The sequence below is a fragment of the Odontesthes bonariensis genome, chromosome 17, assembly GCF_027942865.1.
Source record: "Odontesthes bonariensis isolate fOdoBon6 chromosome 17, fOdoBon6.hap1, whole genome shotgun sequence".
Lineage (NCBI taxonomy): Eukaryota > Metazoa > Chordata > Actinopteri > Atheriniformes > Atherinopsidae > Odontesthes > Odontesthes bonariensis.
The window spans coordinates 15,408,632-15,693,814 of NC_134522.1; the positions used below are offsets into that span (position 1 = coordinate 15,408,632).

General features: G+C 41.3%; 14 protein-coding genes across 33 annotated transcripts; 11 read left to right on the forward strand and 3 right to left on the reverse strand.

Moving 5' to 3' along the window:
* The first annotated feature begins 357 nt into the window (after positions 1-357).
* On the forward strand, positions 358-3,384 carry LOC142366059 (C-type lectin domain family 4 member G-like). The gene is made up of 6 exons (XM_075447851.1): positions 358-478; positions 756-851; positions 1,162-1,428; positions 1,518-1,684; positions 1,812-1,948; positions 2,049-3,384. Exons 1-6 carry the CDS (start codon positions 403-405, stop codon positions 2,200-2,202), a joined length of 897 nt encoding a protein of 298 aa, XP_075303966.1. The 5' UTR covers positions 358-402; the 3' UTR covers positions 2,203-3,384.
* Positions 3,385-5,368: 1,984 nt separating this feature from the next.
* On the reverse strand, positions 5,369-9,392 carry LOC142365885 (asialoglycoprotein receptor 1-like). Its single transcript, XM_075447638.1, has 6 exons — positions 9,192-9,392; positions 8,819-8,914; positions 8,245-8,511; positions 7,989-8,155; positions 7,722-7,861; positions 5,369-7,621 (listed from the first exon to the last, which is right to left on the reverse strand). Exons 1-6 carry the CDS (start codon positions 9,265-9,267, stop codon positions 7,462-7,464), a joined length of 906 nt encoding a protein of 301 aa, XP_075303753.1. The 5' UTR covers positions 9,268-9,392; the 3' UTR covers positions 5,369-7,461.
* A 2,392-nt stretch (positions 9,393-11,784) lies between these two features.
* nek9 (NIMA related kinase 9) lies at positions 11,785-20,831 on the forward strand. Its single transcript, XM_075448454.1, has 23 exons — positions 11,785-12,216; positions 13,536-13,713; positions 13,805-13,860; positions 13,943-14,013; positions 14,132-14,237; positions 14,413-14,544; positions 14,647-14,757; positions 14,850-14,914; positions 14,989-15,039; positions 15,142-15,334; positions 15,416-15,560; positions 15,651-15,851; positions 16,132-16,178; positions 16,291-16,452; positions 16,542-16,650; positions 16,734-16,895; positions 17,037-17,204; positions 17,319-17,378; positions 17,479-17,666; positions 17,774-17,932; positions 18,093-18,191; positions 18,278-18,331; positions 18,422-20,831. Exons 1-23 carry the CDS (start codon positions 12,031-12,033, stop codon positions 18,611-18,613), a joined length of 2,895 nt encoding a protein of 964 aa, XP_075304569.1. The 5' UTR covers positions 11,785-12,030; the 3' UTR covers positions 18,614-20,831.
* A 2,594-nt stretch (positions 20,832-23,425) lies between these two features.
* acyp1 (acylphosphatase 1, erythrocyte (common) type) lies at positions 23,426-25,222 on the forward strand. The gene is made up of 3 exons (XM_075448456.1): positions 23,426-23,507; positions 23,711-23,798; positions 24,795-25,222. Exons 2-3 carry the CDS (start codon positions 23,718-23,720, stop codon positions 25,008-25,010), a joined length of 297 nt encoding a protein of 98 aa, XP_075304571.1. The 5' UTR covers positions 23,426-23,507; positions 23,711-23,717; the 3' UTR covers positions 25,011-25,222.
* Positions 25,223-25,955: 733 nt separating this feature from the next.
* On the forward strand, positions 25,956-35,530 carry mlh3 (mutL homolog 3 (E. coli)). Of its 4 annotated transcripts, none has more exons than XM_075448452.1 (13): positions 25,956-28,768; positions 28,933-29,034; positions 29,144-29,223; positions 29,376-29,480; positions 29,569-29,638; positions 29,732-29,800; positions 29,915-30,023; positions 30,698-30,857; positions 30,950-30,973; positions 31,077-31,155; positions 31,259-31,410; positions 31,515-31,586; positions 35,449-35,530. In XM_075448452.1, the coding sequence occupies exons 1-12, from the start codon at positions 26,266-26,268 to the stop codon at positions 31,584-31,586; spliced, it is 3,525 nt and encodes a 1,174-aa protein (XP_075304567.1). In that variant the 5' UTR covers positions 25,956-26,265; the 3' UTR covers positions 35,449-35,530. The 4 variants fall into 4 exon arrangements, with proteins under 4 accessions (XP_075304567.1, XP_075304566.1, XP_075304565.1 ...); XM_075448451.1 differs by lacking the exon at positions 35,449-35,530 and adding an exon at positions 34,644-35,067; XM_075448450.1 differs by lacking the exon at positions 35,449-35,530 and having other exon boundaries at positions 25,957-28,768; positions 31,515-31,602.
* Positions 34,598-37,408, forward strand: LOC142366541 (protein c-Fos-like). The gene is made up of 4 exons (XM_075448455.1): positions 34,598-34,744; positions 35,376-35,606; positions 35,894-36,001; positions 36,099-37,408. Exons 1-4 carry the CDS (start codon positions 34,607-34,609, stop codon positions 36,765-36,767), a joined length of 1,146 nt encoding a protein of 381 aa, XP_075304570.1. The 5' UTR covers positions 34,598-34,606; the 3' UTR covers positions 36,768-37,408.
* Positions 37,409-37,773: 365 nt separating this feature from the next.
* Positions 37,774-41,488, forward strand: LOC142366517 (jun dimerization protein 2-like). The gene is made up of 4 exons (XM_075448421.1): positions 37,774-37,963; positions 39,871-40,088; positions 40,828-40,932; positions 41,032-41,488. Exons 1-4 carry the CDS (start codon positions 37,876-37,878, stop codon positions 41,215-41,217), a joined length of 597 nt encoding a protein of 198 aa, XP_075304536.1. The 5' UTR covers positions 37,774-37,875; the 3' UTR covers positions 41,218-41,488.
* A 1,344-nt stretch (positions 41,489-42,832) lies between these two features.
* flvcr2a (FLVCR choline and putative heme transporter 2a) lies at positions 42,833-66,170 on the forward strand. 6 transcript variants are annotated; one of them, XM_075447522.1, is made up of 11 exons: positions 42,833-43,076; positions 43,164-43,858; positions 55,538-55,679; positions 57,746-57,886; positions 59,289-59,356; positions 59,596-59,699; positions 61,469-61,579; positions 62,495-62,600; positions 62,688-62,799; positions 63,298-63,362; positions 64,347-64,466. In XM_075447522.1, the coding sequence occupies exons 2-11, from the start codon at positions 43,295-43,297 to the stop codon at positions 64,419-64,421; spliced, it is 1,488 nt and encodes a 495-aa protein (XP_075303637.1). In that variant the 5' UTR covers positions 42,833-43,076; positions 43,164-43,294; the 3' UTR covers positions 64,422-64,466. The 6 variants fall into 6 exon arrangements, with proteins under 6 accessions (XP_075303637.1, XP_075303636.1, XP_075303633.1 ...); XM_075447518.1 differs by lacking the exons at positions 42,833-43,076; positions 43,164-43,858 and adding exons at positions 48,754-48,793; positions 52,185-52,869; XM_075447519.1 differs by lacking the exons at positions 42,833-43,076; positions 43,164-43,858 and adding exons at positions 49,588-50,561; positions 52,185-52,869.
* On the reverse strand, positions 66,147-69,564 carry erg28 (ergosterol biosynthesis 28 homolog). Of its 3 annotated transcripts, none has more exons than XM_075447525.1 (5): positions 69,527-69,564; positions 69,014-69,178; positions 68,569-68,659; positions 68,373-68,491; positions 66,147-68,225 (listed from the first exon to the last, which is right to left on the reverse strand). In XM_075447525.1, the coding sequence occupies exons 2-5, from the start codon at positions 69,144-69,146 to the stop codon at positions 68,137-68,139; spliced, it is 432 nt and encodes a 143-aa protein (XP_075303640.1). In that variant the 5' UTR covers positions 69,147-69,178; positions 69,527-69,564; the 3' UTR covers positions 66,147-68,136. The 3 variants fall into 3 exon arrangements, with proteins under 3 accessions (XP_075303640.1, XP_075303639.1, XP_075303638.1); XM_075447524.1 differs by lacking the exon at positions 69,527-69,564 and adding an exon at positions 69,422-69,516; XM_075447523.1 differs by lacking the exon at positions 69,527-69,564 and adding an exon at positions 69,422-69,505 and having other exon boundaries at positions 69,014-69,232.
* A 209-nt stretch (positions 69,565-69,773) lies between these two features.
* On the forward strand, positions 69,774-124,280 carry ttll5 (tubulin tyrosine ligase-like family, member 5). 7 transcript variants are annotated; one of them, XR_012766755.1, is made up of 33 exons: positions 69,774-70,223; positions 70,623-70,736; positions 73,401-73,507; positions 73,608-73,690; positions 74,308-74,414; positions 74,652-74,782; positions 74,884-74,966; positions 77,586-77,655; positions 77,743-77,827; positions 80,164-80,265; positions 80,378-80,469; positions 80,614-80,721; positions 88,248-88,329; positions 88,618-88,679; positions 93,055-93,140; positions 93,661-93,702; positions 95,418-95,525; positions 95,619-95,710; positions 96,283-96,345; positions 96,983-97,131; positions 97,388-97,643; positions 99,366-99,483; positions 99,923-100,069; positions 100,192-100,283; positions 100,416-100,564; positions 100,819-101,382; positions 101,460-101,647; positions 103,484-103,611; positions 110,264-110,462; positions 114,507-114,721; positions 118,286-118,368; positions 122,515-122,645; positions 122,723-124,280. XR_012766755.1 is itself a non-coding variant. In XM_075448059.1 (32 exons), the coding sequence occupies exons 2-32, from the start codon at positions 70,678-70,680 to the stop codon at positions 122,565-122,567; spliced, it is 3,903 nt and encodes a 1,300-aa protein (XP_075304174.1). In that variant the 5' UTR covers positions 69,774-70,223; positions 70,623-70,677; the 3' UTR covers positions 122,568-124,280. The 7 variants fall into 7 exon arrangements, 5 of the variants coding, with proteins under 5 accessions (XP_075304174.1, XP_075304175.1, XP_075304178.1 ...); XR_012766756.1 differs by lacking the exon at positions 118,286-118,368; XM_075448059.1 differs by having other exon boundaries at positions 122,515-124,280.
* Positions 124,051-136,429, reverse strand: tgfb3 (transforming growth factor, beta 3). The gene is made up of 7 exons (XM_075448064.1): positions 135,622-136,429; positions 131,399-131,562; positions 129,946-130,075; positions 129,692-129,799; positions 125,925-126,075; positions 125,234-125,387; positions 124,051-125,141 (listed from the first exon to the last, which is right to left on the reverse strand). The coding sequence occupies exons 1-7, from the start codon at positions 135,965-135,967 to the stop codon at positions 124,983-124,985; spliced, it is 1,212 nt and encodes a 403-aa protein (XP_075304179.1). The 5' UTR covers positions 135,968-136,429; the 3' UTR covers positions 124,051-124,982.
* A 667-nt stretch (positions 136,430-137,096) lies between these two features.
* ift43 (intraflagellar transport 43 homolog (Chlamydomonas)) lies at positions 137,097-150,064 on the forward strand. Its single transcript, XM_075447758.1, has 9 exons — positions 137,097-137,197; positions 138,557-138,658; positions 141,096-141,166; positions 143,198-143,233; positions 143,915-143,961; positions 148,283-148,355; positions 149,104-149,179; positions 149,303-149,365; positions 149,614-150,064. The coding sequence occupies exons 1-9, from the start codon at positions 137,141-137,143 to the stop codon at positions 149,725-149,727; spliced, it is 639 nt and encodes a 212-aa protein (XP_075303873.1). The 5' UTR covers positions 137,097-137,140; the 3' UTR covers positions 149,728-150,064.
* A 22,939-nt stretch (positions 150,065-173,003) lies between these two features.
* LOC142366760 (G patch domain-containing protein 2-like) lies at positions 173,004-199,112 on the forward strand. Its single transcript, XM_075448725.1, has 10 exons — positions 173,004-173,085; positions 176,812-177,477; positions 181,783-181,844; positions 183,606-183,764; positions 184,517-184,596; positions 184,699-184,763; positions 184,844-184,883; positions 184,986-185,077; positions 189,156-189,238; positions 195,632-199,112. Exons 2-10 carry the CDS (start codon positions 176,816-176,818, stop codon positions 195,745-195,747), a joined length of 1,359 nt encoding a protein of 452 aa, XP_075304840.1. The 5' UTR covers positions 173,004-173,085; positions 176,812-176,815; the 3' UTR covers positions 195,748-199,112.
* A 38,815-nt stretch (positions 199,113-237,927) lies between these two features.
* esrrb (estrogen-related receptor beta) lies at positions 237,928-278,262 on the forward strand. 4 transcript variants are annotated; one of them, XM_075448122.1, is made up of 8 exons: positions 237,928-238,392; positions 242,037-242,105; positions 250,740-251,149; positions 256,903-257,028; positions 262,706-262,816; positions 263,283-263,444; positions 271,838-272,107; positions 275,039-278,262. In XM_075448122.1, exons 1-8 carry the CDS (start codon positions 238,343-238,345, stop codon positions 275,281-275,283), a joined length of 1,443 nt encoding a protein of 480 aa, XP_075304237.1. In that variant the 5' UTR covers positions 237,928-238,342; the 3' UTR covers positions 275,284-278,262. The 4 variants fall into 4 exon arrangements, with proteins under 4 accessions (XP_075304237.1, XP_075304238.1, XP_075304239.1 ...); XM_075448123.1 differs by having other exon boundaries at positions 256,903-257,019; XM_075448124.1 differs by lacking the exon at positions 242,037-242,105.
* Positions 278,263-285,183: the final 6,921 nt, after the last annotated feature.

Below are 285,183 nucleotides of genomic sequence, written 5' to 3' on the forward strand. Positions count from 1 at the left end.
CTCCACTCTTGTGCATGCATTTGGGGACTGGGAGATCATTGACGTGTAGCTACAGCCAAGCAAAGAAAAAAATGATCTTGTAAGACGATGCTGTGGTTATAAAATCAGGATTTTATTTAAGCAGAGCGGCAATCGGGAAATGCTTTAAACGACTGCAAGTTGACACGTGGTCTTAATGGGCTGATTTTCAGTCAGTTTTTGACACGTGTACCCACCTGACAAAAGAAACTGAGTACCATTACACTATATTTTTTATTCATATTCGAAACTGTATTTTAAGTATTGTTCCCTGAGTCGAACAGATTCACTGTACAGTTGACACACCCATACAGTCTTTCACTTCTGGGTACAAAACGAGGAACCAAACACAGGTCAGTGAGCAGTACCAGCAACACCTCAGTCATGGAGAGTTCACAGAAACGGACAACGGACAAAGAAGACGAACACTTCCGACTTCCATATAAAATATTTGGACAAGGTATGAATTTATTCTGCAGTGGTTGATCCATTCTTTACATTTTCATGCAGTTTTATCCTTTCTCATCACTTTCTGATCGCGTGGCTTTGCTTGATTAATTGCTATCATTATCACATTGCAAGTGAATAGAAAACATTCCTTTTAAGAATAAGGTAAATGTACATCTGAACTTTATTGAAAGGCTTTTTCATGCCTTTACACTATAGCATTGCAAGAGTAGCGAACCTGGGAAGCATTTTATGTGCAATAATCTCAACTTTATGTGCAATAATCACAGGTGGATACAGTTTCCCAAACTACAGAGTGGTTATTCTGTGTCTGGGACTCCTGAACGCTGTGTTATTCATAGCTGCTGTTGTTCTTGGTGTTAACTGTAAGTATAACAGGTTGTAAAAAGTTTCATTTCCCAGTTTTGTGGAATAAAACTTACACTGCTGATCAGACACTTTTTACTCAAGACCGTATGGAGTTGTTATTATTATTTCAACATTCTTCACAATCATTGCCCAAAGAAATATGTATGTGTAACACTGTGGAAAGACTTTGCTGAAACTCTTACACAACAAACACATTTATTGTCCAGTACTTTGAGGTGTCTGTGTGCTACATCTCTGCAGTACAGTTTGACACACTCTTTGACACATTCTTTTACTCTTTGTGATGACGTGCTTTCACCTGTTCAGGTGCTAAAGTCAAAGAGGGCTCCCTCCAGGTTTCCCACTCAGCTGCGTCACAGCTCATCAGTGAGCTCAGCTTTTTACGGAGCAACCACAGCGATGTGATCGAGGCCGAAGAGGAGGCCAAGAGAGCGTTAGAGAAGGCGAAAAGTGAACACGCTCAAATAAAGGAGCAAATTGAGCAGCTGAAGACCATCAATGATGGTTATCAGAAACAGATTGAAGCACTGAGCGCAGAGAAGACAAACGTGCTGTCCAACATATCAGCTTTAGGTTAGTTTCATTGTTACAGTATTTTTCTAACTGAATCCGTTAACTTACAGTAAAGCGCCTGAAACGACAAGAAATCTTTTGTTTCTCAGAGGGAACTTGTGGAAGATGCCTCCCTGGATGGGTTCTCTTAAACTCATCCTGCTATTTCTTTTCCTACACCGAGTCCACTACTAACAAGAAGGACTGGCAGGACAGCAGGGCCGACTGCATCAGACGTGGTTCAGACTTGATTGTGATTGATAACCCTGAGGAGCAGGTGGGTTAAAAACAAGTTAATGAGGATGGAGAAACAAAGCCCAGAGAGTACACAAATAAAATGCTGAAATAGATGTCTATAGACATGACCGATAAAACTGAAAATGTCCATTCGTGTGCTTGCACAGAAATTTGTGAGTGACACCATCGACAGTATGAGAAGTGGTCATGATGTCTGGTCGAGTGGATTCTGGATTGGCCTCGTTGACACAGAGACAGAGGGGACCTGGGTTTGGATTAATAATGTCACAGAGGTGGAGCAAAGGTGAAAGAATTCATCTCAATCATTAATATTCTCTATTACTGTCCTTTTATTAACTCTGAATTATTTGTTATGTACGTTTTGAATGCTTTCATATTTAAAGGTACTGGATGGATGGAGAACCAAATGACATAGGACACTTGGGAGAGGACTGTGCAGTGGCTGTTTATAGTGCCAATAATCCTTGGAAGACTCGCTATGATGCCAGTTGCAGCCGAAGAGAAAGACAGTGGATATGTGAAAAGACATCCAACTGAATAGCTTCAGCTTCTATGCTCCACATGTCTGGAACAAACTCCCAGAAAGCCTCAGATCAGCTGAAACACTCAGTGTATTTAAGTCCAGGTTGAAGACACACCTATTTTCAGCTGCATTTGAATAAAGCTCCAAATCTGAAGCTGGAGTTTCAAAATTTAATCATATTTTAACTACTGATTTTTATCTGATTTTATCTATTGTTCTTATATCTTTCTTTTTTGTTTAAGATTTAAATCATGTTTTTTTATTTCTACTGTTTTAATGTCTCTGTAAAGCACTTTGAATCACCTTGTTGTTGAATTGTGCTATACAAAAAAACTTGCTTTGCCTTGAATAAAGATGAACGTCAGCTGCAGAAAACACAAGAAGATGCTGATACCCCCAAAGAACAAAAAAGTATTGCTCAACTTATCTTTACCTCTTCTGTCTCTACCCCCTACCCAAACCAGGGTTTGCATCCCCACCCCGCTGTGACTAGTGTGCAGTAGGTGAGAGGCTGGGGTAGCTTGTGGTTGTGGAAAAAAAAAAGAAAAAGAAAAATGATTGTTGTGGTGAGAGGAGCAGTGATGGCTGGCATTAGGGGGGTGACTCTGGGACGCCAGTGATCACTGTCTAGCCTCCTGGAGGTGTCGTGGGCCCAACTAGACGAAACACTGATGAAAGGAGGTTCCCACCTGATGACCCCAATGATATGTTGGTCAGCACTGCACACTGGTCTATATAGGGAGAATAGGGAATTGTTCACTGAGTCTGGTCCATTTTTTCTATAGCACAAGGTTCTTGTGTTTACCTTAAATCTTTCTTGGCATTTTACACCTTTTTTCTACTTTATTATTGCAGAATTTGAAGAATTCATTGTGTTCAAACAGCTTCCTATCGTCATGTGAAAAAAGTCAATACATCCCATGTAAATCGTAGACTTTTCCCAATGTATCTGAACAAGCACATAAGGTACATGAGCAGTGTTGGTCAAGTTACTTTAAAAAAGTAATTAGTTACAGTTACTAGTTACTGCTCCCAAAAAGTAATTGAGTTAGTAACTCAGTTACCACATTGTAAAAGTAATTAGTTACTCAGCAAAGTAACTGTGGCGTTATTTTTTATGTTCTATAACGCTGTTACGTTCTATAACATCTTTAACATCAAATATGTTTATATTAACTGATTGAAGAATAAAAACACTATATACAGTGATTTAGAACATAGTATTTATTTGAACTCAATAGATTGCAGCCTGCCATATGATGCATAGAAATAAAAACATAAATATTGAATATAAAATGGTGATGGTGGTCACCTTTTTCTCACCCGAAAAATCGAGTGTTGCTTGTTTTCGAGTGGCTCCGTCTCCTTCGCTGGGGCTCACGCTAGCTGCATTTGGGCCTGGGGTTGGGTTAGCAGCTGCAGAAGCAACAAGTGCTTCATATTCGCATGGGTTGATGGAAGGTGCTTCATTAGATTTGAGTTACTTGAGGCAGACGTGGATAAAGTTTTTTTTCCCTGGGCATAGAGTGCATGTTACATACACATTCTTGCCTTTTATCTCCACGAGTGAGAAGTAGTGCCGGTACTTCCAGTTAAAGAACGCTACCTTTGAACTTCCCTGGCTCGTCGCCATTGTCGCTGTCTTGTGTGTGTTTAGTAGTAGTCGTCAGCGCGTACAGTGAGACAGCGTGAGCAGGGTGCACCCACACAGCCAATCATCATCGCATTTGCAACGGTGTCATCATCCCCACCCCTGCTCTGTCCAGGCAGCTGATGTGTAGCCGAAAGCCTACAACCAAATTGTAGTAATGCGCCACTTTATATTCTCAGTAACGATAACAGCGTTGTAACGATGGGAAAAGTAATTAATTAGATTACTCCGTTACTGGAAAAATAACGCCGTTAGTAACGCCGTTACACTTAAACGCCGTTACACTTAAACGCCGTTACTCCCAACTCTGTACATGACTGCGGTGTTACTTGTGCAGCAAACAATCTCTGTTTGCTTCCTCTTTTAAAACAATACAATGTAACTTCTCAAAAAGCCCATTATGGAGCTCCCCCTACAGGCTTGGAGGTAATGTACGGTTACACTGTCGTAAATACAACACCCTTTCGCTTTCACGTTTCACGTTTGTTGACGAACCGGCGAGGAGTCAGAAGGTGCAAGCTATGTCGACCGAGAAAGTAAGAGTGATCAAATGTACCTGGGAGCGTGAGAGGGGTCTATTTGTTTTTGCGGTAGGTGTGCCAGAAAGCAAGTCGAAGTACTTCCGCTCAGTGGCTAGTGGTTACCTGTATATGTCATGATCTTTGCTTTTTGTGTTTTGATCTTCTTGCCCTTTGAGTTTCTAGTCTTTTTTATGGTTTGATTGTTTCTTAGTGCCTTGGTTTGTCCTCTGTTCAGTGTTCTTGGTTGGCACGTTTTGTTATCCCTGCTTTCAGTCCTGTGTTTAGAGCTTATAATTACCCTTTGCATCCTCAGTTTCCCTGTTTGGTCCTAAGCTCCAATTTCACACCTGTCTCCTCTTAATCAGTCATCGATGTACTCATTTTGTCTCATCAGTTCCTCTATTTAAGCTCCTTGGTTTTGCTCCCTCTTTGTCAGCTCCTTGCTGGTTTCTGGCTCCACATTTACTCTGTTTTTTTCGCCATGTCGGGTTGTTCAATTATTTAGTCTTTTGTGTCTTAAGTTTAGTTCTTTGTTCTCCGGCTTAGTTGCATTTATTTATTTATTTATTTTTTAAATAAAGAGCTTCTTTTTCATCCGTTGACTACAAACAGCTGCTTTCCATATTTGGGTCCACTACACCATTCACCTCTAACACTGTGACAGTATGTATTGCAAGAGATTTAAAAAGATGTCCAAATAATCTGAAATTTATCATTCACTGGGTAAACAAATAAGGATTTTAAAAGCAAGCTAAGCCCAATAACAGACTGGTTCAAAAACTAGTCCCAAACAGCTCAAAATACTTAATCACATGATCTGATGGTGAATGTAGCTGTTGGAGTAAAAGGGCATGCGTCAACAATGAGAGAGGTTGTTTAAAAAAGATCAATTAAAAAATGTATCTGCATGGTAGCTCTACCAGGAATATTTGCAGTCCAAAAAAGAAAATAAGAGTAAAGCTACAGCTTTCAAGTGAACATTCAGGCAAAGAATTGTTTAATCTTCATTTATTTTTCTAATGTGTGATGGACAGACAAACCCAGAAAATGACAGCAGACATCTTTAGTGCTGATTAAAGACATGTACCAACAACCACGACATCCTTCTCTCTACCCTGGAGGGAATGGGGGTTTCTGGCTCTGCACTCTCCATGTTCTCATCCTACCTGACAGACCGCTCCTACCAGGTAACACTGAGAGGGTCTGTGTCGAAGCCACGTAGGCTCACCACTGGGGTTCCCCAAGGTTCGATCTTGGGTCCTCTTCTTTTCTCCCTCTACACATCATCTCTTGGTTCTGTCATCCACTCCCATAACTTTTCCTACCACTGCTATGCAGACGACACCCAGCTGATTCTGTCTTTTCCCCCTTCTGACACCCAAGTGGAAGCACGCATTGCTGCGTGCCTGGCAGACATCTTGGGGTGGATGTCGATGCACCACCTTAAGCTCAACCTGGACAAGACTGAGCTGGTGTTTCTCCCGGGGAAGGGCTGCCCATTCAGAGACCTGGCCATGGATGACTCCGTGTGGTGACATCAACCCGGACCGCGAGGAATCTGTGTGTGACCCTGGACGACCAACAGTCGTTCTCGCCAAACATCGCATCAGTGGCCCGTTCCTGCCGATTCCTCCTCTACAACATCCGGAGGATTCGCCCCTTCCTAACAGACAAGGCAGCTCAGGTGCTCATCCAGGTTCTTGTCATCTCCCGCCTGGACTACTGCAACTCCCTCCTTGCTGGCGCCCCGGCTTCTGCCATCAGACCCCTGGAGCTGGTTCAGAAAGCTGCTGCTCGTCTGGTGTTCAACCTCCCCAAGTTCTCCCACACCACTCCCCTTCTCCGCTCTCTACACTGGCTCCCTGTAGCTGCTCGCATCCAGTTTAAGACTCTGGTGCTAGCCTACAGGGCAGTGGAAGGAACAGCTCCTTCATACCTCCAGGCTATGATCAAGCCCTACACCCCCGCCCGACCACTTCGCTCAGCGTCCACCAGGCGCCTGGCTGCCCCGTCATTCAGGGGTCCCTGCGCACGATCGACACGGTCACGGCTTTTCTCTGTTCTGGCCCCCCGATGGTGGAACGATCTCCCGACTGATATCAGGACAGCTGAGTCGCTGCCCATCTTTCGCCGCAGGCTGAAAACCCATCTCTTCAGGAATCACTACCCTGATCCGTCCTCTTAGGACATCACCTGCTTCGTCCTAGTTCTTTATGCACTTATTTGTTTCCTAAATTGTCTTTGTTTTCTAAATTGTCTTCCCATCTGTCTAGGTACCTGACTTATCGCACTTACTCTAGCACTAGTTTTGCTCTTAGCTGTTTGGTTTTGGAAGGAAATGCACTTATGGCTTCTTGTGACCTGAAGTTCTTTTGCCTACCGATGTTGACTTATTGTCACTTATTGTAAGTTGCTTTGGATAAAAGCGTCTGCAAAATGACAGCAATGTAATGTAATGTAACCAGCTGTGATGGGTGGTGTTGTAAAATGTTTCGTTGTGGTAGTTTCACTTCTCCAGACTGGACCACTTTCATAAATTAAACGAGGACTTTTGCCCACAGAACTTTCAGCTTTTCCTTCACTTAATGAACCAAATAACCTCAAGCTGCTTGAAGAGCTCCAAGTTAAATTTCACAGCTTATTTATGTCTTATCAAGATTGTATATTAGACCTTCATAGAGTGCTTGAAGATAATCTAAGGCAAACTGAAGTTAAACTGGAAGGCAACAACAGGATTTCATCAGGGTCCTTGGCACACTAGCAAATTCAAAATGAAGAAATGGAGGGTTTCGCAATGGCAAAATCAAAATTCAAAGAAGAGATTTTAGCCCCACTGATCAATTCCAGATGATCTGAAATAAAAAGCATGATTTAAATCTTAAACAAAAAAGAAAGATATAAGAACAATAGATAAAATCAGATAAAAATCAGCAGTTAAAATATGATTAAATTTTGAAACTCAAGCTTCAGATTTGGAGCTTTATTCAAATGCAGCTAAAAATAGGTCTTCAACCTGGACTTAAATACGCTGAGTGTTTCAGCTGATCTGAGGCTTTCTGGGAGTTTGTTCCAGACTTGTGGAGCATAGAAGATGAAGCTATTCAGTTGGATGTCTTTTCACATATCCACGGTCTTTCTCTTCCTTTTTTGCTGCAAATTTCATCATAGCGAGTCTTCCAAGGATTATTGGCACTATAAACAGCAACTGCACAGTCCTCTCCCAAGTGTCCATGGTCATTTGGTTCTCCATCCATCCAGTACCTTTAAATATGAAAGCATTCAAAACGTACATAACAAATAATTCAGTATTAATAAAAGGACAGTAATAGTGGATATTAATGATTGAGATGAATTCTTTCACCTTTGCTCCACCTCTGTGACATTATTAATCCAAACCCAGGTCCCCTCTGTCTCTGTGTCAACGAGGCCAATCCAGAATCCACTCAACCACCAGACATCATGATGAATTCTCATATTGCCAATGGTGTCACTCACAAATTTCTGTGCAAGCACACGAATGGACATTTTCAGTTTTATCGGTCATGTCTATAGACATCTATTTCAGCATTTTATTTGTGTACTCTCTGGGCTTTGTTTCTCCATCCTCATTAACTTGTTTTTAACCCACCTGCTCCTCAGGGTTATCAATCACAATCAAGTCTGAACCACGTCTGATGCAGTCGGCCCTGCTGTCCTGCCAGTCCTTCTTGACAGTAGGAAAAGAAGTGTAGGAAAAGAAATAGCAGGATGATTTTAAGAGAACCCATCCAGGGAGGCATCTTCCACAAGTTCCCTCTGAGAAACAAAAGATTTCTTGTCGTTTCAGGCGCTTTACTGTAAGTTAAAGGATTCAGTTAGAAAAATACTGTAACAATGAAACTAACCTAAAGCTGATATGTTGGACAGCACGTTTGTCTTCTCTGCGCTCAGTGCTTCAATCTGTTTCTGATAACCATCATTGATGGTCTTCAGCTGCTCAGTTTGCTCCTTTATTTGAGCGTGTTCACTTTTCGCCTTCTCTAACGCCCTCTTGGCCTCCTCTTCGGCCTCGATCACATCGCTGTGGTTGCTCCGTAAAAAGCTGAGCTCACTGATGAGCTGTGACGCAGCTGAGTGGGAAACCTGGAGGGAGCCCTCTTTGACTTTAGCACCTGAACAGGTGAAAGCACGTCATCACAAAGAGTAAAAGAATGTGTCAAAGAGTGTGTCAAACTGTACTGCAGAGATGTAGCACACAGACACCTCAAAGTACTGGACAATAAATGTGTTTGTTGTGTAAGAGTTTCAGCAAAGTCTTTCCACAGTGTTACACATACATATTTCTTTGGGCAATGATTGTGAAGAATGTTGAAATAATAACAACTCCATACGGTCTTGAGTAAAAAGTGTCTGATCAGCAGTGTAAGCTTTATTCCACAAAACAGGGAAATGAGACTTTTTACAACCTGTTATACTTACAGTTAACACCAAGAACAACAGCAGCTATGAATAACACAGCGTTCAGGAGTCCCACACACAGAATAACCACTCTGTAGTTTGGGAAACTGTATCCACCTGTGATTATTGCACATAAAGTTGAGATTATTGCACATAAAATGCTTCCCAGGTTCGCTACTCTTGCAATGCTATAGTGTAAAGGCATGAAAAAGCCTTTCAATAAAGTTCAGATGTACATTTACCTTATTCTTAAAAGGAATTTTTTCTATTCACTTGCAATGTGATAATGATAGCAATTAATCAAGCAAAGCCACACGATCAGAAAGTGATGAGAAAGGATAAAACTGCATGAAAATGTAAAGAATGGATCAACCACTGCAGAATAAATTCATACCTTGTCCAAATATTTTATATGGAAGTCGGAAGTGTTCGTCTTCTTTGTCCGTTGTCCGTTTCTGTGAACTCTCCATGACTGAAGTGTTGCTGGTACTGCTCACTGACCTGTGTTTGGTTCCTCGTTTTGTACCCAGAAGTGAAAGACTGTATGGGTGTGTCAACTGTACAGTGAATCTGTTCGACTCAGGGAACAATACTTAAAATACAGTTTCGAATATGAATAAAAAATATAGTGTAATGGTACTCAGTTTCTTTTGTCAGGTGGGTACACGTGTCAAAAACTGACTGAAAATCAGCCCATTAAGACCACGTGTCAACTTGCAGTTGTTTAAAGCATTTCCCGATTGCCGCTCTGCTTAAATAAAATCTTTTCTTGGCTGTACCTACACGTCACTGATCTCCCAGTCCCCAAATGCATGCACAAGAGTGGAGTAAACTCAATGCTGTGGACTTATTCCTCCTCTTCTGACTTTCTCTGTGGGTATAGCCACATTCACTGCACAGATGTTGTCTTTAAGTTATACCAGAATATCAGCATGGAAATGCTTTAAGATACCGAAGAACCGAAAACTCAGAGTTTTCTATCTCAGAGTAGATCAACTCAGAGTTCAGGAATAGACTCAGAGTTTGTTGAACCTACTTTGTGAAACGGACCCCAGGGGTGTAAATGAGAAAAACTAAACTTAACTAAAGAAGGAGTTTAGGAGAATCATCCTGAAATCAACATTGAACTACAAAGAATCTATACTATATATATATATATTTACCTCTTTTTTTTTCCAGGGTTCCTTGAATTTCGCCTTTGAAACTTCAAAGAGGTCAAAGGATCTCAAAGATCTGACACCTTTAGCCCTCTGACAAAGAAACAGAAAAACATGAGAACGAGGGCAGCTGCATTGGGAATTATGCAGCATTAATGTACACTTTCATCTTTTTCAAAAAAGCCCCTTTGAGTTTAGTTGTGCGTATTCAGAGGGATTTGATCCCCAACTGTATTATCTGGGAGTGTTGGTCTGGTTTTGAGGAGCTCAGTTTCATCGTAAATCGGTCGGACTAACATGTTTTATGTGTTTTAAAAGTCCGGTTTTGGTAGGACAAACAGAGTAAAAGAAAATTCTGGGGTCATTTAAACAGTTATTCTTGGTAGGAAGAAGTCCTGTCCAGGGTGTCCAGGGTGCAGTAAGCAGGAAACTTATTTTCTTTGGGTATTTTTGATTTAATAGAGCAGGGGGAGTGTTGTCAGTTGTACCTTCATTTTGCAGGGATGCAAAAAACACACTTATCAGCGAATAAAGCTTCAACGCGTTACTGAATTGACTTCAGCTGGAGGCTCAGAGCGCTTATGTGAGAGGAGTTGAGAAGGGCTGAGAGGTGCAGAAACATCCTCAATCTCTTCAGTGATGTTTGGTGACCCCTTGTGTCATTAAAAGGGATACTTCCTGTTTTTTTTTTCATGCAGATTTGAGTGTAGTAACACACATTGAGGATTGGCTGTTTGGAGCCTGCCTCCCTCCTGTGGAAAATCTATTGGACCAAATTCAGGAAACTGGACCAATCACAGCAGCTAATCTGACACCTGCATCTTCAAAAGGCTCTGAGGAGGACTCATTCATCAGGTGCAGACAATCTATCTATCTATCTATCTATCTATCTATCTATCTATCTATCTATCTATCTATACCCACTTAATCCAGCTGTACAGTGGATAATTTAACTGCATAAAGTAATCAAATCAACACATTTTAAACAATAAAGGATCTGAATCAATTTATAATGTGTACTCTGTCTACATCTCCTCTCTTTTAAAGATGAACTGACTTCTCATGTTTTTTTCAACTTAAGGGAAATGCTGTTTTATAGAGGTGACACAATTTGGAACGTTATACATTGAATTTATACCAGACAGAGGCGTATTCACCTCCTTTATAAATTGTGCTTTGTCATTTTTAACCATCGTTTTTTTTCCATAAAAAAAGTACTTTAGAGGTTTATAATTACATGAAGGTATAGGCTGGATAGATAGAGGTAACTACAATAACTTTATGTCATAATAAAATTCACACATAGGGGACGTTGTTGCATTAGCTGTAACATAAGTCCTGAAAGTTTGGTGTGAACTGAAAACTAAACTGACGCCAGAGGGGAAAGTATTTTACGTTAATGTAGAGTGGTAGGAGCAAGACAATTAGAAAAAAGAGATGTCTGTAAAAGACTCTGACTGAGTAGTTATGCTAATTAGCCCGTGTGTTTGACAGTTTCCGGGTTTGAGCGTATTGTTGTCCCTGTGTCCGAAGGTAGCTCGTTTTAAACACTCCAGAACTGTTCCATATAATAAGAAAACCAACCACAACTCTTAAAGTAAAGCAACATTGACCAAACTGTTCGGGATTTCATCGTTTTGAAAGGAGCAGGTCTTTTGTGTCGCAAATGAGCTACATCAAGCTACCGGTCGGAACAAACTAGTAACGTCACCGGAAGTGCGCTCTGCCTCCTTTCATCGTAAAATGCACCTTAACAGTTTACGGGTAAAGGTTTATATTTTGAAACTCAGAAGAAAAGTTGTCTGAGTGTCGTCACTTTATTGTGTCAAACTTGACATTCGTGTAACTACTGTAGTTGCACGCATTTGCTACTTTACCTATTTGTGACATTGTTTGTTACAGGTAGCTTTGAGGATCCTGGTTGTGCGCTCACCTTGACAGGGCTTTATTATCATCCGGCGGGGTAACATGTTACACGTGTGCGCGGTTTTCTAGGAGTCTTTCAGAGAGTGTTGTCGTTAGGCCTTTTCGTGTTGTTTCCATCCCTGCCTCTGGCGAACAAATCCCTAAACCGAAATGTCACTGGGGGACTATGAGAGACATTTCGACTCGCTAAATTCGGATTTGGGCGGCGGGTCTGTGGTCAGTGAGAGATCAGCCTCAAGCACGTTTAATGGCGAAGAGGAGAAGTTACATTACATTCCTATCCGGATCCTCGGGAGGGGGGCGTTTGGTGAAGCAACACTGTACAGAAGAGCAGAGGTAAGCTGGGTATTATCACAGATTAGTTTTATATGCATGTTGGTTAAACACGGAGGACTCAATATGTCATACAATAATACATTTCCCCCACAATTAGTGCTCCCTAAAGTGAAAACATTTACAATGCATGCAGCAGAAGGTCAGAGAAAATGTGAATTGTTTCAACAACTTTTTCTGAACCAAACACGCTCTTTCCCTCATTATTGCCTTATTGTTTTGTTCTGCTGGTGAATTATTTACTCAATGACATGTATCTGGTGTCCTGAATTGCTCACAGTTCGTCTGTTTCCACATCCCTCATATTTTCTCACCCAAGTGAGTGTGAAATTCTTCAGTGAGAACAAGATAGATGAGTTTCTCAGGCTTTGCCCCTTGATCCTTTATTATACTGCACACACTGCAGCAAAAGGGCCAAAAAAAAAAAAAGTCTGCCAACACCTGGAGCATGAGAGGATGGTCCCGGGCACTGATGAGTGCAGGGCCCACCGTGTGCCTTAAAGACTGAAGCACACACAACTTTAAAACATGCAGAATACAATTTCTGATCGTTGTGTTGTGCATAAGTTTTGTAGCATTTCCCATCTTTGCGGCCATACTTTGTTATTGGGTTAATTCTGGGCGGCCGTGGCTTAGTGGTTAGAGTCGGTCGTCCAATAACCGGAAGGTTGGCGGTTTGATTCCCACTATCGCCACTCAAAGATTGGTGGAACTTATAGCTGGAGGGGTGTCAGTCCACCTCCTTGTCACGGCTGAGGTGCCCTTGAGCAAGGCCCCGTACCCCCCATGCTCCCCGGGCGCTTCATGGCTGCCCATCATGGCATCTGTCTCTGAGTGTGTGTGCATGTGCATGTGTGTGTCAACAGGTGCCAACCTGGATGGGTTAAAAGCGGAGGACAAATTTCGTGTGTATGCATGACCAATAAATATGATCTTAATTAATTAATCCCACTTGTCTTTTTGAGGTCATTAAAAAAAATTTTAACATCTCTTTTAATTCTCTTAATAACATCATGCACGTTTTTATACTGTATGTCTCACTCAACACGAATTTACAAAAGGCATTAATTTAACAGCGATTCAGTCAGAGTTTTATCCTGTGGTTTTGCATCTTTTGGTTGCCATTCTGCATCTCTTTGTCATCATGTTATCACTCTTTCTTTAAATCTCCTCTTTCTTATTGCTTTGTGTCTTTCACTGAAATAATAACTAGTGGCCTCCTGACCTGCCTTCTAGGCCCACTGAGATATCTGTACATGATCTGGAAGGACCAATCCAGACCCTTCTATGAGGCTCTTACTGTTTTTCTCTAACTCTCTTAGGACAACTCTCTGGTGGTGTGGAAGGAGGTGGAGCTGAACTCCCTCTCAGAGAAGGAGCGCCGAGATGTCACTAATGAAATAAGCATCCTTTCCATGCTGGAGCACAACAACGTAATTGCTTACTTCAATCACTTCATGGATAAAAACACTCTGCTGATTGAGTTGGAGTATTGCAATGGTAAGGGCCAAGGGCTTACAGTGTCCCCTCTGAAGATTAGTTTGGATGTTGCTCATCTGTGACTGAATGCTAAACAGTCTTGTCATCACAGGAGGAAATCTGTATGACAAAATCGTCCAGCAAAAGGGGAAGCTTTTCAGTGAGGAGGTATGAGTGCACCATCGGAGGCCATTTTATTTTAAACCCTATTATTCTTGGTTATCTATCAATCTTTGCTATGTTGCCATAGGTGGTTATATGGTACCTGTACCAGATTGCCTCAGCAGTGGCCCATATTCACAAAGCAGGGATCTTACACAGGTTAGATGTTCATCCCTTTATCAAAAGCATCTGGCACTTCATATGCTTCCGTGTTGTCTTTATGACAAACTTCAGTACGCGACAGGTAATCAAATTACGCTGCCTGGTTTTCTTGTAGAGATATCAAAACTCTGAACATTTTCCTGACCAAGACCGACCTCATTAAGCTGGGTGACTATGGCCTCGCAAAGAAGCTCGACTCCGAGTTTTCAATGGCAGAGACAGTAAGTTGATAAATCTGCTTTTTCTAATTGTTGTATATTGTTTAAAGGCATACATCAACATTAATTTAGAGTAAAACATGTTTCTTTTCTTGTCTATTCCTCTGTATCATAGTAAATATAGTGAGATATTGACATTTTCTTTGCTGCCCCTCCTCTTTCCTCTGGGTTTATCCAGTGTGTGGGAACTCCATATTACATGTCACCTGAATTGTGCCAGGGAGCAAAATACAACTTCAAATCAGACATCTGGGCCATGGGCTGTGTACTTTTTGAGATCTTAACTCTGACGAGAACATTTGATGCAACGGTAGGTTTGCTTGGTTTCTAGCGATCGATTACACAGTCGGACAAATTAGATTTTTTTTCTCCCTGCTACAATGAATTTCCTGAGCTGTTTCTGTCTGCACAGAACCCCCTGAACCTCTGTGTGAAAATAGTCCAAGGTAACTGGACTATGGAGGTGAACTCGGATCTTTATTCATCTGCTTTGATAAAACTGGGGTACGAGTGTCTCGATCAAGTGAGTGAGAGGAAAAATCCGTCTTGTTTTGAGTTGCTGCATTAGTTCTGACTCCCATCTTTTAACACTCGTGTAATCTTTTTGTGTTGCAGGCCCCTGCAAAGAGACCCACTGCTGAGCAGATTCTGGACCAGCCTTTCATTTCCTGCCGCCGACAGTAAGAAAATCCTTGAATAAGAAATTCTGCGGGTAAAAATAAAACATTCGTTTGACTGCTTCTTTCTCTGTTAGGGAGCTTGAGGAGCGAGTTGTCCTCCTGAATTCAGCAATGAAGAGACCAAAGTAAGCTAGCATACTGTATTATTTCCATTGTAAAAGCTTCATGATCGTCCCTTGTGTGACTGCGTCATGCATAACTGATATGTTGTTGTATTTGGACCATAGACTGAGCACAGTGACAGAGACCCCTGTTGCCGTGGTTACTACACGCTCGAGGGAGGTGTATTTTTGGGGGGGAGGGAAGTTCACACCCCAGAAAATTGACTCATTCAAAGGAGGCAGCGGTGCCCAACATGTGTGTTCAGGAGAGAGTCACTTTGCTGTGGTGACGGTGGAAAAGGAGCTGTATACTTGGGCTGTAAGTATTAATCTATCACCTGCGCGGCAGATTTAATGGATCTAGTTGTGCTGCACTACAAAAAACTTTCTCAACCCTCAGAGTGTCCAAGGTGGGGCCAAGATGGTTGGCCAGCTGGGACACGGGGACCAGGCCTCGTACCGGCAGCCAAAGAGGGTGGAGAAGCTCCAAGGGAAGGCCATCCAGCAGGTGGCATGTGGCGCTGACTTTACTGCCTGTGTAACTGGTGGGTGAGGAAATCCTCCTGCTCAAACAGGGGCCGGTGTCTGCCAAGGTGCACTTTCTCCAATGACATGCTCTGCCTCTTCTTTTGCAGACGAGGGCCAGATGTACATGTTTGGGTCAGACTATTACGGCTGCATTGGAGTAGAGGGCGAGCTGGGCATGGAGATCTTGGAGCCAGTGCTTCTGGAGTTTTTTGAGGAGCGGCCTGTCTGCCAGGTTTCATGCGGAGACAACCACGTGGTGGTGCTGACACAGAACGGCGACATCTACTCGTGGGGCTGTGGAGAGTATGGTACATACTAGAGTTGCTGCTTTGTACGAGTGTCTTAAGGTCATGTCAGATTGTTTTTGCTTTTAGAATTGTTGCCACCAGGTGGAGACAGTAGCTTTTCAGCAAACATGATGCATTTTTATTCTTTAATTAGCTTGTATGGTTTAATTTTTTTTATGAATTTGAAAGGTATTTTGAAACGTTGTTAAGAAAAGTGCTCTAAAAGTTCTGTCTATCATCATCAGTAGTAGTAGTAGCGTTGGTAATAGAGATGTTTATGGTTCTTATCTTCCTGCCTCAGGTCGTCTCGGTCTAGAATGTGAGGATGACTTTTCCTCTCCGATGCAAGTAAGACTCACCACTTAATCAGTCAGAAGCCACATTCAGTGGTTTTTAACCCATCCCAAAGAGAAAAAAAAATCCATGTTTGTGTCTCTTTTTTTTTTTTTTTTGGTCCCAGGTAGAGGTCCCTAAAGGTGCTACCATCTCCTCTGTGTCATGTGGCAGTGATGGAACCTTCTTTATGACCGAGACCGGCAAAGTGTTAGCATGTGGAAACAATGAATTCAACAAACTGGGGTTGAACCAGGGAATCTCTGGTCTCAAAAACCACCCTGGGGAGGTACTGAGCTGTATTTACGGTACTGTAATAATAGTCTTAAGCTGACGCAGCTGTGTTCATTAGCTTTTTCTTTCATGCACATCCACCAGGCCTACCAGGGGATACCATACATCACTACTCTGACCTTAGTGAAACAGCTGTCACGCTTCAAGATCCAGTTCATAGCTACGGGGAAAACTCACACAGCTGCCATTGATGGTACAGCAGAAATGAGCTTCTATTATTTCTAATGTCAGCAAAATGAATTGCACTTTCAAACTGAAACTGAGTATGATTTGCAGAACGAGGTCATCTGATCACCTTTGGTTGCAACAAGTATGGGCAGCTGGGCGTGAAGGATTTTAAAAGGCACCAAGGTGTCCAGGTCCTTGTTGGACCATTTGGAGGGAAGATGGTGACCAAAGTGTCTTGTGGAGATGGGTTCACTATTGCAGCCACTGAGGGTGAGAACATTACTGAGGTGCATCAACAACAGCATGTATGTCATATAGGTTTTATGTGAGGGTGTTTGGCGGCTTTATTTTCCTCCCTCCTGTAGACTTTTGGTCCAGCAGGCGTGTCACACTTTGTGCTTTTCCTTGCAGACAATCAGATATTTGCATGGGGAAATGCAGGAAATGGGAGACTTGGCATGCCTGCTGATAAGGGATTTGGTTCAGAGGTGTGCCCTGCCATGCCGAGGCCCATCTTTGGTTCCCTCCACCACGTACCTGACCTGTCCTGCCGTGGCTGGCACACCATCATCATTATGGGTCAGACATCTTAAACATTTTACAGACACCGGTACAATAAAATGACAAAATCAGCTGTATCATTAATATTCTCCATTTTTTTTTTTTTTTTTTTAAATTTCTTTTTTTTTTTAGAAAAAGTTCTCAACTCAAAGACCATCCGTTCAAACAGCAGTGGGCTGTCAATTGCTAGTGGTAAATGCTTTTTCTTTAACCGCAGATTTGTGAATTGACTAACTTGCATTGCTTGATGATCTATATATAAGTCTATATATTATCGTGTGTTTATATTTAGGGCTAGGCCAGGAGGCTTCTACATCCACAGTAAATCTGGACATAGACCCTGAATCGGAGACAGAGTGTCGCGACAGGGGTCTCGGGGGTACGCGAGAGGATAACACAGAAGGATGCTTCATGGACCCCTCGATGATGTCAATGGGAAATCAGACTGGGGATAGCTCCTGTCCCTTCTGGCTTAGAAAGGTTTGTTGCCATGAAAGCACAAAAGGAAATCATTAGTTTGAATCCGAAAAATAATAATAAACGCTGCCTTAAATCGCACTAATTCAGGGATGTTTTTTATCCAACAGGAGCTAGAGGACGCAGAGTTCATTCCGATTCCAGAAGGGTCGAAGCAATCCATTCATGACAAGCTCTCCTCTTTCTCTGAGAGCGTTACTCTGCCGTATGAAGAGCTGAAAGAGCTCAAGGCGGCAGCGGCAGCAGCCAGCAGTAGGACGGGCCAATCGGTAATGCAAATATAGCCGCTATTTGTGCTAATGTAGACACAGAATTTACGTTCTTTGAAATGAATCTTTTCACGATGCTACTGTACAGCATGCACAGAGTATCTGCAACAGTGTTCAACCCTATGTTCGAGCCTCCACATTTCCTCTGTTGGCTCTGCAGACTAGACGAATGAGCTGTGAAAAAGTCAACGGACTGGAAGAGGGGGATGCTTGCAGAAAAGGAGGCGCATGCTGCAAAGCAAGCAGTGAGGTGGCGCAGGTATCGCATCTACTCACTCATCAGTGTAAATCAACATCTATTGAGTACAGTACAGAGCTACAGTGACAACCAAGCTTATTTTGCAGCTGCGAGAATCACTTGCAAGTCAAGAGATGAGGATCCAAATGCTCGAAAAGCAGGTGCCCTTTTTGCACAATCCTCCCATTTTCAGTCTCGATATCGGTCAGTGAGCGCGAGCGTCAACAAGCGTGTGTTTTTGCCGTCTCCAGATCAGTGAGCAGCAGAAGGAGAACGAGAAGCTCTGGGCGGCAATCAGTCGCTCAGCGCTGCAGGAAGCGGGACCTGACCGTAACGGAAACCATCGCTCTGATAGTATGCCTGGTGAAGGAGGAGGAGGGGGAGGGGGAACAAGAGGCGGATTCACAAATCATGGAGGCCGATCCGCAGGCGCCAGTGTGTGAGATTTAACCTGCGGATGTCCTGGTTTTGAGAAAAATGTCAAGAATCTTTGCACATGTTGAATTAAACAAGCTGGTTATATGGGAGGGAGAGTCTCCGTTAGAGGTGCAGCAGCGACCACATCCTCATTCCCATTCAAAGGCTACGTTACAGTATAGATGTTTTTACAGAGTGCTAAGTTGTGTGATTGCATGTTATTGCAAATTTGATTTGTAATACATGGCACACTTGTTTTTCGCTTGTACGCGGCGATCTAGCTCATTTCAGCAGACTGAAACGTTGGCTGGATTCAACATGAAGCACCGGACCTTTAACATCTGCGAGAGACAATGTGACCACAGTGGTGCACTGCAGTGTGAAATGTTAAGTCTGTGCATGGGTTTATCTTTGACTTCAGTGCCTCAGATATTAGTATTTATCATATAGTGGGTAAGAACAGCTTATGCAAATAGGAACCTGTTTCCTAATGTCTCCAAGTGTTAAGATATGAGAAGCTGGGCAGCCAGTATGTTTGCATCATCGTCCTGTGTGAAAATGCAGCTTTCTTATATTTCACCTATTTTCATTACATGTTATATGAAGTGGCATCTATATATATCATTAGAGCCCCTAAAACCTTTTTTCATATTGATCAGACATTAGCTCTGACAATTAATCTAATTATCTCATGCAAAAAAAGTTATATATTTATATATACACATACTCACACTTTGAAATGTGCATGTTTTAAATGAATTTGTGTGAAACACAAAACTACTGATTTGATTTTTAACTTTTTTTTTCACTTAGTGCCTTCTTTGCCTCTTGAAATGCAAAGTCTGTTTCCTTTGCGACGTATAAACACTTGAAGGTTCTTTTAAAGCATCTGTTATAGCTGAACCGGGAGCTATATTTTCTTGTTTATCCTTTTTTTTTTTTTTTTTAAGTGTTTCATCTGTATTTGAGTGCTTTCTGAAATGTTCTTTGCCTTTTCGTGCATCATTCGTGAAAGCAAGAATAGCGGAGCTTTCTTTTGTTTGTTTGTTTCAAATGTGTGTGCGTTCCTTTGGGTTTAGGGTTGTTTATTGCATGTGTACCTACTCTATATATATACACACACACACACACACACACACACCGCCCTGCAAATGTTTAAGAGTGCCTCTATGTCACCTCTGGAGATGAGATGGGAGTTTTTAGTCTGTTTGTAAGATTTTTAAAAAACTATCGAGCTGAATATCTTGAATTCTGATGAAGAGGACGTTCACTGGTAAAAGAAGACCCCGTTAAATGTGCTCTGAGTGCCTTTCTGGTTTTAGTTTTAATAGAAATTCAAGCAGTTCTGGTCCAGTGAATGACCTCAGATGATTCAAAGGTATTGTCATATTAATTTATAAGAAAACAGGCCTTTTTTTTTTTTCCTGGGATCAAGAAATGGGATAACTTCTAGAATTCGTGGAGCAATGGAAGTAAATCAAGCTGTGAAAGTGACTGCAGGTGTTCTGACTTTTGCTGCTTTTCTTCTGTCCAACTCATCTAAAACCATCTGAATGTGGGTTTTACCTCTAGCAACTGCGTTTAGCGTTTGATTAGTGTAGTTCCTCCAACTTTATGGGTCATTATCTTTCTGGAGGACGAACCATTGGACAACGATCTTGTCTGTCTTTATTTTCCTTTTCCTCACCATTTTGAAAACCTACTGTATTACCCCGTTAATTACAGTATTGCCCCGATAATGCATCGGTGGCTGTAGTTTGAACCGACTCTGCTTGGACAAAGTCTGTTAAGAATCAGCAAAATTTGGGACACGAGTAACAATTACAGTGATGGGAAAGATGCAGGTTTTCTTTGTGCATGAAAAGTTGTTTTATTGAACAGTTTAGCTAGTACTTTTAAACAATTTATAGTTATTTACTAGATTTTTAAATGCTCAGATTTCAAAATCTTACAAAGTGGGGCAAGTTTTCCAAGTTTAACTCGACTTGTGCTCAGCTGAGCTGTCTGCACTGTAACACCGGCAGTATTTTTATGCAATAAACTGCTGCAAATCTATTATTTGTGGAACTATTACAGTGCTATGCCCTGAGGTGACATGTTTTTGTTGTTTATCGTTTAGATATATGGATTTTATCATTTCAGCTGTTTTGACAATGTAAGAGTTCTACACGTTTTCCTCTGACGGTCACTTTGTTGCTTTATGTTTTGTGTACAAGCCATAAATAAAACAAACCTGCTACCTTTTATCATGAGTGTCAAATCAAGAGTATCCCTCAGTGTCATAATGCAGATATGTATATTTTTTAATGGTACAAACATGTTGATATGTGGTTAATGAGACCATATAAAGACAAACCCTGGCAGTGTGGATATAATGGGTCCCCTTTTACGTGCTGACTCCTGAGGATCCGCCGTTGCCTGCTGTGTGGGTCGGCTCACTTGGACCAATTTGGTTGTATGTTGCCAGATGGGAGCTGACCCTGATACAGATTACCAGCATTTCACTTGTAGTTTTGTCTTTTGTTCTTCCTCTTTGATGCCTGGACAAAAAGATGGAGCATGTTTTATAAAAAGGGTCAATTACAATATTTTCACCGTAAACTTGTCAGTTTCATGTATTTAAGAGGTTAGATAGATGTCCCGTTAATGACAAATGAACTCAAATATAGCCTGCAGAGATTCAAAGCAAAGTCATGTGGGACTCACTGTTAAACTAAAGCTCCACTGTTATACCAGTGATCAGTAACTATAGCAGTATATATAACTGGCCTACCTCTGGAGTCTTGCTTCTGGTGTGCGTTTTGAAGAATTCCTCTATTTGTGATCCTTTAGTCCTGTGAACGTAGGAATTGAAGACTTGCCGCTGGGATTGCTTTACCTTCTTACAGATCTGGATATGTGTCTCCAGTCTGTCACTTCTAAACTTTCTGTTGCAGACTTTGCATGGAAGAAGCTGGGAGCGGTCCTCTGTGAGAGCGGGCTCCACCTGCTGCTGTGGGCCCCAGTGAGAAGAAGCAGGGACAAGTGGGAGAGTCGACTCCCCGGGCAGTTTTCCTCTGGCACCTCTTTGCTTTTCTGCAGCCAGACTGCGTGCAGGTTTCCGCAGACTCTTCTCAGGCATGTCTTGTTGATCATCTGAACTGCTGGTCTTCTTGTGTGTTTTTACTCTGTATTTCTTTTCCGTTGTCCAGCTTGCATCGCCTGGAAAGGCCTCATTTTGTTCGCTGTGTTTTCTCTCATTGTCTTCCCAAATTCCATGCTCTTTCTCATCGCCTCCTTTTCTTCTGAAACACTGGTTCACACTGTGCAATTTGTTTTTTTTCGGCAGTTCCTTCATATTGTGCTCACTGATCGCATGAACACTCTTCTCTCCTCTACCTTTTGAATGAGGACTCTCTTCAAGTTCCCATCTGGCACGCGGTACCTGATGTCTACTCCTCATTACATCTCCAGTACTCTGATTTTGTTTATTCATTGGTTGCTTAAAGTCATCATGCCAGCTTTCCTCCACTAACATGTCTCTTTTTCTCCCTTGCTCTTTCATCTGATGCTCAGACATCCTTGCTTTTGCCTGTGTTTTCTTCCTTTCAGCTTGTCCCCTGTGTTGCCACTCGTCTTCACCCTTGTGTTCATCATCTGCAGCAATGTCGGCAGTAGCGCTCTGAATTGTTTGTTTTATCTTTTCTCCAACCTTCCAGAGCTTCTCCTGTAGCATGAGCTCTTTTTCATTGATTGCTCTTGCCATCTGGAGCTCTCCTTTGGGCAGGCTGCGGAAGTCTTCTCTTGAATGCGAGGATCCAGTGGTCTTTCTAATGCCATTTGAGTGATGTTCTTGGGGCAACAAATGCCCTCTTTCTCTTGTTGAAAGAGTGATTTTCTCAAAACCATGCAAATCAAGTGGGGCTTGAGTCTTTGGAAGTCTTCTGTGGCTGACAGGTTTGTTTGGAAATGGCTGATCCACTGCATCTGCTTTCCTATAAGGCACAACTCCACACTGTGTATCAGTATAGACTTTAGCACGTACTTGTCCTGCCGTACTTTGCTGCCTTTGAGGATTGTGTCCTTTTGTGTGTGTGCTCATGTTTTGATCGCTGTTGGACATCCTGCTGTTCCACTCGAGTCCTCACAAGTGTTTTTTTCTAAATCATTTAAACAAGGAGAGAAAGATAAGGTCCAAGAGGAAATTGCTTGACTTTTGAGTTGGTGCGTTGTTATCCGAGCAATTCAAAATCAAAGTCCATACATTCACTCTCTAATCTCCCTCGGCCTTCTAAGCAGCATCTCAGCACCACTTTAGGCCCAGTTACTCACATGCTTTGGCGCTATCTATCAAAATGCCCCGTCTTTATTATCACATAAAGCTCAGTTGTCATGCAATCTAAGATATTCACACTTTGCAGCATTCAAGGCTGTTCTGAGGACGTCTTATACAAGTAAGTAGTAGCTGAAGCTTGTCAATAAGGTGTGTATGATGCAATAAAAAGCTCCAGAACAAGCAACTAAATAAATGTGGAGTTGATAATGCCCTTTTCAAAGAGGAAAAAAAACAGTGGGGACTCAATTGCAATTATTAGAATTAATAAAAGATTTTTTTTTTTAAACTGAGGGGTTTCTCTTGTGTCATTTTTTTCCGGACAAATAACAGAACTTTTTTTTACTCACCAGTAAAGTTGCTTCACTTGTAAATTTGGCTGAAATTCCCTCCAGACTTTGAGATATTACGGCTTTTCTAGGGTTTCTCATTCCCACGGTGAAAGCTGATGCGACTCATTTTCAACGTTTACTTTTGTTGCCTAGAAACCGAGCGTTCTCTGATTGGTCCGTTAAACGTCACTTCCTGAAGAGGAGTTCCCGTATGTTTTAAAACCGAGAACTTTCCTTATTGTGGTGGTCGTTTCACGGCATCCTGTCAACATCAAGGTGAATTACATGAAAGAAGCAAGCTTTTGTGTGTTCATGTCAGCTTGACTGCGAAGCTGAAATGTTAAATATCTTGGCTAAAAACTGCTTAAACATACTGTCATTATGTTAGCTTAGCTTGTAACCGCAATGCAACCCCTGCAGTGCATGGTGGCTTTTTAACCCAACGCACTACCAAGGGACTCTTATTTCTCCTTTTCTAGGGCCACTATGTCCAGTGAAGACCTGATTTCTATGGATTATGAAATTTTTGGCAGAGTGCAAGGTGTATTCTTTCGGAAATACACTCAAGTGAGTTTGACATTGATGGTGAAACCTTGCTAAACTTCACCCACATAATGACATCTTCTTCTAGTTGTTCACTACCTGTTTTGTAATCGTTAGATGGCTTTTAACGGTGAACAAAACTACTTAATACCAAATTTTCTAAGTTGATTATTTAGTGTTTTTTTTTTTTAAGTTTGCCTTCTAAGCTACATTTAGTTATATTTACTGTATGTTTTAGCCCTCTCCAATTACTTATCTTTCATTTGACTGTGCTGAAATCTAAGATTATTTGTTTTAGATATTTCTTTTACAGTAATACTTTTTTTATTTTCTTCCTTAATTAAATAATCTTCTAATAAATAGTTATTTACTCCTGTATAAATGCATGTACATAACAACTTATCTTGCTACATATAACTTTTAAGATGAAAAACCACAAATGTTTTTGAGGAATATTTGTTTATCATTGAGGTAATTGTGGGTGGTATTTACACACCATGAAAAAAACTAATGAACACAATAATGAACTGAAATGGAAGTTTAGCAAATGTACACATATTGGCAGAGTTGTTCTCAGGTGTGGATCATAATGTGGCCGCTGAGCGTAGGTATCTCAGAGATGGAACATCTTGATGTCGACACAGCTCAGATATGGCTCTTTGGCATAAAACCACTGGATTTGTTTTCTTTTCAGCCAATAAAAATCGGATAAACTAGGTCATAAAGATGGAAATACTTATTTTTCTGGGGAAATTGCAGTCAAATGCATAAATAAAAATGTATTTTTTTATCCCCCAATCTATATTTATGTAGATCTTGGGCAGACAATATGTCAAGTGCCGCCATATGCATTTTTGTTTTGGCAGAAAATTTGATCATTGTTTGGACTTCAGTGTCACAGTTAGCGGTGTCACAAATCCTGAAACTGCACTGTCAGCGACTGGTAGTTGTCATCCCATTTCCTTACATCTTTAACATTCCTGCCATATTTCCATATTATCTATTCCTGTCATTGTCCAGGCTGAAGGGAAGAAACTTGGCCTAGTTGGGTGGGTCCAAAACACAGGAGCTGGAACTGTTATGGGGCAGCTACAAGGTTCACGCGGCAAGGTGAAAGAGATGCAAGAGTGGCTGAGATCTACAGGGAGTCCCAAGTCACACATAACCAAGGCAGAGTTCAAGAACGAGAAAACAATCGACAGCCTTGAACACTCATCTTTCAACGTAGTAAAATGAAATAACTTATTGGTCGTGCCTGTAACATTAACATGAAAGCAGATGTTTTCTTTTTTATTTATTTAGTCTTTTTATTATTATTATTATTATTATTTTTATTGTTGGTTGTATTTCAGGAACTAGAGTGAGGTGTAAAAATGTGCACTGTATTGGAACTTGTTTAGTTCTGCTGACCTTATGATTACACTAATAAATTAAAAATTCCCTCAGTATGTTTTATGTCATTTGAATCGTATTTGTTGTAGCTGCAACTGGGAAACACTTCAGTGTGACTTAAAACACAGTTTTATCAGTTGTAACAGAAAGCCTGGTTGTTACGGACCTTTACCAGAACACTGATAGTAACATGACTTGGAGGTTATCAGTAGTAGTTTACAGCACATATTTATTGGTGCGATCTGTCACTACAGTCATATGAGGGACTGAATGGCAAAGCACTCATTGTTTTTAAACTATTGAGTACTGCATTTGGTTTGGGAGAAATGCTTTATAAGAATTAACAGCAACATGCGCAGTGTTGTTTGACATGTTATGTATTTGAAGGTGGCAGAAATGCACCTCAGCTCTTAAGTGAGCAATGTTATTCTTTAAAGTTAATCTTGACAATCGTCATTAAATTAACTTTGGCCCTAAAGAAAGAATAGTACACACATAACTGCTTGTGGTAGAGGATCAGAAAAAAAATAGATAAATAAACACCTTTTATTCCTAAAAAAACAACAAACATGTCCTTAGCAACACAAAAAGAAATAGTGGCGCAGTATGTACAGCGTTATTGAGTTTCCGAACTGACTTGAACACAGCATTCACTCACACCACCAAAATATTGGATCAGCCGGATGGAAGCCGTCAGAGGGATACTCTGCTGTGATTGGTGGTTGAAAATAGAGTCTACTGCAGGATTGGTTGTGAGGATTGGCAGACACCAGAAACGATCTAATCTAGTTCTAACCAGAAGATGGCAGTGTTAGCTTTAGTTGTTAGCAGTAAACGGATATGGGCATCTCTTTCTGTACCACGTTGACTGTAAACAACAGCTGAGGATTCTTTCCGCATTATGGTTGCAATGCCCATAACATTACCGAACCATGAAACAAGGAATATATGTTGAGGCCAAAACTATTTTGATGGATTAAAGAATATATAGTTAGCATTAGGCTACATATGTTTGCTAGTTTGCAACGGCCAGTTTTAAGACGTTGACTAGGTCAGGGCAGGACCATATAACCTAAGAGAATTAAAAAGAAAATACAATATGATTAAATGTTTGCCCACAGAGGTTCAGGGGAGACTTCGCTCTGGGGTTGCCATCCCGTCCTTACAACAGTGTGTTGAGGAGCTCATCCTAAACAGTATCGATGCCGGGGCGACGTGTGTGGGAGTCAGGATGGACATGGAGGCTTTTAAAGTTCAAGTAATCGATAACGGCGCTGGGATGAGCGTTGAAGATATGGACTGTGTGGGAAACAGATACCACACGAGCAAATGCAGCTCTATTAAAGACCTGGAAAACCTCAGATGGTATGGTTTCAGAGGTGAAGCCTTGGCAAGTATAGTTTCTTTAGCCACGCTTGTTGAAATTTCATCCCGGACCAAATCGTCAGTGAAAACCCATGTCAAATTGTTCAAGGGTGGCAAGGGCTTGGATGTCTTTGAAGCAGAGACTTCTCGACCATCTGCAGGGACAACTGTCATCATTTGTAACTTCTTCCATAACATGCCAGTCCGGAGGAAGAGGCTGGATGCTGTCCTGGAGGGTGAGAGGATCAGACACAGACTGGAGGCTGTGTCCCTGATGCACCCCTCAGTGTCCTTCACCCTGAAGAATGACTGCACAGGAGCCATGATGGTCCAGCTTTCCAAAGCCAGGAACACTTATCACAGGTTTGTTCAGATACACACTCTTGCACGAGCAGAGAAGCTGGGAGAAATCAGCTACACACACAGGCAATTTGAGGTGATCGGCTACCTCGGCAAAGAGGGCCACTACAATAACAGCTTCCAGTTTTTGTATGTCAACGACAGACTGCTGCTGAAAACACGGCTCCACAAGCTGCTGAATGTTCTCCTGCGCAGATTGAGCAGTTCAAACCAGAAAAACGACAGTCCAGACGGGCAGTCTGCCATCAGGAGTCCAAAGCACAAACGAAATCAGGAGCTCTATGGAGTATACATCATCAATATAAAATGCTCTTACTCAGAATATGACATTTGTCTTGAACCTGCCAAAACCTTGATAGAGTTCAAAGATTGGGATGGAATTTTGCTGTGTGTAGAAGAAGCAGTGAAAGCTTTTCTGAGGAGGGAGAACTTGGTGTCCGTGTTTTCTCAAGATGACTTGGATGGTGTATCTTCCAAAGTGTTTGGTACTGACAGAACAGATCAAGAAGAGGCCAGTGACAAAGCTGGCCAAACAGCTATTGCTACTTCTACACCGGACTGCAGCTTTGCACTAAAACTGTCGTCTGAATTTGTTCATCGTAAGAACGCAGATCCCAGCTTAGAGTCTGGTTTGGTGGAGAGCAACGCTGGCGAGACTGAACAACTAAAAGAGAGGGAGATCTCTGGAGATAAGTGGGAAGAGATACAACAGTGTGATGCTGAGCCTGCATCTCCTGATATAACTGATGAAGAGGAGCCAACATTCGGTGAAGGCGTGAACGTTTTGCACACGCCGAACGGACAAGAGGATGAACCTTTAAAAGAACAAGAGAAACAATCAAACTGTGCTACTTCAGTCAGTAATGTGAATTCACAGCACAGCATCCTCCAACCGGTCCAATCTGACTTACGCTCTAATGAGAAAATAGCCCAATGTACAGACAAGCACGGGCAGACTTTAGTAAGCAACAGAAAGATCAGTGTGCCTGATCCCTACATTCATGAAAGTCTGCAAATTCAAGACCTGTCCCAGCACAGCAGGCCAGTAGTTCAAGTCCAAAATCTGGCAATAAAATGTGAGGAAAAATCCTTTGTGTCAAAACGTAAAATCTCTCTGGAAGTAGACCGAGACAGATCCTCCCAGAGACAGTGTGGAGGCTTTGCTTCGGTCATCCCCTCAAAGATTCCCAGGGTAGTTTCTTGTCAGAAATTGTCAGCATTTAGTGAGCCGGGATCTCTTGATAAGTTTAGAAGAACATTTGTTAAATCTGATGGAATGAAATTACCAGATCCTCATTTACAGGACAAAGCCAGACTTCCTCAGGGAGACAGCTTTACTTTGAATCCCAGGAGTGTATCTGTGCGCCAGTACGATCCACATGAGGAGGAGGACGCAGAGTCACAAAAAGAAGAGGAGACACAGAGTAGCGTCCAAAGCTCTACAACACTCTCAGCTGTCAAAGCTCAAAATAGAGGTAAAAAATCCTTGGCAGCTAAACTTAACCAGTTAAAACAAAACAGGACAGAGGATCCAGAGGTCCTACTGCACACATCCAGGAATACCTCAGAGGACAAATTCTGTCTCAGCAGTGGTGGTGATGGTGCCCAAGCAAGCAACAACAATCAGAATCCCCAGGACTCTGCACTGCATGTTGACTCAGTCTCTGGTTGCCGTACTAATCCTCAGCTGGCAGGAGAGGAGGAGGATTTAACATCAAGCGACTGGCTTCCTCACTACGACACGTCTGTTGGAAAGACTGTTTATGTCAACAGAATGACTGGGCTCAGCAGATATGAGAACCCAGCTCTGGAGGAAACACATGTGCGCTGCACATCTGACGTCACCAACATGGCAGTTAGTGTCACCTCCAAGATGGGTGAGTGAGCATATTTGATTACATATGTCATAAAGACTGGAAATAGGACTCGAAGGGCTGAATAAGAATACCTTATTTATCACTGGTTTGAATGATGAAGTGGATCACTTAAATGTGGAGAAATGTTTGTGTTTACCTTCGCATGTCTGTCCCCTCAACTGTAGGGATGGAGTACAGGTGTTACCCATTTCAGGTGGATCTAGTGTTCCCTTTCCTGCCTAAATCCAGGCCAGAAAGGGTGATTAGCTCAGGGATTGATTGTAGAGGTACCTTACAGACATTTCAGATTGTTGGGGCCTAACAGACACAATGTAAAGAACTGTGTATTGTTGATTTGGCTTACATGGTCACATATTATCTTGTCTATCTTTACAGATGATGCCGGTGAGAGCTCCAATTCACTTTCTTCATTGTACTCTAAATGGAATAATCCCGTATTTGTCCGCCCTCCTATGGTAAACAAAAATGAACGAGACTTATGTTGTGATTTTAAAATGTTCCCCTGGTCTCATCTGCTCTCGCGTTGTACGGTCATATAGATTTACTCAGATTTAATTTCAGCTGTTTTGGCTTTCACCCTAAATGATGAACACCCCTGTGCCAACAGGTTGGTGTGGATATTTCCAGTGGACAAGCTGATGGACTGGCTGTTAAGATCCATAACATCCTCTTTCCCTACCGCTTTTCTAAGGCCATGATTCACTCGATGAAAGTAAATTTATCCTTTGGATCCAATCAGATTTTTAGCTTTGACAAATTTAAAAGAAGTTGCAGCGTAAAATTGCGCAATTATCTCATAGGTCATTCATCAAGTGGACAAAAAGTTTCTTGCATGCCTTATCAACACAGAAGATGAAGAGCACGCGGCAGGTAAGTGGAGCCTCGTTAAAGTTTTGTCGTCAGATTTGTTCGTGACACTTTGTTTTTCATATTTGCACCTTTTTTTTGCTGTTGAAATCCCAGGAAACCTACTAGTGCTGGTGGATCAACATGCTGCACACGAGAGAGTTCGACTTGAAAATTTAGTTGCAGGTATAAAAAAAGGGGAAAAAACACATTCAGCATTATTAATTAGATATAAATACTGAAATTGATGTATTTCTGGACTATGATGTGAGATGATAGCAACAACTGCATGTCTTGTAGATTCATATGAGGATGACCCAGATGCCCCTGGGGAGAGACGTCTGTGCTCATCATTGATTTTGCCTCCTCTGGAGATCAGTGTAACGGAGGAGGAGCTGAGGCTGCTTAGGTGTTGTGTTTTACCTGCAAAGCACAGTCGACATATCACAGCTGTAACGGCTAACTACAGCAATGGATGGAAAGCATTTTGTCCAATCGGCCTTAAACCGTTTAGGGTTCAAGAGCACATAACCTCCACCAGATTAGATGTAGTATTTGTTTTTGTTTTTTTACTGCTGCTCACTTATAATGCACGAGCAGGCTCATTTCCAGTAGACACATTGCCAACTTTAGATAAAAGGTGACGCTTCTCTAATGGCTAAAATCTCCTGGTTTCACCTTTTTAATAAGGTTATACTCTGGAATTCTCTCTTTATAATCTTTGACCTATAACCTTGGACAATATGAGGCTTCACAGATTAAGACATGCGGTTTATCTCAAAAAGCAATTGCCATCCTACAGTTTACATAGTCTTAATCATATCAGACTATTTTCAAGCTCAGAGTTAAGCTCAGAAACTATGAAACCACCATTTGTCATTGCAGCGTGTCTCCTTGTGCTGGTGTGACCACACTGCTTCAGTTTTAATCGGGCTTCTTCACATGGCCTTCTTAACTCTTTAGGACCCATACATACAGCTTTACCGCTCTCAATTCTTGTTATTTTGTTTGGGGCTCCCTTTTCATGTCTTATCCCAGATCTGATCACATTGACATAGTTGCTGTGCACTCGTCTTCCTGCAGGTCTTGTCAGCCACATTTGAGGAGTTTGGGCCTTGAAGTTACTTTCTCACAGGCAGCAGCTCCGCAGGTGTTCGTAGGAAAGGTACCAGTGTGCTTCATGGAAAAAGAGAGCAATGAGCTGAGACGGGGGAGACCATCTGTTATCAAGCCTATTGTTGAGGTAAGACCAATTCTTCTTATCACAAAGAAGGAAAGGTGCTACGGTTCTGTCCCCTTATTGTCTGTTAACCTCGTCATCTTATCTCACATCAGGAGTACCTTCGAGAACAGATTGAGGTGAGATGGGACCTGACTGTATGGCTCTTATACGTCAGTGATACTGAAAGCACCCTCTTGAAAAAGGGTAAAGTCTTCAGTTCTTCCTCTTCTCTTGTTTCAGTTACTTCGCTCTACAGGCAGAGTGAGAGGAACTTTGCCTCTCAGTGTTCTGAAAGTCCTGGCATCGCTAGCGTGCCACGGTAAAGATAATAGACTTCTTTTCAGCCTTGGATTAAGGTTCTCTGTTACGGTGAGCCTGAAGTCTTATTACTCGTTACGTTTATACATGTATGTGTTGCTCAGGTGCCATCAAATTCAACGACCCCCTAAGCAGAGATGAATGCTGTAGCCTGGTTGCGTCCCTGTCCTCCTGCCAGCTGCCCTTCCAGTGTGCCCATGGCCGTCCCTCCATTGCTCCGCTTGTAGACATCCTTCATTTGGACAAAGACCAGAAGGTACCAAAAAGTAGCAGCACATCTGAAGCTTGAACTAAAAGTAGGATTCAAGGAGATGTGTTGGTCTGCAATCTGATAGTGACCAAGCCTTCTTGTTCCTGCAGGATTTCCAGAAACCCAACCTGCAAAAGCTGAGAAGAATGCATAAAGCATGGGAGCTGTATGGAAATGGATAAGTGGGTGTGCAGTTGATTTTACTGATTTTTATTGGCTATATTTTATTGCCAACAATGAATTATAATACATAAAGATATGTCTCCGGTGGTTCAAATATACCACGTTTTCTCAAAATCCAGAAGCTCAAGTTTTTTAAAATTAAAGCAACCGCAAAATTTCTGGAAAATTTTGAATAAATAGCACATTGTCAGACATGAATAACCGTCAGTCTGTAAGGACCAAAAACAGGAAGTTCCTAAATAAACTGATATTGGATGCCTCATGAAGAAAACATCATAGTGACAGTGAAGGGGTTTCAGAAAACTGGGGACATTCAAACTTTATCCCTGGATTTGTAAATCATCAGCTTCTTGTGACTGTCAATTTAGCCATAAATCAGAAAGCAGTTTGTGAGGTCGGTTTGAAATAGGAAATGGCAGTGAAACAGTGTCAAAACTGACAAAAAGTTTTTAGAAGATTTAGAAAAATTGACAATTTCAAAGACAACAGTAAAGCTGTGGTCAAACAGAAAGAACTGGTTCCAAGTTTGGAACCAACTGCAAACCAGCACAGGAAATAGTCTCGGTTGATAAAGGAGTATGTGACCGCACCACTTAATTGGGATTAGTTTTCACTGACATGCACTGATTTCTCCCAAACAGGATGTACAGAATTTGACCTCTTTCCTGTGGCACCTTATTTTTTTTTACAGAGGTCAACTGCAAAAACTATTCAATTCAAGAGTTTGTTAACTTAATAGAAGTTTAAAAAGTCTTGTCATTCGACCTCACTCTGAAGATTTTCTTCTTGAGTTGTTGCTTGATAAGGTATCTCACATGCTACAGGTGTTTTTATAAAACAAGTCATTTAATGTCATTCTCGTGTGTGGCACAACACTAAGATCTGTATCAGTTTTCAAAACGTCTTAAGAATGACCTGATGAGAGTAACACACAGCAAAACCCAAGTGTGTAATTTACCTAAAAAGAATGTGGCAGACTTGACCTTTATGCTGCGCAACCTAGAAGTCATATTTTGTTGATAATTAACTGAGCCGCAGTCGGCCACACTCAAACACTTCGCCTGAAGGCAAAACACCTGCTGTGACGTCACACATAGGGTGGCGGTAAAAGTGAGAAATGTCACAGAATTAAAACTCACAGAGTGGTGCAACCACAGTTTCTGCTGAAGTGGGGATACACATGTCTGCTTCAAACAAGTACACTGCTTTAGCTATTTGCCGCTTGAATCAAGCTTCTTTTTCTTTGTTCAAGTAGTTAAATAATCTACAGAAGACTGATTGATATCCTTAGCTAAACGCCGGTCGGATTTTCCACTTCCTTAGCCTGACGGACATGTTGCAGGAGTCATCACTTCACCGCTCTCCCAGAGTTTATTGTTTACTACATCAGCAATAGGGGTCTTTCACTTTTTGTGAATGAAAGGCATTATTTGCCCCTCAGGTTATTTGACAAATTGCTAATAGCTCACGGAGACCAGTTTCTAATACATGTATTAAAAACCTCCATCCCTTATTGAGGATAAGTTACCGAAACAAAAGACTGTGACTTTGCGTTGTCAGTGGAAGCTTACTATGTGTCCAAGGTGTGATCTGAAGAACTTTACTTTCAGGTAGTCTCACACCAGGATTACCTTTTCTTTCTCATGTGACTTTTTTTTTTTTAAGACTGCCTGAACATATCTCATTGAAGTAAAAGGAGACACTTGTTCAGAAATATAATCCCAGCCTCAGTCTGTAGGTCGGTAGGTTGGGGCTGGTGTTTTGCCCCCTCTGTTATGAAAGATTTATTTTACTCCCATTCAGTAAAACTTCATATAAATGTCTTGGTTTATAATCTTGCACTGTTTGGAACAAGGAACCACCCAGACGGTCTTATAGCAGCTAGCTGCTTCCAGAAGCACAGGCAGAAAAAACGCAATGTGTGGAAAATTAGAGCTGCTCTGATGGGAGTAAAGGATGCTTCTGCTCCTCCACTCCTGTCACGTGACCCCCTCTTTCTCCTCCCTCAATGTTCCTGGTCATCCCACGTGACTTTTCCACCCCCACATGTCCTAAGCCCCTTTGTTGGATCGGGGAATGGGACGAAGTGGGAGGGACGCTTTGTTGTGATTGGTGGTGAGAGCTTCGATCGTCTGAAGGATTGGAAGAGGAGGGTCAGGGTAGAGTGGACTGTGTCCACACAGCTGATCCAATCTCTGATCTTCAACCATCTCTCATGTAAACAATTCAGCAGAGATGGATTCTTATCATTATTTTTAAGGATGTGTGATCGGTCGGTGTGTCAAACTGTTAAAAACACACTGAAGCTTGTGTTTCACAGAAGTTAAATAGAAATATTTTTTTACTAAAACCACAGAGCGAAAAGCCTTTGTATATTTTTTTAAATTTTAACACTTGCTAGAGTTGGCCTGACCTTGAATAAACAGCCCCACGTTATTGAACAAAGTCTCTGAGATCAGATCCACGTATGATCACTAAATGTATCCCACATTTGATTAAATGAATCTATCAGAACATCAAGTTGTGACCACCCAAAATGGTGACATACGTGGATTTATGAATAGGCTCACGTTTCTCCTCCCATATTGCTTTAATAAGAAGCCGATATTTGTGAATGGGAGCAAAGACAGCTGTTGGCGCGCGGCGCTGATAAAGTCGTGGCCACATATCAGCAGAATTATAACATATCTCTCAGGGATGAGACATAAGCTTACGGCTGTGTCTATTTATCTATCTATATATAGATATATACATAAACGGTAATGCCCTTTTTGATATAAACAGGTAAAAAGTAGGCCTGTGTGGCAGCAAGTCTGACCCCCCCTCCTCCGCGGATGGTACAGTCTCGGTTCATTCATAAAATTCTAGCAGAGCATAAAAGGAGGGGCTTGCATTCTTCTCGTCCAGTTACCAGGTAAATACCTGGAGAAAAGACCCCTCTCGCTCAGCCCAGTGGAAGGCCACAGTCCATATTTGTCATTGATCAGGACTTGTGTATATATATCTGTTTTTCGGCGTGATGTATCATAACAGCCTGACGCCTGATATGGATTCAGTCTCTCCCACCTTGCGGACAGAGTCTCCTGTCGGGACACTCTGCCAGAAGACGCCAGAAGAGGCGAGCTCTCCAGCTTCCTCCTCAGAGAGCAATACGAAGGTATGAATGGCTTTGTTGATCGCGTATTCAACGTGCAGCCAAGGGGGCATCCCGTTTACAAGCAAATTGAACACCCTTTTTTTTCTCTCTCTCTCTTATTTGGTCCTAAAAGCAGCGCCCTGATGCTTTTTTTTTATCGTCGTGTTGGGAGGAGGGGGGGGAGTGATTGATAAGATTTTAATTAACCGGATGGCTTCATTTTTAACTCTCCTTTTGATGCATTTGATAAATAACCGAACCAGAATTTCAGCACAGGTGAAAATGTGGCAAAACAGCGCTGTGGGTTGGGTTGTTATGATCCCGACGTCCTGGGACCAATTATGAGCGTGTCGATGCAGCGGTTCATTGAGAAAAATAAATCCATTCAGGAGACTCCTCAGCATCCCTGCGTCAGTGTTGACGTCAGACACAATGATAAAGTCAAATATTGATCTGAAGAAGGCTATTTCTGGCTAAGCATATTTAACGAAAACACAACGCGTGGGGTATCCTCTTGTTTTCGACTGTGAACGAATGTGATTTTGTTGGTTTTACTGATGGATTGTTATCACAATCAGATTCACTCGAAACCTCGGATATAGACAGAAATGTCTCTAATGTCATCTCCATCATCCGTTGTTTCAATTTCCAGGAGGTCTCCCAAGACATGAGCGCTCAGGACACTCCGTTTGTTCCAACAGTAACAGCAATATCCTCCACCCCAGATTTCCAGTGGATGGTCCAGCCTACGATTATTACATCTGTCTCCTCGTCTCTGGGTAGCAGCAAGCAAGCCAATGAACCGCAAAGCTCTCAGCAGGCAACACCCAAAGCAGGCGGGAATAAGGGAAAAAATGCTGTCAGAAAGGGGAAAACAGAGCAGGTAGGTTAGCTCAGATGAAGTCTATCTGCGATTGGACAGAATGTTGTACGTTTCCATGTGCCAATCAGAATTTCTTGTGTGCCACAGTGCTATTGTATTATGCCGTGTGCCTTCCTTAGGAAGTCCATTTATATTCAGGTCACAGCAAGTCTGCAACAATGGTCTATTTTTAGACGCATTGCAGCGAAACATGCCTCAGCCACTCATCAGAACAGATGAAGTGGATTAGGAGATGAAATGGATGCATTCTTCAGGCTAATAACTGAATCATTTCTTTTACATCCCAGCTGTCTCCAGAGGAGGAGGAGAAAAAGCGGTTAAGAAGGGAGAGAAATAAAATGGCCGCAGCTAAGTGCCGCAACAGGCGGAGGGAACTCACAGATACACTGCAAACTGTAAGTAAACAGTGATGCATTTTGCTCGGCTGTCATTTGCACCTACTGCTGTGTTTTTCCCGTGTGGGTGATTTTTGGATCTCGATCTTATCCGAAGGAGACAGACAAGCTGGAGGAGGAGAAGTCAGCCCTGGAGACGGAAATAGCCAACCTCCTCAAAGAGAAAGAACGGCTTGAATTTATCCTCGCCACACATAAGCCAGTGTGCCAGATGTCAGAAGAGCTTGAGTCTATTTTCCAGGCGTCCACGGGGTCCCCAGAGCTACCGCCCAGTCCAGATGAGGACAGACTTCCAGAGGATGGTATCCAGGAAGCTCCTTCACTCCAGGACATGGACATCCCCAGTGATCCGTCCACAGCCATCTCTGGGAACTCCAACATCTTACTGTGTGCCAGTGCTGAAATAAACATCTGCGACCTCGAGCCCTCTCTGGACATTAAGGAGGGCCTACTGGACAATGGGTTGCCCGACTTGGAGGAGAAAACCCCCATGGAGACGGCTCGGTCCGTGCCAGACATAGATTTGAGCAGCTCCCTCGGGGTTTCGGACTGGGAGACGCTGTACAAGTCTGTCTCCAGCGACCTGGAGCCTCTCAGCACTCCCGTGGTGACCTCCACCCCCACCTGCAGCAGCTACCTGTCTGTGTTCACGTTTGCGTGTCCTGAGCTGGACTCTCTCACAGAGGGACTAGACACCCTTAAGGGTGGAGGAAACAAGGCGGAATCTGTTGATATCCTTAACTCTCCGACCCTTCTAGCCTTATAATGCACAGAGGGAAGCGACCTGTCTGGTCCCTCTTGTCTCTGGTTTTTCTCTTTGCAGGACTTTGAAATGAAATAAACAACATATGCCCCGATATGCTGTAACACTTCAAGTTATACATTCATGAAATGTCTTGTGTGTGACTAAGCAAGCATATAAGCTCTATGCAGATACATAAGCAACAGAGCGATGTAGCTAAAAGCATGGCTTTTGATTTAACAGGTGGGACCGAAGTGTTGGTTTTAAAAAGCATGCAGAGAAATTCCAAATAATTTTCAGAGCTCATATATATCTGATCTGTTACTAGATCTGAAGTGTAATGTGGAGTTTGTCGTATCAGTATGGTTTAGTGTTTTTGGTGTAAGTAGTCTATTGATTGCTGTAAATGTTGTACTTACACATTCATCTATGTTAAGTACTTGCATACCTCAATGTCATCAACTGTGATTTGGCCTCATTGTTAAAAATGTTGAAAGTTTTCCATGAAAACATCCAGTGCTAAATAGTATATATCTTATGATATCTTATCTAATTTATGGTTTATTTTTTTACCTTTCAGATTTTGACTTATTTGTTAAGATTTAAAAAAGAAAGAAGAAGGAAAATGAGCATTTATTGCTTATCTATGCTGCTGAATAATAATAAATCTACGTTCACAGTGGTGTTTGCTGCTGATGTCTTTAAAACAACTGTTTTCTTAATCCCACTTTGAGATGTGGTCACTTTAAATATTCTGCTCCCTTGAATGAATCGTGAGGTCATAATGCTAAAAAGGGACTCAAAGTATGGGCGTGGAACGAAAGGAAGAGTTGATGATTGTGATAAACTGATGGAGATTGTATATTTCTGTAGAAGTGGCTTTAAATCGAAGGGTGGTTAACTGTACAACAACAACAAAAAACCCCATCTGAGCCACATTAGTGCCGCTGCAGCAGTGTGCAGCCTGGGTTTCTTTATGGGAGGAGCAGTGCGACTTCCCCACTTCTGCCCCCCCACTATGTACTTTTTTTTTTTTTTACATCTCTGCTTAGCTACGTTTGGCTGGCATAGCCTAATTTCCGCATTCCCAAATCCTCCCAGATTGGGATCACGTAAAAAAAAAATCGGTCTGATGCAACGATTTCCACTTTTTAAAATCTACTCTCGACCCTCGGCTGACCAGAAGAAAGGACATCTGTTGCACCTGGGATCGAAGTCAGGTCGGTAAACAAAACTTCGGCAGCCCCGAGCTGAGTAATCTGCAACACTGAGCGGCTTGTTGGCGCGCCGCGCGTCGGTCGTGGCGAGCGCAGTTTGCGGACCAGCGGTCCGAAGGTCTGAGGACGATGATGATGATGATGATGTCGCTTAAAACGGCGGCTTTGTTGCTTTCTCTGATTTTTACAGCTCAAAGTAAATCCGACTTCTTACAGAGCGTGCTGCAGACATATCTTTGTCTCGTCCTTGCACGCTCCCCTCACACGAATCACGGCGAGCAACAATTCAGAACAAAATGTTCCGATGGAGTCCAGTGCTGCGACGCGGTGATCCTTGAAATACGATCGAGTTGAAAATCACGTTCTGAGTTAGAAAAAAAAAGGGAAAAAAGATGTAACCTTTGATAACTGCAGGTCTAGGATGGAAAGACGGGGTTACGTAAGATTAATGCCGCACTGAACCCCCCCCCCCCCAAAAAAAACTTCCGCTTTCAAGTTGACCAATTCAGCCTGCAACGTGACCTGCCAGGAGATGACTACACGTTTCTAGTAGCTCATCAGCAGACTCATCAAATAACCCGGCGCCCTCACAGGCTCCGTTATAGAGTTCAAAACAGTTAACTACACCGAAATGCAAGTTCAGAGGTTCTCCTTCAGTAAGGTTACCATTAAAAGAGAAAGTTAAAGTGCTGCTATGACCCTGTCTGTGGACCTGTCTACCAGTATGCAAATGGCAGGCAGTGTTTCTGAGTTCTGGACTTGTTAATCAGGTGGCTTTCAGACGATGCAGGGGACCTTTTGTCTTGAGGGTTTTTTAGTCTATTTTAAGATGAATGTCTCCAGCAAGATGCCCTAGAGAGTTCCACTTTGTTGTGTTGACCTGAAGTTTCGGGAAAGTGCCAAACTGAAAGTTAAACTCCCATGTGAGATTTTCTGGGGCCAACTGGGGCACAAGCAAATGACTTTTGTCAAATTGACAGTAGATGTGTTTTAGGAGATGACAACGAGCCAGGCGGTTGTTTTCTGTTGGAACATTCATATCAGATATTGCCTGTTTATCCCACCAAGGCGGATAAAGGGCTGTGAGTAATTGGCCGAGGAGTGGTTTTTGGCTGTGTCATGTGGCTTCGAAATCCGCCGAGCTGTTGTAGTAATTTCCTGTGTATTTGGCCGGCTTTGCTCACACACCTCGCACAGCTTGTTCTCTTTGTCATGAACATTTAAACCTTTTTTTTTTTTTTTAAACTGTCCCATTACCACACGTTTACCAACAGAGGAAAAACAGTTCATGATGCATGATTCCTATTCCGAGAAGAGTGTAATTTAATTTCTGTTTAGCTGAACAGAACAAAACGAAACAAATTAAGTTTGGTTCACCTTGACCACATCATGCTTGCTGTTGGCAGCCACATTCCACTCCCCTTGCATGAAGTCTCACAGGGAGGAAACCACAGTTAACGGTATTTCTTGGCAATAGCTGCCCTCATTTCCCCCTGGAATAAACTGGAATTTTTTTTTTTTCTGCTGTGTGCACCGTTCTCCTTTCTTCTTTTCACCTCTTGGGACTAAATAAGGTAAATTCTTGCCAAAATCTAATGAATGGTTGTTTATTATTGAGCAATATTGATACAAGTAACAGTAATTTAAAGAGCAGCAGCCTCGGCATCCTGCTCCAGCAACAGAGCAGCAATTCATCGCAGAGCGGCGAGTCAGACTGCTCGGATCAAACCTTGCACCTCGAGCAAATGGCTTCCTCTGAAGTCTTTTAACAAACTGAAGATCAAATAAAACACTTGCTTGTTTGTAAAATAGCATAAGCTAAACTTAAGTATGCCCCAAAGCAGGCAGAGAATTATACACTTTTCTGCTGCCTTAGTGTGTCTCCTGTTTTCTCCCTCTGCCTCCCATAGCTGTGGTGAAGACCGAGTCTGACGCGATGCCAGGACAAATCCCAGATCCCTCTGTGACAGCAGGCTCCCTGCCCAGCTTGGGCCCGCTGGCTGGGATCTCAGCCACCACGCTGACTGACAAGCTCAAATTTGGCGACCTCCAGGAGTTTGGGACAATGCTGTCACCCCTGCACTTCCTGGACAGTCTGGGGAAGAGGCCTCTAGTCATCAAAACGGAGGTATAGGACATACTGAGCAAATGGTAACCAATACCCTTTCAACTAATCTGATACTTCGCTACATTTTGATTCAGTTGGATTAAATGCTCTTTGGGTTGACTTTAAGATGTTCATATTTTTATCAAGTGTAAGTCCTGTAAAAGAAAACCTTGCAACACTTCATAGGACACAATGCTTACAGCACAGATGCCATGTTGATGATAAAACTTCATCTAAATCACAATCTTTGATGATAAAACTTCATCTAAAGCACCATCTTTGTTGTTTAAGTTGTGTCCTAAACAACAGGACCATCTAGTGGACATAGTGGGATATGTTATGTTATGTTATGTGGTGCTGGAATCTCTTCATGTTGATTGCCCAGGAGGAAAATATGTTCTGCTGAATATGATATTTGCTGGCTGCGTTACATGCATTCGTAGCTTTGATTATGTGGATTTCCTTTCTTATTGTTTTTAGCAACTCATGTTCACGTCATTTAGCTCAGTAATTTCAACATTTATCACTAACATTTCAGCAATATGTGAAATTTTTTGATCTCACGACTTAGTACGAAACTCATGCTAAAGTGTAATTCGGGACAGCTGCATCCCCAAGTCAAACTGAGTCAAACTTAATGCTGATAATGCAAATAAATCATGCTTGTATTATTTATTAAGGAGTAGGGTTTGTAGTGTGCTGCAGGTTAGGTTCACCTGAAGATACGCTCAAGCTTTCTTGTTCCCTGTTCTTTCCGTAGAGAGACGAAGAGGAAGACCGACGGAAACGAAGGCGAGAGAAAAACAAAGTGGCTGCAGCTCGATGTCGGAACAAAAAGAAAGAGAGGACAGACTATCTACAAAAGGTGAGACATATCTCTGCAATCCCTTTTACGTTATTTTACTTTCCCGCACATTGACTGTTTGCAGCTGACAAAACATCCTCCTTATTTTTCTTCTCTCAGGAGTCAGAAAGACTTGAGATGCTAAACTCCGACCTCAAAGCCCAGATTGAGGAGCTGAAGCTCGAGCGACAGCAGCTGATCGTCATGCTTAACCGCCATCGGCCCACCTGTATTGTGAGAACAGACAGTGTCAAAACCCCAGAGAGTGAGGTAAACCCCCTGCTGCAGCAGCTGGAGGCTAAGTGAAGGCAGCGGCTCTCTGCAGTATACGCTGGAGAAGAAGCAGCAGCAACTAGCAGCACTTACAGTAGAGTTGGGCCTTGGCCGTGGAGGAGAACCATCCTCTCCCTCCTGCCCTGAAACACAGAGCGCTACACCATAAAGAGCGCATCCAGTGACACTGTTTTGACATTTCAATCAAACTTGTCTTTTTCCTGTCTTTCCTATTTGTTTGTTGTCTTGGTTACCAGAGCTCTATACACAATCCGTATGAAGTTAAACAAAAAAAAAAAAACAACACATCACAACTTTTGGGAATATTACAGTTCACAGATTTAATTTTGTGTTTTTCGTGTGAATTTCTATTCTTAACTTAAGTAACTAGCAAGCGTTATAATATATTTACAAAAACTGAAGTGGACTTTGACTCTAGAAGAAAACATCAATGGTTCATCTGAAACTCGAGTTATTTGAAATGATCCTAAAACATCTGTATAATTGTTGTTTCAACAACATTTCAATCAATGAAGTTTGCACCTCTTAAATGACAACGTTTATACTTCACGTGTTCCGGTTATGTCCATGTGACCAAAGTTACTTGTTTTATTTTCTTGCATTTGTTGAAATGCATTCAGGATATCATACAAAGTGTCACTGAACTTTGGGGGGGAATGTGAGGGTATATTAGAAACATTTATTGAAATATAAAGAAATAACTACTGGAATTCATTCACCATCATTTACAGCTGACATTGAAACTTATATAAGAGATACAAAGGCATACATTTATGCATTCTAAAGTGTTAAATCTACAGACAAGAAAACCTTTTACCACGTAAATGATGTTCCAGACATTTTGGTTCCTTCGTACATTTGTTGGCAGAACAGCTGAACCTCTTTCTTCTGTATTTCACTGTTTTGGCGCAGGCGTCATGTATGCACATATACTATATATGGAGTGTTTACATTGTACTTTGTTTTCTGTTACTATATTGTTACAACCAATTATGTTTATGTTTTTTATACTTTTGTATATGATGTATATAAGCATATAAGCATATAAGCTATCACAAAATCCCATTTTGTATTTTCTGAAGAAATAAATGTTTAGTTTCTTTCTTTTTCTTTTTCCTTTTTTTTTACTGAAGGTTTCCATTTTTCATTCACTTGTTTTTGATATTACGAAGCAAAATGTCTGGGAAACCGCGCCACCGTGTGGTGGTTAACAGCACAACGGTATCCTTTACACCTGATGAGCTATTATTTAGCTAGGTCCACAGATTTGATACAAATTGCAAATCATCCAAAAATTCCTGGACTTTGATACGTTGCAGCGTGTTTGACACTTTCTCTCCAACTTCTCATTTCTCCTGCATCTTCTGGTTAGAATCAGAAGTGAGACTCAGCAGTGGGTATTGTACACTATTGATGTTATCTCTATCATTAGGCTCATTAATGCAATATAAATGTTGCGTTCATATTAACATTTAGTCATTTGTGTTGTCGTAAAACGTCTAAACAGTTTTTAGTTGATTAGTGGGGACAAGGCACTCATTGTTCTTACAACGGGCGGATTCAACTTTAGCTGAGAGATTAACAATGCGATGACTGAGGCAAAAAGAACTAAGCATCACTTCTGCTTGAGGAGGAACTGTGTCTGGAGGAACTTTGCAGTGCAAGGATCATTTACAATGTCGCAGTAGCAACACAGCAGCAGACATTAAGCGGACTATTTTCTGAGCTCTCTGCTGTCTTTGGAGTCTGTGTTTGTATGAACTGTCCCTCTTATCTGAGCAGCTGGGTGGAGTAGGCTAAAAGTCGGGTCAGCTCTGACTCTGTAATAAAGGGGATATTCTACGAAAGCTCGTTGAACTCCCGGAGAGCGGGTCAGTCCTCTTGAGAGAAGTCTGATAAGTCTGAAGTGATCAAGTATTCCAGTCAAATGATAAATACTTTTTTTTTTTTTTTTACAGCATCAGATGGGACGAAAGTGATAGGCTACTTTTGCTTGTTTCTTCTGTAACTTCCTTCATTTATACCGTATAGTTTGTCTTTTATTTTGAAGACACACTTACTTGAGCGCGCTCTTGAATTGAGGCAGAGCATGGGGGACAAAAGCGCGCAGAATACGACAGAGAATGCCACACAGCTGGGAGCCAAGGGTCCAGATGCCGCGGTCCCAAATGATTGCAGCGGCATCCAAAAAGACAACTGCAGCTCCGCGGTCACTACGCGCCTGTACAAAAGGCGCTGGGTCATTGTGCTCTTATTCAGTTTATACTCTCTGAGCAACGCGTACCAATGGATCCAATATGGGATCATCAGCAACATCATCATGAAGTTCTACAGCGTGGATGGCTTCACCGTGGACTGGCTGTCCATGGTGTACATGCTCTCCTACATCCCCTTTATTTTCCCAACCACCTGGCTCCTGGACAAGAAAGGGCTGCGGCTCACAGCGCTGGCTGCAAACGCGCTCAACTGCGCAGGGACGTGGATAAAGGTGGCCAGTGCCAGACCCGACCTTTTCTGGGTGACCATGCTCGGACAGTTCCTAAGTTCCCTTGCTCAGGTCTTCATCCTCGGGATGCCCTCCAGCCTCGCCTCAGCCTGGTTCGGGGCGGACGAGGTTTCCACCGCCTGCTCCATTGGAGTTTTTGGCAATCAGGTGAGTTGATGCAACAGAGACAGAGTCTTAAATTGAGTGCTTTCATCTGTTTGATTTGGAAACACGTGATAAGTCATTTAATTGACGTTTTTAATTTCATCAATCTCCTGGCTGGGTTAACAAGTGAACCACGGGGGAAATGTGCTCTCTGGCCCCAGCGTGATATTAGCTACACCTTTTTAAAGACCAGCAGAAACAACACTAAACATCAAGTTAAGAATTTGATTAAATCTTGTGATTCGAATAAAGTACAAACCACTGTATAAGGTTAAGATAAATCTAATATTTTTTAGAGTATCGCATTTAGTTTTAGTTGTATTCTCCCTTCAAATGCGCAACAAACAAACCAAAAACTATATACATGACCCCGGGTTTGTAGTTCTCTAGCTGTCCGACTTCTTCTAAACCCGATCTGTTATTTGTGTTTCTCACATGGAAGCATTTGCTTAACTTCTGAGTTTGCAGAGAGACCAAAACAATTAACGCAAAGGACCACTGCGGGAAGATTTATTTAAGTTTTTGGAATTATACTGGGCGACTGTGTGAGTGGTTGGTACTAAAAGCACCATGATTAGCTGCTCAGAGTCCTTATGTACTGCTGATATTGAACAGTTAATATTGCACACCACACCATTCTTTATTTGGGCTCTCTGAAAAATCTATCAGAGTTACTCATGGTTGAGTCAGCCTTCACTTCCTGAAAATATTCTTTCACGCATGTAAAATAAACTTTCCATTGAGGATATGAATATCCTGATAGTGTTTCCCTGATATTTATGTAAACACTGAAGAAGACACAGTCTATCAGAGCAGTCTGAAGCACAAAGCTGCTTGTGCGTCTGTGGTATTTGAGTTTGTGTGCGTGTGTGTGTCTGTGTGTGTCTGTGTGTGCTTGTGTGTGCTTGTAAGGCTTATCAGCACAATTCAGTGCCTGCTTACCTTGAAAAAGCTTATCAGGATTCATGGATTTTCTTACTTGTGGGTACATTTCAAATGGATTTATTTACATATTGTGCCATCTTCTCTGTTAAGTGAAGGAAGTGCTTAGATCACAAAACGCAATTATTCAAGTCTATTTATTTTCTTGTCTTTAGTATTTTACTTTTGACGTGTGGGTGGAGCTTGTTGGAACAATTTTATGTAAGCTTGAAGTTAAGGGTCAGGCGGCTGAGCTTAACACAACATTTGTATTATTGGTCAGTTTGGCTAAAAAGAAAGTTTCACGGACAGGTGTTAACTATTCAGTTGACATATCCTCATCAATCAAACAGATAAATGTTGGTTGGTTGGTGTGGAAAATGTTACTGGGAAAAAAGGAGGTCTCAGTTAAAGTGAAACAGACTATCATTAGTCAGCTGAAACTGAACAAACTCATTGGAGATATATGGCAGGAACACTAGGAGTTGAAGAATACGGAAGGTTTACCACAAGGTGCAAACTACTCACAAGATTCAATGTATGGCCATGCACGGCCTCCCGTACGCACTAGCATATTGATAAAGTGACAAAAGCGGGATGGATTCTGAAGAGTACATGACTATTCTGTGTGCTCAACTCAACCACATGCAGTAAAGCTGAGAGCATTGTGTCTTAATCTACAGAGATGCTGTGAAAGCAAGCCAGGACTTGCTCAGAGTAAAGAAGTGGAATATTCTGCAGTGATGGAGTTACTCACCTGACTGAAACCAGGTTTAACATGCATTTTTTTCTGGCTGGGGAGAAGAAAAAAAAACACCAGAAAGATTCAAAATGAACAACTGAGGACTGCTACATAAAAGGCCCGACAAAGGATTGCAGTGCAGGAAGGCCAAAAGCAGAATCACTGGGTGCCATTAGCCTGGGAATTCCCAAACCACCGCCCTTATTGTTGCCTGAGTTTGGGAACCAATCACAGAACGGGGGGGGGGGGCGCCGCAAGACGATGACGACGTCTATGCGCTACATGTAGAGTGTTAATCCAACTTGACAGCGGACACAACGTTACCGTTCGATGCAGCCTTAGAAAGTGTTTCGGAGTAGATTCACCCTAGGGTCATTTGAACCGTGACATCCAGCCAAGTAGCCCACCCGAAGTTTTTCCGATATTGGCTGAACATCAGCTGAGTTACCGAGTTATCCCGAATAGCTTAGTACAAGCGCTAACGGACCCTGGCAGTATCTCCAAAATTACCACACTAAAATCTAAAATCACATGCCATGACACCAAACTTCTACAGTAGTACAAATATGGTCTGTACTCACAAAACGATGCATTTGGAAGTTTGTACATAGTCCAGGAGTTTATTATTATCAACACAAGCCTGATAGCTTCTCTGCTGCTAAAGCTGCGTCGACGTCACTTCCTTGATCTGGGAGCTTCAATGTAAGATGAGGGTTGATCTACTACTGTAGACAACAAAGCAAGGCTGCTCAATTCTCCATTGATAAAATAAATTCACAACTATACAACATAAAAATTCATGTAGAATATAGCATATACTTTGTTCAAATGTCACGGTTCAAATGACCCTACGGTGAATCTACTCCGAACCATCACTTTAAGTAGCTTAGAACGCAAGTTTACCTTTATTTTACTTTTTTTTCTTCTTCTTCCTCGTTGAATTTCTGTCGTCATCTGGTATAAGTGATACAATTGGCTATGAATCGCGCGCAAAGCAGCATGGGAAGAACCAGACGCCATTTGATAGACATTCGTAGCGCCCAATAAACGGCTCTATTTGACAGCTCGTTCATGCTCGCACTATTTTCTTAGCGGGGGCGGAGTAATATCAACGAACATCCAGTACAAAATGTCAAATAAAACACGACAGAAGCAACTTTTCGCCACGAAATTTGATATGGATTACCAGTGCACACCAGTAACCACTCCGGTGAGTTGATGATTTTGAAAACGGACGTTTATCGTGCTTTTACGGACCTTTTAGGACATGCATATGACTTGCCGTTCTGAAGCAGGTTGATATGAATCAAAATTAGGCAAATACCGGAGACAGCAGTAAACATCAAAAAAGCGTTGAGGGGGGTTCTAAAACATTGCAGACAACTCAGAAAAGAGGCTTAATGTTGAAAATACCGCAGTTCCCCTTTAATGGTACCAACTGGGCTTTTTACCTCTTTTTTACATCATAGAAGTTGACATGAGGTCAGTATTTTTATGAGACAACTGGGAACTGAACTTTTCAATATATATATTTCCAAAGAAAACACACATTCAATCTAAAACCCCAAAGTGGAAGGGGAAAGGTTACAACGAAATGAAGTCTCCCCCCTAAAAATGGTAGCGGTATCACGTGACATCACCCCCCCCCCAAAAAAAAAACAACAACAACAAACCGTTGAAGTTAACTGAAGATTCAGGTGCTGTTTACACATACCCGGGTATTTTGATAAACGCATATTTTCTAACCTTCGTTTGCAAAAAAAAACTAGGTGCACACAGCCCCGTTTTTAAAAAAAACCACGTCTACATTGATCCGCATAAATACGCTATCAAGAGCTGTTAAATTACGCCAAGCCTGACGGTGGCAGTGTTAGAACAATGAGAATTCCACACAAGCCAATCAGAAGCCTAATAGAGAACCGCTGACAGGAAGAACTTCCGGATCCTTTTCAAGAAGAAGGTATGGCGCCAGGCTCATGTGTGTGGACTGATAGCGAGACTGAGCTACTTTTACACGTTGCGCTGGACTATAAAACTGCTAAAGCCGTGAAAAATGTCTTTGTTGTTCAATACATGTATGACTGTAATTTTCAAAATCACACAAGCGAGTATAGCTCTCAACAACAGAAATGCTGCTAGTACCTCCATGCTTGCCAGATAAACAATGGACGGAGAGAATGTCGTCTTCACGCTAGCATCCTGCCAACATGGCGGATAGGGGCGGGGCTCTGTACTATGACGACAACTCCTCATTCCATTCCCAAAACTCCGTTTTCGTCTCTTTCAACCAGTTTACACACAAACGCTAAACGGAGTTTTTAAAAAATCTCCACTTTTGCCGGAGTTTTTTTTTAGCTTCGTTTTCGGAGGAAAAAACTCCGTTTGTGTATAAACGAAAGGCACAAACGAAGGGAAAGGTCTTCGTTTATCAAAATACCCGGGTATGTGTAAACAGCACCTTAGTCACGATTGTAAGGTAAAACGACCAAAAACTAATCTTTAACAAGTCATATGATCTCATGGCCACAAAATACATTTTTCTTGAGGAAAGTCAATGCTCTAAATTGGGAAACTGTGTGACATAATCATTTTTTAAAATTGCTAATTAGCTAGCTTCTGAAAGGAAGCTACGAATTGCTAGCTCCACCATTTTTTAAGCGAGGTTACTTTGGAAAAAGTTAAATATATTTCATTGCTTCACAACATATATATTATTGCAGTTTTTACTTAAATTATTATTTGAAACTAACTAGGTTTGTGTTTTTTCTTTCTTTTAATCTATGTCAAATTATCCCGAAAACGGTCTTTAAGAGTCCGATTACTTCTTAAAGTTTAACATATTTTGTTTGGGATATTGAAATGAGTTGCTTTTCTCCTAAATCATCGATCAGGATCATGGATCTGTACTCTATTTTTCAATATTTACTCCTATTTATAAGGCATTGGGATGTTTCAGTAAATTGTGACTAAAAAAATAAAAAAATAATTGAAGACAGATGACAGATTTTTTTTTAGACAACTTCAAGTCGTATTGGTCACAGAAAACTTACCAAAAACAAAATTATACATCCATTTCACGACGATTTAACACCACACAACCTCAAAAAACACGTTTTTTTTTATCATTCATTTGGGCAAAGTATCTCAGACCTTGGACTTATTTTTAGGGAGGCAGCCCAATGGGAAATGGCGTGTGCACTGTCGCCATCTTCTGCTGGTAATGTGCTTTGACATCAGTGTGTTTTTGTTGTGTTTCCCACTTGCCCGGATCCCAGGTATGATTTTCTGACTTTTCTTGCAAATTTCTATGTCTGTAATTAAAATCTCCCATCGAAACCACAAAGTGTATAGATCTGTGGAGCCATAGCTGATGCTCTGTAGATACTTCGTCTCTTGGATTGAGTTTAAAACGATCGTAAACAGCCTAAATGCCAGGAGTCTTTTACATGTATGATCACCTGATTGTTTTACTATCGGTCTGTCGGTTGTGACTTTAAAAGTTTTATTGCGGAGGTTTCGTGGAAATAACATGCGCTGCCAACGAGGCGACCTCGGCGAAGGCAACCACTTTTCTTATGACAGATTGTCACTGAATCATGACTTGACTTGAGGTTCATTTTGCAGGATTTTCCCCTTCTCAGTGATTATGAACATGAAGTGCTTTGGAGTTCGCAGTTGAGATGTTGTCAGAGTGTAATCGGTTTTTTCTTCGCTTCCCTTCGCCACCTCCATTCACGGTATAGCTGCGTGCCCGGACACAGAATAAGTAGCTGGAGCGCCTCAGTACTTCAACCATTGGACATTTCCAGTGCGCATGACCTGCTTAAGACGCAACCTCGAAAATAATAGATATCCAGAACTTGAAGTTACTCATTAATCCGCTGCATCTTTCTGTAGGATGATGATAAAGCCTTTATTGCTCATAAGAATGGCTATAAAATGTAATTAACTATTACTTTATGATTTATAAGACGACCCCCCCCCCCCCAAAAAAAAGTAAGTTTCCTTGAATCTTATTGTCATTGTCATTTTTAAATTAACGTCTTGCTTTGATGAGTTGAACTATCATGGTTTAGTTCAATCAACTAAGCCTTACTTTGAAAACCTCGTGACAAACGGGAGAATCTTTAATAGATGGTTAATATTTAATAGATTTACTGAAGCTGCTTCATTTCTGTTCAAAATGAATAACATTCATGGTTTCTGGTCATGGTAATGGTTAATGTACTAATTGTTAACACACGGCAAAGTGTAGAGATGTAAAAGACGCTTATTAAAGTTTAGGCTCAAACAAAACTGACAGTTTAATCGGAAAACATCTGAGGAGGTCAAATGACAGGCGCATCCGCTCACTGGAGTATTAAGTGTCCTGCTTGTCTTGTCTGAACTTACTGACCTCATAGCTGCAAACAAAAGCTTGCTGACCATTGCGTGGTCATTAGTTAGTAAGATTAGGAGTTACACAGCTTGTAACATTTTTTGTTGTAACTCAGGCTTATTTCTCTACATGCTTTGAAGATTTCTTCTGATTTTATCTACAAAACTGAGATTCCTGGGCTTTATTTTATTTTATGAATAGGAGGAATAGGAGGCGGTGAGGAATACCAACAGGATCATTATCCTCAAATGTTTAGAGGCTGCAACGCAAGCCTCAAGCATGTTTGAACAGCCCACCCAATGTTTATATCACAGACAGATTTGCATTTCATGAAATTCTTCTCGTAAACAACTTCTCCAACTAAAGCTACATTGATTTCTGCCAGAAGTTTTATTTTAGCTTTATAACAACAAGGGTCTTGCTTCTTGAATGCATCCAAACTGGTTTATTAGCAAACGTCACTGTGAAATTTGTGTGAAGGGTTGAGAAACTGCTGACGACCCCTCCATGAAGGGCACGTTTGTGCAGGTCTTGCTGCTCATGAGCCTGCTGGAGCTCCCTGAAAGATGTTTGCAGTCATACGCCTTTTATTCGGACTCTCCAGCAACCTAACGCTGTCTTCACCCTTCTTGTTAAACACCATTTCCTTATTGGTTTTGGAAACGGTAAGCTTTTATGGCATTCTTTTCCGGTTATGTCGACATCACGTGTTTTAATGTTCAAGAGTGCTTGACAGCTGCTTAATTAGTCCAAGGAGGCAAGTTTTACAAAGTCAGGTTTGGTGAATCATTGTTAATTTACATTTGCGTCACCTTGTGCTTCCTAACATAGATTGTTAGCAAGCCATAACTCCAACAAGCTGAAGGTGAAAATAATTTGTCTTCTTTCTTTTGGCTTATCTTTTGCTCACACATATATCTTTTGCTGTCCTGTATAGGACACAGTGATATTTAGCAAAACAGATTCCATATTGCAAATATAGTGATAGTAGTGATAAGTATATAGAGACAGTACAGCTCAATACGTTCCGCCCACCCCCAAAATTGCCCACTTTACAGCTAGTGTTTGTATCTTTTGGGCTCCTGTAGTAACGTGGTTGTGCTCGTTTTAAGGAAACAATCCTTTTTTGTCGTGTGGGTTTACCAGAATGGAAATATAGTGATGAATATTAAAATGCATTTCTACGAAAAAGAAGAGCACAACTTAAACAATTTACATAAAGAAAAAAATCTTTACGTGTCTCTTTATCTGAAAAACTTACTTCACGGGTCAGTGCGTCGCATGCCCTCCTGTTTATGCATTTGTAGGGAATTTATTAAACCTACGCTTTGTATTACTGACGATAACGATAGCACAAGGCAAGGGAGTCTTTACCAGAGAAAACGGAACATTTCCTCATAATAGTAATATTACACTTTCACTACATTATCCCACAAAGCTGAAAGATAGTGTATGTAAATACCACAAGTTAAAATGACATGTTAAAATGACATGTACAATCCTGCACGCTGGCATGTGAACCAACAAAAGCAAAATTAGTCTCTGTGATAATACTTTGTGACAGCTCTGTTAATAAAATCAACTTCTTAAACAGTTGTAATACTCCCAAACAGACGATGTCTACCTGTCAGTGTTTGAATCTTTATTACCAAATATTAATGAGGTGGAAGGATTAATCTATTTTGTAGGAACTCTGTATTTACAACATTTGCACAAGACTTTGTGCATTAGAATATCGTGGGTTTGCATTGTGTGTCAATCAAACACATTTGCATTCAGCCTCTGCTTTCACTCAGTTTGCCAGTTTTCTGATGAACTTGGCACTTCTTGCTACACTCCACCCTCAATGAACTTTACCTCTCATGTGCAAATTTAAGTAAGCATATGTGTCATGTGTCTAACTTTAGCAGTAAAGGCGAGGTCCGTCTGTAGTCAGTCGTCATGCGCAGCACACATCATGTTTGCACTGTGCAAATACGAGTGGAAATACGAGTTTGAAATGAGAGTTAAAACTAACAAAACAAATTGATTAAATGACTGTAAACCAGAGCAAACAGACAAGCACTGACTCCGGCAGAGGCAGCCAGGTATGTTGGCTGCTCTCCAAAGAGACCTTTTCTGATTCAGCAGGAGTAATTGGTGGTAATCTCCTCTTTAGGCTCAGCAGGTGAGCTTGTTTATAATCAGAAAGTAAGAAATGCCTACTCGGTGGGAAGGGATAGTCAGGTAGAGTGCCACAGTGCATTTGGAACGCACATACAAGAAGACATTTTTCCTCTTCCTTCCAGCTTTCAATTGCTTCAGAAGTCCGAGTTGAAACAGAGTAGCTTCAGTGGGAGCGACATGAGTTCACCGAACAGTTGCTCTCATGAGTGGATGGACAACCGTGGTGATACCAGGGGCAATGGTTGCTCTCCAACATGGACAGGGGAAGCTACTTTTGGAGAGTACAGACACCACCAGCCTTTGGGAGACAGCAGCGACAGGTTGGACAATTCAGTCGTGGACACGGCTCACCTCTTCCCGCTGATGGAGACCAAGTTGTACAAGCGGCGATGGGTCATGCTGTTCCTCTTCTGTATCTATTCCATGAGTAACGCTTTCATGTGGCTGCAGTACGGCATCATCAGCAACATCTTTGTGCACTTCTACAACATCGACACTCTGGCCATTAACTGGCTGTCTATGATCTATTTCCTCACCTACATCCCTCTCATCGTGCCTGTCATGTGGACCCTTGACAAACGAGGCATCAGAGAGGTAGTGGTGGTGGGGTCTGCCTTCAACTGCATCGGGGCCTGGATCAAGACGAGCACTGCCGACCCTGACTTGTTCGCCGTGACCTTCTTTGGGCAGTTTGTGTGTTCGGTGGCCACAGTTCATATCCTCGGCATCCCTTCCCGACTTGCATCCCTGTGGTTTGGGCAGCAGGAAGCGTCCACCGCCTGCTCAATTGGCGTCCTAGGAAACCAGGTGTGTCCCTTTTCACGTGCTAGGTTAACAAACATTTCTGGCATCGTGTGTATGTGTGGGAGTTCTGCACTTTTGATACAATTCCTGTGCATGTTTGTCGGTGTGAGTGTACTAGCTTTTACAGTATATCTGAATATATATCATAAATAATGTCATGTCACATGACAGTCATGTCAAATTGACATGTGACTGAGCCTCTCTGCTCCTGTGTTTCCAACCGTCTCCTTGAGTCAGCAGGTTTAAAAAGTTAGCCACCTCTTTTCCTTTTAGAGGAAACTTACAGTTGGGTATCCACCTGTGGCTTCCAACAGCAGAAAAAAGATCCTATAGTGAGAAGCAATGCAGAACCAAGGACTCAGTACTCGCTTACAGTGTTATTTTCACTTCTCTTAAAATTCTTAGAATTACTCAGATGCCATGTGGTATACATGGGAAGTGTTTTCTGTTTTAATGTGGGCTTTGAAAGTATCAGGTAACAATTTACACTTAGTTTTTTTTTCTAAATGCCCAACAAGTTTTTTACTGTTTCCAATTTCAAAATAAGCATTCTTTAGTTTTAAGTGCAGAGCATTGTTATTGGGATGTTTTATCTTAACATGCTCAAGTCATTCATAATGATAAGACAACATGCTTGTACTTCAGTTTGACTTTCTTCTCTGCACAATTACAGCCTGCACAGGTTGTAGGTGTGATGAAGACTCTTAGGATAGCGTGTAGCTCAAATCTCACTAAAACCAAGGGAGATACCAGTATTGTAGAAATGTTCAAAGTGAGTTCCTTTATGTCTGTGTGTGTGGTTTGTTCTTTCTAGCCAGGGGAATTTTCTGGGGATGGCGGGTGACTTCCACCGCTTGAACCCTCGTCTTCTCAACAAGCGCGCACGGCTTGGGTAAATTAAATGTCCAGTGAGATAACATCCACAAACCTGTGTCCATGGCACAATAGATAGATTTGCTGGGGTGGGACTGTGACATTGTTTGCCTTCGGTCTATCACAGAAAAAACAAAAGTTGTGTTACACTTTATTGATAATCTGAGATTTTAAATAATGCAAAGCTTCAGCTGGTGATGATTCACATCTGCTTTAATAACATTTAAACGCCAACATTTGAAGAAAAAAAAGAAACTCCAATACTGCTTATACGAGAGGAAGAGTCCACCTTCGTGATTCCGTTTAGCTCAAAATCATTCCGTCCTGCGAAGTCAGTAAAAGACGCCATAAGTGCAGAGGCTATGTATGGTTGCATTGTTTCTTTATGGTCAAACCTCTATAATGCACCTGTAACCTTTTATAATGCATAAACATAGCTCATCAAAAGATTTCTGACCCCCAAACGCTCTTTAACCCTCGAGGCTCAACTGTTTTTACTTCATTTGAAGTTTGTCCCACAGATGTTGGACAAAGAAAGGCACGCCGGTTATTGTCGAGCTTGATCTTGTTTTGTGCTTTCGTCCCGCTCGCTGCAAATGAAGATGAAAGCACACATTGTTGTTGATGTTTACTTGCTCACCATGACTTAATTGCTTTGGCTCCAGTCCCTGAAACCGATGCTTTTTTGGCTGAGGTAGTTTACATACCCCACGGACGTTCAAAAACAGTTCATATGAACAAAAGTAGACAGGACGTCCGGGGATGCTGAAGATCAAAACCATTTGTTTGCCAAGACTAACTTCAGCTTGTTTTGCATATTTTTGAAAGGTTTTTAAGATCTGATCTCATAAAGAAAAAAAGATGCAAAAGAATAAGGATGAATTAAATCTATTCTGTTTGCTTTGAATGTTTAACAGTGATTGCTCAAAGATGACTCTGGTGAATCTTATAGGCTCTTGTGAATATTGCACAGAGCTTTCTCTTATGCAGTGACAACAAGGTAAGTGAATGCCTGTTTAAGCTGCTAATGTTACTTAACATCAGCATATAGTAAAGCTTATAGCATGTTAGCTGTAGATGATGAACAGGAGCCATGGTGGATGTGAGAGGGTCTGAGATGTTGCTGTGCTTGAAGTCCTCAGACACATCACAGGTTTGTCTCTGGAACGGATCTCTTCTCTCAGCTTTCCCCTGCAGTGGAGGGACCTCGGCTGGTGTCCCCTCTGGAATGTTCTTGAGGCTTTAGGAAGCTGAGGAAGTGACCACTTCTCCTGTGGTATTTAAATTTGGAAAGTTTAGTTACCCCCCACCTCCCATTTGTACAAGATTCACCAGATTTCACAAGTGAAATTTGAATTAATTTGATCTTGATGCCTGTCTCATGTACCCACAAAGATGACTCCATGAGTTACCTTTACCTCTTAAAGCAGCTGTTGGCAGATACCATTCTGTTAGAACCATGTCACACTACTCCTTTAACACCCCCTCTTTGATATGAACATCGTCCCGCCACTGCATTTGGTAAACGAGCATGCGCTTGAAGTGGTTTTACAACATCTGGTGTGCCATCACTCACACAAATGCCAGCCGGGGCTGAACTTTTGCTGCATCGTTCTTTTTTGCAGGGCAGCATCTTTCACCATCAGCCTTCTTCTTTTGTTATCTGAATCTTTCCCTGAAACTCTCAACAATGACCTGAGTTATTTTTCACCTTTGTACTTGTGTGTGCGTGCATGTGTGTGTAGCCGTCAGTCAAAGCCGTAGGGCCTTACTCTGATTTTGTGCCTTTCATCTGCAGATGGGCATTGCCATTGGGTTCCTGGTCCCACCCATCCTTGTGCCTAATGTGGATGATGTGAACGAGCTGGCGTATCACATCAGAATCATGTTCTACATCAGCGCAGGTGTTGCCACCCTTATCTTCGTCCTTGTGGTCATTGGTAAGTCTTCACGGGAAGATGGTTCCTCACACTCTGAGGCCATCAGAGTTCTTTACTCATGCTCTACAAATCCCTTTTAATATCATATAACTCCAACTGGCGTGGTCGTGAAAATACATATAAAGCAAATAGCTATCTTGACAGTTTGTGAGCTTAAGGGTTATGGACTGTGACAAAGCTGTTAACTCGCCTCCTCGTAAATATCAGTGGGAATTGCAATCTCTCATGGTATTCCATGGGATGACAGCCAATTATCTGAAACGATACTTGCTAGATAAGAAGTCAGATTTTGACGTACAATTCACCCTTTTACTGTGTAGCTTTTTATCTGTTTGTAAGACTCATGGGAATGTGAGTGTCCCTGGGATGTGCTTTCTACTGAAAACTCAGCAGCACGGCTGTCTCGTAGATGAGCAGCTGCAGTAATTGCTGTAATTGTCTACTCTCTGATAGGATTTGATGTGACACGTTACGAAATACAAGCAAGAACTCAGGAAGTCATAGCCGCTCTGTTAAATTCTCCTTTCACCTCCACCAACAATAAAAAAATAGTGACAGTCAGAGACGCCGTGAGACGCCGGTCCTTCAAAAGGAAGCAACGTGATTTGTTCCAAGTTTGAAGCAGGAAAGCGTTTGATAGGTGATTAAAAGTGGAGAACAACATTAGCAATATAGACTTTACAGCATCCTCATTATCATCCTGGAAAAATAGTCCATTTATGCTCAACATCATTGCTCTTTTGTAAGCAACCTGGCTCTTGTCAAACATTATAGTTGACTTCTTACATTTTCTTTTAGCTGCTCAACAGATTCTGTTATTCTCCGCAGCACTGTTACATTTTAACTATCAGGAGATTGTGCTACTCAGCCTCTTTTTGACCTCCAGAGGAGCAGCAGTATTTAAAGAAGATAACAAAGGTGTTGAAACCCCATGCCATTCCAAAAGCAGTCACAGCTATATAGCTCAAAGGATCTCATAATGATAGCATGCTACAAGAGAACCTTGCTTCTGCCTTGCCATCACTTTGAATGGGCAAATACCTTTTGAAATCACTAAGAATTCCCCTTTTTAGTATTTTACAAAAGAACAAAGTGTAGGATTTCGGATATCAGGGAAACAACTGAATGCCCTTGGTCTTCCCCTTCGCCTCCAAGCGTTTAAGAGAACTATAATGAGCACTAAAATGTAAAAAGCTCAGGCAAATGTGTAGGTTAACAGCAGAAACATGGCAGTGCAGTATGGAGCACTGCGAGGTTGAAAATCCACTCTGCCAACATGAACTGCTCATTCTAAGGCAACAAAAACACAATGGCTCTAGCATTATTGTTAGTGTTTACTTCAGTATTTGGGCACTGGAACTTCTGAAGAATAATTATTCAGAAGAATAATTCATGTTCAGTGCTGTTGTTATTAATGCTGTCATGATGATGGGCTTAATTTACATGCTTTATGAGTTCAAGTTTAAAGCTCTCCAGTAATTCACAAGCTTTATAGCTTTGGAGTCATTATTTTACTCGATATCAGTAATGAGGTCTCCGTTCAGGATTAATGTATCATTTCTGGTGATATGATATCCTAAAGGCCGATATATATGCCGATCAGCCATGATCTAGTGACAGCCTGCATGAATAGATCCTTCTTCTGCTGCCGAAAGATCTCTTTCCAGTCAGGGCATTGGTATCTGGTACTGAGACATTAGCAGTAGGGCCTGAGGACCCTGTGGGTTTTTGAGGATTTGGGTTTTTCCTTCTGTTTGGAACCTGTGGAGTTTGAGGTCTGCTACTGTTGCCATATTGGGGGGTGTGGGGGTGTGACTGGTCTGCTAAAATAATTCGGTAGGTGGCAGTTGTCAGAGTAACAGCAATATCCAGGTTTTCCTAGCAAAACATTGCAGTGGAACGAGAGGAACAGCGCTACTCGCTGTACATGTCACAGATTTGAATTTTTACGCCGACTGGTGTAACGTCATGAAAAGCGCTGATAATTCTGCTTTGAGCTTGAGTGAGATCTTACATCTTCAACATGCAAACATAACCACCAGAATTACTGTGTATTTGTTCTGTAGTGTTTCAGGATAGACCAGAGATCCCACCAACCCAATCCCAGGCTCAAGCCAGGAACACCCGCCCGGATGACTACTCCTACATGGCCTCTATCTTGAGGCTGCTGCGGAATAAGCCCTTCATCCTCCTTGCGATCAGCTACGGTTGGTTCCTGTTGCTTGAATCTGTTTGTGCTTCTCCACACAGACTGGTAGAACAGGATCATTTAATGTGATAACACTACTATTGTCTGATTTTTTTTGTCTGATTTATTGTTTTAAAAAAATGAGAGAGGGGCTCAAGAGTACATGTTCAATTGGCTCCATGTTGAAAATTGCTTGTTTTGTCCAAATTACAGGTCAAAAGAAGTTTTGGAGTTTTTAAATGCTTTGTTCCCATCGTGGCATCTTTAATTACGTCACTGTGACACGCTGGTCATACCACTCGCTAACTTTGCACTTTGAACAGTATAGGATGTTGTTGCAGTGATAAGATGAAAGGTCAAAATAGATTTCTGCCTGTGGTGCTGCCTCAGTCATATTTCTGGAATTTCTCAGTCTTAAGACCTATGTCCACACGTCACCTCTTTTTCCAGAAAAGTGCCAGCATTTGATAAAAAAAAGCCTTTTTTTTTTCTCTTATATGACTACATCACCATTCTAACTGCAGCTTATGGTAAACCAGCTTTACGCCTTCCTTTTGTGTTATCTATCTGTCAGTTTGCTATTTGTTGACTGTATTTTTTTCCACCAACAAAGAGGAAGCATGGCCTCATATTAACAGTGGTTTAGCTTGATCTGACAGCGGTAGCGCAGAGAGAAGTCAGGGAGACAGCGGCACAATGAATATCTTTTACAAGTCACCTGTATGACAGACCGTGGCTCATTTTCATTCCAGCAGGCCGTTTCGGCTTTGTCGCGACCACATTTTCAACATCAATATCACTGTCAGTATTTAGTGTTCAGCTGACTCGCTCCCACACAGGAACCTCTGTGATCCCACTCTGTCCGACGTGTAAACCCACAGATGCGGAGCAGACAGACATGACTGCTTGAACAAGTTTATTTTCCTATTTCCTGTTTACCTGGGTGACATTTTCTGTCCATATAAAAATAACACCAGCGCCTTTATTAAGAGAGGCAAAGAGATTTTCAATTTCCAAAAGACCCTGGGTGCAGCAAATGCTGCCGGCCTATTGGGAACAAGTAAAAAAGGCCCACGTTATGTGGACTGGACATCAACCTTCAACCAGTTCCGGTGCACATGTAAAACATGTCATGAACTTATAGTCCACTGACGATGCGTCGCATGGATCGAAAGGTCATTTAAGATGTCACACTTTTGCTCAAAGGTCGCTATTTAATGATCGAGGGAGAAATATGCAGATTTATACCCGGAGCACATTAAAACAAACTACTTTTGAGTTTTTTTTGTGTCCAGCTTTATACAACATGATGCTGATTTATTGAATTTATGCACAATTGGTACTGATTGCCCAGTCCCATCTCCTCTCTATACTGATTATCCCAGAATATACGGAGCTTGTTTTCTCTTTGTTGTCTGCAGGACTGAACGTCGGCTGCTTCTATGCCATTTCCACACTGTTGAACCGGATGATAATCGAACACTATCCTGTAAGTCCTCATGTGTCTGCTACATGCTGCCAGTTTCTTTGCAAGCAAGTTTTGTTCTTTGTTAACTTCTCTGGCCATATGCTCAGTACGAGCAAGTAAGTAAAAGCTGATAGGAATTCGACCCTGACACAGAAAGCAAGAGTCTGGAGTTCTGGTTGTTGTTGCCCAGGACAAAGTAACTGCTGGATCGCAGGTGTCACGGGTTTTTAAACCACAAATGTTAATGATTTTCCTCTTAGGGTGAAGAGGTGAACGCTGGGAGAATTGGTCTGACCATTGTCATTGCCGGCATGGCGGGGTCCCTCATATGTGGCATTTGGCTGGACAAGACTAAAACCTACAAGTAAGATCTTATTTTTTTTAAGATGCTGTCTACTGATGACGTGTACAAATAACAACACCAAACTAAGCTTTCGGACATTGAGAAGTAAAGCAAAACGGGTGAAACACTCATCTCATGGGAATGCATGAAAGAGTGTGGCAGGCTAACCATTCTGCTTAAAAGAAACACACAATAGATCGTCCAGTAGGATGGGCGCTGAATCAAAACATCTTTAAGAGTTGGAAAAAAGTTGATGTGAACACTGAATACCTCCTAAGGATTCGGAATTGCTGTCGTGATGTTATTGCAAACCACACAGCTGTGCTACCAGGGTAGATTCACGTGCTTCAGCGAACCAAAGTGCTCCCACAGTATCTTCAGACTTGAAGGTCATCAGTCTCTCTTGTTCTCTGCAGTGGTAGCTTTGCTTTAAAGTAGCGGCTCCTTGCCCGATTGTTCTTTGAATCCTCCACTTACATAAATGAGTCCGAATGCATTAAAGTTTTTATTCACAGTGGGCACGAATAAGAATCCAGTGGCACCGAGTTTTATATGGGATGTCCCTCTCTGGTTATCTGAACTGACAGGCTCTCAGGCTTCTTTTCCCACCGCATCAAACGTGGTGAACAGCAGTAATACAGCCACTTACGCAGTGACAGTATCCAATTATTGATACTGTTGTGTTCCTTCTACTACTACTACTACTTTTGCTCACTTCTTTCTAAAAAATAAACTACCTCCCAGATGCACCACCTGTTAGATGTGAAATAGCCAGTACGACCTCCTGGCATGCAAACTATTGGGAAGTCAAAATCCTCAGTCCTCAGATTCCTCACATGCCAGTAGGATGCTTAGCTGTCAAAGCAGTTTTGCTCAGATTTCTGTTGTGGATTCTCACACTCCCATTGTTCTATGCAAGAGAATGAAAGTGAGAGTGACTTTGCTATCTTAACAAAAATGTTTTGCAGCATACTTTACGCGTGACTTTACAGGAGACAGCGTCATCAGGGTAAGCCTGTTGTTGCTGAAGGTCTGAGTTGTGACGAGTGGTGTGAGGAATATTGTTTGGATTGCTTTTCAAGAGATTTACTTTTAAGACTGAGGATATCTGTGGGCATTTCCTCTTTATTATAGCTTTCATTGGTGTTCAATAGGCCTGTCATAAGATGTACTAATAATAAATTTAAGGCATACACAGAATGGGATGAATGCCAAGTTTCTGAATAGTTTTTAGTTAAAAGTCACTGGATTGTTTTACAGTTCCAGTGCTTGCAGTTTAACCTGAATTTCTTGTTGATTAAATTATAAAAAAAGTGTCTCAATACTTGGGGAACTACAGTATATGATGGTTGTGTGCATCTGTTCGGACAAATGATGCCAAATCTACTTTTTTTGCCTATTGCCAACATATCTTTATTCATGAAAAATAAAGACCTAATAACATTATTGTACAAATGGCAAGTGCTTTTGTGATATTTCATGGATATATATATAGTATTCAAAATGTTTATGCATTTGTGCCTTTACAGAAAACCTCAAACTGAACATTTATGAGAGGATTTTCTCGTTCTGATAACTTGGAGGGCGAGCAACAAGCTGAGCCTTGTCACAGGACGCTGCCTCTAACCCGAATGTAAATTTCAAATCAGATTAAGTCATTAGCGCTACAGTCAGCGTTCTGTTTATGTGAGCCGTAAGTACAGTAAAGCAGGTCCTGTGTGAATACACGTGACTGGTGATTATTGTGTCACAGCACATTTTGAACTGATACTCTGATCATGTTTCCACAGGCAGACCACCCTGGTCGTGTATGTCCTTTCTCTGGTCGGGATGCTGGTCTATTCCTTCACCCTCAGTCTAGGTCACATGTGGGTGGTATTTACCACCGCTGGACTTTTAGGGTAGGTAACCATTAACATATAGTGGCCACCATTGCGTTAAACATCACAGACGTCGGGTTTGAAAGTGACACTCAGGATGAAACTTAACTGTGATAAACATACAACATGGTCAAACAACCAACCAGCGTGTCATAGGGCTGTGAATGGTTTATATCATGATGCAGTTCCTCATGATGTGACTAATTCAGTCGTAGGAAAGAGGATGTTTAGAGTGGCTAGTGCTTTAAGACGTTTTCATTTGGGAATCAGGAATGATTCTTGACCTAATTACTGCTTAACAAAATCTGAAATCTTGTGTCTAACCAGACAAACTTGACAAATGTTCAGTCACAAGGACTGTCGTATATTACTGAATACTAAGAAATTCATCCATCTTGAGAAAGATGATAGAGGATAAACAAATGAGGTTTTTGGACTTGACAGGGTAACTATTTGAAAAAATAAATTTACCTCCTGGTTTTATGTTACAAGTCTGAATACCTGTTCTTAGACTGATTCAAAGCTTGTGGTCGTTAGGAATGGTGTCACATTCGATGTTCAGCTCCTAATATTAAAAGGGTTTTAATGCTGTGAACTAAAGCTTTGTTCTGCTGATGTTTGAGCTGTTCTGAGCTGCTTTGTCAAAGCAGAATTCATACTCTTGTCACTTCCCACTCCACATGCTTGGTCCTTGCAGTTATTTCTATTTATGATAAGCCGATTAATCCCATAACTGCATAACTAGTTTCCATAGCAATTCTTCCGCCTGCTTTTCATTCCTAAAACCCAGACGGGCGCATTATACAGACACTTGTCCTACTTTTATATCCGCTGCGCCGCTTCTCCGTTATTAACATAATTCGGGCGTAAACTGTGCCAGAGCAGAAATGTTGATTTAAGCTTTTAATTTGAGCTTCTGTGTCTGTCCGTTTGCAGCTTCTTCATGACAGGATATTTACCGCTGGGCTTTGAGTTTGCCGTGGAGCTCACCTTCCCAGAATCTGAGGGCACCTCATCTGGACTGCTGAACTGCTCAGCTCAGGTCACTTATTGTTAGCATGTTTCTTAGGATGAGCATACGAAACAGAACTCAAAAGGCTGTAACAGTTTTTTAAATCAATTATTCCAGATCTTTGGAATCATTTTCACCATTGGTCAAGGGAAGATCATTGATGCATGGGGAACTTTAGCTGGAAACATCTTCCTGTGTATCTTTCTGCTAATTGGGACAGTAATGACAGGTAAGAACTGATTATGACTCAGCAAAACTGAAAACAGCGGTAAATGCTGAATTTAAAGGCATGTGACACCTTTTTTCCCTTTATCTGAGATCAAAGGGAATTGTGTCTTTAAGCGTTTGAGGCTGTTTAAAACCTGAGACCAACAACGCTGTCATGGGGGAATGTTGCCCCCTTTTGGCTAATTCAATCATTACAATTTCAGTTGAAAAGTTGGCCTTATTTTCACAGAATGCCTCAAACATTTTTTGTTTTTCTACAAAATCCCACACATTTGTTATTCCCTGAAATATTTATCTATTTCATCTGATATTTCCTACACGAAACCTGCAAATCAGCAATTTTAAAAGTGGCGTAAATGACCGTGGCATCATGGCACGAAACCCATGCTCATGTAGAAGTGGTCATTGAACTGATTTGACTGAATTGTGACAATGATGTGGAGGAAATGAGATACTTCTGTTCCTGTTCTTATGTTAAACTGCTTGATGTTTATCGCAGGATTCATCAAATCTGACCTCCGAAGGCAGAAGGCCAACCAGCAGGTTGAGGTACAGACAGTGAGCGTAAGTACATTTGTGTGTCACATGAAGTCAGACATGGCATCTTCACATCCCTGTGGAGTGTGAATGTGTTAGACCCCACCCTGACCGGTCTGAATGCACTCGGCTGCAGTTTTCTGCCGGCTGCTTTGCTGCACTCGCTCACACTGCAGCCTCCTGCTGTCTGACTGCAGGGATCTCTCCGCTTCATGAGTGGAACCTTTCAATCTAAACCCATCGAGAATACTACTTCCTCTCGACTCTGCTTTGTGCGACAGCTCTGCAGCTAAACCTAACAAACATGCATGTCTTCGTTCTTTTTGCTGTAAAAGTCTCATTTCGGTTTAACACTGCCTCGCAACACTTTCACATGGGTGCAGCTGACAGCTGTCCAACAGATATATTATTATAATCCGGGGGAGAAAAAATGGAAAAACAGTTAAACAAAACATTTAATCCGTGTGGCAGCAGATCTTTATAATGAGTGTATATGGGGTTAATCTAGAAACATCTAATATTTTTTGAATTCATGTAACACATGTAATTCATGTAATTTAATTCAAACCCAAAATAAAACTCAGTGGCATCCAGTTGCTCAAAATCACCCTCAAACCCTTCTTAACAAAAAAAAATGAAGCCCATTTTGAATTAAAGCTTGCTTCACACCGAATGCACTCTGCAGCTTACGTGTTTCCTTGTTTTTAAGACTATTTTTAATCATTTTTGCTGTCTTTCCTTATCCTCTTTCTGCTTTTAATACTTCAACTGTAACAATAGAAGTGCAGCTAACTAAAAAAAACACCAGTACTACTGCACACTTACAGAATTTTAAAGTATTTAATAGGCTTTACCATGATTAGTATAAAACAGTTTCCCCACTGAAGCCTTTAGTGGGCAGGCTGCAGGCGGTATAGTTGGGTGTGCAGTTTCTGTTTCTGGAGTCGCTGCTGGAGCTTAAGGTGACTCTCAAGGCCCGTCAGAATTTTGATACCCAGGCTATGATTCCAGCCTGCAGGCTCCGCGACACCGGTGCAGGACTACGGGGCCACAGCGTGCAGCAGCTCCTGGCAACCAGAGTCTTGACATAAACCCACAACTTCACTAAAACCAAAACACACACCTGACAAGGTAGGGACACACGGCAGTAATACCTCACCCCACATAAACACACAAAATAATAAAAGCCAAGTCATCACTGCTTTTACAAAAACGCCACTGAAACTTCCAGAACATTCAACAAAGCATAAAACTACACAGTATTTGAGTTTGCAGTAATAGAGGGTTTCATTTTGAAAGTATTGGTCTTTCGACTGAACCACAGTACATCGTACTGGACTGCACAGACTAACTGTCCTCATTTACCCTGTGATCTCAAGCTCCTCTAAAACTCACTGTGAAAATCAAACTGATATTTACAAAATCTGAGTGATGGCTCTCTATTTGTTTTTGCTAAAATCAAATCAAATTTTCTAAGTTAACATTAGCGACATCTGACTCGTGCTAACAGTACGATTAAACTAACCGTATAGTAAGGTAGTGCAAGTTTAACACTTCTGTACGGAATTATTTTTCCATTTGTTTGTGTCTGAATGCTGTGACGGTTTATCTTGTCTTGATTTTAAAAATTACACGAATTCTACTCGTCTGTCGTTGTGCTTTCCAGAAAATGGCCGCCGATATGGAAAAAGCCATCTCTCCGCCTGGAATTCTGAAGGAGGGAAAGTTATGAGGAGGGCAGACGTCTCTTCTGGGAAATAGACAGCGTGTGCAATCAAACAAGGAAACGTCTTACGGACACATCAACATGCAGAAACGTGCACAAATTACCATAACGAGCTGCTGAGAATAGTGATTATGTGGAGATATCATACTGCTGTGATGCTTTATGAAGAAAAACCAACAGATCTGCTGTTCATCTAATGTACTGTAAGCGCGCCAAGCTGCAGAAATTCACACTAGTATCCAAAGTACAACTTCCAAACAAACAGGAAATGCCCTTGGAGACAATTTTTAGTTGCTTTTACCCAGTTAGGGCATTTTTATGTGTCTTTTTAAGTGCAATATAACTGCCATTTTAGTGACTCCAACACACAGTTTCAGCTGAATTTTATGTAACTGAATTACTTCCACTACACCCTCCCATTAGTGTCAGCGTGCCCTATGCAAGAGCAACATTTCAACTGTGTTTCTTGATATTATACCAATATTGTGTGTAACCAAACTCAAGTCTCGGTGAAGGTATTAGTTTTTGAGTGTTCTGGTTTTTAGAAAGTGCATGTTTAAGGCAGACTGCGACGTGGTGAGTCAGGCCATCTATCACCAGTCTGCCATCCGAGATCACCTGGAAGTATAACTTCTGAACCCCGCCGATTATTTTTATGATTGATGCTGTGCATCTGAGTACACTTCAGTTTGGTCCTCATTTTACACACGTGACCTCTACAAGAGGTCAACCTGGATCAACGTGCAAAACCATCTGTAAAGCAAAGCATGTCGGTGCAGCAAAACTCGGAGGAAGGATGAGGCAAATCAGAGCCTGTCATTTTGCACAGAAACCTTTTTTATGTATTCTTTTAGCGTGTAAATGTGTTACTGAGAAACATTGTTTAAGGTGTGTAACCATTGTTCATAGTTTTTCATTAACATGTTTTATTTTATGTGTTATTGGAATTTACATTGTGAGAGGTGCTGGTTAAACCTTTCTGGAGGCATCTCGTGTAAAAAGAAATGACTACATCCTAAGAATATTTTCCATTTTGTATGTTGTAAACAGATTCAGTTGATAATAAATATTTTTAGATGCCTGGAGACAATGTGGGATTTTCTATTGCACAACATTCATGGACAGATTACAGAAATGTTCAACATGTATATCCCTTACAGAAAATCAAAACATAAAAAAAAGGTAAATAAAAGATAGAATAAATGAAGATGTGTCAAATGAGCCCAAATTAACAAGAGAGATAAACAGTAAATACATTGTGAATGACCAATAAGAGAACAAAGTGGGAAAATAAACAATAAAGACATTCAAAATTACCACAAAGAGACACAAAATTACCAAATCTAACACAGAAACCAAGACTGGTTACAAACAAATGTGAAACGAGACATAAAACCAATAAGATGATAGAAGATGCAAATTGAGCCATAGGTCTCAGTGACCAAAACTGTAAGTAAACAAAAAAATGTGACACGTAATAAATAAAACAATTAAGATGAGACGCAAAACAAATACTCAAATAAGACACAATCACAAGATAAAATAAAAAAACACGAGATGGAGGCTAACCCAAATAAGTCAAAGTAACCACACTGAGACTCAAACCAAAATTAGATACAAGACAAAGTGAACATCAGATGCAAAATAATAAAAGAAAGAAATTTACCAGAAGCAGAAACAGACTGGTGGCAAACAGATAGAAACAAAACACTGCAAGTTAAAACAAATGACAGAAGCACAAATGCAAAACAACCACAAAGACATGGAAAGATACCAGACAGAAAAGTAATTAGGATGAAGAAAATGTGTGTATATATGTGTCTTTGCAGATAATAAAGAGTTTAAAGAGAGTCTAAAGAGAGTTTAAGAGTCAGACCGGACGCGGTGCAAATTTTTCGCGCGACGTGACATACAAAGTCAATGCAGACGCGAATAGACGCGAATTCGAGCCGGCGGCGCGAATGAGGCGAATGACACGAATTCCGCCGCGTGAATGACAAGACGCGAATTTGCGCGAGTTCAGAAAATCCAACTTTGGCGAAATGGAGCGCCTGTAGTTGGTGTCCTGTTGAGAGATCACGGCACCGATCCTCCTGAGCAGGTCATCATACTGGGTCCTGGTGAGCCTGAAATACCGCTGGAAGCGGCCGTCATCCAGACGCAACTCCTGGAGAAGGCGGTGAAATTCTCCGAGCTGAGTGCACCTCCGGATGATGTCACTGACCCAGACACGACGGCGTGTGCGTTTCCGACGAATCTCGGACTGCCACAACAGGTACAAGGACGCGATGGTACTTTTATCAGCCATGGTTGATGAGAGAATGAAATGGATAGCCCCTTGAGCGAAAATTTGCTCGTTGTTTACTCGCGCGAATAAATTCAACTACACCCGCGGCAAAACTCGCACGAGTAACGCGACGCGAAAATTCGCACCGAGTCCGGTCTGAACGCAGGATCCCGAGGATTCTCCACACAGTGTATTTATATTTGAATTTGTATCAGTTAATACCAGAAAAATCAACACGGTTGAAATGCCGGAAATAAGAAAAGTAATTTTAAATTAATTTTTACCTTTAATCAACAGGGAACAAAACACAATGAACGCTTACGATTAAAAAAAAATACGCATCTTTCTCCTCTTGTCATGACAGAGAACATCAAAAATCTAAAGATTTCATCTTTAAAAAGATTACTTTTGTTATTATGCAAACGTTTTACAGGTGTTCAAACCTTTCACTTTGTGATGCACCGTTTGAAACAGTGCAGTTGTCTGGACTCTTTGGTGAATCTACCCTAAGTTATTGTCTCATTCAGTGACACCAAACTGAAACTGAACTGAACTGAAATGATGAATATGGCTTAATCCTCCGGCATATTGCTCATTTAGCACATACTAACCACTGAAGTTTCACTCTTAACTGCACTGTTTATGTATTAAGATGTGGATTCAAATGGTAACATTTAAAATGTCACAGTAGAAAATAAATTTACATCGGGGGGCCTCTTTCTTCTCATGGCAGGAAGGGGCCAATCCACAAGTGGCTGCTGATGGTGGATTCAATCTGTACAAGGAGACTAGTTCCTCTTCTTCTGCCGTGCTCCCACTTCCTCCTGAGTCTCTGGGATACACTGGAATCCAATAAGCATTCCTAGGATTGAAAAACCTGGAGAAACGCAACAAAATCCTGTCAGGTTTTTTAAAAAATCTAACAACCTGAATGTTTTCAACTGACTGTAAGGAGTTCTAAACCTTAAAACAATGCATTTGGGTTATTAAATGAGTGTAAAAACCTCCATCTATCAACACCCACTTGCAACAATGAGCGGTGCCATGACTCCAATAGTGAGTGGTGCAGTTTTGTAGATAAAGGCTTCAGACAGAAAGTGGCCCAACGCCAGCACAAATGTCCATAAGGTGATGTGATACAGCCTGCAGAAGACAGCATGACACATGATGGTGTGGACGAGCACAAGAAACAAGCTCCGGGACTCAACAAGCAGTCTTACGTTCTGTTCTGGATATCAATGGCACAGGCACAGCGGATTATCGATGACAGCAACGTCCAAATGCCAAATGTTCGAGCTTGGAGGCCGTTCACTGGGGATGTGGGCGGAAAAGGAAAGAATATCATGACAGAGGCATCAGTATATCCAGTTTTAGTCATTCTTAACCAGTCAGAGGAGGGTAAACCTTCATATTCTCTGCCAACTTTTGGGCACTGACATCCATAATCATCTGTTATATAATGGTATCAAAAATGCAGTGCCACTCTAATATTATTATCAACTGATTACATAATCATCAAACGATGTAGATGTCTCCACTGACAAATCACAGATTTAACATCACACTGCTGAAAGATTTAATTAAGTTTGTGATTTGCAGCTATTTCGTGTCAAAGAAAAAAGTTGTATGTATTTTTGAGGAACCCCAACAGCATCAGCTGCTCACCAAACTCTGGTGTGCCCGTGTACAGCTTCTCAGACAGAAAGCTGTGATCTCTGAAACTCTGCACGGTGTTTCCCATCGCGATCACGGACACCATCAGCAACCAGCTCCGGAGGACGTTCAGAAAGCGGCTCATCTCTTCTGTCACTGGGAGGCACCTTTCAGGAACTGTCGGTTCGCAGCAGGACAGACAACTTCAAACTTAATACAAGAGCAGTCTCTCTGTTATATACACACACACACACACACATACATTATTTTCCGTGAAGCACATCAGATGGAGATCATCTGTAAACCAGGATTATGTCAATGAATCATTATGTCGAAGCAAGCTAACGTTGCTGTAAACTGGTAATACAATATGTAAGACAATTACAACAAAAACATTAAATGAGTTGCACAAATATTCACCTGACAACGTCAAACCAAACTACAGTGCAAACATGTTAGTAAGAAAACCACAGTGGAACCGCACACAAAAACCCAAAGTGGGACTGAAGCCAAACATGTATTTACCAGCACTTGAAACGGTGCGTCCTTCAATCTTAGCCCACAGGGATAACCAATGGCAAAGCTCAAAAGATGGCTTGATTTAATCGTACCATCATTGTGATTGGTCTTTCTGTGATTTTTACGGTCCCGCCCATTTTCGCGTCTGACCAATAAAAATCGAGTATCGTCGGCAGTGTGTTAGGTTGTATGATGACAAAGAGTATAAACACAGCTAGAGTCATTCGTGACTGTCTAGTCAGTGTCTTTGGAGACTGAAAATCCGGTGTTATTAGTGTAACATCCATTAAAAGCAGACTTTTTAGTATTCTAACTTGTTATCTAAACTTTATGTATAGTTCAATTTACTTCGACAATAATTCTAATTTGATCTTAAACAAGCGCACTGTTGTCAAAAATCCCCATCCCTAAGACAATTCACACATTTGATATGAATCCTACATGGACATACTTATCCACTAATAATTATGGAAGTGATGGGCTCCCATTTATTTTTACTGTTACACCTGTTCGCCAACCTATCGCTGGATTGATGGTGCGGTTTGAAATTTGGTCACTTGGACGAATACTGCCATCGAGTGCGCATGCTCCCTCCTCTGTTGCTATTCAGTTGTTGTAGTTACCAGGAAGATTAACCGCGATGATCAACTGGCCCTGGTGATACAAGCTGGCTAACTGTTAGCAGGCTCAATAGGAATAAAAGGCAAGTTTATGTTGGTCTATATCCACATCGCGGTATACAAAACGTTCTGCCGTAGCGGTCTTAAACTAAGCAGTCTGTGGCTCCGCATACATACTTAGATAGCATGTTGGTAACGTTATTTAGCTAACGCTTGTTGAATTGTCAGTCTTTCGTAATCTCTTATGTTTAAAAGTAGTAAGATGGTTTCACGGCGCCCACAAGTAGACATAAAGGTGTTCTTATCGAACTGTGTACTAAATGTATACCACCACCGGACGGTGCCAGTGTTATGTCCAGGAGTGTAGACTGTAGATTGTTATTGCAGTATCATATGTGGAAGGACTGGTACTAATTTGACTGAGCTTTGTGTGTTTTTCTTTTTTGCTGTTATACGTTATACATGCCATGGTTAAAATCTAGCTGCCTGATCCCAGGAAATCTCCATCAGGCAGTCGGTTCCTTATTTAATGTGAAAATGCCAGCTGTGGTCCAGGAGAAAGATGACTCTGGATCATCCTCAGAAGACGAGCAAGAGTAAGTACAAATGTTCTGCTGCTGAAATATTTGCCTTGAGAAAAAGTAGACTCTGTTATGTGCTCTAGAAACCATGCTGTCGAATGTTAGTGGCGTTAAGACACCTGGACCTAATCTCCTTACTATGGAGACGAAGATAAATTGACAATAGTTTTGTTGTAACTTTCGAATTGAATTGACTGTCATTTTGTCGCTTGTCTAATAACACATTCAGTTTGAAACAAGAGTCCCTTCAGAGTTGATTACGCCCTTTTATAGTTGCTTAAAATGTGTCATGATGTGTGTGTAGTGTTGCAAAGGTACACATCCAGGGCTTATGTTGTACTTAAAGCAGATTAAAAAAGAAATACTAATTGGTAGAAGCTTATTGGGTCTTGGTTTATTTTTCCAATATGCACATTGCTTCGTGAATGTCCTTAATGAGAAGTCTCGTTGCATATCGTGCAATGTTCTCAGAATTGTGGCACAGAGAATTACACGCTGTGGAGATGCTGCTGCTCACAGTCGGTGCAGCTTGTGGACTTGGCCCTTGGCTCTTACGTGTCATTTAGGTTCTTAGCCCACTGATCCTCTTGGAGGACATCACGAGAGTTGCTTCTTAATAGATTATTAACATGGAACTGTGGTGGACGAAAAGCCTTTTTCTCTGCTGTTTTTGTCTTTGCAGTTCGTCATGATTTATTAAATGTGTAATGTAATCTTTTCAGGATTCCTCAAGATGTTCAGAGCTCGATTTAATAATTGATGCCAAGATACATTTAGACAAATTGAAAGCTTCAGGTAACTTCATTTGTTGACTAAGTTCTGAACGAGGGAGAGGAAGCTCTAGCTCTCGGCAGTAGATGAGATATTTGGTCTCTTGTGTATCTGCCAAATAATTCCCTCTTAAGCTATTCTTAGCCATACCAAACCGAGTGCTACTGTGTCTGCCTTTAGGCTGGATCCTCTACATTCGTTTGGACTGCCTAGAAATAGAGTTTAACCTCCAGATGACTAGAGTTGCTTCTACTGATCGGGCAGTTTTATGCACTTTGGTACCACGAGAGTAGCAACAATACCTGGTTATCCAAATATATCTTCCTTCTAAATGTAGAACATTACCTCCATGACAATGGTAACAGTGATTCTTTTAGGGTAAAGTTTCACTTAGGCTGTACACCCGTTCCCAGCTGAACATACGTTGTTGTGCTCCACTGTGAAACTTTACCATGTGTTTTTCATCAGGAGTTGTCAATAATTTAGATTAAGGTGACAATGGACAACACTTAATAATTCAAAGAACTTCAAGGTATACTTTACAAGTAAATACAAGAGATACAGATTTAGTTTTAAGACAAACACAGGGACTGTAACTAAATGTACTGTTGGACATTAAATGTGGCAAAAACACAAGACTACAGAACAGTTGTGCTTTAAATTAGCTTTTTAAAATTTCATTTAATGAAAATGGTAATAGCATGACCCTGAGAGCAGATGTTCAACAGTCTTGTGTGGTGGGAATGATCACGAAAGAAATGTTAAGAACAGGTTGAAATGCCTGTCTTGACTTTGATGTCTAGAGTTTGAAATTGGGACAGGAGTAGGTCTGCCACTGTGACACATCGCCTCTTCTTTTTGGCAACACTCCGTAAGAACTGTGGAGAAAGAACAACGGCTGCAATTTTTTGTTTTTCATTTCTCGCTTTATGTTGTGTGTCGGCAGCTTAGCAGTTCGGGACCTCTGTTGTTTCACAATGTGCCCAAATATATGTAGCGAGTGGCAGGTATGGACTGCAAGAAGCCCAGTTTAACACCTAAACCTTTTAAGTTAAGGTACCAAACTGTCATGATTAGTCAAACATGTGTTTTGTCTCTAAAAAAGAAAACATCTTTCTCAGTTTCAGCATCTGACATATTTGTTTTTGTCTTTAATTGAATATAGGTTCAGAAGCATTTCTGTTTTTAATTGTTTTCAAGCATCTGAACACATTACTAAACGTCTGTAAGTGAGAATGATAGAAATTTACAGACAATTCACCGTGAGCCTGACAGTTACTTCAACAGCCTTTGTGTACACAAGAGGACTGAAGCTTCTCGCTGGTCTTGTTGGTGGCACGTATCCACAATAAACAGCCAGCTTAAATATGATCAAAGTACCTTGTCTAAAATTGCCACCTGAATATCTCGGTGAAACGGATATCTGCTACTCTCTCAGACATACCTGGATACTTGGAAGCTAGGGGCACGAATTGCTTACATTTCGGCCCCCCCCCCCCTTTATCTATACCAGTCATACCTGATTGAGTCCCATTCCATCATCATGACAGCTTATCTTATATTTACCCCCTGATAAGCAGGCTGTGGCTGGTACTGCGAGATAGTCTGGACTTTTACAAGGGTGTTTGTCAGTACAGTGGATGGGATTGTTATTGCCCAGCACCTCATGAAACTGTGTGAGGTTCTGCCTTTATCTGCCCGACTGAAATAAACACCATGTCAAGATGCATTCCCTCAGGGTTAGCTAAGCTGCCCATATAGGCAGGTTCACGTCACCCTGTAATGGATGCCAAAGACTTTGGTTAGTGAAATTCACCAAAGTGGATCTCTATCACAATGTTACTGGTCTTTTTTCTCTGTGTATGTTGTTATCTGTGTACGTCTTATCTGATTGTTTTTTTCCTCTAGAGACCATCCTTGCATCACATGGAGCGGCCTTAGCAAGACAATCCCAGTTCTCCTCTTTATACCTGAGGCGATTGTTTCAAAAGATAGGACGATCTGCTCTGTTGGAGGTGCGTAAAACGTGGTGAAGTCACATCAAAATATGAGAATTTAGAGCCTCGATAAGGTGGATAATAGACCCGTTGTCCCAAATGTGTTTGATTTGTCCAGAGCGATATGGTATGGCCTTCAAGATTGTGCGCACAGAGAGCCGCCTGGTACGAGGGTTACTCACCAATCATGGATTCCATGAGGTAATGTTTTTTCTTGAATCATGCCAATGTGGAGGATTAATCAAAATCTTGCAAAAAAGTTTTTTATTTTTTATTTTTTACAAGACATGCAACATATGTGCGTGCTCTGCCTTACAGGATACTTTACAGGATGTATATTTTTTTCCTCCTTTCACGGCTGTGGAAAAGGAGTAATAATTTGACCTCATGAGCATTGGTCTCGTTTCCTTGGTCTTTCCGAGCAGTTACAATTAAATCCCTTTTTTTTTATTTCATGTCAATGCTTCTTGACTCCTGGGAATCCACAATCAAAGGCAGACGAGTGTCTCGTGCTGCCTCAACAGAGCCAAACTTTAATGAGCCTTTATTGCAAACATCTGGCACCTACAGAACGGTGATGTGAATTCGGCCTCCTAACGAATCATTGGAATAAAACAAAACGGATAAAAATGACATTGCAGGGATGAAAATGTACGAGTTGGCTCGGATTCACAGAATTTAACGCTGCTGTTGGTGTTGAGTCACTACGGAGAGCAATCGCTAGTCCGGCTTTAACACTGTTTTCCCTTTGCAGAGTTATTTCACTGTGTGTGCTAAATCGAAATAATCAGAAATAAATCATTGTCTTTGCTTTTCAGGTTCACCCCAACAGTAATGACTTTAACCTAATGTGGACAGGGTCTCACCTGAAGCCTTACATACTACGCAGCCTTCAAGACTTCCAGAAGGTCAACCACTTTCCCAGGTATAACAGAGTGCTCAAATACACGAAGGCTGTGTTCTGTATTATAAATATCACTCCGGAGCCGTTCCAAGACCCTCAGTGCAGGCAGTGTGTTTTTTGGCTTCCACTGCGACACGCTTTTAGTTTGGAGGGAAGCATGCAATGAATGATACTGTCAGGCAGAGGGTGTTCTGCAAATGTCACGCATTCATGTGTTTGTTCTGTCAGTTTCAAACTGGAGGCTCTGCTCATTTCCAGGTCATACGAATTAACGCGCAAAGACCGTCTCTATAAAAACATCCAGCGAATGCAGCAGACTCACGGCTTCAAAAACTTCCATGTCATTCCTCAGACCTTCGTGCTTCCCTCTGAGTACCCGGAGTTCCGCAGTAAGAGATGCCCGCCTGATGCAGCAGAGCTCCGTTTATATGCTGTTTACCATCTGTGTTGGTCTCTGGCTGAGTGTTCTCTCCTGTTTTATCACTCGCAGATTGTTTTGCCAAGGACAAGGGCCCATGGATAATTAAACCAGTGGCTTCTTCAAGAGGACGAGGCATCTACTTGGTCAGCAATGTGAGTGAATTTGACCCTTTTTAAAATTGTCCTCCAATGGTGGCAAACGTTTCACGGTTTGAAAACATGAAACCTTTCAGCTTTGAGCTGCAGTTCTGTGGCTGTGGTCCCCAGGCCTCCATGGGCCGATGAAGGCCAAAATGTGTGTGCGAATGTTTAAAAAGAACAGCCTAGTAAACGGGCCCCGTGTTATGAGTTGTGTCGACCTTTGAAACATCTGTGTCAGAGGTCAAGAATAACCCTTCAAGCTCGAACATAATTCCGAGTAACAGTAATATATTTTTCCCTGTTTACCTTAAATCACTGTGTGTCTCAGGACAGCTTGGGTGGTCTCCACCCACAGGTTGGGAAGCACTGCTCTAAATACCTCTTTCAAACAAAAATAAACCTGTGTCGGTCGGTGTGAATGGACTGACACGTGTTTGCATTGACGGGGAAAATAATTCAATCAAAAACTGTCGTTCATTTGTTTTCTGGAGCTGATAGAACAGCACTGAAGAAGGAAAAACCAACACATTTTATTTTTCTGGCTACATGCTGTGCACGGTGACCCTGGGGTGCAGAAAACAACAGTATTGAGCAAAACTTAATAAAGTTATAACTGTGACATTTGCATAACACAACAACATTTCACAAATCACATTTGTTTTTTTAAATCATGACTTCTGTGAAGCCATGTTGCACTTTAAGACTGGAGGGACACACTATAAAGCCAGTTCATCACTGCCAGGCTCTCTTTTTTTTGGTATTAAACTTCCTCTCAATGATAACAGGTGCCGTTACTTTACAATAACTATGATCTTTCTTTGTTAATCTAGACATTCTCGACATGCACGCTCACTCAAAAGTGTTTTTTATGCGCCATTCGACACTCCTGCACAGAATACACATGTATCACATGACACTTCATTTATACCATTTATGTATTCAGAATATCAGGATCATGATGGAAAAAAGCAAGCTGCTGCAATAAAGATAAGAGAGGAATGCTGCCAGAAATTTGTATGCTGTGCAAATGAGTAATTTAACACATATCTGCTGTTTATGTTGTGACTGCTATGTATAAAACTCTTTAACTTTGAACTCTGTGAGCAGTGCATTTAGCTCTGACAGTGTCCAATAACATGGAAATCATGATTTAGTCAAGCATGTCACTGACCAATCATGCCAAGTTCTTATTGACTGAATATTTCCTGATGTATAGTCTATAATAATTGATTCTCTAATATGTTAGGTCTAATATCAGCAGTATAGAACAGACTTTTGTACTTGTTCATTCGGACAAGACATAAAAGCTCATTGATGACGCACAGCCGACGTGTTGCTTTACTTCTTTTTCTTCTTCTTTTCTTTTACTTCTGAGAGGGCGCTATCTCAGGCTCAACAGGTTTGGATATTTGAAGTTTTGCTTCAGCTGAAAACCCACCTGGCGAGTTAATTCGCCTGAGTTCTGGTCAAAAAGACAGTTTTTTAGTCAGGATTGAAATCCATGGTTGGTCAGTATTTTATAGATTAAATCCTGAGTAAATATCAGAGTTTGTGTTATGGATGGTTAAACTGGTGAGTGAAATGCCAACGTTTGATCAAAATCTAATTGTTGTAGACTAATTGAATGACTGATTTTTATGAAATGTTGTGTCGCGTGAAACATGTTGCGTTGTTTGGATTTGAATTCCGCACCTACGGGCCACCGTAGAGCTGGAGTTCAAACTGACACGGGAGCTACAGCAGACAGTTGGGATATGTCAACACGGACCGGAAATAGCGCAAAAATACCTGATCTCTTTGCTAAGCTCTACCAAACAACCTCCCTGTCAGTGTCGATAAGTTTTGCTTTTTTGTGTATAAAACATTCCCTCTTATTCATGTCTAAGTGTGCATTCACGTTAATGGTAAACCTCGTGGGAGTTACATGTGCACACACTGACATAAAAAAGTACTGTGTGAACTCAGGCAGTCCCTTGGCCAGATGCTATCTGCGTGTGGGGGTGCACTGATACAGCTGTCTTTGAAATAAGTTTCAACCAGACATTAATAAGCTCTGCGGAGTAAATCACACACTTCCAAGGCCTTGGCTCTTAGAGGAGCTCAACAAGGTTCTCACTCTTGGAAAACACATGCATGATTCTTCTTCTTCTCAGGCATTTTTATAAAACAGTGGAAAGAATGTCAGCTTGATATTTGGAGAGAAGAAAGAAATACGTTCATCTTTTTGGTTAGATTTTCTCTGAACTCCAGCCAGCACGGAGGTTACTCTGCCCCCCCCCCCCCCCCCCCCCCTTTCCAATCTCTTCTCAACTTCGCCACCTGCAACACATTTCAGCCTCATAAATGACCATCTCCCACCACCGCATTGTGTTTTTATAGGCTGTTATTGAAGGTTGACCTGCTATGGCCAGCGTCGCTAAAACGTTTTCCTCGTCTGATTATTCTTTGATGTTTGTGATTAACTGCGGGGTCACGTCAGCTGTTTGGAATCGAGTGTTTAATGCTGTTCTATATGAATTAACTTGTAGCCTTGAAGCTTTAACTCTATGAGGAAAAAAAAAAAGCTGCCTGCACGTTCCTCTTTGTGTGCTCATCATATTTTCCTCTGTGTTGTTTTTTTTTCATCCACAGCCAAATCAGATTTCCATGGATGAAAACATCTTGGTGTCTCGCTATATTAATAACCCTCTACTGATAGATGGTGAGATGCAGTTTTCTCTTTGTATTTTAAAGACATTTGTGACAGATTTACACTGAAAAATCTTTATGACTCTGGCTTTGTTTACAGAGTTCAAATTTGACGTTCGGTTGTACGTGTTGGTAACATCGTACGATCCGCTCCTCATCTATGTGTATGAGGAGGGCCTGGCAAGGTGAGGTCATGTTGCTTTGAGAAGGATTCATGGAATGGTCACTTGATTCTCTGAGGACAAAAAAAACTATCAAGGCTCAATTGATATTTCAGAGCCCATTACTGCTGTTTTATAGAATGAAATGAAACGAAAACCTGTTTTTAGGTTCTTCTTTTAGAAATAAAGTAGTAGACCTGTAGCCTATTGACAGCATTACATTTAAAATTCTCCCTAAACATCCACAGTTTAGCACACTTAAACAAAATCTAGAAGTTCAACTGTGTCGATAGCGGTTGCCAAATGTTTTCATTCAAGTGATTTCGTCACCTCACAGGGAGAGGTGTTTTGGGTTTAAACCTGCCAGTCCACTGAGTGGAGGGCCTTCCTGTTTAGAGTTAGCACTTTCTTCCTGAGTATGTCCAAAAACATGCAGGTTAGGGTAATTGAGCGAATGGCACTCTGAGATGGACTGGCAGCCTGTTCAGGATATGCTCTGCCGCTCGCCAGAAATGAGGTGGTTTAGGCTCCAGCTCCCTGTGACCTTGTTCTGCATTGGGCATGCAGCATTGACAGATTGATGGTGGTAAAGTTTTTTGCTTATATTTGACAGGAGGCGAGATTAGTTAAAACATGTTAACAACTATTCGCTGTGTACAGAGATTGCAGTGTAATTGCAAGCTTTTGAAGTCATTCTCCCGCTGTTAGTGTTGCAGTATAGGTGTTTGTTGCTTGGTTAGTCTGTCCGTGCTGCAGTCTGAATCAGTCTTCCTCCCGCCAAAACAAACCATGGGATTTGTGAAAACCCTCCCTTAAAGAGAAGAATAAACCCAGAGCCACCCGAGACGGACCGATTTGGTTTTGGTTCAGTTAATTGTGGAAGGAGATTCTCCTTCTTTAGAGCGACACCAAGTGGTTTTTCTAAAGTTCGAGAAATAGTTTTTTTTCGACAGGTGTGTTTTTGTGTGTGTATGCAACGGTCATGTGTTTCTATAAGTAGATTCATATGCATTGATATATCTACCTATGAATGTCGGCTTTTATGTTGACTACCTACGTAAAGGCGAAAATATGGTGTGAGTCGAAGCCCTGCGTTGAGGGCTTCGTTTGTTCTGTTCTGTAATTGCCTTTGACAGTTTGAAAATTGCAATAAAGTTAAAAAGACTTTGGAGGCAGATAAGAGGCATCTCGCTTTCTGTCTGTTTGACCAAGGCACAAAAAAGAATTCTTTTCTCGCATGGAAATTTCATGCATGTGATCAGATGTCCCCTCTGGATGCACTTAATGTTGAATGCTTTGATGGATGTCAGGGCTGTATCAAAACAAGACAGTGTTTCCCAGCTGTTTAGCAAAAGAACACACAAGATGTGATGTGAATTAGAACCATGACTTGGATGACCATCACGGGAAGGGTAGTTTGAAAAGTTATCCGCTTTTCATCTGTTAGCGGTTAGTGTTAATGCGGTCTCTGATCTTTATTTATGGAATATGTGTGTACATGATGTCAACAGTAGACTGTGTAAAACTTTCTACACTAGTAGCACACAGTCCTCTTTATGTTTTCTATTATGGGTACTGTTCTTGTTACATATAGGATTATATATGAAAGATTTAGCAGAAAATCCAATAGAGTATACCTGACGAACTTGAGAGATCCGGCTTTTTAGGCGATTTATTTGCCTCATTCTGAGACTTGCTACTAGATCCCCAATGGTGGAGTTCTCTCTGTTTCCAGAGGAGGGCATCCTGCACTTTCGAAACTCGCTGCTGTAGAGCGTATATTCCTGGCGATTTTGAAACAAAGCAGTCTATTGTTTCATTGTACGATGTGCTAATCAAATCTTACTGATTGTGTCATTGTTCAAAGACCATTACTGCGGAGGACTTTTATGTAATTGTGCTGCACTTTTTGGCTCTGGCCGTTCAGTGCAAGAATAATTGACTAAATCAAGAACAGGCCATGATGAGGCACAGGTAGGCCAGGAGAGGGGAGATGATTTATAGAATGACTGGCTCCTGGCCTCGCTCTGATAGAAGTATGTGCTCATGCTGGAAACAGTGTGCCACTGCCCTCTTATTTGCTGGCTTCGTTATCAACTGTGAGCAATAAATCACAGAAATCACGAATCCCGCTTTTATCTTCTGACATTCCTTTGGTGGTGTTGGTATTCAGGTAGATGGTGCGTGCCAAGGAATTCTCATTATTGCATATGTGGCATCCACTCTCCTCAAACACCACCAGAGATTAATCTCTTCCCACAGCGTCCCTATTATTCAGTCAAGTGTCAGCCTCGTGACTGTGGAAGTGAAATTATGCTTCTTCTCCTCCAGTTGTATAAATAAACATTGCTCGTCCACAGATTTGCTACAGTTAAGTATGATCGGGCTGCAACAAACATCAAGAACACGTTCATGCATCTCACCAACTACAGCCTGAACAAAAAGAGCAGCGATTATGTCAGGTAAGCCTTATCAGAGCTCATCGTGTAATTGAATGTGCGCTGTTACGGGAAGCCCACTGACTCATCCCTTTACTGCAGCTCGGGTGTTTGAAGTGGTTTTCTTTCTTTTCAGCTGCGATGACCCTGAAGTTGAGGATTATGGGAACAAATGGAGTATGAGTGCACTGTTGAGGTATTTGAAGCAGGAGGGAAAGGACACCACATGTGAGTCAGACCTTCACCTTTTTTTTTTCTTCTGATTTTAGTATCCAAGACTGTCTATGAGTTTCATTAAATCATAATAATTCTTTCATTGAGTCAACCTATTAATTTCTCTTAGGTAATTTATTTTCATTTTGTCTCTCCCAGTGTTGATGAAACAAGTCGAAGACCTCATCATCAAAGCTGTGCTGAGTGCTGAGCTACAGATAGCCACCGCCTGCAAGACGTTTGTTCCTCATAAGACTAATTGCTTTGGTAATCATTTCTTAATTGCCTTGAAATATTTCTTACTTAATTAGAAGTGTTCTACTAGAGGTGCATTTAAGAATCACAACAGACGCCACTCCACAAGTATGCCTTTTGAATGAAACCTGAGCTTTGGAAAAATTCCCCCTTTTTTTGCTCACACTGCAGATACGCTCACACATATGTAGTCATGCACATTACCACACCCCTCATATTTCCTTTCAGTTTCAGATTCATTGTCCGACAGTTCCTCCATACTATTTGTACACTGAGCCACGCTGAGGTAGTAGACAGTCATTCTTCAGTGTGGAGCCTTCCTGCCTGTTGCTGCCCTCTGACTGGCTGTCGGGTCGTGGAGGGCCTGTTGACTGAAGCAGGAATTTGCTTCCTCTCCTCTGTTGCCATTCAGCGCTGCCTGATTTAGGCTGACTGTTTTCTTGGCTAGTCTTGCTTAGCAGCAGGCTCGTGTGAACTCCATTTTGGAGCCATTACCCATGTTAGTGTTGGCACTAATTGTCAGCGCTCTTTCTCTGAGTCTGGCAGTCTTTCTGTGATTTGGGGTTTGAAAGTGAGCACGTTGGCTCGGCCTGCCTCAGCACCACTGTCTTTTTTACTCTCTTTTTCCCTTTCTCTTACGGTTTCTGTTTGTTTCTAATTTTCCCGCTCCTGCTCACACCTTCTTTCACCTCTCAGATGCTAGAAAAATAAAGGGATTTGCAGTTGTGACAGGCTTCCCGAGACAAAATAGCCCCCTGATTGGTGGTTGTTTGGACTGTATGGGGCGCGTAGCGGCAGGGACTCACAATCAGAAATTCGCCTGCATAAAGATGCAATCTCCCCCCTCAGCATCTCTACTATGTTGAAAAAACCCCCACATTAAATCAGAGTGTAAATGTTGACCATGCAGGTATTTACAGTGTGGCTTACCAAGCCACAGCCTGGCTCTGAGACACCTGAGAGACATAAATAAACAACCAAATGATTTAGAAGTGTTTAAAAACCTTTGAGATTGACTATCTTTCTGCATAGATATGTCACAAGTTTATGTGAAGATGAACCAATTTAACTCATGAGACAAAAATATCATACTTGGTGTCTCCAAATTGACCCTAGGAGTGACTGTTTGTCTCAGCTGGGATAGACTCCAGCCACCCTGAGTTGGATTAAATGGGTATCGAAAATGGATGGATGGAGTTCGAAGAAGACTCCAACAATATGACTGTGGATTAGTACTTCAAGAAATTCAAGACCATAGTTGCCTCCCACTGAAGTGGTCTGTCTTCAAAGATCACTCCACGAGTGTTTGATAGTCTGAAAGGTAATAAAGAAACCCAGGGTAACTTCTAAGCATTAAATGTATCTCTTACATTGGGAAATTCACAAATCCACCATCACCACCATTTTTAGATCATGATCTGGAAAAACCGGAAGGCTTTGTGGGAAAAAATAGACCAAAATACGACTTTTAGGTCACGGCTGAAGTGTTACCTTTGGAGAAAGGTTTTGCTGCGTATGGTCCAGGGCAGTTTGTCCTTGGTGGTGTCTTACTTTGCTGTTTTTGACCGGAATTTTGAGGACATGAAAAACAGAAGGTGAATGGAAATGGTTAGAAAACTTCCACTAGTGTGCAAAAGTGTTTGTACACTGAAGAGAACTTGTTGCACTCGTTATGGGGAGTGGAAAAATCGAACTAGTGAAGATTGAGCGTGACTTTTCATTACATAAGGTCCCAGATATTCTAGGAGATTAAACAATTCCTTGAGAATAGCTCTCTCAATTTCCTCTTGTGGATATCCGCCACGAGGTTTGTCTCCAGTTTGGACAACTACTGCTTCTACTGAATTACAACCCCTGGTGATGTAGCACGTTCTGCCAAAAGGGCTTGATTCACGTTTCCTTTTCGCATCTTTTCAAAAGATTGCTTCAGATTTGGTTGACTGTTTCTGGCTACTTTTAGAGAAATAATGAATTCTGAATTATACCAGTGGATTCTAAGGAAAAATGTCAGGACATCTGTCAGTGAACTGAGTCCAAAGAGAAAGTGTTTCATACAGCAAGACAATGATCCCAAACACATATAAGTCGTTCTACCAAAAAAGTATTAAGGTCAATGCTTTGGAATCAAAGCCTGACTGTGATCCAGTAAAAATGTTGTTAATGGACCTGAAGTGAGCAACCAACATCCCAGAGTTAAAGCTTTTCTGTATGGAGAACTGAGCTATATTTTTTCTGGGCCAATTTCAGGACCGATCAGCAGTCACTGCAAATGTTTAGTTGCAGTTATTTCAGCTTGAGGCTGTCCCACCGGATACTGGAAGCAAAGGTTCACATGCTTTTGTCACTCACACAGTGAAATGTTGGATAATTTTCCTTTAAACATAATATTTTATACTTATTTGTGTATCGACATCTCCACATCCCCCATATCCAAGTCATAGAAAGGCTCACTGGAATATACAGATACGAAAGAAATTCACACTCTTCATAACGAAGGTGATGTTCGTGCTCTTGCAAATTTCAACAAGAATTCTGGAAAGACAAAAACCATCTGAAGCTGCCATACTGTGTTAAGGAGTAAATATGTAACCTTTGAGTTTAGATATAACGTGAGAAAATGTGAAATTTAAATTGTCCTTGTTGCTTCTCTTATTTGGCTCTTTTCTTCCTGCTCCCCTAGAATTAGATCAAGTTGAAAGTTGTTTATTGGTTAAGCAGGGTAGAAAGTGAGTCCGATAACCTATGGAACAAACACAATTAGGTCCTGCACATTTGATTAAGACACATAATACTCCGCGGTCTGCTGTCAAGATGCCCGCTGCCTTACTTCAGTCGTATCAATTTACTGTTGAATTTAGTGTAATTTTGTTGTCTTCAGATGGCCTCAAGCAACTTAATTATAGCATTCATACTGTAGTCTGTCTAAAGGATTAAGTTTCCAAAGGCAGACACCGACGGTTCCAGAGGACCACCCTCATCCTCCCTCTGTTGATCTGTCTCTCCCAGTGTGGTCATATTGCACGCAAACTCCCTCTCTGTGTGTGAACATATATATGTACAGTATAAATATTGGGACATGCTGGAACCCACCTAAAGTGTGAGTTTCACGAACCTACAGGTCTGACTAAGCTTCTTTGAGTTTTGACCAGTATGTTTTTGTGGCTGTTTCTCCAAGCCAACTGCATGTTATATTCTGTTAGCTGAAGTTGGCTCTATTCCTCCTCCTCTTACGCTTATCCTTTACTACAACCTCCCACCCGATGATTTATAACACACTCAGCTTTCTTCCTTGGCCTCAGCAGCTGCCTAATAGTAAACAGGTAAAGCATCAGAATGCATGGCAGCAAATACATGTGCGTTAGCTCAGCAAGCATGCTGATAAAAGCAGCCATTGTTTAGAGTTTTTATACAGTCTCTGGCTTGTCTGAAAGGGAATCATGCAAAACCATGAAGCACATTATATTCTTAATTTACTGCAAATTGTTCCCTGCCATTTTAATGTCTATTAATGACTTTAATACAATGTTTATTGTTTTCAAATGGGATTTCTTCCTTTTGCTCAAATTGCACGGTGTATCTAAACGGGCATACCGTAACAAAATCTTTTTATAGCGTCGTAATGTCTCATGTGGGAAGAAATAAAAACAACTGATTTTTTTTGTTTTTCATTGTAAGAAGTGTATCGAAGCGTGTGTGTGTGTCTGTAAGGAGAAAATGCCACCCATGCAGCTCCTTACCGCTGCCGTGTGATTAATGGACAGGCTTTTTTGCTGAGAGATGCTGATTACGAGATGTTTTGACTAAGATCTGATTAGCCAAGCCAAAGGCCTATTTTATTACACACAAAACATTCCACTTACTGGTCCTGTGTTCCACTGAGTGTCCCTCATTAAGTGCTGAGTGTGGTTGGATCTCCCGTCTGTGAACCGCTCTCCTTGTTTTACATTTGTCATATACTCCCACACTTCACTGTGGTGTGGTGTTTGTGTCCCTGTGATGACAGTTTGGCTGCTGTAAAACTGAGTATTTTTAAGAGTGATTAACAGTGTAGGTCCCACTATCACAATAAGACTATATGGGGCGAACTGGAACTTTAATTTGTTGTCTTCAGAGTGTTTTCACAACTGTGGCTCCAAGCTGCTCTGCTGTGCTCTTAGCAACAGCAGTGAAACAGTTTAGCAGCCATGATTTATCTTAGAATGACGCGAATGTAATTCAATTGTCCTCGCCCATGAAGAAAACACACATGAAGGATGCTGTTGTTATTGTGGGCCACCAGGCTGCGTGGCCAGGGTGGGGAGATCATTGTTTTTGGGCGTTTGTCCCTTGTGGTAGTTTTTCCAGCAGCACCCCTCCTATAATAAAGAAAAAATAAATGCTCTTCATCATCCCTTTTCTCTGCCATGTTTTTTCTTTCCCTCCCTCCCTCTTTAATGGGTGTGCTGTAGATGTTCATCGCCTCTCGTCTCCTTGTCTGTGATGCTTGTTGTGGGCTGTCTGTGGGCGCATTTAAAAGTGCTCCCCCGGCAGCGGTCGAGCCACAGAACAAACGTGTCTGACATTGAGCGGCTCGGCAGGCTCGCGGGGCATCAGCGGCGTCTGCTTCTAATTGGGGGAAAATTCGTGGCACATGGAGTCTGCTTGTCGGGGGCTGGTGAGGTGGTGTAACACCTCCCCATTTTCCCCTGTTGTTGTGGTGCCACTGATGAGGCACTGCAGGCTCAAAGCCAGCGTTCTGTTCCCCAAGACTAATGGATAATGTTTTATGATACACACACACACACACACACACACACACACACACACACATACAAGTGCACCATCTTTCTTGTAGCCTCGATCTGTGCGTGTTTTTCTACAAAACTGGACGGAATAGGATAAGCTCGCAAGTGGAAAATAGAATCTTAGTGCTCTGCTAAAACGAGCAGTTTAGTGGTGGGGGTCCAGTCCTTCCTGAGAAGTAAAAGATGGCAGTGGCGGCTTATGTTGCAGCTCTTGGCTCCTGGTTGTATGGCAAACTTTTTTCTGTTCCATCATGAAAATTCAATCTGCAGTTCCACCAATTTAAACCCAATGACACTACCATGCGTTTAACTCCCAGTGCATGTGATATACAGTGACCTGATAACGAATGATAAAATCCTGTTTGGATTTTTTTTTCTTTCAGAATAGATAAGTGCTTTAAGGAAAAATTTAAATCGCAATGAATATTAAAAAGGAGGAGTTTGTAAAAATAAAAGGAAAATAGCATGTTAATATAAATTCCAAGTAACATCTAATACCCCCTCTTGAAGAGATACTTGCAAACTTACTGTGTACTAAGTGGAACAGCAATGGTACAAAAAGTTGATGGTTTGGGTTACTGGGTCACAGTTGTGTACAATTTTGGTAAAGTTGACTAATTAGACCAATTTTAAATGTTCAAGACGAATTGCGTACCTTTTGCCATTTAAAAAAAAAAAGATTTATAATTATTTTTTCGGGCTTTTATGCCTTTAATGGAAAGGACAGTGAAGAAAGACAGGAAGCAGGGGGCAGAAAGAGGGGGAATGACATGCAGCAAAGGGCCCTCCAATGCGGGACTCGAACCAGGGCCAGCTGCAGCGAGGACTGTAGCCTCTGTACATGGGGCGCCTGCTCAACCCACTACGCCACCGACCACCCCTCTTTTGCCATTTTTAAGGCACTCAAATGACGCGCTGTTCAAAAGATAGTAAATTAAAAGTAATATGTCAGCAGCGCACTCTAAACTCAGTGTACTCCAAAGGCGCTCACTGCAGCTCAGAAGTTCACCCATCAGTGGGGACTTCGAGGCTAATTTTATCACAAAACTCTAACTTTGATGCCAGTTGTAGCCTGAGCTTAGCAAATGTGGCTAGTATCTCATGCTCTGCACCTACCGTCACTGCTGTAATGGTTCTACAAGAATACACCTACCAGTAAACCTTTCGCTCCAAGCTATTTCAACAACACATGATACCACATAGATGTTTTCACACTGATTGATCATTTAATCTTTCTTGTTTAGATTAAAGAAATACTCTATAACAAAACAGATTTTAGTCTAATTGGGCACAACAAATTCGTTACTCTAAACATTAACGAGGTAGGTGAGTTTATGTAACCTACAAATAACATGCAACAAAGAAAAGTTTCATTTTCTTGTGAAGTCTGCTCTTACACACGATGTTATGATTACTTTATTACTTTTTAGGATGTTTAACATCTGTTCTCGAGTAACTGTAATTAGAATATAAATGGAAGTGGTAAACAGAGCATATTTAAGACATAAAGTCCTGCATTTCCACTAAAATGATCAAAAGTCTTGGCACTGCCACATGAAAGCAAGTATTTTTTACCTGGTTTGATGCAGTGTCTGCATACTTATTTTGATCTCATCCTCATTGTATCTGGAATGAATTTTAAACCGCATTGTGCATTCAATTGTGTACGTCATATTTGTATCAGTTGTTTAAACTAGAACAGTTTAGTTTTATCAGTGTGACATTAAGTACAATAGCAGGCCACTGCTGCTTGTCACGCTGGCTTTTGTATGCTTAACACTGGCATTGACCTGGGATGCTAGAACAAACAGTGCTGGTTATTGCAGCTTTGAAACCTCCACCCCCCGGCCTATTCTCAACACAGCCTGTTCTTTTGAAGTGCCATTAGAAGGATTTTTCCTCTGGCTCTTTGGCTGGGCTTTACCCTATCCCTGTAAAAGAGTGTGGTTTCCCTGCACGCTGCTGCTGGGGCCGGCGGGTCGTTGGCTTACTGGGTGACACTCCCCAGATCAGTGTGAGGCCTTTCATATGTCACATTGGCCGACTGCTGCAGTGAGCCATATATCAGTGAAATAAGAGAAAAAATCGGGATGGAATGGATGATTTTATTTTATTTTTTTATCCTGGGAACTTCCTGACCACATTGTGAAGGCTTTTATTGTGTCACTCAGTGCCGAACTGTTACTGGAGTGAAATACTGTATATACAATACATGGCCTAAAGCTTTTTAATTCTCTAGGTTTGGCCACTTGGGACACACCTTCACATTTCCAACTCATGATGGAGCCAAAGCTTTTTCTAGTAGCCATTAGGATCCCATCCTAATTGTTAATAAGAAGTGACAATATGTAGACGTTTTAACCTCTCGGGGAATAAAATAATTATCGGCTGCATGTATGAAAATATTTGCAGTCACGCTTTGTTTTTGATCTGCTGTCTTACATAAGCAGCATCATGACAGATGAAATGCGTATGTACTTAGTTATTGTAATTGATCCAATTCCTCAGTAGCAGGATTGGTGAATGTTTCTCTCTTGAATGATTGGGTTCATAACATGCGTGTAATCAATAACAGAAAGATGGAAGCCCTGTTGCCAAATGCCACATATTAAAACTTTGGAAAGGTTTCTGACTTTGTTACCCATCAGCCTTTATTTACACTGAGCTGATTGTTTTTTCTAATCCTGTCTGTCTCTTCTGGCTGCCCCGTCTGCAGTGAAAACCTTTTGATTCGTTTTGTTTCTCCCTCTGTAGAACTGTATGGTTTCGATGTGCTCATTGACTCCAACCTCAAACCCTGGTTGTTAGAAGTTAACCTTTCTCCCTCCCTGTCTTGGTGAGTGACTCAATCATTTCATCCTTTTATTTGTTGTTTCAGGAGAATATCCTACTGAAGACATTCCATTTACCCTGCCATCTCAATGAAAGGGCTTTCTTTAAATATGTACAAGGGAAAATATGTATATGTATAAAATTATAAATCTGAACTCCTCTGAGAGTGTTTAGTCAACTTAAGCATCTCCTTATGTCGGCTGATCTGTTTTGCTCTAACATCTGTTTGTATGGTGTTCATTTTTGTGTTTTTATTTTCATTTTGTTTAATTAAATATGTGCTTGATTACAGTGATGCACCTTTGGATCTGAAGATAAAGGCCAGCATGATAGCAGACATGTTTTCACTTGTGGGTAAGTACATGTTGAAACAGTGAGTGAATACAATTTTCCCACAGTTTTCCCACATGCAATTCCACTTCCTGGATTTCAGATCATATAAATTCAGTGTTTTTTTTTAGTTAAAAAAAAAAAAAAAAAAAAAGATTTGTTGTTGTTTTACTCTTTAACCAGGAAAATGTCTTGTAGTGATAGTGGTCAAGACAGCAGGAGTTCACATAAGTTCACATGAAAATATTAAAGTGAAATAAGAATGTCTTAATAAAACATAAAACCACAAGATAAATATCACAAGTCCAACCAATGCCAGGATAAAATGGTCAATGTAAACATGTGCATTTTAAAGTTCCTGCCTCTGAATCACATCGTATTTTGTTAAATTAATTTTGTGTGATCAGCTTCCTTAATTTGAAGTGATTTTGAAGATGGTTCCATGCAAAGGGAACAGCATAAGTAAGTGGCCTTTTTTACAATTCAGTAAGGGCTCCGGAAGCAGACAGCAGGAATAACTCCTGAGTAGATAAAACTTGTAGATGAAAACATACCAATGATCGAGTCAACGTGCAGACAGATCGGGCCAAGTGATGCGAGCAGACAACAAGCAATGGCTAGAGTTAGAACTTTTAGAAACCTTAGAGGTCCGTGATAGACTCAATCTAATGTGTGTGCAACATCATGAGAAAGCATTCGCGTAAGAAAGCGTCACCATAATCCATCATAGACATGAAAGTAGCAGCAGAAAGTAGAAGGACAACTAAATTCAGCTTAAGTTTTTGTACTAGTTGGTTTGGAAATGAGGCGTAAAAGATAAAGAATGATTGGTTACAAATCCAAGATATTATAAGTGGTAATAGATTGAATATGTAGTTACCTAGATTTTCTATGATAGAACATTGTGAGTTCAGTTTTGTTGGTATTCAAAACAAGGTTTAGATGCATGCAAGCTGCAGCTGACTGAGAGCTCCATCAAGTGAGGACATAGAACAATTAGTCACAGTATCAATTTCATCAAATTAAAAAATTTTGATCAAGACTGTTGATATATAGAATGATTAGGAGTGGTCCCAGGACCGACCCCTTGGGAACACCCTAAGTCACATCAAGCAGCCCGGGAAGTAAAACCTTCTGCCTGCAAACTGCCTGACTGGTAGTTTTCAAACCAGCAGACAGTGTGATCTTAGACTCCCACACTGACAAGTATTTCCTTCAATAATACGTGACCCACAGTAACAAAAGCTTTAGCTCGCACAGTCTATTATTGTCTAGAGATTCAATAAAAATCCTATTCTACTTTTAAAGCTGCTGTAGTTGTACATTGATCGTCAGATAAAATATTATTAGTGGACAAAAACTGTTTCCATTGTTCACTATAAAGAGATTAAAAAAACTTCAACAGACAGTTTGGAAATGGGCCCGTCATTATTTACTGACTATGATTTAAACCTTGGATAACCGTCATCAGTTATGAAATAAACTATATGGAAAAATTGCTTAAAAAAAACTACATTATACTAAATTTGGGGAAAATATCATAAAATCAAAAGTGTATTTTTTTTTTTTTCTTCAACGACTCCAAACAACGTTGCCGCTGGTTTGCTGTTCTTGTAACCAGCAGGTTTCAAGCTGATAGGGACAATCATCTATTGTTTAATATTTTCCTGCATTCCACAAGCTGAGTTTGCGCAAACTCCTGAAAATAGCTGTATGGCTTCAAACCCGGCGCCTCAGTGTTGAGAAGATAAACCACAGCCTTTATTAATGAACATTAAATTACTCGCGGATAAAAATGTCAACACAGGCTTTAGTGGGTTTTTTTTGTAGTCATTCACTCTGAGCCAAAGGCAAAGATCAGCACTGCATATATAACATTGTTGGGAAGCAATGAAAGATAAGCATCTCTGTTATGTCTCCTCCCTTCTTAATTAGTGATTTCCTAGTCAGAAGAGCGAAGCTATGTATGTTATATGTTGTATGTATATGTTAAGCTAAGGGTAGTCCCAAACATGTACTGCTAACATTTACATAAATATGCACATACCATCTCAGATTTTGTGTCTTTCTTCATAGATACAAATAAAAACACTAAATGCTGGAAAAAAGGAGACCAACATTGTGTTTGTTTAACGTCCAGTAATCCCCAGCTTTGCCCTTATCACTGTTCACATTATATGCTGAGCCCACTGATGAACACTGATAAATCTAAAGTGGCACCGAGCCATTATATCTATCTGTGGTGTTAGCCTAATTATATTTGAGGAATGGCTGTTACATGCATGTGTGCACGAGTGCATGCTCAAATATGTGTGCATCTTAGCCTGGGCCATGCTGTGGCTTGAACCCCCCCCCCCCCGGCTCATTAAATGAAAGAGTAGAATCATAAATTGCCAGTTATCTTTGGACTGAGACGTTCCTGCGGGTCTGGAGAAAATGAGCAGTGGCATGTAAAACACAGCACATCTATTATGTACCAAACAAACTAAGTCGCTGTTGGCTGATAACACTTGGGCTGAATCCCAGACCTGTAAATAATGACAGCATTCCATTAGCATTCATTTTCCGCCTGCGTGTAACTGTCAGCTCCGTGTCGCCCCATGTTTGTAATAATTGCTGTGTTTAGGCAAGAGCATGGCAGGGGCCTGATTTCTACCCGAAGGCTTGGATGAGGTCGAACAAACAGCCTCAAGCACAAAGCTGTCAATAGTATACCATGATCACAGGTTAGCTTTGGACGAGTTGGGGAATCAATAAACAGAGAGTTACTGTCTGGAGTCTTTGTGACATGGCGCGAACATCTTCATGAGAAATGTGAAGTGACGAATATAATGCACATAAAAAGTAAAGACTTGATAGACTAAATCATCAACAACCGTGGGTTGAGAAGGTAGTGCAGCATTTTGGGCAATTCATCAGTAAGATCAGTAATCTTTTTAGAATCGCGCTTAGCTTAGCTTAGCTCAGCTCAGTTTAATTTAGAGAAAAGACTGGTAACAAAAGGAAATGTTTGCCTCACTGTGTTCAACAGTCACAGAATTCACCAACCAGCGATTCTAAAACTCACAATTTAGCATACTTAAACAAACTGTAATAAAACAAGTAAAGTGTAATAAACAAACTGCGTCTTTACTAGTTGCCTGGCAACTGCTCAGTGTCCCCTGAGTCTGCACTTCACGTGAATAAGCTTCTGGCTTTTCTATTTAATGGATAGATTTGCAGTGGTAGAAAGTAGCTCAATAGATTTTACAATTTTGTACAATTTCCAAAGTACAATTTTGAGTATTGCCTTGTTATGCTTCTTTTTACTTTTGCTTTACTTCACTGTAGAGGTGGATAAGAGGCCTTTCTGAGCAGAGTTCGCATGTTCTCCCGGTGACGGTGTGTGTTTTCTCGGGGTATTTAGGTTTTCCCCCTCAGTTTAAAAAAAAGAGTAAAACCTGTCTGGTTAATGGTTGATTATGAATTGACTGAGCTATGAGTGCGAGCAGGTCTCGCTTGTTTCTGTGTTGGCCCTGTGATGGATCAGTTAGCCATTCAGGGTGTAGCCTGCCTCTCGCCTGATGACAGCTGCGATAGGCTCCAGCATCCCCCTACAACTGAGAACATAATGAAACGGGTGTAAAAAATTAATGGATGGATGTTAATCATGAAACCAGAGGTTTCCAAGCATTTTGTCCTCTTGCATCTTGCAATATTCAGTGTGTAGTCTGGTCACTGTGCCAACAAATAGAGCTTTCTCCCTCCAATATTCTCACATGGTTTAATTTCAACATGTCTTCAAATGATTGAAAATCAGGGATTTGAGAAAAAACCCCAAACACTACAAAACTAACATTTACCTGGCATCTCTTTGTACAAAAAAAACTGTATGGTACATTAAGTGTATATAAAGTAGATTAAAGCTGTTCTACCTACAAGAGCAAGAACAGTGACACACAATGATGCTTCAGTATTAGTTTAAAAATATCTTATGTCATGATAAATCAGCTTTAGTGACCAATCCAGTACTTTAAAACAAATTCTACTGCTAACAGTTATATACATGCACTTAAATAGGATTTTTCATGTAACTTGTATTAACTTAGAGGGGATTTCTAAAGATGTGAGACAGTTTCCTTAACCAAGAAAGCCTTTCTGTGGTCCACATCAGGGGGCCGTGGTTGCTTCGGGCAGCAGTCTGTCACCATGTCAAAACAGTGCAGTCCCTAATATATGTATAACATAATGCCTTTGATTTGTTTGATTTATTATCTCCATGTCTCCATATATTATACTTAAGCATCTTGCACAAACATTAAAGAGTTGATGCAATATCTGAAGGTCGTGGGAATGAGTAACATGTTTGAAACAAAATGTGATTAATATAACCCTCTGTGGTTCCTCTGTGTCTCTGCAGGCTTTGTGTGTCAGGACCCCCTGTCGAGACAGCCTCGCTCTGACAGAGTCTCCCTTGAAAAGCACCCGGCAGGCCTGAGAGCGCAGGTAGAGAACACTAACACGCACACAGACCTGTGCACTCGTTCACCCTTCCTCTCGAAACACTCTTGTCTTCATTCCCTTTGTTTCTCGGAGTAAATTCCTGCCACTGCCAGTGAGCTTTTCTCTTAGCCTCATGGAAAATTCACTGTAATGCAAAACAACTGCTAATGCAATTACAGTGTTTGAGTGACATCAGTTTGTAAGAGCTGCACGCTGCGCCTTATTGTTTTATCATTTCTAATCAAATGAGTAATGTTCTCTCTGGGTCGTGTTGCTTAATGATGCCACAACAGCTAATGTTTTTGGCTCCTTCGTTCGACTACTGCACCAAGTTTTGACGCAGCACTGCTGGGGAAAGATTACTAAACTGGACAGATTTCTGCTCCACCTAAAATGTGTTTAGGAGCTTGTTTAGATATACAGTAACACTGTTTCATCATAGCATGCTGATGTGGTTTGCATACTGTCTGCATGTGCCTTTGTAAGGGCGAAAGAGTAATGCTGATGAAATGTCTTCACTCAGAAATGTTTTTCTGCACCGACAGCCACAGCACACTGCAGACTGGTAAGTTTTGTCCTGACTCAGAAATATTAATCTTCTTTTGCCTTGTCCCTTTGCAATTCCCTGATGCCTTTTTTGCATTACCGGTAAGAAACTGCTTGCTGCTTTTTACTGATTTGATTATGTGGCTTCACAATTTTTCATCCTGACAGACAGATGGCATATATCGATTCCTAATGCTGTAGTTAAAGTGAATCTTAATTACATTAGCGAAATGAACTTTGGAAGAAAGTGCCTCCGATGCTGCAATGCACCACTTTACTCAACAAGTTAGAAACTTTACTGCACACACAGAGTCTCGGTTGCCCTGGGGTAACTAAATAAAGCCCAGTGCTACACCAGGGCTGTCACAGAGGCTGTTAAAAAACATGGGGTCTACAAATAACCTGTCCTTCCCTTTCACTCTGATCAGGGGCAACAGTTGAGGCTTTTTCTGAGGGATTACAGCTCGTCACTTTTTGGCTGCCTATGTACCCCCCCAGCTGCGTCAGTCAAATTAAACATAATCCCCTGCTATTTAGATGACAAATTTGTATGTGATTGTGTGGGGTTGTGCCCCACTATTTGGCCCGAGTTCCAAACTGCATGCCAAAGTTGTCAGTCACGGAGGCCGCCAAGAATACAAAAGCATCGCAAAAATGCTCTATTTCCGTAACAGGCAGAAAAGAGGAGAGGGCGGTCCTGGCAACCAGCAGTGTAGTTTTCACATTTTTCATTCATAAATGGAGATGAAACGCATAGATGTAAATTAATTATGTTTTAAAAGTTAATGTTTGTCGGTAGGAGTTTACTTCTTCTACAGGAATGTAGGACTACCTTTACAACCTTATAAACATCATTTAAGACCCCAGTTCCAAAGAATTTGGGAGGCTGTGTAAAATGTAAATAGAAACATATTGCAATGATTTGCATATTCCATAAAGCAGAACAGAACCCAGAAAACACATCAAATGCTGCAAGTGAGACATTTTACTGTTTCATGAGATTTATTAGCTCAGCTAGAATTTGCTGACACCAACAAATCTCAAAAACTTTGGGAAAGGGGCAGCAATGGCTGAAAAAGTATGTTGTACTAGAAAGAAATAGCTAGAGGATCACGATGCGACGAATTATGTTGAAAGGTATGAGTTCAGTAATATGACGTTGTTTGAAAAGAGCACCTTAGAGAGGCTCTCCAAAGTAAAGATGGACAGAGGTTCAGCTATCTGTGAAACAAGTGCATCAACAAACTGTGGTGCAATTTTAGAACAAGGCTTTAAATATTCCATCATCTATAGTGTATGATATCATGAGAAGTTCCTAAGAATATGGAGACATCTCAAGGAACATGGTTGGAATTAGAATCTTTCATTTTTTTGTAAATGCCACATCCTCTGGACTAAAGAAGAGAGAAGAGGAACCATACAGGTTCTTATCATCTTGTAATATCAGTGCTCAAGGAACTGGCTGGCTATAGCTCAGAAGGAAGAGCAGTCAGCTGGTGGTTCGTTCCCCAGACCACATGTCCAATAGTCATTGGGCAAGACACCGAACCCTGCATTGCCTACAATGCATTACTGCTATTTATACTGATTGATGAAATGTATTCACTATTTGCACAGCAGCCCAATAATTTTGGAATCGGGGTTATAGTTCATTCTGCTTTTGATGAACCCACTTTGTTTAAAAAAAAATCAGTATTGGTCTTAAATGATATTGTCGCTGATCTTATCCGTTAGAGACAGAGGCCCACATCAACCATGAACTCAGAAACAGAGGGGTTTAAAGACAAGCAAGGAGCTAAACACAGCCATGGAGACAGCACTCTGAGTTTGACCGCTGAGGAGGTGAGACGGGGTGGAAAAATTATGGGAGTATTGGCTTCATAAAATGTTTTATTTTTTTTGGAAACTGTGTTTTGCTTTCTGTCTCTAATTTAGATCAAAGTGCTAAGGAGGATAAAGGAAGAATATGAGCGACGAGGAGGTTTCGTGAGGATCTTCCCTACTGCAGATACATGGGAGCTCTATGGGTAATCGGAGCTAAGAAAAAACCCACCGATAACTTGCAGTCCACTAAATGTTTGCGTGTATTGCCACTCATTAGTAATACTGTCCTCAGATAAAAGGGGTCTAATTATGAATTAATGGAATCATCATCTTAAAGCCAGACCATAGAGCTCCTCCTGACCATAACTACACCAACATCCAGACAAATAAAGTAACTGGCGATTGCTTGTTGGAAGATATTTGTCGAACTTGGTGTGTTGCGTTCCACAAAATGATCCCATAGTGACTTATATTGAAATGCCCCTCTTTAGAGAGGAAATCCATTTTTGTTCCTACAATTTACATGCCTGTACGGGGATTTGTTGCTTGATTAGATCCATGGCTGTCTAAGCAGCAGGGATTTTTGTGGCATTTTTAAAGGCATATTATTGAGCGGTCTGGGAAAATATTGCCACATTTAATAGCAACTGCTTCCATAGCTGCTGCATCACAGAGGCCTCGTCTTAACTCATTAGCCACAAATAAGGAGGTCAGGGCTCATTGAGGCCCCTGCCTTTATGATTCTTATACTTTTCCTATTATCTTCTTCTCCCAGTGGATATCTGGAGTCCAAGACGTCAATGAACTTCATGCTGGCAAACAGACTTTTCCATGAAAGGTAAGCATTTCCATTGTGGTTGCGAGTTGGGAATAGATCTCTCCATCAGTTTGTGGAAATGCCTGGATTTTAACGTGGTGTTTGTTTTATCTTTAGATTGGATAGGTAAGGGGTATGGCTGAAAAGATGAAGCACACAATCAACTTTTCCCAGCTCGCACCATATGTCTGTGCGGCATTGTGGTGTCGATCTGGTGGCAGGAAGGGAACGATGAACTGTGCCTTTCTTATTGAACCACATCTTTGTTATTATAAAATGACATGCATTTAGATTATTAGATTTAATAAAGGCGTTCAGGTCTTAAACACAGCTTTGACTCTCTCACTGTCACCCTCACTGACCAGATTTTTGTCCCCCAATTAAATCCAACCATTATTATTTCATATTCTTTAGGTAACAAGATTAAGGGGGTGGTTGTTGCTGTGAGACCTCAGTTGCTGTTATATTTTTCCATTCACGTTCTCTGCTTTGGCCCATCAAGCCTCTGGAAAGGCCGCTCAACCTCACTAATAGTTTTCAGAACTGGCTCAGAAATTACAGGCTTTTGCTCTGCTTTGTAATTGCTGATTTTCTGCATATGAATCACCATTGCTGTTGTTATTACCAATGCGTTGACACATCTGGCTCTGTCTTTCAGGAATGTGAACGGGAATGTGCAGCTGCAGGTGGACACAGTCCATAGCTGTCACGTTGTCCAGTACGAGAGGAAGCTGCTGTCTCTTGAGGCGAGAAAGAGGAGACAGCGCCACCTGACTCATCGCTTCACTGCAAGGAAGAAAAAAAACGGTAGGTCTGATGTATTGTGCCTCAGTTCAGAAAGCTGTGACTGCAGCTAGTGGGTCAACATCACATGCTAATGCACTTTTGGTTCCAATAAATAACTCCCCTGTGTCATTGTAAGGTTGGCCAAATATGACTCTGAATGATTTCATTTCTTTGCAGCAACAATAAAAAGCCTCTTTCAAGCCTAAGCGTATATTATATCCAAAATGCCAGTGATGCAACTGACATTTGTCTTTCCTTGCACTGCTGCATACCTCAGGGAAGGAATCCAAGGCCTCCCTGACTGAGAATGGCCATCAGGAGGCAGAGGAGTGTGCTCAGGAGGAAAGACAGGAGGTAAAACGGCTTCTTGAGCCAGTCTCACACAGGGCTTTGGTAACAGAGCAAAGAAAACAAGTGGCCACACCACTGGAGCGCCGCCACAACGAGGCTCTGTCCAGCTCAGAGGCAGCCATGCACGGTGCCAGGCCCACAGTCAACCTGCTCAACATCCTTCAGCAGGGGTGGGACCTCAGGTCAGTCTGTATTCTGGGCTGCCGCTCATGTTGGCTGCTTCCCTCATCTTCCTCCCTTGCTGTATTTCCATTTCCCTCACATTTCCAGTCTTCCCCATTTCAGAAGAATAATTATGAAGTTGCACTGACTTGAGGGGATGTGAAGAACTTCAGACCATGGTTTATATTTTATTGGTTTGTTTTAGCAGTGCGTGTGTCTCCCTGTGTTACCACTTTAAAACCAAGAGACAAAATACAGATAGACCCACAGGTTCTAATTCCTCACAACAGTCCAAACTACTGCCTCTGAAGTGCTTTCTGGTACTCAGCAAATGTCATTGCTTTTTTTATTAAATCTTTATATGCCAAAAAACACACAGCCACCCACATATTGGCTTAAAAAAAACAGTTTCATCAATTGAAGGGACCAGAGGGCTCATTCAGTCTTAAAATGTGGGCAGCTTATTGATGCTCAAGCTCTAATCTTGTAGGTTTGCAATAGTAATAGCTGATTCTTCTGTGGAAGCTAAAAGCTGACTTTTACCTAAGGTTTCCAACTCCACGGACATTTTTACTGTAAACGAAGAATTCCGCAACACGCTGTCCCAAATATAGAAACACGATGAGTTGTATGCACTCATACTTGCACCAAAGTCTCCTGACGATTTTAAACGAGTGCGTGAAATTATAATTTGTGAAGGAATTACAACAACAAGTCTGAGTTTGTAGAAATTCCTCAGTGCTTGCCGGGGCTGTGCACAAAGCTGGGAAATTATAGTGTGGCATATCATTGTTTGTGTTTGACAGCTTTTATTAAAACATTTTTTTTCAACTTCAGTTTTCTGATATCACTCACTAAAGGGTATCCTGGGCCGCGATGACAGTTTATCATTATCGTACTGATGGTGGACGAGTTACAGCGTCTGTCAACATCTTTTGTCAGATAGAAATACATGCCTGTTTTTGTTTGTTCACTTTTCTCGGGATGCATGACGGCAGCTGGAATGACTCCAACTGCTTGTTCTCACTGTTTTATCACAGATTCCAACTGAAAAGGATCCATTTATTCATTTATTTAATTTTGTTACAGTTTTCATTGAAGTTGGACTTCAACACACGCACCAAAAAGCATCAGAAACAACAAAATCAGAAAGAATTCAAAGGAAACATTTTGGCAGCACAGCACATAAGAAGATGAAACTCTAACTCCTCCACTGTCCCAGCCAAGACATCACTAAACATTGCTCAAAAACATGAAAACTGCTCAGTAAGCTGCTCAGTAAATGTATTGTATAAATGCAAAACTTCAATCTTCATCCGTTTGTATGTGAGCCCTCATTCTATGCTGCTTTTCTGTCTCACCCTGTGCATTTACCCAGTTCATTTAGCCCCTTTCCAGCTTATCAGAACAGTCCTGCACCTATGATCATCTATCTTTTGATGGATTTGGCATATGGGGTCTGTCTTCTAACAGACACAGATTTAAGGGGATTGTTGAACCACACTAGGACTTCAGGAGCATCCACCACTTTAACTCTTTTACAGAAGTATCTGCCCTTATACAATATATCTGTTTTGCTCTTCCAACATAAATTTGTCCATCCTTAAAGTTCACGTGTTGTTGGAGTGTGATGCTATCTGTCTGTAATCTTGGATCATCTTGAAACTGCTATTTCGTCTCTCTCCACCTCTGCGGTTTTTGATTTTTTTTTTCTCTGCTCTGCTTTTGACTCTCCTCTTCAGCAAAGTGCAAGCCCGAATGGCTTTTTCCTCTTACTTGCAGCGGGTCCAGCAAAGGTTGTTAGCGGAGAACAGAGCCAACACCGTGCCAGCTTGGCCCGAGAAGGACACCGACCAAATGGTAAAATTTTAAGCATTTTTAAATCTTCTTTTAATAATAATTAGAAGGGGTGGAATAGCCCGAAGCATTGTTTCCTTAGTATGTACTTTATTTTCCTTATAATTATATTGTCACTCATGTGTAATACGGCTGTAGCTGAAATGTGAATGTGGCCACATCGAAGGAAAAATCGGACTGCAAAAGTGAGTCTGATTGGAAAGTCTGCATTGTAACAGCATACATCATCATCATCATCACCACTAACCTCAAACAGTTCAGGAAAGTTAGTGTGGACTCCAAACGATCTCTATCCCCTTAAGTTTAAAAGTCCTAGTTTTTGAAAAGGATGAACCCTGAAAGGAAAAAATAGAGGCGACTTAAATTGCAACAAGGTGAGTCAGTGATTCAGGGCAATAGCAGATAATGACAGTGTTTTCAGACATGTGTTTTGTCTGCACAGGAGCTGGTGATCCGCTTCCTGGGAAGAGCTGCCAGTAATCTTCAGCAGGACATAAAGGTTGTTTTGCCCAATCGCCAGCTACCACTCCAAGACCGCAGATGCATCCTGTCCCACCAGTTAGGAGAGTTTATCCACTGTTACAACCAGGTAACCCTTCCCAGAACCACGTTGAATCACTGAAATGCAGTTTGGAGTGGGGAGCGCAACACTGTGTGCTATTTACACTCAAACAGCCAAGTACAACAGCTGCCTTTTTCTTCTCTTCTTAGGAAACCGAGCAGATGCTGAAAAAACAGGAGAAAATCGACGAGGAGCATTGTGTTAATCACAATGTATTTCAAGAGTACATTTGTACAGCGAGGTTAGTGCATTTGAATGCTCACTTACTTCCGTTGGCTTACTGCCTCAGTTATACATGTTACCGACTGGAGAGGGATCTCAGTCTGGTATATTCATTCACATCTTGTTTTTCTTTTCTTTTTTTCATTTACAGTGAAAACGATCTGGAGGAAGTACTGACATTCTATACACAGAAAAACAAATCGGCCACCGTCTTCCTTGGAACTAAAGTCAGTGGTATAAAGAAAGACATTCATGACATGAATTTCCCAGAAGACTCAGGCAACGGTGAGAATTCCAAACGTGAGCCCCGTCCATGTTTTTCTGTCAATATATCTGGTTTGTGTTTAATTCTTTATCATTCAAGCGCAGTAAACAAAAATCGTTTATGTTTGAAAACCCAAAAAAAGAGACAGGGAAAAAAAAAATCATATGAGGTGAAGAGCAGGTCAGCTTCAAATGATTAGAGCTCATTGTGGGAAAACAAATGTGTGTCAGAGCTGTGGAATGGCTAACCGATGATAACAGAGCTCTGGCTTCTTTCCCCCTTTGAACAGCACTGCCTGTGGCCAAGGAGGATTCGAATGCTTCAGAGTCTTCGCTCTCGACAGGGAAACTCAGCAGTGACCCAGACATCAAGGCCACGGAGAGTCAGTCGTCTGTGTTGCCTGCTGAACAACAGGCAGAGGCTACGACAGGTAAAACTCAGCCAGATGTCCAGTCGTCTCAGCACGCCTCCGGTTTTCCCCTGACTTTAGACTGCACGCACATTCATCTGCAGCACTGCTCTCATGATCCAGCATCTGTTCCTCTTCACTGCCCGCCACCGCCACCACCTCCTCAGCCTCCGTCTTATGCACAGTCCTTGGCAAAGTCTCACTTTTACCATTCAGAGAACCATTCTGACCCTCCTGCATACACCTCTGTCCCTGTGATCGCACAACCTCCAAGAGTTATGTGGACTGCAACGCCCACTGGCTCTACTTCAGCATCAAACCAGGTGCTCAGAAGGATTAAATCTTTTACTATGTACACATCCAGCTCTGGAAAAGCTTCCTCAGTCCCAAGTGCCACGCAAATCTATAGCCAGAAGCTCTCTAGACCCACATCTGCAGAACAAGGTAAGCTTACTCCCTTACATGCAGTGTTACAACCAAATTCCCAATAATGTCATCAGCTTTTGCTTTTGCTCTTTCAGTGATCAGGAGGAGCAGTTCCAGCAATCTCAAGTCAAACTCAGCGGGGGCTTTCAAAGAGTTGCACTCTCTGTCTGCCCAGGCGCAGTCTAACCAGCAGGCCTTCATCTCAGCCCTGCAGAAACTGGCAGATAAGCAGGTTGCTCGCCACTATGCCAGCTCCAGTAACATTAACCTGCTGACACAACACGTAAGCTCATTGTGCTTTAGTGTATTCCACAACTGCAGCTACTTTGAGTTAGAGATTATGCTAAGTTATTAAGCAACTGTAAGCCGATCTGTGTGATGTTTCATGTACGGAAGAAGAATCCGGCCCCTCCGCAGCAGCAGCCTCTCACTGTGAGGTCTTTGATCATTCTCTTTGTTGATGTGTAAATCTGGCTCAGACCCCAATGCTGATGAGCGGCATCTAGCCACTCATTCTTTCAACAGACCTGTTGGAGCCGGAGGGTCTGCTGCCTCGTACCGCGCACCTTTAGCCCTCAGCTCGCCTGTGGGCTGGGGCTGCTGTGGGGGTGGGTCTGGAACTGCAGTTTGAAGCTGGCCAGCCTAAACAGTGGTGAGCCGCATCAAGCCTCAGCTCCCTGTGAGGTCTCATTATCAGATGCACCATGGGGGAGTGTTTTCTGTTGATACTTAACAGGCAGCCACTTTTTTTGTGGTAATTGAAGCTTATAAATAGAGGAATGTGGCAAATTGGCACTGAGCAGGGGAGTGGCAGCTTGGCTGGCTCCATCACCACCTTGTCCTATATTCCCCGATGGTTTGGCCTTCAGCTTTGGGAGCCCCTCAACCTTTCCTCCCTCGTCTTTCTCCTCCACCTCCTCCTCTGCTTCGCTGCATTTTTTCCTTTTTTTTTTTTTTCCTGTCAGTTTTTTGTGATGGCACCAGACCACACAGACTGTAGTTTTTATAGCTTCCTTGTGACTGTACATTATTCTGTCTATCTGAAGAGTGTTTGCTGTATTTTCTTGGGGTAGTTAATCCAGGGCATGGCAGCAGCTTAGTCAAATGCTCCAGTGTTTGGCACTTAAAGGCTCAGAGAACATGCAGTTTTTTTTAGGGCTCAGATTTGAAGTCATTAAATCACTTGCCGGGCTAAATGGAGAACTTTGTAAACATGAACAACGCTGGGGTGCACGATTGACCTTGGGGTTTGAGTAATTACTCACTCTCATGCTTGGCCATATAAACAGAAAAAGAGACTGAAATTGAGTAAAACCAGGCATGGTCACCATCACTCACCATCCTACTGCTGTTCAGTGATGCACTGATATGATGGTGGATCTCACCAGTTTGTGAGTATTTCTATGCCCACACTATAAAGACAGCCTTGTAATACACAAATAGCGAACTTTGATGGAGCAGCATAGTTACTGTGACTGCTCTCAGAAGATTTGTCATGGTATAGTCATATTCATATTATACATTCACATTAGATTAAACACATTTTAAGAATACGGCCGATGTACCTTCACAAGTAAACTGGAGCTGTGGCTGTGCAACAACATGCTGACACATTTTCTTTTACAACGTGCAAGGCTTGGCAGCTCTACAATTTTCCCATGGGACATATAGCGCACAGGAGGAAATAAAGTAAATAAAATACCACAGCGGTATGATTAATTTTCCCATTAGATTTCTCTGAACATAATTCTCCAGAGAGGACAGAGTAGCACAGAAGTGCATTCTCTGCAGAAGTGCTGATGTGGTTCCAAACACATTTGGCCTGGGGAGTCATGATAACTGATTCTGTTAAGGATGATGGAGGAGGAGGAGGACGGGGGGACAGCTGGATTTAGTGCTAAACAAAGATGAGCCGCGCCATGTTCTGGGTGTACATTTCACAGAGATACAAGAAACAGAAGTGGTTAATGGACGGAGGAATAAGTCTATTTCTTTAGATGTGGAGTTCACTGGTAGCTAGAAGTTTTGTTAAAGTGACATAACAAGAGTTTTAGTTGCTGAGTCCCTCCATGCAACAAGTGTAATGACAGTACATTCAAGTGTGCCTTTCTGTTTACAGTTGACCAACCTGAACCTGGCTAACAGGGGGCTGAGCAGAGAAAGTTTCACACCGAACCCTAAAGCTGCTGCAAGCCAAGGGCCTGTGAGAGCTGTTCACTCTGGAAAAGATCAGCTACGCAGCACAGGGTGAGTTCAAAGAGATGCAGCATGAACAAGGTTATTCGAGGTCTTCGCAGACATCTGTTGACATATAACAATTATCTGCTTTGAATAACATTGGTCTGATATGGGTTAGTAATGATATGATTCAGTTATCCAGGTAAAATGAGTTAAAAACAGTCTCCCTATCCCGAGTAGAATATATGGATCTGCTATCTTTGTTTCAAAAGTTTTAATTTCTGGCCTCGAGATGCACCCTACTTCATCCATTTGCAGGGTGTGCACACCAGATTTTCCTCGCATGTAATTGCAAAATAATCTCCCTCATCTGTCTCAAACAGTTTTGAAGGTGTTGAGATTAAATTTCACCCCCAACAGACGAATTTGAGAACAACATTCAGTGCCAAACTCTGCACGGAAATCAATCTACACAGTAAATCTCAGATATCCCGTAACCAAATCCCATCTCCTCTTGTGCCATCACTTTGATGGATTGTGTATAATTCCTCTACAATTTCAGCGTGTTTAATAGTCTACACATATACATTTTGGATTTGTAGTAGAATTCATGGTAAGGTGACCTCTTCTCCTGTAAACTTAAGTTTCTTGAGTTTCTTGATGAAAGAAACGCAACAAGTGAGTGCATGTAGTCCCGTGAGAATCTGTTAAAGCAACTCTTTCATGCTACTTGGCTTCTTTAGAGTTAGTTATTTTCCTATCATCAAACCTTTACTCTCATCTCACTTCACTTCATCTCTGCTGCCTTAGCCCTACTTTTGGTCAAGTTTCACCATTGTGCTCACGTGGGCTGCTTATATTTGCTGTTCCCTGAGACAACACATAGGTAATAGCATATCACAGTGTAATGTAATTTAATGTCAAGGTAAACAGCGCATCTCTCCCTTGACAGACTCAATTTTGAGATGCTGCGTTGATGTGTGCAGATGCTCGAGCCACCACACATAGCATACACAGCCGTTCTTGTTTATCAGGATCTGTCATGAGGCTTAAAGTGTGAAAACACTGAGTTTAATTTTAGGGAGGCTTCTTTTTTCATACTTGAGATGAATATTGGTGTTGGCTTTAGGAAATCTGTCCAGGTATTAATTCACTCTGACCAAATTACTGTCCTGAGGATTTTCTGTAGAATCTATTTTATTTTTACTTTACTTAAGACACTTAAATTGTGGTAGCCTATTTGGTCACACTCAATAGAGTCTAAAGGCCTTTTTAATGGTCTCTGTCGATTTTCTAGATTGAAGATTGTTGGTCTTTGGAAAAGAACTGTGCTGCGCCAACGCCCCTCTAGGCAGGCTAATTCAACTCTATCCCTGGAAATGGGCATTTTGTTCCATTTTTAATTGGGCTTTGTGGAACTAAGTAGCAGTAAAATTGGCTGCAGAGAACCTTCAGTGTGTAAAGCATGCTGGCAGCTTAAAACGTTGTGTTGGAGGAGTGCTGGAGGCTGTGGAGCAATGTCAATACCCACAAAGTCTGTCTCGCCTCTGTGCACAAATTCCCCTATCCTCACCCCCTTCCTCACCCCTGTCAAATTATTATGAGAAGAGGAGGAAGGAAACAGAAGGACAGAAAATGATGACATTGTCATGGTGTTTGGCAGCAGACAGGGATTATAGTCCCGCGCGTGATTGAAGGTATAATTCAACAAGGGGTAAGTGTCGGCAGTCTCCTCTTTTCTTTCTCTGTTAATACGTGAGTGGCAATGTCTCAGACAGCTTGGCCCTGGTCTTGGACTCTGTTTTTCCAGTCCAGCCCTTAAATATATCGAGCTGTCAGGGTATTCCAGGAATGTCTGGCCATTTCCCTTTTTAAAATGTTTTTATTTCCACCAACCAAGAAGAGACTTTTAATAGATTTTATAATTTTACAGATGGCTTCATCTAACTTTTATATGACACTGTGGAAACAGAAATCACGTTTTGAGTGATCCAGTGCTGTGATGGATCCCATTTATCTTATGGGATTTTCGACATTTAATTTCCATATGTTGTTTTCGTTCTTCTTTCATCAAAGAATAAATGTTAGTACGGGTGTACCTTTCAGCTTTTCACATTTCAGCATAATAATTCCAACATTCAGAGAGAAGCTGGCCTGTTATACAAAAAGCTCTCTTGTGCCTCGGCCTTTGGTTTGGCATTATTGCACTGAAATGTTTTTAACAAGATATTAGGATAAATTGTCTTGATTTCATCCCGACTCTGTTTCTTAAAACACAGAATTTCCTGAGTCCCCTCCCCCTGCACTTGGGCTGATGGTTTGTGCCAAACATACTGAAACTGTTAAGCATACTGGCTCTTTTTGCAACCACAGGGGTGAAGTGTGATGGGTTTCAAAGAGTAGCACGGCTCTTTGAAGTGCTGCTGCCAGGATCTAACAGGTATGCTGCATCAGCACTCTCAGAACTCCTGCCTAAACCCTGTGCGCTGACAATCAAAGGGCTTTGAACCATGCACCATGTGCTCGTGCTCGTGCCCTGACAGTTACAGTGACCACTTCCGGTGTTGGACATCTTGGTACGTTTATGAAGAATTCCATTCAGAGCACTTGTGAAGTGATGTGAGCTGATCAAAACACTCACAATGAACATGCAGAGGTTAAAAATGATTGTTTATTCCTGCAAAGTGTCAGAAAGCCATGCTGAACTTGCCCGTTGCTAATTTAGTCTATATTTCTTGTTGAACCTGGTAAATAAGTACCTGCTATGGCTTTGGTTTGCTGGAACAAGTCGAGGTTTTAGTTTGTGGTGGACCTCCATGTAAGTCTTTTATTAAGCGAGCAGCTGGTTCTGTTGGGTTCTCACCATTTGCATTAGTTGAATAAAAACTTCTGTGCGCTACGTGTCACCTGACCACAAAAATGTCCTCCCTCTTTTCTTCGCCCGAAACGTACAAATCGCTGCAAAACTATTATCTTTGCAGTGTTATATTTGCCCCAGCTCCATGAAATGAGGAATACCACAGCCCTGCTTATACAGGGTATTTTTAGTTCTGTTCAATACTCTGCTAGATTGGTGTTTTATTTGGTTGAATATTGTAAGGACATACCATTCCAAAGGATTTCATGACCGCCCATTTGCTGAACCAACAGTCCACCTAATCAGAAAAACTCCAGTGAAAATGTAGAAAGTCTTAGATGGAGGACAAAGTCCCACAAAATTGGTCTGATGTCTCTTTTCCTTACAGTTTAAAAGAAGAGAAGGTTTTATTCTCACTGATTGGAGCCAGATGTGGTAATAGGAAGGAGAACCCTTTATGTAAGAACAACTCAGAGTCCAGTGAATAAATTTGATCATTCAGCAGATACAGGCACTCTTAAAGCCGAACTCATTGTCAGTAGCTTTGGATTGATGTTCTGTAAAGTTTAACAATTAAAAGGCAGTGGAAAGTGCAGCTTTCGAATCAGTCATGTAAATGGGAAGCTGTGCAAAATGATGAGCTGTTACATCATTTTCAAATAACTGCGTACAAATCATCTGTTTTTTGGGGGCCAAACAATGAGAAATCCAAGTGGCCATGATTTTTATTAAACGTATGTATTCATCTGTTTTGGTCGTTTGTTTGTTTTTATTATACATGCATGGCGAAACTTTATTGTATTCACACAGTTTAGAGTGTTAGAACTACAATCCAGTCAGGCTCTCTTGAATGTGAAATACAATTTACAATCAGTCCAGTTGAGAAAAGCTTAAAAGATTGGCTCATTTGATTTAAAGTTTTTTTAAAAAAATGTTCTCAGACCCACCTTTTTCGAACAGGCGAGTGGCTGTATTTGAATTTCTCAGGAAGGCCTTGTTTTGTTTGTTTGATTTAGACATTTTTTGACCAAAAAATGAGCCACTTAATCCCAAAAAGATGTCAGATTAATTCATAATGAATGTAGTTGTTAGTGTTCACACAAACAGGGACATACATTTCAAGTGTCTGCTTGTGGAAATCAGCCATAGTCTATTAAACATCCTCAGGTTTTTCCTTTCTAAAGGTGGTATTTGAAAGCTGGTTTTGTTAGTTGTGTCTAAGATATGCCGAAATGAACCCTGCAGTAAGTAGGAGGGTGTGTTTAGCCGGTCTGAGTGTGTGCGATTGTTTGGCACAACTATACTGATAAGGAAACCTCTTATTAGTATGTTAGGGCTGAATTTGAATGTAGCTCATTTCCCTCAATGATGAGTCATAGAATCAAATCTATTGCATAGTTGCCTTTCAGAGTATAACTTATAACGGTAAACTTTAGCTCGTGATCCAGATATAAGGATGTTTAAGGTATTCCAGACCATTGGTAGTTTCAGTAAAAGCATCAACAACCCTATCAGTCCTACACTCAACAAATCCCCAAATACAAGTAATTTTTTAGGTTTTTGAAGGAGCGCTCTCCTCTGTTGTGTTGTTGTTGTAAAGCATTGCAAACAAACACTGATTAATGGCTGGAAATACCCTCACACTCTTGAGGCGGCTGATGTTTATACTGACCAGGCAGCGCTTTGAGATACTCTGGCATGATGTCATCTCAAACAGTCCATTTTCCCACATTCACTCTGAGTTAGATTGATGTTGCACATGTGCTCTTGCACCGCTCAGTTGTTCAACAGTAAGTTATATCAGCATATTAAAGGATGGCGAGCACAGCGGGGAGTAAGCTGACACCCACAAGCAGAAGTCCAGCTGGGAGGGAAGTCCTGGATAGGTGGAGGTCCACACTTGCGCTGTGATGAGAAACTCAGATGTACAATTGATCTTCTCTCTCTTTATTTTTGCTTTGTATTTCAATGGTTGCTATGTTGCACAAAGCTACTTCCTCCTGGTTTTAAGATTCCCGTTGATCTGTAGTATTTTTTGTGTGGGGCTGTGTTGACAAGACCACTCCATGGGGTTCTACAGTGACACCGTACTCAAGGAGAGTACATGCTCTCAACCTTACATGGCCTGTTTTAGACCACATGCTAATAAAATGGTAGCACCGACGATCCCTGCGGCCCGTCGTGCAAACTGCAGCCAAGTTAGAGGAAATCACTGCAGTAAACAAGGGAGAAGTTCTTGTTTTGCCTCCTGGCGTTGTAGAATCTTTGGCTTTGCAAGGTTCACAGACAAGCCTCTTTTCTTTCTCTCTTTTTTGAGAAGCTAAAAAAACCAAACTTTTGGCCCTTTGTCACACCAGTTGTTTTTGCAATATATGCTATTATGTGATGCTGAGAAATGCATGGGTGGATAGCATGTTCACATGAGTTTAAGATCCCTTGTGTCTTTATTTGGCCACACAAGACAGGGACTTTTTTTCACTAGAGCGACTCAAGATTATTATCCCACAGTATGCATTGTTGTTCAAGATTAATTGAATTCTAATTTTAGAGCTTATCATAGTTTGGTTCTAAAAATATTGTAGCTATTGTGATTTTAGGTCTGCTGTGTTTTCTTTAACTCTTGACCAATGGACGAATGTTATTGCATGAAATGGCAGGAATTTCCTAAAAAACATTTTTGTCATTTTGTCTCTTTTTTTTATTTTTGTTACATTGTTCCTTGCAGCTGACAGTGGTGCTCTTTAAGGCAGTATTATTGGCTGAGGTGGTATCTGTACAGCAGCACACCAGGCTCTACATTGACTCAGTTTAGAGCCATGAGGAGGCTGGTCACCACAGATCTTTTGCAGGGGCCAAAAAGGAGGAAAAAAAAGTCAGCAGCAGGCTTAGCTATAATGACAGATAATCCAGTTACAAACTTGTGCAGCTCGTCAAACGTTTGCTTTCCAGGTTGTGGCTTTGTGATGTGAATGGAACGTGAAGCTCGGGGAGCGCTGAGGCAAGAAGGAAAGGCTTTTGAGTTCAGCCCATGTTTGCCACAGGCTTGCCCTCTGCTTTGACTCGGATTTGCACACTTTGATTTGACGCGTCTGTGGGCCCATCAGCCACCGGCTCGGATGCTGTGAGCTGTGTTGTTGTTTTACTTTTTACCAGATGTCACGACGTGAGTGTGGAGTACACAGGAGGCAGTCTAATGGGGAACAAAAATGAACTTGTATTTAACCAAACCACAAGTGCTATGGAAGCAGGTTTCTTTATTAGAAAAACGAAATGCGACAGACAACAGGGCATGGTGGAAAGTGAACATGACTTGAAATAAACACAACAACAAACAATGATAAGGATGACTGATACAAAGCAGGTGTGTGGAAATCAGTGACTGAAACCTGTCCCTATTTGCACAAACTCCACTTCCTTCACTTTACTCCTCTCATCCCTCCCAGCAGAGATGGGAGCAGAGGGGTTGAGGACAGACAGGAGGGAGGAGATGAGGGGAAAGGCCTTTAACAACATGACATTTCCTTGCTTCAGAGCCTCATTTTCACATCTACATTTTACCAAACGCTAACAAACAGACATCAGTTACATGCCTACATCTCAAACCTGCTGTGGCAGAGGGACATGCTGAATCTCTCATTTGTTTTCTTAAATCCAAATTGTTTTAATGAATAATATATTTTCCAACAGGATTATTTTGGATTGTCTTTATGATTAAACCTTTGTAGGTGTACGTTTTTTTATTACAGAGCAGGTGTTTAGCTGACTCCCAGATGGCACTGAGCAATACAGGTTACAGTGATTCAGAAGAGAGAAGACTTTGAATCTCACTTTTTGCCTCTTTGCTCTTCATCATCACTCTCTTAGCCACAGGCCACTGAGGGACGAGGAGGGTCTTTGGGATGGGCAGATGCAGAACGCCTCCAGTCTGGTGCCGGGGATGAACCCCATGCAGCGTTATCAGCCAACACAAGGAAACTACCAGCTTCAGTTTGCTATTCAACAGCTCCAACAGCAGAGACAGAGGTCTCATCAGTTTCTGGATCAGGACCACTGCAGACATCAGGTACATAACTGTGGTTTGTTGACTAAAAAAAATATATAATGCCTTCTTCTCACATTCGACATTTAGAGGACACTTTTTGTCTTCAAGTGCACCACATCTGGTCAGTTTACTTACTTTATTAGTACACAGAAGAAAGCGGTATGTGTGAAAACTATTAGGTTCAAACTCTCATATTCGTGTCAGTTCAAAATATTCACTTACTTAGACTCAGCGCTGTCCAAAATTGTTGAAAATAAAACCAGATCAAGAGGAAAGCTTTCATGTTTGCATTTACGGAGCTATTCTGTGTATCTCCTTCCAAACCACTCAAATGATGTTTGGTGGAAACATCTTTCTCAACAGAAGCTCATTCCTGGATAGCCAAACATGATTTCTCAACCCAAGTTTACATTGTTAGGCTGAGTGACTTGGCTGGATTTTTATTGGAAGGTGAGTAATCAAGGAATGCTGCCCAGAAGGGCACGATAGAGGCCCCCAAAAAAAGATTCCTCTGTGAGTTTCAAGTCTCACCAGCACAGTTCATATCAGATTTGGGCTCCATTTATGTTCCCTTTACAACACAAATATAATTTTAGGATATGGTTTTAGAGCAGAAGTAATGTAGCGGAAAAAAAACCCTTGAAGTCATGACTAACTAGCCATGACAATTTAAAGAGCGATTAAAAAAAGTTGAAAAGTCCAGGTCACTTTGTAGTCATTTTAATATTTAGAAAGGAAAAAATAGATAGTCTTTCTGTACTGAAGTATTAAAAAAAAGGTCTTTCATTTTCAGAGGATTTTATGGGATCATACTATGGATGGAGAGAAGCAGACACAGGAAAGTGCTATGGTACAGCTTACAGGGTGGATTGGATGATTGGATGCACCCAGTTTTTCAGTCCTGTCCTGAGTAATGCAGTTGCTCTTACATCATTGTTTTTCACCGTCTTGGTTGGGCCTCAATTAATGCAATTGAGTTGATATTTCTCTTGGCTTGGTCCATTAGCCTTAAGCAAGGCACTTCGTGAAAATGATCCCCTTGCCTTCCTCAGTTTCTTTGGTCTTCTCTTTATGTCTCCTAGCCTGAACACAGTTGACTACATTTTTCTTCTGTTTGACATGTTCCAGCACAATTAAAACATATGGAGGCAGGGACTACTCTTACAATCTGAAATGCCTTGTGTTTTTGAGAACACACACACACACACACACGCACACACACACACACACACACACACACACACACACACACACACACATACTGTTATGAGACAAAGAGATTCTGCTCTCTGCTCCCATAAACTGAGGTCATATGAAGGTTGACTCTGGACACAGCTGTCTCCCCATCAAGTCACACATCCTTCCCTAAAGTCTCTGTCATCATACTAAATTTATTCCATCTATATGTATCTCTCTGCCAGGCATAATATGGCATATATATGACATGCATATATGGCATGTATGTATGTGTGTATATCAGAGTTATTATACACAAACATGGGCTTTGGGATTCAGTTGTATTTCATGTCCCTGGGCTCTCCGTAAATTATTCATGATTTTGGATCAACTGAAGACCCAAAAAGGAGGCTTTCTGTCGATTGTGTGTGTTCTTGTGTGTAGTGCTGTGAGAAAGAAAGAGACAAGGGTCTGTTCCGGCCCTCCAGTCCGCGTTCCAGTTACTGGGTGCAGACTGCTTGGCTCCTTTACTGGCTTGGCCGGGGGCCACTTGGCAGCCAAAGAAAGGTGCCCTCCCTGGCCCTGCTCAAACTGAATTGGGGCCATAGGCCTTGCAACCTGGAAACCCAGCTTCTCATTTATCAACACAAAAATTACATCAGATATTCTCTGTCACCCTGCTGGCCCTTTGAATGGCTGCACTGTGAAGCTGGAAAACCATTAGCTTGTTAGATAGCCGTATAAAGCAGCAGAGAAAATAGCATGGACATGAGATGTGGAAGGAATGTATGCAAGCATTCCCCAGCGCTGCATAGACAGGTTGAAATGTGGTTCTAAAATATTATGTCAGAAAGACAACAGTATTTTACCCCCTTCCCAAGCCTTTGAAAAGCTCTTGCATAAACAAATAAATAATGTGAAGAATTTGCTTGACAGTGCTGCCAAGTTGAAAAGAAATGTTAAGCTTGTTTTGATACTGGATGGCATTTTATAAATATCTGCACCAATTCATGTCAAACGCTTTGATATTTCATCTTAATAAGCGTAGTGTACATTTCTTTTTCCATGACTAACCAATTCAAAATGCGATTGCACTTCCTTTTGCAGTGGTTTGATTTATTTTGTCCTCAGCTGTGCAATACACACATGGATGGATGGATGTTTAAAAGGGTCTTTTATATCAGCAGTTTGTTTTTACATGGCCTTATTGGTGCCATGTTATTTAGATTAATACGCACTTAAATGCTGGGTTGAGAAATGTCAGTCATAAATCACTGTGCATAAGCTTTACTTACATTTACTTACATCTGACATCCACCATTTAATCAAGACATTTTAACATGAGCCGGCTTGCTGTAAAACCAAATACAGTGGATTCAGTCTCACACTGAAGTAGGTAAGCACTTTACATTGCAAGCCACGTTCATCCATTGTTACAGCGCTTATTATCTTTCATATTGTCACGGTTTGGTAAAGGAGGACCCAGGTGCAGACACGGGACAAGAGCCAGAAGTAAACTTAAAGGGTTTATTATAAATATCAATGAAAATCGCAGCCACACTGGAATACCATGAAACTGAAACTACAAACAAAACACCTAAGAATGAACAAACCAGGCTGGAACAAGAACTGATGAGGATGACCATGGGAACAACGATGGAAGTAGACGGGACAGTTTGACGGAGGATCTGACAAAGACTGGAAGGAGCTTGGAGGCTAAATACTGTGGGGAGAGTGATTAGTGAATTAGTACAGCTGAGGATGATTGATACAGGTGAAGGGAGTGGAGCTGATGACTGGCAGGAGGGAACTGAGGAAAGGTGAGGAAATGGGAAAGCTGCTAGACCAAGAAAACTAAACAGACAAACCAGAAAAACACAAAAATAACATGGATCATGACACATATTGGGCTATTTTCAGGGATTGAGCCGCTGACATTCTAGTTGGTAGAAAACCGGTGTGTCTTAAGAGCTACAGCTGCGTTTCTTATATTGAAAAGGAGAGTTATGGTCCCACATTTTCGGGATAGTTCCCATTTCCAAGGCCATGATTTTAAATAGATCACATTTTGGACGGTGCAACAAGCTTACCATATTGTTATCATAAGTTTCAAAGATACTTAAAGCGCAGAGAAGACACTAAGGGGCTTGGCCCTTGTGTTTTTAAACCTACTTGCCATGCTATATTAAAGGTTTTTTTATATTACATAAATCTCAGAGTGCCTCTGCTCTTTCCCCCTTTTTTATACTTAAAGCGCAGCTGCAAGAGGATGTTGGTGCGTTTGTGAAGGATCAGCAATGCTACAATCGTCAGTGTCATCTTTATGGCCAGTAATGCGTTTTTTATTTAAACGACAAACTGTTGTTGAACTTTAATCCTTTAAGTTCTTGAAATCAAAATGAGCTGAAGTAATGCAGCTTGGCCAGTTATTTTCTGTTTGTTGATATGTTTTCTGCAGAATACTTGGAAATAACCATGTTAGTATGTTGCCTTGGACAATCATGATAACTAAGTGGTGCTCTGAGAGCACCTCCGCTGGCAAAGACAAAGCCCTATATAGAAGTTCTAAATTTGATTAAAAGAAAAGTGATTTGCATCCGCACCTTTGCCAATGTTCCATCAAGTTTCATTAAATTCAGCGAGGCAGTTCTTTGCCCAATCTTGCTCACTGACAAACAATGAATGACTATGCTCTTCACGGGATTACTGAAAGCTGAACTGTGAAGTCATCATAAATAGCTGTTCTAACAGAAATGGCAACATTATGCTGTAATGTCCCCAATGGTTAAACCTCAATCTTTCTGAAACTGGTTTACTTGTCAAGCGTAGCTTGATTGTTGCTGTAAGTTCATTTTGCCCTTAAGTAACAGTGACCTTTTTGTTTTTTAGGCACAGTTTTCAGACCAAACAAGTGCTCCACACATCCAGGTTCACACAAAATCATCCAGCTGCCCGTCGTCCAGCTTTCATTTTCGACCCAATCACAGCCACGGCCACGGCCACGGCCATGTCCAGACCTGCACTAGCCAAGTTCTTGCTCCAAAGCCACCCAGCAGTGCCCGAGAGGGGCAGATCAGGAAAACGGCAACAAAGCGCCTCATCAAGTAAGTCCAGCCTTGCAAGTGACTTAGTCTATTTATCCCAAATGTTATCTGAACCAAGTATGGTTGGAAGGAAACAAAGGCTCCATGCAATTTATAACACATTAAGTGCACTGGGGTGGCATTCATTGGCTCCAGCTTGTGGAATGAGAGAGGGTTCATGGGATCGGTGAGTTCAAGAGGACATGGTTAATGCTAATGAGAGTTAAAATATGTTTGTCGTGGACTGCTCTCAGTCTTTTGGCCGCGGGGTGTATCTGCCTGTTCAGTAAACAACCTCATCACAGGCCTGATTTCTGCCTGAACTGTAAACAGAACGTGGTTCAGTGGAAGGGCCTGGGCTCCGAGCTCCATTTGAATCCTGTTTGGTTTGGAGATAAGCTGAGGAGTACAGAAGGAAAAATAAAAGGAAAGGGGTGAAACTGCGCTCAACTGCCAGCTATTTCCCTCACTTATTTTATGACTTTATTACTGCAACATCTGTTCAAATTGCACAAGAACAGCCAACCCTTTGTGATCAGGGCTGATTGTTTGTTTAAAGCACGCTGTTGCAGTTGCTGAAGGGCTCTTCACAATTGTTTAAAGTGGAAGAGGAAAGGACACAACTGGACTTAAACACAAGCAGGTTTAGTAGTAAATTATCCAAAAATCAGTTATTTTCTCCATGTGACTTAACTCATTCACTACAGCTCTGCAGCCCAGCTGACCCTCTGCTGACGTGTTATATTCAGTCATCTTGCTTGACTCTACCTGGCAAGCAAAGAGTTAAGGGCAGGGGTGCGGTATATGGGTTGTATGGAATAGTGAGCCGGGTAGGTGCCGTGTTTGCTCCTGTGTGTGTGTGTGTGTCTTCCTGGCAGTCGCAGTGTTTACCCTCTGCATGTGGAATTCCAGAGCCCCCTCACACTCTCCTCTGTCCTGCATTTTTGTGGTCGACCAGTGTGACAGGGGAGAGTGTGGGAAAAACGGAAGCTTCAGGACCAAAAATGCGCTGATGGAAACAATGAAAAGTAAGAATAAAGAGACGGGAGAAGACAGAATGACAGAGAAAAAGTAAACTATGTCCAGAAGAAGGGAGATGATTGTGCAGAAAATGGAGGAGATAATAAGTTGCTTCCCCATATATTTCCAGTGCTCATTTTAGGGGCAACTCAATACCTCTGTTATTGAGGCACATCTGAAATGTATCCCTGTGTAGGCTTAGGCCCCTCCAACTTATAATAGAATCACTGTGCGGGGTGTGTTCAAACAGTTCAAGGTTATCCAGCTCTCCAAACACCTTCCCCTAGCCAACTGTAAAGCTATTGTTTGATATAAATAAACCCGCATCCACTTTGCCAGGTTTTTCCCTGAGTGGTATGCAGTTGAATCTACTCCTTAGCATGAATTTTGGTCCTGTTTAGACCGAAAAGATTTATCCTGTTGGAGGTTTGGAGGCCTGAACATCTAAATCCTCAGTGCCATCCAGTCAATTTTCTCTATAAGGGTCGACATTTGTCCAGTGATTGGCCCGAGTGCCTCACGAGCATTCGCTTTGAAGTGCAGCTGAATAGACCTTGGCAAATCCTCCGCTCTTCTTGCTTCTGGTTTGAAGCTCAACTACCACACGGTACAGTCGTTTGAAGCAAAGTGCAGCACGTTGGTATCTTACTCAGCAGGGCAGGGCTCTCTGCTCTATCAACATACCATGGCTGCCAACTTGAGGGGCTGCAAGAACTCAGTGGTATGACTTCAGTGAAGGCTTTGAAAGGAGCAATTTGTAACACAAATAAATGAGCCTGTTTGGTATTTTGTTTGCAAGGTTTGGTTAGTCGCAGCTGTAACTACGGAAACCCGGGCTGTCGTGTGGCATTACTAATAGGGTGACAATTACAGCAGCGCCATTAATGTCAGCCTCGCCGCTGCTTTCGCTCCCTATTAATCAGCCACAACAGTAGTTATTTTCACAAGATACTGTATACACACAGAAGCTGCCAAATGTGTGTTTATGGTTAAACTTTATCCCCTTTGGTCAGTCTGAGTAGCGTTAGGACACAGTAACTACCCGATCACGCAAAAAAGCGAAGCTGCACATGAGCTATGTTTACATAAGAGCTTCAGCTCTGTGTGAGTAGTGTGAAATGTTCAACTTTGGGCTTATGTGTCATCTGCACATACTGCAAGTTCAGAATCAGTTCTCACCTGCTGCGTTTCTGGCTGCTGTATGAGTCTCGAAGTGACAGAGTGAGAGACTGTTGACAAAGAAAGTGATGTGAAGAACCCAGAGGTCAAGTTTTTCTTTTTTTTCCCCCTCCCCTCGATATGAAAGGGGCTGCTTCCTGTCGAGGTATGCCACGCTTAAAGTGGGCCAGTTCTATTTGTGGTTGTGTAACGGAATGAAAGAACAACTGTGCAGCCCCTTACAAGGAGGCAGTGTGTACCCTCATTACCTTATTAATGCTCCTTTGGCAAGCTGCTGTTCTGGGGCGAGAGGTTAATGCCAGCTAAGCTTTATTTATTGTTCCCCCGAAAAAAAAATGCTTAACAGATTTCACGTATAAGGTTACAGACGTGTCTACGCCTGCTCTATGCTTCAGTAGTTCTTATAATGGTTTTCTCTATGAGGAAGCTGTACATGAGGTCCGATTATGTGAAAAGAGTTATTTAATTCCTTGTCTATAATCTTCAGACTTACGTATGAAGCCCTGTGAGATAAATGTGCCGCCGTATTCACTATTCAGCTTGTATGCAGACTTGTACAATGTGTTCTTTTTCTGTCTGTAACCTCTGCCCACAGCTCAACGTAGTTAGTAATCACCAGAGTACTTTTGTCACTGTGATAATCACATCACCCAGGACAAGGAGCAGGAATTTCTCCCCTTCTTGTCACAATAGCTCTCGAGAGGCACTCAGTAAACACTTAGCCTCACTAGCCTCCTCTGACTGCACACAAAGAGCAACTATTTGAATTTGACTCCGCTCCTCTCATGTCAGAGGACGGCTCGTCAGACACTGTGCGCACACACGAGCTCAGACAATCGCATGTTGTCAGAAACTGTTGTTCTTTTTTTTTTGTTTATTTTCATGTTTAGCTCGGCATGGAACATTGAGAGGACTATACTGTAGAGATGAACACAGTCTTTAAAGGTGGGGTATGAGATGTTTTCTGGAGCATTTTTTATCATATTGTCTGAAAACCTCCTCACAACCCCATTGCACCCACTAAAATAGAATGTTTGGGAAAAAAAAAAATATTTTAGTCCATTGTAGAGGGTGTAGAAAGAGGAAATGTCTGACCAATAGAAGTAATGATGAGTTACTTCTATTGGATTCTGACACGCCAATCAACCGTCAGCCCCCCTCACCCCTGCGCGTTCACAGACTCGTTCATGTGTTTTTGAAGGCGTGGTTTCGAGGGGTGGGCCGAAGGGAGAGGCAAGGTTGTGTATTTTCAAAAATATAGCTTGCAGGAACCGTTTTTCCAAGATCTCATACCCCACCTTTAAGATGCAGTTTCTTTCCGCGTAACCCCTCAGGGAATGATCATTTTCAGTCCTCGCTGACTCTTGCTCTGTGTCTGATTAACAGGCAGATGTCCTCTGAGAGTTCAGCTAGTGGATCCGTGTCAAGCGGTCAGCAGGTGGTCTATGAGGCCATCTGCGGTAAAACAGGTGGGTTTGATGTTGCAGCTCTACATATGCTTCGCACTGTGCTACAGTACTCAGGCAGGGGGAAGTTATGCCCTCTCTATGACAGCGGCAGTGATTACAGCCAGGCATAGTGGACATTCCCCATGGAGAACTGATAAACACCACTGGATATTTTTACCAGTCTCCCTCTTGCTCAGTTGCCTACTGTTAAAAATAGCAGCATTGTCATAATAATCTATGTACACAGCCTATTTATAGGAGTAAGGTTTTTACTGGTTATTGTTTTACAACCTGTTTTAGAGGAAGTTGGGACACTGCAAAAATGTAAATAAAGATAGAGTACAATGATTTAAAAAAAAATGAAAACCCATATCAAATCTTGAAATCGAGGAATCATGTTTTTTTTGTATTTGAGGGCAGCATAAGTTTTTAAAGGTTTGCGAGTAAACAACGCAAGACTAGACATGTTGTGTGATGCAACATAAACACCTGGGGAAATATCTCGCAACGTATCCGTCTTTCAGAAATGTTGAATGGGGAGAAGTTCACCACTCGGTAAAAGTGCTTTGGCAACATAAAGAAGGATATCGTGATCCATTATCTCTGTAGAAATGATTGTACACAAAGCAACAAGATGAAAATCAATAGTGAACGTCCGTGTTTGAGCAGAACTGCACGATATACAGACACGATTCTGGAAAACTATTGTCAGTGCAAAGGGTTCGCCACTTTTCCACAAATGCTACTTAAAGCTAGTTTAACATGGTCTGAGGTGAAATGGAAGACGGTCTTGTGGTGTGACGAATGAAAAGATTTAAATTCCTCTCGGAAATATGGACGCTATCTTCCCTGGGCCACAGAGGACGGGGATCGTCCAACTTGTTTTCAACGCACAAGTCAGATGCCAGCATCTGGCATGGCATTTTTGTGCTTTAGTGCACATGGTGTAAGTATCTTGTACATCTGTATAGGCGGTAATAATGGTGAACCTTAAATACAGGTTTTGGGTCAACATATGGTGCCATCCATATGATGTCTTTTTCAGGGTTGGTCTTGATTATGTCGGCTAAGCAATGTTAAACCACATTCTGCACATATAATATGTCTCTTTTGTAAAAGAAATTTGATGTTAAACAGGCCTGCCCACAGTCCAGACCTGTCACCCACTGGAAACATCTGGTGCATCATTAGACAACATTTTTAATAGAGTGGGAAAACATTTCAGTTAAAAAAAACTACAGCATCTGATCTCCATAGTTCCCATAAGCTTGATGAAGCCAAGCAAGTGGAGCTCCCCAGCAGGCACTTGGGTGTTTTGCAGTCAAGCGTGAAGCAGCCAGTATGAGAATTAGCACCTCCAAGTCTGAGGCCACAGTCATCGGTCGGAAAAAAGTTGGGAATAATTCACTGCCTCAAAGAGAAGAGTTTAAACCCCTTTTTTGCATTTTGGTTTCGCATTATTGGTGCTAAAAAGATGTTTGTGTTGATCAGCTGTTCCTCTTTGGTAGCACATGCCAGACAGATGTGGGTCAGCGCAGCATCAGCGTGTGCTTACACACATGAACACTGAATCAGCTGAGTACCCACAGCATCATTGGTTAGAGCGGCAAGTTCTGCAATACTGGCTGTCCGTTAAACTTAAGTCTGATGCACCTCTGTGACTACCTCCCTTGTCGGCTCAGAGAGATATCAGCGGCAGATCAACTTTGACCTCTGGGCTACCTTTGTGCTTTCAGACAAGACACCAATGCTCCACAAAGCCCCAAGTTGAAGAGAAGCTGAGAAGCTTGTTTCTTAATCACATACAGGGTTGAAATGATTTGCAAGTCATTACATTCTGCTTTCATTTGAATTTTTCAGTGTCCCACCTTCTTTTGGAAACTAGGTTGTACAATCTGGCCTTCAACAAGAGTCGAATGTGCATAAACAAAATTTCCAGTGTTGTCATTTTCTGCTTGATCGTATATTCTGCATGTATCCAAGACTCGAAGTCTGATTGCAGTTGAAGGATAAAAAGGCATGAGAGTGAGGACATCTTTTGTTTTTTGTAATGAGATCCAGAAATGGGAACCGTTCCCATCTTCTGGCCATTCCTGTGCATCCGCAATCACAGTCCATCTGCCAAATGCTGCGCTGAAGAAATCACACCTCCCACAAGACAAATGCAGCTCAGCCTGTGTGCGTTCGTACACTCACGTGTGCCCTGTCATCCTATTTCCAGAGCTCTTTCCATCCCGAGCAAAGTGTTGAGGTTATTGCAGTGACTGTGATATTAAGTAGTTTGCGTTTATGCACACATCTGTTGGTCTGATTACAGGCTTTTTCCAGGGACCTGTTGTACATAAGCATTAGCAGATTCCTCACGTCACAGAGATCAATATGTTGGAAAAAATACAGTAGCTATGCATCTAGTTAGCTCCCACAATGCACCCCCACCAACACACACATCCAGATAAAACTGTGCCTCTGACTTTGGTCAAAATATTTCTTTTTGTTCCCCCTCCTCCCTCAGCCCCCAAAACTATGAAACCTGGCTTAGGTTAACAAACATCTTATAAACTCATCAATTACTGTAACTGGATCCTTTGGGAGCAGCTTCTGAATTTCATGAATGCATTTTTTCCGTCGTTCAGGGCACACAGGGTGGGGGACATGCTTAGCTTTTAACTTAAAGAAATGCCTGAAACAAAAGAAAAACAGTATAAAGATATATCACAAACCTGAAAGTAGGTTTAACCAAGAGAGTTGAAGAGTCTCAGTGTGGCGATTTTAGAGGGGTGGGGGGTGTTATTAGAAGGGGTACAGCTTTGTGGAGCATAGAAGTGCATCAGGTCTTTCTGCCTGCTCAGTGTACCTTTGTAGCGAGATGACTGAGCTCCCCTGATTGACTCTGACAGGCAGTTAGAGCGAATCCAAATGGAGAACATTCTCTATGATCAGCTGTCACCCATCATTAATCACACGCTCCCTTTATCTCCCTCCTGTGTGCTCTCTTAATCTCTTCCTCTCGTTGCTCATACAGCGCTCCCTCTATCCTCTGAAAACTTCTACTCCCTTAACCGCCCCCCCCTCGTCTTTTCCTGCTTCTTTGGTGTTGATTTTTGACATGACATGAGGGCAGGGCTCTGATGAGGACCCACGAACGCTGACAAAACCAGATTATGTCCACCACATGTGTTTTACAATGCCTCCCTTGAGGTTTTCTTGAAGTTCTCAGGGCTCCACAGTTGGTGACTGTGTGCAGATTTATTGCTCGAGTCTCAGAGGGAAATGAATACAGCACTTGTGCCACTTTAATGGGAGTCTGATCATGTCAGGATGGATAGCTTAGGCCTCTCTCTATCAAAACAGGACTGTAGAGCATTGTTTAGAAAGGAGGGTAGCAACTAGCTGATATCTTTTCAGATCTATTATGCAACTTACTGGAGGTTTCAGTTTGCCTAAATCCCCTTTTCTAAGCAACTGGTCCCTTCAATAGTACTTCCCTGGTACTTCAGTAGGTTATACTGGGTGAATTTTATAACTATTTTGATTTAATTAGCAACCCTGTTGTTTGGTAATTTATAAAGTAACTCACTGTGACTTAAAGGGTTAGTTTCCTGCTAGTTTCCCCTTTTATCACCTTCATTCTGGTGTCATTTGGAGTGTAAGAGAGAATGTTGTCCCTTAATCTTTCCTTTTCTAAGCTCGAGGAAGCAACTTCTGTCATGTCATCAGATTGGAAGTCAGGGAGATGTTTTCGCTTTCCAGCACAGTCAGGCCCCAAAGTGTAAAAGAGCAGCAAAACAAACAGTTTGCAGAGAGTGAATGAAAGGGAATATTGTTTGGGAGCACAAAAACAGCAGCTCTAATTGTGCTTGGGATACTTTTTCTACCGGATACCTGGCTGCATGCCAGGCGATAAGATGAGGGGATCTGGGGCTGCAAGCGAGGACGCAGCCAGACAAAAGACTAACAAGTGAGCTTACAGAGCACATCAGCTGGTAGCCACCTCAACCATGAGTAACAAAAGATCAATGGAGCACTCGCTTCGAGGCCGAGGGTTTTAATTAATTCATCTGAAGAAAAACCTCATTCAGGTTTGACATACATTTCTATTTATGCAGAACTTTAACAACTCTTTCACCTCTCTTTATTAAAAACCTTCTTTCCTCTGCTGTTTCGCAGGTCTTTCGGTGTACCGGAGGCAGCTCCAGCACCAGGAGCCCTCTCACAGATGACATGAAGGGAAACACGGGCACATCCTGCCACCCTGCAGGCCTGGCAGGTGTCTCTGCATGTAACAACATCTCACAGAGGTATATTCTGGGAAAGGACAACAGATAAAAGTATGCCAAACATTGAGCAAGGTCCTATTAATTTCTCTATGATGTAGCCACAGATATGCGAGATGATAGTCTGCCAGGCCAGGAATGCCCAGCTTTGACGCAGGTTGGGATTTAGTTGCGCAGCTCCAACAACCCCCACCCACCGCTTTTCATTGCCCTTGGCTACAATCAGTCTACATCCCAACAGCTGCCCGCCCTCATTCCCTCCATGCTACTGATGCCGCAGGAAGATTTCACTGACAGATAGCCTTCAGCAGATGGTTCTTCAAGCCCGGTTGCTATTTAACTACAGGATTCCACGTTTAAATCTTTGCTTAGGCAGCTGCATGTGCACCCCTGGCCATGCTATTAGATTTTCCTTCCCCTTGCATTAAAAAAAAAACAAAAAACAGGTGAGATAGGGGTAATCAGAGACTTGAGATGAGTTTTTGACAAGTATTGTTCAGACCGCGTTCCCAGTTTCTCATCTTTCACTGGTGCATTGTGAGCATACAGATAAGTTCCTGTCATGTGTGGGTTCCTGCATCTGACACTTCACACTCCACGTTGGAAGCCCTCCAGTTGCCAAATCTCTGCCCATGAACTACGAATGAATTCAAGTTGAACTCTCTTTGATTGTAGGCCTGAAGATTCTGATAGAGCCTGAACATATTGGTTGTTGCCTTGTTTCGTGTCTATGTTGACATTCTTTCTCTTCGATGGACCAAATGAAATATTTTTGTTTTCATAAAGAAATTATTGTTGCAATGCACATTATTTATTTAATATATATTGTGTGTGTGTGTGTGTGTGGGGGGGGTGTCGCTGGCCTTTTTTCTGTAGCTCAAAACACAACATAAAGGGGATTATAGTTATGCACTGACTTAAAGGTTAATGCTACACTAGCAGACCAATAAGTTTCTGGATATTCTGTTACCTGGGACCATATAGTGAGTTCACTCAGGGCGAGTTTATAGAATAAAACATATCTTATGTCAGTATATTTGTCTTGAAGACTTTGTCTGAAATACTTGAATTTTGTGCATGATTTTCTCAGCTGATGATTGTCATCATGTCGATTGTGCACAGATTTCTAGTTTGCAATGCAGTACAACAAAAAATACTGGTAGTAGATCGTGTTTGTAACGTAATGAATGTCATGATGTGGATTTATTACTGTTAAAGCCAGTGCATGCTGTTTCACAAGACTCAATGTTATAGTGTAACTAGTTTTGTTCATGACTGTTAACAGTGTACAATGCATGGAAATGGAATATTGCTTTGGGACCATTTTGGGCAGTTTGTAGCAAGCAAGATTGAAATGAAAACCTAGAAGACATCGAACATGAGTATTGTGTCAGTAAATGTCAAACAATGAAAAAAACGAACAGATCTATCCAACTGTCCATTTTTTTTAATAAAAAAAAAAAAAAAGTGTTTCCAAGAGTAATAAAAACATTTACAGTTTGTGATCTAGTTGAGTTCACTTAGTGACATACATCATCTCATACAACAGAAAGGCTTCACTTTTAAATGAAACAATCCCTGGAATCACCATCCTGCTGCATTACAGAGGTAAACATAACCTTGGAAATACTAAGAGGAAATAAAGATTGTTTTCCAGCATGTTTTCTTCTTCCTAACGTCATTTTTTTTTTTTTATTCGACAGCATTAAATCCTAAACAAACAGTGTAGGGAGCCGTGGCGTGCACAGCGTCAGCTTCCAGCTCGGACATTCAAACGTGTCCTGTGTGTCGGGGCTGAGAGAAGTGTTTGCTCTCAGCAAACAAATCATTTTTATCCTACTTTCTTTGACGCATGCTGAGGTTAGTCTGCATTCTCAGTCTGTTCTTGGTTTCAACCATTCCGTGTCCTTGAAAAAGCATTGGTCATAGCAAGAAAAGTATTGTCCTGTTCCTCTTTCAGTGAAAACAGGCTTTGATTACCAATAGTCATGTGAGGTACAGGCTTTTTTCAAAATACTGGAATATTTGAAAAAAAAACAAAAAAACAAAATATGAGAAATACTGATGTGAAAAGGCAATGCTGAGGGTCGACAAGAGGTCTGATGGGTTTGAGAGCGTTGTTGATGAAGTGGTGTCTGATAAGTTTTGATAAATGCTGCCGATGATCGTGAGCAGAGAGGTGGTCTGCTTTTTCATTCTTTTTTTTTTCCTTGAGAGACCTTGGGGGAAGGCTTAAGGAGGAAGGTGTTGGTACTCAAGGAGGAGAAAATGTACCCTGCCCACTTGAACTCCACCCGCGTCCGAGTAGTGCTGCGAGCCGCCTCATCCCACGTCTCTTGCCGGGGCTTGAAGCCCCGAACTTTAGCTGCACTTGCAGGACTTGACGACCATGTTTGAAAGCTGCTCAACTTTTGGAGAGCGACCCACATAGTAGAGGATGGTGAGGGGCTCCAAGTCCTGAGGAACACAGCATGGTGAGGCAGATGCTTCGGGATTCAATGTGTTGTAGAGGCTCAGCATCTGTGAAAAGAAAGAGCAAGAAGAGATGAGGATCAGCAACTCCATTTCTAAACACCATCAGAACTTTAAAGTGCCGTGGTGCTTTGCCTCACCGAGCTGTGGGTGGTGTCTGCGCTGCGGAGGTATGGACAGGGACCAGAGCAGAAGTTAGCATAGTACCCTTCCGGCTGATGGATCCACCTCCAGCCCAAATGCTCCCGGAAATTGATATACAGTCGTCGCACACAGCAGTTCTCCTCATAATTGCTGCAGAAAAGAGAGGCAGGATTACACTTGATTTTCAGATAGTACAACTTTTAAAAGCTGTTCACATGTCCTCCCTACGGCCTTAGTCAGAGATGAGAGAGAAGTTCAGAAATTCCACTCTTAGGTGTGCCCTTATTTTCCCTCTTGGAGGCAGCCCAGGTGTCTTTGGTACTGCCTGTCTGGCTGACGGAGGAAAATCGAGAGCTGAGGAAACACTATGTAAGAGGAGGTAATGCTTTCTGGTACTGGGACAGATCCTGACCTGTATCATACCTCTCTCATGCTTGTCTGAGTGATTAACAAGCTTCTTCTATGTATTCCCTGCCCATGTGTGCGTCTTGCTTGTCATATTTTTCAGATGTGACAGTTGATATTTCCATTTCGTTTTGCTTTGGCTTATACACTATTTGACATCATAGCCACTTATCTGCAAGGCTTTTCATGTCCAGCATTGGAGCTGGTTCATTCCTCATTATTTCACAAACTTCAAGACCGTAAACAATAGTCAAAGCAGTGCGTTACATTTTTCGGCCTTACTTGAAGCAGTAATTGGTGTCAATTGCTCGCTTGCGCCTGCGGGAGAAGGAGTGGGTATCCAGCCTGTGGGGAGGGAGCATCATGAGGATGAGGTGCGGGTACAGCTCCTTTTGATTTTTCACACTCGGATCACCATAGTCCCAGTCCACACCTGCAGGAGGAGGCAAGGAGGGTTTTTAAAGACAGCTTTGCTTCAAAAGCTGACAATCATAACTTTTACATGAGGACAATCTTCAGGTTCAGCTTTCCTTATTTCTGTCTCGCTCTTCATCCCTCTGTATTTAACACTGCTCCTTCTAACTTCCCACCCCCTCCCGGGCCTGTGTCTGCTCATCCAATCTATCGCTGATAGCTAAAGCAGTTGATATCTCAGGAGAGATGCTGGTGGATGTGTATGGCCCTCTTTAATTTGGGGCCAAACGTCTGAGCGCCGTCACAGCACATTCCTTGTGGCCAGCCCAGTCAGGATTGTTCCCAGGACCGGGGGCCCCAGTGCTAAGTGAGATACCAGATCAATTGTATTCCCATGCTCTATGCCTCTCTCTTCCCTTAAGAAAAGAAATTCATCATCTTCACAAAAAAACGCCTAATTGACTATTGCTGCTTGAAGAACATGTTGATGACCGGACCAAAAGAAACTTTTCAAGATCAACCAAGTGTTTGATGGTGTCAGAACTCTTATTCAGCCTGAGGGACAATGTAGGAGAACACACAATTACATGGTGACTTAAGATATCATCCACTGCCTTTTGTAAAATACAGAGCCCACTTTGCCAACCTGGTATCAAATGGGACGTACAGCAGAGGCCATGTACTACTATTTTGTATTTTGTATTATTACAATCACAAATGTGCTGTAACTTGAATTTATAATATATATAAAAACTCAAAATGTTATTTTGGAAATTTGTAAAAACAGGTTTTACAAACTAAAATAGGAAGAAAATTTGCCTAAAAGGGCCTCTTGAATCAAACAGTCTCGAGACCCACTAATGCAAATCATCTGAAAAATAAACAGCTTCAATAGCACTGCTCAGAAAAAAACCCACATTTTTCATCACAGCTGAGATGCTTATCTTTAACTTAGACAAATCAAACACAATTCAAACAAACCAAATCGTTATCTGGCTCTTGATTGTGAATAGAAACTGGCAGGGCATCTCTTTGCTTTGAGACCAAGAGATCAAAAGCAGAGACAAATCCCAACCAAGCACAGACTCAGCGACCACAGTCTGGCCATGATGACAGAGCTACACAAAGACCCAAAGCTAGATTGAGACTGAAATGCTTTCTCAAAGACGACATATTATGTTGTTTCATTGTTTGGCTTCTCTTCAGTGTATTACAAAGCCTTTTTTTATGCATATAAAAATAGCTACAAAGTTTCTGTCCACAGCAGAGGAATCTATTCTCCCTCACAGAAGAAGTTGCTCCTGAAATGCCTGAAACATTTTGTCAGTAGTCCAGACATTTCTTCGCTCATTTATCTGCATCACCATGGATCCCAGAGGCCAGTTTGGCATTCGAATCGGCCTGGTCTCATGAAAAGGCACAGCTTCTGCACGCCCAGCCTTGTTGAATGTTAATAATATATGTTTTCGCTTATTAATGAAACCTTTTCTTTGAGAGTGAGCTTTTTAGGTAGCATCAAGTCATAGCAGCAAAAGTATATAATTGCCTGAGTGGGACAGCAGTGAGACGTCACACATTTGACAAATAGCTTATATAACCTTAAATTCAAACAGATGCACACATGCACATTGAATCCAGTTGTGTATTGTCTGCTTGCAGGGAGATGGGGTTGAAGGGTTGAAACTGTAGGTCATGTTTAGATTATGAATGGTTACTCCTTTTTAGACTACGTGGAAACTTGTATAATAACATTAAAATCATATGGATTCATAAATGAAGATCTTTTTCTAAAGTTTGACATGGCATTCAAATACATGTATGGTGAAAAACTGATAGGTGCTGACTGACGTATGGAGATGGGCCTTAAAGGAACAGGAGCTCAAATGATGCTTTTCCAACAGAAGGTGACAAGAGGTGATCCAACCATGTACAGTATCAGAAAAATAAGAAGTTCTTTGAACATTAAAGATATTTTTTGTCCCTTTTTTTCTTGATGTGAGGTTATGAGCATTCAGCAGTTAGAAAACTGTGTGTAGAATCAGAAGCTTTTCTGACGTGAGCTAAAGTTACTCGAAACGGGGCCACCACAAAAGCTCTTTTTTTAAAAATCTAAAACAACTTAAATCTTATAAATTCTGTTTTGAAAAAGGTGCTCTTCTGGTGGCCTATTTATCTGGAAAGCCTCACATTCTCCAAACAAAGTGCACTCTGACTGCTGTCAACCGCAGGTAAGACATTGCTCATAAGTACCTCGTACAAAAAAACCTTAAACATCCCTTTAAACTAAAGCATGTAAGCTTTAGTAGACCCCAAACATTTAACTTTGAGCCTGGAAATGAGCACAGTGTGGGTTCTTTAAAACTACTATTACTTTTACGAAATGTTTTGCAACAGATGATATTTAACTCAGTTGGAAGATCGATACTCAACTAGAGTACTAATCCAGCAGCCATTAGTTTAGTTTTGCATGAGGTGTACAAACAACTATCCTTGTTCTATTCATCCACGCAAGAAATAGAAACAGACTAGCCTCTCCCAGCCACAGGCTAGCTGTTTACAGCCAGTAGGACTCTCCCATGTCACATAGGACGTCACAGAGAATCGACTGGGAGGTGACTGGCTCATGCATGAAGCAGCCATTCTAAGTGGATTATACACACTGTACGATTTTAGCCATCTTATAAGTTTGCTGCAAACCACACTTTGCAGCAGGCCTCTAATAAACTTTGTCACGACATCTTGTTTGATGTATGCAATGATGAGACCTGCTGTTTTTAGTTGGCTTTGAGGAAAGTTGAGCGAGCGTAAACCGTCGTCAAGGATGCACTATTCACCTGTACCCTTCAATGATAGACAATGAAGCAAAGAAATAACCCAGTCCTGACATTAGTGGTTTTTATGGTTATGGAAAAAATCTCCTGGAACATGGCTGGGTCCATTGTTAGGAAAAAGTAGATGAAATTATGCTAATTTTGCAAAAACTATTTCAGTTATGTTTAGCTTGTTTGGTTCCCATCTTCAGAGTTTAGGCTGGTAGACATAGATCACAGCAGCAGTCGCAGCAGTCAGAATGATCATCCTATTTTCTGACCGTTACAAGGACGGTCTCTGAACCTTTCTCGCGGTCTGATGTAGAGGTAGAGATTTTTAGCCAAGACCAAAGATATCAACACGATTCATTCAAGCTGGTTACCTTTCATCTGGGACAACCAAAAAGCGGACAGTAGATAACAAACTTTAAACCACAACTTTGATTTTTGCACGGAGTAGAGAAATAAATATTTTAACCATAGATGTGCTGTGGGTGGCTAATGATTCTCTTTGCCACCAGTGTTTGTACTAAAATATGCTAAACATGCTCATATTTACTGTTCAGACACGAGAATAGTATCAGTGAATACAATAGGTGCATTACCTCGTGTTATAAAGGTATGCACTAAACTGAATTTGACATCTAATATGATCTAATATCTTAGGCTGCAGCTAAATAACTTAAACATTATTGTCGTTCACTTTAACTTGTTGAAATGAAAACTGAGGAAGAAAAAGTCAACACAAGCTCTCGGAAAAAAAAGAAATCTAGCTGATAAAATTCCAAGCCACGTAAATCCCTGAGGTATCGAATGTAATCTCACCGTTGAACTTGACCTCCAGCACCTCCTTGACTTTCTCAATGATTCCGCCATTAGGAATGAAAGTGTGGCAGGGACAGTGCACGCTGATCTCCAGGCCAAGATTGGTGTCTGAGGAGAGATCAAGAGCAGAGGGATGTGAGGAGAGGACATTTTTCCCTGAGGCTATTAGGCTTCATTTTTAAATGAAGCAGTGCTTTATTGGCAGGATATGTAATAAGGTGTGAAACGGGGAAAACTTGAGGTGTCCCACTCACGTCGGTCCATCAGCCACTCCCTCACTGTCTCTGTCACATCAAAGGAGACCCACTCAGTCGTCCCCTTGGTCAGAACGTTCTTCGCCCCAATGTACCGCTGTTTGATTTTGGGGTTGTCTTTCTGGCGGATCTGTGAGGAAAGATGAAAATGTGACCCAGCTGCATAAACTTTTTTTTTCTCACACACACACACACACACACACACACACACACACACACACACACACACACACACACACACACACACACACACACACACACACACACACACACTTTTTACACACAGAATCAAGGCTGTCTGCCTGAGCCAGACTCTCCAGGATGCCTTGGGCCAAATGTCTACTCTTCATGGAAAAAGTGACTCCCTGTGTTGATATCCCCATTTTGCAAGTTAATGCCTGCGTGTTACCCTCTTGCCAATGAGAAACTGGCCGTATTTCACATCAGCCATTCAAACTTTGACTTAAGCCTCTCAGATTCAGTGTCACACAGTTTTCAGAAAAAGAAAGTATCTTTGAGGGCATTCACATTAAGATCCCGACTCCGCAAACCTGACGATGGAGGAAAATAACAGAGTAGGTTTCAGACATTTATATCTACATCAGCACCTTTATGGACAAAGGTGTTTATCTGTAGTGAGAAATGTGTGTTTGGGTGGTGGGTATGAGCCCCTGGCTCCAAAGCAGCGCTATGGATAACCAGGTTCCTGAACATTGTCAGCATCTAATCTGTCTTCCTGTGGGAACGAGGGGCCACAGGACTGCCAGCGTCAGCCTTCTGCCAATCAGCTCCAGCCTGAAAAGTGTTGGGGCGAGTGAACGGCTCCATTTACTCCCACCGGTGGGTGACCCTGCCTCTATCTCCTCCTAGGCCCCTGGAAACAATCTTGAGGGCCTGACAGTCTGTATTCAGTGCTGGCCAGAGCCTTGTCTCAGAGGCGGTATGCAGTCCGGAGACGCTTGTCTCCCTGGCAGGAAATGTTGGAACCTGATCATTACTCCTAGTCTCTCACAGGAGATTAACGAGGAAGCAGAAAAAAAGCCATTCTTGCCACCCCATACAGACTTCGACCAGATGTATGCTTTAACACACTTTAAAGAAATGATCATAAACACACAAGCGCAGAGGCAGATATAAAACCCTCTCTTGATCTAACATGTATGGACAACTCCTTTGAGATTGACAGTTAAGAAAGAAGAAACTGCCGAATGGTAATGTGGGGTTTCTTAAAGACGGCTGCATAAGCTCTTAAATTTATCCTGATGTACAATCCATTGGACCATAAGCACATGGAATAATGATCAGCACATGAAAAGAGCAGGGAGGGAGTTGGACACCCTAATATAAATGTTTTCATCTTTCTCACTGACCTAAGCAGGCCTTCGGAGAGAAACAGAGCACATAAACCCCCTGCGCTCAGCTAACAGTGGAAATGAACGGTCAGTTCACACACCTGGTAGAGCTCAATCCTCTGCTCGTTTTTCTTGGCGCTGGGGTTGGGGATCCGCAGCGCTCGAAACTCTGCCCGGAACAGGTTGGTGGCGTTCTTCTCCATGAGCGACACGTTGAAGTAAAATGCCTTGGAGGTGATACTCTTAGGGCAGGAGGGCAGGTCATCTGCAGGTAAAGAGGAAAGACTGACTCATCGGGGCCTTTAAAAATGTTATACCTCCTAAAAAGAAGACGGAAACTCTTTTTGTTTCATCTACTTTAGATTTTATTCATCTGTTACCCCAATATGAACATGGTATCAAAGCCTATTTTTCCACAAATTTTAACAGTTTGCAAATAAAAATGAAAGTCCTATCTTTCTTTAAATATTTCAAGTCCATTCCTGGGAGCCATTATCACAAGCCATCTGCTAATGTTTTGTGTGTTAGGAGTTAGCAACAAGTTGAAGTCATGAAATGAAAACCAAATGGCCCATGTGGTGGTGGAGCAGGCCGCAGAGGGACAGGAGCGTGCTCCTCCTATTCCCACCAGCACTTGCATCCAACAGGTGCTCTGAGGGCTCAGACAGAAGCCAAGTGTTCCCTGACACTCGAAGGTCTGGTCAGAAACAAGTGGGCTCACGTGCCGGAGCAGAACAATGCCCGAGCAACCACTGAGGAGGGAGAATCCATCATGATAATAATTCCACTAAAAGACCTCTTGACAAGATTTAACCCTCTGTACACCTCAGTGTGATGTCTGCCTTTGTGATTAGACAGCGATTCCTTCTGAAAAGCTTCCTGTTAAATTGAAGCCTTTCCCTTTTTTTTTTACGCCATTATAACACGAAGCAGTTTATTATTTTAACAGGCAAAGCACATGCAGCGTTGAGCAAAACAAGCACATAGCAAACTTTTTATGAGCCAAGTGGAAACAGTCATTTACAGCCAAGCCTTGGTTAATTTATTACCTCAAGCTTAAGCTTTATTACCAAGCCTCAGATTTGCTGGTGGTTGAAAGGCGTATTGCACCTTTAGCCGATTTACACCTCGAGCAGTTTCGGGACAAATGGAAACTCAGCAGTTGTTTCCGTGTCATGCAAAAGGAACTCGCACATCTCCAACTATCTGTACTTCATTTGACCCAGAATTCTATTTCAGCATCCTCACAGTCATTATCTGGTGTTTCCACAGAGTTTTTTCAACTTTCCCTATTTATAGGTGACATTTTCAGTGATCATCCCCAGCCAGATATCTACCCAGTGTTTCCACACAATCTATAAGGAGGAAACCTCAGTAGCCTTTTCCTCCCCTCACTCTCTGCTTCTTCTCCCCCCTTACTTCTCCTCCTTTGCCTCCCCCACAGAAGGTGGAAAGCCCCACTTCGAGGAGAGATTTGAAATTCTAATCAAGTCTTTGGTTTCCTTTTGGATGACCTCATTTTTCCCATTGCAATGGTTTTAGGTGGATTTCACATTATGACTTATTTTTGCCAAGGGTCTAAAAAGTAATTTGTTCCATGTTGGTGAGCAGAGGGTATTGCTTGTATAATTAAAATGAGATACATTCACTAATTTTTTTTGACCCCTTACGCTTTTAGATTATTGCTCCTCAGACTTAGTATTGGGATGCTGACTCTGCAAACTGTGGCAGTGCAGATTTATGTCAGTAAGCTTCTTCTGGGTCTAATTTCTACTGGTAAATCCACTCAGAAGTGAAAGGCTGTGAGAGGGCTCTTTATATTTGAAACACTGTAAGTAAACAAATTAAACCTCCTGTTATCCCTAATGATTTACTTCTGTAACAGCTCCTGGATCGCATTCTATGAGGAGATTTTATTTATTTGGGATTTTACGAGGGTGTATTCCTATTAACACCTTTGCAAAAGTGTATATAAAGGCTGGACAGCAAAACTTCATCATAGACCTGTTTTATTGGGGCCATTTGGTGGTAAATCTGCACAGACAAGTTGCCTGGGAACAGACATTTGAATAGTTTTACTGCTAAGCCTCGCATTAAGTGCCTCGCCTTAATGCTATCGGCCACACCTTACACACGCTCAGCCGCATCCTCTCATGATACAGAAGCTCCCTGATAAACGCTCCCAAGAATCACCTCTCTTTGCCCTTTTGTCCGGAGGATACTTGGTGATGTCAGTCTCTCCAGAGCTTCGGGGAGGTAAACAAAGGAAATAGGAAGCATAAGTCGGCAGGTGCTAGCCAGCTGCTGTGGTGTCTAGATCTCATAAAGCATAGCAGCAATTTCTTTGGAAATGTACTCGAGTTCGAGCTTGAGCTTTTTATACACTTAAATTCCAGCATCTGGAATTTGAATTTGTTTTCATAATGACCCGATGGTGAGGTCTGATTTCCCCTCACAAAGTAATTATGGTCTTAATGTACAGAAATCAAACTATGCATCAAGACTGCGGCAGATTGAATAATGTGATGGACCTTTGCTCTGAAAAAAAACAACTCTTTTCCCCGCTTGATATAACATGAGGAAGCAAAAATGATGAACGTGCGGGAGCTGGTTGGAGAGATGCTGTTTCTTTGGGAGGAGGCCAATGTCCTCTGTCTCTGTTTGCTCAGATGACATCATCTTTCTACTATCCCATATATCAGATACCCTGCTGTCCTCAGCGCTGGTCCTCATTTTTTACTGACCCAACACTGAGTCAATGATTGGCTTGAAATTTCACTGAAACTGCATGATCTGATTTGCAAGGCACGGGTAAGTCAGTATCCTGCCACAGGTCATCCCTCAGCTCAAAGATGGCTGTCTTCCCTCACACACTGGTCTCCTGACAGCAGCTCTAAACTGCTGCCATCTCTGAATTTTGCCTCTTCGACTCACTGATGGCAAATGCAATGATTTCCATTAGTAGTAGTGTCTAGCGAAGTGGTCTGGAGTAAGTGGTGCATTGAAGTATGAGAGAAACGTTTCTGTTTAACTTCTTAACTGTGCTTGAAAAAAAAAAGAAAAAAAAAAGAAAAAACTTGACCACATTCCCAAAGACTCCCACCTTCCAAAAGCAGTGCATGTAAAACTCATTATATCCAACAGGAATGAAAAAGAACTACACTGCCAAATTATCAAGGTGACAGACATTATGTTTCTACAGATGCAACATGTCCAGCTTTCCGTAAAATTACATAATGGAAAGGGAGAGAAAGGTTCTCATTAATGTATTTTTGAAAGCCTCTTTTAATCTGAGTAATAACATCATTGGATGATTAGCTTCTGGCCAGAAAGTGTTGTCAATTGTAAGTCAGGTTCATGTCTTCTATTATCACCTACAGTATGGCCTACAGTATGATGTGTCCTGGGCACCTGGCCATCACTGATCCCACTCCTTAGACCTCTGTTTGTTTTGGGAGCTCTGGCTACCTCTGACCAGCGGATAAACCCCGAGCTGTGTATTTTTGAATGTCAGAAGCACTTTCTGGGACCCGTGAAATGGATTTGATTCAGGGCTTATGCTGAAGCTCTGCTCAGTGTCACAGCACAGCATAAACACCTGTTGATTTCAAAATGGTAACACCATACACCCGCTGACCTTTGACCGTGAATCGGCAAAGATCCAACTGCTCCACTTAAAACCGACCTCCCTCTGGAGAATCCGCCGCTCAGTGAGCTTCTGCTTCTGATTTATGGAACAATCAATGGGCCAGAGTTTATACAGGAAATACCAATATGGATGAACAAGGGAATTGGATCATAACACGCAGCTACTCAAAAGAAATAGTGGGGGAAATAGAGGTGAGCAACAGTGGATGAAAGATACTGGGGGACACACGGCCAGAAAATGGAAATGAGGTATTAGAGTTGGCAATAAATACTAAACTCAACAGCCTGAGAATTTTCCTCGCTTAGGAATGTGTCAGACTTAAGCTGGAGTTCCCATGGCTTTAGTGTGAGGTATGTATGTGGAATGGTGCTCATTCCAATTAGATTGTTTACTCTGCCCTCTCCTTTTGCACGACGCTCCACTGGTGCGTCTGTGCGTAAAAGTCGCACAGACACTAGTGGATTTGGATCCGTCTTGGAACCTGTGCAGGTAGGTAAGGGTGAGTTTCAAAAAAGGGGATCAGGGGATTTTGGGTACAGTTTGGCCACTTGCTGAATAGCACACGCAACATTAAAAAAAACAAAACAACAACAACAACAAAAAAACACGGCCATGCTTGCGCCTTAACAGAGAAACTTTTAGTGGAAATTATTGATTGAAAAAACAACAACTCACTGTTTTCTGGTGGACCATTGATCATGTTGAACTTGTAAATCTCTTTGGCGTAGTACTCAGTCTCTGTGTTATCTTGTCCGCAACTCTGCTGCCGGTCTCTTCCCAGCTCTTCAATGAGCTCCTTGGTGCTGTTATAAAGGGCCAGAACCTGATACGGTACCTGGCTTGGACCTGTTGACTGAGGCGGACTGGTCATCCGGAGTTTACTGAGGATCTGTCCCCGGACCGCCTCCACTCTCTTTTTCCTGATGTGGTCGATGTCCACAGTTGTGCAAGTGGATAGCGAGAAAGTCATTGTCACACAATTTGAGAGGAGGAAAAACAGAAGTGCTTTGCCCAGATTCATATTTCACTCTGCGAGTACTCACAACCAACGCTTGTCAAGTAAAACAAGTAAAAAGAAAACAAAGCAAAACCAAATTCCGATTTGAATAGAATCCCTTTTTATCTTTTCTTTCAGGTCGTGAACGAGTTCTGTTCCTGGAGGAATCCCATTTTTTCTCAAGTGCTATGTCATTTTTGCAAAATGCGCATTTGAATGAGCGCAAATCCGTGCCATTTTGAAAAATAATCTCAACTCTTCATCTGAACTCTTAATTACACTCTTCATTACCCCTTGTCTCATTCAAGCATCTCTCCCTTTTTGTTTTAATTCAGATGGAGCCAGTCTCTGCGCCGTGTCTCAATTTCTCCGTTCCACTGGGCTCTTCCCATCCACTTGCGCTTGTGGAGCCAGTGCGCCTGTTATCTCCCCGTAGTCCAACCTCAAACACACTCAGGAGCTCTCTTTTCTCACCCGTACTTTATAGCTACAAACTGTGACGTTTAGGAGGGAGGGGCAGCAATTTATAACCCGTGCTGGGACAATGAGCTCTGTCCTATTCTGAAATGTGCCGAAAAAGACTATGACCTGATGTTGTCAAATCTGTTTTTTTACTTGAATGCGCAAAAAAAAAAAAAAAAAAAAAAAAAGGTTTCGCAAGAGCAAAAAGAAGAAAAATCCTCTGATTGCATAGATTTGTCAAGGGAATATGTTGTTTTCTGGCCTCTCGACAGAGGGAGAGGACAAATATCTCTGTGTATGTGTATTTTATGAATACGATCGAATGAAGCCATGTTTCTGCATTCAATCATTTAAGGGACATTAGTTTGAAAGGGGGGATTTCACTGAGTACATGATTGTAATGTTAAAGTTTTTGGACAATATGAGTGACACTATTCACTGATTAAAACTTAAAATACAGATAAATAGATAGAGGGCCAAAGTTAACAATCGGTGTTTTAACAGTGCACAGGGGGACTCAGCCAGCTGCTCTGATCCGCCGTATTCTGCTACCGTTCAACGGCTCCACTGTGTATAAATACATGTGCGACACTGACATCTAGCGGATAAAGTGGAGAACTTTCTCATTTCAGTTGTTCTGAGTGAGACAGATTCTCTCCTGCTGATTGGCGTAACCATAGAGAGGGTTGCTATGTAACGCTTGTGATTCCGGAAGAAGCTGGCCGAGCTGTAGCCATGAGGAGAGATATGGACGATAACTTTCAGCTCGAAGACAATGGAGTGGCAAAAAACGTAAGTGACTTGTTGAATTGCAGTAAGGAAACAGGAGTAGAAACAATGTTAGTTTCCATTGCTGTAAGATGAGTTGAGGTCACATTGTAGCGAGCCAGCGAGGCTAGTGTTAGCCATCGACATTGTAAGTTAGCCTAAATCGCAAATTTAGCCATTCAGGAATTTAGATAGCTGTTTAATCGACCAGCCACCGGCAAGAACACATTATTGTTTGTCACATTTAGGCAAGAACAGCGGACTGCGGTGTCTCTGAGTGTCCAATGACATTAGCTGAACGGTTAGCTAAGCTAGCCCCATTCCCCTTAATGCACAGCTTGTGTGTTGGTGGTGCACGCCTAATTTTTCTCACCCTTTCGTCGGACAGGAGGGTGTCCAAGCAGAATACGTCCACATGGTAATTTATGCTCCACGTATTCCAGCTGTAAACAGGACCTATGGCCCTATTTATAGTAGTATAATAGTCGTATAATTTACACAAAAGTCACACAAAAGTTTTTAATCTACCTTCTTATGATTTATATTAAAAAAAACCCTCAGTTTTCATATTAAACCATCACCTTAAAAGTAAGTATGTATGTATTTTGGCAATGCTGATGAAATCATCCAATTGAACCAAAAATACACAGTTAATTCAAATGCATCTAATCAACATTTAATTTAGAAAAAAGTTGAGCAACCATAGATGTTTAGCCAGAACCAAAGTAAACCCTTTAAAGTGGAACTTAGTGTTAAATCAACAACTTGTTATAGTATGCAAACTCACTGAGCCAAACTGAATGCACCACTTTGCCAGGAAAACTTACACTCACAGAGCTGGTGATATGAATTGTTTACAGCCTGGCTGTGTTGAACAAACCGCATTGTTTAAGTGTTCGGGAACCGAGGAGACTGGTTGTTGTAGTTTTATTGCTTAATACAGGATTTCATCTGTCGAACTGTTCGGGACCTCTCTTGTCATATTGTTTGTTTCACAATGTACCAAATGTTTGGGTGAAAAATATGCTATTCATACTAACATACTGGCTTTTGAACTGTTGATGGTCCCTCCAAACCGGTTTTCCACATTGATTTAAGCCCATCTTAAGTTAGTTTGTGGTCAGATAAGTCATTCATGTCTCTGGATCTGACATATTAAATGGTTCTCTGCCTCATTCTTTGTGGACAGACATTTCCAACTTTCCAACACCAACTTTTTTCAAACGTTTTTTCAAATGTGTTTGCAAATGCTTTATGCGAGTGGACCCGCTGTGTTTTATATATGCATTTGTGTGTCAGTAGAAACATTTAAAACAAAAAAACATTAAACCATTAAAAGGATTTCTAAATGGATTCCCCCCCAAAATCACCCACATTTCTCAGATTGCCAAGTCTGGGCGAAGAGCTCGCCTTCCAGCAGACCAATCATCGTTCGAAGATTCTCGCCCCACAAGGAAGTCTTCCACCTCCGCTTCATTGGGAGAGGTGTGTAACCTCACGCTGACAGACAATCAACTTCTTGTTATTATTCTACTTTGTAATAAATGTCATAAAAATGCTTTTTGGTTTGTCTCATACATGAATTACAGAATGAGGATGAGGTGGGTAGCGTCACTATGCATGGCTTCTGCTCCTTATGCTTCAAATACAGTTTCAGCATTGTACTGTTGCTGTAGATATCTTGAGTTGTCGAACTAGTTTGCTTCACTTTAGCCGGTTAGTTTCAGTCCAAGAGATTCACCACCTCTTATATCACAGCACACACAGTTGATATACTTGGAATGAAGAGATTTGATAGCATGCTTATTTATGCAGGTTGGTGAGTTGCCATTTTTTCTACTTGAATAGGCATTTTGTCAGCATTCTTTAATGTACAAAACAGCTGATTTTTCATTGATGCTCTCTCTATGTGAGTGTCTGAGTGTTGGATCTCATGTGTTTGCTTTAAGCATTCTAAGCATTACTTTACAAACTCTACAACTCTGTTCAAGTTTGTAGTTGTAAATTATCTCATTCAGTCCCTGTGACTCTACCATCAGTATCATACATGGATAACTATTCAGTGTAGTGATGGTAAATTTAGCCTTTAGGATGAAAATATATGAGAGAAGTCGAATAAAACGCAACAGTGGAAATACAACAAATAACATCACTTTGCTATTGTTGGCGTGTATGGAATCGGTCACGTCTCCTGCTCTGCCAAACTGTACGCCAGCCAACATTCCCAAAGTAAAATATTCCAGCAATGCTCTTGCTTTAGGGTCTTCCCAAATTAGGCCAACTTCCCTAATGTATGAACCAGTATTTTCTCGCGCCCTCTCTGACCTGCTGTGAACATGCAATACATTTTTGTGTGTCGTGCAATTGGGTGTTTTTTTTTTTTTTTTTTTTTTTAATCTTTTCTTTGCAGTCTTTGTTTATCAACCCCGTCTTCTCCTGCCTTATGTACCCAACTGATTGGTCACATTCTTGACATCCTTAGACTTAGTTGCTTTTATGGGCTCATAAGGATTGGCCACCACGAGTTTCTTGCCCTAGAGACTATCAGAGAGTCTTAAATTAGAAACCACAAAGGCTAAGCTAATTGCCTTAACAGCCCTAACTATTTTACTACATCTGTGAGGTTCATATTTGGTCATAAAAAAATCCCCGGCAGAGTTTGTTGTGTTTCTCAGGACACTTATGGTCCTCTCCATTTTTGTTAAGTGAAATAAATGCCAGAGGATGAATTTATTTCATTGCAAGGACACTTGACATTGTTATCTAGTCTCTCATGAAAATGATTCATTGTCCGGAACACCAAATAACAAAAAACAGACAGTCTTCATATTTCTTAAATTAATTCTGTAATCTTGCTTAGAAAGCCTCGGTTGTCTTTGTAATAATTTCTGTTCTTAATAAAGAGACAGTTACTAATTACACAAAGTTGAGGGAGCTCGTTCAGCCTCAGCTCTCTCGATTAATGGTAATATACAATAGAGCAGAGTGGGCTCCCTCCTCCCTCTGTCCTGCTTAATGGTGATATTCAAATTTATAAATGGCTTCGATAAAGGAACCAGCCATGAAAGATTATTTCCTCTTTCATCATAAATGGAAGAAATTTGTCACGAACACTTTGTCCTTTGCAGACCCAATTTAGTAATGAGAAGTGTTGTGACTTTTTTTTTCTCATTCATTTGTCTGGTGCCCAACCTTATGCGTTCAGAGGAATTCATTCATACAAGTGCTGGTCTCAGGGTCCCGTTGTCGGGATCTAGATATACACTTGGTTTACTATTTTGAGAATCAAAGAAATAGAGTGAGTGTTTTTTTTTTTTTTTACACCCCCCCCCCCCCCCCCCCCCCCCCCCCCCCCCCCCGATCTATTTTAGGTCAGACTTAGTTCCCACACTCTGCTCCATATGTTCTACTGCAACAAACAGGCAGTACTTTAACCTGTAAATGCATGTCGATGACTCCTCGCCGCATACACTTGGAATGTTGTTTGCCGTGCGGGAGCTTTTTTTCTAGCTTAAAACTTGTATCAGAGAACAAGATGGGAAGATAACCTTAGTTTAAATGGTCGACATACTTTTAGCAGGCTATTAAGCTTATTTCCTTGCCTTCTGTTGGGATTTTTTTTCCCCATCTGTAGATAAGAGGCTCTTCTACTAATACATATTTCTTTTGTGTCTCTTTTGGATACTTTTCTACTCGTATAAAGCACAAAATATGGTCAAATCAACTCTGTTTTAAACATGCATTGATTTGACACAAATGCCCAATGATTATGATGATGTTTAAAGCTCAGCCATGCTATTTTTGTGCTTTATTTTCGAGGATCAAAGCTTAGTAGTGGTCAATATGCTTTCCAAATAGGATTTATCTGTCATCTATGTTAGTGAGAAGACATGTTTTTTATTAAAGTGCTTTCTCCCCCCAGGGCCCCCCTCCTAAACCGGCCCGGCGGCAGGGTGGCTGGGCAGAGGAAAGCTCTGGGTCTGGTTCTGCCAAGTACGTATCGTCACCTTACCCCCCCCTCCCATCTCCTGTGGCAACAATGAAAGCTGGGACTGCGAGCTTGTGTTATGTGTTATTAATGAACTCTCATGCTGTTGAATGAGCTTATTTATCAGTGCATATTTGGCACTCAGGCTGTGAATCAACAAGGTTAGAGGGAGCCTGTCTGAGCAGGCAACTCTCCATTCGTCTTCATCTGTGAGCATGGCGGTAATTGACATGGTTAATGCATCAGCCACAGGAGGGCACTGTTAGTCAGCCAGCCACTTTATCACAGGGGTTCAAGCCCCTTAATCACCCCATACCGCCGCAGTCTGCTCTTTACACAGGGAGCACAACATGGAGAATTCATAAAATATTTGGAACAGATGGAAGGTGTTTGCCAGAAGCTTTGATCTGCAACTAACAAATGTAACACTTAATACTGTACATGACTGACTGAACATGAGACATTTTAATATACCATAGAGCAGTTTGTTCTTCCTCCTGCCACTGTTCCCCATTCCTCCGTCTCAGAGGAGATGAGAGCACAGAGGATGCATTTAAGTGAACAGGCGGAGTCAGCTGTGCTTATTTACGTAGTTTACTGCACCGTTAGTGCAGGCAGGGAAAACAGCAAACTCAATAGATCTTTCCTTTCACACAGAAGGTCAGCGTGTTGCATCTCCGCTTTTGCGTAACCCTGCTTGATTCCCAGTCTCAGAGTGATTGAAATACAGGAGGTGTAAAAGGGGTTTGCACGTGCATTGATCCTCTCTGAAACAAAGTAAGTAATGGTCCCCCCTGGAACCGGCAAGGACTTTTCCTTTCAATGTCACCCCTCATGCTCAATCACCACCGCCCTCCTCCCACTAATCCCAGCGCAGAAATCCCAGGATTTGTCGATCTATCACTTCTAATTGACACTAAATGATCTGTCAGTTTATTGATGAACCTTTGAAACCAGGTTGTCACAATATATTTTATCCCTAACAACTTTTTCCAGACAGTTTTACCATGTCTATCGCTTTGCCTTACATGAGTCTTAATCAAGGGGCCTGTAATGTGTCTTAAGTGTCGCCCCCCCGCCCCCCCTCCAAGCAGGACACAGTCCAAGGGCAGGCAGGTAGGCTCCTTCAGCTCATCTTTGCCTGGTTGGACGAGCCCAGTCATGGATGTTGGTCTGGCATCAATCCACCTGCAAAATATGGACAAAGCACAGATGAATATTATCATCTGAGAACGAGATGGCTCACATTTAATCGTTTTCTTTTTTAATAATTTACCTGAATTTAAAAGTTGCAATAGTGTTATACAGGTCAAAGAGGAAAGATTCGCTTCAAAGGTTATAAAATAAGGAAAAAAACATCCCTCAAAATCTTCCTGGAATCAAACAGAAGACCCTTTTATTGGCGAAAAGGTATGGATTAAAGCTATAATGCAGGTGCCTCTGTGTCATATAAGATTTGATTCATTTTCAACACTTGTAGTAAGCAATTAATATCTTTGTGTTTTAGTTATTGCTTGCCGTCTGTGCTTTTAAGTTAAGGTGGAGTCAAAGAATCAGAATAAAATTGTGGGAAAAGACCAGTAGGGGGCACTACTCAACAAGAGAACTGGCAGAATTATTTTGGTTAATCAAAGAAGATTGAAATTTGCTATATTAAAACACATTTCTGTCTATTTATCAAAACTACTAAAAGAAGTGAGTATATGGTTTTATTAAATGATGGCGTTTGCCATCTGTCTCAAAAGAAGTGCCAAACTGTGTTTCTGGGTCTGGCATGTTCTCATCAGCCGAACTGCGTGTACACAAGGAAGTCTGAAAATGGCTGAATAATTCAGCAGGACACGAGGATGAGACAAAAAAGACACTATTATCATAAATGCCTGATTTAGTGGAATTCCTCTCAGTCGATGTATGAAAAAGATGTTTCTGTGTGGGAGTTTGCTGATTACTGTTGTGTTGAAAGGGGGCAAAAAAGGAATAGTCTCTTATAAAGATGTTTGATTTGTGTAAAAGTTGTTCTTTCTGCTGATTTACAGATCCGCAAGAAGACCAGCAGCCGAGGACCTGGAAGAGTAAGTTGCCTCAGACATCTCTTCCATTTTACATGATATTGTATATTGTTTAGGTAAAAACAAAAAAGAAATCTATTCTCAGCATGCTGCAAACGGTGCTGCACTTTCAGATTGTCGCAGCTCGAATCCTCGTCTTCTGGGAACAATCACTTAATGTGATTACAAAAAGTTTTATTGTTGTTTCCCTGTAATTTTAGTTTCTCACCCTCCCTCTCGCATCATTCTGTGCCTAGAATAGACATGAGGAGAGGCAGGTAGAGTCGTGCATGTTTTACTCATCATCACAGCTGGAGCTTGGTGCCTGAATGGCTGCAGCGAGACAGAGAGCAGAAAAATCCCTTATGTTGTGCTTCTGTCATAATTGTCCTCATAATATTTATTCAAACCGTGGCTCCAGCTGGGTTTGTTTTTGAAGAGTTTGTAGAGGTGATCTTGTCTAAGGCTGGCATGCTGGTCAGACTGACAGCTCAGCAACTTCCCATAGCAGAAGCTTCAGAAGGAGTCAGACTCAGACTGTAGAAAAATGATGTAAACTATCTAACATGAGAGGGAACAAAAGCAGGCACATCATCAAAGTAAAGTCTAGCAGCCAACTCACTCACTCCCTATGATCACCTCAACACCAGGCCTAGTTTTGAAAGCATTAAATAATTCATACTCTCACACTTCCTGCTTCTACAGCCGTCGCCTGCGACCGCAAACTCCCCAGGGATCCGATGATGAAGGAGGTGAGAGCACCCTTGCTGTCCCCTAGTCTTTGTTTCTCCTCACCGGCAAAGCGGAGCCCTCCAGTGCCTCTCCTGCACATTTATCCTCTGAAAGTAGAGCAGATAAGCAGGCAATCAGACCATCGCTTTTCAGTGATGCTCAAACCATATTTCTCCCTGGTCCCTGCTTGGATTCAGGTGTCGGGAGACTGCTTTTGACCACTGAGCATGTGGGCATGTCTAAGCACGGCCCTTTGATGAACATGGTGAGTGAATATGTTCATTTGATACGGAGAGTTATCAAGATGTTTCACACATGAATGAAAGATGGATGGAAACCTGGTGGAGGTCTTGTTCTGCAGCTTTAATGCTTCTGGTACCGTAAGCATTCATTTTTATTAAAGGAATGGTGGAATCACAAACTTAACAAAGCATTTAAGAGCCAACAATGTTGAAATACAGTATCAGAATATTTGGGTTGAGTTGAAAGTCTTCTACAGGAACTCAATCATAAATCTAACACAGCAAAATAATTAAAATGGTTATAAAGAAGAGGATGGACTGTTTGACTGGGCCAGAAATTAGTCTTAACCTTAATCCCACTGAAGGAAAACTTTTACAGCAAAAAGCACTCCAGCAAACTTTAAAGAACTTGAACACATCAGTGTCACAAAAATGACCAACAGATACTTTCAAGAAGAAGCTTCCAGATGGCTGGAAACATATAAAAGTCATCATTGTTTCTAAAGGTTCTGCAGGTAAATCTTTTGTTTGTGGGTTTTATTTCACAATCTGAAAGATCTGGCGTATTTGGTTAATTTGCATTCATATTTGAAGATAATCAAAAAACTTTGTGCTTTAAATTTCAGGATGCCAATAATTCAAATTATCACAGTAACATTGAATATGGGTCTGACTAAGAGTTTTGTGGCTGGATAGAGGCCATCCGCCATCCAGAGTGACAGTTCGTTACAAACACACACACACACACACACACACACACACACACACACACACACACACGTACGTGGACACACAGACTGTCAGGCAGGTGATATTGAATACAGATATAGGGGTAAGGCTGCTGCTTTGACTGAGTGACCTTTGGGCTCAACCATGCACACCACAAATAATGTTCGGACTAAGGTGTGGAATTTCAGTAAGGTGTCCAGTTTTCGTTGTTCTGTTTTGTAGTTCATATCACAGGGTCAGATAGCCACAGTGTAGACCAGTATGCATGAACCGCCCAGTTCCTGAGCAGAAGAAGGTTTCGACCTCAGTGTTTAGATGCAAACATTGAACAAATGAACTCAGCCTTTTTTTTAGAACCTGCACATTGCAACTATTGATATTCTCTATCATCATTTCTGTAAATGGAAGATTACGCTGTAAATACATAATGAAAAAAGTGAGAAGAAGAAAATGAATCCTTTATACAACTCATAGCAAAGCTGCAAACAAATTAAACTCATATTTATCCCAAAACATCAAATTTGAATGAACTATGTCATTTTTTTCCCAGGTTATCATTATATGGAAAGACTGTAAACTATTTCAACTTTCTCCCTGGCCTAACACTTATGTATTTTGCTGCTATTTTGTACTCTAACCTGGTATTTTATTTGCGGGTGTCCAATGAAAGATGGGATATTACAGTCAGAAAAATATAAATTAACTGGTGAATATAAGCTGCAGGGTTTAAGGTCCAGTAGATGTTTTTTTTTTTTTAACTCTGTGTTTCTGTATTATTTTCAAAACCCACTCTCACACACATATTGTCAACACAATGGCTAAAATGGCCAGTAGAATAAAGAGTACAGAGGTTTGGCTCTCTTGCAGTTAGTGCCGCCGGAAAGACTATTACTCTGTGAAGGGAGACCTCTTAATACAGAGCTGGAGGCAGGGGCATTGGAAATTACAGTGCTGAGGGTTAGTGAGATAGCCTCTGCAATCTTGATTATGTTCCCTACCCCTTATCCCTTATGTCCACTGGCTACAAGCACAGGGAGAAGGCTTGCCCAGTCCCCTGCTCCCAGCTCCCTGTTGAAAGCTCCCACAGCTTCCTGCTGGCCACTTAAAATAGCACCAATATCACAAACACACTAATCTTTTTCATACCTCACTCTTACACTGTGATGTGTTGAATATTGTCCTACGAGCCTTTTCAAAGGGATCTGTGCCTAGGTAATCATTTGACTGGACCCCTGCGTAGATTATAGGAGCCCAAGTGATGTGGAGAGACGTCCTGTTCTCCAAAGTCGCTGAGTGGCATGTACCCGCCGGGAGTATGTCTACATTCACAGCAAATTATCCCCTTTTGATATTTACATGCTTCAGCGAGAAAGCCGGACGTGGCTGTGTAATAAGGATACGCGTGGCCTGCTCGCTGCCAGACAAAAGCCACCTTGATACATGTCCAGCTGAGCGCAGGAAGTCTGTGTGGGTAATGTGTGCCTCGCTGAGGAGAGACAGCTCCTCCTGATGGAGTTGCCCTTTGAGTTGGCAGAAAACACTAGCTTGTTTGCAGCTGCTTTTATGGCCTGCTTGACCTCCTGTAATAGGTTGAATTTGAATCCCATTTGAAACTCTTGTTCCCTTTTTCACTTAATAATAGACTTTGCATATAGACAGCATATGCCTCCGTGCTTCACATTGAACTCTCATGCAGTGTGTTAATAGTACATTAACGGTTGAAGTGAAAAAGGGAGTGTGTGCACAGATAGACAACCCAGGAAGCTGTTTGCAGAGCTGGACGGCAAAGCTTTTTGATGTCATTGCACTAAGACCATTAAATTTGATTGGGAGTCCAGGGGGGACAAAATCTGCTGAACGCTGTGCTTTGTAAATGAGAGGACAAAGTGTCACCGGGGCCTCATGAATATGAAATACCTGCGCCCGCATTTATTTGGATATCAGAAACACAGATGAATCTTGTCAGCGGCTAAACGAGTGTGGCATTTTTAATTTGGTTTAATTAAAAAAGAGAAAGAAATAAGTTATCAGCAGAAGGCGGGGCTTTGGTTTTCAGAAAAACTTGCTGGGTTATGTTTTGACCTAGTTGTTGTCAGAATTCCTCATCCATCTGGAATCAAAATATTTCCTCTGCGTTGCACCAAAGATCGATATTTTTTCAAACTGAGTTTATTTTCGGGGGTTATTTTGATGGAATGGTGACATAGATGCCAAGATATTTCCCCACATCAGATTCAGACTTCCATCTCCTCACCTCCATTTAGCTCCTCTATTGACTTTCCCCTCAGGGTGCAGTACTGTGGTTAGAGATTACTGACAAACCTCTTCATGCAGTCCAGCACTCTCTTTTTCTCTTTGTCGATTCTTCTCTCTCTTGCATCCTGTCTTCAGTTTCTGTTTCTGTTTCCGTTCACACTGTAGAGCTAATACGGATGTGTAGTCGGCGTCCTCACCAGACAACATTCTTCAGGAGAGACCCTCACACCCTAAACAAGGGCTTCTCCAAAGCCTGTAACATTCATTTAACTGTCTTTGCTGTACAAAATGTGCATGTTGTTCAATCTTATTCATCTCTGTAATACTTTTTGAAAATTTAAATCAGCATGCACTTTTGTTAAATCTCTAAAAAGTCAAGTTACATATGTCAGTCTGCCTATTTATTAATAACTACTTAGCTGAATTTAGACCAGTCCAGCTGCATCCCTTATTATCCCGCTCTTATTCCAGTGCCTTCACATGTCAATCTGAAAAATGCTGTGAAAGTTTGCCCTGTCCTTTGTGGGAGCGGAGCCATCCTTTATCCTGTTGCGTTTTGCCAATTAAAGTGGGTTCCCACTGTTTTAGCAGCGGGCTGGCGGCTCCTGGTACCGCAGCCCCTGCCAGGCCGCACTGTGACTTCCGACCCCACACAGATGGGCCCGCAAGCAAATACTCTTGCACATGGCTGGATGCCGCCCCAGTTGGAGTGGCAGAGTGGACATGGAGGTCGGCCTACCGGCCACCGCAGGTCCTGGGGGTGGGTGGCGCTGACAGGGCCCAAATGCTAAGGTAGCAGGGGGTGCTTTCTGGGGAGCCCCTGGCCAGCGCCCCCCTCACAGCAGGATGAGCTGCTGCCTTGCCTCCTGAATATTCATGGCCGCATGGCTATTGTGACAGGGCAGTTCTTAAGAGGGATGTAAGGAAGTGCCATGCAGATATGATCACACGTAGTCTCACAAACACACACCCAGCAGCCACACACGGGGGATTTACTGTATTTTAATCAGGATTCTTGTATTGGTCGGCAGATGACAGACTTGTCATTTTTGTTTTCTTAATACTTTACACCCCTTCAAATGTCATCAGATGTTCTCTGTTTTTTTGTTTATAGATATTCCAGTAATCCCAGACCTGGAAGAAGTGCAGGAAGAAGATCTCACAATGCAAGTTGCCATTCCACCAAGGTAGTGAGCTCTTTAAAGTTACAATAGTTATTATAACCCGAGTTTGATACACACGTGTCACCCGAAACAGGTGAGGAGCAGTTAAGCATTGACCATGCACAAGACACAGGATCAGCGGTCTGCTCTGGTGACTGGGATGTTACCGGTCCTTCGCTCTTGCCGTTGCGGGGTCCCTTGCTTTATGTGTCTGAAATGGAGAAATAACAGTTTGATGTGATTTATGCAACTCTGTTACCAGGGTCCTTATTAACCGGACTCTTTGATTTACAGGGCAGTGAGAGACACGCCGACATGTGTCGTCTATGTAGCAGGGCTATGACAGTGGTGGAGGTTATTAGGCTGGAGCTTGCTCTCTGTGCGAGATAATATCCACATTGAACTCATTGCAGGGGCAATGTAGCGTGTAATGTGCAGTAAGTAGGACTGGCATGCACTGCTAGGCCCCGGCCACTTTGAGAGCCCCCCCACTTATTTCCAACCCACAGATAAGCAGCTGGGTTTCAATTTGAAGCATTTAACACTTGGCAACCATCTCATGTTCTCCATGGTCTTTGCTTGAAGTCTTGGAGCTTGATCGTGCGCAAACTTCAAACTTATCCAAAGCTTCTTCTCAGATATGCTTCACATGTAATGTAGAAGCATGATTCCTCTCTCGTGTTCTTTTAAGTGAAGTACAATTTTTATGCCAGTCATAGTTTATCAGAGGGCTGTTTTCCTCAGCCGTTTTGTCACCTTGTCTCTCTCTTAGCATCCAGGTGAACCGGGTAATGACCTACAGAGATCTGGACAATGATCTGAAGCATTATTCGGCATTCCAAACCTTAGTAAGTCAAGGGCATTTATTTTCATACATCTATATATCTTCTCTTTAATGTGGTCAACTTAGTTTTACAACCAACTTTAAGTCAGTTTTTACTAGCCAAGTGAATTTCTCTGAATTTCTTCAGGACGGAGAGATTGACTTGAAGCTCCTCACCAAGGTTTTAGCACCAGAGCAGGAGGTGAAGGAGGTGAGTGAGTTTTTAGTAAATATAGCTTGTGAGCTCCCAATGAAGGCCTGTCCAGCTGTTCCTAGAGCACCACGGGGAGGTTGCTACTCTTGTCTCCCAGGTAATCAAGATTTATGATGTGTACATTAACACCCTCTGCTCTCCTTCCCCCATTTTCCTCTCTTTGCTCCTTCTGGTCCTCTCGCTCTCTTTCCCTGCATTTCTCCATCTGCTTCTGAAATTCTTCCGTCCCTCTTTTTGTTCTGCAGGATGATGTGAGCTGGGACTGGGATCATCTGTTTACAGAGGTGTCCTCAGAGCTGCTGATGGAATGGGATCAAGGAGAGAATGAGGAGCTGGGGCAGAAGGGACAGTGTCTTTAGTTATTTTAACTTTGATTGCAGTTTGTTATTAAAAATGTATAAATGTATATACAGAATTTTCTTTCAAACAAAGTGGTCTGTGTAGAAAAAAGTGCCGTTTTGTCTAACCCCATTTTTGTTTACTTTGTGGGAATATCTTGTGTGTTTCGGTTTGTTAGTTTGAACTTTTACAGCCAAAAGGCATTTACCTGAAAAATGCAGTTTCAGATAAAAATGTCCTCTCTGTACTGGCAGCATTATCAGCACCCACATACAAGTCCAAGGTTGATAATCAGCTAAGCTGAAATCCAGTTGATTGTGTTCAAATTAACATTCCTCATTAAAGCCTACAACCTTATTGTTATTGACTGTGCCATTGACTTTATCTTGCAGCTCTTCGATAGGAGCAACCCTTTCTTCACTATTATCTCAAATGCATTGAGCAGAGTTCCCATTGACACCTGGGGGATTAGCATACATTATACCTTTTTAATGAATTAAGAGGAACGGATGTAAGTCATGAACAAGACAGCTGCTACTATAAGGTGTGTGTTCTTTAAAGTGTTGAGCAAATTCTTCACAAGAATGTGAAAACGCGGGAGGAAGAGTGTGCAGGACATGAAAAGTAAATCTGTTTAGTTTTAGTTTTCTTCTCTCTGATGACATTTGCTCTCATACACATCAGTCATTTATGGTGTAACATAAGAATTACATTGCATGTCAAGGTTTCAACATGTGGTGCTCATGTATCAGCATTCAGTTTTGTCTTTGGTTCATGTGTGTGAATATAAATGCAGGCCTCCAAAGTCAGGCCAGCTCTATTAGGGAAACAGCTGTAACATTTACAGATAGTGATTAGGTTTATTTCTGAGGCAGACATCAGTCTCATGACATTTGGAGATGCACCGCAAAGTCCTCAAGGGCACAGAATGCAAGCATCTAACAGCTCAATCACTGCCCATCACAAATAGATCCAGATTTTTTCATTTGGTCGGCCCTGAATCAACCTCATCAAGTATAATACCTCAAGATGAAGCTATCATGTGGGAAATTTGTGCTCAGAATATTTGTGTGGCACAATATTTGCGCTCGGCACTCAAATTCAGTGAGTGAACCCCCTATCAGACATACAAATGCACACTTTTTTTCCCCCACTTTTTGCCGCCTCCTCTATTGGCTTGTTTAGCCAGACTTAATGAATTCTGCCCATATGCCCTGAGCAGCTGCTATGTTGCCCCTTCCTCCTGCCCCCGCTGAGCTGTGAAGTGCCCATCCATGTAGAGACAACCTCTAGCTGTCTCTCTAGAGAAAGCTAAGCCTGCCACTCCTCCGCTGGCAGCCAGCCGGTGCTGTCTGAGGTGGACTGTGGAAGGGCCGAGGACTCAGATTAGGGCCCAGTGATCATGGGTTGCGGTCGGCCTCAAATGATTGGCCCATGCGTCGGTGGATCAGAGAGGGGATTAGAGAAAGAGATCCAGAGACGCTGTTTGCCATGTGCTTGCATCCAGATTCTCAAAGTGACCTCTCACCGCCTCATCATGCTGCTCTTCTCTCCCTCCTTTATTCTCACCATGTCTCTCAGTGTCTACAGTACTTCCTGACGCTGCAGCGAGGCAGCGCATGACCTCTTGCTGGGTGTAGTGAATTCAGTCTTATCAAAACGGCTATAACATCGACATCATTTCTAGTGAGGAAGACGATTGTGTTCTGAGAGGGCTTTGTGGTTGTGGCAGTAGCTTTCAGTGTCACGGGGAGATGAGCTGAATCTGAGGCTGTGTTGACTCTGTATATCAGATTCAATTATACAGACCTCACATTTGTTTAGGGCGTAATTTGTTTTTCTGTGTCTTTTTCTATTAAAATAAGTGAGCTGTTACTGCTGCAAAAACTTCTCTTCCATAAACAGTTTATGGAGTTAAAGAAGTATTCTCATGCCAATCTACACTGGTTGTTAATGAAGTTGTAGTTTGTGGAATCTTAGTATAAAACATTGTTGCCAGTATAGACCAGCTGAGCACGGTCTTAAATGAGCAGTTTATCTGTGTTTTTATTGGATCTTTTGGTCGACGTGACTTTGCATTTTATGGCAAAGAAAACAATCTCGGGGAAGTAATGCAATTTTAATAAAAAAAGAAAATCAAATGAAGGCCCCATTTAAGAAATGCTTTTTCCTGCTCTCTGTTGACAGGCTTGTCTTAATGTATTTTGATATTGGGGACTAATTGGAAGCATAGACTAGAGAAAATATGCTTCCAGCTCTACCTAATATGCTGTGGTGTTGACAGAAGTTTATACATCTTATCTGTTCTCAATATCTCCCCTTCATATGTTCCAAAAGCAATATGCCGAGGTGTAATTAAAGAAAATGGGGAGATGTAGAGATAGCTGGGGCCTGATGCCCGGGCCCCTCAGACACAGAGTGAGGGGTGAGGACAGACACGCTAAAGCTCAAGGAATATTAGGCCCAGTTCATTTCACCAGGGGCCACGTGCCTGTGACAGGTTCCCTGTCAGGGACCTGGCCAGCACTGAATCAGTCGGTTGCCGTTAACCAGCCATGAGAGGATGATTAGCTGTTTGAAAAGGCAAAAACTCATAGACACATCCCCTTTTAAGTCCAGATGAAATCCCGTTTTACTCATTAGGTTACAATATAAATATTTGCAAGGTCAATTTAAGTTCAGATGCTGGACATAATACATGCAAACGCCACCATATTCAAATGGAACTCTTTGAAAAGAACCTCAAAAAGCAGCCACGGTATTGATTTGCAACAAAGACTCCATGATATTTCAAGTTTAAAGGAGAAATCCTCGGCACACAACTAAGGCAGTCAGATCAATATCATTTTTTGATCAAAAGGGGATTTGGCTTTGAAATAGCTAGATTAAACAGATGTTTTATTTTTCATTAGTTAAACTGCACCATTAAAAGCCCTCAGGGGGTTTGTGGGAGAGAAGAGGGTATTAACTCCACAAAAGAGAAAAAAAGGGATATTTTTTAAAGACCTAAAGTTTGATGGACTGAAAAGTAATTTTTTTCTCCTCTCTTCTTTACGTGATATTCTATTGCTCTAAGTCCTTTTTTTTGTTTACCCCAGGTGGGCTCGGACATTAAATGGCTGGGATGGTGGCAGCTTGGAATGCCCCAGGGCATCTTACGGCCATCATGTTGTCAAAGGACCTGGGAGAGGAACTGAGAATAGAAACTGTGAGACGGAAAATATATATAAAAAAGCTTCTGTTCTTTTAGTAACATTGAGATTGGCTGAATTAATTAATTACCTCCAGCTTTTCCTATGGATGTTTTTAGTGCAGCTGTGTGATGGGGGGCAAGAGGGGTTTGAACATGAAATACAGTCACACTCCACATTTGTCATGTATTTTATTATTTCCCTTCTTCACCTCTCCGTCTTGTAGGCAAGGTCCTTCATTTTTCACATGACTGGTTTTCTTATCATTGTAGGCCCTCTTCGCTGGCCTATGAGTGACTTAAAGGCAATAAAACACAAAACATTCTGTAAAACACAGATGCCTCTCAGTCTGGAGGCCCTGCAATGCCTCCCCGGGAAATTATAATAATAACTCAGTGGCGGTTGGAGTGGCCAGGTCGCTGTGGGGGGCTGGGAGAAAAGGTTCTCCAAGGTCCTCTGAGCAGGGACAGGTCAAGGTGGCCTGCTGGGCCGTGCCACCCCACCTTCCTCTCCCAACCCAAGTCATAAACTCTTTCCATCACACACGATGCCGGCTACAGCCAGGTACACAGCTGAACCTCTTTGTCTTATAGCTGTTGGCTGTGGCTGATGGGAGATTGGTTGTGTTGGTCACCTGGCAGTGGTGAGGTCAGCTGAGGAGCTTATCATGGCCAGTACAGGAAAATGCCTGAGTCAACACAACTCTGTAGTTTGCCCTCAGCGGGTCAACTTTGTCATGAACTCAGTACTATGTAATTGTGTTCCTTTGAAAGGGAAGACAAAAAGCAGGAGGAGCGACAATTATTAGTCCTCTTATTGTTGAACTGTGTCTGGATGTAATTTTTCTGGTGTCTGGATTTGTTGCAGGGTGGTGGGAGGGGCTGGATCAAGTCCCACAACACCTCTTGAGTGTGTGAATGAGAAGGAACGAGGACAGGAAGAGAGCACAGGCTCCACCACTGAGGTGCTGACAGAGGGGATAGAGGGGCTGAGATTGCACCTGTTCTGGCCCAGCACCCTCCCAGCAGGGTCTCGTCAGGGTCTCAGCCTTCTCCTGGCATCTGTGAAGGGAGCCAGGGCCAGTCCCACCTCCAGCGTTTGCTCCACCTCCTCTTAGCTCGTGGAAAAGAGACGAGAGGTGCTGGAGGCTCCATCTGCTGAGGGCTCGCTGCGGTCTCTGTGGCCCGCCTGGGGAAGGGGGTTGCTGGGCCTCTACGACTCTGCCACAGGGGTCTCACAGTGGTAGACCACAGCGTTGCACATCACACATCACTTGCCAGCTGGCCGGGCTTTTTCCCCTGTAAACAGAGACTAATGACCACTCAGCACGCACACACCAAACACTTATCCCTCGGTAGATTAGAGGAAGGGGAGACAGTTTAGGTGAAAAGGCTTGGCTGATTTGGGTAAGGGAAAGCAGCCTGCTGAGGTTACTTATGAGATCCATGGTTATTTGAGCTTTGGGAATGGTGCTCATATCATAGTGGGACACTGCTATGTAGCTACCCTTGAATTCTGACTCAAGTCCAATGCTTGCTTGCATGCAACATCACAGGCCTCCCGGTGCTTCTAAAGCCTCCTGGATCCAGCTGAGCCTGTAAAGGTTTCATGTTGGATCTGTGTCCTGAGGAAGCGCATGTAGCAATTCTGAGAGCTCTTCCCGCCTTCTTTTAAATACAGCAAGCCTATTAATGTTGAATGAATTTTCCAGTTCTGTGCCCCAAGAACAATTTTACTTCACTAATAGCAGAGATCTCCATAAAGAGATCAAAAATGCAACATGACAGTAAACACCTCATTGGTTTTCCTTTATCCTCATGATAGATGTGGTGTTCATCGGAGCGGCCTTGAGTTTAGTGTCTCCAGACTGAAGGACATTTGTGTCTCCATGTTTCCTGTCCCATCTCATCAGAATCTCCTTCACCATGTCTCCCAAGCTCAATTTTCTCAAGAATTCCCCTTGTTCAATTAAACTATTATATTTTAGCGTACCCCCAACCAGATAATTTCATGTATGTCCTGCAATCCTATTTGCCCAGATGTCCCCACCACATGCTTTTATAGATATAATTATAAATGGGAAAATAAGTAAATATTTCAAATGCAGGATAGGAGTAATGTGACATTGAGTGTTATTCCTCAGTTAGGCAGGGAGAGGTAGGGAGGTCAACCAGCTACACTGAGCCACTGGCAGCCCAGGCCCCACTGGTCCACCGGAGTGACTTGGCTTCATCTACAAACTCGCAATAAATATCTGGCCATCATTTATTTTAATTCACTCCTTTCTTGCTCAGATGGAATGGATTCTTAACCTTGTAGGACAAGGACACTCGCAGGCTGCCTGCCTTGCCTTAGCTGTTAAATTATTCTTCATTCTTCAGGGGAAATAAAAAAAAAAGGAGTCCGGCGTTGCTCAAACTGTCAGCTCCAATGAAAAGCACGCCTGAAAAACGTTGTCACTGAACCCCTGGACGAGGAAAAGAAGGGAAGTGGGCAGTGAAAGACAGAGTGAGAGAAGTGGGGGGAGAGTGAGAAAGAGGGGTGGTGGAGGTGGGGGAGTCAGCAGCCTCCAGAGTGATTTATTTGCCAAATCAGGACACAATGAGTCGATTATGAGTCCTCTAATAAGAGAGAGTGTTTGGGGACCCACTAATTGGGCATGATTGAGTTGCAGTCTGGGAGCCGGGCGAAAAGGGAACCTGGTCGGCGGCTGTCATGCAATCATCAGCTAATCAGAGCTTTGAAATTAAAACTGCGTGTTTAGGGTAGAGGACGGGATAATGGCAGGGACCTGCCTGAGCTCTGAGGTTGCCTGAGGAGGCTGTCACCGTTTCCATGTGTACGTGTGTGTTTGTCTGGGGGTTTTCTGGCATGCTTGTGTGTTTTTTTTTTTTAAAGTACAGTGCGAGTCCCGTGGATAGGGCAGATTATGGTATGCCTGGTGTGTATGTGTGTGTAATTTGGACCGTTAATCTCTGACTGTGGTCTGCGCTGGTCTTGATGAGGACTGTGAAGGAGCTGTAATCAGCCCAACCCTTGTGCTAATACTTAGATGATGTGTGTGTGTGTGTGGCCGGCTTTTTAGTGTTAAGTATATGACATATGTGCTGTATGCATCTTAACTTATGTACGAAGGAAAAGCCAGCTCTGAGCAAAAATATTCTACAGGACAGTTTGTATAAAGATGATATATTTCAATAAGGCAGAGAATACTTGTCATGAAAACATCTTTACAATTGTATGACACTGTATGGAAAATTGTTTATTAAACATTGTGAAAACGATGGATCATCATAGAAATAATTTGTGAATTATTTTGTGCATTGAACCTATTTATTATTAAGTAATTATATTTTTCAATGAATCTGATTCTTCTTATTTGGTCTTTTTTTAAATGACAGTAGAAGTAAATAATTGTCTTGGTAGTGTCAAACATTCTGGGGTTGGTAGGTTTGAACTGTTGTATTCTCTTGTCGTCACTAGGGGGCAGTGTTTATCTGTACTGCATCGCGAGAGCTCACGGACAGCTAATTGATGCCAGGTGCTTCTTTAGGCTGCGTCCTTAATACAAGCAGAAACAAAAATCTCATGCGTGCATCATTTTCAGAGGTAAGACAGAAATATAACGTGTATTAAAAGATATCTGACAACTTATTTTTACAGCATTTTCGTTTTACATTTTATGCTTCAAACACTACCGAAAATGTTAGCTCTAAAATGTGGCTTATTTTCCAAAACTTGTTATAATATTTCTTAAAATTCCTTGTGATATCCCGGCTGTTGTCCTTCTCAACAGTCTTATTTTAGATAAAGTTAGCTTTGTAGTTTTTAGATTTAGGAGTTCGAATATCATATTCAATAACTTCAATACCTTATTCCTTTTAAATGTATAGCTATATAAATTCATATTGAGCTAATTTAAAATCCCGTGTTTTTCTGTCACAACACAGAATGCAAACTCTGGGTGGATTGTTCATGAGTAGTACTGGAAACAAGAACGTGTCTTTTTTTATTTTGTTATCTTAAATGTTTGATAATTGGTAAAAACGTTTAAATGTAAATTAGATGCCATAGCTGTATCCAGATCAAGTCTTTATTTCAGGTTCTCATTGGAAATCAGTTAAAGAGGGTATTTCCATTTTTAATAATAATTAATACATTAACACATATGTGTTTACTATGCTAAAATGTTAAATTTAATGGCATATTCATCTGCTAAAGTCACGTTTCAGTCTTTCTTTGAACATTTTTTTCTTACTTTTCTTATGTCCCATCTTTATCCCCAAATTACCCACCAAAAAAACAAACATACTGTATTTTTCAGTCCTCCCAAGGCCTTGTCTAATTGTAAATGCGCCTTACGTCTAAAGAGGGCCTCACTATAAAAATCTGAAGTGGGTTTAGGCATAAATGGGATTAATTCCCAAAGAATGTCCTTTGCTCTTCCTCCCATAATTTCATTTGCAGGGTCCACAGGATGAATAGCCAAGCAGGTAGTGATGTGGAACTGCAGGACAGGCCTTGCGGGGCCTGTGCTGCTACACCGCAGCCTTCAGGTTATGTTACCTTGATAATGTCACAGCTGCAGGAACCACACCGCCCACCATACAGGACACAGGAAATCCAATTATCCGCCTTCTAATGTGTGGGAATTTTTACGCTCTCATTTCTTTGGCTTCTACTGCACCTGAGGGCAAAACCTACCTGAGAGAGATTCCTCGGATTGTTATTTATTTATTTATCAAGGAAAAAATTTCCACTGGCTTTCTGACTAAAATCAATAAAACTGTTAGATTTAAGTGGAACCCATAATAAAATAAGCTCTTTTGACAAAAACACTGGGTTAAAGATAAATTTGTTCTTTACAATGAAAATGGTTTGTTTGACATACTGTAAATGACACTATTTATTTAGCTGTGTTTTAAATCCAACATCAGTTTTACTGGACACATACAACTGAGAGCAGAGCAACTCGTCCTGGAGTCAGCTGGGTCTTGGTGACGGCTGTACATTGGCGCAGGTTCCCCCACCTGCATGGATTCCCGACTGTTTTTTGATTTAATTAAAAGGAAGAGGGGGCATCAATTTCAGCTGCATGGCGGGGAGATGACAGTACACAAATTGAAAGTAAGCATCTCAGTGGAGCAGGGAGGAGGCTGGTCCATCATTAACATGGGAGACAATTCTGTGTGCAATGTAACAAGATTAGAAACATTATTATCAACCCAATGCTCTACATAAAACTCTGCAGCAGGAAATAAAAAAGAAATAATCTAAAAATAAGGCTTTTTACTTGGAACAGGATGAGGCAAGCTCATAAATGTAAAAACAAAACAAAAAATGGGATTCAGCAAAATTATGTTGCTTATCATGGTTTATGTTTTCTCATGCTTCTCATGCAGACAGTAATGTTTATACATCTGAGGTGATCATACTGTAAATTCGACCCCTCCTTGCTGATCCCAAGCTCCATTTTAGTGTTCGGGTTTGATTGTGAGCCCATCCCAAGGAATGTGAATGGACTCGTCGAGGAGCCTTATTAATGAACAGTAAAGACAGATGAGTCTCTCTCATGCCAAGCAGGTTGCCTCAATTGGATTAGTGAAGCTGAGATTGGGATGGATAGCTGTCTATGTGCCAAGTGCCCATTAGCTCGGCTGGTACGCCAATACAAAAACGGGCTCAGGATTCCCCTCAGTGATCTCCGACTGGACTCATCAGCAGATTATATCTGAAGCAATAAACTGCACTGACATACTAATAAGCAATTAACATTTATCAGCTGTGATAATATAAGGGTTAAACGGATTATTTAGCTCCTGCTTTCATTGTTAAAAGAATACAAATATCCGGCACAAGTGATGTGTTTGTTGCTGTCTGTAAAAATGTACTTTATCGATGGGATGCTGTCCATTCTTGGCATGTATCAAAGCAACTTGTGTTTCGAAGGTTTTCTGTGAGGCGATGATGGGCACTGTACATGTCAGTGTACAACAGGGGCTCTTCTCCAACCAACTATACAAATGGGCATGAGTGTGAAGAGCTGGGGAGATGTTATCAATCACCCACTGTGTCTCAGCTGAGGAGCTGCTGGCGTCTGTGTAGAGAGTCCCTCTCATACTGATCCATATAAAAGGCTGTGTGATGTATTACAGCGGATGAGTCGGGGCCGGCTCTGACACATGACTGACAGCTCATTTGACAGCCCCAGGAAAGTGTGCAGGGAAGTTTCAATCTAATCTAATGCCGCTGAAGGAATGAAATTGTGGTGTGAGATTATGTTTTCATGCTATATCCTGTCTAGGACAACAGACTCGATGGGATGAATAAGATGTGGATGACCCGCTGTTGCAAAGGTGCTACAGAGCCAGATGCCTCAGTCATGTTCAAGTTGGGGCCTCCTAACCAGCGACTCTCACCTAGGCACACGTCAGTCCTGAGAATCAGGTTTCTGAAGTTAAAATGAGAAACTGAAATCTTGTTCAAACCCATATCTGTGGGTGAACGAAAACAATTTTATCATACATTATCAATCAGCTGTCTCATGGGGCTTTCCGAACAGGTAACCTCTGTCATTCAATAGCTTCACCACGGGAGCTGGGTTCTCCAGAAACAGGATAGCCACAATACACACATTAATATTAAGTGCAGTGGAGATCAGCTTCTCTCTGGCCTGCTCTCTTCTTCTCTCATAAGAGCAGAATATTTTAGTAGGCAACATGCATCTTGAAATCAATATTTCTTACTCTGTGGTATAGGTTTACACTTGTATATTTTTTTTAAGTTTTTTTTTTTTTAAGTTTTTTTTTTTTTTTTCTCACAATAAATATAATTTATATTGATATTAATTCAACCAAAGCGGACTTCTAAAAACATTTCCCCACACCATGGAGGTCACAGAACATTTCTTAATCACTCCAGAAATGTAAAATTATTTCACCAGAAAACTATTAAAGCCCAGGAGACTCAAACCTCCCAATGCGTGCTCCCACAATGATCAATCATAGAGGGCTAATTAGCCATTTTACAGCTATTAAAAAAAAAAAGACACTCAGCCCTTTTCATTATGCTCCATCTATTTTCCCAACATTATGGCCCCTCTCATTTTCTATCCAACTTCTGAAAGTTACCCAAAAACTGCTGCATTGAGGAATAAAGAATCGACTTTCCACATTTGACGTGGCAGTTCTTCCTCTCCGTCTACGTTTTATTCATAGAATGAGGTCAGCAGTTGGCCTGCGAGCGTTGAGTGTCAGCTGCTGTTTTTCCATTGAATCAGTCTATACTCGGGTGTTTAGCCCTCTGACAGGCCTGACGTTGGCCTCCGAGCAGCCCAGTGACCACAGAACTTGATCTCAAACAATCAACCAACTGTGTCTGCCCAGTCTAAACTTGCAGTTCCCAAACCTGTCACACACATGTCACCGCTCCTAGCGTGCCCCCTTTCTCCTCTGTATTCTATATTTCCAGGCTCTAGCATCCATATTTCCCTTTAAATTCTAATGCAGCCCTAAAAATGTTCATATTGTTTGAGTGATCATTAAAATTTATAGCGAGCTGACTTCATCCAGCTTGCTAGGCCTCACCGGCATAAGTCATAATTATGTGATGACACTGTAAGATGGAACGTCCACATTGGCCACCTTGTCCAGGCCAGTTAAATGATGTAATTAGCCCACCTAAGGGGTGAACGCTCCATATTGGATAAGTTATTAAATGTTTGGATGAACCTGAGTTCCATTTCCTATAACTGTGTTCCTCTCACGCTCGCTCCCTCCTGCCGTCCCCCATTAGCCCATTAACAGTTATGTGATACTATATGCTGATGGGGCAGTGGACAGAGAAAGTGGGTAAATTAAGCCTGACCACTGGTTGTGTCATGAGTTGCCTTTCTGAGGTGCTACTGAAGGACACTGCAAGACTGAAGGGAACAGCATATCAGTGAGGGACATGTGACTACCACAGTCTTGATGCTTCAGTAATGTAAGCTCAGCTGAGTTTGTGACCTTTGTTATGATCCCAGACTGCACATTATGCTGATTCATTAAGATCTAAGATATGTCCTGTTGTGCACTGGTTTCACCCTACAGAACTTTCGTAAGTGTGTGTGCTGTACAACAACAATGGGTTAGACAAACAAACATGTCAGATTTAACCCATCAGACTGCTCAATTTGTCCCCAGTTAAGCTGTAATGGAAGGCAGTGCACTGAGATTGACAGCATGCCTACTACTGGACCCTTGAGCATCGGTTTGTGCGTCATTGTGTGCGGGTGTGTGTGTCGTGCTCCACCAGAGGCTGTCACCAAGCGTGACTGCGTGTTATTCACACTGACGAGTTTCACTGTTCACTGTCACCTCTCATTTTGAGGGGAAATAAGCCAGTGGAGAGAGCTGCGGTCAGGGGATGGTGGCTGACAGAGCAGCGCCCCTTACAACTGCAGCACAAAGACTAGTTTCTTTTTCAAGGAGATTCAAACTGAATATTCCTCTAAATCAACGCACATCCAATCGTACATATTCAGATACTGCAAGCACAGCCTAGTTTTGTTTTTTCTAGTATACTTTTCCAGACAGAGATGGAAGCCTAGCTGTTTGTGTGGCCATGTTTAGGGAGGGGTGGGTGTGATGGTGTTTGATTTGTTGTGAAGATGAGCAGCGGGACTCATCAGAGTCCAGGTTGGCCCAGCAGGCCCGGCGAGAGTGACACTTCCTCTCTGCGTCTCGTCCTGCAGAGAGCCCTGACAGCAGGGACCTGGTGCAGAGCCTCGTCCCCGTTCATCATTACTAGAACCAACCAACCACCCACAGTGGGCAGGGAGGGAGGGGGACACGGTTATCTGTGTTACCCCCCTCCCCCCCTCTCTGTTTTTGTCCCCCTCTTCTTCCTCCCCCTGCTCTGTCTTTGGCCCATCTCCAGAGAGACCAAAAAGCCAGTCTCTCTCTGCTCCCTGATTGTTTTTGTTCCTGTGAGCAGACAAATAGTTTGGCCTCTTACAAAAGAAAATGCCCAAGCTCATCTGATCTTACTGCCCTAAGGAGTGGCCTGGTCTGAAGGGCTAGTGATTGGAAAATTACAGTGCTGCTCCAGCCATATTGTCAGAGAGTCTGGGCCAGACTCTTTTCTGTTTGTGTTAAAGTCCATCAGCAGAGTGGCCAATCGTGTGCTTTTACTGCATCTGTCAATACTGTGGAGTGATTGACTGTCACCAGAGTGAAGCATTTGGACAACTTTTATTACAGTAAGTGTAGATGCAAAGCTAAGTTTTTTTTCAGCACAGATAAACATCTGCTTTTGCATTTTTCTAAGAAAAAAACCCACCTACTGTCTGAACTGGTCAGCAAATTCAGGGTCAGAGATTTGGTCTTGATGTGAGAATACCTGTTGCAGCTCCAGAGAGGGGGTGAAGTCTCCTGTCTCTGCCTCACAAGTGCCTCTCTTATAAGTGATTACAATTGGGGTAGAAAGGAAAGGTACAACAAGGGCCTTGTCAGCACAGACCCTCCAGATCTGAGGTCAATTTCGCCCCCTGATTGCGTCTATTTTTGTGGTGTGTATGTGCTTGTGTGGGGGAGGGAGAGTTTACTGTTGCCTCATTGAAGCCATCATCATCATCTGAAGAGCAGACACTAAAGCTTGACTTGCCCGTCTGTCAGTTTCATCCTTTTGTTTCTCCCCCTTCTTCTATACCTCCCCCCATCTCCGGTTTTCCTTCACTGCATCCCTCCTATCTCTGCTCCCCTTACAGCCCATGGCCCTGGCCCTCATCCTGCTTTTTTGCTCAACCCCCCCCTCATGTTCGCAAATCACTTCTTCCTGTGTCAGCAGGTAAATTGTTTTGTCCTCCCATTCCCTGCTTTCATTACCTTGTGTAAATTAAGCGATATGTCGTCCACCGGTGCGCGCCAGAGCACTCACCGCGCCAACGCCAAAATCATGAGATTTGGCATAATAAATGAAGACAAACTGGCAGTAGCAGTGCTCCTCTCCGCGCGGGCTCGCCTTCATTATTCGCTTAACTTGCCGGAGAAAATGACTTAACCCTGACCTGTGTATTACGTCCCATATTCACTCCAGATAAAAGCCTTTTTACAGCGCACAACAATTTATATTCCAGCAAAGAGGCTGCTTTTCTCTGTCAGTTTTCCAATCTCAGCTCCTGAACACACGTCATTAAACTTGTCTTGCCTTCCTGTATTTGTCCATCAGTCCTTCTTTTTACATAAAATCTGGCAGCATTATTCTGGGATTTGATGGCACCCACTCATTTTTTCCCCTTGGAATGTTTGATTGGAAGAAATATAGCCGGGCTGGGGCTATCTCCTCTCCACTGTGGAATCATACACTTGATGAAATAGTGTTCCCTCAGCAAGAATAATAAAAACAGACTTGTGCATTACAGGGGGCTCTCAATCTGCCAGCAGGGCTGAGCTGAACGAAAAAGCCCACCCCTACCTTCTGACAGATTTTTATAGTTATCCCAGCAGATAAATGGAAACGGGTGACCAGGCTTGAGAAGGCCACTCTGCAGCTGAGTGTAGGTGCAAGGCTGGACAGTGGCATGATGCTTGTTGTGAACAGTAAAAGAGTGACTGCAGAGACGAGGATGCTGATCCCGCCAGATTTTATGTTGAGAGAATTCTGTGTGAAAACACAGATACGGTCAAACAAAAAGTGTCATTTACACCCAATATATTTGGTTTGTATTTGTAAACTGTCACTTTTGACTCTAACAGCAGTTGGTTAGCAGAAACTTAAAGCACCATGTAACAATGTGGTCTAGCTCCATTGAGACTTAACTGTTGAAGATGAAAAGGGTGATTGCAACTGTCCTCAGGGTGATGGGTGTTCACTTTCCAATTTGGAAGTGTCAGCATTACCACAGTATCAAGCTCACTTGAACGGAAAAGGTCGCAGACACTTTGCATAAAGTCTTTCATTTACAGTTACCGGAGCAGAGCCTGCAGCTTTTCGTTATTTCAAATCTTAAGTTGCTGCTCTAGCACAAGATAAATACTTTCACTTGTTTTAAAGGCTACATATGATACTATATAACTTTTTATGGAAGGTTTATTATACTGAGTAGCTTTATAATTGCAGCTGAAATGATTTTCCTCAATTCATTTGATTATTAACTTGGTAAAACGATGGAGTATCTTGCTGATATATTCTCAGAAAAATCATTCAAATTTGATAAGAACAGAGTTCTTTTGAAAAAGGATGGTAATGAAAAACTAAAATATTTTGCATTATCAAACAATGTTAAACAATACTAAAACAATAAAGCACTTTTACCTTTCAAAGTGTTTCACATGCTGAAATGTAGCACACAGACTGTATAGCAAAGCAACTGAAACTCAAAGGACCAAAAGGAATAAAGAAAAAAAAAACAGAAATAAACACCAGGTAGGGTAATATTTATGCTTATATTTGATTAGTGTAGTATAAGAATACCTTTTCTTCACATTTCAGCCCTTCACATTATATTATTTGTTCTACAAGTCAAGTTATCCTGAAAAAGAAAACATAGTCTCAGAAAAGTTCAAATGTGGGTGTTCACAACTAACCCCCATATGGAAGACTCAAATTGAGTTTTTTTCAAGTAATAATAAAACAGTAAAAATACTTTTTCTACATCACAATCAAACCATCTTCTTTATCATCACTGAAATAAAGATCCAGCAATTCTTTAAGCTCAAATGGAGATGGAAAAGTTCCACTGTGAATTGCACCTTATGGTTTTGCGTTCGGAGAAGATAATCAGCCATAAATGGTCCTTGTCTCCAGCCAACGGCTCCTGATTAATCAGACAAGCTGAGCAGGCTAATCAATCTACCTCTAGTGCTTTCCACGCTGAGCTTGAAAAGCTACATGTAGTCTGCATCCTCCTCCTCCTCCTCCTCCTCTGAGAAGTAGCGGAGAGCAATACTGTTGTGAGGGCTGAACACAAAGGGTCCGCGGTTGTAATTATGCAAGACATTTTACATTCTTTATACACCCCTTGAATATTACTCAAATGTCTTTGTTAAATTTTCAGTATATTAGTTTCAATATAATTTGCTTTATCTTAAGAAATTACTCAACTTTAGAAGAAATGTGTGTTTCGGTTTAGTAGTTTCAAAGTAAAACTGGAAAACTGAAGAAATTCCAACCTGTAAGGTACATCAACACCCCACCTGAGTGCGTGGTACAGCACATTGCTTAGACCTCAAAGCCACAAATACAATTTTAATTGTGGTTTATGATCAAAGGTTTTTTTCTCAGGGGAACTATTAAAATAAAAAAATTGGATTTGTGGATTTTCTTCACCTTTACAGTCTTGAGTTTGGCCATATTTTTACGTTTCTCCCTCATCCTCTCTGTCATTTATCTGTGTTTGAGGAGGGGAACACAACATGCCGGGTCAGACGCATCAGCTCTCTAAGAGGAGTAGTTATTCTTAAATACCATAAATTGGTGTATAGTATGTTTTTTTTTTTCTTCCAAAAGACCAATTGTCCATTTTTGTAGAGAACAATCATTATTGTCATCACTTCTATTTTCCCTGCTTTCACTTCTAAGAATAAATAGGATCTACTTTATCTTGGAATCATTTTAAAGGCAGTCTTTGGCAGACATGTAGATGGTTCAGAGTCATTCTATTAGACAGGAAAGGGTTTGCTGTCTTTCATACTACTGCCTCTAAAATTGTCCAGTCAGAAGATTTTATTCTGAGCATATTAGACCACATTAATTTCCAAACTATATCTCATCACATTGTCATTGTCCTGTTTATGAAATATTAGATAACAGTTGACTGTCATACAAATGCAATTTAATCATCTTTCTCTATTAATTATTTGCCTCTTTCATAGTATGAGCTTACAAATAAATACTTAATTTGGATAACTCTTGCAAAGAACAGCTATTATTGATGATAATCAGTCCAGCCACTAGATTAGAATGTATATCTGCTTGCCTTTGAGGATTGCTAAACTTTTTAAAATGGTGGAAAATAATTTGGAAAAAAGACATTTCTGTTATTTTCACCTTGTTGATTTCACACAGTTGTATGAAAAATAGTTTGATCATTATATAAAAGGTGTCATGATTATCTCAAATAATGTGATTACACCATCATTTGTTAATTATGACACACACAATTCTCATGATGTTTCTTACAAAAAGGGGATAACAGTTTTAGTCCTCTCAAGCTGCTCCTGAAGAATTGGTCAAACTCGTCTTTGAACCAACGTCATAAAATGTACAATCGGGCTCTCTTTATGGACAGTCAGATTGTACATTTTATGTTTTGGGGTTGTCTGTTCTTCCATCTGGCCTTAGGAATTAGCACTGTTGCCAAAATGAATGTTCCTGGATCTGTTTAGACATGCTGGACTTTGCAACCTTCACAGATGTCAGCCAGGATGGTCTTGCTCATCTTTGTCACAGAATCTTCTCTTTACTCACGTGGCTTTTCCCCGAGTACTCCGTCTTCTTCCCACAATCAAAAGACATGCAGTCAGTATACCCACCTTTTGCACCAAGTCTTAATGGGTTGAATGGGTAAATCAGTTTTAAATTGACTGTTTGGATGAATGTTAGTTTGCAAGCTTGTCTGTTTCTTTGTTTGAGCCCTATGTAACCAACATCATGCCCAACAGCAGGTGGGATATTCTCCAACCCACTGTGATCCTGAGCAGGATAAAACAGGCATAAAGAATGGACAGCATGATGTCTGTCCGTTCATTCATCTTCCATGTTGTGTTCATGGACGTGAGCTCTACGAAACTCTTTGAGGGAATTCCTTCAGTTTGGCACAAATATTCCCTTAGACTCAAATATGTGTCTCTCTGTGATCCCATAAATAATTTTTTGATCATGACTCAAGAAATAATATGTAAAATTAATACAAAATACACACATTTCTGATAGAATTATGACATTTTGCATCTAAAAGTTTACGGGTCAATTTCGTTGTGACATCATAACCACTTCTCTTCTCATCATCTAAAGCCATAAATCAGGAGCAAAAACAAAGAATATAATAATGTGACCAGTTATTGAATTGGTGATATGAGTCTGTGCTGTTCACCTTGAAACTATAGATAGATTGATATGACTTTATTCATCCCCGAAGGGAAATTAGGTAACAAATTATAAACAGAAGGGATTGTGTAGATTTTCTTTGCTGCTGGGTTTAAGACTTGTGGAGCGTCTATATTTTAGAATTTGTAGCAACATGAATGTTTAAAACTTTGTTTACAGTCATAGTTTTAACTCTGCTTGTATCACAATCAGCACATACAAGTAATACGACTTGAGTTTTTTGTATATCTCAATAAGTCGACTGTATGTCAAATACAGCAGAACAGGAAATGTGAAGCTTAACAAAGTCAGCTGAAATAAGTTTTATTCATATATCTTAATAACACAAATATCTAAACTCTCCCACAAGAGGCTTCACAATCTGTACAGCATCATCTGTACTTGGATCCTTGACTTGTGTAAGAAACAGATCCCCAATGGACAATTGGGAAACATGGATGTACCAACAAGTTGACAAGACAGGTGGAGGCAAACAACCACGAGTCAATATTTCTGATTTTCACAGTGACAAGTTTCAGAAGAGAAGATAAAACATCAACAAACGGGACTGTGCTTCAACCCACCTTTCAAACACACCTCTGTGACTCTGACTGACAAAGCTACACATGCTAGTAGTGATACATTTACACACGAGTCTCCTGGTACGCAACACAAATAACAAACCTGTTTCATCTGCTTGTCAAAAAAATGTGCTCCAAATATTTAATGTGCATCTTTCTGCATAATTTTGTAAACCGCTTGTCACAGAAAACTGGAGCCTTTGAATTAAAGAAACCCAGGGATTGTTTTCTTTGGCAATCAGCATGTGCTGCCTTAGTTTTAATGCTTCTGGTTTAACTATGATGCACTTATAATGTTGAAGAGTTGGTTAACCAATATTCCTTTGGGGAAGACTTTTAATTACCTTTAAAAAATGATATAGTGGGGAATAATTTTGAAGTACGTATATTTCCATTCCACTGTATTTTAAAGGAAAAAAGGTCTTGTTTTATTCATAAAACTGACAGTCAACTCATATTACTCATTTTGCGGGGAACAAAATGACCAACATGCATTACTGCAACATTAAAGTGCTAATTATTAATGCATCAGTTATAACAATCCAATGCACCTAACTAATCGAATTCCTTAAACGACCACCTTTTGGGTTAGTCATGGAAAGTGTTTCAGAGGGGTCGAATTATTGGTCTGCATTAGCAAGCATAGCATCTAAGAAGTTGCTGAAACTACTAAGATACTGAGTATTCATAAACCTGGAAGGATAGAATAGAATAGAATAGAAAAATACTTTATTCATCCCCCAGTGGGGGAAATTCAAATTAGTCAAGTAGCTCAAAAAATATAAATATTTACAATGATTGTATATTAACAACAACAACAATAATAATAACAATACTACTAATAATAAATGACTAAATAAATCAATCAATCAATTTGAGAAGACCTCAGCAGTCACTGGAACAAAGGACCTCCTGAACCTCTCAGTCCTGCAGCTGCAGTGAGAGCTCATCTGTCCTGCCAGAATGCTGTGGAGAGGATGTTTATTATTCTCCAAAACAGAATACAAATTCCTCATCAAATAGTGGTGAGACATCATCTGCAAGTAAGTGCTGTGGCCAGAAATCGAAGAAAATCAACAGCCGAGCTCACAACAATGTTTAATAGTGAAAGTAAGAACATTATGTGTACAATGCAAAGTGAATCCAAGTTTCTAGGACTATACAACTGTAAAAACTTAAGAAAACCCCTTATCAGGGAGGCTAATCACAGAAAAAGCTTTAATTTGGAAGGGATCTTAAAGATTGGACTGTGGATCAATCAAAAAAAGGTGATGTGGTCTGAAGAGTCCAAACCTACCGTATCCAGGTGCAGCAGTATTATGTGACGACACTGAATGTCCATAGATTTTTTTCTCTTCCCTGATGGAACGGGCATATGCTAAGATGACAGGACCATGATTCACTGGGCTTAATTGTAAAAGAGTGGTTCAGGGAGCATGAGACCTCATCTTAACTCCCGGACTGACCACAGAATCCACACCTCAACCGCACTGAGAATCTTGGGATTTGGTGAAGAGGACTTTACGCAGCAGCCTGACTCTCCCATCATCAAAACAAGATCCTGGAGAAAAATTAAACCAGATATGGACATTGCATATGCTCATCAGTACAATTTTGCCATAATTTAAGATAACAAAATATCACAGTGACTGACTTTTTACTGGCCAGGCAGTGTATTGGCAGTACACAATTCAATGTTGTTTACTTTTATCAGCATTATTACAAGCTTGTACTGTATTTGATTAAAAAGTTATTTAAATTTCAGTGTGTAAAAACAGATTTTTTTTACAGTTTACATTGTAGATATGAGGAAAGCACTATCATAAGCATTAAAATGGATTTAATATTCACTGTAATATAACTTTTCTCATAAGATACTGATTGATTAATGAATATTAGATAAGACTTGAATCTGAACCAGATATGTCAATAAAAACTGTGACAAATATAATTTACAATGTGAAAAGCTACACTAGTGTTGCTGGACAGCCCTGCTGCTCAGTGCAGGAACTTCTATTCTCTCAAAGGAAGAGGGAAAAAAATATATAAACAAAGAGAGACTTGTATCCCACTCATTTTTTACAGTTTGAAAGTTTCACAAGGTCGTTTGGAGAGTCGTGTTAACACAATACCTGAATACAGATTTGTTTCCTTGTTCTACAAGTCACGGAGACCCGAGTCTTTAAGCGATCATTATTACCATACAAATAGACAGATCTATTTAACAACCCCCTTTTTTATCGCATAACACTTATTCTTTAGTGTTGCTCCCTGAAAGGCGCTGAAATGTGTCTCCTCTTTTTACTCTCTCTCTCTCTCTATTTTTTTTTTCACGGGAAAATCGTCTCCGGGTTGATAAAGGCTCAGAGCAATAGAAGAAGCAAGGCTGACATCTTCTTAAGAGATGATAGGAGAGCCAAATCAAATAGGATGGAGCAGTCACTCTTTTCACAGATAGGTAGCTCATTTCTGGTGGCTGAGAGTTTGCATCCCTAGTGGCGCTCTGCCTGGGAAAGATAGCTCGCTCGGACTCTATTCATTATTTCATTCCCTGCCTCCTCTTTTCACGTCTTAGCTACTTCTTTTTCTTTTTTTTTTCCTTTAATGAGTTGCCTATTTTTCTCAAGTGTTGGTGGGAATCTTGGAATTCAGATTTGGAGACAAAATATTTAATCACAAGTGTTTTTCATTTGTGAGCAAGAGGCAAAAATCAATTATTTCTATTAGACAATGCTGATTGGAAATGAATGGAAGTGGTGAGATTTTGAAACAAAGGCTCCATGGAGACAAAGATAAGTGTCGGTCTGCTCCCCCCAGAGGTATGATATGTGGTTTGGCTTAATAAACAGTCTGAAAACATTTACCATTAAATCCATCCAGAGGATGTGGATACAAACACAAGATTATAATTAACGATAACAGTGCACTTAATTCAGTGATTGTAGAATAGAAGTAAGTGATATAATATCACAAAGAGCTAGTGTTTAGCTGCAGATCTTTCAAACTCTGTAAACATTTTTGCATACTTAATGTCTGTACAGATATATGTGCAAAGTTCTAAAGTTTTTTTCCCCATAAACATGGCTTCATGACAAAATACACTAACATTTCCCAAACACCATTTGTTGCCTTACTTCATCAATAAAGCCCAAGTTTCACATAATATTCAGCATGACATTTTGTGAAGAGCACTCTTCTGTGCAAATCCCTTTGAAAATTATTTATAGAAATTAACTTCTCTTGCAGAGGGCTCATTGAAAAGAAGAATTACATGACAGATAAAACACTTTATCAACAGTGAAAGACCAGACATTGTAAGTCGAGAAATTGGGAAGATGGCAGAAACAATGAATATTAAGTGCCAAAGAATCTAAAGCTGCTGACTAAATTGAAACCGTATATCCTAAGGGGGAAAGGTTTCCAAATTGCTAATTACTGCCTCTGAAAGGGGGCTGTTTCTGATATGTTTGCTTGTGAAAGGCTTTCGCTTAATAAAGCAGTGGCTCCATTTTTTTTTTTTTAAATGTTCCCACTCCCTGGTTTTCAGGACTCTCTCCGGACTTTCCTCCCAGACCAGAACAATGGCGGACCCAGGAGCCTAACTTCCCCACAGGCCCCAACGAGAACAGGCCAGGGGCTGGGTACTGAGGGAGCCGCTCAGCTTCCTGAAATATGGAAGCGGCAGATAAGGGGACAGTGGCACAGAGAGGCCCTCTCCCATGGGCCCAAGGGGAAATTTGCAGTTATTAAGAGAAGATGAGAGCGATTAAATGGCTTTTGTACTCATTTTCACAGACTTTTCTTTTTTGTATTATTTGGGCTGCCTTCATCTGATAGATGAAAGAAGTGGTAAATTACTTTTTTGCTTTATTCAGCAACAGCACTAGCTTCAAAAACAACTCTTCATTGCAAAAAGCTGTCATACATTATAAAACAGGCAATATAATCACTGTAATATGTCATCTGAACCTACTGTAATTACAAAGTTAACCTGCATTTGGACTTTGTTTAAAAAACGAAAACAATAAAACCTTCATATACATACAGATGTCAGTCACTTCCTGGGGGTATGGCCCTGCGGCATACTGTAACACTTAACCTCAGATCTTTGTAAAATTAAAGTGGGAGCGGTCAACAATCAGCTCTTAAAGTTGATGTGTTGGGAGTGAAAAAAAAGACCTATTGATGCCTCTTGGGATGGAAGGCTGGTCCAAGTGGTCCAAGCCCACAGAGGAGATAATGTTGCAGTATAGATGTAATAGAAAGCTGTCAGAGCAGATGGTACACAGCTTGCCGCATATTGGGAAAAATAGTCACAAACTGTACCATGAAGCAGTGGAGGATGGTGGTGTGAGGGAGTACCGTTTCTTTTACATCACATTCTGCATGTGTTTATTTTACATGTTGAGGAGACTGCAGCAGGATGCAAAATGAAAATATGACAATGTGGCAGAGTGATGCTTTCGGCAAAGTTCTGCAGGAAAACCTTCCTGATATGTGGAAGATACTTTGCAATGTGCCACCTGCTTAAATGGTGTTGCTGACCTTATATACCCCAGAATTCCCTGTTGGCAGTGGCCTCTCTCAGCAGTATAATGTGCCCTAGCTGCCACCCTGTCAAAATTGTCCAGGAATGGTTGTAAGAACATGACAAAGAGTCCTAGGTGTTGACTTGGCCTAATTGAGCAGTTTTCATGTGCTTGAAAAATAAGTCTGACCCATGGAAAAGCCATCTTATAACTGGAGAGTTTGAAGGATCTGTTGTGAACATTTTGGTTGCTGCCTTGATGTGTCAGACCTGGAACAAGAGGAACAAATAGAAATTCTATCCTATATCATTTTTCCACAAGAAACTTCAAATTACTTTTGAAATTCTTAAAATAACACATTGTACATTATCTCCCTTTTACTGAAAAATCCTAAATCAATTATTATGTAAATATGTTTAGTCTAATCACGAGGTACAGTATTACTCTCATGTCATGAGCTGTAAGTTTTCAGTGTACACTTTGCAGGTTTCCACAGCACAACTGTGCAAACTGCCTTTTTTTTGGACACATTAGTTGTGATTTCACAAGTCCAATCTGCAGCTACACATCTTAAAATTTCAGGTGACATAAGAGAAAATGCCACCTTTCAGCAGAAAACTACTGAATTAACAAACACAGCAATTGCACATAGAGTTTGACAAGTGCTCCTATTGTGTCCAAGCTGCAGTAACAAGCTACTAAGATTCACAGCGTCATGTCTTCTGCATATCCCTCTGTGTAAAATAAAACACGAATATACGAGATGAAAACGATCGTTAACATCAGTATCAACTGTACGGAGAAATGTGGAGGTGATCTGAGTAACGTCTTATCTACTTCTTGACAGGCTGCGTTTTATCTGCTGCTGACGGACCCGTGCTCGTGTTGTGGGCTGTTTTGGAACGACGTCACACTGTGCGGGAGTCACCTGATTGGCTGGACTGCAGGGCGGAAGTGCGTCTGTTGTCCCAGCTGTGTGCTGAAAACAAAAATAAGAGAAGCTACGACTGGTGAGTGCTCAAACACCGTGGACTCTGCTTATTATTATGATGGTTATTATGATGATTAAACATCGCTACTGTGCACACTATATGTGTGGGTGAGAGTAACTGCGTTAAACGCTCATGAACGACTCGTTTCGCTTATGAACAACGGTGGAAATGTGTGGCTGCCCTTGTGTTGAGCTCACGTGTATGTTGTTATGTAACAGACATACTACATCGTGCTCGTGTTATTGTTTGCGGCACGGATGCTGCAGAGCTTCTCAGGCGCTTTCTTCCCTCGTTTTGTACATGATGTAAACCTTTTTATGCTGCTGATGAAGAGCAGACGCTTTGAAAAGGCAGTAATTTCTGTACCAATGCAATCAAAGGGGCGTCAGCTCCCTTAAATCAGCTTAATCAATTCTATGCTGTCCGACTTACTGGAGAAATCAGCCTGCTGATATTTTATCACCCAAAGGCTTGCATAGATATGCTTGGTGATGATTGTGTAGCAGAGGGTTTGGGTGTGGGTTTGGCCCATGCTGTTCTCAGTGGGAAAAGATCTGATTCAACAAACCAAAAGCTCCAACTACTGGTGCTGTATCAACGTTTTTGGGCCTTCCCAGAGGAACCTGTTATGGTGATTCTTTGAGTCTCCTCATTTGTTATTTTTCTAGAAATGTTGATGATCAGTATTAAGATGAAAAAGATCATCATGGGAGCTCAATTATGCTTTTCGCAGCTGATATTCTAGCTGTGGTGAGGGATCCACTGACATCAACCTGACACTCGATGGAGACTTTTCAGTCATATTCTGAACTCAGCTCAACTCAACCTTATTGATATGGCCCTTTTAAAACATAAATTTAACTGAAAGTCCTTTAGAGAGCAAAATGAAAAATTTGAAAACAGAAGAATGACACAAAAGTAATGAAATATATTAGTAAGATATTAAGATAAATTGCAATAAAAGAAAATACATTAAGTTCTTTCAAAGAAGCAAGCTTTACACTTAAAATCGGAGAGAGTGTCATCATTTTGTAACCAGACCGACAGCTGGTTCCACAAAAGAAGAGCCTGAAAACTGAAAGCTGTATGTCACATTCCAGATCTTGAAACCCTAAAAACCACAAGAAGGTTTCATGTCTAAAAGCGAAGAGCTATAGCGGGACAGTAGGAACAATAGGTTCCTTCAGATAAGACGGGGCAAGGCCATTCAGGATTTTCAATCTGATATGAAGGATTTTAAGATCTATTTTGAATTTCACAGCGAGCCAAAGAGATCTCTCTTTATGGTACCAGTCAGTACCATAGTGGCCACATCATTTTGGATCAACAGGAACACTTTCAGGGAATTGTTTGGTCACACACTTAAATTAGCATTGTAATAATCTAGCCTAGATGTTATGCATCCATAGTTTTTTAGCATTTGATTGAGACAGGATACTCCTGAATGATTTTAGCAATATTACACAAATGAAAGAAGGCTGCCCAGGTAGTTTGTTTAACATGTGAACTGAAAGATAGATCTTTGTTGAAAAAAATACCCCAAAGGCTCCTTTAATAATACTGGAAGCCAATTAAATGCCATTACAATTAAATACATGGTTAGAAAATTAATCTGTGAGTTGTTTGGGCTAAAATAATGACCTCAGCTTTACCTTAATCCAAAAGTAGAAAATTACTGGTCATCCAGGTTTTTGTGTCTATGAGAAAAGACGATGTCATGTATTCTGATAATATTCCCCAAAGGAAGCACATGTAGAGAGAACAGAATAGGCCCCTTACCAGAACCCTGTGGAACACCATAAATAACTCTGATATATGTAGGGGATACATTATGTACAAACTGAAATCTATCAGGTGTATATGACTTAAACAAGTCTAAAGCAGAACCCTTGATCCCGATGATTAGTCTTTCTAATAAAATTTTGTGGTTGATGGTGTCGAAGGTAAAACTGAGGTTTAACAGAACCAACACAGAGACAAGACAACATTTTTTTTTTAAATGTTTTATTCCTGCTTAAACCTAACTTTCCAACAATCAGCATCTTACTTATGTTTAGTATATTAGTACTTTAGTATGTACTGTTGGCTTTTAGGACTACACCCAAGTTTTTCTCTGTAGCCTTTGTCTTTGTTGAGTTGCTATTATCTGTCCCTTCCTGTTGGATACAACTATGACTAAGCCTTACTTGACAGTAGTGTGAACCATTGACCACTGAGTTATGATCACAGACCATGTTGCCATCAGTGTTTTAGTACATAAATCTTAAAGTACTGCATTAAGCCAGATTCACATTGGATTTTTGGAGGCTGCAAATTAATGCCCCAAATCGGAGGCAAATTTACTTTTGATCAGCATTCTCCAATCGCTATGTGTGGATGTTTCTGAGACGTCTGTTGCTTGCTGACTAGCAAGACATTTTAGAGGAGTTGTTGAGTGATGTGTCAGCATGAGCTACAGCTAAAAATAGTGCAAGAGATAGTGTTAGTGGAAACAAAGGAGGAAGCCCTGACAGTGGAATACAATGAACAAAAAGACTACAAACATGGCCGAGCCATACTCCTTTCCCTTTATCTCTATCAATTTTTTCGGTGAGAATTACTGTGCAGAAAACTTGGGAAGCTTGTTTCTGTTGTACAGCCATTGTGAAAACACACATAGGCTATATCATGGACATGCATCATTTCTCTTTTCACTTCTCAAAAAGACACATCCTCATTTTATTGAAGAATATTTTATGCTTGCTTGTGGTGGTTTTCATCTTTTTCAAAACATACTGAATTACAAAGAACATTTGATTACAATGAATTGAACCCCAATTGGCTTGAATTGGACTATATTATTGAAGTGCCTCGAGATGACATTTGTTGTAATTTGACGCTTTATAAATAAAACTGAATTGAATTTAATTGAATACTAGTTGAGTATAAGGAGAGATTGAAAAACCTTTTCTCAATGTCTGATGTATTAAACATTTGACACGACTGATTAGCTGACTTGCATATTCTTTTATTTTTCCTTTTCTGTAATATTTTTAAACACATTTCTAATGTGCTTGACGGTTGTATGAAGTAGAAAGATGCAGCAGTAACATTGCATTTCTGAATATATTTGATTTTTTTTAGGGAATCCGTAAAAAATACAGATAACCGTTGTGCTGTGCTACACAACCATATTTACTGATCTTTCCTTATCCAACATAGCTGAGTATAATAGCCTGAGACAACAGGTATGGGCAACGTTAATAATATGTAATTTCCATTATGATTTGAATTTAGTAATGTAATGCGTTTTCTGGAATTTCACTTGATGAATAGGAATGCAAATAAAGCAGCCCCATGGTAGTGTCAATTTTTGGCTAATGCTGAAAATTAGCAGCGTGAAAAAGAAAGATTATTAATTTTTTATCAATGCTTAAAATTACCCAGATCTTTTGTCTCAAAGGCAATTCAAAAGTTTCAGACACAGATATATGCAAAGAGAAATAAGCTGCTGTGATTGCAAATTCTTCAGAAAAAACAACAACAACTGATCTTGCATTTCATTTTCAGAGATTTGATCTTTTCATACAGTGAGTTTTTGTTGAGCCCAAAATACTTACAATCAGAGTAGTTCAATCCAATGTCTTTTTGTGTGTCATTGTTGTTGTGTTTTATGCAAACCACTGATCTGCACTAAACTATTGCAGCTCTTTACGATGTACCATTATCCATAGAGTTGAACTCTTTCCTGTCCCTGGTTTCTAGCACCATGATGGATGAGCTGGTGCAGGACCTGGTGTCTGCACTGGAGCAGGCCTCAGAGCAGAGTAAGCTGGGGGAGCTGTGGCAGGAAATGGTCCTTAGTCCGCTGCAGCATCGACGACAGATCCGGCGCCGCAGAGGCCGTAAGCGCATTCGTGAATCCTCCGTCTATCCGATGGCGCGCAGACGGCGTTGGATCGAGGCCTCAGAATCCAGCTTGGATGAAGCTAAAGGATACAGGGCAAACTCATCATCCACCTTCCGTGCGTCTGTGGCCAATTGCAGTGACTCTGATGATATGACTGCAACTGACCACTGGCCATCCCTCGTGAGAAGTCCAGTCAGGACCAGGCAGCCCTCCTGGCCAGAGTCCGACTCCTTCACGGAAAATAACCCAGGACGACCGCTCAGGAGGCGAAGGAAGGTCAAACGTATGACTTCAGATGTGACAGTCAGGCTTCAGCAAAAGTTAAAAGTTCCCGGTGTGGATGGGAAACAGAGGCGCAGGCCAGCTAAGGTGCAGCCTCTGCCGGGATCGAAGAGGAGCTCTGGCAGTTGGATGGGAGGAGAGAGACAGACTGAGGGAGGCAGACTGATGGGAAACGAGTGCTGGAAGAGAAAGATGGCAAAGGAACGCAGAGATCCTGTGGATGAGAACATGTCTGAGGGGTAATGTGAAATACTAACCATTTACTCATTTCAGTCTTAAAGTTAGTCTCTCTTTTTCCATACATTTGGCATCATACAAACCTCTTTATGGTACATTATCTGTGAAAAAATTTCATTTTCACTTCCTAAAAACCTGCATTTAATTTACAGTTGTGCAAAAAGCCAAATGTTAACCCTGTCATTGTTTAAAGAGTATGGACTGAAACCATTCTAAAAAGGGTGCTAAAAAATCTTAAAGCCCTTTGTACCCTTTAAAATGAGAGTTACCAAGGCAGTGAAACGTATAACATAAAAGTCATGGACATAACTACTATCAGACAGAAGCAATTAAATCTGGCGACATTTAAGATGATCTATACTGCCTGTCTTACTCAAGCTAGTTGTCAATATTCAGAATGTCCTCAGCTAAACCAAAAAAAGAAAAAGAAAAAAACAGTATCACAATCACACCTCTCCACTTTAAAGTATTGACCACATTAAAAATGAATGATAGAGCCCCTTCATTCTCACGTCTTGTAGCTGAACTGACCATCAGGGAAGGATCTTTGATAGTTCCACCTCTGGGCAACTACCAGCTCATTATTTCCTTTCCAGAAATATTGTCACAAATAAATAAGTGACTTATCGATTTCTGTTGAAATTAATTCCGGTCTTTGGCAAAGTAATTAAAGCTGGGCCTGTCTCATAATCCCAGAGTGCGCCCTCTTGTTTGTTTTTTATTTAGAAAACCTAAGTGTGGATTTAACTGGCAGCAGAGAGGGACATTATGTTATTACAGTGAAGCAACCATTACAATATACACTTAGTCAGTTCCTTCTGAGCAGTCAATGGAAAATCACACACGTAACCTCCTTACGTCAATTTTGCATTTTTAAAATGAAGCACATTTCAGTATTGTATCATGCATACGGAAGAACGTTTACTTGGCTGTTTGGTGTTGATAAATTCTTGTATTTTTAAGTGTTTTCTACCTTCACTTGTACTTTTTTTCCCTAACCCCACAAAAAAACTGGCAGGGAGTTGGGAAATTTATTGCAACAATATAGTGGGATTATAAATATACACATAGATTTAGCTAATGCAGGTTAGTTGCTCACTAATATATTTTATGTTCGCTTTGCAGATCCAGTCTCAAATGCCCTCCTCTGCTCTTTTGCAATGCACATCCTTTGCTTATTTAAATTTCTGTTGATCACATTAAGCATTTGAGAAGAAGACATTTGAAGTCAGCCATAATGCGACAGAGAGGGCTTTACATCTTCTGGTTTAATTTGTGCTGACCTCCCTAGCCCCTAAACGGTACTTGTTTTCTTACTTTATGGAAAAATCAATAGCCGTTCTGACAGAAAACAGCTCCGGAGAAGAAATAAATGGGAGCACCATGGCACACTGTCAATCATTGCTCACTTACACAGCGTCCACAGTCTTGATTGCTGCTCAGTAGACTGCCACTGTAGTGTGGGCTGAACAATCTAATGGTTAAGCCCCGGCGGAGGGAAAGGATATGAACAAATGGCAACAGTGATGAGGGGTTGACAGTGGTACAACAGCAATATTTATACTTCGAGAGCGTATGGTCCATTTTATGTCAGACACAGATGCCATTGTTGAAATGTCTTTTTGAGTCACTTGGATTTCTTTGGTCTCCATTCGTTCCATTGCCCTTTTCATATGGAGTGTTTGGTCTCATAAATGTGCCTCTCCTCAAGGTCACTCCCCTTATGTGAATACTGAGCAGAGCTTTGCCTTCAGCCACCCAAGTGCAAGGACAGCAGATGTTGGAAACTCCAGTTGGGCTCCACATCCTTGATTAGACCTGGCCCAGCCTGCTGGCAGTGAGGCCACCTGGCACCCAGGCTGGCCCAGCAAGCAGCCCTCACCTGTGGGTAGTCGCTGTCCCGGCTCTGTCTCCAGCTGTGCGCCGTTTCTATTGATGTTGATTTCTCAGAAAAACAAAAGGCACACTGGGGCCTATCGTGTTGTAATTTAGATTTTGAGAGCTCTTTCAGGAGTTTTTGGGAAGGCAGTGCAGCATTTGCTGGAGTTAATTTTCATAAATCTCTGAGACTAATCCAATTACTGCAGCTCAGGGAGGGTGGGATAACCTTATAATCAGACACCCATGGAAGAGGGCATAGATTTGGTTTGGGGCGGCTTGTTTGAAGAGCCTACAGATCCATTGTTATCAGCACTTTGCCCCCCTTCGACTCTCCTCTTCTTTATTCCTCTGCAGAATGAGCCCAAGCTCAATAAATGGCGGCTTGGCTGTAATCTCTGTGCAAACTGGTCTGCCTCTCCCAGGAGCTGAGGATTATATCCTAATGATTAGTGCTCATCTGGATACTGTGTTTTGCTTCACCTCTTTGGCTTGTATAGAGACAATAGGGCCACATGGGAAGTTCAGTTCATCTCTTCACACTGAAGCTTTTGCCCTTGCACTTAGACCTGCTTTACACTATTTATTCTAATTATGGCATCTAATCCATAATAGGAAATCAAATTTTTTGACGAGTCAAGAGCTGTGTTTTGCAGGATTTGCTTGCTGCATACAGCGAGTGAAAGGCAAAGTTTTCTTAAACTGTTTGTCAACTTTTTTGGCAAAGGTCATGGCTGGAGAAAGAAGAAGGGTTTGGTCCCATTAAAGATAGACATCTCAATTATTTACAGCATTAATTAGGCAGTGCTTGATGGAAACATTTTGCATCGTCCCTGTACTGCTCCAAGCGACATCACATTACACTTTAAATACAGATGAATACTTAATGGTTGTCTGTAATTTATAGTTTATACCTGTGATTCTTTTTCAAACTTTTAACAAATGTCTATATTAAGCTACCTGAAAAATGAAGAAGACAGCTAGCTAAATGCTTGCTTATAACTAAGTCTTAAAGGCCTAACACCCAAAACAACAGAAATTGCTTATTGCTGAGCTTGTGACTGTGTCCTCTACTGGTGCTAGATGATCACAGCTGATATGTCCAGCGGTGTGTTACAGCTGAGGAGCAGCCCGGGAAATCAATCTGGAGAGACAGAGTTGAAGGGTTGGGATGGGGGTGGAGGCACAGTCCACGGCTGCTCAGTTAGGACAGACATCTTCCACATTCCCCCGAGAGGCCTGTTCTCTTCTCACATCTGCTTCTTGTGGATGTTTGGGGAGATGTTGCTGGACCATCTGGCCAAGGGTTAGGCAGGCAGGCTGGATGGACGTTTTCCTGCTCCTGTCACTCAGAGGCTTCTGCAATATGGCAAAGCACCGTATCAGCGCATATCTGACCCTCAAGCTTTCTCCTGCAAGCAAGGTCAGAGATGATAAACAGGAAGCAAAACTGCACGACAGTCATGAGAATTAAGCTTACTCTCTTTCAAAGAGTAGTATGAATGGGGATTAGCTTTGTTTAAAGGGTAAAGCTGCTGTTTTTGCCTGATTTTTTTTAGGTCTTGTCTTTTAAGCTAATGGGTAAGAATAGAAAGGTGATTTAAGAAAGACAAATATTCATTGAGGTTTACTGCGGAGGTCTTTTGATAAGAAATGCCAGTTACATCTTTGAATCTATTGAGAGAATTTTTTTCTTGTGATCTTTTTTGGCTTTACCTTGAACTAGAGGTCCCAATCCCAAGGTGGCTGAGGTGTGAGAAAAGCAGTGTAACTCTGGTTTAGATGAGGGTCAGGGGGACAGAGGGCGATGACGGAGTCTAACAGGGGTTCGCCTGAGGGTGTGGAGGAGACTGGCAATGGAGCAGCAGAGGTAGTACGCAGTGGCAGCCCGTACAGCAGATGTCATCCAATTGTTGTGGAAGCGACGGCATGTCTGTGGGTCGCTGTATGTGAGGGGCACACCCAGAGGGAGGGGCGGGCTGGGGAATGTGTTTCTCTCTGCTGTCATCCTCCACAACGCAGGCCAGATTAGATTGGAGCTGACAGCGGAGGATATTCAATTAGATTGTTCATGTCACTCAGTGGCTTCGATCAGAGTCTCTCCTGATGCCTTTGTGTTTGCCATTGCAACACGGGAGAACACAGCACGCTCTGTCTTTTTGTGTCATTTCCATTTATGTCGACCTCCAGCTCTGGTCTGCTTCATTATACTCAATATTGAATGCTACATGTTAAATATTGACATTACAGGGGCATGTAAATTTTGATTTATATTGTTCACTTTTCAGATGCCATAACATTGTCTGACCTCAAGAACCCATCAGGTTTAAGACGACAAATCAAAACATTTTTCCTCCTCAGATGTCATTGATCCTAATGAAGCAGGCCACTGGAAGTCATTTCTTTCTATTTTCTTTTTTTTTTTGCAGGGAAACCAGCAGCACCTGCAGCAGCGACCCAGGTCTGTTCACCAATGATGAAGGAAGACAAGGTATTAAAAAACAAAGATCTTGACATATTGTGTGTTGAAACTTGCAAGTGAAAACCTGATTAGATTTGGACTATTTACAGCTTACAGACTAAGCTGTCTGTCATGTAGAGAAAAATGACAAGTTGTCGATGAACAGTACGCTGCTCGACTCTGAGGGAATCCTTAGACCATAGAGTGAGATTTGGCTACAATGGGTTGGTTGCTGGGCACCCAGGCGACTCTAATAAGACGTTGTCATGTCGTGTTAATGAGCGCTGAAGCCTTTGCTAATCTCATTAGCCGTGGTGGAGCCAGGCGGCCTCTGATTTAACAGTTGTCACTACACCTTGACTGTGAGAGGCATGGTTCCTGTGCGCGCTTTGCTGAGTGACAGGTCTGAGAGGAGCTCCCTGTCTAGGGATGAAACGGGCGTTGTCTGGTGCTGTGTAGTTAAATTAGGAAAAATATTGAAAAAGAAAATTAAATTTCAGCCATGATGGTCACCCCAAAAAAACCACCTCAGAAAAATTGAATATAATATTGATTAAATGGGTCATGCTGCTGTTTTGTAGCCTTTAAAACACATTGTGAGTTCAAAGATCCACTGTTTAACTCCTGTTTCCTAAAATCATTCTATAAGTTCTGTATCCAGTCTTAGTTCTGCTGGACCTGAGTGCTGCCTTTGACACAGTTGACCATGCGATTTTATTACAGAGGTTAGAAGACTGGGTGGGAATCTCTGGTTGTGCTTTAAACTGGTTCAAGTCCTATCTGGAGTACAGGAAATATTTTGTTGAAATTGGTAACTGTGTCTCAGACCAAATGGCTATGACCTGTGGGGTTCCCCAGGGGTCAATCCTGGGACCCGTATTGTTCAATCTGTACATGCTTCCACTAGGCCAGCTAATACGCAGCTATAATGTGTCCTACCACAATTATGCAGATGACACTCAGATCTACGTGTCACTGACGGCAGGAGAACACGGGCCTGTAGATACACTGTGTCGCTGCATCGAACAGATCAGTGTGTGGATGCAAAACAATTTCCTCCAGCTAAACTCAGACAAAACTGAAATCATTGTCTGTGGCCCACAGAAACAAAGAGAAAGTGTTATCAGTCACCTTGAGACTCTCTCTCTAAAACCTAACTATCAAGTTAGAAATCTCGGGGTAATATTGGACTCAGACCTGAACTTTAACAGCCACATTAAATCTGTAACATCAGCAGCTTTTTACCATCTAAAAAACATTGCCAGAATCAAAGGAATAGTGTCTAAACCAGACTTAGAGAGACTGATCCATGCGTTTGTCTCCAGCAGGTTAGACTGCTGTACCGGCCTGCTCACTGGGCTCTCTAAACGGGCTGTAAGACAGCTGCAGTACATCCAGAACGCAGCTGCTCGAGTCCTAACTAGAACCAGGAAATACGACCATATTAGTCCAGTGCTCAGGTCTCTGCACTGGCTTCCTGTCGCTCAGAGAATAGACTTTAAAACAGCTCTGCTTGTGTACAAGTCTCTTCACGGTCAAGTGCCAAAGTACATCTCTGACATGTTAGAGCCATATGAACCAACTCGGGCTCTGAGAACCTCTGAGAACCTTTATTCCTTTTTAATGGTTTTATTGCCTTCTTGTGATTTTATGTAGCTGTAAAGCACTTTGAATTGCCCTGTGTATGAATTGTGCTCTATAAATAAAATTGCCTTGCCTTGCCTATTCTTTCACACAAACTCTTCAAAAGTGGCATGCTAAACAATGCTGCATTTTCTTTTTTTTCTGCAGGTGATGATGAGCAGAGCGACTGGTTCTTTGAAGGAGACTGTGGAGTCGGGACGGGCGTGGCCGGACTGCTGCCTAGCTGGGACTCTGACAGCCCACTTTCTCTCAAGGATAGACACACCTCCCCCAACTTCCTTCAACCAGCACGACTCTCTGACAGAGGTTGTGGAGACATTATTTTCCTTTACATAGACATAGGATTTTGATTATGATAGAATTGAGTATTCTGAGACAATTTCAGTCATTTTTTTAGAACTTCTCCATTTTAAATTGTTGGTTTAGAAAAATGTATTCTTTTGCAAAGAAAAGTCCCAAAGATGTGGTTAGGTAGGGAATATTTAATTGGTTGCAATTTGCAGTTTGTGCCTCTAGATGTCACTACACCCCACAATGAACCTTTAAGAGAGTTCATTTTTCGATGAAAAGTTAACTTTGTAGTGCATTCAGGTGGTTCCAATCACTAATAAGCAGCTTATTTTAGTCACATAAATATTGTCAGAGGACTTTCACAAATTTATATATAAAAAAAAGATTTCTCGAACTTCAGTTATTGTAGACCATATTGGGTTTGTTATTTATATCTCATGTGTCTTTCTGTGTGTCCCACATGAGTGTCCCACACAAATCTTCTATTTTCGTTCTGAAGCATCCTTTCAGGTCATTTAATGCCAGATATCCATATTATCGAATGATAGAGCAAATATTTATAGGATGTCTATAATAGTTTTTGAAAAGTAGAAAAACTTTCAGTGCTTTGGAGTTGTCCTAAATATTCTTTCACCTGTTTGGGAAATATTGAATACCCTTGATTCCCAACTTTATCAATAAAAGTCATCTTATGTTTTTCATTTCATTGTGCTTCCTGCACAACATTTTAGGATCTTTTATGATTACTTTATTTTGTACTGCTGCAGGGAATCATCCACGTTTTAAACAACTGCCTGGCAATGCTGCCTGCTGCATCAGGAGGGACAGGAAGCGGCTTCCCAGGAAGGTAAGGAAAACTTTAATTCCCTTCTCTACTAATCTGACAGATGCTAAAATCAGTCGTACAGTTTTGTGTCTTTGTTTCCCATTGAATATCTGTGTTGAACAGGGCAACAACATGCCAGTGTTTGTTGAAAGACTGCGACACTTCTCACAAGATCATTACCCGAGAGAGTAAGATACACTAGTTGTTATAAACATCCATTCCGTTTGCATCCGGGTTTAAATCTAATACTGTCATTATGTCCTTTCAGCTTTTGGTTGCCTTCTGTTGGAAAACGAGACCGAAGCCAGGTATGCTACAGTAACATATCTTCTTTTTTTTTATCCTACCCTGACTCGTTTGTGATGGTAAAACTGTAAAATCTAACTGTTACTGATACTTTCAATTTCCAGTTGAACCCTTTGTGCCCATTACCAGTGTGTCCTATAGACATGATGTCAGAGAGCTCCCATCTCCGATGTTCCTCCTCTGTCTTCAGAAACAGGTAGTTAATGCCATATATTAGTCAAACAAAGCAGCCTCTCAGGGGTCTGTTGGAGTTACTGTTCAGTCTTGTCAATAGGAGCTCAATATGTTGATGGGCTACACCGGTCAGCTCACTTAAACGAATCAGTTACAGAAACTAAGCCATGCTTGGAAGGGTAACCTCTGTGTGTGTGTGTGTGGAGGCAGGTATATTTGGTGCATTGGGTCAAGCCTTTTTCCTCATTAAAATGAGATTAACTATGTGTGTGTGTGTGTCAGACAGCAGTTAGTCCTGTTGTGTTGTTTACATTGCAGAGAAAACTCTAGTGCACGAAAGGGAGATCTTCAGTTTATACTTGATCCATGCTCGATGTGTATGCACTGCACACAGAGGGATATGTACAATGAATTTGTTCATCTTTATCCATCTTGTTATGATATTTCAATGTCACTGTATGCATATTTTCTTTTATATAGTCCATATTCCTTTAAGCTTAATGGTAAAAGTTAAAGAAATGATCACAAAGATATTTACAACTTATCAGGTAGTACTTTATGTTTTATGTTATGTGATTTGGATGACCAGATATGTTCTCAGTTTGTTTGGTGCCTTACAAAAAGCACTCTCATGAGCAGGGGAGACCCTAAACACACACCTTATTTCCTGCATTAAGGTGCCCAAATAATGTTTGACGCCCCAATAAAACATTATGCTTAAGGGGTATCTCCGCCTTAAGTATGAGCTGAACTGACAACGGTAAGCCACAAAAGTAACACTTGGATGCAGCTAAACTTCTACGCTTTCAAGGTCAGTCTTACCAAAAAGAGAAGTAAAGCGTTGACTTCATGGAAATTTAAATTCTGACATTTCTGGGACTGCACAGAAGCGTTAAAAAAAAAAAAAAAATCCAAAATATGTTTGTCAAAGCGTCTCAGTGCTCCCAGCCATCCCTGGAACTGTTGGATCTACATGGGGGACTATTGAGAAACTGAGCAGTCCTCTTGGCCTCGGGACTGTGGGACTCTTCATTGTGTTGTTTCAATTCTGCCTATTTATGGTGCATTCTTAATTTTGTTTCACACACACCCCTTTCCCTCCCTCTCTCTTGGGTTATTTCACAGAGCGCTCCAGCACTCCTTGATGAGGGGCAAAAACACGACTGCTATGAAAAGCCCCCGACTTCTTAGGGCTTTCTTTTCTAAAGTGGGCCTTTCTTCTCCACCTGAAAGGTTCCTTCAGATTCCAGTTTAAGGCATTGTGAATACTAATTTCTTCTATTAAAAAGCCCTCATATCCCTGCCATGCTCTCATTTGAATGACAGACTCAGGGGAGATCTCTTAATTCCTTTATAGTAGGATTCAAGACTCTTCACTTCAAAAAGTATAAATCATACTCCCAAATGAATGAGGGAGAGGAGGGGGTTGACGAGAGCGGCTTCTGATGTGTTCTGTTGGACAGCACGAGCTGAATCATCTCCCCAAGCTGTTCAAATCCACTCTCCAGTGAGATGGCTACTTTGTCCTTTTGACCCGGCTTTGCACTCTTATCACCCACTTGATTCATCTAAGTTCAGCCAAAACACTCAACCAAACAAACCGAGAATGAGACATGCAGAAACTCACATCTGCTCTTGACAAATCTTAAAATGCCAATTCTTATTCTTCTTTTGAAATCTAACCTGTTTGGTTGATTTCTACCTTTCCAGTTCAAATTGATATGAATTTTCTTCATATGGAGTGTGAACTTTAATCTTGTATTGTTAAAATGATGAATAGGATTGTATGAATATAAGCTGTCACCTCTTGTTTGACATAAATTGATGTTAATAATCCCACTCTCCTCCTCCTTGCATCTGTGTGTGAACAGGCGCAGTGCTTTGTGGGATTTGGTTGTAATGGTCAGGGCCATTGGCCACGTTAAAATGCATAACTGCCTCCCACCTGAGCCGGGCAGCAGCAGCTTTTATCTATTGACTTATTTATTTCTAAATGACACTTGCGCTGTGAGATAAATCATAGTCTTACGCCACTCCCTTCCCAGTTTTCATTTTAATTGTGAGATCACAGTGTCAGCAGTTAGTATATTGGTGTGAGTGGCCTATTGATTATTGATTTGGAGCTATTGATTATGTTCCCTGGAGATCCTAATCCTTTCTGATTCATTTGAATACCTCTATTAATCTTGAGATCCTGCTCACACCTGAAGCACCATGTAAACTAATGAAAATAGATGGCCATTTTGTAACTGCAGCTTCTCACTCCTTTTTTTATTTATTATTTTTAATTGATATATTTGCTTTTGGATGTGGGCGCCAAAATTACAATTGACCCTGTGTCAGTGCTGTTTTACTCTGCACCCAAAGGGACTCTACACTGCATTTAAAAGTGACTCATACGACCTGAAAATCTATCTTGGACAGTTTTCCCTCTGTGTCCTTGTGTCTTTGATAGAATTAAGTTGTTGTTGTCCATCTCCAGTCCTTCTAACTTGTTTTCTCATTGCTCATTGTCTCAAAGTCAATCTTTGTTTTCTCATCATAGTTTCAGTAAATGCAAGCACAAACATCTGTCAAGCTGTTTAAACTGATGAAGTAGCAGATGTTAAATAATAACAACAACAGTGCTGTGCTTTTTTTTAACCACTGATTTCAGTTCTTCAGTTGCCTGAAGTTGCCATCTGAGCCATGTAGCATGCTTTATAAAAGGCATTTGTTTTTTTCTCCGAGATGAATGGTAGTGTTTTGCCTTGGTTAATGAGCCAGCTGATAGTATTCTCATGTCTGATTAGCACTGAGCTGAGTGCCTCAGTGGACTCCCGATGGTCCCATGGTGGCTCAGCACTCTAGCAGGAAGAGCTCTCGCCTCCCTCCGGACAGCAGGGGCCCCTGCGTATCTCGGCCTTGATGCAGTGAGGAAAGAGATGGAGGGATGGACCTCTATACATTAGGACCAAATGCATCAGGGTATTACTTTTAATACCGCAGTCGTGCCTCGTGAAATAATGTGACGTTTAAATGTGGATCGATTTGGGAATTAAAAAGTTAGTTTGCAAAGATTTACTGTGGGGAGTTCAATGCCTGAGCTCTTTATCAGGGGCGCAAATGGCTGGTTATGTGCTGTCCAACAGGGGTACGATTGAGGGATCGATAGGTGCGTGATTTACCAACTGGAGTACAGGTAATCAATAAGTATAAAAGTAAATGAAATATGCATTACTGGGATTTTATTAGAGAGGGGTAGCAGGAGAGAATAACGGTCAGGCCATTTATTTTTATATCTATTGATTATACAACATAGGGACTTCGCTCAAAGTGCGCCCTGAACAGCTCTCAACACCCTGCGCCTGCACACCCGTTATGTGATTTATGGGTGTTGAGGTCATGGAACACACTGCCAGTTAAAAGGCTGGCCTGACAGGGCCTCGTTGTAGCATGTGTCTGTTAGGGTTGTGAGCTTTATGTAGCCTGCTATCTCAGATGGGTCGTGCTGGTTAACAAGTAGTTTCTGCTGTGTGCTTCTTTGCACAGTTCATTTTTACAGGCTTATTGACATTTTCAGAGATATATATGTATAATTCTTTAAATCTTCTTCAGGATACAATCCAGTTAAGTAAGAGGCAACATGATGCCACAATGTAGCTTAAATCTTCAGGTATGTTGTGTCTTCTCTGTGGCCATTTTCACTCACAAACATACATGCAGAACTGATCACATCAGTTGCTCCCACCCCCATGTGACTGAGCAGACCTTGACCTTAACTTTACATTTCAGAAGTCAGGGCTATTAAGCTCATGGGGGGGGTTCCTATTTCAAGGCTCCTGACATATGACACACAGGAGGGGCAGAGCAGGTGTAATTTGTCTGTGTGAACTCTACAGTGACTCAGGCTCAGCACCTTGCCTCATTGATGGTTCTCTGGTGAAAATATACATTCACAAAATGAAAATGATTTCTGGGAAAATTAACACTGTACCCTAAATATGTTAGCAAATGTGCAGCACTTGCTTGTATCAATTTGTGTGACATTTTTACAATTATACATGTTTATGTAAATTGTGGGTATGTGATGCATTTTCTCTCTGTCTTTGTCCTTCCAGGCAGACTAATTTCACTCCAGGACTGTTGGGCTCAACAGACATCAGGAGGAGGAGGGAAACAGAAGCAGCATCCATCACATCAGGTACCACCCCGTCCAAATTCACATATCTGAACCAATTTTTATGCAGCCTTCAGTAAATGTGTCAGATACTGTTCAAAGACTTAAAGCAACACTAGAGGAGTATGTGATCCATAAATCTGTGCTCTGTGCTTGTTATCAACATTCTCTCCAATGTTCAAAATGCCATGGAGCACGCGGTGGCTGAGATACCGTAGGTCACAAGTTTGGTTTCCCGCTCATGACCAAACCGTTTAACTTTACCACAGTACCACATCATGCACCAACTGGATAGTAACACACTTTCGACATAATAAATACAGCAAATACAAGTACAAATACAACAAAAAGACACTTTGGCATGACAAATAAAATTACAGGGGGAAAAAAATGAATGGAAGATACAGCGAAGAGACCCATGACAATGTAATCAATGTAATTAACAATAAACAATTAACAATTATTAACAATAAACAGGTTAATGCGGAGAAAAAAACAGGATGACAAACAGATGTTAAGTTAGCTTTGTTGTTGCTGTTGGTAACAACTTATCAGGTTTATGCTCTGTGTTGTGTCACGTTAGCTTTGCTTTTCTCTGTCAGTAAAGTTGCTGATGTGCTGGTTCATAATCATGAAAAGATTCCAATCACTTCTTCCTCTACTCTGCTAGGTTGTAAATCAGAGGGGATTGAAGGTGTGGTTGATTCCTTTGATGAAACTGATTAAACATGTTTATGTACTCCAGACATCTACTTTTGCGCTCTGTATCAAGACTAACGAGAAAAACACAACATTACAACAGCAGTATCATCATCTGTGTATCGTCATATATCAGAGATTGAAATTTAATTTATAATCTTATTGCTATCATCTTTCTCTCATAGAGGAAGCTCCAGTTAGAACCTCCTCCCTGTTTCAGTCCCGCCCCTTGGCTAAACACAAAATGTGCTTTTTAAATACATTACTTTGAAAGTTGTGCAGGGTGGCCAAAAAAATAGAAATATAAAAAGAAGAATCCCACAATGAAAGGTGCTGTGACCTTTGTTGTTATAGATGGTTGTGCTGTCAAGCCTTATGTTTTAGATTAGATTTGGGGAGTTAGATGGATGGAATTTTGTTTATTTTAAAGGTTCCTTTTTACAATTAAGATTAAGAAATAATATTGCTTAGTTACGTAATTGTCTGCTTCATGAAACTTCTCAAGTAAACAAAGAGGTACTGACAAGGACGGGGGGGTAGCTACTGCAGGAAGTAGACCAATTAGAGGAACGTGGGCTTTCTGGGAGAAGGGCCTTAAAGAGAGAGAAGCTAATATTACCTGTGGTCCATATAGGGTTTTTCTAGTTAATGTAGAGTCACTCCAGTGGAGTTCTAGAATACAGTGCTTTAAATTAGCTTGATATTTGCTGGATGTATCTCCCTCCAATTCTGAAAAAAAAAAAAAAAAAAAAACTACAAAACTTATATCACCATCTACATTTTGTAAATAGCAACTAAGAAATTGTGAGCATGCCAAGACCTTAAACTGCGATGGTTGACTTTACACCTGCTTAGCATGCAGTTAATGTCATTGATCATGTTGGCATATTGATGTTACCAGTTAGCTTTAAGCTCCCCTTTGCTGAAGCAAAGTTTAGATTACCTATTATGACTGGAAACTAATTATAGAATGCAAAGTATTTGTTGAGCTTTTAAATAGAAGTTTAGCAAAGGGAAATGTACAGTCATACTCGAGAGTTTTCAGTTTAAAAAAGGAAAATTGTTACATGGATTATGGCCTGTTGCAGAATGCACCAAGCCATCTTGTGTGTGTTTAGACGGGTGGAGCTGCCTTTTTTCATTAGACTGATGGCTCGGGGGCTTGTGTCTTTGCCGGATTGAAATCTGAATTGGTTTGTCCACCTTTTCTTCTCTGTCCCCTCTCTGTGCACCCCTCCTGCAGCTGCTGTTTGTCATTTAAATAACAAATGCTGGTGGTTCCCTGATTTAGTGAGAGGTGCGGGCCTCTGATGTATATTAATATTGCCGCACAGTGCTCTGTACTAGGGTCCATCATTCATTTGGATAAAAGAGGTGGAATTTAAAAACAGCCAATGCTTTACTTGGATACAGATTGCATCCATTTATTGCACTGAGTGATGGAACGGCCGGCAACTCTGTCCTTCACCTTCCCAGCGCTGAACCTCTTCCCATAAAAGTAAAAGAGGATTCACCCCTGGCCCCTAAGGACCCCACATATTCAACATTCAAAACTAGGGGCATCCTTCAGTTTGTCAGCAGTTAACAGACTCATGGTTTCCTGTAAGAAGTCTAAGAGTGGGAACTGCTCGTTTTTAAATGTTAAGCACATTAATACAGGGGTTTGTGTTCTCTGCAAATATTTTTTTTCTGTAATCCATGTATTAAGAGTAAACAAATGATCACTGTATAATATTTATGTAAATGTGTTTGAATACGTTTTTGAAGCAGATACACAATTACTCAACCCCGTTCAGAGTGTTTTCCTGCTTCTTGAGTCTAGTGCCCCCTGTCCACCATGATTTATCATGCATCCCATGTCGTCCAATGTCAGTTTCTGCAGCTGCAACTGCTCTGTATAAATCTTTACTTTGGCAGCCCGCTGCACCACGTCTCTCCTCAGTAATCTCACCACCGCCAGGAGATGCACATTCACTCTGACAAGCTTTCACACTCTCTGTGTAAGAATTTTGGTTTGCTGCCATTCTGACATAAATGTGCGCAGAGGCAAAATCAGATTCTGTGATTTACTGAGTGGAGTTGTTTCCTGGTAGACATCTTGTTTGCATGGAAAGATTGTTCTTTGCATTCACTCGAAAGAGCAGCGTGTCGCTCTTAGTGAACACGACAGCTGAGTCTTTGAGTTACCTAGAGGAAGTGGATTGTTATATGTGTTAGTGGTTCATTTGAAACTCCATAATCAGGAGTGAAAATGGTCTGTGGGCAAAGGTATCTTCCAAGGCTCTATGGGGAATTGCTAAGACGGTACCCAGCTGTTGCTTTGTCTTCTTTCTTTATCCTTTTAGCACCTCTCCAGGAGTGCTGAAGCTGGTTGTGAAAAAAAAAACAACAAAAGAAAACACAACTTATCAGGCCAGGTATCTGTTTGGATTAGATGACCACTCCATTTCTCAACCTTAAATTGGCCATTTTCTACTTTTCTCCTCACCATCAATCCAGAAATCCAACTCTGTTCAACATGTCCTTACTAGATATTGGACAAAACAGTGCTTCTCTTTGCTTTATGTTACCAGATAAATATTGATTATTATCACTTATTAGTCTTGACATTTGAGGTATCTTTGTATCCAGTTTCATAAATTCTAACAAAATCAATATTTGTTTTCTGGTTTATAAAGTAAACCATGTGTAAAATCACATGTTTCCAAATGACTGACAGTTATAATGAATACATTATTTACACTTTACAATTTTTTTCTTAATCTCTTTAAAGGATTTATATCTATAAAACTCAACATGTTCAATGCCAGATTTCAGTGATAGGTTGGAGTAAATAAGTTAGCTTGTTGTCAGTTAAGACTTTAATTTAGCTCTTCAGACTGTGCGATATATTAATGTGTTGGTCAAATGTGGGTGCCTAGGTGGAGGCCAGTCCCATGGCCAGATCTGCCGCCTTTCCTCTCCCCTCTGCCTTCATGCGTCTCCTTGCCTGAGCAAGACGGCTCCGTGACAGATCACCTGTGTCGGAGACCCGCCGTGTTCCTACCCGGCGGTCCGGCCCCCTCTCATTAATGCCCAGGCTGGTGCTAGGGCCGTATGGCAGCACAAGACAAATAACGCTACCACTCAGCCATCACTTCTACTGACAGAAATGCAGCCCACCGCACTATTTCGCCCTCTCCGGCTCCACTCCACAACCTGCTCTTGTCCTTCAACCACCCCCCCACTCCATATCTCCCCCGTCTCCACCTGCACCTGCCTGCACTGTTCTACTAAACTTTCATGGTGGGGTTTCGCTGTTGCTTGAGGCTGAGCTTAACACTCAAACCCATACAGGTTGATGTACTGTAAGAACTGCCCTGCTGGCTTCGTATCTACTCTAACTCGTCTCAGTTTGGTTTCGTCTTTATGTAGATGGATTTGTTTTTCACAGCTCATTCTGTCAGGTCCTTCTTAACTCACTTGTGTGTAAACCCTCTCACCAGGACGTCTGATTTGAATGTCCCCTTTTTGCAGTTGTGAAAAGAGCAGTGTGTGTGTGCACACAAGAGAGACGGAGAGAGAAGCATAAAGGCTAATCATTAAAGAGCTATTCAGCCCTGTTCATTTAAGTGTGGGAATCAGCAGCCCCATTACTGTCAATGTGTAATTAGCTGATTAATAAACAGGGGGAAGGGGAGTGCCCCAGGAAGGCCGGTAATGATTGTTTTTAGAGAGCATCGCATGAGAGCTTATTAAGACGGTAAGGTGGTTCCATTCAACCTCCCATTATCACCCACAATAAATGTATGTACTGTAATTCTCCCAGTGACAAAAACCCATAGCATTCGAATTTCTTGACCTTGATGTAAAGCCACTAGAGTGTAGGTGTTGGTATTGCGTTATGAAAGCAACAAATAACAACAAATAACATTTTTGATTTCACATACACACATAAAGACCCTGTATCTTTGTATGTTACACAACTTTGTACAACTAACTGTTGTTGGTCGTATGCAGAAAGTATTTTCTTAAAGCTTACAAAAACAATAGTGAATACTAACATACGCACTAGGGAAATATGGTTTCATAAACAATTTTTCAAATCAAGATTTTAACTTGAAGGTACAGTAATCATGTTATATATGAGGAATTGTTACAGCAGTGATTCTCACCTCTTTGGTTGGAGACACCACACATAGCAGCCCAGATGCAAAAGAAATGTTGCTGTTTAACATTTCTAGAAGAGAGCACGTTTTCTCTCTTATCCTACAACATGACGTGCACAGAACAGCTATGGTGTGGCAGACAAACAGGGCTTAGAAAGGCTCCCGGTTTACCAAAGTAGCTTTTTTGCCCAAAAGAAAAGTAAAAAAAAGATCAGTGATCCCACTTTTGACTTGAACTGTGATATCCAAGGTGGAACAATGTGAAAGCACAACGTCCACTGACAGTTGAACACATGTTTCCTGGATGATGGTCAGTTGCTTTATACAAGCAGTTTGAAGAAATGTAAAATGCTAACATGAGAAATGTGGGAGGTGTACAAATTTGTAGTTTCTACCAAGGTTTCAATTTCACAATGAAGGGGCAGCCGTGTCTTAACACAATATTACAAAAGTTTGACTTTGAATCCGCACCTTCAACCTGTGACTGAGTTATTCCACATTGAGTTTTACATCAGTAAAACATTTGCCCTCCCTTCACGGTAAGCTCACCATGAGAAATAATAATTCTCCAGTCTTGATGTTGACCTTGATGTAGGGGTTGCACTACCTGGTACTTCTTTTACATTTTAACACACTTAAACTAAATGTTCCCTCCTGTTTCTTTGTATCTGTCAAATATGAAAACTCCTGAATTTTGATCAAGTCCTTTGACTATGTTTAACCCAAGTGTTTGGATTGAACCTCAGCAACGGTTAGTCATCACTCCCTCAAGAAATATTAATCAATTATCTTGCCCGCCAGATCAGTTTGGAGAAGAAGTCATCTGGAAAGAGGCACAAGCAGATATAAGGGGAACAAGCAAAAGCACATGCCAGTGAATGCTGTAATGCCTAATCCTTTGAGACAGCCCAGAGCCACAATGTCACTTCTAGTTCCCTTGTCCTCTGCTATGGGACTGCTTGGCAAATGTCTTGTGTGACCGCCGCTAACTTTTTGGGGTTGATCTGGAGAGATTTATGTATTAAAGGGAAGTAGGTAAAGCAAGAAAGCATGTTAGGGAGCCCAATTGTTTTAGAGTTCTTCCGTCTTCTGTGAAAATTGGCCCCCGGTTCTCTTTCAAATATTTCTCCTTGCGTGCAAAGACAAAAGGCTTTAAAGGTGAGTGAGGTCAAGACAAAAGAGGATCTTTTTAAAAAAGCAAGCTAGTCGGTGAGATGTGAAGTGTGATGAATTGAACTCAAACCTACATACAGCATAACTGGAGAAGGGAAAGATAAGCCAAAAGAACAGTGCAGACTAACCTTTTTATTAACCATGTCCGCAAGTCATATGGGGCCAAATAGGATTTGGCTCACATGACCAAAGTCTCATTAATATTTAACCTATTAGAAGAGGATTGCTTCAAAGTTGTATTTCAACATACCGCAGAGAGTGATCTTTAAGTTTTCATTTTCATTTAAGTGGTTTAACACAGTGAAGCAAAATTTGATTTTTCTTTTGTCCGTATCTTGGCTTGTTTCACTGTGTTGTCTTTAGAAATTGAGATTTACTTTCTTTTCTTTTTTTGCAGCTAGCACCCCGTTTCATACAGATCAGCAGAGAGAAGAGGTTAAAGGAGGAGCCAGCAACACATCAGTCCAAGAGGATGTGCGACCGAGTACACCTCAGAACTCTGCTTCTGCTTAGCCTGAGAGTCCTTCTTTACTCCACGAGGACGCCTGAATGGGGCTGGACAAGCACATCTAATTCCAGCAGAATGTGACAAGAAGAAAGCTATTGTGCCAGAGAATGAAATAGCTTGAACTCCTATTGCTGCACAAACTTTATGACAAAGGAAAAATACAAATCACATCATTAGTCTTCAAATCAGCATGTTCCTGCTAGATTCAGCCCTTCCAGGTAGTATATTAAGCATGACAAATGTTAATGCAATCAAGCCTTGTTAAGCCCTCCGCCATCTCCTAAAGGAAGAAGGCAGCTTCAAGAGGCTCCTCATTTGACTCTCGACTTGGCTGCTCCTCCTGTTTCCACACTATGTCTCGAGGCCACCTGCTACCACACAATCGAACAATTATGTCTACTCTAGTAGCGCGGCACTTGTCAGCAGGAACCCACGAAAGATGGTCAGTTGAGGCTTCGTGGCCAGTGGGAATCTGCTCTACTTAAGGGCCGCCAACAATGGCTGTACAGCAGCTAGCTCTGAGGCAGAAGAGCATCGCAATGTTTAGCTACCACATGCTGCTGCAGGGTTCAGAGAGGCAGCCACCGGTGGTGAGCCACACAGAGTACAGGCCTCCTATTAGCATGGATTTTAAAAACTACAGTTGGTACAAAGGTGCTCATTAGCACAACACAGAGGGAGTGTAGTCGCGGTCCTCCGAGGGCTGCCTTTGTTCTCCTCAGGTTACCTTCTATATTCAAATTTGCCCTAACGTATTTAAAGTTCAAGGCCAGCCGCAAGTGTGTTTGAACAGGCTGTTTTTCAGCAGTGCTGGATGGGTTGCGTTTGGAGCTGTGAACACTGTGGATGGGAGACAGCAGAGAGGAGTTGGAGGAACTGTGAGAAACAGGAGAGTAGAGTCGTACACAGTAACTTCACCTACCCTTGGGGTATACAATTCCCTGGCTCCCTCACTATCAGATGCATTAAAAGATCAATGGCAGCATAAAGAGAGATCAAACAAAACAGTTTGAGTCAAGCTGGTAAACAAGCAGTATTTTCAGAAAAATGTAATGTATACAATGATCTGTATGATCCGTATTGATGAAAACCATGTTGGTAAAAGCACTTTAAAAAACCTGAAGACAACTTAACGCTCTCTACTGAAAGTAGTCTGGAGGAGGTTTTTCGTTTGGAAATACCAACCTTAAGCAGTTCCTTTTTTTTTATGTACCCAACATTCTGCATCCAAAAGTATCAGATATGCGCTTTTAATAATTATAACAAGATGTCTCACAGAGAAATTAATGACATAATCACCAACTACACAACGCATGTCTTTTCAGATACTTTAAAACCTTATTTAAGAGAAGAATCACCTTTGATAGAATGAGATTTGCCAATTATTATGAGTTATGTGTCTGCAATAATCCATCTGAGAAGACTTTATGTGATCATGTTAGAGAGGGATGACATTTATAAATGCTGTGTGTGCACACTAGTCTAAAGGATGCCTCACACAAGACATCCTGCCATGAAAATCAGCCAAAGTGTTGGGGCAGAGAGAACCCCGAACCCCCTCAGCCATCACTACTCCTTATGACTGTAGACGAGTCAGACAAGTACACCTGATGAATAGGAATTGCACACGTTGGGATTCATTATTAGACAAAAAATCTGTTGATAAAACCATTGATGGGTTCTTGGAAATATATGCCCCTGAACATGTTGACAAGTATTGACTGCGCAGTGTTTTAAGGAGAGCTTTGTGCTGCTGCCATATCTGACAGTCTGTGTTTTTGGTGCCAAGGCATTGACAGGGGAGGAAGATGCATCAGTTCACATACAGTTGGAGAAGAGGAATACCTCACCTGCCACTATGTAATTAGCAGTAACCATAATGATATCTCAGCCAGACCCCATGCCCCAAAATGAATTTCCAATGGCTTTGAAATGGGGGAATGGCTTCCGTACAGGCACTCAATTGTCCTGTTACAGTTAAGGAATCCAGCAGGCTGGTACCACTCATATTTCATCCCAGGTAAAGATTACCTGTCAGACCCATGGGAGATGTATTGATCTGTTTTCCTTTTTCCGCCAGCAATCACCTGACAAAGGCACCTAGGCGGTGAGTGAATGAGTGATGCCTGGTCTGTCTGCTCCAGCCTGGTGGCTTCATGTGTCCACTCATGGGTGGAGAGGAGATGAGGAAAAGAAGAGATAATGCAGTCATAAACTCTGTTTGAACCTCCTCTGTATGCATGCAGGGCAAGCCCCCTTCGAGTCCTGGGTCACAGGTCAGTGGGGAATTTGCCTTTTTGGCTCCTTTCTTGTCAGTGGCATTTGTTCCTGCTGTGTAGTGTGTACTGAAGATAGAAACGCATGCAAAAGAGCCGCTCTGGTTCCTGCTGACAAATGCATGTTGTGAGTCACCGTAGTTCAGCTCACTTTGGATTTCAGAAGTGATCCAGTTGATGTGGGCGCCCTTTTAACAAGGAAATCCAACCTTGTGCGGTTTAATGTTTTCCTGTCTGTCTAGCAATGATCAATATCTTCCACAATATCATATATTTTCTTGGCAGCTAAAAGTATTTATGTATTTGCCTTGTTCAGTGGAATGTCAGAGTATATATATTATCCATGACGCCAAGCATTTAAAGTGATTGCAATGTTAAAAAAATGTGTTGTATTTATGATGTGGTAATTAGAAATTCATCAATTGAGGATTTAGGTTCGGGGACATTTAATTTATGAATGGAATTACATGATAGATAGTATAGTAGATATGTCTCTAATTTTTTACCATCATATTTTCTAATTTAATTTACAGGGATTTAAATAAATCTTGGTGATATCAGGGCTCCAAGGCAGCTATCCACATTTGATACGTTGTACAAATGGCATCTTATCTCTTTAGGCTGTTATCTTTATGCTTAATAGCAGTGGAGGCATGCCTAATTGCTTTGCAAATGATCTAAAGAGGATTACTCCACCCTTAGAAAGCCTTCACTGTGTCATGAGATGTGAGAGAGGCATTACAATAGTAAAATTCACTCAAACCTGCAGTGCAGCGTTTATGAAGTAGCTCCGTCTTCCGGGATCATCACCAAGTGTTTTGTCAAGATAATTTCCTGGAAGAGGTGGATACTGTGCTGTTGAATAAATTCTGTATGACTATTGTATTTAAGAAGCTGTTTTAAGAAGCTCTAGTTCTAGTCAAGCCTTTAGTGTATTTTCCAAGTGATGGAAGATTCATTTTTAAAGATGTCTTGTATTCATGTCATGAGTAATGTTATATTTATTCCTCCAATGTCACGAGTATTTAAAAAAAAAAGTGTTTATCCATTTCAAATACTGAATTCATGTGCAATAAATGAGTTGTGGTGATCATGATTCTGTCCCGTGTTTATGTGAGGCCTTAGGGTAATTGTATTGTTTACAGACACGACAAGAGAAAATCTTTTAGTTAGTCAGTGAACAAAATGATCGCATGATCGTGATACGATGATCACGATCTGTGTGTACTACTTTGTCCCTGTACTTAAGTATAATTTTTTGGTGTATATATTTTACTTGAGTACATATTTTTCTTACAGCTTCTAAATTTACACCGTCACATCTTAGCACAAATATCTATACTTTCCACTCATACATTTTCAATATAGTACTGTAGTTTTAATGTATCTGATAGGAATTATTATTAGTTTTTTTTTAGCATTGTTGTGAGCCTTCCCAACATCAAGATCAATTTCAACCTTCATGGACAGAACATCGCTTGCTGTATCCAGTGGCACACGACAGACATAACGATATAACAGACAGGAGGGAAACTCAAATGAAATTTCCTCAACAAGAAGAGACAGGAACAGTGTAGACTTATATACACTGTAGACAGAACACAGCAGTGTAGACAAACTCAGGAGCAAGTTATGCCTAATTCATAACCTGTTTTTTGAAGTTATCATTAGCTACTGTAACTTAGCTAATACTGATATACCTATTAGATACTTAATAGTATCTAAGTATCTCCAAAAATATATTTACAATGCTTGGAATGGTTGCAATGCTGCATTATTTTTTTTAGAGCTTTAGCACGTATGCCACATAACTTTTATACTAAAAGTGCATTTGAAACCTATACTTTTTCACTTCATTTAGTAACTGAATTGAATTTATTTGAATCAGTGACTTTTATCAGTATTTCCACTTCTTAAAGCTTATTTTTCCCTCCTCAAAAGTGTATTTGCTTCTGCTTGAGTAAAGATTGTGTGTACTTTTGCAAGTTCTGCCTCTAAGAAAGATATGTGTAAAAAATGACAGTTTCCTGAATGGCTACATGAGGCTGGCTCCAAAGGCAACTCAATCCAGCTTTAACACCCATGTTAAAGCAACTAACTTCAAATCAGAAATAAACATGTTTACAGCCCAGAAGCAAAAATGGATTTGGTCTCTATATCCAGTTTGTCCCCTCATAACTCTATGATGTCAGATCTATCCCATGTATGTCACTTCAGTCAGAAAAATTACCATGTCAGTATGACATGGGTACATTCTCCAACAGTATGTCCAACTTGCAAAAGGATTTGCAAAAAAATAATAAAATAAAAAAATCTAAAATGAAATAAAATCTTAATAACCAGAGACAGCTGTTTTTCAAGTCAAAATACTTTTTTTTAGGAGAAGAACTACCAATTTAAACAATGAATTGATGCTGATGTTTTGTTGCTGCTCTGAAATGCTTTTACACAACGGAGTGACACAATCCCACCAATATGTGACAATGGTCCTGTTGAATACAAATGTTAGTTTGGCTGCAGTGTGGCTGACAGAGAAAATACTCCCTCAGCCGCTGGAGATTATCAGTCGATCCCCCGCTGTTAATCTTCCAGCTGAATGCCGAGGACGGTGGTAGTCACTTTGCCACGTGTTGAGAGTCAGAGCAATTCTCTCTGCTCACTGGTGGTCCACAGTTACAAATCACATCATCAGCTGTCTGAGCACCCACAGCCACCTCTTCTCCACCAGATTGATGGTGAAATGGAGGAAAAATCAATGGCTTCCTCTCGTCAGAAAGAGCCAGCTCTGTCATGTTTGGGAGTTTGATGTTAGCCTCTCTTACTTTCCCTCCACTATGGGAAATTGAAAGCTCAGTTCGAACAAACTGACACACATGGAGTCTCTCAAGTCGATATAATGACCGATTTCAATCTACTGCCTTACTGGTGAGGTATTGTTGTTGCCTTTTAAAAACCCTTCTAGACCACTGGAGAAGATTACAGTGATCAGGTTGCGTTGGTTGCGTTTCGAGTAAATGATGGTTAGTTTTCAAACTCACTCAAAAGCTTCTGTGTAGGTGACCCTGTGAGTGCCAGCAGTCAGTTTTCCGACTAGCCCCCTCAGGATTCCCCCTCCATTATTCAATCCTTATCATCACTATGGCACACTGCAACTGCAAAGCAAGGTGTCCATTCACCGCCTTCTGTGAAACCAGCAAGCATCACTGAGCTTTTTCACTCCGACACATATTCCCTCGCTAATGGGAAATTCAAATATCACATATCAGCTGAATGCAATATTCACTTAGCCAGAGATAACACTCTGCCTGATGTGTCTCATGTATCCGGTTCAGAATAGGTACAGCTCAGCCTGTGACACCAGATCTGACTGTCAAACGGGCTGTATAAATTCTGGCAGAAGCTCGTGTGCAGCCTGTCTGCTCACTCTGTACTTTATTGGTGCATGTGTTGGTCCTCTTGTATTCCCTCGTGTATTTGAGGGAGAGCAGATTCCAGGGCATCTGTGCTTGTCCTGCTGCTTCTACAGCAGCACCATCCCTTTTCATTTCTGCTGGCATTCTAATCAGAGCGTTATGAGCTTCAGCGGGTGAAGTACGCAGAAAGTTGTGTTTCCTGACAGCCAATAAAAACCTTATAATCTCCCTGATTCAAGTGGCCCATTTAAAAAAAAATACTAACTAGTGCTATCACTCACACCACCTCACTCCCATTTCTTTAATGCCCTTTTTTATTTAATATATAGCCCATGAAAAATGAGAGACTCCCGCTTTGCTGTGTAGATATTTTGTTGGTGATGATGCGAGACGAATTTCCATCACAGCTTTGTTTCCAGCGGGTGAGCGGATAATCTTTTACAGTGCAGGGAGGGAGGGCACAACTCCCATCAATCTCCAGGGCTTATAGCTGCTGCATGGTTGCCTCATCTCACCAGAAAGTCTGCAAAGCACCACAACAGTGGCCCACAAAGGGTCAGGAGCCACCAGGGGACGTGACTACACCGTAAGCTCCCAAAACCTCCTTAACCTCTAGAACAATGCTTCACTGGTGTTCCATTAGTCCTGTCATTGTTATTATGTCATTTTTCTAACAAGCCAGTCACATCTGAGAGAGCAGCATTGCTTTCATGCTGACAGCCCAGTGAAACTATGTTTTCAACCTCAGCTGCTGCTTCCGTCGAGAGGTTTCATCCCTCTCTGCTTCTCAACCATGTGCACTATGTTGTAAAGCAAAAGGTCTCAGTTTTACTTGTGGCATCCTGCCCACAAGCCTCTTGAGAGGGGCCCCTGGTGGCCCTGTGCTGGCGTAGTGGCTGGCAGGTATGCTGCATGCTTCTCTCCGCACCCCACTGCCCTGACAATCGCCTGCTGCACAGCTACTCCCGTGGAGACGATGCCGCTCTGATTGACAATAATGGAAAGTGGCAGAATCAATGGGAGACAAGAAAGGGGTGTGTGTGAAATTCTCCAGGAGCATCTAGTCACAGACCAGGGGCTCTGGCACCACACACCTGTCATCCCTGCAGCACCAGGATTAGGGCCTGTGACAGCAGAAGCAGCCAAAGAGAAAGATGCCGCGGTCATCATTGTCACTGACAGCTTGGAAATGATGCTTATCCTGAACACTTAAGCTATACATAGTGTACAGTTAAACCGAAAGTTATAAATATCCATACCAAATTTGATTTATAGCTAATTGTTATTTGACCAGCATACACCTTTTTATGTATATGTTTGAAGTATTTCTGGTTTTTTTCCATTTAATCGAAAAATTCTTTGTCCAAAATTATTCATTCATTTTCACCGTTATCATTAGGAAAGCCTTTGTTCGATATGGCAACAATTAAATTGTTCTTATAATTGCTAGAAAGACTTTGCATCTCCACTTAGACGCTGTACTACTTCTCTTCTGCAATGGTTTTCTCATCTTCCTCAGATTCTAGTTAGGATTCAGGTCTGGATTCTGGCTGGTCTGCTCCAAAAGCTTGATATTATTTTGCATCTACTTTTAGACCACTTTTGCTTTATTTTATCATTGTTGTGTCAGTTTCAATGCTGTCAATTGTCAAGTTTCCCTGCACACTGCTGTGTGTTTTCCTCCATCGGATCTTTATTCCTCTGAAATGATTGTCCACAGCCAAGGATCTCTTACCAAGGCCCTTCTGATTAATCTGGAAATTTGTGGTACCAACATCTTAAGGCGAAAACTTAGCAGCACAAGTCTGACATCGATCAAGGAGGACTCCACTGAAAACGGATGCACTCAAACCCATCTAGCCTTAGCACAAGTTCACTCTGACAAAGAAGGAAACTTTTTGGTAATCAGTTCTATGATCACACGAGACAAAAAGTACAGCACAGGGATTTCATTTGGTGAAAGAAAGGAGATCAATTCATCCAAGAACACCATCACCACAGTTAAGTTAAGGTGGTGGCAGTGTCATGCTTTGGGCTGTTTGTCAGCAAGTTAGCCATTCAACCTTGTTAAAGTAAAACAGCATCAAGAGAAAATTATTTACATTATGATGTAGTGTTTATCAGTGAAATTGCAGTGATGCAACAAACTCTTCAAAAATAGAATCTATACAACATTTGACCTGATTCTAGCTAAGAGCTAAGAGAACTGGTGAGAATAGTTTTGTTCAAGGAACACATTATCAGGAGACCTTTTTTGACCACTTGCTATTCTAGTAACTGCTTATGACAAAAACAGTCAGCAACATGCTATCACACAAACTTTCCAAACAGAACAAGTGTCACTGATGGTATATTTAATAAATGATCTTATGAAAAAGGCCACTTGCATACTGTGGCTGTAATTCAGTTAATTTTTTTACTTTACTTTGACTAGGGCCTCAATTTGGCCCTCTGGAAAAAAAGGGGCCACAGTGGCCACATGCACCTCTGCTGGTGAATAAGATGACCCTTCCTACTAAGGTGATGATTCTTTTATTCACTCAATTCTACACTAATGAAAACTCTGCTATAAATACAACAATACAGATTAACCTAGATTTCATACACTGATACTTTCAAATTCTGTAGGAAAGAAGAACATAAAACAAGCAGCCTGGAAAAAAATATGGGCCTTGTACAAAATTGGACCTTCAATGAACAATGCAAATAGAATAAAACTGCTAACAGAGATCAACATTTTTGGCCTGTAGATAAAGTCCAAATCTGAATCCCATCGATAATCTGAAGAGGATGCTAAATATCATCCAGAGTGATGACAAAGAAGTCTTCTAACCTCAAAGACTTGAAAACAGCGGCTTTGAAATTCCACAAAAACATGAAGAAATAGACAAAAATTTCTAAAGAAATTTAACAAAAACATCTCTAAAGTAATTTCTTAACATCTTTGGTAACTTGATGGTCATTTCCCACCTATTCCTATCAGTCAAATAACAAGAAAACTAGAGATCATAGTCTGCCACTGGCATAAAGAATTCTGATCTGACTACCTTCAATATGCATAGACAGAATAGCTCAAGATAAAATCATTGAACACATGAACAGGATATGTAGCCTAAACCTAAAAGAAGTTGGCTGCAATGAGTCATTTGAAAGAGCACTATCTAAAAGTATCTAATTTCAAGGATTAAAATAGCAGTTCACCTTGTGGCTGGGCTTTGGATATGTGTGTGTGTGTGTGTGTGTGTGTGTGTGTGTGTATTTTGTAGCAGCGGATGGAGGGCAGGTGTCGTGACAGTGGGGGCACTCCATTCTCTAATTGATTGGCAAAAGATGCACATGAAGAAGACGTTAAAGCAAAATGAAGTCATAACAGTGGATTGAGACATTTATTAAGTCAGACGAAAGGCCCTCAGAAACGTTGAGATTGTTTATTGATTTTTGTGTTTTGGCTGGCTGAACACGAGTAATCGCTTGTGCTGCTGTAGCGGAGGCTACAGAGGCTCGAGCGCAGCCAAATGCTGGGGTGGAGGTGCTGACTTCCTTCTAAAAGAGGCACACTAACCCAGTGGAACACAGAGTCTTCATCATGACTGCTGTTTCTTTTTTCCGTCATTTAATCAAAGGACCTGACTTGATGCGCTGTCAGTCTGACGCTGACAATGCCAGCTGCTATCGTCTTTTCTGAAATGATTCTTGGCAAAGGTGTGTTGCTGATATGTTGGCAGGTGCTAAAAGCAGTGTATTCTCAGAGTGCTCATAGAGTAAAAGTGTCAGAGTATTCCCGCATGAGACGTACATACAGATATCTTAACAGGCTGCGCTTTTGTTTATACAAACCAGTTGCAAAAAAATACGTTTATGTGCATGTCTCTGTGTCAGCACACATCTGAATGTCAGTGCTCTTAGTTTGAAAAAAGTAATCAAATTTGTACAGTGATATTTACCAGAACAAACACAGAAATTTAGTCTAATTGCCATTTAGGTCATTTTTCAAGAGACATTTTCCAGAATTTGAAATGTGAAGATTTTCTGTCTATTTTTGTTGTTTCAGCAATTATGGCTAAATTAAACTAAATTATTTGAGGATTTAAGTTTGGTTTGTCCTGGCTGTTTTCACTATTTTGTGACATTTTAAAAAATAAACAATTCTTATGTTGATGGTTAGATAACTGACACGTATAATTATTTGCCTGTGTAATATATGTAAGCGTATTATCAACTAAAATCACAGTTCCTCTACTATTTTCTGCCAGGAAAGGGAGATAAAAATGATTTCCCTATTTCGTGGCTGTCCCACAGTACACTGGTGCTTTTGTGTGTGCGTTGTGCTGGTGAGTGTTAGGCAGAGTTCAACCGTACTGGTGACATCAATCTGCCTGTTCTTTATTAGACGGCGCAGTGAGGTGTAACTGACTGCATTGTCCACAGATGGACTGGGGCCCATAGCACACGGGACCCTGGTCAGCCACCCTGACAATACAATCAATAACCACACACTCATTACGAGCCTCGCCTACCTGCCCCATGGAGCCTCCTGCTATGTTCCACCCACTCTTAAACTCTTCTCCATTTTTATTTTCCATTTCATTCATCCTATCTTTCAAGTTATTTTAATCGTTTCTCTTTTTCCTTCATGTATGAAGTTAGCTTTTTCACAATATAATATTCAATTCAAAATCACAGTATATCAAAAGCTAAAGCCGAAAAAGTTCCCCGCTGCAGCAACTCAGCTGCAATATTCTAGGCTGGACAGTAGTGGATGACAGTGATCCAGCATGGAGCCCGAGGCCTATAAATGGTAATGCTCTCCACTTGCCTTCCTCATAAAGCATAATAAAAGGAGGTTATAAATCCTACCAATTAGCTGCGTCCATCAGTCGCCTTAATTGGAGTGTCGTGACTGGCTAGGGGATGACCTTGTGTGCCAGAGAGCCAAGACAGACGAGGAGGGGGAGGACATCTAAGTGGATGTAGAGGACTTGGGCTTCTTTAAATCAACTGAATGCAACAGGGCATTCTGCTGCTAAGCAGCTGGCTTGTGTGCTGGTCAAACGTTTATGCTGACTGAACATGTTGATGTTGGAATTTAGAGTCTTTTGGGTAATTGTGATTATGGATATAATATGGCTGGTATATTGCAAAGCCCAAAGACACATAGACAATCCCTTTAATCGGTGAACACAGGTGTTCTGAGTCCAACACACTCTGCTCATCCTGTTGTGCTGCACTTGCTCTCTTTTCTCCTCTGCACAGGAGTTAAATCTACCCTCTGTCCTCCTGCGGGCCTGGCCACCACACCCCAACCTCTCAACACCTCTGTCAAACGTTCTCTGTGGCCACTCAAACCTGAGACCTCAGCTTCCGCTCCAGCAATGAGCATCCACTATCTCATGACACTGCAGTCTCCCAGAGGAAACACTGAACCCGTTTGTCTTTAGAGAGCTCCGTGTGCAGACACTGTTCCCATCCCTCCACCACGGGATTAGGCTGTAAAGACCAGTTAACCAACCAGCTGTCAGGGAAGAGTTTCTCTCCGGCTGACTGAGAGCTGCCGACAGTTGTTTCCTTTCTCTTTTACCGTCCGGAGATAATTCAGTCAACAGACTTTGAACTGCAGATAAGGGTGGAAGAGGATGATCCAAGGGATGAGCTTGCTGTATGTGGAAGCAGGGGCAAAGAAGAGGAAGGGAGGCAGGTGTATGGGAATTGGAGAGGGCCAAGTAAGATAAGACCTGAGACAAATGCAATAGTCCAATTTGCACCACACTTTTTCTTGCTTAGTTTAAAATGGGTAAGATTTCTACAAGGTCTTTGTGAGCTAAATACAATTCAAAATCACAAGGCACACAACCTTTTCAAAGGCATTATCTTTGAAGACAAACAAACTTTAGCAGAGTATTGTTTTTCAGTGTTTGAAGAACGATTCAAATCTGAATCAAAGTGTTTCAGATTGTCCTATGAAATTCTTATGTTTACTTTAATAAAGTACAGTACTTACATAATTGTGCTTCTCATGACTGAGTGCCGCCCGAGCTCATCCTGTTCTTTTCCATCCTGCCTGTTATCAATGTGAAAAGATGGGGGAGAGGAAATTAATTTCCAATAAACGCTCGACAGAGTGGCTTTTGTCTTTTCTCAGGCACGTGGGTTTGCATACCTGCCAGGTGTTGTGCAGCGCAACCCCCTCATCCCCCGTGCTCCGTGGCAAGGTGCACGATGAAAGGCCCCTGGTGGCCCATCAAAGGGCCCATTGAGCAGCAGCCTTGTGCAGGACAGAGGACCACAGTGTGGACCGTGGAAATTTGACACTGTCTGACAGAAGCTCCACACAGCCCACTCAGGACCACGCTGACAGCCATGCTTGCAGGAGATCAGGCGCACTCACACCAGCTGACTGTCTACTGACCCTGGGCAGAGAGGAAGAGCCGTGAAGAACATGGTTATGCAGATTATCCTTAGTCATAAAATGTTGTTCATCTTTAATAAAACAACGGATGCGTACATTTACACCCTACAGATAATGCAGCTAAAGTTTCAGGCATCTTGAGTCGCCTCATCAATATTTCAAATTTTTAACTATAACCATCTTGTGTTGATCAACTGGATTAATATAAAACATATATAAAGTAGCAATTTATCTTTGTTATGCTGGGATAATTTTTCACTTGCTGTTTGTTTTGAGCATAAAATATTGATCTGAAAGATATCTAGTAACCTCAAACTGTTAAGATAGATATAGTGTGGAATGCAAGAAGAGTGAAAGAGAAAGGAAATTACTCAAGTACAAGTATCTTCCTGAAGTGAAAGTAATTTCTTACATTCCATCATCATTCTGGGAATACAGTCTAGGGACGCAGCCTCTACAGCAAAGTCAGAGATAACATATCCAGGCCGAGGTTTTCTCTTCCATGAAATGTTTATTATCTGGATGCAGACGATTAAAAAAAAAAGCCGATAAAAAGCTAAATCAGTCAGGTGATAGCTGATGGTTTTAAAATACTGTTTTAACCTGTACCTTTTGATCTTTGCATTAAGGGCTTATGCGAAGGGTTTGAAGATTCTGTAACTGAGCCTAAAGCCATGCACATGTCCACCCTGTCTTTCCGCCATCTTTCCTCGCTCCACTCATGAGCAATGTGTCAAATGCTCAAATGTTTTGTTTTTGTCACTCAAAATAATGTGTGTGTGTTTTTTTAGTAGGGTTTTGCAATAAAGTGCTTTTCAAGAGTTTAGACAGAATTTTTATTTAATTTAAATTCATGGCTTTCATAATATGAATACTTGCAACATGCCACCTAATTTGCATTCAGTAACCAACTACATCAGTGAGTAATCTGCTATAATGTTGCATTCTGCATAAACTTGCTTGGTGCTTGAGGAATTGGGACTGTATTTGATACAAAAGACTGCAAGAGCACTCCTGCTGCGGTGGTGCTATTGTGAAAAACAACTACTTATTGAGATACAAGTTGCAAAAACATCTTTTTTTTTTGGAAAAGAAGCAAAACACAACTTACACCGATTTACACAGTTTCGTTGCAGTTCTCTCTAGACTTTCAGAGGTCTTCACTGAACCAAGGTCTGCCACCCACATCCCTCACATCCACTTCATAGTTGAAGTACTTTCAGCAGAATGATCTTATTAACCAAGCACCTCCTGAATGCCCTACACAGATAAAAGAGAAGCGTGTTTTAATGAAGCGTAATATAATTTTAAATGTGAGTTGCTCAAATTAGCAGTGGATGGGTCCTCTTGGTGATGTCCTCAAATAAGCCTCACCTGTTAGGCGGTAAAAGAGCAAAGAGACCCTTCAATCACTAGCCAGTGAGCAGTGTCTCTGTCCACCAGCCCACCATAACATGTAATAATAGACATAAGGCATTAGCAACAGAGATAGAAGCAACCACTGCAGGCACCTGTGTTTACTAATTTCAAATCGGCTTTGATAGAATATCAAGTTACTGCATATAGATTAAATGTAACACAGTCCGGACACTGATCCGATAATTGCTCTCTGCTACTGCTGCTCTCAATATGTCAGCTGCTAAATTCTCGTAAATAATATGAACGTTCACATTCCCCCGCAGTTTGATTCAACCGTCCTACCCATTCAAGCTCATCACCTTTAAAAGACACAGCCTTAAATAATAACAGTTGTTTGTGTTGGTGCCCTGGCGGATGTTTGTTGCTCAGTAATATATTGCATCAGCAGAGCAGATCAGTTGTCTCTGCTCCGCACCTGCCCCAGCCATTCAGCCTGAAGTCTATAAATCCCTGCTCAGCGAGGAGTCAGAGAGCTGCTCACTGGACCTCAGGGTTGCCTCTTCTGTCACCTTACACCATGTGAACCCTCAGATTTGTGTTTTTGTTGGTTCATATATATGTTTTGTCTGGGGAGGCTGGAAGCTTTGCACCGGCGGTGCTTTGATTCACTGCCCTTACCACATGAGTAGATTCCAGCCGTGAATCTGCCCCCCTCCCATGATCCCCCAATCCACCCCCAGCACACCATTCCACGTGCCAGCAGACTGTGCATATACAAATCACTACGGCCTTGTTAGCATAGTTTAGTGAAGATGTCAGCTTTACGAGGGCCAGGATGCTTGCTATGCGTGTCAGGGACAGCAGGGGAGGGGCTGACCCGCAAGGGGGAGTGCAGCAGGATGCACGAGTCCTGCACTGTAAATTTAGGTTTGGGAGACGTGTGGCTGTGAAATGACAGGCCTGGATCTCTGTCGAACAGTGTGAACTCATGCCGCTCAGTGTGATTTAACAGGGACACACCACAGCGGGCGGAATGGAAACTGAGAGAATGGGATTCCTCCATCAAATGAAAACACCTTGTTTTCTGACATATCATAAATAACCATAAATAACAAAAGATGCCTTTTCCTGTGTTCATAATCAAAGCTGCGATAAATGGACATTTGCACATGGGCATTGTTTTATGTATGCATGTGTGTGTGTGCGTGTGTGGGTGTGTGGGGGGGGCTGGCATCATTAGATTGTTAATCTCATTTCCTCTCTGATGATTGAAAATAGAGAGAGGCTCAGAGTTTATCAGGTAGATAAATGGACGGCCCATCCTCTGAGAAGATCTAATCTGTCATGCGTCAAGGCCGGGGTTCACCTGCCGCCAGATAATAACCGTGTCGAAGGGCACTGATGATTTAGGAGAGCTGGGCTCTTTGTTTGCCTTTGCAAACACCTGATGGTTTCATTAATTAACCGGCCACAATTAGCCGCCCACGTCACACCAGGTAGACTCCTTCAGGAGAGATATTAAAAAGCACGGCGAAAATCCATTAGAGCTGACCTTCTCTGTGAAATTACTGATATTTGAGCTTTAATTCTCAATTCGATGAAAATTTCATTTTCATTCTAACAGCTGTGGTCCTTTCTGTCTGCAATCTGGAATGGGGTCTCCTGCAGCCTGCAGGTCATTAATTATGATCTTTATAAATTAAATTAAGAGGATGTCATTGCTTATTTTTTTTTCTTCCTGTCCTACAGGTTTAAGAGTAGATACGACATTTATCACCTCTGGAATGATAGAAGAAACATGGTCTCAACTTGTTGATTACATACAAAAGTCCCATTTGGCTTCCTCTTTCATATTTTTCTCTTTGAAAATCAAGAGAACTTGTCGTTGATATTATCACTGAGGATATCTTTGTGATCTTTTTTGCCTCTGAAATCTTTGAAGCTATGAGCAGGTATTCACCTGGTGGCTGGTTAAAACATGCAACAGCTGGAGCTACTCTTGACACATGACAAATAAAGACCCTGGGACAGAACAAATGATGTAACTCTGATAAAAAAAAAAAAAAAGCTTGATAAAAATGCCTTTTGCAAGTTTAAGCAGGGTGTATTGTCATTCAGTAATATTTTAAGACTTTTGCTGAAAAGGAACTGAAAGTTGTGTCCTTCCATCATTTTCTTTCCATTACTATAATTTGTTGTTGTTGTTGTTGTTGTCGTTGTCTTCTCTGTCACTCTGTCATGACTCCCTCTTCTTCCATTTCCATCTCACTCTTTGACTCAGGACCGCTCAGGACCGCTGCTCCCGCCTCATCCTACCTCTCTTCCTCTGTCTCACGCAAACACACACTCACATATGCAAAAAAAGACACACACACAGACACACATTTCCTCTGCCACCCGCGTGCATTTATTTATTCGTTATATTTCCTAATTCAGTTTGACGAATGAGTGACAGCTTGACACTTCATTCGGCAAGATTAATAGAACGACACAATATTTACGTGGCAGAGACAGCCAATTATCCCACCATCTATCATCCAGATTATCTTTCTGATTGAAAACTACTCGTCCATGTAATCGGAATTATTTGGAATTAGAAGTGAATTTATGGCTTCTTGTGTCACTTTTTCTGGTCGGTGGTAAATTAGAAATATTAGATACATAAAGGGAGTGAAGGAAGCGGGATAAATAGAGGCCCAGAGACGATGCAACATATTTACATTTTTGGAACCAGTCTCTGTGGCCCTGAATGAACCCCATTTTTAGTTATCATCCCTTATTATTAACACACACTCTAGACTATATATTGTGTTGATAGTACATGCAATTCTTCCTTGCAAAGAAGATGTCATAATATTTTCCCAAAGCATTTTTCCGGAGAATGCAGATATATGACTGAGTTATTCTTATCTGAAAGCAGAATTAAATGCTTTCAACTTTGAAGACAGTAATTGATAGATCTTATCCACACTGATAGCATTGTGCGTATTGATCTCTGTTTTTTAAATGTCCATTGTACTCACGGCAGAACCTACACTAGTTTACTCCTTTAACCTCTGTCCTTCAGGCTCTGTTGATTAATTCACCTGACTCTTCTCTATCTCACCCCGCAATATTTTGTATTCTGTTTCCATACATCACCTTTTTGTAGCACTCTTCTTAAACTTTCATCACTTGATTAATTTACCTAATCTCCCAGCTCTGCCTAATGTCTTTCAGTATCTACTTTTCATAGCAAAAGAACATTTTCATTCTCTACATCATGAAAATCAGAAGAACAGAACAAATGAAGTGTTCCAGCAGCCACGGTGCAGGTATGATGACGCGGTTGTCAGGATGTGTGAAATCCGCTATGACACAATGGATGGACACCGCTGACAGTAAAGCTCCTGCACGTCTCCGACTCACTGCAGGAATCAATATGCTTCCCTTCTGCAGGATTTGAAACTTGTTTTTAAACATATAGTAAATTAAAATAGATTTATAATGTAATCTGTTGACTAAGTGGTCAATAACTGAACCAAAAATAAATGCACCTAATATTTGGTATGGTACAGGAATTGACGAGGCATTTTTTGCTGTAGGTCTTTAGTAATGAAATTTAGAAAGTGACGTTTCATCCGTTTAGTCAGCCCTGGAAGTCTAAAAGCCTGGCCCTCAGTCATTTCTTGTTTTAGAAATGGTGAAAATTGCCACATGTAACAACGTTGCCGGGGACTGATTTTATTGGCCAGATTGCATTCAGACTTGTAAATGGGATTATGCCATCCCAATATAGTACTCCAAAAACTAGCTTGTTTATTTTTATCCTCTTATTAGGGGAGTTGAATCCTTAAAGGGTGCCAAAATTATCCTGCAAATCGCTGACAGGGAAAAATGAAAGGTCTCTAACGGTTATTATAAGCAATCTGTCTGCATTGAAGCACAATGTGACTGCTGCGCTTGCGATACCAACGAGGTGACCTCAGTGAGATGAGGAGGAGAGACATGTTGAAAGTCAGACACACCGTCTGGATGGGACCACCAGGAATATACACACACCTCGAACGCCATGTTCACACCACATCCACATGCAAAAGGACACAAGCCATGGACTGTAGAAGTATTAACATGACTTCATAGTACATAGACTGAATATTTGACACTTAAAATAAATTTAAGCCACTCTGTGTTGTATTTTATGGCAATACTCTCACAACTAAAGTTTTATTTAGGGATGCAGCAAAGGGACTGCAGAATAACGAAGTAGAGGCCCTGTAAGGCATTATCGAACAAAGATGGACACATTTCTGACAATGAAGATAATGAATAGTTGACAAAGAAGGGGGTTGACATCACTCCTAACCTAAAGACGATTTACTCAAATTGATCAGACTCAAAGAGTGTTTTTTTTTTACGAGTGATTACTTGACCCCATATTCCTTAATGTATAACCACTTTAAATATTTTAACAAAGAACAGGGGGATATTTTTCTTCTGTTTCCAGAGGACTTTAAAAAACTTTAAAATCAGTTCAATAATCTTTAGTTAACTTTTTTTATACATGCATTTCAATATTCTTTATAGGAGTTTTTGACAAAGAGTTAATTTGTTTTCTCTCCACAGTCTCACTATCCATGTCATAAAGATGATCTTTATGATGGATGATTGCAGACTGCCGGAGGAGTTGGTATTTTGGATAGATCTCCAGAGTTAGCTCTACCACTCCTTGAACCCCAGGGAGCAAATTAACAGTATTGAGCTCTTGGCTTCCCAGTAACCTTTCGCCATCCTGACTGACATTTGTGTTCTCCTTTGCCTTGGGCCTGGGCGTATGGTGGCCTCTGTGAGAATGCCGCGTTACTTTAACAACTGCCCACATGTGTTAATGCTGGGCTATGTCTGAGTGTGATCAGAGAGGGTGTCAACATGTGTGTTTGTGGAGGAGGCAGCCCAGCTGTTTCGTGGGAGGGTGCTTTCCTCAGCTGTGCAGAGGAAAAGTTGTGTCTTGAGAACATAGCACTGATTTACAACTCTGACTTTGTCAAAAAAGAGCTTTTACATTGTTCTTAGCTGTTATCATGTTGTAAATACACTGTTTAGTGAAGTACAGAGAGAGTATAGTGTATTCCTTCAAGTTGTATTTGAATGCCCCTAATACTGAGGAATTTGTTTAATTGGGAGGTACACAACTGGTATTAAAATGTGGTTAAGTTATTGTAATTTACCCTCCTTTCTTCTACTAAACCATATTTTGCAGGAAACTATTGCCATAGAAGAAGAGCTTTTCACATTTTTTGATTAAGTAAAGCTCCAATGCAAAAACCCTGTATGGAAAATCCTACATAAGTCAAATTTCATAAGTATCAGCAGCAAAATGAAAAAAGAATTTTATAATTTTAAATAGTATGTTCAAAGAATTGGCCGATACTCTGAACATACTTGAGAAAGATCTTTTTTAGCATTTATGACATGTTTAGATTATCAATAATAAAGGCATTTAGTGTGGATGTAGCATGCTTATATTGTAGCTGCTGGAGGCTGAAGTACTTTAAGCTACTTATAGTTTCATATACAGGAGCGCCAGATATGGTATTGTATTGTCTTGTAATTTCAGGGGCCAATTTTTATTCTTTACTTACATCTTTGATGCTCCAGGGGATATTGGATCATTGTTCATTTAAATTAGACTATGTGAGAAGTTCAACGGGGTGGAGAGCCACGATTTGGCGGAGCTGTTAACAGCTCACTATTATCTGAAACATAACCCCAATGACACTGCTCTCTCTTTCCCGATGAGATTTAGGGGAGTGACATAATGAAAAAGCATACGCAGAAATGCTCGACAAAAATACAGTTATGCCAAAATTCTACCTTGCCAGACCCACATTACTTTATTAAATGTGCTTTTCACCTTTTGCCTCCTCTGCGTTTAACAACAGTACGTTTGTCTGGCAGCTTGGAACTTTTGGTATATTTTGACATTTGGCTTATCTGATTATCTCAGGCCAGAGCTGCTTGACCTTTGTGGGGAGTTACAATACTGACTGTCTGCAGAAGTATCATAATGTGAGAGTATTAGTACTTTTTGCAGAGCATAATTTGAAACAATTGAAATATTTCCTCCACAGCTTGATACTGTTTTTCCTTTGTAGACATACAAGACAGAGGATTTCATTCAAATACTGCAAGTTTTTTTTTTTCTCAACACCTGCTGAATAATAATTATTTCAAGTAATTCATTAATATGTTACAACAGCCATTACATCCCATTTTTGCCTGGTTTTCCCTCCCTAAAATAATGAAATACATGTAAATAACTTAAATTTGTCTCTCCAAAATTAAAAGACATCAACCTCGATGAATTTATATTTTACCTGTTTAAGTCTGTGTAGCATAATGTGCCCATGTTGTCAACATTCTTATTTATAACATTTAGATTAGTTTTCATCTAGCTTTACTGTAAATGCTGAGAGTAAAATAAGGAAATCTCATGATGTTCCCTTAGCTGTGGAATTGATTCCTGCTTATGTGTTCAATTCGATATTATTTATCTATTCAAAATAATGAGTTCTGTCTGCATCTTGGTCAGTACGTATAGATAGTAGAAATATTGCAGTAAAGACTGGACCTAATTGATTTCCATGTTTAAAGAAAATATTACAATCTAAACATGATATGGCATGACACACACAACCTATAACACACAAACATAGACACTTGCATTATCTCAAAACAACATTTGTGTACCCAGTTCATATATTTCTCTTTTCAAGATGAGGAGTGAACTTAAAAGTTATGTCTATATTTATTCGATTTATAGTTACTTTACTTAAACAATTAAAAAAAAAAGAAATTTAAAGGGTCTTAAGTTGATTGTACAAGTGGCCGGTGAGTACATTCACCTTCATTTAGTCTCTTCCACAACACCTAAAGCTGCGACAGCACAGACATGCTGCGGAAATGACATTTTTGCTAATACTGCGATACAACGAGCGAGTTCTATTGTGTCAACTGTGACTCTACATGTACTATAAATGAGATCAATGACTTTCTCAAAGTTGTGAGTAAGCATTTCAGAAGTTTGATCATGTTAGTCAAAATAAAGTAATGCCATATCAGAACAATACTCTTTTGTTAAAGTCTTTTTTTTCCAGTTTCTCATTGTTATGAACTGTGGGACCTTTATTGCCATCACTGGAAGAAATGGGCCTTCGTGTAAAAAGCTTCATGAATTTCATTCTATCACAATACTGAGTTATTTATATTTACTATTTTAAGATATGCAATGCTACTGCTTATACTATATCTCCACCAAGCATTCTTTCAATGGTGAGACTATTATATAGACCATATATAGTTTGTCTTGACTGCTTGTTTTAAATTATTTTCATGTCACTGCCGAGTTCAGGAAACAGTGCCAACCCACACTAGCATTAAAAGAGCATTTTCTGAATCTGAGCTGCTGATTACACACTGCTGTTACTGTCTGATACAGCTGGACTTAAACAAGTGTAACTGAACTTTTGAGGAGGGAAGGGACACATAGGATTTTAGTTCCCAGAACAGTTAGAGCATGTGGGAGAAGAGGGATGGAAATATGGTTGGGTATATGAACCTTACAGTGGAGCAGTCATGGTGCTAATGGACGAAGTGGAGCAGAGGGTCAGGAGTCCTCAGCACCTGTGTGGAAGATTAATGACCACAGAGCCATGGGAGGGAAAGACAGACAGAAAAAGAGACTCTGAAACAGGCCCTGGCCTGACTACCACAAAGATCAGTTTCTTGACCTTTGCTGAGGCATTACAATATCAACTATACTGTCTGTGATGACACAGTGCCAGTCCAAAAAAAATCTAAATATTTATTTGTCTAATTCTATTTATAAAATATCAAAACTAAGCTAAAACATGACCTGGGATCGCCATGCTACGTTTTAAGTTTACTATGGAGCAGCAAGATTCGTATTTTCGTATTCAGCTCAAGCTGTTGTCCCTTTAGACCATAAAAGGTGCTCTCAGGCATTGATGACAGCGGAGACCTTTATGATTACCTCAGTAGTATGTAGCCCCACAGAAAAGAGATATCATCATTATCTCGACACAAAGGCGGCCCTCACATTGTTAAAACAATTTGCTGCTTGCTAATGTAAGCTGTCAGAGTGCCGCACAGGACTAGTTCCAAGAGTTAAGTTGTAGGCTTTTTTCTCCCCCTTCCCTCCCCGCCTGCCTGGGGAATCACGGCGGGTACGAGGCTCATTTCCTCATCAAACACAGGACGAGTGATTTGGAATATTTATGAGTCTCCTAATTTAAGTTAAACATTTAACAAAAAGCATCCGATTAAAATGAAAAAGCAGAAAGGGTTAAAATCCCAGTGGGCAGCCAAGGCTAAAAATTAATACCGGAGATGAATTAAAGTCTAGGGCAGATTTCAGCTCAGAGGTATTACTGTATAGAGGCAGTTGTGATATGGTATATGTTGAAACAAGGTTTTCATTGACTGTGACCAGAATTTTAAACTGGAATGAAGCGATAATGCTTTGATAGAGTGACTGAGAGATTATTTTTTAATAATCTGCATACTAATGTGAGAACTGTATGAGAAATATATGAGAGAATGAAATAAATCTACATGTATTCACAGTTTCCCAATTTGTATAACATGTCGGTGAAAAAAAATGCAGTGAAGAATAGAGAAATTCTTAACAGGAAATCTTTTCACATCATTATCTAATGATGTAATTCAGTGGTAATCCAATAATACTGACGAACTAATCACATCATTATCAAAAGGGGGGGGAGAAAGCATCCGTTATGTTGTTTAATCAAGAAATTCTGACTGTGTCTTCCAATAGTGTAATCCTTGAATGCCAATATCACAATGAGGATATCAGAGCTAGTAACACTGTTTCGGTCAGAGGGCACATGTAACACAATGCCATATTGACTTATTGATAATCTATGGCTTCCTTTCATTCTTTTCCTCCTCTCTTCTGGTCTCTGTAGCAGCAGATCAGTCAGCGACTGAGAAGGAAGGGTCAGCCAACTCCTGCTCTGCTGCTCAGTGACTCTCCATACTTCCTGTTTAATCACCAGTCCCTCAGGGACGTTCTGCCTTCCATCTATCAAGCCCAGAAAAAGTTCAGGTGCTCTATATCGTTGAGAGATGAAGGACTTAGGTCAGGCGTGTGTAGCAACAATATGTATCGCTACTCAGATGCACCAGTTTGTCTGAGCTGCATATTAAACTGTGATTAACATTTACGATGTGTATCATTTTTTGGAAAACAGTTATGTGAATGCCTAAGACTGGGTCATATCCTGCCATGTACTGTTAAAGGCTGCCACTGTCTCCCCCCGAATCATCTCCTCACTAGGTTGTATACTGTAGAGGCTATGAGGTCATCGGTTGCATAGAAAGCAGAAGTTGCTGGTTTCTTTATGCGAGCTGATGCACAAAATTGATCTGGTTAGTAATCAGACTCTTACCCTTACCTCCAATGGGTCCTTTCCTCTCACTTCACAGAATTGATCAAGTCTGTTACTTTTTTTTCCATTCATCAGTTTTTGTTCAGGGGCTGCATGGTGGTGTGGTGCTTAGCATTGTCGCCTCACAGCGAGGTGATTTCCGGTTGGAATCTAAGCGGCCTTTTTGTGTGGAGTCTGCATGTTCTCCGAAAGCCGGTCCAAAAACATGCATGTTTGTGATTGAGAAATGACATTATGTTAGTGCACGTGGTTGTTTGTTGCTGTGTTGGCCCTATGATGGACTGGAGACCTTTCCAGGGTGGACCCTGTCTCTCACCCAATGGCAGCTGCAATAGGCTCCAGTGACCCTTACAAAGATAAAGTGAAAATGAATGAGTGTTTGCTCCATTTGCGATTCCATAGCCTAAAAAAAAAAAAAAAAAATTTATTTTTTCTACACTGATGAGTATCTCTGCTTCACATTGAGTAAAATTGTGCTGCTTTTTTCAGTGTAGCGCTTCCCCCAGTAATCAACTAAGCTTTAGCTGACAGTAAAAATCTTAGCCTGCAGGGATGGGAAGGTGTAGGTTCTTTGCTTTGACGTTATTGCAAATACTTACATTCTCAGTTTTTGTTATTATATTAAGGAACAGAATATCTTAATTTTCATCTCTCTCACTCACAGGCATGTCATTGTCAGCTGTCGTCTGGGTCTTTGTTCATTGAATTAGCGGCAGAACGCCCGTATGATTATTATGTAATGCACTGATACAACGACACCCCTTCTGTGTTTGAAGCAGAGAGGCAGAGAGGGACTGCCCTAATGTTTGTACAAAATTTAAGAATAGTTTTTGTCAGGTACTTGTTTGAAAAGAAAAAAAACATTGCTCGAAGTGTTTAAAAAAAAAAGTGTCAAAGTCAGTAAATCTAGTTGGCGAAAGTGTGTGTATAAAAGAGGAGGGACTGGAGGTTTTTTATGTCCACTATGAAAAAGAGTTGACTGTTTGCTTTAAAGTGTTGACTGCTGGTCGACAAAAACAGTTTTATCTGTGTAGCCCTAATGTCATGCCCGTTTATTTGTGCTGCAAACAATGTTTTTATATGAGTGTCTGCATTCATTTGTAAAATTGGGAGTGGAAATCAGGTTCGTGCATGAGCATGTAGTCTCATCATGATTGAGATTTATAACAGAGAACCATACATACGCACTTTATAAATCTGGTGAAATGAAAGCGTATGCACATTTCTGTTTTGTGTGTGTACACACAGCTTTAATCATGAAACTACACGCAGCTTTACGCACCTCGCCCCAGGCCTTGGCTTATGAAGGCACCACCACTTCCTGCCTACTAGTGTGGCCTCTGGCATAATGTGAGCAAACAAACAGGATAGTCAAGGCCAAATAAATGTTAAAAAAACATATACAAATATATATATATACATTTAGACTACTGATTATGTTTATAGAATATATTTTTTAACATTTCCTATATTTTTTAGTTTTTCTTTCTTCTCTTTAATATCTTATTATTGCATTAAACTAAATCCCGAAAAGCATGGGGCACTCATTTTTGTTTTTAGTTGAACTTTAATACCAGTTTCAGGTTCCCAGTCACTTGCGATCAGGAATAGTTTTAGAACTATTGTTAACGCCTTATATTGGTGAAGTTTTCTTGAATAATGCAGAGTTGGTATGTTGTTTATTTATGTTGTCATTTGCAGCCCTGAGGAAAGTGACTGATGGCTCAGCCACAGAGACAACGCCTCAGGCCATCATATGTTGCCCTCCAAGATTCCCAACAAAATCTGCATCTATGTGTGTACATGAGGCTACCTAACTATCTACCTACCTACCTATGATCAGCTGAGAGTCAAAACGTACTTACAGTTTTTATCAGACGGAGATGAACACATAGATGTGTTCTTTAACACTGCAGTTGCCGCTCGATGAGAATGATAGCATGTCGGCTACCAACATCTGTTAGCACCAAGCATTGAGAAAATTCAACATAGAGTCTGATTTATTATAATGTCCCCTTGGTTGATGCAAATGGGTTTCCATTCTTATCTTGTAGCCTGGTATGAAGGTCTTCCAAAGGCAGTCCCCCCATTGTGGTGGTGTGATCTCATTTTCTCAGCAGAGGCATACTGCTAGCCTCCCTCTGATCAACCTGGCAGGAGGGGAGTTTGGACTGAGACGAGCCGGTCAGCCTGCTGACCTCTGGGAAGAATCTCTAGCTGTGCTGGGCAGGCAGCCGGTGTGGGCCAACGAGGGGGCACAAATGATTGAAGCAATGGGGCTGTGATTAGCTGACATGGCGGCTGGGTTTTGCAAGCTGTCCTATTCTCAGGCGTGGGTGGGCAAAGGGGCAGAGCGGCTAAAACAGGAATGAATGTATTGATCCCGCTGCTGTTATGAGAATGACACACACAAGCTATTTTTACTGGAGGGGGAACACACTGCTGGCGAGGACAATCTGTCCATGACGTAGTTAAGCTCCTAAACTGGAGATGGACTCAGTGGGTGAGAAGAGGATGCAGGGGTGTTTTAAAAGAATTGTTTTAAAATTTGGATAAAATAGACTTCATAAGGCTGCTCAGAAAGTGCAGCACATAATGGCCTGTCTTTATAATCACTGAGTTTTAGGGGTGTCCAAGTTTAGCTAAGGTATTTAGCTGTTGGTGATAGCATACCCTTTTCTATAAAGATGGGATAGAATGTTCTAATCAAACACTTGGCAAATAAGCTAACAAAAATACTTCTGATTATGTCCAGCATTTCCTTCATGGTAGAAAAGTTGCTTCACAGCAAAGCCTGGATTGTGTTTCAAGGGCTTGACAAGAGCAATGAATGAAAGTAATTATATAATCATTTCATAGATAAAAATACATCATCTAGATGGACAACGTTACAACAAGATCTCTTTCACAGTGTTGCAAAGCTGTCCACAGTCACATCTGTTTGTTCCACACAGTCTGCTAGTGTCCAGGGGAGGTGAACTGGTACAATCTGAACAGCAGCAGCCAGAGTTCAGAGAAGGCTTATTCTCACTCATGCCACTCACTGAACTCCTCCACTCTTTTTGCATAAAGTAATTGCTGTCAGGAAATGTGCACTGTAGAGAGGTTGCTTCAGCTCCACAAGCACAGAAGGGGAGATTACGAAATAAAACAGCTAAGTCAGTGCTACTTAGGCACTCTTCTGTCATTGCGCTGCTATGGATGAGGGCTGACAGTGATGAATATTTGCCAAAAGTTGGTATTCCACATGATGATTTTCCCTAATGAGAATTGATGAATACGGGAGGGAGGGACTCAGGATTGGGTGATGAGAGGGACCACTCATTAGAAGCCAGTCATGCTAAGTTGAGCGGCTTTAAGGTGGGAAGAGCTGCTATGCCACTCCAGCAGTTTTTCAACAAACCTCAGCTGATATCATTGATCAATACTCTCAAAGAAGAGTGTCAAATGAGATATATCCATGAGAGGAAAAAAAAAAAAAATCAATAAGCAAAACTCCTCCCTTTGCACAAAAAGCATTTATGAAGCAATACTGCCCATATAGCTGTGCATTTATCAATTATGTGTCATGTTAAAAGAGATCTATAGCAATATTTGTATCCATATGTATGAAGCTGTGGGAGGTGTGGGAGACTCACAGGTCTTTGCTGCCCCAGCTGTAGCCATGTCAGCCTGAGAAGGAGAGCAGGGACGCTGGTCTAGCAGATGGCAGCATGGGCTTTTGAAAAGCCATGGCCCTGAACGAGCCGCAGGCAGCCCCAGAGGCCAGTGTTCAGCTCAAGCTCCACATGTGGCCAGCCAGGAAGGACATTAAGTGGATAATAGTTAATAGTAAACCAGGCCATTTACCTTCACGTGCGTACTTTATGGAGCACAACTGCCACTCTTGTGTGCAGAAAGGGGCTGTGGCTAAGAACAAGTTTAACTTTTAGATGCAGATAAAAGTGCTAAGTGATACCGCTGAGCCATTAGAAGACCGTCACACTCTTGGATCAACATTGTGCAATACCTCAGGTGATTTAATAGCGTGTTGTTGGGTTGAGGAGAAAGCATTATAGTGGAAATTTTATTCTTTCAGTCATATGACTGAAAACAGATTATGGCCTTGCTCATTTCAACATTTTTCATTCACCATGTAGATGTTGCCGTCTCTCTCCTTTGTGGGGCCCAGGGCCATTGGATGTGTCAATCCACTATGGTAAAGTACAGATAAAGAGATTTTTTTTATATAATCCAGGAGCTCATTTCACACAGGCTGGCAGGACACAGCATGATGACAGCTAAACAAGGCAATCTATGGGATAAGCCACACAAATCATATGGGCTGAGGCCTGCATTATCCTGTAATGCATAGCGCATACCAAACACACAATGGTTGGTCACTAAGATGTAATTAGTGGAGAAAACATGCATTTGTGATCAGCTCCAAATGAAGATGCATTTTGACACGACTACATGTTAGTCTGGAGTGCTTCCTCTCACTTCAATTTTTTTTTATTGTTGTTGGGTTTTGTCCTCTTCAGCCACAGAGACAGACAGCAGGGATATCTAGTAGCACATAATAGGATTACCTCGTCTGCATTGTATTATCTCTAAAAGAGTGAATTTGGATCTCTCTTTTCATCACAAGGTGAAACAATGTATTCAATATGTGCATTCAAAAACCTTTAACCACTTTGTTCTGCACTCATAAATGGATTTTATCAGTGGGTTCCTTCAAACAGTTAGCCGTCACCATCTCCAATATTGGATTTTTTGAATACTTCCATTCACGAAGCCCCCCCTCCCCCCCTTTTCCCCCTTCCTGTTGAAATGACTGGTTTTTAATCAGCCAATGCACAAATTGTGGAGCCATTAAACCTGTCTGCCGCTACACAGACACATCTAACAGACTACATAGCCTATTAGAGAGATGGAAGATTATGGCCTAAATGAAGCCATTAGTTACGCAAAGCTAATGATCATCTTATTTGTGTGTATAAATCTGATCCATTTCCCTTGCTCAAGGCAAATATTTCTTTCCTCAGATGATTTTGAGGGAACAGGGTAAAAACAACAGAAGCATCACCAACAAAAACAACATCAGGACCCATAATGAAAAAAGCAGAGGCAAAGGCACTCAGGCGATTGCATCCATTACCCCTCTCCACTATATAGACCCCTTCATAGGGATTACCCCTGGTTCCAGAGAGGTTGATTATTAGACGCTTGCAAAGGTTTTGTTTGAATCGCCCTAGTTAAACGAGAAATTGCAGGCTGAGGAGAGAGGCTAATAACAGTTATTAACCCCGTGCGGGCGGCGGTGTAAAAGACCGCCACAATAACGAGGTGCACCACCAAGGTTTGAGGCGCAACGCAGCTAGCACACCCCCGAGGAGAAGCTAACTTATTAAAATAATGAATTAGCCGACCAGATTACTGCAGCCTGCGGCAAAGGCAATTATCCCCCTCCAAATCCCTGGACAGGACTCCCTAGCGCCACCATAAAACAAGTGCTCAGAAAGCAAGAGCCCTCTGCTCCACACAAATGAATAGCCTGTTAATTAGGATCTCTCCCGCTGCGGGTAGCCTTCCCGCTGCCACAACAGAAACCACTTACTCGACGGGAGAGGAGGAGAGGGGAAAGTGATGGGAGGATACAAAATGCCCATGATTCCCAAAGATTGTGAAATATGTAAAGTGAGAAAAAGAAATGAGACTGCAAATAGTTTTAGTATGAAGAAACAGAAAGACCCAGAATGACAAAAGCTGGACAGAGCAGTGGATACAAAAGGTGGCAGGAATCATTAGTGGCTCAAGTTTAAATCTATGTGTGAGGTCTCTTTGGAAACAAAAACAGAGCATTCGACCCCAGCCCAGTTTGTGATAAACATTTGACAGCTTTATTGTACAAGGTCCGAGTGTGCCAATACGGCCAAAGGATCAGCACTTGATCTTAGGAACCACACTGCTTCTGCATGTTAGGATTCCCACTTTAAAAGTAACTTCTGAGGCTAAATTGTGCATTCATACACTACTTTTACTCCCAATCTAACATGAGTCTCCTACAAAAACTAAAGTTCCCAAAGAGTTGAACCCTTCCTCTTGATGTAGGGGTTATATATCCTGGCAGAAAGAAACAGTCGGACAAGGACGGAAGTGATGTAGGCCAGTCGCCACCCTAAAAAAGAACCCACTGTACTTTTTGACATATATACTGCCCTAATGGTTATAAATACGAAAATATCACATGGTTGACACGGTGAACCAAATTTGGCCTCCCTCTGCTATCACCTTCCAACCCAACATCAGTAGAAATCACAAAGTTTTGAAGGCTGGGCTCACCTTGTCCTGCATAACTACTTTCAGCGAGATAAGTGTTATAGTGAAAACTGTGCCATCGGGATAACTGACACACACTGCGTGACAGAGTCATTTATATATATGACATATAGGCCTATATGATATATATGATATATATACCATATGATGTACACAGCAACATGGTCAAAGAATTTTTTTTTTTATCACCAGGTAAAGATTAATGCACAGATATGCATGGTTTAGTTTCTGGTCTTATTCCAGCACCGTTTTTAAATCAATGAGTCTTTATCTATCATTATCGATACTATTGTGCACTTTCATGTTTTTATGAGAACTATCACATCATTAAATCACAGAATGTTACTAACAAATGGTAGTTTCAGATCCTGTCTTGCAAGAAATGTCTTAAATTATGATAAAAAATGTTATGTTTAACAAAGTAAATGATTCTTGGATATAATATGATAAGAATTTGCTTGCCACTTGGGTACAATGACACTATATTCAGCAAGAGACATAATAGCACTATATAAACTATAAATACAGTAATTTGAAAATGAAACATAATGTGCGTACAGATAGTAAAGTAAACTCTTTATATGTGATTTTCTCTCCTGAGAACAAATATATATTCACACAGATATGCAGAGCATGAAACAAGACATTATGCCAGTGTACTGTATGAATATGCCTGCAAGGCTTGACATGAATGCAATTTCATGTAATTTGAATGCCTTTCATGAGGCAAGGACTCTTTTGAACTGTCTTAAAAAGCTCATCCACCATGGTAGCAGCCAGTGGCCCTGGGTACAGAGGAGTCATGTCGACAGGCCCAATTAATGATGGGGCGTCTGAGAGAGAATGAATGAAGAGCTTTGAGAGGATTCCTCCACCTTAAATCCCCCTGTGCTGCTGCTCCCAGACTGCCTGTGAAGAACAATCAAACGGCAGCAACCCCCTCCTATTTATCACTTTAAGACATTAGCCAGACATGGGCCTGAATATTAACCAGCTCCTTTTCTCGGAGAGTTCCACACCAAAGGCTGCGTGTGGCAACATACATTTTTAATCACAGGGGAAAACGAGGCCTCTCAATCGCTCTCATCTATTACTATGTGCTTAACTCTGGCATTTTTTTTCTCCAGGCCTTCCAAATCAGGAAACAAACTATGATTGTTGTTGCTCTTTTTCTTGTGGATTTTGGGTTCATTTTTATACCCTGTAAAAACATTCAACAGGAACCGCAACAATTGTAATTTCATACTTTCCTGAATCCCACTGAGTCCTAAATCATTTGTAAAGCTGAATCTAACTCTTAGTGACTATGCTGACTATACTGACAGAGTTCATTTCCTTGGGTTGACTGTGTGTCTTCATGCTTAAGACAACTGGCCTGCAGAGGCAGTGGTGCATGAGCCAGGCTTTCACAGTTTAATTGGAGTCATGTTCTCCAGAGCCTAAAGCTGCTCATTTCCCTACACGGGCCTCCCCAGCACTGGGTTTTGTGGTGGGAGCAGGGCAGGGGTACCAGGCATGCAGAGAGATGATCTGTTCACCTCATCCACCCCCTCTGGGTCTCCCCACTGTTACACATGGCACCCCGGTAACAAGGTCACTCTACTGTTGTGGCACCACAGGGGGAGCTGGCCTTATTATCAGGAGAGAAGACACTCTTAAGAAGAATCAAAACGAGAATTCCGATCGCCAATCACATAATATTCGCACAAGACGCACAAGGGTTTCTATATCCAGGAGCTTTACTTTTTTAAAGTTTTGTCAAGGGTAACTTTTTAACCAATACACTTTTAAGATATGTTCTCAAAATATCACTAGATCTTTTTTAAATTTCCAGCTATGTTTATGGCTTAAATCAGTAACACAAAACCCCCACAACAGCATGCAATCCAATGTAAGAACTCTTTTCTTAATAAAGACATTTAAATGCTTACAACACTCATTCAGTTGAGAGAATATGACAAAGTTATGCATTTAAAATAATGTGCATTTTGTCGACCAAGAAAAATGCAAAAATACAAAAGTCTTGAACTATCCCTCATTTCTTTATATTTTGTCTCTTTTATTTTGTAATCTTGTAAGTCTTGATCAATAGTTCTCCAGGCTTTCTGGATGTCTTTCAAAGTTTTTTCTTTGGACACTGGCCATTTTCAGAAGAATGTGTTTTTTGAGCCACTTAACACTGATCTTTGAATCATTGAAGGATAAACGCGGCACAACTTACTCAAGGGATGAATCAGTTATATCTACATCTAACAGTCAACTCAGTAAAGAACCAGTTTAATTTGTATCTTTAGACATTTTTTACTAGCCGCCTGTTGCTTAAACACATTATTTGTTCTAATTTTTTGGCCATTTTTCACAGATGCAGCTGAAGGGGACAGTTTGTAAGGCATAAACAGCATCTTTTCACCAACAAGCTGATTCTCAAAGAGTTATTAGCTGAATCTCTCAGGATGGTGTGCAGTGCGCCCCTAAAACATCTGAAGAAACTGGACAAGTGGAGGACAAAAGAAGAAGTATCCAAACTATAAAACTGTATAGCAGATGAACAGTATTTGAAAGTGATGTCCTTAAAAATAGGGGAAAAAAAATCCAGCAAAGACCTGACACAGGACCTGAGAGATGCCCTGACCCTTCAGTTGATCCATCAACTGATTACTGAAGCCTCATCAGAAATGGTCTCCCTGGAAGGGTGGCTGTCAAGAAGCCATGCTTAAGAATAAGAAACAGGGAGAGAAACCTGAGGACATAAGAACTGGACTGAAAATCAATGGCAACAGGTCTTACGTAGAGATGAATCCTCCCTTGAGTCCGGACCTCAACATTATTGAAGCAGTGGGGGATCATCTCGGAGGAAAATGGAGCAAAAGGCAGCCAACATCCAAAGAAAGGCTTTGTAATGTCCTTCAAGAAGCCTGGAGAACTATTCCTGAAGACTGCTTAAAGAAATGAAAAGAAAGCTTGTCTAAGAGGGTTCAGGCTGTGTTGAAAAATAATGATGCCTATGACAAATATTGACTTTCAAGCTTGTTGGAATTTGTGATTTTACCTTGTATACTGTACTTATATTTAAATACACATTTAAATTGCATGTTCCAATAACTCAGCTTTCCATTTTATGGGGAATATATATAAAGACATGTAGGGTGGCTCAAGACTTTTGCATCTCACAATGCTGCCGTAAATATTCTATATTTATTGGAAGATACTGTACATTTATATCATAGCTTTTATTGATATTTTGTTACAGTCTTTTTTGTGGAGGTAGAATGGAGACAGGGTGAAGAACGTACAAGAATCTGTGTCTTCATGCATCACAATAAAATATTACTCCATTTGCCAGAGTGAATCATGTAAGAAAACACTATTTTGAATTGCTCCGGTATTTTTTCTTCTTTTGCATTTTGTATTGTACAAGGTGCTCTCTGTATTACATTTAAGGCGTTTTACCACACGCTCCTTATTATTTATGATGATCATCTTTCCAATATGTTTCACATGGTTTTAACAATTGATAAACATGGCCAAAGAAGGTACTGTGCAACAATTTATCATGATAACATTTTGATTGATGTACGTACTATGCTATTTTCTGAATGTGAGATCACTGATACACTCACTTTTAAGATATCTATGATGCCATATACTTTGTTTTGCATGGTTCAGTAATGGCAATATGGATTACTGTTTCAAATTGAATTTATCTATTCGAGAAGAAATTTATAGGAAAAGTCTAACTGAGATTAAAAACATATTTACAAGAGCATTCTGACCCAAAAGTTACAAACATACATGTAACAATTACATGATATTTGCATGAAAGGAAAAAAATAAGGGATCATAAAACAACCCAATTGAAGCAGTAATCTTCAATAGCAATGATCGTTTAGTGATGATGTGACTAGAGCTAAACGCGTCCATGGGAGTGTGTCCTCCTCTGATCATGTAAAGTCGCTTTGAATTAATTTATGGAGACCGGCTCCTAAGGATTTGAGTATTTTTGCAGCTGACAACAAACAGAGGGAGAAGCGTACTTCAAAGTGGCGATCCATGCTTTTCTCTTTAATAAAGAATAGATAAATAGGCAAGAAAGAAGCAAACAAAGAATAAACAAATAAATAAGAGCATGACCATGACAGTCTGCAGGTAAACAAGATACCATCCAACTCAAGCATATAATCTGTAATTGAGTGACTAATATAAAATAAGTAATAAATGTCATTGCTTCATGATGGACTGTATCCATTGCTGGTAAGGATTGTAAAGATTCCCGCATGTATATTACACCACAACATAATAACCATGAATTTGTTAAAATCTTTAAAAGATAAAAAAAAAAACAGTTTTCTTTTTTGTTTAGGTGACCAATGTTTAATCACTGTTTAGGAGGGGGGAGAAATGATGGAAATCAGTTAAATGAGCTGCAGCATGCATGGGCTGGCACAGCACTGCCAGCATTTATCAATCTCAATCTCTCACACAGTAAGAAAATGAAAACTGAGGAAGGTCATTTTGCACCCAATGAAAGTTTTCCTTTTAAAATTTTACCTTCCATTAAGAATCAAATTAAGCACCGGACCACTGCTTTCCGGAATGCTCACCCCCTCAAAATACACACACTAATAAGTTTTCAATGTGGTTGGAGCATTGGTGTGCCGTTGAGAAGGGGGAGGTGTGGAAATTTATCTGAATACATGTATGTGTATTTGACAGTGAAGTTATGGTAACGCAGAAGAGGATAAAGCAGATCAGATGCAGATATTAAGTTCTGTAAGTCAGTCCTCAAACGCATCGGCGGGCGACCAGTGTCAGACAGGAAAGGTCATAAGCCTGCAGTCTGCATTGTGTCCCAGGTTACAGAGTTTATAAAGTCCTGCAGACCACCAGGTAAAATTTGACTCTTTATTACAGATTATCTTCCTCTCACACCGTTATGGTACCATCCTAAGGTATGGGTCATGATGGAGCAGTTAAAAATGAAAGCGTAGCCGAGTGCCACTTGGATTGTTACATGTTCTCTTTCTAGCTGTTTACAGTCCATACTGTACGCCCCTCTTTCGACACCACCTTCTCATTAATCCTGACTCTTGTGTCTGCCTGCAGCCTGATGGCAGTGAAGTCTGGAGGCAGTGTTTTTGATACTCTTTCAGTATGGCTTCTTTTTGTGGGAGCCCTCTGGCTTTAAGGTACCACCTTATTAGGCTAATGCATGATGTAAATTTCACATTTACCTGTTTGAGTGCTCATGAGCTTGTCTGGACCTAATTCTCAGGGCTCACAGGCCCATATGTGAATAGATAAAATAAAGTCTTTATTATCTAAGGACTGATTTTCCTTGGTTTCATTACACTCATGTAAGCTCTTCCTCATAAGTGGTGATATTCTAATTTCTTTTCTTTTGCATACACGTTTCTGATATGGGTACAAGCAGCAAATATTTAGTTTTCCTTTTTAAATGTTGATTGTATTTTCTCTTTTTTGAGGGGGAGGATAACATCTGCTGGATAAAGATTAGCTCTGAAGTTTTACGTAGAAAACCTTTGTACTAGCTCCTTCATTGTGGAAAAAGGGCATTGATAGGAAAGCAGATAGGGCTGATCAATATGAAGTGCAGTTTTCTCCGCAGGCCTTCTTTCATATCTCCCTCTTGTTTGTGTTTTGAAGGGGTCCGGGTAGGGTCTGGTAAAGTGGTGGCGTGGGCGGGCTTCTGCCCTTTTATCAATCAGGATTTTAATTACACACGTCTAGGGCGACAGCTAGATTAGAAACCAATCGACGCTATCGGCCACAAAATCTAATTACTGTTTATTGACAGATAAGGGCAGGCCCCCTTCACTTTTCCAAATAAGATAAACCTCCCCCCTCGTACACAATGAAGAGCAGCTCTTACTGTCTATGAAAGACTATGATAAGTTAACCCCCAAAAGAAAATTCCTCTGCTCTTAGACTTTACCTGCACAGACTTCTCTGTTATAGAGAACACACCGCTCCTCACACGCTACTTTAAAATGCGTAATTTTATAATAGTAAAGGCTTTTTGGCAATACAGTACAGTCAGTGTAGTGAGGAAATGTCTTCCAATAATTCCTTTCATGGAAACTCCTCACTGTAACCTTTAACCTCATGTCTCATAAACTGAAGTTTCTCCCTTTTTGTAACTTCTTCATAAATCAGTGGGGTCTTAATGATGAGTAATGGATGACCTCTAACCCATTAGTGTGCACACAGGTGAGCCAACATGTCTTCTGCAGACATACGTCTCCCCAGAGGACAGTCCATCCTCGCCTTCCACAACGTCCTCCTCTCTCTGAGCTCAAAACTGCCCCTCCACAACCCCACCCATATCAGCCTTTTTACAGCCTCCGCCACCATGTGATGCACTTTGCCTTTAAAGCCGAGAATCTGCCTCAGGTAAATATGGAGTAAATGATTGGATTATTGTTCTTTCATTCGGCTGTGTAGTAATGGCTGGATTATAAACATTGCAGAGTATAGATTTCCTGTCAGATCCTATGAGTCAGACATCCTTATCTCATTTCCAGACTGCCGCTCCACCCAGCGCTACCATCTCCCAGTCTGGGAATCTGTGAGAGCACGGGGACCCCATATACATTCATGTACACACACACACACTCACATACAGAAATAAACACGGACCGACTGAGAACCAGACAAGCACACAAAGTCACAAACACACACATATATGTAAGACAGTGAGAGTCAGAGACAGAGAGACTGTCACCAAGCAGAGCACAGGCACTCCAAAGTCCATTCGAAGATTTCAAAAACCACTTAGGTCCGCTGTCCATATTTGTTAAGCCAGTAAATCTAAGGAACCACGGTGCACTGAATTCAAAGAAAGAGGAGAGCCAGCAATGTAGAGCACATGAGAGCAAGGGGGAAAGAGAGAAAGATGTCTCCTAAATGAAATTTAGGCGAGGGTGGGATGGAGGGTGGCTGACAGCAGGTGGAGGGACAGGGGCTCTGGCCCACCTGATTTGGTTTCAATTGAGAAGAAAAATGTTTGGGTTTGAATTATCCTGCATTTTTGACCACGGCTGGAGATTGATGCCTGATTTCTCTGATGCCTGGACATCATATCAGTGGTTGCGTATGATACGTTTCATGTTTTTTTTCCCCCTCTGCCTGCCTCTCTGCCTCTTCACTGAGTGTCTTTTCAGTGGATTACCAACAGTGTAATTGAGTTAGGGAGCTGTGTGGATCAGCAACTGCTGCACAAACATGCTTTTGTTGGAATCCATCAAAACGCCCAGCACAACCACAGTATGCAAAGCCAACAAAACAACGTGTGCTCAGGCGGTATTATAAAAATGCTCCATGCACACCTTTTTCATGTAAATGTTGACTCTGATTCAAAGGCTATGACAACAAAATGTGGAGCTTTCATTCTTTCTTATTGCTTGAGGGTTGGTGTAATGCTCTTATTCAGAAAACTGTTGAAATATCCAACGTTTTTCTGTTTTTGACTGAATCGAAACTTAATCATTTAAACCAGTTCTCTTTCTCACGCTTTTAAAAAAAAACGTTGATTTGCTATTTTTTGCAAGAACATTTTTCTTAAAACCAAAAAAAAAAAGTTTGAACAGGATTGATAATTGATTATATAATCAAGAGAAAAAAATGTATGGCATTAAACAGTTGGACGTGTTTGCAGTTCTATCCTTAATCCCTTGCAAGATTGGGAATTAGGTTTTTAAAATATCAGCTTTTATTTAAAAAAAAATAAACTTGTGATTGGAAAAACTTGAAAACCGACAAGACTTGCACTGACCCTTGAGCTGGACTTGAAGCAGGCATCCATTCCAGTGGTCTGGCCATCTTACATCAAAGTTACAGAAGGCATGATATGAAACAATGGTTCTGGTCTCTATTCAAGCTCATTCAGACCTACAGTAAAACTGTTTTCTGACTGCAAAAGTTGACATAATCTTACTTTCACCGTCAACAAAACACTTTAATCTCAGACTCTGAAAAGGCTCTAAACCTGAAATATGAACCATTATGAACCAATATGACAGACCCTTTCAAGCCTGATGCAGATTTTCACATTTGAGAAGCTCCAACTTGGGAACGGTTTGAATTTGACTTTCCAGTGATAACAAAAACAGGTGCTGATTATTAAACATTGAATCCTCCGTGCTAAAACAGCAACTCCATAAAGTTCCTCTTACTATCCATTTAATCACAATTGGTGATGATAAGTTTCTGGCAACCCCTCACAGACCTTTCATCTTACTGTCTCATTTAAAACTCTTACTTTTACAAGAGGATTGTTTATGTTAGCCAATAGTAATTCCCTGTTTGAACTGTTAAATTTGGCGGTATTGTCCTTTAAACACAGAGTAGCTGAGGGGTTGCTGAGAGTTGTTCATTTGTGGTCAATACACAGTGAACTGAACAGGATTGCTGTTGTCATTCCTCAGTTCTGAAGCTCCGTGCCATTACATTTATAGATTTTCTCTTTGATGGGATAATTTGGTCTTTATATCTCTCACAAATGAAGTGATCCTCAGCGCTCCGTGCACAGCTCAGTGTGCAGGTCCCATTTTCAAATACAGTTAATTGCATTCGAAAAGAATCAATGATACTTTCGCGGTGACGATATCATTCTTTTAATGTCACTTAATTTCCTCAGCGAAATGATTACATCAATAGCCTGGAACCCATTTCTATCTTTCAGCATGAATTAATCTATTAAGGACAATAATTACACGTTTGTAATGGATAGGTTTTTGTACTCAGCGTTAAATGCAGTCAAGTCTTCATTGTGCACCTGGTTGTTGGCACTGTCCTGACTGTCATTCATTCAGTTTATGAATTACACTATCACGCTGAGAAAAAAATAAAAATAAAGGTACCTCTGATGCGGTTCCTTTGTGGTCTTGTGGTGAAATAGCCCTCCCTCTAGTGGAGATGATAGAGTTGCTTGCTGCTGTCAGCCAGCTTTAGGCTCCAGTCCGCAGCTGAGGCAGTCAGTCAATGCTTTAGAGGAAAAGAGGACAAAGACCAAACTGTTTCAGCAAAACTAAATCTTTTATACCATATATTTTGAAGTAAAACGCTAAGAAGGATGGCCAGGTGCAAAAACCATGTATTTTCAAATTATCTTTACATGTTCATGTTTCTGGGGGGCTATGTGGTGCAACCACACTGAAAGTTCATCCAAATTAAGGTGATGCACAGTGAGGGTGGCACTGCATCACCAGGAAATTAAAGTTCACTATTATAGCGCAAACACCAGTGACGTCACCTCCAGGAAACTGCATATTCCCGACACAAACGCAATATATCTGCTGCAAAATCCAAATCAAGTTTGCGCAACGTGTAAACGCCTGTTACGTGATACAGTAACTGTGATCTCTGCAAACAGACGCGACGCTGCTATTGTCCTGTTATTTATTCATCAACGGTGGAAACTAGCCGGCTGCCTTGCTGTTCAGCCGTTTCATGTCTGCTATCACCTGCAGTTTCCTCAGGTGAAAGCCCACCCACCGCATCCCCTGGGGTGGTGAGCAGAGAGGCCAAGTTAACCAAATGGGAGCCTAACACTACTTTCAGGTCTTTAAACAGCTGCTACAGACAAAAAGCACAAGCAGAGGACGCGCTGCCACATTTATAGTAGACCAGAACTGAGAAGCAGCAAAATTTATAAAAAAAAATAAGAGTATATGTAGCTTACCCTCCAAATCTGGTGGCATTTCTCCTAACACAGAAGAAACAAGTAGGTGTTGAATTCAGACTGTTTCACTGATAACTTGTGTTTTTCTTTTTTATTTCTGGCAACTTTTCCTACTTGAATCACATTTGACCTGGCTCACCGGTGTCCGGCTTCCTGCTGCCAGCCGGTGGTGGTGTTTGGTTTAGCCACAGGGCGCACGCCGGAGGAGGAGTTGATAGTGTGGCTGCGTAGAGTGACAGTTAAACGGCGCGCTCAGACGCACAGAGCCACACCACCTCCACCACCACCACCTGGAGACACCACGTCCACAGTGCGCTGTGCCCAGCCGGGGATGTGACATGACTTGTCCGAGTAAGGTACACATTCATCAGCCGTTGTTTGTCTTCCAGTCACACAGCCGACACATAATATTAAGATTTTCTCTATTTTGTATATTTAGTTTTAATTCAGTAATTTCTAGAGTTTGGAGTTAGTTTGAGTTAAGATGTCACATGTAAATTACATCAGTTTGCACGCGGTTTAGGTCTAAATTGAAGCATGTGCCGTGCACGCGGACGTGCAACACTTTTCTTCTGGGAACAGTGACTGAATTATGTTATCGATTAGATTATTTCTGTATGCAGCTTATGGGTTGTATATCTTGACATTAGGCCTGGCTGTCTCTCTGTTGTAAGATGAATGTATTGGCCAAACTGTTAAATGCAGACAGTTGTTGTAACGTTACAATTTTATTCTCAAAAGCTTTTTTAACAGGTTGTTTGAGCGCTTTTATGGTCTTGGGCCAAAATTGTTATCACATGACAAATATGGCATATTGAATAAAATGGTCTCGAAAATTGAAGATATCATTCATACAAACCAAAGTTTAAGGTTGTTCAGCTGCCCCCACACTGGGTAACTTTGTAATGTGTGTGCTTCTGTGAAGCTCAAGTTCCTTATGGCACTTTTGGACTAAAAGGGGAAAAAGGAGTATCACTGTTTAATGACACAAATAGATGTGATTTTTGTTTGTGTTTTAAAACTTTGCATGCAAACAGTAAATACAACTCTAAATGAACAGTGCTGAAAGCTTCATTGTTTAAATACCCTGAAGTGAATCTTTTTCTTCTTCTTTTGACAATCTTATCTAATCTATCTTATCTTATCTTATCTTATCTAAATGTGCTACCAACGCATGCACTGCACGTAAACAAACACACATGTGAAGTGTGCAGATTGAGTAATTGCAGACAGAAATCTCAATCATTAAAAGCACAACAACGAAAAACATCATTTGACATGTTGTCACACTTTGTCATGCCACATGTGATGGAATGTTTACTCACCACAGGTCTATTTGATAATCTGCAAAATGTGATTTGTCAAATGAATTGTTATCAAAATGAAAGCACTTCATGTCTGTCATGAGAAAGTATCAGTCTGCTTAGAGGTAACCAGGCATACTGACATCAATGGGACTACATTAAGAGTGTGCTGTTTTGGTGCATTTGAGACCTATGGTACTGTTTTTATAAAAAACCATTTTGAAATAGTTTTGATTTCTTATCAATTTTGAAATTCCTAAAGACATTTTTACACCCTGAATGATCTAGATTTAATTGTCAATGTAATTCAGGGCGATATAGACTGTGTCATAGTCTCTATCAGTGTATAAGCTGTCTTATTTCACCTTATTTTTGAATATTTCTCACACATTGAAGTTTTTGAGCTGTGTTTGAGAGCAATTCTATTCCCCTTTATTGAATTAACCTGATTTGTTATCAATTTTAATTGGATTTTCATTTATTTAGCTGCTGTTTTGTCACAGAAAAGAGAGCAGATGCTGTGTGATCTGTGTCACTATGGAGGCACTATTGCTGCACATCAGTAGGCCTGTGATGATCAATAGGGACTGCGTGATGTTTTTGAATTGATTATAGAAACGTGAGCCGATGAATGGAACTGGACTCCTCTCCAGGGGTTATGCTGTTCCTGTTCAGCAGAGAAAACTGAAGAGTAGCAGAGCGACGCAGCACACCTTTTTGCATGAATCTTGCACTCCTACCCACTCTCTTGTATTTTTACTGAAGAGGCTGAAGACGGCTGACAGGCACCTTGTGAGTTTCTGAGAATTGGGCAAGCTGCTGTTTCTTCTTGCTTGACTCAGCCAAGTGTCAAGATGCCATGGTAAGCTATGGTCCTATAATGTGGGGATACAGTATCACGGAGACCCTCACTGACTGTGAAATGCTATCTGCATTCTCTGCATTCTTACTGAGCTTGATCAACAGTGAAACACAGGCGGTTCTAAAGCTGGGGTTAGAGAAGACAGAGCTGGATTTTCTGCTGCTTTAGAAGCTGATGGGCTTTCAGAATATGAGTTATGGCTTGAGCTCATCCCTCACAGGTGGTGAGAGGTTCACAATGGTCCCTCACATGCAACACCCGCAAATGGAGCTAAACGGCACAGCTCAATAAATACATTTGCTGTCCTTGGTGGTTTGAAAGCTATTGCTTTTTGAGAGTGAATTGCAGAACATGCACTCAGCTGCTTGCTGGAACTTTCTGTCGTGTGGCTTCAGTTGGAGTCAGACTCAGCTTTGTTATTTAAGGGAGTGACAAAATGTTCATCCTACAGATGCAAATTTGACTGTAAGTTATTGTCAAAGAGGTTCCGAGTTGTAAAGTTCTGTGTCGATGTGAGAAAATGTATTGTTTAGATTTTTCCTGGGGTTGTGTTTAGTTTATAGAAATTTCCCAAAAGATCTAGAAACTTAAAGAGATGTGTGGGTACTGGAAGTGTATTTCATTATGAAGTCATTGTGAAAACTGTCACTGACAAAAATGTTGATACAAAATCTAAAGATATATTTTCTTATATGATCAGTTTGCAGCACAAAAGGAAAAGTGTCTTTTCATCATTTCACAAATGCTATGCTACCTATTTGATTTTTAAAAAAAATTCAGAATCATATGTCTCCTTTATTTAATTGAGATGGAAACTTGTCGTGTTCTCCTAGTTGCATCTCTGTTGTTCATGTGATCGGTTGTTTTGTCCATGTGTGTGTGAGCAATGTGTTGTGCATAGCGGAGTGAGTGTTTGGATCCCTCCTCCCCGGTCCTCCGCCGGCCCCTCTGTCGCTTTAAGTCCTGCCCCTCAGAGCCAGCCAACAGCAGCTGTTCCATATTCATCAAGCCCTTGAGTCTTAAAGAGCCCTATCCCGAGCATGGAAAGAGTCATTCCTCTCGCTCGCACTCTCATGCTCTCTCCATCTTAGCGCTCATCCCGCAGCTGCCTGCGCTTCTCTGTCTCTCACCCCCCTTTTACCTCTCCGTCTATCTGTCCCACCCCCTTCACCCTCTCCCCCTGTCTTTCTCTCGTTCTCTGTCATATACACACACACATTCACTTACATACACTCTGACACACACTTTCGTTCTCTCTCTCTCGCACTCATATATACATAAACACACATACACAACACACATGCTCATGCACGCACACTCAATCCATCAGAGTCCGACATACCTGTGCAGGCTGGGGGGGAGCGGTGCTGGAGGGGCTTTTCGGCAGCGTTGTCTCTGAGGGTGCTGTGCTATCATTTGGGGAAGAAGCGGGTCTCAGTTGTTTTCTCTTTCCTCTTCCTCTCATTCCTGGAATGCTAAAACTGGACTGATGGACATTTCAGAACTTTGTCTTCCAGACCCTCTCAGCTATCATAACCAGTAGGTGCACCTTCTTCTCTTTCCGCCTTTCACTTTTCTTTCTAACCCAGCTGTTGTATTGCACTTTATTTCTAAGCTGTTTTCTTTTTTTCACTCGTTCTTTCCTAATTTCATTCTTCATGCTCTTTTTTTTTTTTCTGTTTCTTGAACCGTGCTAGACACTGAACTTTTCCCCTATTAACATTGATGTCTTTCCCTGGTTTCTCCCTTCACAAGCTCTCTACACCAACTCTTACTCCTAAATTTGCACTTTCTTGTGTTCATTCTTTTTAAGCATTTTGTGTCACAGCGGACTTGACATTAGAGCAACAGAGCAGGTGCAACTGTGTACGTGTCTTCAGTTATTATGCGGGCACATCATGTGTGCAAGTACTTATGAATATCATTCAGAGCATGGCTAATTGATTTACCTTGCACCTCTGCAAAGTGTGTGTTTTTATTTTTCCCTAAAGAATACAGGGTACCTGTCCGGTTGGGTTAAGAGCTTGTTTGCTGATGGCTTTGTTGTTAGAGTCAGTTGTACAGACAGCATGAGAATAATATTGTGAGGAGATGAGATTAATGTGAATCCGTGGAATTGGAGAGGATAAATTGCACGGTGTAATACATATTTGTAGCTGGGGAAAGACAAGAGAGTGGACCCTGTAACCTCAGTGAGCCGATAGGCTTGTATCAGTCAGCGGCACGCCAGGCAAGCTTCTGTCCTAAAAGCTTTTGGCTGCTGGGACACTCTGGGCTTACAGTGCCTTCGTCGGGGAACTTTGTAAATCTACCAAAAACTTACACTTAATAAAAAAATAATAATCTTTAGTTATGGGAAATATTCATTTATTTAATCCTTTTGAAAATAATGTTTTTGTATGGTATAATATTAATGTGTTAGACACAACAAATTAAAGACATTGCATGAAATAATTTTTTTTGGTCAATATTATAGTTAATTTCACACTAATATTTCATCATTTTTAATGACATTGTTGATGTGTGCAGAGTAAGTCATTTGTAGAGAGCTTATTATGTGTTAAGAGACATTTTCAATGCCTCCACTGGATTTGGACAACTTCAGTTTTCTGCATAAGAATCTGTAACATTTGGTTTCAAATGATAAAGTACATTCTTTTTTTTATAGCAGTAAATTGTGCCTTATTTTAAATGATCTCCTCATATTATCAAGTCTCAACCTTAGAAAGGCTTCAAATTTTAATTTGTTCGATTTTCAAGTAAAACAAACATCTAAATGCCTTCATAAAACGGTTCACTGTTAGGGTGGAGAGCTGAATTCTCTTTGTGTAAACTGCTTATCTTCACACATTTGTGGAGTTGGTTTTGCTTTAAGCTTTAATCACTGCAAATTCAAAAAGTCATATAAAGAACGGGTTAGAATTTTCAACATAAAAGCAAATATCTTTTTTTCCCCTAAAAAGTGATTAAATGTTCAGTTTTCTCACTGATACACCTATCATACAAAACCACACAATCAGCAGCAGCAAAAGTGGAATTCTGTAATGTGTCAGATTATCTGAGTTTAAATGTCTTTGTTCTTTTCTTTTCTTGCTTTTTTTTTCTGCGACTCCTAATTTTGATTGTATATCCACAGATATTTCTATTTATACTGAAATAAATCTTCACACCACTCCAAAACATACAATCACTTTAAGACGTGTTCTCCAAGTTTTATTAATTTTTCAAAACATCCCACATGTGCAGTTCAAATATGTTCATTGGACAGATTGAAAAATTAAACACAGTTACTTTTGATATGTTTTAAGTTCAGATTGTTTGATTTCTTGTTTCAAAATTCAGAAACATGTTTTTGTTTTTTTATATTACTTTTATTCCTAAAGGTAAAGGACATAATCTTAAATTAATTAATATAGAAGTTATACATTTCCAGAGGCAAAATATATTTCAGTAAAATACCACCTTTTATGACACTGATATTTATGTTTGATGTTAAATCTTTGCCCTCAAAACATCTGATATTCATTTTCAATTTGCAGTATGACTAAATTTAGTGAATGTTCTTGATTTATATGAAATGATAAGAAATACAAATGAATTTCTAACGACTTCTTAAACAAGAAAGAAGTTGCATTTTTGCACATTGGTTCATAATATTAGGTTTACATGAATGTTTTCATACTTTTTAATAATGTTCAACTGAAAATTGAAGTTTCATTGTGAGCAGCTGTTTGTTGTATGAGTAACATCTGCCACCGTTCATTTATCAGTCACTGCAATTGCTGTCAGTAAATATATGTAATACATTTTATATATTTTAAAATTATTAAATTAAAAAGATGTCTTATTTCTAGAAGTAGAAATAATTACCATTATTCAGATTACATAAATAAGTGCCAACTGTTTATTTATAGGATCTCTACAGCACTAGCTGTCTGATTCAGCTGTGATCTAATCTAATAATTATACTGTATTTGCAGCTTCTTAGTGAGAGCTGGATGATGCTTGGGACAGAGGATTAGTGGAATGTATGTGCTCCAATGTAATAGGTATAACATTAAGGTGTAATCACTCAGTTTACACAAGGACATCGCCACTATCTGCGAACTACATGGTAGATGAGTTCTTTTTAAAATGTAGACACGCTTTTTCTTGTTTCTTTTCAAACTGGCAGCAGAATTAAGCTCATGTTAGTTTTTAGGTCTTCAAAGGTTTCACTGAAACGGTTCTTTCATCGCCACTGGAGTCTTACTCATTTCGCTCTGTTAATGTTACTTTTGCTCAACTAGTTTAACTCCAGATAATTATTTGATCTTGTTGTGAGATGAGAAGTGTGTATGAGTGTGTACGAGTGTGACAGACTTATTGTGGATCTTGTATTGTAGCGGGTGCTCACACAGTTAAGAGGTCAGTTACGGCTGCCAGAGTGAGTCTCTCAGTGCTTGCTAGAAAACACAAGATTTGAGCGGCAGTGAATTAAGATGTGACTCTCATTTCTAAATATTCTGTCAACACCCATGCTTTCCTTAAGCCCTTGTAGAGCCTCGGTAATAAACTAACAAGGCTATCCAATTTCCCTCTGTGAAATAAGAGCTTTTTAATGTATTTTTAGAGGCAGAAAGAAGTTAGCACACAGTGATGAATTACATTTCAATTTATTTGACTTCATTCCCAGCTTGCTGCATTAGAGCTTGCAAACACCCATCTCTAGCAGTCCGTCCACTTGATTCTTATTAGGTTTCGGAAAACAAGGCGAGGGAATTGCATTAGTGTATCTTAAGTTAAAAGCTCTTTGCTCTTTGACCAAGTGTTTCATTGTTATTGGGTTAATCAGATTTTTGCTGTCTTCATGGAGATGCTATCACAGACTAGAGGCAGTGGTGGGTAACCAAAGCAGCCGCACACAGACACTATCCAGATGGGATCAGCTTACGGTAATTTGGTTTCAGAATACATTACCAGAAGAAGCTTCTGGCCGAGAATGGCCACCCAGCTATGAGCCAGAAGCTGGTGGCCTCTGTAGCTGTAGCATGGAGCCCAGCCTTCCCAACTGTCTCACTCCCACCCTCCTTATCTCCTACAGCGTTTGGGAGGTGATGGGATGTGTGTCTTTAAAAGAAAACCTTTTGTGCTTAAGTTGAATTTGTTGCCCGATTCTAAATACTTCTTCCTTGTATCAACAGGGCTTTGTTGTCCAATTCATTAGAGAGATTCCTGAGTCCAATGGCCACGCTGGAACCCTCTCACTTCTGGTATCTAGTATGATTACTCTTACTGTAAATATGTCACTCAGCTCAAGCTGAGCTGGGGGAGCATGTTGTCCCTCTCCAGAGTGAATGGGGATGCAGAGTGTATTGGCAGTCTGTGGTTGGTCATTACCCTGTAGCTCCAGAGGTCTTCAGGTTCATAGATGTTGGCCTGGCACTCTGTCTGGCTTTTAAGGAGCTGCTGCATCAAGCACCTTACTTTGATGGTTTCCTTCCTCCAGTCATTTACTGATAGAATAATAAGTAGAATATTCAGACTTATCTTTTTTTTTTTCTGGTTTATTTGTCCCTCTGGCCTTAGACTCTACATTGTCAAAAAAATATGTAAATCTAGTTATATTGATTATCAGCTATTCCTATGCATAACAACCAACATGACATAAAACTCACTGCACAATAGACTAACTTTTTTTTATATTATTGTACAGTTTTGAAACATGTCAGCATTGTCATAACATGCTAAATCTATTGAGCTAATGTTTGACCTTTACACCTCTTGGCGATTACCTACCTACTTTAGTCTATCTTACAGCATCTACCTGCATGGAAACCACCAGCCATCACTGCATGCGTCCCTCCTGATTTCTCGTCCATGGTAACCTTGGACACCTCCACCGCACTGTGAGAATCTGTTTAAAAATAACCAGGTCCATTAGTCTATAAGGATAATGCTAGCCTATGTGGGCTCTCATGCCCTTGTGGCAGCAGAGTGCTATCACTGACACGGTGCGTCAGCACTTCTTCCTGTTGCTTCAACGTTGAAGGGCTCCTCTTCATTCACTCACACATGCACGTATGCAGGTATTCATACACAAACAGCAGAACACAGAGCCTGAGAAAAATATCTACTTAGAAAAAATACGATGCTTACAGCGGTATTTGAATAGTGCACAAGTTACAAGAAAGCACAAACGGAAAACACTAAAAGTGACGTTACCCATGTTTCACGTTTCATGGAAACAACTGTTCTCTGACTCTTTGAGACAAATTCCAGTCCAGTAATTTACACTTGGTTAGAAAATGTGATGTAAGGTGGGTAACTATATGGGTGTTTATCAGTGAAGGCTATTGGTATTGAGCGGTCAGTTGTTTGAAGGTTATGTTTCAGAGCAGTAATTGAAATGCAAAATAACATTAGGATCGATGGTTAGCTTTGTTTATTTATGAAATCAATATTGAAACCGTCCGTCACAGTAGCAGCCCTGATTCTCACTGACAGCTTCACCAAGTCTTCTGTGCATGGCCTGGGTGAGCCTTGCCTCCATTACAGCATTTAGACCAAACACATTTTTTTTTTGTCATCAGTCTTCGGAAACCCTTATTCAAATCTTTTAGGCTCCCATTTTAAAACACCAAGTGCATAGCTGGACATAAATCTCTCATGCATGATGTCATCAAATGTTGTAACTGTTTAAAAAAAAAAAAAAAAAAAGTCTGATGCTGTGTGTACACTTTGCTGTGTTGTAGACGTGTTCGTGAGAGGGTGTGCCCCATAATTTATCAGATTTGTCCAGAGAATGCAACCAAAGATCATCCATCAACCTACAGAGGGAAAGTTCATCATTGTTTTGCCCTAGTCTGTTTTGTTTTGCCCAGATGTTTAAATTATTGGCTCCTCTGCAAACCTTTCAGTGGCTCAAATAAAAAAAGTGAACTGAAAATTAAATTTCATTTCAATCAGGTTATCAGGCTGGGTTCTGACTCTCTTGTAATACAATAATTTAATCTGATAACAGACAGATTTCTGAGTATCAGAGCGTGTGTTTGCCTCCCAGTGTGTGTTCACCTGTCTGCAGATTATACAACTGTATACTTATGTGTGTGTACTTGCCTGTTGGTCACAAAACATGTTCACATTAAACTGTCTTCTTATGAAACCACCCCTACAGCACTAAGTGGAATCAAATGGTCACATTGAGTGACTGGCTGTTGAACTCACGCCACTACATGTTGTGAATGCTGCATTGCACATTTAGATGGCACCCCCCACCCCTGCAAATGAGACACATTAATTCAGGAAATATCCCCAAAGTTTAATTATTGCTGAATGGTGTGGTGGTGGACACTAGTGAATAAATCAGTTAGGCCTACCCGCCTTTTTATTACCAGCACTATTTATGGAGAATGTGTGGCAGCTGGTAGAGATGAGCCTGTAAAAAGCTAGAGGCTATTGCTATGACTGTGTCGACTGCTGTGGCGTGTGACATTCATAACAATAGAGTTTTTTTTTTTAGTCCTATCAATTAATTGAGGAGTTGTTTGAAATGTGTGCTTCAAACAGCAATTTAAGATGTAAGAAATCAAGTTGCATTTTCAACTGGATGAACATGTAATTTCATCATTTTGATCATAGTTGTGAGCCATGATGACACACTGACTGTGAGCCTATGCAAACATTGACACATCTGATGGTGTTTAAATCATTCCGGCTGCCTGATGAACCTTCAGATTTTGGCCCGTTAATTTTGAAGGGTATATTTGTGTGCGTGCATGAATGTGCTTGCATTTGTGTCTGTCTGTTTATATTTGGCTCCTCTTCCGATGATGAGGATAAGTTATGGGGGAGGTGGGATTGCCTCTTTGTTTTAAGCAGGTAGAGTTTCCCCCCTAAACAAGGACGGCCTATCAGAATAAGATTAATGAAGTAATTTCATGCATGGCTCTATGCCTCAGCCCCCCTGTATGCACAGTGACTGTGTCTAAACCTGTGATTTACATTGAACAGTGTCAAATAGCCTTAAACCTCTATGATAATGTTTCTTTCTGTTAGTGACAAACACTCATGGTTTAAAAAGGAAAAAACAAAAGACATACAACGCAACCCCTCAACTTTCTGATGAAATTAACCATCTTGCATCTGTTTTGACTCAAAAATTGCACCAAAAAAATGTTGGGGATTTTGAATATTAGACTGATTTAGAGTTTCCATTATTCATCATTTAAAATCCCATCTTTATATATCAGTACTTTACCTTAGAGTACATGAGATCATTTCTTATATGAGAATAGTAATCTGATTGACCCAAAATCATTGAAGATATACTTATGATGGCATTATGATCTTTATAGGACTTTATAGGAAAAGCAATATCTTGTAAACTTTACTTTACAATTCATCACATGATTTGTCTGACTGAAGAGAAAATTACACTTTGATACTAAAATGTTTTGATGCCTCACAAAATGAAGCACAAAACTTTAAGTTTCTGTGATCTTCCTTTAGATTTTAAGCAGAATAGGACAAAGAGATTACCCGTCAAAAGCAATGCAGTTCAGAATTAAAACATTTATAGTAAAGGAAGAGTCCCCATGTGTCAGTATTGCAAGGGAATGTATTGTGATATTGCCGCTAGGGTATAAGTAACTTATCACACAACACCAGGTTGTGTCTGATGCCATTAATCACACCAGTTTTCTTGTGACAAGCTTTGGACGAAACTGTTTTTAATGGTCATTTTTGCCAGTTGACTATAATTACTTTTTGTAGTTATCAAGAGCCATTTATGTTGTTAAATTATACCATGACTGTGCTACATAATGGGTGTAATAAAAACTAATCTTTTCTAATGAAAAGGCAAAATTAGAAATTTGATCCCAAATGTACTGCATGGCAGACTGGAATTATCCCTGAACTTTTTTTTTTTTTTTTTTTTTTTTAAACATACAGTATGATGAGCTGTCCAATTCTGCAGAGAGCTTTTCCTCTGGGTTTGCATAGACGATTCTTAACTCCTCGCTTTTCATACTAAGACAAGTCTCTCACATCCCCCACTGACAGTAGCTCTGTCATTCGCCAGTTGCTTCCCTCAACATCCTGAAATCAGCCCCTTATAAGAACTAGATCTGCCCAGTGCGGCCCAGACAGTTTACGTCAGACAAACAGCAGCGCCTGTATCACAAGAGGCCTTCTCTTTCCTGCCAGCAGCATCTCTTGAACAGGAAGGAGCAGGAGGGGGATCAATAGATGTGATCTGCTTCTTGGGCAGCTCTATCTTGTGGTGCTGCCGGAGCATGGGGCTCATGTTGTCATAGTGGAGTGAGCTCATAGCTTTATAAAGACTACAGTGACATAGCTGTGAAGCAGCTAAATATAATCCTCTGCTGCAACCTGAAAAAAACTTAATTACCCGGGCTGCAAAACAGCATGCCCCCCCCCCCCCCCCCCCCAAAAAAAAATGGTAACCCTGCACTAGCCCCTAGCCATCCCCCTATCGATCCAGGGCCCTCGCTCCCCATCGGTACAATAAACACTGTTTCCTCTTTCTTTTCCATCTCATCTCTTCATGTATCTGCTGGCTTAATTTCTCTTCTCTTTCTCTTTTCTGTCTCCTTAACTTCACTTTTGTTTGCCTCCATAGATCTGAATGTCATAAATCTCTGTCAGCTTCTCCTGAGTGTCTGGCATATCCGTTAATAAAGAGGCCCCTCCCCTCTCTTCAGGGCCCCCCCTCCTCTCAATCTTCTCTCTGCCAGACCAGGACTAATGAATGAGAAACTCCAAAATTAGGGGCCTCTCCCTCATAGATTAGAATTGGTCCCTCTGGAGAGCCGGGCTTGCCTCCAACCAAACCACGGCCATCAACCAACTCTCCTACCCTCCCGAATTTCCATCTTTCATATTTTGCCTGGTGCACAAACACACACTCAGACATAGTGTTTCTAAACTCACAAGACAGACACACACACACCCATGCACATTGCCCCTAGAGTCTGGCCCCTTATTCCCCTGATGGTCATTAACCTGGAACCAGTTTCACAAAAAGCCATCCTCCATATTTTAGCCAAGTGTGTTTTGAAATCTCCATCGTTTCCTTTCTCCCAAGGGCCACGCAGGGCCTCACCAACCGCTCCCTGATCTTCAAACCTTTTTCATATTCATGTCCCCCCTTTGAGAACACACACAGAGCGCCTTAGGTGGCATACAAGCTTCTAAATGTATTTTTGTGACATTTGTGGGTCTGTTCAAATTTTGGTCTCTGCTGTCCCAAAAATGAGTCCCTGGCTGTGTGTGTTGGAGCCCCAAAGGCCCCAAGAGGAGAGGTCAACATGGCAGCTGCTTGTGGGTTCTGGATGTGGTGGGGAGGCTGAGCCGGGCTGAGAGGAGGTCTTTCAGGAGCTAATTGAGTTCGTCCTACCAGCGCTGACTCTGGGGCTAGTGGCTTATCAGGCCACATTGCCTGAGGCCCTCAAGACAGATCTGCCCCTACTGAGGCATCTGATATCACCATCACCCTGCCTTCAGATGTCAACCCCCACATCAACCCTTTGCCTGTCACTTACGCAGTCTGATCAGGTAGCAGGCATGTCACATCTAGAATGGGGTGAGCAATTGTTGTAAAATGGTGTTTTTAGCTTCTGGTGGCCCTTTGAGTGGAATAAAAAAAAAACGGAAATGTACTTACTGTTAGGCTGAATTTCGAGTACAAGTTTTTTTTCTTGTAACTTAAACATGAAACAGGTTGAGTGCTGGAGTCACACTGAGAACAGAGGTTGTCAGTGTCCTCCTGAAGTGGGTGGGTAGCTCTCAGCTGGAATACTTACAAATTGGCTCAATTAGATCCTGAATTTTCTACATTCTTACAACACTGTCAGCGAATGTTCTGAATTTTGCTTGCAGGCGAGGAAAGCGTAGAGACGGGAGAGCTCCACGGTTCTCCTCCTGAGCAGGGAGAGTGAGACCGAGCTGCCAGATCGTTAGGCCAGCTAATCCTGGTCACAGCAGCACCAGTGGAATGATATTAGGGATCTGAAATGCTGTTAGGAGGGCCAGGTGGAATCAGATTAAAACCAAACTGCGCAGTGTGCGTTTGTGGGCCCATAACCCACTACTCAGCATGAATTTTGATCGGTACAAAGGGAACAAAAGGAGGAGGAACAGAGAGAGAAAAAAGAGAGAAGGGGAGATACTGTGTCTTAGAAGAGCACTGTTCCTTTGGGCAGCCAGGCAACAGAATATAAAAAAGCTCTTACCTCGAGGAAGGAAGGAAGAACTATAGATTTTTCAGCATCAAGTCTCAGATAGTTCAGCAAACCCTTTCCTGTCTGCTCTGTCTGTGTAGCACACAAGCTAATTAGTACCTGCCCCACATACTGAATTATTTATTGGGACTATTGCTGCTGTCAAACTATTTAATGCTCATAATTCATTTTCCCCGTACAATTGTATTTATAGATTTAAATTGGACCTGTCCCACTAGAGATTACGAATATTTATAGAAATATTTTAGACTATTTGATTAATACACCAGGTTTAAGTAGTTACTATTCCCTGAGTATCATTAATCAATATATGCAGGCTTGTTAAAAACATAAGCATAGCAGTGGTATAATGTGTCATAGCAGAATGAGTTAAGGGGGATTCTAGCCAGCACATTTATTATAAATGACCACATTGAGCTTGAGGGGAAACAGTTAAGACATTTATGCAATTATGCTAAGTGTCACCCTGAGGATGGCCTTTGAACCAAGGTTAAGCTTACTCTGAATTTGTGAAATAAAAGCTAAATGGAGCCATCTTGTTCTCCTACGTTTTAATATATAGCCTTTAATAAGCCAAGTGCAGATGCCCTATTGCGCAGGTGCACATATCCATCTGAAACATAGAGCATAAAGCAGATGAACACAGAACTGTGTGTTAATTTATAGAGATGCAATCTGCATTCATTATCCAGAGCAGCAAGTACTATTTTAGAGAGAGAGAAAATGATTGACTTTCTGAATTTTTGTAAGTAGAGTAAAATGTTAATCTGACAAAGGAAGCATTATATGCATTGTAACTGAAACAAATCTAAATTGAACCACATTATCTCAAGAAGATTGGTGGTTGTGTATTACTTTTATGCAGTGAAGACATTATATTGGAAGAAGAATTCCAGAAGTGCTCAGGCACTAGGGCTTATTCCACAAGGTCAATGGTTTTAACAGGGGGCATTTTTTATTATTTATTTTAGCAGTTAACCTTTTTGTGAATTTCCAGAAGTGATAGGCACCTGGAGCTCCGATGAATATACATGACAGCAGGCAGGGAAACCCTGGAATGTGATTTAATTTGACATGCTGACCCCCCTCTCTCCACGGGCCCAGGAAGCCAGGGTAAGAAAATAAGGTTGACCCACTGACCCCTGGGCCTGAACCCCTCCGTCACCCATCCCCACAATTAAATCATCCTGAGAGAGCAAGAAGTGGCCTGGCCGACCAATAGAGGCCACTGCAGCGGCGGCCTCTCATTTCCTGTTTGTTCTGAAGTGCTTGAGATAGACAGCTGTCGTCCAATCAGACAATTGGAGCCCAGCGGGAAACCCCCCCCGTACTGATGGTAAACTGACTTGTCAAATATGTAAACATGACCATTAGTTGGCAATATGCTAATGGAGGTAAAGCACAACTTTGGCCACCTAGCTGCTACTCTCTAGGAACCCCTGTGTCCACATTTGCATAAGCCATGCATGGCTCAATTTTGCTAATGCAGGCAAGTGCAAGCAACCTTTTACCCTTTCAGTTGTGCCTAATGCAAAGGGGTGTGTGTGTCTGTTAGTGAGTGACCTCGCCTTGACCTAAAGAGGTTAGTGTGTCTACACGGCTTCCCCAATACATTGAGTAATTCATCTCTTGCTTGTTCACCATCAGAAAAATGTGTTGAATCCAGTCTAAGTTTTTTTTTTTACCCCTCATGTTGTTCACTGGTGCAATTTCAAGTTAAAGGTTATAGAGCAGGACTGTAATAGATTTATATGGGCACGGAAGGCTTCCGAGTGCATTTTGTGGCCACAGCCAAAAAGCTGCACTTTAGTCTGCACACGTTACAGCATTAGATTACATGTACTCCAAAATACAGTTATTAGGCAGACAGTGAAAAAGTCAATATCTTGCCATCATGTTTCCTTTTGGTTGACTGCTGACTCAAGGAGACAAGCCAAGGTCCACTGTGCTCTCAAAACTATTGCGATGCCCCCCATTTTCATGTACTCAGTGTATGTGTGTGTGTGTGTGTGTGTGTGTGAACCTGCGAGTTAGTTTATTTGAGTGCTCTCCCATTCTCTTTCCGTTTCCTTTCTTTCTGTCTGTGTGTTTATATTGTGTGGGCAATGTGTGTGGTTATGAGTATTGTAGTTGTGTGTATTTGTTCTCTGAAGCACTTTAACAGCTGCCGTAGTGTGTGGCTAATGAAGCACTTAGGATCCTCCCCCGGTTCGCTGGTTTATGGGGAATGCTAGAACACAGTAATAAAGAGAACAAAAAATTGCAGTGAAAGACAAAAAACAGAAACACTTTGAATATGTTGGATATATATTTGAATATGAATGTGAAACCACGTGAGACTTATCAAATTCCTCATCTACTACCTTTTCTCCTTGTTTTAATTGTGTACATTTTGCATGATAAAATTATTTTTGATTATAAAGTCAATTGAATAGATTGTAGGTTGTTCCTACAACCTAGCATCTTTGTTCTAATCATCATGAATGGCAGCATAGTCATCATATTTTGTTCGCCATATTTTGCATTGATATGTTGCATAAAAATCTACATGAAAATCTCTTCTAATCATCTTCGCCTTCTCCTCCTCCTTTTCCCAACAATCCTCCCCCTCCAACCCATCCCATCCCATATCTCCCCCAGGCTGCTGAATAGAATGGCCGCTGATGAACGGCATCTGCCCTCCAGCTGTGGGTCCTACATCAAGACGGAGCCGTCCAGTCCCTCCTCGGTCATCGACACAGTCAGCCACCACAGCCCCAGTGGCAACTCAGACGCCAGTGGAGGCTATGTCAGCACCATGAACAGCCACTCGAACGGCCTGGACTCTCCACCTATGTTCACCCCCAGCGGGCTTGGCGCTGGCACCTGCCGCAAGCGCTACGACGACTGCTCCAGCACCATCATGGAGGATTCGTCCATAAAGTGCGAATACATGTTGAACTCCCTTCCCAAGAGGCTGTGCCTGGTCTGTGGAGATATAGCCTCAGGGTATCACTATGGGGTAGCCTCTTGTGAGGCCTGCAAAGCCTTTTTTAAAAGGACAATACAAGGTATTTTTCTCCTCCCACATACCCCCAGCAAACACTCAATACAAGTATTTTATCCCATGTTGCCGCATCACGAGACACAAACATCCTCAATACACAACACCTCTGGCCTCACAACAACTCTGAAACATAGCCAGTCAAAGCAGTTCACTATGTTTAAAAAGAAAAATGAAAAAAAAAATCACTGGAGTGTGGAAGATGTGTTCTTTACCTCTTGAGACCAGCAGCCTACAGAAATTTATTTTTTATTTTTTTCAATTTCACTGAAGTATGCAATAGATAACTGCTATTTTGTAAAAATAAAACCCACAGACATTCTTAAAGGGAACTGTACAATTTACACATTTTTTTCTATATAATGACTGATATAAAGCACAAACAATCAGGACATTTTTGACATGGGAAAGACAACTTTTTAGATTATGATGGCATTTTCTGTCATGTTTGGAGTACGGTGAACGCCATCATCACTCAGAGGTCAGATTGGGTGGAGTGCAGGGATTTTTTGCCCTGATGCAGTTCTGGTGGGGGGGGGGGAACGACGACGACTCAGAAAGATACTCTATTATTCTTGTCCCGTTTTGTGTTTGCAATGTCTGCGTGCCTGGGGACTAGGGTGGCATGATGTATCATAGTTTCTCATTAGAGAGGCAATGAAAGGCCTCCCACTGTGAAACTGTGCGCTATGCTCCAGATTAATCAGGAGGATGAAGATACTGTTGAGCCTGTAAAAAAAAAAGAAAAAAAAAATCTGCACAACAGGCACAGCTGCTCAGGACTAAGCTTTGCCGACTTAGTAGTGGAATACATGCAGTAGAAAAACTAAATAAAAGGGTTTGGGTATGGTGAAATAAGATGTTAAGAGCTCAAGAAAATATTAATTTTATATTTCAGCTCAAATTACATCTTTCATCCATTGCTGTCGGTAAATTTTCATTAGTAAATGGTTGTAGGAATTATATGGAGAACAGGCTTTCTGTCTTGATGTTAGGTGTTGATTTTGGACATTGCAGCCCTATCAGCTTTAGACAGTCTATGTACCTTTTGCAGGCAAACAAAAGCGTTACGCCAAATCCTCCTGTTTACCCATGCTGCCATCAGCAATCCTGTCTATTGACAAAAGATGAACATTTTCTCTCAAGTAACATAACTGGGCTTTTGTCCACTCAGTAGAAGTACACTGACGGCAACACAATGGAACAGAAAAGAGGCATCAGGAAAGAAAGAGACATTTTAAGTGAAGCAATGGTCCAAACAATTAAAAGCAAGGTACACGGAGGGAAAAAAAACTGAAAGCTCCTCTCCCCCCCACTTTGCATTGTCGATTTGAAATCCCTCTCTTTCTCTTCTTGGAGGGCTGCCTGTAATGGAGCTAATCTGCCGTCGTTTGTCCGAGCCACAGGAGTTTTGTCAATAACAATCAGCGTTTGGAAAGTGTAATTAAGGCCGAGGCTTTTCATTAGGAGGAAGGGAGGGGGTTGTCTCTAGGGACGGGCATGCCAATTAGAAACTCAGGCACGTGTCGCCGGGTAATTTCAGGGAAAGGAAGGAAAAAAAAAACAGGACTTCTTAAGATTGGAGAGGGACCCTGCTGCTCTTTCAGAAGAGAGGAGGAGAGACTTAATGGCATAATAATCAGACAGAGGTCCCAAGCAGAGGAGGCAGGGGGTTGGAGGGACTTTTTAGGGGAGGTAAAATGATTCCGAAATGATAAAAGAAACACATGCAGGATTGCTAGAGGTAAGTGGAGGCAGTAAATCGCAGGATGTTGAGCCCTTGAAAGAATGAGAGGGTTGCCGTTGATGAGAACTGATTAATTAAAGGAATAACGAGGCAGTCAAGGGTGGAGTGTGAGACGGCCCACTCTAATGAGAAGAAAACAAAGGAGCTGTCTTTCCCAGGCCTTTTTCTCATTGTTCGATAACACTTAGGGCAAACATGCTCACTTAATGTTAAGAATGTTCACAACAATTTCTTTATCACCTTGTGCTCACCCTGTGTTACAGTAGCTTATTATTGATTGCAAATATTGTTCAATAAGATATTTGACTGTAGTCTTTAATTTTATTCGAAATATCTTTCTGAATGAGTACTCAAATGTACGCACTTACCATCTATGTTGTTTTTGAATCCGTGTCTCTCCTCTGTTCTGCACTTCTTCAGCTGATGTGCCTCCCTTTTCAACAAAAGCAGATGGCATATCCATCTTCTGTCACCTATTCATCCAGTGAAAAGCCCCTTGAACTCATACTTGGAGATAGTTGCATTAGTCAAGGCCAGACCCAAATTAATGTCAACCTGGATCTCCATCCATCCTAGAAATACTCCTGTTCTCATTGCTCCCTTATCATCCCCCCTTCCCTGCATCTCACATGCCCCACCAATCAAAAACATAAATGCCTTATTGAACCGTGTTTTCTTCCCATTTTGAACCCAAGTGTAAAATTGCTTGAAAACCAACTGAACTCGGTGGCCCTCTTTTATATGAAGTAATAGACCTTGACAGTAAGCCTGTAAAAGTCAGTTTAGATTTTGATGAGAAATACCTGCCATTTTACTGTAATTTACTTACAAGACCTGACTTTCCCCTCTGTGCCCTGGCATGGGTCCTGAAAAGCCATAAAATAGATTGAGACAGATACTTATCAAGAGGAAAAGGAGGGAAATCTTTTTTTTCTCCCTTCACTCTGTAATGTTATTGGTAACCATACCATAACCTCTCTAAAGACAGATAAACCGAAGCATGGCCCTCAGGTTAAAGGGGTTCCTGTCACTCTGCTTCATTTGTGAAGGTGAAACTTTCCCTGCTGTTACTGTCACAGTATTTCTGGACATCATCGCTGGATGTCATTTAATACATGAACTCCTTTAAACCTCAGTATGGGAATCTGCTGTAACCATAAATCCACATTTAAAACGAGACTTTTATGTCACTTTGTTTGACCGTTGCTCAGTATACTTTGATGCTACATTAGATTCTGAGAAAAAAAAACTGTTAAATTCATTCATCTATCGGTTACTTGACCCTTCTTGAGATCTTTTTTCAGTATTACTAAATTAAGTGCAGCCATTGAGTGACATTCAGCAGAAATACTTTTTTTTTCATCTCTCAGGGGAGAACTCAAGGCAAGTGAGAAAACTCAAAGCTACAAAGAAGAAAGAGACAAGCTATGAAAAGCAGCACAAACATATTGGCTCCATCATACAGTACAGCTATTATGTCTGGATAATTTGACTATATAAACATGAATAACTTATGTTTTTGTTTCACATTGATCCTTCATGTTTAATGGGTAGTTCACCATAAGAATTACATGTATATTTTGCATATACCATCAGTGAAATATTTCAAATTGTGTTGGTTAAATACAGTGTAATTGAAACTCCATGTTAACAAACACAACTGATGGGGGCCAACCTTCAACATTATCGGTTATTTTGATAATTATAATAATATAATATTTATAATATGATTAGCAGTTCATACTACTACAACTATCTGATATCAATTTGGGAATCATGGGAAGTTCTGATTTTGTGTTTAAGTGATTAGTTTCACACTTATGTCTATATTCGGGTAGTAAAATGCTTCCCTATTAACCTAAATCAGGAGAAAAAGAAAAAAGTGTTTTTTGTGTTATTTCCACATTGTCAGCTGTTATTAAAACCAAGAGGGCTTGGGAAGTCAGAGTGTATTGTAATGTCTTTGGACTTCAGTGGGACAGTATGTATACTGATACTGAAACACTCCCTGCTCTAAATATAAACCTAAATGTAGAGAGAAGAATTGGTTAATCCGCTCCTCACTCTTTTTCGAGCCATGAGAAGCCTCTTCTGACAGAACATCAAATGAGCACGGAGCTTGACAGGACAGGTGGATGCGACAGTGTGGGACAGTATGTTTGTTTTTGTTATTGAAGATTGTGCCATCAAACGGCCAGCAAAGTTAGCCACCAAGTGTGGTTTGTGCACGTGTCCCTGCCACCCCTGAGAAAGAGGAGGGGAAAAAAATAAGCCTGTAAGCAGAGGGACCTCTCACTGTGTTGTGTTAGACCGTGTAAACAAACCTGCAACACAACAGGCATGGCATTTTGCTGGAGCCTTTCAATAAAGTTAATATTTAAAGAGTTTTTTTTTATTTTTTCTATTTTGTATGCAATCAGAATCCTTATTTATCTGAAACCTAAACAGAATTTGACATGCTGATTGGTTAGTGTTTAACGTATGGACAAACAAAGCAGATTCTTAAGTATTAAATCCTGCAGGGTGGCACTGATTGCCTCCTCCCTTCTTTTGGGAAATGCATAGAATTATTATGGTCTGTTCTGCTATGACAACAGAGAAAACAGACAGAGGAAAGGCAATCAAAGCTCATCAGCCGCTCCTCTCACACCTTTATTTACACCAATCCCGGAGAGATGATGAGAATTAGCATAATGCTTTCTAACTCAGATATAAGGAGGAATTTCTAATTATTTATAACATCTTTGGACCCTCCACTTGATCTGTCCAATAATGTTAACATAATTGCATAAGTTGTCAAAGAGTGTTGGAGGACTATTGGAGGAACGCCAGTGGAATATTACACAGCTTTCTGACAGAAATGTGGAGAGAGGGTCAAAACTGTGGAGCAGCTACAGGATGTCGGGATGCAACCATAATGTGTATGTCTGTTTAAACAAACAGAAGAAACAGCTTGAAGGGGATGTTAGACAGACAGAAAACTCTCTAGAATACTGTTTGCTAACATGAATTTTAGCGGATGAGGAATACTGAATTTTAAAATTAAAAGATGAATTTATATTATGACTCAGCCATGCTTTTCACTGATATGGTGAAAAGACACAAACAGCAGGTAGGCTACAAGAAAAGTTTTGAAAAACATCAATGTCAAAAGCTTTAAAACTAAAAGCCCACTCAATATAAAGATGATTCAAATTCCTGGGGTTGAAGCTACCATTGCACCGAAACCCTGTATTGAATACAGTAAAATGTAGGGAGTTGGGCAGCAGCAGAGGGACCGCCTCACATATCCTGCCCTTTCCATTGCTAATGCTGGAGCAGAGCATAACAGGCTCTTTTATTGTGTAGCAATGAAACTCTTTTTCATTGCTTCGCCCTGGTATCAGACGCAGCAGTTGAATAATGCATAGAGCCTCTTGCCTGTACACTATGTAAATAGTCAACAATGGCAACGGTGGTAACAACAGGTTTGGGTCTGCAGGAGTATTATGTAAAGTGGTCAGGGGCAGTGTCTGGCTCTTCAGCCTGCTGTTGAGGCAGTGGCTGGCCCCTGTGAGCGCACGGGGACATGGCCTGCGCCCGGGGCCTGGAGTGGACATGCACAGAATTAATGAGGCCAATTTAGTCTTGGACTAGAATGGCATCCACTGAACGGTCCTGAAGGACCATTGTAGCTCTACCCCCACCCCCTGCCCTTTACCCCCACTTCTCCTCGTGCTGGGGCCCCCAGTGCTAGAATGTACTCACTGGAGGACACCTGAGCCACCTGCACTCCACAGAAACTGATTCTATAGGAATTCATATTACTAACAAGAGCACATTCCTAACTGGCAAATGATGATTTATAATTGACCATTTGATGACGAAGCAACACTGATGGTAGTTACATCATTAACAGCACCTACCTATCATTGGTTTCACTTTATTTTACTATGGGAAATATTTACCTCATACCGTGCCAAACGTTTAATATGTTGTTGATGCTAACCTGTTCCTTTTATATTTCTCCTCAGGTAACATAGAATACAGCTGTCCTGCCACAAATGAATGTGAGATAACGAAACGAAGACGCAAATCATGTCAGGCTTGTCGCTTCATGAAATGCCTCAAAGTGGGGATGCTCAAAGAAGGTAAGAAGAGTAAGAACATTTTTATTATTCTTACACCCACATATACACACATAGGGGTTTATCATTACACATTTGCTTTCATGATAGTTGTTTTGTTAAGTCCCAGATTGCTTCAGCAATCAGCCCCACAGTATTTCTCTTGTGCCTGCAACAAGCCCCTTGTCCTCCCCCTACCTACACAGCAGTAAATAATGTGCAGTTGAGCTGGGGACAGAAATATGCTGAATAGGTTGATCCTGCTGTCTGAGTAATAGAAATGTAACAGTATTCCACTTGGAAAGGCTCAAGCCGGGTCCCTGAGCACACACTCGCCACAGTCTCAGCTCTCTCTGGCATATTGATCCACTAAATGTTTTCCGAACATCTCAGCCCTCTTCCTGTGGATGGTTTTTTAAAGTCACGCCAGCAGGGAATTCAGCGACAATTAAACATGTTTCAGATGGATTTGTCTGGCCGGGGTTTCTCTCCCCCTTTTCCTCTCGCCACTGACTGAACCCCCCTGAGACCCTGAGCCTTGGCTGCTCTACCAGGGAAGGCATCTTTCTGCTCTCCCTCACACATCTGCATTAGTGTCTACATCCTCATCTGAGTCACTCTTTCTATCTCTGTCTCACTTGTTGGTTACTCTGAGAAGGCCAGACAGATGAATAATGAAAGATATCTGGCTTCTGGATTAAGTGTTATATTTTATAGTTAAGTATTCACATTTTATTTTACTTACCCTAAGTGCTAATGAGTGTGTAGCTCTAGGTGGATTTGTTTGTGGGGAAACTTTCCTTCATAGTAGTAGAAATACTCTCTGATAATTGAAATTTTGTAAAAACTTCCACTCCTAAATTATCTGTCAAACTCTGAGTAGATAGTCCTTCTTTATTCCTCCCATTATTCTCCCATTCATGAGCAGGATTTATAGATTAATATATATCCAGTCACCACCTGAAGCCAAAGTCTTAGCCTGTATGGATCCCCACACAGTAACAGAATCCCCTGGACTGAATGCAGCCAGATAAAGCCTCAGTGCCAGAAAGACAGAGTAATCACATTACTATCTGATGAAAAATTTATGCCAATATATCATCTTGGAGAATAAGAGACCACAAAAATATGTGGCCGTGGCTATAAATGAATGACCAGTGTCAGGTCAAAATAAAAAGAGTGTAAAATTCAAATATGCAGACTTCAACTAAGCCTTAGGTTCTAATGCATTCTTCTGTGTGTTCAGCACATTTCTAGAATAAGGATGACTCTCCTCTTTACATAGTAATCATCACCATGCTGCAGCTATTGTCAGTTTTTGATTAAAGTCTTGTGCTGCTGTTATCCCAGATCCCTCTCAAATGACTGATTTTTGTCAAAATTATGTAACACATTTGCCATTATTTACAGAAATGTAAAGTATGTTTTTTTCTTAAGCTCTGTCTTGGGGCTTCTCAATTTAAAGTGTCACCCAGACTAAATGGAAAGAGAAACACATGGTCTGCGTCCCCTGTAAGCTCTATGAAGCCATCGGCTCAACGCCATGCTCGGCCTCAGGATGTGGAGAGGACCACTGCTCATGTGACTGAGGATGCCACTTACTTTCATTACTGCAGAAAGGTCACATTGTGTCTCAATGGAAAAATCCCCTAATTATAACTTTACAGCTCCATCAAAGTACAGTGCTGCCCCCCAAAGAAGCTTAAATATAACTCCATCGTTGCCTGGAAGTACAGCAAACATCTTTTTAAGAAATCAAGGAGTCTTATCTCTGTTTATATTCTCAAAAATCAAAGTTCGTATGTCATTGACATCTACTGGTCAGCCACTAAAGGCCACATTTTGCACTTTTTTTTTATCTGCAAGTGCGGTAACAGGCAGTATTGGGAAAATGGTCTGCTGGAGATCAGCAGTACGATTACAGGAATTATAGGAGACCTGCCTAAACCCTGCGTTGAGTCGCTGTACTTTCCTTTGACTGTATAAAGGAGGAAGTGATCAATAGAAGAATCAAATGTCAGGGGCAACAGGTTTTTCCTCTGATCAATGGAAACGGATCAGAGCTTAGAGCAAGAGAGAAGACAAGATAGTATTGAGAGATTACATTGACTTCATTCAGTGGCAGTTGCTCTTTGCACTGACTTCCTCTTTTTCTGACTCACTCACCCACAGATACCTCCTCGTGCATAGATGTACATACTCAACCAATGTAGGAATTGGTATAAATATATAGAGATATTGATGAACAGCACTGAGCAAAGACAATAGCTTTTGTTCTATTGTTCTCACCTTGTAGTTATGGTGTGTCTAAAGGTACAAAGTGTCCTGTCTTCCTTGAAGAGAACAGTGTAAGCATAGTGGATTTCAGCTGAACAAAGACTTAGAATGTTACTGCACTGATATACAATACACCTCTCACTGTTCAGACAGCAAGCATGCAAAGAAAAACCACTGAAGCATTGCACACCAACCACGTTACATTCAGATGTACATTCCCTGAAATACGACATATCATGTGTGTTCCAGGCCGTAAGACAAAAATAATCGGCGACCAAGTTGACGTAATGGCAATAAAATGAGAAATGAGAAGCTTGTCCTGTGGCAAATCGTGCTAGAATTACGTTTTACAATACTGTCATTTAGAATCTTAAGTGGGGTTTAGGTCCCATTTAGTATTTTCAATTATCGGTACAAGAAAGGATGTTAGGTTACGGTGGATATTGCAGCTAACCTGTAAATGGAGTATGTGACGAAGGTGTCAGTATGGCAGCCTCGGGGGTCAACAGATGAGGTGGGGGGCAATACGTGACAATTTTTCCGCTACCCTCGCTCATCACCACTCGTGATTAAAAATGCTGCGACACACTTGCAAGCATGTGAAGCTGGCAAAAGGGGCCCTTTGAAATAGTGCTGACGGCAATTTAGTAGGGGCGGCTTCCTTGAAAGGCAAGGTTCACCATGCCTTGCCATGTGGCCTTCTGATTTTCCCAGCTAAAATAGGGTCCACCTAAGCCCCCCTTGGCATTGCCAACCATCCCAGACATCCTGACACTTTCCCCAGGGAGAGACACCCAGAACAGGTGAGGGACTCAAAATAAGGGCTCCTACCATGGTTGGCCACACAAAGTGAGTGAAGACAGGTCCTTTTGTAGGAGTGTGCTTGCAGGGGGATTATTATTGTTTTTGGAGAGAAAGAAGAGCCCTAGGTCAGCTGGCCCTAGCCCCCACCTCGAGGCCTGTGCTAATCCATCCACAAATGCCAGCCGCCTTGGCCAAAAGCCCCCTCCCAGAGTAGCCTTCTTTGAAGAGATGATACCCGACCTCATCCGCTGCTACCCTCGCCACACTCTGTTGTGGGCCGTAAAACAGTGGACGAAGTGGTCCGCAAGTCTCTTTCCACATTTATAACAGACCTACTGTTTACTCTGCTGGGGGCACATCAGACGGGCCAGAGTCAGAACACTTAAAGTGTTGGGGGCCACCAAAAGGACACACGAACCTCACAGAAGGCCCCAAAAAGACTAGGCTGTATTGCCCGACAACATGGGTGAATAAATCTGTCTAGCTGCTCTTAATCACTCTCTCTTCCTCTCTGCCTCTGACTGGCCCTGTTGGACAGTAAAATGAGACAGGTTAGTGCCAAGCTCTAATTCCTGTCAGCATCTGTTAATTATGGCCAGGACTGTTCTAATTAAAAGAGGCACCCATCTAACTTCCATTGCTGGCTCATACAGGCACCTGACTCAACCGGCAAAGAGGAACATTGAGAGTGGAAGTGTAGCCACCTGGCAGAAGCCGAGCTCAGCGGAAGAGCTGGAAGAAACTGTAGAAAGTGGTGACATCTCATTTGACAATGAGAGGAATTTTCCATGCCAACAGTAACAACAATCTGAGCTGAAGTGGAAATTTTTCAAGCACATGAAGTCAATCAGCAAAGGCATCTAAAAAAACAACACCAAAATCTATTTTTTTTATTTGCTGGATGTAAAGATAAAATTGTAATTGTGTGTCTGTCTGTGTATGCACAGGTAGTTCCCTGGTTCTTGCAGGCAGCGATGAGGCCCTGTTGGGAATATGGGGTAATTAGGTTAGTAGGTTGTCAGTGTCAGGAAATTGAAAGACAATCCTAATCAGATTTGTGTTTCTAGGGAGTCTAATAGTTTTTATTAGGAGAAGAAATCTCTATTTTACAGTTCCATGATAATACACTTTACTACGACCCCCTCCGTGCTTTCGTTGAGGCTGAAAAGGACTATGGCTGTGTAGGATAAATGGTTAAAATCTTGAAGATTTTTTGCATAAACGCGCTGTTGAATTCCACTTTGTTAAATGAAGGCCACCGCCTCTATCTTACATCATCTGATTTTCCTTTCACCCCCCTTCACCAAGCGACCTCCTATCACTGTGCATGGGACACATCCAAACTCATCCTCTCCAAGAGCTCTTGCTGATGGGCAAATTGTATTAGGCTCATTTGCAGTGGCCACACAATGCCCAGGTTTGACACCGTCCTCCTTGTTATAAAGTGATGAAATCATCAAGGAAGTGCTCTGGCTGCGGGTGTTGTTCGCTCAGAGGACGCATGAGACTGACAAATTAACTCCCCCTTCACCACAAGCATTTCATTGAGCCTTTTCTCATCTACCCTTGAGTATTAAATTTGTTTGGGGGTTACATTATGTATACAGATTGAAGGGATTCTACCTCTTGACAGGATTAAGATTTAGGTTGTACTGGAGCAACGACCCACCAAATCTGAGGATGCAGGATATAAATGTTTGCATACAGTTGCATTAAATGAAAAACTACCTGCTCAGTGGTATCAAAGGAATAGAACAGCATATATGAAATATGTTAACAATGTTGAAAATTAATTGAATAGAAAAGACATCCAAATAGAAGCATTCTTATCAAATAATGAGATAATAAATAACTTATGTTATGATGAGGCTCGCTTGACATTTACAGTATCAGTGTGGAACCTAGCCCCCTAGGTGTGGCTGGGGGTGATAAGGCCTCTGTGCTCCTGCAGTGAAAGAGGTGAAATAGGGGTCTTTTATGGGAGAGCAATACCCAGTTATCTATCTGCAGTGTGACATTGGATGCTTTGTACACTATGTGTGTGGCTATGTCTTTGCTTGTAGGCTGGTTTAGTTTCTGCTTCTGGACATTGAGGAGTGCACACCTGAGCACACACATATGAGCAACGAGGCAGGTAGCTGGCAGCTAATTAGTATGCATTCTACCTCACCCCAAAAGCTAAATAATTAGAGGGCCAGTCTGTGAGATCATTGACCCTGCGTTAAATATTCATATGTTTAGACCTGCTCTGGGCTCAGCTGTGTCACAGTAGACCAGCCAGGCATGGACCACATATGGGAAGGCAGCCGTGCCTCTGACACATCCGCACACACAAAGGAATGCATGCTCACACATACTTAGCCACAATGCAGTCCCTTTTATGTATCACATATACAAGCGAGGGGCCTAAACTATTATTATTATTTTTTTAACACAAAATACATAATATGTTGGAGAGTAATTTTGGCTCCAACTGTCTTTTATTTTAGAACAATGAATAGAACTTTTTACCTTAAATTGTTTCACTTTGTTGACCCAGTTGATGATCATATATTTGATCTCCCTGAAATGTAGTGTGGAAATAACACACACCCCTCGTCTCATGTCCCTCCTGTCTGTTTCACCTCAGGGGTTCGTCTGGACCGTGTGCGAGGGGGCCGACAGAAGTACAAGCGGAGGCTGGACACAGAAAACAACCCATACCTGGGCCTGACGCTCCCCCCTCCCACCAAAAAGCCTCGTGAGTACTACCCCATCACTAGCCCATTGTCTCCATTCTCTGTTGCTCCTCCTCTGCCAGGCCAGCGTGCAGGTAAAACTGAGGCAAAATTCTAGGCCAGACTCATGTTCCCCTTTCTCTCCAGTGTTTGGACAGTTGAGAGTTCATTGGTTGGAAATATAGGCCATGTATTGTTCCGGTCAGAGCTGAATTATGTTAAGTCTCTGAGCAGATGACCGATATTGAACGATGACAGAATGCTGGAGGACACAAGTGACTCACATTTTCACTCACAGCTACATTTCACTTGTTTTTTTTTTCACAAATTTAAGCTTTGTCGGTTAGTTTCCTTCATGAAAAGACCACCCTACTTCTGTATTATAATGTTGATCAGTGCTGCACATCTCTGTGGCTCCCTGAGCTTAGTGGTGATGTGACCTCTAAACTCTGCTTTTCTTCAACATTCCATTCCTTCTTCCATCCTCAGTCACAAAGATAGTGTCTCACCTGTTGGTGGCAGAGCCAGAGAAGATCTATGCAATGCCTGACCCCACCATGCCGGAGAGTGACATCAAGGCACTCACCACCCTGTGTGACCTGGCTGACCGCGAGCTGGTGGTCATCATCGGTTGGGCTAAACACATTCCAGGTAGAAACCTTTTTTTTCCTTTCCAGCTCTCTCCTGTTTTACAGTGCCTTTGCTTCATTTTAATTGTATTTAATCTTTCTTTGTCCCCTGTCTGTCACACACACACTGTTTGAAAATAAACATGGACACACGAACGTAGACAATTAATTGATAGCAGCTCACACAGCCCAAGGGTGTGTAGAGGATTGAAGGGGTGCACAATGGACATAACGGTGCAAGAAGCAAATCAATATGTTGCATCTAAAATCCTTGCATTCAGTGGAAACGGGACCACAGATGCAGGGCTAATGTATGTTGTCATCATCAGACAGATTTAAAGCAAAGTTTGGGACCTACACAATCAAATGAGACATCATATTGCACACAGACACGCACATGCACACATGAATGCTCACAAGAGCAACCACACACACACATCTATTGAATTATTGATGGGCATAATCATGTTTCTTCCTTGCCCCATAGACGTTGTGATAGACGAGGTGTTAGGTTATAAGAGGCTGTTGAATTAAGGATACACCATTGAGAATACACCGCCTCACGTCAGCAGAGATTTTGCTTCCTTCAAGAGTTTTCCTCTGATTTTGACAGAGAACATGTTGTTTAGCTGCTCTTTTTTTGCAAACCAGGCAGATTCTGCTTGATCTTGCACTTGACCCCTATAAGTCTATAAAATTATGGCGCTGTAGGCATGGAGGAGTAACAAAGTGAATGAATGTGTCCCTCATGCGTCAACTCCATAACCTCTTCACTCATCAGCATAACTTGGACAGGCACACAACTTACAGAAGCATACAGAAAATGTACAATATCACCTCAACACTCACCACTACATCCTCACGGAAATGCACACTTGCATTCAAATGTGTGCATACTTTACTATTATGTCATTTTATTCAGAGGATAATTTAAATTCTAATTCATAGATTCAGGTGGTTTATTTTCAACAAACCCAGGTTGATTCAAGCTGACCTTTTTTCTTTTTTTATTGTACTGAAAAGGTATTAGACTACTTCTCAGAAGGAAGGGTATTAATCAGGTACAGATCTGATAGTAAGGAGATTAGAGATGGATATGCTCCCAGCCGCAGTCCCTACGCATCTAAACTGTTTGGATCACTCCCCACAGGCCATGCACGGTCAGCAGCCTGAGAGTTTAACCAAGGAGCTTACTCAGGACTGGATCACAGCTGACCTGATAACACACTCCCATCGTTGTGACCCAAAAATTACATCAGCACCGCAGACATGCACAGTGTGTGACTGTGGCAGCATGGAAGCAGCATTCTATAGTAAAGAGAGAGTAAAAAGAGAAAGTATACCACACTCTTGCATTGTCTCAACTCATATTTGTATTTTTTTACATAATATATAATATTCTTAAAAAAATGCTTTTATATCCACTATGTAGTATTTAAAGTATTTAAAGTTTTATGTTGCATACTAAAGTGCCTCATTATTGATATGTGTACTCACTACTGGGATTTTATGCGTCATAGTGAGCTCTGTTAATCAGATTATATTTACACACCTTGTTCTGTGGATACATTCATAGTGTTAATGGGATTTGCATTGCATCATGTGCTAAAGAACTTGTTATTCCAAATGTGTCAGTAATGATCATTTCTTCCGAACCATGAGGCTATAAGCCCTTAGTCTCGTTTCTAACTTTCAGCAGGTACATGAAACTTAAAGGCAGCACTGAATAATCCGTACTACCTGTGCGATGATAGCCTTTAAGAAGATTATTCAGATCTGCTTTTGTGGAAACAAATACACACTCACACTAATGCATTTGTTTTCATATTTGCTCACTTTTCCTTTTTTGCGTTGTAAAATCAAACGAGTTCTTTTTAGATTAAATCACAATTTAACAGAAAAAAAGATTTCCACTCCAGCTAAGTGCTTGGTCTGTGTCTGTCCCTGTGGTGGCGTTTGTATTAGGACAGTGGGTGTCCTCTGGCCATGAAATGGCTGCATAATTGAGTTGTACATGGCTGAACCTGATCAGAGACGGTTCACTGGTTGAGCGAGACTCCATGCACTAACACTCTATGCACCAACGGTACCCCAGGGCAGCCTACCATGCTCAGCTCAGGCTATATTTCTCCCTCTCCATCCACTACAGGACAAGAAAGGCAAAGGGTAAAACTGCTGATTGTATTCTGATAGATTGTTGTGGCCTTGGGCAGAGGAATTAAAAAGATTAACAGTTCATTATGAAGTAGACCACATTGATTAGGCCACTGACAGATGGGCCAATAACTATAGTCTTAATGCAACATTTTAAAGGTCACAAAAATGGGCACTTGGCTTCTACCAATTTATTTTTAATTTCTTCTATTTTCAACTAACATTTAAAAGTGGATTTCAAAAACGGTATAATGTGGAGAAGAGTGTTAATGTGAGGGCAAGTGGAGGATAACAAAGCTATATCATTTGAGTAGATGATACCTTTGCCTTACAGGGTCCAATGTCAACTTTGTTATCTCGGCCATGAAAGGTCAGTTTGCACACATGAACCACTTTTCAGGTGTTACAGAGTTTCTCCTGCAAATATTAGGTAAGAAAAAGAACACATTTAATCAAACTGATCAGGTAATCATGTAATCCCTATTTTCCTTTAATTAATTGATAATCACAGGAAAGCTTTTGGACACTAGTGTCACAGCTCCAAATAGCCCCATGATGCACAGTTTAACTCGACTGTTGCCTGAGGGGTGCAGGGTCATTAGGAGCATTGTTGCGAGGATGCTGACAGATGGCTTGTTGCTCCTAAGGTGCTAACAACCTTTGACACACATAGCGGTCCACTGTCCACCCCTTCTGGCTCCCTTCCATCATGTAAAGCTGAATTTCACTGTGTCCATGAGATTTCAGAAGGAACAAAGAATACTGACAGCTTCAGTGCACCAAAACCTGTTAAGCACCTTGACACTGTTGCCTACTTTGAGATTGTGACAGCATGGCATCCAACATTCCCGCCCCCCTGGGAGTGGGAATGCGATGCTCTCACATGTAAAAACTGCCGTGCATGCCATTTACACATGCTCGTTGTTCTGCGTTTTGCAGCTACCATCCCAGCTTCAAGGCCTTCAAGTGTTTTCAGCTGGGAGTGCTCCTCTCCTGCTGCTTTGCTCCTTGACAATAAATCTTTTTATTCTGACAAGTTGCCCCTAGAATTTAAAATTAGTTAAAAAATCAATTAGAATCTGGTTGTTAATTTACATGAAAACATTAAAAAAAATCATATCTTACACAGCTGTGATTCTAACATCTTAACATGTGCTTTTTGCGTTTTTGTATAGTTCAGGCCAAAAGTAGCTAATGAACCAGGCTTGCTTGCATTGTTTTATTAATCGCTGGTGTTTTGGGAATATTCATCATCTGTGTGTTATTGAATTCCAGCTCATCAGCCCCGTGTTTGACAGACAACTGGCTTGCGTGTTAGTTGTTAGCATGGAGGCAGCGATGTTGAAAGGAGATCGCGCCTCTTGTATGTTGTCGTGTTTGTGTCAGCTCAACCCTCCACCATAATCACCTACCCTCCTCCAGCCCCCTCTGGGCTCCTGTTTTCTTTTTGCCATTAAATTGTGAAATCTACTTACTGTGTTGCCAGCCTGATCCCACTCAAGCTGCGTAATCTCCTTGTAATAGAGTGCGAATACTGCCCAGCAATAAATCAGCACCTCATCAGTGCACTTTATTAAATATAGACACCAACAGACAGCTCTTAGTATATTCAATTTACCCTCTGACGTAGGCTTCAACACGGGAGATAAAGATAGATTGAGCAATCAGGTGGATGCTGAGGCCTGAACCCGGGCAGGAGAGTGGGAGGAAGGCGGAAAAGCTACAGGGAGATTGAGATGGGTGTATATTGGAGGAAGACAGGCCGTCAAGAGTATGCAGGGCCACGAAGGGAACATCTACCAGGCAGCCTGGGGGAGGGCTGTGTTTAGTTATTATGACATGTGAGCAGTCAAATCAAGCATTGCAGTTATATTTGGGTTTTTTATTTGAATCTATGTAAAAATGCTCAAACTGCAGCATCTGTGAAGAACTTTAGTCAGTTTTCATGTTAAATACATGCAATCTTATATGATGATGTGCCTTTAAGTGATCATCAGCAAAGCGCCATCCCTCATTAAGCAATGTTACTTGATGGCAGCGAAGATGAATTATGTGCAATTATGGCGATGATTAAAGCCTGATTCGTCCTGGACTTTGGGGCTCAACAGAGATATGTAAAGTCAGTATTGGCCAGTGGGACTCTGGGGAGGGCTAAAGACTTCTTTGCTAGGGTCAGGAGGTCATAGGGTGCAGATTAAAACAAGGGGATTACTGTATTTAACGTTCCTCAGCCTCATAACGTTCACAGGCTGCTGGTCAAATCAACCATTCCCTCAGCTACTTAGAATAGGATGATAGCCTGGTTATCAGGTCGAATCAAGGCAGATAGGTGACTCTCTGAAAGTGAGCTCTGGGGCATTTAATTTTCACTCATCTACCTCTCCTTCACCAAGTCAATTTAGTTTGTATTGGCACAATTTTGTCCAATATAAAACAGCATTGGTGTCATCCAATCATGTGTCATGGGAAACCTTGCAGCAAACTGAGACGCTTGTGTTGTACATGTGGCTGGATTTCAGGTCAAATTATTTATGTCAAGCACAGCAATTTATGACCAAGCTGCTATTGATTGGATCCTCCCGATGCTGTCATGTAAATTCAAGAAGAATCATGGCCTGCAGCTGCGAGGTACACACACACACACAGATCCATGCAAACAAGCCTGCACATGCACATCTTTATGAAAAAGCTTAGAATTACCCTTCATATCTGTATTGGTTAGACATATAAGGTGTCTCACTTTCAAATGAGAAAAATCTGTACAAATCACAGGGGCATATATTAAATCCCTTGTCCCTTTGTCTTTTAATCTACCATCTGAACTAAAAAAGGCTTTGATACCAAATAAGCTTATGGCAGTATGATCATTCAGCCCAGTCAGAAGTTAGGAAAAAAGCATACTGAACCTCTGGGGTCCAGTTAGGGGCAGTTTTACTCCAACTGGAGCCCAGAGAGCACTTGACTTGGCTGAGGTGAGACTGCCGCTGGGCAGAAGTCTTCAGGGCCTGCTTGTCCTTCTGATAGCTGGCCATGATAGATCAGCCCCTGTCCAGCCAGAATTACTCTTTCTTTTTTCTATCTCCAGCTTCCTTTCCCCCTCATGCTTTGGTCCTCTTTCGCTCTCTTTTTTTCCCTTATCTCCCTCCTCTCTGGCCCATATCTTCTCGTCTCTTTTATCCCCCATTTCTCTGCCTCTTTCTCTTGCCATCTTTTTCCCTTTTCTCTCCCTCTCTCTGTCTGCTCTGTTGTCTGATTGAGGGTGAGTTACGAGGGGGCTGCAGCTGGAGGGGACCGCCGTGCCTCGTAATTACATCTCTTTTTATTACTCGCGCTAATGGCCCTCGGGGAGAGGGAAACAATAATAAATTAATAGAATATGAACTCCAGCTCAACAGAAATCTCCAGCATTTCATTTTGGACCGTCCTGTGCTCAGGCAGATGAAACTGTGCTCTGATTAATCTCTGCGAGGGGTTTGAAACAGCCGTCTGTGGGTTTGGGCTGCCCCCTCCTGCTCGCAGCTGAAGGCTTTTGGGAAGAAAAAGAGAGAGATGATGTTTTTTGCTTCTGTCGTTGGTCTTTAGTGGTTTTTATTTTCTTTGAGCCATTAATGATGATGTGCTGATGCAATGATGTCGTGTGGTATTTTTGTCACCTGTATTTATTTTTGCCTTTTGTCTAGATTGATCTGAATTACAGTTATGCTCATGGGGGGTATTATTTGTCATCAGGGAAATTTAAAAGTTAAAATCTCTTTGAAACATAAATGTGTGGTCCTCATTTGTTTGGGATTCTTAAGTAAAAGTGAACGAAGAAATACTCAAGAACTGCATTGTTATTATCTCTCTACCTGCATTGCAAAGAGTTTCAGACAAAAACCTGCCAGTGCATGCAGCAGTGGAGTGGAAAAGGCCCTTCAAGCGCACAGAGAGGCTTGTCTGATTTGTTCAATATTGTGTCATGTTTGGTCAAACCCCGCCAAGGCAGTGGGCTGGAAATGAAGATGTAAATATTGATATTTCATTAGAGGAAATCACCCACTCCAGCGGCACTTAACCGGGCCACCTTCAGAGTGCGGCGGCCGGAGCGCCGTGTGACCTGCGGAGTCGGGAAGTCACTTCATTACTCGATTAAATTGAGTGGAAAAAGGCGAGGCAACGACACGAGATCCCATTTGGAGTGATAATTTAGGCTTTGAAGAGAGGGGATGGAGCAGAGGAAAAACACTACCTCTCCATCTCACAACACTGGATTAAATTCAAGGACTTTTAGCGTCAAAGGTAATTGTAGGCTGCTGGGCTGCATGTCTGCATATGGCTGAGAGGTGTCTGTTGTATCAGAACAACTCTAAAGCCACTTCTGCGAGCCCTGAACAAGGCCTTCACACGAGCTGTCATATCGGAAGCAGCGCTTTAGTTCCGCTTCAGTCCTCCTTGGCATTAAAAGGCCACACAAAGCATTGGCTATGATTGTGATGCCAACCTTATGCGGCAATCAACACCATGTCCACGCTTGCATGACAATTTCTCTCCGGCCAGTCCACATTCTGTCCAACATAATGACTACGTATGCAGACAAGGAAATAACACAACAAAGCATTTTAAGATAATGGCATAGGCCTTTATGGGGAAAAAAAATGGCTTATTGCCTTCACTGATAATAGTCGAGTGTTTTGAGTGCTCACGGCAGTTTGCCTTGTTGGGTCTAATTTGGGCTCTGACCAGTCTACCCGGGCACTAGCACCTTTCAGTTAGCACTCTTTTCTACTGACTATTGATTCCCTTTCAAAATGTGACGGCCCTCACATTCTGATCACAATCTGTTAATTAATGTATCCTCCAGCTCTTCCCCTGCCGTGGTCATCATCACGATAAGGGAAATTGAACACTCAGGTACTGCTCTCCCTGGCTCTTCTTTCCCCCTCCACCCTTTTTCTTTTTCACTTTCTCATACACTTCCTCATTTAGTCTCTTATTCTTCTCAAGCTGCATGTATGTGTGCGTGTGTTCGTGGTGTCCTGGCAGTGCAGATAAACATCAGGTTGGTGGCTGCACCCTAGTCAGATCATTTATATTTAAGAGAGAACGTTCAGTGAGCGCCCTGGTCAATACTGTAATCTATTGCCTTTAGATCGCACAATGGCAGGTAGTGTGACAACAGCAAACTTGTAAAAGCAATCATATTAATCAGGGGCGGAGCTGAAGAGCCTAATATGCTGTCAGAATGAGCTGCCTGCAGGGACGGCGAGCTGGAGGAGGGGAGGTGGGACAATGAGGGGCGCAGGTGTGGGGAGTGCTGGGGGGAGGCTCAAGCAGTTTATTGACAGCTTAAGGGTGGTGCGAAGGAAAAAGGGATGAGATGGCTATCTGGCCATTTACTCCTCACTTCCCCTTTTCTCTTTTTGGCTTAACTGTCTTTATTTTGTTTGAATTTCTCACAGCTCATTTGCAGGGAATTTAGCAGATTATTTTGGAGAAGAGTGTTGGAGAAGAAATGACAGCAGTTTGATGCAGAATCAGGCCCTGGGTTGAAGCAGGTCTTTGGGCTGGGCTTGAACCATGTGACCCCAGTGCTGTGTGTGTGTGTATGTGTGTGTGTGTGTGTGTGCGTGTACTTTTATGTGTATGGATTTATGTGCATACATATAGATGTCATGATCCCTATGTGCACATGCGTCTATTTGTTTTCCTGGTTGATACGTTTGTGTATCCATGTTCATCCGCATGGGTGTATGGGTGGGTGTGTGGGTGTTTGTGTGTGTGTCCCCTCATCACCTTCTCCTGTTACACAGTGCATGTCATGTCCTCAACCCTTCCAATGAGAATGTGTCTTGGTGCTAATCCCCCTAACACCAATAGAAGAGTGACAGGATACGAGGGGTAACCACATGGCTTTGTGTATCCCAGACCTTTGCACCGATTTACTGTCCTCACTTACAGTAAAGCCCACTCAAGTGCTCTGACACGGGCTTCAAAGAAGACCTTCCACTGTGCATTTAAAATTAAGCACATGCCTTGGCGTGCACTCCTGGCTCCTGTGGTTTGACAAATCATGTTTGTTTTACTGGTCAACCCCAAGATCACATGGTCTTTTGCCTCCTTTCCACTATGAAATACTTACTTTTAGATACTCGACTTTGGTTGAATCATGTAAGCGGTTCAGTTGCCTTTCTATGCCTTTTTTGATGCGTAAACATCCCGTTATGTCATCTATTCTTTCCCAGGCATTTTGTCCTCATATAGTTTCCCTGTCTTCCTGTCCAGGCTTCTCAACCCTTTCTCTGGGAGACCAGATGAGCCTCCTGCAGAGCGCCTGGATGGAGATCCTCATCCTCAGCATTGTGTTTCGCTCATTGCCGTATGAAGATGAGCTGGTGTATGCCGAGGACTACATCATGGACGAGGAGCACTCGCGACTGACAGGCCTGCTTGACCTCTACGTCTCCATCCTGCAGCTGGTCCGCAAATACAAGAAGCTCAAAGTGGAGAAGGAGGAGTTTGTCACCCTCAAAGCCATCGCTCTGGCCAACTCAGGTGGGTTTTCTACAGCACGTAGACACATCATACATTAATGTTCAAATGAAAGTGATTCGTTTTGTTACACAACAAAAGTTATTTTGTCAATTATTTTATTTACAAAACACCAAAAGGCATTTAATAACTAATACATATCTTATGACATTGTACCAGAAATATCTTAATAAAACACTTCTTAAAACATAAAACATCTTTTTAATAAAAAAAAAATGTATCTCTCATTGTTTATTCATTTATTTGAATGAATTTAAATTCAGAATTATGTTTAGGCTCCTTTCTGATTATGAATTATTTTATTCCACGTTAAATGTTGCTAAAATCGTATGTTATTTATTTAAGTAAAATACTGCTCAAAATACTGTTCATTAAAATATTATGCCAGATATTTTTTGTTATACAGTTGTTGTCCAAAAGTGCAAAGCTCATTTGACATAAACCAAGCAATAGTGAGCAGTAAGAATAAAATTTTATGCTTTTTATTTATTTATTAAAAAAATAATTAAGCACATAATATATCCAAAGTACACATGAATAAAAAGTTGGCTCTTAGAAATGTTGATGTCACATTCTTCATATGTGTTACTCAGGACATTTAACTTTTTCCTGACTGGACCTCTGAGAAATGCACAGTAGACGGCGTACTATCCAGAAACTGGGTTTTATCTAACACTGTTTCAGAAATGTCATTTCTTAGCTATTCGTGAGTTTTTCAGTGTAACCTTTAGTTTGGGGCATGAGATGGAGAGATGGAGAGAAGATAAGGCCAGTGTGCGAGACAGAGGGAGTAGGCTTTTTTTCTTCTTTTTTTTTTGTCTTAATTGAACACCTTCCATGTTGTGGTATTTCTCTAGCGCTCTTTCCCTCCCCCTTCTCCATCTCCATAACAGTAGCTGCAGGGCACAGCAGCCACGGGAGATAAATTTAGCATTTCATTAGGAGCACAGGGGCTGTCAATAAAATGTGTTAAGTCGAATGGAATGAGTATCAAGGAGTGATAGGCCTCGTTTGTTCCAATGCGTAGACGGCACGCTGCTATTGACAGGCACCTTTTGAGGAGGCAGGACCTGTCCCGCTCTGATCAATGCACGCCCGGGTCACCGGGCCGCTTTCCCTTGTTTTGTTCGGGGGCTGAAAAATGAAAATGCTGATGTTGGGACTTTGCTTTCAGACAGCAAAGCTTTTGGGAGGGAGGTAGAGTGGGGGATTGAGCAGAGATGGGGATTGGGGAGAGAGGAGGAGGAGGCTGTCCGGAACGTTAGAACAAGGTCTCTGGGAGATCGCTCTCCCGGGAGCCCCTCTGTCTGACAGCTGTGAAAATTCATAGCGATTGATTTTGTAATTAGCAGTTTATCAATTGGATCGACGTGGGCTCACTGATGGATTGCAAGGAAATTGTTTCTTCAAAGTTGTTGTTTTTTTCCATCTACCCCTCCTCCACTGACTGCAAGCCCTCTTTTCATTCCCATCTGTTGAGATGTCTCCATCTCTCTTTTTATTTTCTCCTCTCTTTTCCCCTTGCTGCAAAACATTCCATTAAACTGCAGCTCAGATCAGCTTTATTACAAAAATGTGTGTCGGTGTGCATGTCTTTGTGAAATCGAAAACAAAACATTGGCTTGATTCGAAAGATCGCAGCCAGTTCGGGTGTGAACACAGCCTCTGTGGATAGAACAAGAGATAATTATGTCATACTACATCCTCATCAGAGATTTTTCTTCTTTTTTTTTTGCCTTTTGTTCTTCCATCCTCTCTCTGCCCCCCCTCATTCACTTTACAAAACGACCTACTTCATTTTACCACTGTGGATTTGAAAACCGTCAGGGTGAGAAATGTCTCAAGGTCTTGGGAATACAGTTGTTCCAGTCAATGAATTTGGGGCGAGGCCTGAAATCTGTTTTGGCTTTTATTGTCCCGTGTGGTAAAATATGCACCGCCAAGGTGAGACAAGTCAGGCAGCCAATGACATGCTGTCTCCGGAGTGCAAGATGCCAGTTAACTGGTGAAAGAAAGTGCGACCCCGGACTCTCCCTGGGAGAGGCAGGGAGACAGAAACAGGAGCAGCAAACCATTGAAAAGAGAGGGAAGTATGGTAACATGATGTGCAGTAGGATCAGTGAAAAAAAAAAACGGAAAAAAACAACAGTGTCGCGAAACGTTATAGGAGCAAGGAACACCGGAGGGAAGCCAGACTGAAACTGCAGACTGCTCTAAAATCAGCCCATGAGATAGAAGAGATTTGGGCGAATGGCATTTCAAACTGAGTCAGTTTTTGTTGTTCACAGGGCAGGACAAACAATCTAGATCCTTGTATGAATATGGACAAATAAAACATACAAAACTGCGGGGTGTTGTTTTTTCTTTTGTGGTTTGAAAAAGTAGGAAAGAAATTAATCGAGAGGAAATGTTAAATTTACCTCCCTCTTGTTTGTGGTGTCCAGTTTTCTAATGGAGCCCCCCTTTTTCTTCTTTTCTTTTTAAACCAATCTGTCCTTTGGAAAAAGGAGGTGTTTAATGTGTACTTACACAGCAGAGATTGGGTGCAATTCATGGCATTGTTACTAGAGGATAACATTGATTTTCAGTCCCACTGGTCAAGGGCCACATGAATACTCCACCTTGTTCAGCAAAGAACAAATATATAAAATAATAAAGATTATGTTCTTTTTTCTTTTTTTGTTATATGATTTTTCTTTTTATCTTGTCAAGATGTGAGGTATACTGATAATGTTTTTTTTTTCTTCTCACTGCTGCTGACAAGAGCAGTAAAGATCAATCATGAGATTTAATTTTGTTGTTGAAAAATCCATTTCCCACATTCGCTGTTATATTACCACAGGCTCCAAGTTCAAACTATATTTCTCTCAAGTTCCCTCATTCTTTTGAATTTGGAAATCCATCATGCTTTTCTCTTTGCTCTCGTCCCAGCAGACTCCATGCATATAGAGGACATGGAAGCGGTGCAGAAGCTTCAGGATGCTCTCCACGAGGCCCTGCAGGACTACGAGAGCAGCCAGCATCCGGAGGACCCGCGGCGGGCTGGAAAACTGCTCATGACCCTGCCCCTGCTGAGGCAGACGGCCACTAAGGCTGTGCAGCACTTTTACAGCATCAAGGTGCAGGGCAAGGTGCCCATGCACAAACTCTTTTTGGAGATGCTTGAAGCCAAGGTCTGATTTGAGGGTGGCTGATCGACCTCAGCATCAGCGGAGGGCTGCGTTGAGGAAGCGGAGAGTTACTTGAACCAAGGCTGAGGGTTCTCGGGAGAGGGAGAGGCCCACTGAGTGTGCAGGACAGAGACTGGCCTCTCCCACTTCTCCACTTCCTGGAACCCTGGGACACTTGATTAAGAAAAAAAAACAAAAAAAAACAAATGCAAAACTTGGTTATTAGTATAAATATAAAATGATGCAGATTAATTTAAAATATATAAGAAATACTATGTACAGTAAAATCTTTTTTTTTGTTAATTGTCAGTGATCATGATGTATATAAAGAAGGACCCTTCTGCCCCTCAGCATCTTCAGAATAAGTAGTTGCCAGATCTTGATAACGAGATGATTCTTTTTTTTTTTGTTGTTTGTTTTTTTTTCAGAAAATGAAAAGTTCCTAAAAATTTTGTTCTGAAGAAAGCGAAGGTGTCAACAACCAGCAGGGGTTTCTGCACACTCACTTGTCTCACAGTTGTGTTTTTGCCTGAACTTGACCAGGACATGTAAATAGTTAATATTTGGAAGGCTGAGTGTACAGTTCAAAGTCTGGTGAACTTGGTGGCCATTTTCTCTTGTTTTCCTCCTGGGAAAAAAAAAATTAGCTAAAACAAGGAAAGTTGTTCCCTAAATGTGAACTTTTATGAGTTTAAATGTCCTTGGATATACCTCTCCAGAGCAGTAAGCAGTGTGATCTTTGTGGATCTGTCTCAGACTGGATCACTTGCTGGTCCCATGTTTGACCAAACTAGCATAGGCAGGTAAAATAGTCAATCGTCTTATTCTATAGTAACTCAGCAATAAAGGGAGCTGTTGGGAAGCCGGGTTAATTTCCCATATTTCATGTTGCTTAATGCTGCTGTTGCTTAAAGACCATGCCTGTAAGTATCTCATTTTCACCGGTGGGTCACATCGCTTTACCCCTGTTTCTCCTTTTCTGAAGGGGTTTGTGCTCGTGCAGTACAGAAACCCAGATTAGATTGCTGGTTAAGCTTATATAAATTGTCCCTTGACGTGCAAATAGATGACCTGGTTCAGCCTAGGTGAAAGATAATCAGCGGTTCTGGTGTGACAGTTTCAAAGGATTTATACCTTGTGGCAGAAGTTGATGAGATTCTGTGCTCAAACAATCAGAGGCCCATATGTCAAACGGCCTATTTTGGGCCCCTTTAAGCCTGTAGCAGAGTCATCCCACGCACAGGGAGCAAGGTGTCCAGCATCTGCTCTCACCATTTTAGACACCTCTTGTCTTTTAATAGCTGTGCCTGCATTTATAGGACTTCAACCAAACTGAGGTAAATGGCAGGTGCAGGGCAGGGGTGGTGGCACTTCACACTGGGTTTATTTTTACCCAGCAGGAGACTGTTGTCTGTGCAGCTCGCGCCAGGAGTACAGTAGACACGTGGAACACTTCTTCTTGACCTCATGTTGACACAGTGGCCAGTGCAGAGTAACACCCTTCCCATCGACCAGAAGGCAGGCAGGCATCTGTGAGGAGAACTCAGGATGCCCGAGTGTGCGCGTGTGAATAGCTATGCAAGAAACAGAGTCCCAGCATGCCTCAAAGAGCAACAGCAACCTGACAGTAACTCTGTCCATGGCATGATCTCTGGTGGGAGGAAGATCTCAATCTCCTTTTTCCTCGTGTTTAGCTACAGGTCCATTATGCTGAGTGTGAGTAATACTGCAGTCCCGTCCAACGGAGCCACACCACCGCTTTCTTTGTGTTTGAGGGGAATGCTTGTACTGCTGTGGGATTTTTATGTGATGTGATAAATTGTGTCTCTGTCACAACAATATGATACTGTGATCAAAGGAATCCCTGACATCGCATAGGGTCGAGTTGCCGCCATGCTTGTGATATCACAGACTGACAGTGTTTGAGCGGCCGGCATGCCTTTTTATACTGCAGTCCAATTGGCCACTTAATGGAGGATGACTATCCTCTCCTCTTCATCCGCCCGTCCCCAAGCAGTGTCCAGTTAACAAGCTCCACTTTAGAGGATGACATTATAACTTGAGTTGTTTTACTGTTGTGCAGTACAACAGGGACCAATTCTGACTGAAGCCATGCTAAAAGCATGCTTTTACTTAGATTTGGGAGAATTTGTATGCTATAAAGTGACATATTCTAAACCCCTCCAATCAGAATAATGTATCCTGTATATCAGAACTATATTTGATTTGCTCTGGTTTCAATAAAAGTGCAGTACAAATGAAAAAGTTTGCAAGAAATCTTTACAAATAGAATTTTGTAGAGGCCCAAGATGATCAGCTAAAAGAATCCCAATGATTTATTTTTTATCCTTTTACCCTGCGATATGACACTGTCCTAAGTAAAAGGCAACATGTCTTACATTACAAGCTGTGTCTACATGTGCACTGTAAATATATCAGCATCGATACAGTAGGTTGCCGAAATACCATGGAAAATAAAGTATGCAGCGCCCTGCTGACTACTACCTCATTATCATATTGTCAATATTTCTCTGAATCAACACTTTCTGCTCTATATTATTCTCACATCTGTGACATACCTTTGCCATCCTTTTTTTTTTGGTTTGTTTTACCCCCTGCAAAATAAATCTCTCTCAGTGGTCCTGCCAAAACATTTGTAAATGTAGTTATGGATCTTCTCTCATTCATTCATCACAGACCTGTTTGTAAAGGTAAAGCATGCTTCATGTTGACCATACGACTTGGCCATCGGTGGGTGTGACTCCCATTTTGGTTACTAAGCGGGTATGTGTTGAAATGAACATCAGTGTGTCAGAATTGGTCCCTTGATGACGAGTTGCAGATGGGGGCAGGTAAATAAATTTCCTGCTTCTTTTACTACGAGTATTTATGGTGTGAAATATATCATTTGGCAATGGTGTACATTGATATCTCTGATCGTTGAATCACCAATAACTGTGTAACTTCTGTTTTGATTTTCAAAAAGGTAAAGGATCAATGAATTAAATACTTACTGAACTCTGTGATTCTTTTGTGTTTCAACTAAAAAATATATATTAATCAAATAAAACGGTTTCAAGTAAAAAAAAAGAATAAGAAAAGTGAACTTAAAGAAAACTAGCAGCTCTGAGGCTAGTGAAGCATCTGCTTGATTACGGTTTGCACATTTGTTCAGCAGTAGTGTGTCTACTTAGTTATTAATCCAGTGGAGCAGCTCTTAACCTAACCCTGATCTCTTCTTGGTGTAAATTCTGAAATTTCCACTCAAACACACACTAAGTAAGAGTTCTACAATGTGACGGAACAAAGAGAAGATCGGAGCTCCCAGAAGACCAGAGATTGGTGGCAGCAAGTGAAGCAAGCTACTGAGAGATTCACTCAGGCCCACACAACCGTACCAGCAATCAACCATAGCCACTGCAGGGCCAGGGACTGTTGAAAATGGATCCGTCACAGGAAAGAGGCAGACAGACACGCTAACACTGATGGTGGTGGGGGAAGTGAGGGGGCTGAAGCTCCATTATTTCAGGAAGCTGATATTCCAGGGAGTTAAAGTATTCCCTTCTCTATATAATTATGAGAGCCAATTTCCCTTTTTGAAATAATGTCTTGCCAAGCAATTAATTGTAGTAATCCTTAATGTGGAAACAACGGCATCACAAGACAAGAAAGGAGATGAACTGAGGATGAAAGGAAAGAAAAAAGGCGATCTAGAAACCGACAGAAATGACATCGAGAGCACACTTATGCTAGGCGCTGTGTTTTTAAAAGAAATGTGCTCCTTGTTCCTCATGCAAATCATCCAGTTGGACCAGATATTGCCATCAATAAGTTTCTCACATACAGTAGCAAGGCAATCATTTACCTCCATTGACAGGTCAAAACACCTTTCATTAGAGTTACGAGGCATCTCATCAAGATGCGGTCTCGCTCGCAGCTGTATGACTGCTGTGTATTGCTTAAGTGTGTTTCATTATTCCCAAAGCAACGTTGATGATGGTGAGGGAAAGGATTACACGTCAGGGTGAATGATTGGGTTTGAACAGAGCTGCTGCATACACTTTGTATCAACCCAGAGCTCAAATTACACTTAGGTTGAAAACGGAGCACGTAAATGCCCAGGAGAGCTTGTGGCACAGAAATGAAGAGTGGGCCACCATCTTTCTCCCTCTGCTTCTCACACACATGCACGTGCTTTTCATTTCTTTCCTTTGTCAAATTTTACTTTGACTCCCTCCCTTCACCTCCCCGTGCTCTCCTCCTTGTTTTTTAGGCACAACCGTTCTTTATAGGCATTCTTATTGTTCCACTGATTCTGTTATATGTATTTATTGCTCCATTTGTGAAATTGGAGGCACCGGCCGACAAGCCTATTACTATTCAATAACAGGAGCTGGGCATTTTCACAACCGTAGAGCTATCAATGTCCCAGACAGAAACATTACGTCACATCAATTTGAAAAGGCAGACAGTTTGCTATATTGTTGTTGTGTATTATATTGGAGAAGAAAATTTGGTGATCTTGGCAGAAGAAACTGTGAAATGCCAGCAGTCAACAGCATGTCTGATATTCCACAAAAGGACAATGTAATGGGCTCAAGAGTAGATCTATTTCCTAATAGATCCTGGTTACTGCTGTGCTGTACCTGTCCCACTAGCAGTTTCTGAGCCATGCATCCCCACACCTCTGACCCTGCACAAGACTGATCAATAGCCTGTCAAAGTGCCTAGCAGGCACACACACCCGGCCATCTGAGATTTCGCCCTCTCATTGTCCATCTTCAGTGTTTTAAGTGCATTTATCAAGTTACACTCCTTCACCACTTAATGCATGGATGAGCTGCCGTCTTCAAAAACCCAATAGCCATCACCAGACCTTTGTCCCAGTTTGTCAAATTACTCTCGTTACATTTTTTTTTTACCAGACCAATATGCAATCATACAAAGAAAGGAGAGAGGGAAATTTTTTAAGTGATTGTCTGTTTCTGGACCAAACTACAATTCAGGTGTTTCAGAGTGCCCTGTTGGAGCAAGTTTTACAGTATTATCCACTGTGGAAATTAAGCGAAGCCACAAAATCCCTTGAGAGCGCTTCCCAAAGGATGCAGAGCGAAGACACCACACATGACGAGTTTGCATGAGGCTGCACTGACCCACAAGCGTTGCAGAGAAAATGACAAAAATCAGCGCTTGTGTTCTCCAGCACTTAAACACTGTTGGCATCCAAGTGCAGTGAGAGAGCAGGTAGGTAATAAACTGTGAGAAAAAAAAACACATACACAGATAACTACATGTGAAGGGGTTTTGTTCCTTTGTTTGAGATTTATTTACCCTACTGTACCTTTATCTGTGTAGCTCACTGATATGAAGCTGTGGGAGAGCAGAAATATTTTAAACTATCTGCAGAATGTATCTCCTTCCACCCAAGGAAATCACTGTTGTGAGTTGTGTGTGTGTGTGTGTGTGTGTGTGCAAAGAAAAAGGGCTTTTCTCCTAACTGTTTTATTGCTTCTGCCATGTATTCACACGTTCTTATGGGCTTTTCCAATTTAACTGCTGGTTTGGAAATAATGAAGGGAGATAAGGAACACTGATAAGCATGGATACGTCCATCAATTGGAGAAAAACTCACACGGGGTGCTGTGTGTGCTCACTTCACAGCCGTTTAACACAGTCATAGTGTTATTGCGTTATTATGTCAGGTCTGTGTTTTGAATTGTATTAACACATTTGCTAAGTGGTACAAAAGTGATCATTCTGTGTTTTTAGAGCAAACAGCACACATAAGGATTTTTGCGTTTTGCACTTTATTCATACTTACTTTATTTCTGAAGAATTTTTTTTTTTTCATGAATTGCCCAGTTATTATGATGAAGTTACATCCATTTACATTATGTTGGTATAACCTGGGAATCATGGTACAAGGAATTTTCTGGACCAAGGACCAGGGAGGTAATGGTCAGGTTAAACCTCTGAGGGAAGCCATGGATGGGCTTGACCTTTTCTGTGTGTCAAGCAAAGGTTAGAAATCTCCACTGGCCTTAAAGCAAATGCACTTGTTTGCCATAATGGAGGAGGGCCCTGCCTTTTTTGAGCCAAAGACCAGGTCTGGTCCCAAAAGAGTTCGCACTGATGGAATTCTTTCTTTTTCTATACACACTCACACATACTCGGTCATACACACAGAGTGAGACTACTGTCTTCACCACTGCCGGCTTTGCCATTAAATTTAATTCGAGTGAGTGTCAGGTTTTCTCGTCTCAAACAAACCAAACCGGGTGTGTTCTATAAAGATAAATTACATTTCACGTTATAAAATTTGCTGCATCATATTTTAAATTATAGCCATCCTTATTATCACTTTCATGTCACTTCAGGAGGAGATGAAGGGGGAGTCAAACAGTCAACACCATAATAGGAGGTCATGTGAAGTGAAAAATAGATACATGATCAGCATCGTAAGACCTCAGCACGGAAATCACCCATTCCTTACCCTCATATGAGATGTTCTATAGAAATCTCATAAATATTGGTGGGGCCTCTAGACATGTTGTACACCATATAACGCATATGACTGCCCATAATTCACTTGTTTATATTCATAAACCTGATTTTGTATTTAAAATATGACTCATAAAGCTTGATATATGGAAACAGACAGATCATGTGATTCCTGAATTAAATATCAAATAGATCACATGTTTTATGCTCTTTTCTCTCTATGCCTGAGAAAGGAGCCTTGACCATGCAGGTAATTTACAGTGTTATGGGATGAGTGCAAAACATGCTGTAAATAAATAAGACTCGACCCATTTCATTTTAGGACAGAGGGGAGGTTAGCCGCTACCCCCCTCTGCACCCCACTCTGCAGCCCCACTGAAACAGTGATGTCCCTTCAATGGGTGCATCTGTATATCACCCGGAGAAGAGGGGACTGCAAATGGGGCAGCAAGCGACACTACGCAGTCCATTTGCTAATTTCAATATGGTGTCCGTCTGCGTGGGTATGGCCTTGGGCACGGTAGCAGCTCCCCTCTTACTTTGCCAGCCCTCCCCCAGCTTCTCCCCCTGTGTCCCTTTGACCTTGCACTCAATCACAAACAGACCTCATGCACACATATCAACATTTTATGAAACTATTCCCAAATCACATCTACTTTTCAAGCTTTGATGTATTTCTTTTGGAAAAATAAATCAAATAAATGTTTTTTCTGCAATTTTCAAAGTGCATTGACTTTTTTTTTTTATTCATTTAAGGTTAGGACAACATGTTCAGGTAAAAAAAAAAACCAATGATTTCAGTCTGTAGGTGCAGGACGCCTCCAATTGTCTATGTGCTGTAAAAGCTTCTATATCTGCAGGCCTTAAAGGACACTTCAGCGTAATTAACGCTGTCAGTGTGTTCTATAGATTGTCTCTTAAACATACGCTGCATATGGCCACATTTGAATTGCTATGACTTACCCTATAACTCTCCACAGTGTAATGGCTATGATCATTGGCCAGCTGCACAGTGTAATATCAAATGAGCGAATTAAACACATTGTAATTTTGTTCACCCACATTACCTGCCAGGTTCAGCTAAATGTCTTTTTCTTACAAACTTACAGAAACATTAAAAAATAAATCAATACCATGAAATAAACATCAAACTTTTTTGCCCTAATTTCAGTGTAACATTATCATTGTTTTGTCCTCACAGTCCAGCACATCCAACTGGCTGCTGTTTAAAGGTTTACTCTCCCATGAATCGTGATTAAAACATCTCCTGTGAAATGTTTTATGGTTGTTGCAGTTTGTGAATATCCACAGCCTCCTAACATATCTGTGTCTTCTCTCACCCTCCCTCTCATTTTATCTGTGTGCACGTGAGTGAGAGTGCGTGTGTCCGTGCGTGTGTGAGGGATAGGTGTTAGAGCACAAGCAGAGGGAATATTACACAATCCTCTGAGCATTATTGTAATTAGATTTCCCAGGATAGCTCAATTAAGTCATACTGCTCCGGGGACTAGGTGGTTTGTGGTTTGACACTCACTCACAAGGGGTCCAGTGTGTTAAGTAAGGCAGAGAAACCCAACTGAAATGGACACCAATTTACACAAAAGGTACAATTTTTCTCAATATTCCTACTTAAGATAGGCGTTGTGTTTGCTTGCTTATACAGAAGGCAGTTAAAGGTAAAGCCTGTGAAGCTACTCAGCTTTTAGGATGCTGTTGCAGAATGAAGGGCAGCACAGTTACCCCAGGGCGGCCTTGTATTGTCATGTAATGCATATTGTAATGAGAAGAGCTCCATCTATGGACCACCTGTTGAACTGCATTCATTATAAATTCCTTTAAGTCCAGCTGAGAAGATGCTTGTTACTCCTGTGCTTTGTAGAAAATGCTTGAGGGTGGTAAATAATTTAAAAGCTCTATTTTTAGTTGCCACAGGATAAATCTGATGGACACTCAGTTACTGTAGAGGTCAGCTTTTAAAGGGCTGTCCTGGCTTTCTGTGATTATTTATTTGTATGAATGGCAACAAACATGAATATGTTTGAAGGAATTGCATGTCATGTGTGGTGACAAAGGGAGATTCAGCAGTTTTGATGATATGTGGTTACATTACTGGTCTCAAGGCTGGTGCCGAGTTTAAATGCTCCAGTAACATTTCCTTTTATTTATATCCGCAGACCTTGGCTGAAATAAATGAGTTGAGACAAGTGTGAGGGGACGATGTTACGAACAATTTCTTCCTGACATCGGGAAACGGGTATGCGCAAGACATTCAACTCTTTCACTGCCAGTGGCTGACAGGCCGTCCCAGCTCGGCAGCAGGAGGCCTCTTAAAAAGATTCAATGTCGGCATCAACGTGAAAGTCGTTGTGTCATTATCTTAAATCTTAACTATCCAGCAGGATGAAAGTGTGAGAGACAACCATATCTGTCAGGGGTCGGCAGGAGATGTTTTATTCTCTGTGTACAGTGAGTGCCCCTCTCACACGCTGAGATTAGCAGTCCCAACCAAGGAAGTCACTCTATAAGGGTCATTCTGCAGCCTGTCTTCGATTTACTGCCACTTTTAATATTCTGTCATAGTTAAAATTTTTACTGCCCTCTTTTACGACCATATCCTTATGTCCCGTGCTTATGAACTTTTCTATGCAAATCACTCACTTGAATCAAAAATGGAGCTGTGTGCTCTTTGTTTTCAGGCAGCTGAGACATCAAGAAAATTGGAGGCCTCTTATGCCGCACCTCTGCAACAGAAAATCCCTCGTTTCTGAGTGTGTGTGGGCTGCCGGATGGAAGGGGACAGCTGTAGAGACAAAACAAGCAAAGAAACAGCTTCAGATATTTGGAATTCAAAAATGACGTCAACTCACCGCTGTCTTTTCTCGATGTAAGAAAAGAAAGTGGGTGAGAACAAACAGCACATCCTGAGCTGAATGTAATGATTCCATCTCGTTTTTTTTTCTCAGTAACACAGCACATGGACCCACGGGGGACTAGTTCCTCTGAACTCAACATCTGTACTTGCTTCACCTCGCTGTATTTTCACACTCTTCTTGTTCCCTGACGACTGCCCTGTTCTTGTTTTCGCTTCCTTTGAGGCTTGACAGGCCAACGGGCGTTTCTGCCTCTCAGAGCAAGAGAGGAAAAGAGTAGAGGAGGATGTGCAAAGACAAAGAGAGACATACCTTTTAATATGGATCATCCAACTAGCCAAGTGAAGAAAGAGACTCCCAGAAGACTGAGCAGAAGCCAGCGGGACTGGACTTTTGTCCTGGTGCCATGGTTAGTTGGGCCAATCAATATAGATAAAGATAGATAGATAGATAGATAGATAGATAGATAGATAGATAGATAGATAGATAGATAGATAGATAGATAGATAGATAGATAGATAGATAGATAGATAGATAG

What these genes read in the sequence shown, in the direction of transcription:
- LOC142366059 (XM_075447851.1), top strand. Translation starts at nt 403, where the DNA reads ATGGAGAGTTCACAGAAACGGACAACGGACAAAGAAGACGAACACTTC. An exon ending in GTCCAACATATCAGCTTTAG is followed by an intron (nt 1,429 to 1,517) that starts GTTAGTTTCATT and finishes TTTGTTTCTCAG; the next exon opens with AGGGAACTTGTGGAAGATGC. An exon ending in GTCACAGAGGTGGAGCAAAG is followed by an intron (nt 1,949 to 2,048) that starts GTGAAAGAATTC and finishes TCATATTTAAAG; the next exon opens with GTACTGGATGGATGGAGAAC.
- LOC142365885 (XM_075447638.1), bottom strand. Translation starts at nt 9,267, where the DNA reads ATGGAGAGTTCACAGAAACGGACAACGGACAAAGAAGACGAACACTTC. An exon ending in ATATAAAATATTTGGACAAG is followed by an intron (nt 8,915 to 9,191) that starts GTATGAATTTAT and finishes CAATAATCACAG; the next exon opens with GTGGATACAGTTTCCCAAAC. An exon ending in TTGATAACCCTGAGGAGCAG is followed by an intron (nt 7,862 to 7,988) that starts GTGGGTTAAAAA and finishes GTGCTTGCACAG; the next exon opens with AAATTTGTGAGTGACACCAT.
- nek9 (XM_075448454.1), top strand. Translation starts at nt 12,031, where the DNA reads ATGTCACTGGGGGACTATGAGAGACATTTCGACTCGCTAAATTCGGAT. An exon ending in AGGAGCTGTATACTTGGGCT is followed by an intron (nt 15,335 to 15,415) that starts GTAAGTATTAAT and finishes CTCAACCCTCAG; the next exon opens with AGTGTCCAAGGTGGGGCCAA. An exon ending in CACTATTGCAGCCACTGAGG is followed by an intron (nt 16,896 to 17,036) that starts GTGAGAACATTA and finishes TTTTCCTTGCAG; the next exon opens with ACAATCAGATATTTGCATGG.
- acyp1 (XM_075448456.1), top strand. Translation starts at nt 23,718, where the DNA reads ATGTCCAGTGAAGACCTGATTTCTATGGATTATGAAATTTTTGGCAGA. An exon ending in TCTTTCGGAAATACACTCAA is followed by an intron (nt 23,799 to 24,794) that starts GTGAGTTTGACA and finishes GTCATTGTCCAG; the next exon opens with GCTGAAGGGAAGAAACTTGG.
- mlh3 (XM_075448452.1), top strand. Translation starts at nt 26,266, where the DNA reads ATGATTAAATGTTTGCCCACAGAGGTTCAGGGGAGACTTCGCTCTGGG. An exon ending in TATTTGTCCGCCCTCCTATG is followed by an intron (nt 29,224 to 29,375) that starts GTAAACAAAAAT and finishes CTGTGCCAACAG; the next exon opens with GTTGGTGTGGATATTTCCAG. An exon ending in ATTTGGACAAAGACCAGAAG is followed by an intron (nt 31,411 to 31,514) that starts GTACCAAAAAGT and finishes TTGTTCCTGCAG; the next exon opens with GATTTCCAGAAACCCAACCT.
- LOC142366541 (XM_075448455.1), top strand. Translation starts at nt 34,607, where the DNA reads ATGTATCATAACAGCCTGACGCCTGATATGGATTCAGTCTCTCCCACC. An exon ending in CCTCAGAGAGCAATACGAAG is followed by an intron (nt 34,745 to 35,375) that starts GTATGAATGGCT and finishes TTCAATTTCCAG; the next exon opens with GAGGTCTCCCAAGACATGAG. An exon ending in GAAAGGGGAAAACAGAGCAG is followed by an intron (nt 35,607 to 35,893) that starts GTAGGTTAGCTC and finishes TTTACATCCCAG; the next exon opens with CTGTCTCCAGAGGAGGAGGA.
- LOC142366517 (XM_075448421.1), top strand. Translation starts at nt 37,876, where the DNA reads ATGCAACGATTTCCACTTTTTAAAATCTACTCTCGACCCTCGGCTGAC. An exon ending in GCACCTGGGATCGAAGTCAG is followed by an intron (nt 37,964 to 39,870) that starts GTCGGTAAACAA and finishes TGCCTCCCATAG; the next exon opens with CTGTGGTGAAGACCGAGTCT. An exon ending in GGACAGACTATCTACAAAAG is followed by an intron (nt 40,933 to 41,031) that starts GTGAGACATATC and finishes TTCTTCTCTCAG; the next exon opens with GAGTCAGAAAGACTTGAGAT.
- flvcr2a (XM_075447518.1), top strand. Translation starts at nt 52,240, where the DNA reads ATGAGTTCACCGAACAGTTGCTCTCATGAGTGGATGGACAACCGTGGT. An exon ending in ACCACCGCTGGACTTTTAGG is followed by an intron (nt 61,580 to 62,494) that starts GTAGGTAACCAT and finishes GTCCGTTTGCAG; the next exon opens with CTTCTTCATGACAGGATATT. An exon ending in AATTGGGACAGTAATGACAG is followed by an intron (nt 62,800 to 63,297) that starts GTAAGAACTGAT and finishes TGTTTATCGCAG; the next exon opens with GATTCATCAAATCTGACCTC.
- erg28 (XM_075447525.1), bottom strand. Translation starts at nt 69,146, where the DNA reads ATGAGCCGCTTTCTGAACGTCCTCCGGAGCTGGTTGCTGATGGTGTCC. An exon ending in CACGGGCACACCAGAGTTTG is followed by an intron (nt 68,660 to 69,013) that starts GTGAGCAGCTGA and finishes CCACATCCCCAG; the next exon opens with TGAACGGCCTCCAAGCTCGA. An exon ending in GGCACCGCTCATTGTTGCAA is followed by an intron (nt 68,226 to 68,372) that starts GTGGGTGTTGAT and finishes GCGTTTCTCCAG; the next exon opens with GTTTTTCAATCCTAGGAATG.
- ttll5 (XM_075448059.1), top strand. Translation starts at nt 70,678, where the DNA reads ATGCCAGCTGTGGTCCAGGAGAAAGATGACTCTGGATCATCCTCAGAA. An exon ending in CAACGGTGAGAATTCCAAAC is followed by an intron (nt 100,565 to 100,818) that starts GTGAGCCCCGTC and finishes CCCTTTGAACAG; the next exon opens with CACTGCCTGTGGCCAAGGAG. An exon ending in GATCAGCTACGCAGCACAGG is followed by an intron (nt 103,612 to 110,263) that starts GTGAGTTCAAAG and finishes TCACTCTCTTAG; the next exon opens with CCACAGGCCACTGAGGGACG.
- tgfb3 (XM_075448064.1), bottom strand. Translation starts at nt 135,967, where the DNA reads ATGAATCTGGGCAAAGCACTTCTGTTTTTCCTCCTCTCAAATTGTGTG. An exon ending in AGAGGATTGAGCTCTACCAG is followed by an intron (nt 130,076 to 131,398) that starts GTGTGTGAACTG and finishes CTTTCCTCACAG; the next exon opens with ATCCGCCAGAAAGACAACCC. An exon ending in GACACCAATTACTGCTTCAA is followed by an intron (nt 125,388 to 125,924) that starts GTAAGGCCGAAA and finishes TCTTTTCTGCAG; the next exon opens with CAATTATGAGGAGAACTGCT.
- ift43 (XM_075447758.1), top strand. Translation starts at nt 137,141, where the DNA reads ATGAGGAGAGATATGGACGATAACTTTCAGCTCGAAGACAATGGAGTG. An exon ending in ATTCGGCATTCCAAACCTTA is followed by an intron (nt 149,180 to 149,302) that starts GTAAGTCAAGGG and finishes GAATTTCTTCAG; the next exon opens with GACGGAGAGATTGACTTGAA. An exon ending in CAGAGCAGGAGGTGAAGGAG is followed by an intron (nt 149,366 to 149,613) that starts GTGAGTGAGTTT and finishes TTTGTTCTGCAG; the next exon opens with GATGATGTGAGCTGGGACTG.
- LOC142366760 (XM_075448725.1), top strand. Translation starts at nt 176,816, where the DNA reads ATGATGGATGAGCTGGTGCAGGACCTGGTGTCTGCACTGGAGCAGGCC. An exon ending in GATGAGAACATGTCTGAGGG is followed by an intron (nt 177,478 to 181,782) that starts GTAATGTGAAAT and finishes TTTTTTTTGCAG; the next exon opens with GGAAACCAGCAGCACCTGCA. An exon ending in GGAAGCGGCTTCCCAGGAAG is followed by an intron (nt 184,597 to 184,698) that starts GTAAGGAAAACT and finishes TGTGTTGAACAG; the next exon opens with GGCAACAACATGCCAGTGTT.
- esrrb (XM_075448122.1), top strand. Translation starts at nt 238,343, where the DNA reads ATGGACATTTCAGAACTTTGTCTTCCAGACCCTCTCAGCTATCATAAC. An exon ending in GCTCAAAGAAGGTAAGAAGA is followed by an intron (nt 257,029 to 262,705) that starts GTAAGAACATTT and finishes GTTTCACCTCAG; the next exon opens with GGGTTCGTCTGGACCGTGTG. An exon ending in CCCTCCCACCAAAAAGCCTC is followed by an intron (nt 262,817 to 263,282) that starts GTGAGTACTACC and finishes TTCCATCCTCAG; the next exon opens with TCACAAAGATAGTGTCTCAC.